General features: G+C 46.9%; 6 protein-coding genes, 4 long non-coding RNA genes and 1 pseudogene across 22 annotated transcripts; 6 read left to right on the top strand and 5 right to left on the bottom strand.

The window, feature by feature from the left end:
* Positions 1-18,210: 18,210 nt before the first annotated feature.
* On the bottom strand, positions 18,211-24,283 carry LOC147377576 (antizyme inhibitor 2-like). The gene is made up of 4 exons (XM_086365448.1): positions 24,211-24,283; positions 23,153-23,284; positions 19,604-19,769; positions 18,211-19,069 (listed from the first exon to the last, which is right to left on the bottom strand). The coding sequence occupies exons 3-4, from the start codon at positions 19,727-19,729 to the stop codon at positions 18,881-18,883; spliced, it is 315 nt and encodes a 104-aa protein (XP_086221574.1). The 5' UTR covers positions 19,730-19,769; positions 23,153-23,284; positions 24,211-24,283; the 3' UTR covers positions 18,211-18,880.
* A 37,339-nt stretch (positions 24,284-61,622) lies between these two features.
* SERINC2 (serine incorporator 2) lies at positions 61,623-77,755 on the bottom strand. Of its 3 annotated transcripts, none has more exons than XM_086333199.1 (11): positions 77,159-77,346; positions 75,915-75,996; positions 69,759-69,920; positions 68,480-68,670; positions 67,954-68,033; positions 67,484-67,621; positions 66,675-66,844; positions 64,859-64,949; positions 64,431-64,572; positions 63,374-63,586; positions 61,623-62,202 (listed from the first exon to the last, which is right to left on the bottom strand). In XM_086333199.1, the coding sequence occupies exons 3-11, from the start codon at positions 69,792-69,794 to the stop codon at positions 62,067-62,069; spliced, it is 1,197 nt and encodes a 398-aa protein (XP_086189325.1). In that variant the 5' UTR covers positions 69,795-69,920; positions 75,915-75,996; positions 77,159-77,346; the 3' UTR covers positions 61,623-62,066. The 3 variants fall into 3 exon arrangements, with proteins under 3 accessions (XP_086189325.1, XP_086189336.1, XP_086189318.1); XM_086333210.1 differs by having other exon boundaries at positions 77,242-77,345; XM_086333192.1 differs by lacking the exons at positions 75,915-75,996; positions 77,159-77,346 and adding an exon at positions 77,624-77,755.
* A 9,624-nt stretch (positions 77,756-87,379) lies between these two features.
* On the top strand, positions 87,380-88,090 carry LOC147377574 (methylosome protein WDR77 pseudogene; annotated as a pseudogene).
* Positions 88,091-100,056: 11,966 nt separating this feature from the next.
* LOC147377573 (uncharacterized) lies at positions 100,057-100,543 on the top strand. Its single transcript, XR_015139374.1, has 2 exons — positions 100,057-100,179; positions 100,340-100,543. It is a non-coding gene; the product is annotated as an uncharacterized LOC147377573 (long non-coding RNA).
* A 3,146-nt stretch (positions 100,544-103,689) lies between these two features.
* On the bottom strand, positions 103,690-108,355 carry LOC147377572 (uncharacterized). The gene is made up of 3 exons (XR_015139373.1): positions 106,723-108,355; positions 104,891-104,987; positions 103,690-104,539 (listed from the first exon to the last, which is right to left on the bottom strand). It is a non-coding gene; the product is annotated as an uncharacterized LOC147377572 (long non-coding RNA).
* A 3,625-nt stretch (positions 108,356-111,980) lies between these two features.
* Positions 111,981-115,061, bottom strand: LOC147377571 (uncharacterized). The gene is made up of 2 exons (XR_015139365.1): positions 114,922-115,061; positions 111,981-112,762 (listed from the first exon to the last, which is right to left on the bottom strand). It is a non-coding gene; the product is annotated as an uncharacterized LOC147377571 (long non-coding RNA).
* A 334-nt stretch (positions 115,062-115,395) lies between these two features.
* On the top strand, positions 115,396-122,944 carry FABP3 (fatty acid binding protein 3). 2 transcript variants are annotated; one of them, XM_086333353.1, is made up of 5 exons: positions 115,396-115,530; positions 117,470-117,548; positions 118,991-119,163; positions 121,056-121,157; positions 122,654-122,944. In XM_086333353.1, the coding sequence occupies exons 3-5, from the start codon at positions 119,023-119,025 to the stop codon at positions 122,705-122,707; spliced, it is 297 nt and encodes a 98-aa protein (XP_086189479.1). In that variant the 5' UTR covers positions 115,396-115,530; positions 117,470-117,548; positions 118,991-119,022; the 3' UTR covers positions 122,708-122,944. The 2 variants fall into 2 exon arrangements, with proteins under 2 accessions (XP_086189479.1, XP_086189469.1); XM_086333343.1 differs by lacking the exon at positions 117,470-117,548.
* Positions 122,945-123,655: 711 nt separating this feature from the next.
* Positions 123,656-175,262, bottom strand: ZCCHC17 (zinc finger CCHC-type containing 17). 5 transcript variants are annotated; one of them, XM_086333257.1, is made up of 9 exons: positions 175,203-175,262; positions 166,931-167,031; positions 166,610-166,730; positions 157,806-157,863; positions 148,597-148,697; positions 147,071-147,162; positions 139,260-139,360; positions 137,142-137,287; positions 123,656-124,540 (listed from the first exon to the last, which is right to left on the bottom strand). In XM_086333257.1, exons 3-9 carry the CDS (start codon positions 166,673-166,675, stop codon positions 124,379-124,381), a joined length of 726 nt encoding a protein of 241 aa, XP_086189383.1. In that variant the 5' UTR covers positions 166,676-166,730; positions 166,931-167,031; positions 175,203-175,262; the 3' UTR covers positions 123,656-124,378. The 5 variants fall into 5 exon arrangements, with proteins under 5 accessions (XP_086189383.1, XP_086189372.1, XP_086189394.1 ...); XM_086333246.1 differs by having other exon boundaries at positions 175,209-175,262; XM_086333268.1 differs by lacking the exon at positions 166,931-167,031.
* A 237-nt stretch (positions 175,263-175,499) lies between these two features.
* On the top strand, positions 175,500-201,295 carry SNRNP40 (small nuclear ribonucleoprotein U5 subunit 40). The gene is made up of 10 exons (XM_086333226.1): positions 175,500-175,673; positions 178,473-178,602; positions 180,252-180,345; positions 182,059-182,224; positions 183,272-183,394; positions 191,346-191,466; positions 193,673-193,755; positions 194,836-194,897; positions 200,152-200,255; positions 200,788-201,295. Exons 1-10 carry the CDS (start codon positions 175,530-175,532, stop codon positions 200,835-200,837), a joined length of 1,077 nt encoding a protein of 358 aa, XP_086189352.1. The 5' UTR covers positions 175,500-175,529; the 3' UTR covers positions 200,838-201,295.
* Positions 201,296-221,472: 20,177 nt separating this feature from the next.
* Positions 221,473-267,850, top strand: NKAIN1 (sodium/potassium transporting ATPase interacting 1). Of its 6 annotated transcripts, none has more exons than XM_086333315.1 (7): positions 221,473-221,948; positions 261,200-261,337; positions 263,197-263,277; positions 264,499-264,696; positions 265,040-265,100; positions 265,636-265,717; positions 265,867-267,850. In XM_086333315.1, exons 1-7 carry the CDS (start codon positions 221,895-221,897, stop codon positions 265,874-265,876), a joined length of 624 nt encoding a protein of 207 aa, XP_086189441.1. In that variant the 5' UTR covers positions 221,473-221,894; the 3' UTR covers positions 265,877-267,850. The 6 variants fall into 6 exon arrangements, 5 of the variants coding, with proteins under 5 accessions (XP_086189441.1, XP_086189426.1, XP_086189447.1 ...); XR_015139350.1 differs by having other exon boundaries at positions 221,751-221,948; positions 264,483-264,696; XM_086333290.1 differs by lacking the exon at positions 221,473-221,948 and adding an exon at positions 253,620-253,720.
* A 10,651-nt stretch (positions 267,851-278,501) lies between these two features.
* On the top strand, positions 278,502-279,797 carry LOC147377566 (uncharacterized). The gene is made up of 3 exons (XR_015139370.1): positions 278,502-278,636; positions 279,025-279,129; positions 279,673-279,797. It is a non-coding gene; the product is annotated as an uncharacterized LOC147377566 (long non-coding RNA).
* Positions 279,798-286,288: the final 6,491 nt, after the last annotated feature.

The raw sequence follows: 286,288 nt of genomic DNA, 5'->3' as shown, positions 1-286,288 counted from the left end.
AGTTGAGACATAGGATATATATGCAGAACACATTTCATGAAAGAAGATATACCAATGGCCAAAGAGCACATGAAAATGTGTTCAACATCACTGATTGTTAGGAAACTCCAAATTGAAACCACAATGAAACAACATTTTATACCACTTGAAGAGCTAAAATAAGATCAACATACTAAATCCTGCTGAGGATTCAGAGCAACTAGGACTTTCATACATTGCTGAGGAGAGTATAAGTAAGTTCACCACTTCAGAAGACTGCTTAATAGCTTCTTAGAAAATCCCAACTATTAATAGTTACCCAAGATATCGGGGCTGATTTCAGATCTAGGGTGGGAAATGTACAAGATGAGAGAAACATAGTCATGAGCCCCTGATGATGAACACACATCACCTGTAAAAGCAGGCTTGTCAGAAATAGAAATGCAAATCTGATTAGTTTCTGGATCCAATGACCAATTAACAGGAAATTCCAAGAAAAGAGGAATGTGCTACCTCCACCATGGAGATGTAATTAGCAATGATAGCGGGAAACTCTATAAGACAAATAATCTGGTTTCATTAGTAAATGAATCGCAAGAAGAAAAAAGATGGAAAGAGAACCAAGGATTAAAAAAATTAATGACACATTAAAATAAAAACCAGGCAAAGTGAAAGGCTGCTGGGGGTGGAGATGGGAAGTGATAAGGAGGAGATGTGTGGAGAGTTCTGGGGTGGGGGGGCAAAATTTTGCCTTCAGACAGGTGTGGTAGTCATACAGGAGTTTGCCTAATTATGGTTCATTAATCTGTACATTTGTTTTATGTGGTTTTTTTGTATTCGTGTTGTATTTTGCCATTAAAAAAAAGGTTTAAGAAAATCATTCAGAGATGTGGGTGCAGGTTTTTAGGCTTCAGCTCCCAGAGATTCTGAATCTCTGAATGAAGCTTCCTAAACCACCACCTATTAGAAAGCTTCAGATGTTTTTACGTAACCATCATTCCAAGATGCATTTTAAGGAACATTGGTGAAGGAACTGGGGAGCCAGGGACAGATTTCACAGCAGAACAGGCTGAGTTTTGGCTTTAGAAAGATCCCTCCGCCACATGGAGTATGGGCTGGAGGAGTCTGGAGTCTGACTCCCAAGGTCAGAAGTGATGGCAAAGTTCTGGCAATCAGAGCAATGGCCTTTGGAGATGGGACTGGATGTAGAGTTGAGAAATGTTACAGAGGCAGAACTTCAAAAAGCATTTCCAAATTCTTCAGTTCAGTCACTCAGTCGTGTCCCACTCTTTGAGACCCCATGAACTGCAGCACACCAGGCCTCCCTGTCCATCACCAACTCCCAGAGCTTGCTCAAATTCATGTCCACCCAGTTGGTGATGCCATCCAACCATCTCATCCTCTGTTCTCCCCTTCTCCTCCATCTTCAATCTTTCCCAGCATCAGGATCTTTTCCAATGAACCACCTCTTCACATCAGGTGGCCAAAGCATTGGAGTTTCAGCTTCAACATCTTCCAATGGATATTCAGGACTGATCTTCTTTAGGATTGACTGGTTGGATCTCCTTGCTGCCCAAGAGTCTCTCAAGAGTCTTCTCCAGCACCACAGTTCAAAAGCATCAATTCTTTGGCACTCAGCTTTCTTTATGGTCCAACTCTCACATACATGACTACTGGAAAAACCATAGCTTTGACTATATGGACCTTTGTTGGCAAAGTGATGTCTCTGCTTTTTAATCTCTGCTGTCTAGCTTTGTCATAGCTTTTCTTCCAAGGAGCAAACGTCTTCTAACTTCATGGCTGCAGTCACCATCTGCAGTGATTTGGGAGCCCAAGAAAATTAAATCTGCCACTGTTTCCATTTTTTCCCCATCTATTTGCCATGAAGTGATAGGATCAGATGCTATTATCTTAGTTTTTTGAATGTTGAGTTTTAAGCCAGCTTTTTCATTCTCCTCTATCACTTTCATCAAGAGGCTCATCAAGAGGTTCCTCTTTGCTTTCTGCTATGAGGATGGTATCATCTGCATATCTGAGGCTGTTGATAGTTCTCCTGGCAGTCTTGATTCCAGCTTGTAATTCATCCAGCCTGGCATTTCACATGATGTACTCTGCATATAAGTTAAATAAGCAGGGCGACAATATACAGCCTTGATGTATATGGTTCCCAATTTTGAACTATTTTGTTGTTCCATGTCTGGTTCTGTTTCTTCTTGACCTGCATACAGATCTCTCAGAAGGTGTGGTATCTAAGGTGATCTGGTATTCCCATCTCTTTAAGAATTTTCCACAGCTTGTTGTGATCCACAGTCAAAGGCTTTAGAGTAGTCAGTGAAGCAGAAGTAGACATTTTTTCTGGAATTCTCTTGCTATTTCTATGATTTAACAGATGTTGACAATTTGGTTCCTGGTTCCTTTGCCTTTTCTGAATCCAGCTTGAACATCTGGAAGTTCTCGGTTCATGTACTGCTGAAACCTGGCTTGGAGAATTTTGAGTATTACTTTGCTAGCATGGAATGATTGCAGTTGTGTGGTAGTTTGACTATTCTTTGACACTGTCCTTCTTTGGGATTGGAATGAAACTGACTTTTTCTAGAACCCCAGGTAATTCTCAGGAATTCCAGGAGTCATACATTGTTCTGTATTTTCCTCAACACTTCATGTGTTTTGGAAGAATAATGATTGACCATAATAAAAAATAGTGAAAATTTTCTTGAGAGATTGTTATACTAAACATTTCAGGAAAATCCCTGGCAGTGCAGTGGTTAGGACATTGTGCCTTCACTGCTGAGGGCTGAGGGTTTGGGTTCAACCCCTGGCCAAAGAACTAAGATTCCCACAAGCCCGGCATAGCAGCCAAAAGTAAAAATTCAGAGGTTTTCTGTTTAAAAAATCATGATTGCAGATGCATGGTTTATTATTATTATGAGCCAGTGTATGACAGGATGGTATATAGTAATCCCCCTCCTCCCTTATCTACAGTTTTGCTTTCCACAGTCTCAGTTACCCGTAGTCAACCATGGTCCAAAAATATTAAATGGGAAATATCAGAAACAGTTCATAAGTTTCTAAACTATTACATGCATTTATGTATTTCATTAATTTTTGGCTTCACCACATGGCATGTAAGACCTTAGTTCCCTGGCCAGGATCAAACCCATGTCCCCTGTATTGGCAGCATAGACTCTTAAGCACTGGGCCACCAGGGAAGTCCAATGTTTTATGTTTTAAATTGAGTGCCAGTCTGAGAAGTGTGATGAAATCTCTAGCCATCCAACTCCATCCCAACAGAGACATGAATCATCCCTCTGTCAGCATAATCTGCCTGTGAGTCATTCAGTAGCCATCAGTTACCAGACTGACGGTCTTGGTATCTGGGTGTTTGTGTTCAGATAACCTTTATTTTATTTAATAAGGGCCACAAAGCCCAAGAGTAGTGATGCTGGCAATTCAGATATACCAAACAGAAGCCATCAAGTGCTTCCTTTAAGTTCTAAACTTATAGAAAAAATGTGGAGGCTGCTAAGATCTATAGTAAGAACAAATTTTCTCTTCATGAAATGGTGAGGAAGGAAAAAGAAATTCATGCTAGTATTGCTGTCTTGCCTCCGAGTGCAAAAGTTACGGCCATGGTGCAAGGAAAGTTAAGATGGAAAAGGCATTAAATTTGAGCAATAAGATGTTTTGAGAAAGAGAGAGACCACATTCACATAACTTTCATTACAGTATGTAATTATAATTGTTTTATTTAGTTGGTGTTAATCTATTGCGCTTATTTTATAAAATAAACTTTAGCGTAGGTATGTATGTATACGGAAAACCACAGTACGCTCTGTAGTTTCAGGCATCCACTGGGGGTCTTCTAACCTATCACCGCCTTGGATAAGGGAGACTACTATATTCAAAAACATGTAACAATGACCTCTACCACATATAGACACTTGATCATTTAAAAAAACATTAAAAAGGGGGAAACATTAACCCAACATAAATGCCAAATAAAGGTCATTTTAAAAATTGAGTGATATCACAAATGTTTATGTTGATTTATGGCAAAAACCATCACAGTATTATAATTAGCCCCCAATAAAGTAAGTAAATTAATTTTAAAAAATTATAAATAGATAAACAATAAGGTCCTACTGCATAGCACAGGGAACTGTATTCAATATAATATAATGAAAAATAATATATATATGTACAACTGAATCATTTTGCTGTACACCAGAACATTGTAAATACTCTATACTTAAATAAATAAGTAAAAATAAATAAAAGACAAAAAAATAGAAGAGTCTTGAAAATTTAAAATGCAATATTAATTGCCCTTGATCTTTGTTTTTATGATAAATATTTCTGGTATGGAAGAACTGATTTCATTTGCACTGATGTTGGTTGAACTGAGTGTCTTGCCTCATGTTGGGTATTAGGTACATGTTGCTTCCTATAACTTTCCTCTTTTTAAGGATGCACTATTTTGCTTTACAAAGAACTATAGCCTAGAGCAAATATTCAAACACTGGAAAATACCAGCTGACATAATTGGGTTCAGTTCAGTTCAGTCAGTCACTCATGTCCGACTCTTTGTAACCCCATAACTGGGTAGTATTAGAGTAACATGTAATGGCACCCCACTCCAGTACTCTTGCCTGGAAAATCCCATGGATGGAGGAGCCTGGTGGGCTACAGTCCATGGGGTCGCTAAGAGTCGGACATGACTGAGCAACTTCACTTTCACTTTTCACTCTCATGCATTGGAGAAGGAAATGGCAACCCATTCCAGTGTTCTTGCCTTGAGAATCCCGGGGACGGGGGAGCCTGGTGGGCTTCCATCTATGGGGTCGCACAGAGTCGGACACGACTGAAGCGACTTAGCAGCAGAGTAACATGGCGAAATTATCAAATTAGGGACTTGTTCCCAGATAGCTCAGTAGGTAAAGAATCAGCTTGCAATTCAGGAGACCCCAGTTTGATTCCTGGGTTGGGAAGATCTGCTGGAGAAGAGATAGGCTACCCACTCCAGTACTCTGGCCTGGAGAATTCCATGGACTTTATAGTCCATGGGGTCGCAAAGAGTCGGACATGACTGAATGACTTTCACTTCACTTTGCTTCCAAAACTTATTATTTCTTGGAACACTAATCATAGGATTTGAATAAAGCTTACTCATATAATATATATAAAAACATAAATATTCATTTTATTTGCAAAAATGGCTCACAGATTAGCAGCAGACAGGTCCACAAACACATATTTATAACATGGCAAAAGCTACTCGCGAAACTGATGACATCTCCAATTCTCTCCCACGTGCTCCTGTTCCAGATCCCAGAAATGTTGATCTTGACCTTTGACTCTGAGTGTCAATATTCCCTGCTCTAACTTTTAACATGTCAGTGAACGTGAAGTCGTTCAGTCATGTCCGACTCTTTGCAACCCCATGGACTGTAGCCTACCAGGCTCCTCCATCCATGGGATTTTCCAGGCAAGAATATTGGAGTGGGTGGCCATTTCCTTCTCCAGGAGATCTTCCCAACTCAGAGATTGAACCCAGGTTTCCCGCATTGGAGGCAGATGCTTTACCCTTTGAGCCACCAGGGAAGTCAGGGAAGTCAGGGAAGTCTGACATGTCAGTGGGTTCCTTCAAACCAGAAACTTCTGTATGTTTGCTAAGCTTTGATTTCCACAGGAGAATATTCATAGCTTTTCCTACCACCAGCGATTAGTATCATACAACCCAAGAGAGGAGAGAGTTTCCAGGAGGGAGGGGACAGCTGTGTGAGTTGGATGGGTGTTGATCAAGGCTGTGAACTGGCTGAGAGAAGGTCAATGGCATGCACCTCCCTGCTAGAAAGTCCTGCTATGACCTCTAGACTTTCTACACAGATAGCTGTGGGCTGGGGCGTTGGTGGGCTCCGCCTGTTCTGGACCGCCCACACCTTTCACAGCCTCCGAGCCCTTGTAGAGCTGGTCCTTCTTCCTGCAGCATCTTTCCCAAACCACCCCAGTCATCAGGTCTCTCTTCAAACGTCACCTCCCACCACCCTCTCCAGTCACTGTCCTTTAATTCCTTCTCACCATCCTCCAGAGTCTAGCATTGGTTTATTTATTTGGTTGCTTCCTGTCCTCCCCCTTCCTCACCTCCACCCTCCATGGATGTCAGGTCTACAAGAGCAATGATGTCTGCTCAATTCCCAGAATCTAAAACAGTGCCTGGCACAGAGGAGGTGTTCAGTGAATACTTATTGACTCCATGGAGTAGGCAGGTTCAGACAGCTTTTTAAAGCCACCTCTTCGGACTTCTCTCTCCTCGTTTGTCAAAGAGGGAAGGGAACTCCTCTAAAAGGCATTGTTATTCCCATAAACCAAATCCTTAGCTGAGCAAACGCCTTGTAGGTTTCTGGTCAGATGCAACACTGACTGTGGCCAGTGGGTGGAAGCAAATCACTATGGCTGAACCACAACAAAGCCTGGGCCACTCGGCGCTCAGAACACCTGAAATTTAATCTCCCAACAGCCAAGCTTGTTATATATATAATACATATATATAATACGTATATATACGTATGTGTGTATCTTTGAGAAGCATATGTATATATGTATATATATATTTGAGAAGCAAGACTTTCTTAAACATAGTGTGCTCATCCCTGTGGCCCTAAAGGAAAAACACTGAACCGCTTTTGAGGTCAAATCCCAGTTCTGTCATTTACCAGCTAGGTGGCCCCAGGGTTCACTTCTCTAAAGAGGGGGTATTATTTGCTCACTGGGTCATTATGAGTCTCCAGCAGGTAAAGGCTGTGGAAGGCAGCATGTGGGCTCAGAAAAAGGCTTTGAAGACTGCAGGTGGAGCCTGGACCTGCAGAGACCCCCCTGCCCCCACCAGGAGCACCTCATTCTCTAAGCTGTCTCCACCTGCCTAGCTCTCTTCCTTCCCAATGACCCCCACTCATTCTGCACCCACAGAGCAGGTGCCCATGTGCTGAAGACAAAACACACTGCACGGCGGGCCTCTACATGGACCCCCACAAACCTCGAGTGGACACCTGCACTGGCACTGCCACCCATTTCACAGATCCATTCATCCTTCCACACTTTTGTTCCTTTTCCACTCCGCCCCTCTCCTGAGAACACCAGGACCCTCTCCTGCCTCCTTGCTCCCACCATGTTCTTGCTTCTTATTCCGCTAAGAAAGAAACCACCAGTAGAGTTCCATGTTCTCTCAGTGACCTGCCTGTCCCTGTGGAGGCACTGAAGGAGTTCCCATCTAGGCGCACCCCGCCTCAGTTCCCCCACCCTGCCCCAGAGCACAGGACACTAATCCCTCCCATCCACCCAAGGATGTTGCTTTGCCACTGTCGCCTTTCTGCGTCTTAATTATCTTGCCTTCTGTCAGTCATCCCTGTGAGCCTACAAAGAAGCTGTAATATCTCTCATCTTAAACCTTCCTTGACCTACAGGCACCTCTTCCAGCAACCCTCCCATTTCCTGCTCCTCTTACAGCACAACTAACTTCCTGGAAGAGGTGCCCACACCCCATCCTCTCTGGACCCCACTTCCACCAACCTTCCTAGGCGTTAAAATCCGCTGGTGAAGATCAGCGATGACCTCCGTCTCTCCGATGTTGTTCTCAGCCCTCACCTCACCCACTCTGGGGAGTCCTGGGCACAGAGCTGAGGGCTGCCATCTGGGAACGTTTCTCCTCTCAGTTCCCAGGACTTGTGTCATCTCTCTGCATATTTACTTCCTGGCTGAGCTGGCAAGCCCTAGGGGTGGAAAGTCCAACCAGTGTGGACCACACCCCATGGACAGTCATATCTGCCCTCCCGACCTCTGCCCTGAAACCTGATGCTTATATCTGGAAGTTGAATCGGCTTCTCATACGTTACTTTTCCAAAAGGGAACTCTCCATTTTAATCCCTCCTAACCCGCTTCTCAAAGAAAGGCAATGCCAAAGAATGCTCAAACTACCGCACAATTGCACTCATCTCACACGCTAGTAAAGTAATGCTCAAAATTCTCCAAGCCAGGCTTCAGCAATACGTGAACCGTGAACTTCCAAATGTTCAAGCTGGTTTTAGAAAAGGCAGAGGAACCAGAGATCAAATTGCCAACATCCGCTGGATCATCAAAAAAGCAAGAGAGTTCCAGAAAAACTTGTATTTCTGCCTTATTGACTATGCCAAAGCCTTTGACTGTGTGGATCACAATAAACTGTGGAAAATTCTGAAAGAGATGGGAATACCAGACCACCTGACCTGCCTCTTGAGAAATCTGTATGCAGGTCAGGAAGCAACAGTTAGAACTGGACATGGAACAACAGACTGGGTCCAAATAGAAAAAGGAGTTCGTCAAGGCTGTATAATGTCACCCTGCTTATTTAACTTATATGCAGAGTACATCATGAGAAATGCTGGACTGGAAGAAACACAAGCTGGAATCAAGATTGCTGGGAGAAATATCAATAACCTCAGATATGCAGATGACACCACCCTTATGGCAGAAAGTGAAGAGGAACCAAAAACCCTCTTGATGAAAGAGGAGAGTGAAAAAGTTGGCTTAAAGCTCAACATTCAGAAAACGAAGATCATGGCATCTGATCCCATCACTTCATGGGAAATAGATGAGGAAACAGTGGAAACAGTGTCAGAGTTTATTTTTTGGGGCTCCAAAATCACTACAGATGGTGACTGCAGCTGTGAAATTAAAAGACGCTTACTCCTTGGAAGGAAAGTTATGACCAACCTAGATAGCATATTCAAAAGCAGAGACATTACTTTGCCAACAAAGGTCCGTCTAGTCAAGGCTATGGTTTTTCCAGTGGTCATGTATGGATGTGAGAGTTGGACTGTGAAGAAGGCTGAGCACTGAAGAATTGATGCTTTTGAACTGTGGTGTTGGAGAAGACTCTTGAGAGTCCCTTTTACTGCAAGGAGCTCTAACCAGTCCATTCTGAAGGAGATCAGCCCTGGGATTACTTTGGAAGGAATGATGCTAAAGCTGAAACTCCGGTACTTTGGCCACCTCATGCGAAGGGTTGACTCATTGGAAAGGACTCTGATGCTGGGAGGGATTGGGGGCAGGAGGAGAAGGGGATGACAGAGAATGAGATGGCTGGATGGCATCACTGACTCAATGGACGTGAGTCTGAGTGAACTCCGGGAGTTGGTGATGGACAGGGAGGCCTGGCGTGCTGCGATTCATGGGGTCGCAAAGAATCGGACACGACTGAATGACTGAACCTGCTTCTCCTCCCTCCCTGCATCCCCATCTGTGTACCGCAGCCACAGCCCAAAGCCCTGGAGTTGTCCTGGATGCCTCTCTTTGCCTCTTACCCCACCTCTGACCCCTTCAGAAAGTTCTCCCCTCTTGACCTTTGCAGTCCACGCTGAACCTGGTGCAGCTTACCACCTGTACTGTGACCACTGTCACTTCCCAGGACTGGCAGGCGCCCCTCAACTTCTCTCTGCATCCTGTCACACTATTCACCTGCCCAAACCTGCCAGGGCCTCCCCAGCCCCTTCCCCACCTTCTCCGCCTCAGAGCAAAGTCAGATCCCTGACTCACCTGAAGCTTGAGATCATCCCCCAGTCCTCCTCCTGCCTCAACTGCCAACACCTCCCCTCACTCACTGTGCTCACCCACACGGGCTTCTTGCCTGTGAGGGAACACTGTCCGTCCCTGGCCTTGGACTTGCTGTTTCCAGTGCCTGGAACTCTCTGACTCAGGTAAGCACAAGCTCCCTTCAGATCTCTGCTCACCTGCTATGTCCTCAGAGAGGCCTCCCGAGACCCCACTATCTAAAACAGCACTGTCTTCAATCGCTCATTGGCCCCTTGCTTGCTTTATTTTTCTTCACAGCCCTTATTGCTTCCACTTCATTTTATTAGATTTAGGGCTTTGTTTATGCTCTTTTTCCAACTAGAAAGTTAGTTCCATGAGCTTAGACTCTTGTCCATCTTGTTCATCATGTGTCACTTGTACCTAGAACAGTGCCAGGAACAGTCTAGGCTCTTGCATTTTATCTTATGGATGGATGAATGAGTAGATAGATCAATGGGTGAATGGATGGATGGATAGATGGATTGGTGGAAGGGTGGATAGATAGATGGATGGATGGATGGATGGATGGGTAGATGGATGGATAGATAGGTAGATGGATAGATGGGTGGATAGGTGGATGGATAGATGGGTGGATGGATGGGTGGAAGGATGAATAGATAGGTGGATGGATGGGTGGATAGATGGGTGAATGGATGGATGGATAGATGAATGGATAGATGGGTGGATGGAAGGATGGGTGGATGGATGGAGAGATGGGTGGATGGATGGATGGATAGATGGGTAAATAGATAGATGAATGGATGGATGGGTGGATGGATGGATGGATAGATGAATGGATAGATAGGTAGATGGATAAATGAATGGATGGAAGGGTGGATGGATGAATAGATAGGTGGATGGATGGATGGATGGATAGATGGGTGGGTGGATGGATAGATGGATAGATGGGTAAATAGATAGATGAATGGATGGATGGGTGGATGGATGGATGGATAGATGAATGGATAGATAGGTAGATGGATAAATGAATGGATGGAAGGGTGGATGGATGAATAGATAGGTGGATGGATGGATGGATGGATAGATGGGTGGGTGGATGGATAGATGAATGAATGGATGGGTGGATGGATAGATGGATGGATGGGTGGATGGATGGATAGATGGGTAGATGGGTGGCTAGATGGGTGGATGGATGGATAGATGGATGGATGGATAGATGGATGGATATCCACAATCACACAGTAAAATGCCTGAAGGGCAAAACACAGAACACATCAAAATCTCTTGCATCTGAGTAAAACTTTATTTTTACCCTAAAGCCCACTCACATTTGTACTTCCAGACACCACTGGGGAGGTAAGGATAGATGTTTCCACTCAGAATTTCAGTCTCTGGGAGGAGACACACTATCCAAAGGCTGTCTGAACCTGCTACCTTCCTTGGGTGACATCCGCAGATTCATTCCCTCCACCTGAGATGTTTGCAGGAGAAATCTCTGTAGCCCAAGGGTTCTGGGGATTCCTCTGGTCTTGGATGAGCTGGGGAGGCTGCAGCAAGATTGATAAGGCTGATTCTGGCGGGTGGGGAGGACCCTCTGCAGAAGCTGGAGCTCAGAGACTGTCTTGTTTTATCAGGCGAAGCTTTAAAAGGGCACAGAACATGAGTGACTTTGGCTTCTGGGGTCTTCTCTCCCTTCCCTTCCTGCAGGAATGTGACCCATCATTCTGAAGTGACTCTCTCTATCATCTTCCTTCCCTGCAGGATGCATTCTTTTTTTGAGCTCAAAACTCCTCAAATGTTGTTTTTCAAGTGTTAGCCTGCCCAGGGAACATGCAGTGGCATTTGCTCTGTTTCTGAGTTGGCTGTATTCACACCTGGTCCATTCAAGCTCCAAACCTGGGTGTTTCTTAAGGCCAAAGCCAGGTCTGAGGCACCCACACGGTCCATTAACTATGTGGCTAGATGCTGTACATATTCGCTGAGGATACCCAGACCGGGGGGCAAGGGTGATCAGACTCAGGATCAGGCCCAGCCAGAAGCAGGTGGGCGTGAACTGACCTTGAACGAGAATTTGCATTATCTCACTTAATCCTCTCAACAATCCTGCAAGGGGAATACTAAGAGCACCCTCACTTCACAGATGAGAAAACTGAAGCTCTGACCACACTGCCAGGATGTGGTGGAGCCTGGATCCCCTCCAGGCGTGTCTGACTACAATGCCAGCGCTCTCTCCATCAGGCGCCTGTGGTTCACATATATGTTTCTGGAACAACGGGCAGGGATCACTAACAGATTGAAAGGAAGGACAAAAGCATCTCAAGGTTCTGGTCAATGCACGTTGCTGCATATTCCAGGGTATGACCTCCAGGGGGCGCTCTTGTAATGGTGCAGGTTCCTTATGCTGCCTCACTCCAGGGTCAAGAGGGGGCAGGGTAGGCTGCCAGGAAGAGCTAACTGAGGCTTCAAGCCCACGGTAGACAGAGGACAGTTTTGTTTGCTTTGTTTTTTTAATTACTCAGAAAGAATGTTTGTTTATAGATTTTAGAAAACCAGGAGCAGGGCGCTTTAGAGTTCTGGGCAGTCATGTTTTATCTTCATTTGTTCAGTCATTGGCAGAGTAGCAGAGAAAACGGTGTTAAACCTAGCTCGTGATTGCTGTTGTTTAGTCGCTAAGTCGTATCGGGCTCTTTTGAGACCCCATGAACGGAAGCCCACCAGGCTTCTCTGTCCATGTGATTTTACAGGCAACAGTACGGGAGTGGGTTGCCATTTTCTTCTCCACAGAGGACAGTTTTGAACCTTAGATGTTGCCTCATTTCGGAGGCACCCTACCCCGGCAGTCCCCCAACATTTTTGGCACTAAGGACTGGTTTCCTGGAAGACAATTCTTCCTCGGACCGGGAGTGGGGGGGAATGGTTTCAGATGATTCAAGCACATTACATTGATCGCATCACCACCTCGGTCAGCTCCATCTCGGAACAGCAGGCGTTAGACTCGTAAAAGGAGAGCGCATGCGCGGTTCATGGTCCGCGCACAGGGTTCGCCCTATGAGAATCTAATCCCACCGCTGATCTGACAGGAGGCGGGGCTGAGGCAGTAATGTAAGCGATGGGAATTGGCTGTAAATACAGTTAAAGTTTCTCTCACTCGCCCCCCTCTCACCTCCTGTTCTGCAGCCAGAATCCTAACAGGCCACGGACTGGTACTGGTCCATGGCCCGGGGTTGGGGGCCCCTGGGGTTGGGGGCCCCTGCCCTAACCTCTGTTTCCTCCACGCTACTCCTCCCCACCAATCCCTGCCCCCAGACATCCCTCACGAGCGCACCAAGGTGACACAGCCCCTCCATTCTGACCATGTCTGGCCCACGGTGTGGTCTCCAGCAGGCTCCTGTGGAAGAAATGCGCCGGTAAAGGGGTGTTCCGGAGCCCCCTCCACTACCTCAGGAGGCAAACCCCAGGTTGGACCCAGAGGAGATCCTGGGTCAGGAGCTGTGAGGGAACCTGAAGTTGATGGGGAAGGGATATCTGAGGAAGGAACTGGGAGGCAGCTGCAAATGGTCAGAGAAGAGTGGGGCCTGATAGCGGGGGGGACCTTGGCCATGGAGCTGAGGGTCAGCTGGGGCCACAGGGCTGCCTGATTCCGCCCACAATGGCACATGTCCAGGCTCTCAGAGCTGCCCAGGTGGGCTACCTTGGACTTCCCTGAGGAGAGGTTGTAACAGGGTCAACCCCATAGGCAGAGGCCAGTGTCAAAGGTCAGCCAGACATCTTGGGCTTTGCTGGGGCCAGTCAGGGGACTAGGGTATTTCCAGGGCCTGGGATCCCAGGGCTCAGCCACCAACTCCCCTTAACAAGTTCAGATCTTGGTGAGACCCGCTCATTGCCCACCCCCTTTCCTCCTCCCCCAGACACCTGAGCTCAGGCCCCAAGGCATAGCAGATGGAGGTGGGAGAGGAGCCATTGAAGGTGGAGCTCAGGACAGACGTGTAGGCGCCCATGAACGGGAAGACCAGCCAGTCGCCCACATCCAGCTCTGGCAGCTGCACCTCCTTCAAGAAGAGCTTGTCAAAGGCATCACACGTGGGGCCAAAGAGGGTGCAGGGGAAGAGGGACAGCTTGGGGCTGAGCTCCTGCAGGGACATGGGGATAGGGAATCAGAGAAGACCCCACACACACACCCCTACCCACTTCTCATCAAGCAGGGCATGCCCCAGGGCACCAGCAGAAAGGACTCTCTTATCCACCCACACTGACCAATTCCTGAATGATCCCTGTGTGCCAGGCATTGCTCTTAACCCAGCCTCATGGAGCTTATGTTCTAGAGACTGACTCCAGCCTTGCCAATTCACAAGTGCAGACACAGATGGGACCTCAGCTTTCCCATCTATAAAGTGGGAAGATTTTATTAAATAATCGCTCAAAATACTGGGCCTCAAACCTAGCTTCATTGAAAGTGCTTGAGGAGTTTTCACAAAGGATCATGCCAGGGTCCCAACCCATGAGAAATTCCGATATCAGTGGTCTGGGGCCTGGTCCGGGCAGAGAAGTATTAAAACTTCCCAGGTGATTCTAATGTGAAGCAAAGTTTGAGAATCTCTACTTCCTAAGTCTCCTGCATCTCCAAGATTCAAGGACTCTAGAACAACAGACAGAAAGACAGACAGCCAAAGGGAAGCATATACCCCTCCACAGACCCATGGACCTAGACACCCATCTTCCCGCATAGGTGTGAATCGCCAGGCCCACACAGAAGTGCACATGCCAATATGCGCAGATACACTTGCACATCCTGGCACATGCAGAAGGTGTGACAATCCACTAAGGCACCAATAATCTGAGATCCTTCGCCTCTCCCACTGGTAGCAGGGAATCCTGCCCGAGGGGGGCTGGCCCAGGTGGTCTTAAGGTCTAGGAGGTGCCAGAGCCATGAAACCTTCTCCTTACCTTCACCATAATGGGCATCCTGGGTTCAGACTCCCTGGGAAAGATGCGGAATGTGCCATAGTGGCCATCATTGAGATAGTACAGCAGCTTCCGGCGGCCTCCTGAGGGCGGGCAGAGGGCAGCACTGAGCTGTGCCCAACCAGGGCTGACCCTCAACACCCGAGCCCAGCACCTGTGGGGGAGCCCTGACCCTCTGCCCAGCACTGGATAACCCCTGTTCCCTGCTCCAGGAGTCTTCTCTGAGCCCATGGACAGTTGGGGCCTGCCCTCTGCACTCCCATTGCCCCTCCGCCTACACCCCCCACCTTTCAGTGTTCCTCCCTTCTCCTCTTCATCTTCCTCTTCCAAATAAGAATAATCTAACTAGACTTCCTTAGTGGTCCAATGGTTAAGAATCCACCTGCCGATTCAGGGAATACAGGTTCGATCCCTGGTCTGGGAAGAACCCACGTGCCATGGAGCAACTAGGCCTGTGCGCCATGACTACTGAGCCCGCGCTAGGGCCTGCGAGCTGCAGCAGCAGAAGCCCTTGCCTACAGCCCGTGCTCCGGAGCTAGAGAGGTCCCCGCAATGAGAAGCCAGTGCACCACAACTAGAGAACAGCCCCCACGTGCCAAAACTAGAGGAAGCCTGCACACAGCAACGAAGACCCAGCACAGCCAGTAAATAAAAGAATAATCTAACTAACACACCATATGACTCAGGCGTTGTTCTAAGTTCCCTACATGTATTCAACTATTTAATCCTCCTAACTACACTCTGAGTGGGTTCAGTGAGCCCTACTTTACGGTTGAGAAAACAGTCTTGTCAGCAGTCATGTAGGAGACTGTGGCAGGGCTGGGATTCGCCCCCAGCTCGCAGGTCTCATGTTCTCCGCCCTCCCCTTAGACCAGGTGCCCTGAGCACCTGCTGCATGAGTCAAACTGGGAGCAAACGGTCTTTTCGTGACTTGATTCCATCATGGTTGGTCCTTAGTGATGTGCTAATTTATCAGTTTCCTTCCTCAAAGGGGTGCCTGTCTAAACTACATTTTCTTATTTTCTATATTCTTTTTTTCCCCCTGTATTCTTGAGGCTCCGGCATCTGGGGCCTTGCTGACCCTAGCGAGACTGCTCCTCCCCAGGCTGGTTAATTTCTAGAGACAGCAAATGACTGCCTTGCAAGTATGCCTTGCCCGTGCCAGCCAACCAATCCAGTGTTCATACTGCAAACCACCTCTGGATGGAACTCACAGAACCTGAAGCACTACCTCTGGCCTAATCCTCCTAGGGCAGTCCTTACCCCCCACAACCCACTGAAATTACTCAAACTAGCCAATGCCAAACCTGCCAGTCCAACTCACCCTGCTTCACCCATTCTGTTCCTCGAAAACCACAACAGAGGCTCTGACCAGTCTTTTCCCGTGTCCTTCTGCTTCCTGACCCATCCTATCCTTCCCCTTGTGGCCCTGAGTGGCCTGCCTCACCTCTGGGTTCTCCAGAGGAAGCTTTATGGCAGTTATTTCCAGGTCTTACACAAACTGATTAAAACACATTCCAGGTATTATCACCCTGCTCATTTAACTTATATGCAGAGTACATCATGTGAAATGCTGGGCTAAATGAAGGTCAAGCTGGAATCAACATTACTAGGAGAAATATCAACAACCTCAGATATATAGATGATACCACTCTAATGGCAGAAAGTGAAGAGGAACTAAAGAGCCTCTTGATGAGGGTGAGAGAGGAAAGTGAAAAAGCTGTCTTGGAACTCAACATTCTAGGGAGGGAGGTGATAGGCAGGTTCAAGAGGGAGGGGACATATACTTCACTACTGGCTTCCTTGGTAGCTCAATCAGTAAAGAATCTGCCTATAGTGCAAGAGACCAGGGTTCAATCCCTGGGTTGAGAAGATCCCCTGGAGAAGGAAATGGCAACCCACTCTAGTATCCTTGCTTGAAAAATCCCATGGACAGAGAAGCCTGGTGGGCTACAGTCCATGGGGTTGTAAAGAGTCAGTCGGGCACAACTGAGCAACTAACACAATGTGGCTGATCCGTGTTGATGTTTGGCAGAAACAAATACAATTCTATAAAGCAGTTATCCTTCAATTTAAAAAATAAAGCTCAACATTCAAAAAATAAAGATGGTCCCATCTCTTCATGGCAAATAGATGGGGGGAAAGCGGAAACAGTGACAGATTTTCTTTTCTCCGGGCTACAAAATCACTGCGGATGGTGACTGCAGCCATGAAATTAAAAGACGCTTGCTCCTTGGAAGAAAAGCTATGACAAACCTAGGCAGTGTATTAAAAAGAAGAGACATCACTTTGCCAACCAAGATCCATATAGTCAAAGCTGTGGTTTTTCCAGTAGTCATGTGCAGATGTGAGAGTGGGACCATAAAGAAGGCTGACCACCAACGAATTGATGCTTTCCAAGTGTGGTGCTGGAGAAGACTCTTGAGAGTCTTTTGGACAGCAAGGAGATCAAACCAGTCAATCCTAAAGGCAATCAACCCTGAATATTCATTGGAAGGACTGAAGCTGAAGCTGCAATACTTTGGCCACCTGATGGGAAGAGCCAACTCCTTGGAAAAGACCCTGATGCTGGGAAAAACTGAGGGCAGGACAAGAAAAGGCAGCGACAGAGAATCAGATAGTTGAATAGCATCATCGACTCAGTGAACATAAGTTTGAGCAAGCTCTGGGACATAGTGAAGGACAGGAAAGCCTGGTGTGCTGCGATCCATGGGATCGCAAAGTCAGACACACCTTAGCAACTAAGCAACAACAAAGTACATTTAAAAACATTGCCCTACTCTGACAAGCATGGGGTACAGCATGTAAACACTCTGCCTCTGTTGATGTTGCCAGTGGAAGCGTGTGATGCTTTCTCTCCAGCACCGTCATACTTCTGATGCATATTGAACTAGTGCTCATCTATGACCCCCAGATCCTTCGGACAGGACCTACTACCAAGGCAGTGTCTTCACAACCACTCTTCATCTGTTCTTAGAATATTGCTTTCTGGAATCTAAACTCAAGATTTTGTGCTGATTTCTGTTAGCATTTGAAGCATTTCGTAATATTTGGGCATTTAGATGCCCAGATCCTTCTGAATACTGATTTTCTGCCCTCCCCGCTGACCCCGATATACTTCCTACCATCCTCCCCCCTCTTTCTTAGTTGCCATCACTGAAGCCATAGCCCCAGTTGTCCCTAAACTACTTAGTCGTGAGAGGTAGTCAAGACACCCCTAAGGTCAAGAGCTCAAGTCTGCTTGGCATGTGGTATTTGAGACAGGCAGACCAGGTCCAGTGTATCACTGACCAGCTGTGATGCCTCGGACAAGTCCCTTCCTCTCTCTAAGCCTCACTATCTCTGCCTGTAAAATGGGAATGACCCCAAAGTACTTCACAGGGTTGTTGAGCAGAAATGAGAGAAAATACATATTTCACACATGATAGATATTTAATAATTGGCAACTCTTGTTTTTATGGAAATAAAAATGAGTCCCTAGGGACTTCCCTGGTGGTCCAAAGATTAATACTGTGCTGCTTCCACTGAAGGGGGCATGGGTTCAACCCCTGGTCAGAGAACTGAAATACCACATGTCCCGTGGGGTGGCCAAAAAAAAAATACACATACAAAAATTACCCCTTACCATAATAAAGATACAAATTTTAAAAATAAGCCCTTAATACTTAGAGTTTTGTTAAATGATGACTTGAAATCATAGGCTTCCTATCACAATATCCTTTAATCAGACGTTTTGTGAATAAACGCAATCAGCTGACACAAGTGCCTTGGGATTACAAACCTGTGGGCCAATCATTTGTCCAAAGGAGAAGGGAGGAGATTAAAGCAGCTTATAAATATTTATATGTCAGTTATCATAAAGCAGCAAAGAATAAGAGCACTAAGCCAGTGGGGAAAATCTATTCATGTTCTCCATCTTATCATGCAATGGAGTTTCTGGTTAGCTCACTTTGTGTGAAAACCAAATGCTGCAAAAATAACACTGTAAAAGAGCTCCTGCGGTGGTTAGGTTTACCATTACCCTGCAGATGTCACCCTTTAACCTTCAGGCCATGACGACAAGGGTGCCTTCTTATATGTATTGTAAGAATTTGCATTTACTCACTGTATTTTTGGCACCGGAATCTGCCCCTGTTAGATAATGCTTGCTGAATGAATTTAAAGTGCACAGCAGCACGATTTTGTCCATGAACCTCATGGGCTATAAACGCCATATAAATCCACTGGCTACTTAGGAAAAATGAAGACTCTTCATCTTGCTTCTCACCTCCCAGTCTGAGAACAATAAAATAGTGATACTAACAGGTTCATTCTCATACCGAATTCAAAGCTTGTTTCCTGCTAATTAGGCATTTGGGGGTGGAGCCCAGACCCCCTATCCATCCTCTGCTCCTGGACAGTGGCCTGCCCACCCACTGGGCTCCAGCACAGCCTTCTTGGCAATGATGTTGACAGCGGTCATGCAGACAAATGTTGCACAGAAGCATCCCGGCTCTGCGATGACCTCGACGCCACTCCCCTCGGGGAAGTCCTGGGCCAGGGCAGCGTTGATCACTCCTGCCACCTGCAGGGACAGACCCAGACTTTAACATGGCCAGTCCATCTGAGGGGGCTTTACCTGCACACTCTCCCTTCATTCCCTTGACAGCTGTGTGGGGAGTCGTTATCTCCATTTTACTAGGGAGGAAACAGGTAGATGCTGTGGCCCATGGTGGGGAAGTAACTTGTCCAAGGGCACAGAGCACCCTGAGATATCTGAATTTGGGACCACTTAAATTAATACACAGTCAGCAAAGACAAAATATTCCCCAGGTCACAAGGATAACAAACTTCTACCTGACTGTAGCTTAAGGGGGGATAGCAACTAACACCTCTAAAGAAAGACACGGAGCCAGATACACACATGCTCATATATGCACACAGGCCATGCAAGTGTAGTCAGACAAAGACCTCTCAACAAAGACAAATCTCATGTGACTCACAGTTCATATGACCTCCTCGTACACAATCTCATATGACCTCCTCATACACAAACACACACACTTGGTCCCCTGAACCCAAGCTGGAGCACCCGGCTCCCTCTCATCCTCCCCATCACCTCCTCAAACTCAGGGTCGGAGCCTTCCTCTCCGGAGAAGCCCCCTCTGATGTCCAGGAGGCTCATGTCATGCCCAATCCTGCTGCCCATCTCAAACACGCGCCAGCAGTCGACGATGGCCTTCATGAAGTTACGGGGTGTCTGGCATCTTGAGCCCACATGGAAGCTGAACACACATCAAGTGACATGTAGAGAAACACCCGTGAAAAAGCAAAGGCCGGTAGGAGGACAGACATGGCCAGAAACACCGAAGTATGGTCATACTTGAGTTGGAGCACTCAAGACTGTGTGGTGGTCACCTCTCTTAGCAGCCCCTTCCAAGTGCCTCATTGCAGGGGCTTCCCTTTCTCTCCCCCTTGGAAGGTGTGTGTTCAGAACCCGAATCCCCATGCCTGTGAGGAGGGCCAGGTCGGGTGAGGCCAGTGCAAAAGTTCAAGGGGGTGCCACAGTACTAAATGATCAAGATAAAGAACATTTAATGCAATCGTTGTAAAGAGCAAAACTGATTTAGAAACATCTACAATGACGAAAATACTAAAATGTAAATAAAGACAAGATTAGTAACAGTAGGGACTTTCCTGGTGGTCCGGTGGTTAAGAATCCACCTTGCAATACAAGGGACACGGGTTCGATCCCTGATGGGGAACTAAGATTCCACATGCCATGGAGCAACTAAGCCCGTGTGCTGCAACCACTGAGTCCACACGCCACAGCTAGAGAGTCCACGCTCTGAAACCAAAGACCCCACGTGACACGACTAAGGCCCAACAAAGCCAAATTACATGAACACTTAAAAATAACACAGGCGCTTTATACACACAAAAGTGGTAACAGTAGCTGAACCCGGAAGCAAAAGGAAAGATGAGAAATGCCAATCCTGTCTTTAGTTAAAGTTTTAATATTTTTCTCATCGTGATTTTTTTGCATTATTTTTCATTTTTTCAAATATTGTATTCAGTTCAGTTCAGTCGCTAAAATATTATTTAGCTAGAGTACTAACTTTTTTCACATCCCCTTAAATTTTGCACCCAAGGCCTTTGCCTCCTTTGCCCCACCCTAATCCCAGATAACATCCAGCTTCTTCGCTGAGAACAGAGAAGCACCTTGAGGCCCAGAGGGGCTTCAGCTGACCAGAGCATACCCAGGAAGCCAAAGGCTGGAGGTAGACAGTGGAACTTTTGTCAAGAGAACATACTGGTCATAGCAAACACTCTCTTCCAACAACATGAGATGATGCTACACATGGATATCACCAGATAGTCAATACTGAAATCAGATTGATTACATTCTCTGCAGCTGAAAATGGAGAAGCTCTATATGTTCAGCAAAAGCAAGACCTGGACCTGGCTGTGGCTCAGATCATGAGCTTATAGAAAAATTCAGGCTTAAACTGAAGAAAGTAGGGAAAACCACTAGGCCATTCAGGTATGACCTAAATCAAATCCCTGATGATTATACAGTAGAAGTGACAAATAGATTCAAGGGATTAGATCTGATAGACAGAGTGCCTGAAGAACTATGGACGGAGGTTTGTGACATCCTACAGGAGGCAGTAAGAAGACTGCCTCTTCTTAGAAAACAAGAAAAAGATATACAAAAAGGCAAAGTGATTGTCTGAGGAGGCCTTGCAAATAGTTGAGGTCAAAAGAGAAGCGAAAAGCAAGGCAGAAAAGGAAAGATGTACCCAACTGAATGCAGAGTTCCAGAGCGTAGCAAGGAAAGAAAAGAAAGCCTTTCTAAGTGAACAATGCAAAGAAACAGAGGAAAACAATAGAATGGGAAAGACTAGAAATCTCTTCAAGAAAATTGGAGACATCAAGGGAACATTTCATACAAGGATGGGCATGATAAAGGACAGAAATAGTTAGGACCTAACAGAAGCAGAAGAGACTAAGAGGTGGCAAGAACACACAGAACTATACCAAAAATGTCTTAGTGCCCCAGATAGCCACGATGGTGTGGTCACTTATCCAGAGCCAGACATCCTGGAGGGTGAAGTTAAGTGGGCCTTAAGAAGCATTACTATGAACAAAGCTAGTGGAGTTGATGGAATTCCAGCTGAGCTATTTCAAATCATAAAAGATGATGCTATTAAAGTTCTGCACTCAATATGCCAGTAAATTTGGAAAATTCAGCAGTGGCCACAGGACTGCAAAAGGTCTGTTTTCATTTCAGTCCCAGAGAAGGGCAGTGCCAAAGAATGTTCGAACTACCGCACAATCACACTCATTTCACATGCTAGCAAGGCCGTGCTCAAAATCCTTCAAGGTAGGCTTCAGCAGTATGTGAGCTAAGAACTTCCAGATGTACAAGCTGGGTTTAGAAAAGGCAGAGGAACCAGAGATCAAATTGTCGACATCTGCTGGATCATAAAGAAAGCAAGGGAATTCAAGGAAAGCATCTACATCTGCTTCACTGACTATGTTAAAGCCTTTGACTGTGTGGATCACAATAAACTGTGGAAAATTCTGAAAGAGATGGGAATACCAGACCACCTTACCTGCCTCCTGAGAAACCTGTATGCAGGTTAAGAAGCAACAGTTAGAACAAGACATGGAAAAATTGACTGGTTCAAAATTGGGAAAGGAGTATGACAAGGTTGTATATTGTCACCCTGCTTATTTAACTTATATGCAGAATACATCATTTGAAATGTTGGACTGGATGTATCACAAGCTGAAATCAAGATTGCCAGAAGAAATATCAACAACCTCAGATATGTAGATTATACCATTTAATGGCAGTAAGTGAAGAGGAACTAAAGAGCCTCTTGATGAGGGTGAAAAGGGAGAGTGAAAAAGCTGGCTTAAAACTCAACATTCAAAAAGCTAAGATCATGGTATCCAGTCCCATCACTTCATGGCAAATAGAAGGGGAAAAAGTGGAAGCAGTGACAGACTTTATTTTCTTGGGCTCCAAAATCACTTTGAATGGTGACTGCAGCCTTGAAACTAAAAGGCGCTTGCTCCTTGGAAGAAAAGCTATGACAAACCTAGACAGTGTATTAAAAAGCAGAGATATCACTTTGCTGACAAAGGTCTGTATAGTCAAAGCTATGGTTTTCCCAGTAGTCATGTGTGGATGTGAGAGTTGGACCATAAAGAAAGCTAAAGAATTGATGCTTTCGAAGTGTGGTGCTCGAGAAGACTCTAAGAGTCCCTTGGACTGCAAGGATATCAAACCAGTCAATCCTAAAGAAAATAAACCCTGAATTTTCATTGGAAGGACTGATGCTGAAGCTGAAGCTCCAATACTATGGCCACCAGACGTGAAGAGCTGACTCCCTAGAAAAGACACTGATACTGGGAAAGATTGAAGGCAGGAAAAGGGGGCGACCTGATGAAATGGTTGGATGACAACTGGCTCAATGGACATGAATTTGAGCAAACTCCAGGAGATAGTGATGGGCAGGGAAGCCTGGTGTGCTGCAGTCCACGGGGTCACAAAAGAGTCAGACACGACTTGGCGACTGAATAACAGCAACGACGGACAGTGGAAACCAAGACTCCTGGCTCCTCCTTTCCAAGCAGGGAAAGCCAGTCCACTCACCTGGTTCCAACCACAGCCAACCCCAGGTCCCTGGCAGACTTGAGCAGATGTTCACACACCTCCAGCCTGGCCCCGAACTTAGAGCTCAGGGGAAAGATGCTGTCACTGTCCTGGGTCCACCAGAGGACCAGCCTGGGAGAGGGGTGCAAAGGGTATCAGAATTTCTTAGGCACATGAGCCCCGAGGCCCCCCATCCTACCTCCCTCCAGCTTCCCACCCACTTCTGCCTAGCTCCTTTGGACTGTTCAGCTATGGAGACCCAAAGAGTGAACACACTCACTACCTACAGGCTTCTGTCCAGGCAAGAAAAAGCAGGAAAAGGATAAATGCCGGGAGCCGGCATACTGCATATTGAGGGCATATTGCATATTGAGTGCATATTGCATATTGAGTGCAGCACTTTCCACAGCATCATCTTTCAGGATCTGGAATAGCTCAACTGGAATTCTATCACTGCCGGGAGCCTGCGTGAGGAGCTCCACCCATGACAAAGGTCATGAGGAAGGAGGCTCGGCATACGCAAAGGCGGGATCGAGCCTCAGGAGTCCCCCTGGAAATTCTCGAGCATCTACCCCCAAAACCAGAGTCTGCCTACTTTCTGCTTTGTGCTCTCACCTACACCTCTGACTTTACGGGGGGCTGTCCCCCACTACCTCTCTCTGAAAAAAGAGTTAGATTACAGTTCCAGTTAATAATTCCTGGGTGTGACAGTGTTTAACCTACAAACTCCTTTGGAAATCCTCTAGCCTGCCTGAATAGGTTTTTCCGGCCACGTGTGATTGTTCAGAGCCTCCCAACTGTGAGAGGCAGGAGATGTTCTAAACTGTCTAAACACAGATTCCTTTGAGTAGTTAAAAGATTGATTAGAAATTGTATTGGTGAAGGGTTTTTCACTTACTGGGCCAATGTTTGCTGCTAAGTCTCCATACCCCTTACCTACTGTGTCCTTGGCAGTGTATTGATTGATATAATGGGTGTATAGAAATGTAAGTAGTAGCCTCAATGTTTGTAACCTTGGACCCTTGAGTTAATTCTTTTCTTGATTGAGCCCACCTCACCTTTGCCCTATAGGAATGCAGCTTTGTCCAATGCTTTTTTGGAGGCTGGTGCCTGACTTTGGAATAATCACCTTTAGAGAAAGATAAGTTTCTTAAAGTGTTAACAGGCCTCCTGGCCAGAAGATGATGTAATTCACCTGAACTTTTGCATATGCTAAGTTTGAAAGCCTGGCTTCGATTAGGACCAGGAACTGCTGTCCTTGCATGACTCCACCCCTTCCCCCATTATCCTCTATGCACAACTTAAGGTATAAAAACTACTTTGGAAAATAAAGTGCGGGCCTTGTTCACCGAAACTTGGTCTCCCCATGTCGCCCTCTCTCCCAAATTCTGGGTGAGTCTCCATCTGGAGCGCGGAACCCGCCATGCTTGCTAATTATGCCTGGGCTTCTAAGATCCGACCGGGGAGGCCTCAGTGTCTCCTCTCCTTCAGGAGAACGGAAGGACGCCTGCGGCCTACGTAAGTGGTGCAAACTTCTTGTCTTGAAGTTTTATTGGTCTCCCGCGTAAACCAAGCTACTCAGCCTCTTTTCTCCACTGAATTTTCCTACTGAGCTATCCTCATCCTATTACTCTTTATATCTTTGATAAAATATTTAAATAAATAGGTCGCCGACGCCGTCCCCGCTTCGAATACCCTGGATCAGCCGGGGCTGGTCCCTGGCAGATAAAATTATAAATACACCTTCCATAGGCCTCCACATTACAGGATCAGAGATGTTAAATAACTTTCCTAAGATCAGGCAGCATGTGACAAATGAATCTGAAATGTGATCCCTGGCCTCCCTGACTCCAATACGAGTGTCTTTTCCATAAGGTCAGCTAACGCTAGACCACCTTCTAGGCTCTTCCCAGTGTCTATGTGGACACAGGCATTGTTCATTTGGCATCAATGGGCACCAACGAAGGCATCAGGCCACCGACCCAAATTCTTGTACTTTGCTGCTTTGGCCTGTGCCAGTGACCACATGAGTCTTCCTTCATCTGATTCCTGCAGCCAGTTCCAACAGCCGGGGTCCCAGGTTTAACGTCCCTTTTTCCACCTGTCTCTAGTTTGCACCCACTTCCTGCTGGTCTCACCTGGCTCCAGGATGATGCTGGGCCACCTTGATTAGCTCCTCCTCGCTGTTGAACACCAGGAGCTTCACCCCGTGGAGGGAAGCAAAGCGGATGTGGGAGACAGGCTTGCAGGGGTTGGCATAGACGATGCGTGAGGGAGCCACGCCCAGGTCCAGCACCTGCTCCAGCTCGCCCTGGCATGGGTGAGAGCCAGAGTGGGGAGCTGCCCTGATGCCCCTCTATTCTTTGGGGATGGGAACCCTGGGCATGAGCAAAAGGGACTGCCCTTGACTGAACCCCTATTGTGCAGTGTGCTGAACATGACTGTGCCCTTTTGGCTTCTAGAATCTTCCAAGTGATAAGGCTGTGTTAGGACAAGAACAGCAGCTGTGTCTTCAAGCTTGTGCTTCCCCTCATTCACTTAAGCTGTCTGCCTTAGTCACAGGGACCAGTGCGAGACTGATCCCCCGTAGGGCATTCATTTATTCTTTCCCAAACAATTGAGGACTAGGAGTGTCCGCCCCTGTTGAGGAGCTGCAGTCTCCACTCCAGGACCCCTGGCAACTGGCCTTTTTTCCCCAGGAAGTGTTGGGCTTGTGAATGAGTCAGCTGGCCCAGGCTCACCTGGCTGGAACAGTCGAAGCTGGTGCCCAGGGCGGCCAGGACACGCAGCATCCAGGGGCTGCTGTTGCACTTCACCACGTAGAAGGGTGAGACCCGCGGCAGGGCCTGGCGGAAGACCTGGTGGCGGCTGGCCAGCACGTCCAGGTCGGCCACCATGAAAGCATCTCGGCAGTCCTGCCAGGACAGTGAAAGAGAAAGAGAAGGCTGGGTAGTGGGTTATCTCACCTGACCCTCAAAACAACACTATGCAGTAAGTGCTATTGCTGTTGTCATTTCAGATATGGGGAAAAAAAGGTTCAGAAAGAAGTCACTGGCTCAAGGTCACAGAGAAAGTACTGGCTAGGATAGAGTTTGATACCAGATCTTCTAACTCTTTTTTCCAGTAGTCGTGTATGGGTGTAAGAGTTGGACCATAAAGAAGGCTGAGAGCCAAAGAACTGATACTTTTGTGGTGCTGGAGAATATTCTTGAGAGTCCCTTGTACTGCAAGGAGATTAAAGCAGTTAATCCTAAAGGAAATCAACCCTGAATATTCATTGGAAGGACTGATGCTGAAGCCCTAATACTTTGGCTACTTGACGCGAAGAGCCAACTCACTGGAAAGGACCCTGATGCTGGGAAAGATTGAAAGCCAAAGGAGAAGGGGGTGGCAGAGAACGTGATGGTTGGACAGCATCACCAGCTCAATGGACACGAATCTGAGCGAACTCTGGGAGCCAGTGAAGGACAAGGAAGCCCGGTGTGCTACTGTCCATGGGTCACAAAGAATTGGACATGACTTAGCAACTGAACAACCACAACTTCTAACTCTTAAAATAGAGGGACAAGAGGGAAACAATCTTTGTAGATCAAGAAAGGGGAAAGACAGCTCCAATCCTCAACCAGGCAGCTTGGCACTGGGTAAAACCCCCAAGCGGTGGCATGGGGAGGGAGCTAGAAGGGAACAGAACGACTCTATCACCCCCAGCAGAGCAGAGCTTTGAAATAAGACCTAGGAAACTGACATAAAACCAGAAAACAGAAAGTCTTATTTCTTGCCCCCCAAAGCAGGGACTGAGACACCCTCATCCTTCCTTACTGCCCCCCTCCTCTCTCCCTCCTTCTTTACCGAATCCGAGAGCTCCTTGATCTTCTTCAGGACCACATCCCCGGCAGTTTCTCCAGGCTCCAGGGCAATGATGTCCTTTGGCCATGTGCTTCCAGGGCTTTCTTTACTCTCCTTTGAGTTCCCGATGGGAATGCTGACCCCCGACACTCCAACCAAACCCTCGGCCAGGTGCAGTTTCAACATCCTAAAAAGGGCTGGCACTGAGATGGGACCTCTTCCCTCCTCCCAGCTCCCCACTGGCCCCAGAGCCAGAGTTCTCAGGCTGTAACTTCTCAGCCCTCCCATTCAGCTACCACAGCTCTATGGAGCCCTCGTGAATTTTCCCATCTGTAAAATGGGCCACTGGTCAGGCCCAGTCTGCTTCAGAGACCTAGTAAGGGACCAAGCAAGACCCACAGGCTGTACACAAGGAATAGAGGCTTGGCATCCTCCTCCAGGCTCCTCCACACAGATATTCCCATTCACAGATGGGAAAACTGAGGCTGAGGCTGGGAAGGATAAGTGCAGAGTTTCAGGATCTTCAGATTGTAGGGTTCAGAGCCAGGGCCCAGGAGATGATCCAGGTTCAGGGTCCCCATTCTACACACAGGAATGAGAGACCCAGAGAGAGGAAGGGACTTGATCGAGGTCACCAAATGGTCAGTGGCAGAGCTGGGACTGGCACCTGGGGTCTCTAGACCAGAAATGGACCTGCTGCCAGCCAGGAATCCCTGAGACCAAAGCGAGGGTGGCCTGCAGCCAGGGGCCTTCTGTTCTGGCAGCTGGGACTTGACCTTTCCCCCCCACGCCACACGCAGACTCACCTGCTGCCTATGGTGACCTGCTTTCTCAGGCTCAAACTAGGGAGCTGGGATCTGTGGTGTCTGGCTTGGGGTAAATGCCATGGGAAGAGCAGAACTCAGCCCAGATCTCAGGGACCAGGGCAAATACCACCCCAGGCTGTCCCTCCAGACCTCAGCCGGCCAGCCCTGCCTACTCAGCCCAGACCTCCCAGGCTCCGAGAACTAACCCTCTTTTGTCACCCACACAACAGGATCACGTGGACTGTTTGCAACCCCATGGATTATACAGTCCATGGGATTCTCTAGGCCAGAATACTCGCGTGGGTAGTATCTCCCTTCTCCAGCAGATCTTCCCAACCCAGGAATCGAACCGGGGTCTCCTGCATTGCAGGCGGATTCTTTACCAACTGAGCTATCAGGGAAGCCCACGGTGAAGTTAGACTCCAGTTATAAGGGAATGTCAGTGACAATCAGAGTCAAGGGACCCTGGGAACCCTGCATCCACCCTTCCCACTTCACAGATGGAAACACCGAGGGGCCCAGAGGTCTCCAGAGGACTCAGCAAACCTGGAGGAGGTCTGGGAGCAGAATCAGGACCTGACTCTAACCACAGGCAGGTTCCACTGCCTTGGAGCGAGAGCTGGTCTCTCCTGGTGCAGTGTCTCTGCCCTCCACGGCAGATTTAAATACCTTGCTAGAAGTTTCTCCAAACGGAAAAGTGAGGCTGTTCGTCACTCAGGTCCAGTCACCCTCTCCCTCCCTGGCCCCACCCCGCCTCCATGTGGGCTGCTGAGATCTCTGTGACCTGCGGGCCCTCCCACGCTAAAGCCGTCACCCTGGAGCTGCCTTGCTGTCACTTGCTGCTGCACTTAATTAATCTCACCTCTGTGTTCTGACCAGAGCCTCCTGTGCCTGTTCCAGGAAGGAAGTACAGCCAACAGCCTGCTTCTGACCTGATTCTTCTCTTCTGCCGGCCTTGCTTGACCTTCTGCTCACTTGAGGCCTCCAACCTTATTCCCTCCCACCAGGGGTCAGTGCCCCCCGAACCCCTACCATCTTCAGGCTCTGGGGGCTTAAACATTTAGGAAGGGGCAAAAGATAGAGCCTGGAATGGAGGGAGGGACTCTCTGTAGCAAATCTCGTTAATTCCATCTGTGATTCCAAACAAGATAATAAAGTCCAGGACTTCCCTCGTGGTCCAGTGGTTAAGAATGCACCGGCCAGTTTAGGGGACACAGGTTTCATCTCTGGTCCAGGAAGATTCCACACGCCTCAGAGCAACCAAACCCATGTGCCGCAACTAGCGAAGGTTGCAGACCTCGAGACTAGCGAGTAGCCCCTGCTCACTGCAGCTAGAGAAAGCCCAGGTGCAGCAACAAAGACCCAGCACAGACAAAAGTCAATCAATTAATTTTAAAAATTAAAAAGAAAAAGATAATACAGTTCAAGCTTTTATAGAGATCCCACCTACCCTCACCCCAGACTAATTCAGGTAGCATTGACTTCCAACTCTCCTTCATGGACCCTGTAAATATCTCACGTCTGGGGGCCTCAAGATGAGGATAACATCCACATGGGCCAAGAGGGTGCTCGTGAGGATTAAATGCGATGAAATGGAGTAACACCTACAAAGAGTTTAGCCAAGTGCCAGTGATCATGATTATAACTCCAAGAACAGCCAATGTTACTCAGCCCTAGGTAAGTGTCAGGCATTATGCTAAGTACTTTATGTGGTAAGTCATGGAGTTCATGAGGCAAGTTCCACCCAGAGCCAAATATACAGTCTATGTCGGATGGGCAGGCCCCAGCGGGTGTCAGCCTCAGCACCAGGACAGGCTCAGTACCTGGATTAATGGTGGATAAGAAGCTCCTGATGAGTGGCCTGCCCAATGCAGAGGGCGTTGCCAGTCTGGGGTGGGGACAGCTGCCCCCTTGCCCTGCGCTGAGACCTGTGGGACCACATGCTTGACCCCTGGCTCCAGGCAAATCCCTATGGGCCCAGCTCAGATCCCCATGAAGCAGGGAAGCTCAATTGAAAACCCTTGTCCTCGCCAAGCCAAGGTAACTCTCCAACCCTGGTCTGCCCACAATGACAGGTACATAGGTGAAGCTCAGACTCCTGCTAATGTGTGACCATCAGAGACGTGCCAGAACAAGGAGGCTCCGCAACCTCTTCTTCCATCCTATAGGTGGGAAAGCTAAGAGACCTGAAGGTCTTTTCAGGCCACCAGCCCATGCTGCTGGTCTTCAGGCCACCAGCCCACGCTGTAGATCCTGGGGGGGTCCTCCTACTCACCCCCTCCTCTGCCCCCTGCCACCTGGTTCCCTCCTCTCCTTGTCTCTCTACCTCGTGCAGGCAGCCAGGGCTCCCTCCATCACTCCATCCTCCCACCTGCCTCTACCAACTCGGGCAGCCCCTCCTCCTTCAGCCTGGACCCACCTCCTCCTTCAGCCTGGACCCACCTCCTCCTTCAGCCTGGACTCACCCTGTGTGGTCACTGGGCCTCTCTTGATGGCTGCTTAGTGCATGCCTGGGTAGGGGAGGCACTAAAGACCTCAGGGATACAGAATCTGGGCCTTCCTGGGGTCCTACCCCTGGGGCAGCTTGAGGAGGGAGGTGCTGTGTCCCTTGAATTGAAGGGGACACAATTTCGCTTGGGAGGGAGATCAGTTAGGGTCTCACCAGGAAAATCAAACCACTTCAGCTCTTCACAACAGAGACAGTTTAATGTAGAGGATTGTATCCACAAGTTATGGAGCAGCCGAGGGCCAAACAGGAAACAGTGAAGCACCCTGGATCCCGGCAGGAAGTCGTTCCCATGCCCCGACTGGAGGGGCAAAGGGAAAAGTGATGTTTCCCAAACTGCAGTCTGAGGTCCCTCGGTGGAAGCTGGAGCTGTGGAGCCACAGCCCCTGCCTAGGAAACTAGCTGGGACAGAGAGGTGGGGGACACACGGCCTGGTTTCTCTGGCGACCTCCTAGCCTCCTGCCAGCGGCCCCAGTGGCTGACCCCTGCCAGAAGCCAGCCCGCTCTGGAAGATGGGACAGAGTCAGGGAGGGACAGGTGGGGAGTGGGGTAGGCAGAGCCTGGATGAACACAGGTGGTCAGAGTCTTCTAGAGGTAGAGACATTTAAAGCAATCTAAAAGTCAATCAACCATAGAACTGATAAATAAATTCATATATATTCCATGAAACACTGCACAGTATGGAAAAGAACAAACATGTTAATTGTAAAAATATGAGTGACCCTCACAGACATAATGCAGAGAAAAGAAAAGGCAAGCCCAAAATAACAATATATACATACTTTATGGTTTTATTTATATGAAGTTCAAAAACATGCAAAATTAATCTATGCTGACAGCAGTCAGGTAAGTCATTACCCCTGGGTAGGGAGCTATGGGCAGGGAGAGGGTATGAGAGAGCCTCTGTCCCCCTAGAAATGTCTTATATCTTATAGCAGTGGTAATACAGAATATACATATAGATCTTCCTTAACTAACAATGGGGTTATGTCCCAATAAACCCATCACAAGTTGAAAATGCGTCTAATACACTAACCTACTGAACAACAGAGTTTAGCCCAGCCTACCTTAAAATCAGCTCCCCTGATAGCTCAGTTGGTAAAGAATTTGCCTGCAATGCAGGAGACCCTGGTTGGATTCCTGGGTCGGGAAGATTCCTGGAGAAGGGATAGGCTACCCACTCTAGTATTCTTGAGCTTCCCCTGTGGTTCAGCTGGTAAAGAATCTGCCTGCAGTGCAGGAAACCTGGGATCAATCCCTGGGTTGGGAAGATCCCCTGGAGAAGGGAAAGACTACACACTCCAGCAGGGACTGTATAGTCCTTGGGGTCACAAATAGTCGGACACGACTGAGCGACTTTCATTTTCACTTTTTCACCTTAAAATACGCTCAGAACACTAACATTAGCCCACAGTTGGGCAAAATCATATAGCGCAGCCTACTTTATAATGAAGTGTTGAATACCTCATGGAACGTATTGAGTATTGTACTGCAGGTGAAAAGCAGAATGGTTGTGTGGGTACAGAATGGCTGTAAATATATCAGTTGTTTATCCTTGTGACTGATGGCTGAGCAGCAGCTGCAGTGGCCTCCATGCTCAGCATCACAAGACAGTGTGGTACTGAATATACTAGTCCAGGCAAAGATCAAAACTCAAAATCCAAAGTATGGTTTCTATTGAATGTGTATCACTTCCATACACCATAAAGTCAGAAGCTTTTAAGTCAAACCATCTCAAGCTGCGGATCATCTGCACATATATTCATCTTTATATATATATGCATACATGTGTACATATATATTCATGTACATATTCGGTGTATTTCTGTATACGTATATATATTCATTCAGTTGTTGTTTAGTCGCTAAGTCACGTCTGACTCTTTTGTGACCCCATGGACTATAGCCCCACTGGGCTCCACTGTCCATGGCATTTCCCAGGCAAGAATACTGGAGTGGGTTGCCATTTCCTTCTTCAGGGAATCTTCTGGACCCAGGGATCGAACTCGCTTCTCCTGCATTGGCAGGCAGATTCTTTACCACTGAGCCACTCGGGAAGACTTCATTCAGTTGTACACTTAAGATTAAAATTTTCATAGCTGTATCAGGCCCCTGGTGTCTTATATAAAAGCTGAAGAATTGACTTGGAAAGCATGCACCCTAAGAATTGTAATCAGGATATATCAGAGAGTTAGATGTCTCAAAGTGCCCCAACCCCACAGAGTATATCAAGCCTCCCTTGTCAGTGCAGTTAACCCATTTCCCTGGCACTGATCAGGCTGTTTCTGACTCTCTAAAGATCCCTGTTATAACCTCGCAGGAGGCTTGTGAGTGACAGCAATCTCTTCATGCACCCTCGCCATTGCTTCAGATTCTTTAACAGCACATCCCAAGGGCACCCCAGTAATATCAAACCCTTAAGCGGTACAGTGCCAGGCCAAAATAATCTAAAGTTTTCACCCAATTTACAGTCACAAAAACCAGTAGAATCTGTGAGGGAATTAGACCAAGAAGGGAGAAACATAATTTTAGATCAGACCAGTTTATCTATGGGCTTCCCTGCTGGCTCAGATGGTAAAGAATCTGCCTGCAATGCAGGAGACCTGGGTTCAATCCCTGGGTTGGGAAGATCCCCTGGAGAAGGGAATGGCAACCCGCTCCAGTATCCTTGCATGGAGAATTCCATGGACAGAGGAGCCTGGCAGGCTACAGTCCATGGGGTCACAAGGAGTCAGACACGACTGAGCAACTAACACACATACACACACACACTTTATCTATATGGGTTTACTTTACCCACAATAACCATCAAGATGCTTGCTCTACCTCTGGGAGTGGTTCTAAATGTTTGCTCTGTTGATTAGATGAACCTGAACTCTGTGGTGGCCTGGGGTAAATGAGGCTGAATGCCACAAATTCATACAGAGGAAGGAATCCAGAGATTTAGGGAGAGCACACAAGCTGCTGAGCCAAAACTTAACTATGTTTCTTATAGAGGTTCAGAAGACCACACCTTCTCCAAGGACTGAGAAATGCATTGAGAATCACATCAGCAAAGGGAATACTAGCATCTTTGAAGGAGAAGGCAATGGCAACACGGTTACCGTCATGGACAGCAGGGCTCTAGTGGGGTCAGAATTGTTAGGTCTGCAGGAATCCTTGCTACAGCCAGCTGATCATGGGTTCTGCAGGACAAAAATAGGTGTTCAGACTACTGAGATCCCCTTTGATATGTTTAATTCAAAAAGAAACTCTAGGTATTCCCAATAATTTCAAAGATAATAGATGAAAGAGTCATGATAAAGGAAGGAATGATTGATTTAAGTAAAATCATGATAAAATATCTTGGGAATATATTCACTTCATGGCAAATAAATGGAGAAAGTGGAAACAGTGGCTGACTTTATTTTTTGGGGCTCCAAAATCACTGCAGATGGTGATTGCGACAATGAAATTAAAAGATGCTTACTCGTTGGCAGAAAAGTTATGACCAACCTAGACAGCATATTAAAAAGCAGAGACATTACTTTGCCAACAAAGGTCAGTCTAGTCGAGGCTATGGTTTTTCCAGTAACCATGTATGGATATAAATAAAGCTGAGTGCCGAAGAATTGATGCTTTTGAACTGTGGTGTTGGAGAAGACTCTTGAGAGTCCCTTGGACTGCAAGGAGATCAAACCAGTCCATCCTAAAGGAGATCAGTCCTGGATGTTCATTGGAAGGACTGATGTTGAAGCTGAAACTCCAATACTTTGGCCACCTGATGCACAGAGCTGACTCATTTGAAAAGACCCTGATGCTGGGAAAGATTGAAGGCGGGAGGAGAAGGGGTTGACAGAGGATGAGATGGTTGGATGGCATCACCGACTCAATGGACATGAGTTTGAGTAAACTCCGGGAGTTGGTGATGGACAGAGAGGCCTGGAGTGCTGTAGTCCATGGGGTCGCAAAGAGCTGGACACAACTGAGCGACTGGACTGAACTGAACTGATCTTGGGAAGAGTGATGAGAAGTGAGGAGATATAGAACCTCATTTAAAAGCTAAGTATGTGATGCTTAATGCATTAAATCATAATATAGCATCACAAGTTTGTTCTGGAAATGCTGAAGTCAATACCAGAAAAAATGCCCTACAGTGTTCAAAGCAAAGCCTCTGGGGGCAAAACCAGAAAGAGGGGAGGTGTGCTCAGGAGTCTCGGCCAGGTGTCAGATTTGAAATCTTCGAAAAGTTAAAGTGTTGAAAAAATATGTCTTGCAGTGCTACATAATCTTCATAAACCACCTTCCCCATGCAGACCTTCAGCCATCAGCAGACAGGGCTCCTGTCACCCCAGGTAGCTCTTCCCTGGCCAAATGCCCCCATTTCCCACTGGCCTGCCCTCCTCCGTCCCCTCTGGGAAGTTATGTAACCTGCCTAAGGCCACAAAGAGAGTAGGTGTCACAGTCCAGGGTGACACGTGGGGTTCCTTTGACAGACAGCTGAATAGAAGCCTCTCAGGGCAGGGCCCATGTGTTCCCCAGTGCTGTGACTCAGGTCCCTGGGTGACCCTGTAGGGAGGCTGGACAGAGTCATCCCTGAGATCATGCCACACTCACTCCTGCCTGAGAACACCCCTTGGGAGCTGATCCCGCCACCCAGTCCCATCCCAGGCAGCACTTCTGTTCTGGACTTCTGTTCAGCACTTCTCTGGGGCATGTTCCTACATATGTCAGTAAGCAGCAAATAGTACTTCCATGAACACATTCAGTGTGGCAGAGGGGAGATTACTGTTCCCATTTCGTAGATGAAGAAATTGAGGTTAAGGGGATAAATGACTTGTTCAAGGCACACTGCTGATACAGTGGAGATCTGCAGCCAAGCCTGACACTAGTACCTATGTGTCCTTGTCTTTCTGGGGTGTGTGATTGCATACTGCAATAGGAAGAAAGACAAGATAGTCCAACTCTGAGCCAGGTCCAGGGGTGCAGCATCAGGTGGAGAGGAAGGAAGAGGGCTGGGTCAAGGAGACTCAAGTCTGTGTGCTGCTATTTGCAATAGCCAGGACATGGAAGCAACCTAAATGTCCTTTATTGACTGATGAATGGATAAAGAAGATGTGCTACGTAGATCCAGTGGAATATTACTACTATTAAGTCACTTCAGTCGTGTCCGACTCTGTGTGACCCCATAGATGGCAGCCCACGTCTGCCAGGCTTCCCAGTCAATGGGATTCTCCAAGCAAGAACACGAGTGGGTTGCCATTTCCTTCTCCAATGCATGAAAGTGAAAGTGAAGTCACTCAGTTGTGTCCAGCTCTTAGCGACCCCATGGACTGCAGCCTACCAGGCTCCTCCATCCATGGGATTCTCCAGGCAAAAGTACTGGAGCAGGGTGCCATTGCCTTCTCCAATGGAATATTACTCAGCCATAAAAATTATTTAGCCATAAAAAGGAATGAGACTGGGTTGTTGGTAGGGATGTGGATGGACCTAGAATCTGTCATACAGAGGGAAGTAAGTCAGAAAGAGAAAGACAAATATCATATATGAAAACATATTATGGAATCTAGAAAGATAGTACAGATGAGCCTGTTTGCAGGCCAGGAATAGAGATTCAGATGAAGAGAATTGATAAGCTGGCATAGGGTGGGAAGAGGAGGGTGAGACAAATTGGGAGAGCAGGATTGACATATATACACTACTGTGTATAAAGCAGAGAGCTGGCCGGAAGCTGCTGCCTAACACAGGGAGCTCCGCTTGGTGCTGTGATGACCTCGTGGGGCGGGGATGGAGGTGGGGTGGTAGGGAGGCTCAAAAGAGAGGGGGTGAGTGTGTACACATAGCTGATGCACTTCATTGTACAGCAGAAACTAGCACAACATTATAAAGCAATTACAGACCCATAAGAGATGTCTATGGGCTCAGTCAAGGACACACATACTCACTGGGGGACGGAGGGCAGGATATTCAGCTCTACTTCATGGATGAGGAAACTGAAGGCCAACAGTTCAGATGAGCTGCCCAAGGTCCCATAGCTCAAGGCCAACAGTTCAGATGAGCTGCCCAAGGTCCCACAGCTACTACGGAGAGTGGCAGAAGTGAAGATCACGGACCCCACAGCTAGACTCCCAAGGTTTGTGCTGACTCTGCTGCTGTCCTGGGCAAGTACTTGACCTTTCTATGCCTCTGTTCCTTCTCTGTCAAATGTGGATACTAACAGATGCCACTTCTCTGAGTTGTCATGAAGACTGAATGAGCCAGTACACATAAAGGACCAAGGGGCAGTCCTTGCCGTGCTGCCTTCTCCCTGTCACTCACTTCTGGCTCAGGAAGATCAACAGATGCCTTTGAGATGGGTGTTCCCATAAATTGTTATGGAAAAACCTGAAGGAAATTCTTGGCCAACCCAATATTTCTCCCATCACTGGGACTTTAATTGTGTGCACTCTGTACCATGAACATCTTTTTAAAATCAGCCTTTTTGTTCCTCTCTCCCTTTCATCTCTCCTCATTTTTTCTTTCTTCTCCCACCATGCCGAGTAATTTACGTTAACCAAGTGGTGTGTATGTTTCCATAATTTTTTTCATGTTCATTTAATCATGCATCAGTTCAGTTCAGTTCAGTTCAGTTGCTCAGTCATGTCTGACTCCTTGCGACTCCATGGACCACAGCACACCAGGCCTCCCTGTCCATCACCAACTCCTGGAGTTTAACCAAACTCATGTCCATTGAGTCAGTGATGCCATCCAACAATCTCATCCTCTGTTGTCCCCTTCGCCTCCGGCCTTCAATCTTTCCCAGCATCAGGGTCTTTTCAACTGAGTCAGCTCTGTGCATCAGGTGGCCAAAGTATTGGAGTTTCAGCTTCAACATCAGTCCTTCCAATGAACACTCAGCACTGATCTTTAGGATGGACTGGCTGGATCTCCTTGCAGTCCAAGGGACTCTCAAGAGTCTTCTCCAACACCACAGTTCAAAAGCATCAATTCTTCGGTGCTCAGCTTTCTTTATAGTTCAGCTCTCGCACCCGTACATGACTTCTGGAAAAACCATAGCCTTGACTAGATGGACCTTTGTTGGCAAAGTAATGTCTCTGCTTTTGAATATTCTGTCTAGGTTGGTCATAACTTTCCTGCCAAGGAGTAAGCGTCTTTTAATTTCATGGCTGCAGTCACTATCTGCAGTGATTTTGGGGCCCCCAAAAATAAAGTCTGTCACTATTTCCACTGTTTCTCCATCTATTTGCCATGAAATGATGGAGCCGGATGCCATGATCTTTGTTTTCTGAATGTTGGGCTTTAAGCCAACTTTTTCACTCTCCTCTTTCACTTTCATCAAGAGGCTCTTTAGTTCTTCTTCACTTTCTGCCATAAGGGTGGTGTCATCTACATATCTGTGGTTATTGATATTTCTCCCGGCAATCCTGATTCCAGCTTTTGCTTCATCCAGCCCAGCGTTTCTCATGATGTACTCTGCATAGAAGTTAAATAAGCAGGGTGACAAAATACAGCCTTGACGTACTCCTTTTCCTATTTAGAACCAGTCTGTTGTTCCATGTCATGCATACATACATATATAGCTTGGCTCTTTTGTTTAATAAAAAAATTTATAAGTATACATTTCTCCATGTCTTACTATTCTCACAAAAGAGCATGAAAATCCCTCCTGTCAATAGATCAAGTTCTAACTCATTGTTTTTAATGGCTGCATAATATTCCATGGTAAAGAGATACTACAATTTATTTAACTATTAACTCTTCCTCCCTAGATGAGCATGCATTTTGTTTCCAGGTTTATTATCACAAAAAAATGCTGCCAACAAAAATATTTTGTGCATAAGCCCTTCTATGCTTACATTCTCATTTCTGTGATACAGATTCCAGGAGGGGGGTTGCTAGGCAGAAAGTCCGCAGTTTTAATTTTATAACTATTGCCAAATTGGTTTGGCACATAGAGGTTGCCAAATTGTATCCCTCCCCAAAGGTTCTTACTTGAAACGTTTTTTGCCAATGTGATGGATGAACAGCTGGCTCAAACCAGCCTACGTCAGCTCAAATGGCAACAATTGGTCTAAACCTGCCAAGGCTCACCTCTGCCTGATGAATCTGTATGGAATGGGGTCCAATCAAATTAAACCAGCTCAAAACGGCTCAAACCAATTCAAAGTGGAAAGAGTCAGTCCAAACTTGCAAATCCTTTCCAGCTTTCTTCAGCCTGTAAGCAAAATATTGCCGGCCATATCAGGAATCAAAGGATGTTGCCACCATCAAGCCATCGTGTTTCGGCCTCCTAGATGGTAAGCTCCCAGGGAATTCAGGATAGAAAAAGGATGCCTACCATCTAGCAGTCAGTTACTGCAGCCACCCGTAAAGAAAGCTGAGAGCCGAAGAATTGATGATTTTGAACTGTGGTGTTGGAGAAGACTCTTGAGAGTCCCTTGGACTGCAAGGAGATCAAACCAGCCAATCCTAAAGGAAATCAGTCCTGAATACTCATTGGAAGGATGGATGCTGAAGCTGAAACTCCAATACTTTGGCCCCATGATGCAAAGAGCTGACTCATTTGAAAAAACCCTGATGCTGGGAAAGATTGAAAGCGGGAGGAGAAGGGGTCGACAGAGGATGAGATTGTTAGATGGCATCACTGACTCAATGGACATGAGTTTAAGCAAACTCTTGGAGTTGGTGATGGACAGGGAAGCCTGGTGTGCTGCAGTCCATGGGGTCACAAAGAGTTGAACACACCTGAGCGACTGAACTGAATGGATACCCAACGGTGCACCCTGAGGAGACTCAGGGTGAGAAAGCACAGGATGCTGGCCCCAGATCGGTGAAGTGAAGTGAAGTCACTCAGTCGTGTCCGACTCTTTGCGACCCCATAGACTGTAGCCCACCAGGCTCCTCCATCCATGGAATTTTCTAGGCAAGAGTACTGGAGTGGGTTGCCATTTCCTTCTCCAGGAGATCTTCCCAACCCGGGGATTGAACCTGGATCTCCCCCATTGCGGGCAGACGCTTTACCATCTGAGCCACTAGGGATGGACTTCCCTGATAGCTCAGTTGGTAAAGAATCAGATAGCTGAGGTGCCTTTTAAAGGAAGGGTATCAGTGAGCCCAAACTCTTGCCTTTTCCCATACACAGAAAAATGGCTAAATTTTTTGACTTGAGACTTCTGTTTTTCTTTTCTTAGCAGTAGTCTTTTGACGTTCCAACTACCTGATCTTTTGTTGCAAAAACTCCTGTATTCCCTGGTACACCGCCCTGCCACATCCCCCACCCCCACCCCCAGCCCTTGCTTTTTCGAAACAGTTTCTCAGCGCTATCTGAGATGCTGTGTCCAGGGCTTGAAGTCCCTAGCATGTCCACCGAAGAAAACCTAACTCTCAACTTTTAGGTTGTGCAATTTTTTTTGTTGTTGACAAGCCTCCTCGTGGTTTCTGAAGAGCACTCACTGAGCAATCAGCACCTTCCCAGTGTCTGAGCGCTGGGCAGCCTAACGCATGCGCACTCTGTTCAGTGCAGTCTGTGGCCGCAAAAACCTGCTAAGAGATACAGCAGATCTCGTGTTCCTTCTTAGTTGTTTGGGTTACAGGAAAACCATCTTCGCACTCACTGACTCTATTTCTTTCTTTTTAAAAGATTGCTTAAAAAAAAAACTTTTAATTTTGTATTGGAGTATATGGCACCCCACTCCAGTACTCTTGCCTGGAAAATCCCATGGATGGAGGAGCCTGGTAGGCTGCAGTCCATGGGGTCGCTAAGAGTGGGACACGACTGAGTGACTTCACTTTCACTTTTCACTTTCAAGCATTGGAGAAGGAAATGGCAGCCCACTCCAGTGTTCTTGCCTGGAGAATCCAGGGATGGGGAGTCTGGTAGGCTGCTGTCTATGGGGTCACACAGAGTCGGACACGACTGAAGCGACTTAGCAGCTGCAGCATAGCTGATTAACAGTGAGGTGATACTTTCAGGTGGACAGCAAGGGGACTCAGCCATACATATACATGTACCCATTCTCTCCTCAAAGGGGATTTCTTGGCAGGAAAGGGAGACCCCAGGAAAGACAGAAGCAGGAAGTGGGAAACCGCCAGGAGCTGAGGTGGCCACTTCTCTCACTGGTGTCCTCACTCCGGCTTCACTTTGAGGTGGAAACCGAGACCCGGACAGGAAAGGGCCTTCTGAGGACCAAGAGCCCAGTGGGAGCAGAGCCACGCTGGGAATGAGAAGGGCCCTCAGCGTGGGGGCCTAGAGAGCAGAGGCTGATGCTGGCTGGTTGGCACTACCTGTGGCCAGTGTCTTCACCCACCAGGAAGCCCTCGGGCCTCCACTGGCTCAACTGCAGGCCCATAGGGACCTCCCTTCCCTCAGAATCCCCTGGAGCCCTGGGAGATTTGGTGGGATCTGAAGCTAGACAGATTGGGATCCCCTTTAAGATTTAAGGAAGAAAATGTAAAATTATTAGTACAGAATTGCCGTGAGTCCCATTCTCAGGCCTTGCAAGTGGCTTAACAGAGTGAAGGACCTTGAGGTTTAACTTTCATTCACTCTATGATAAATCTGCTTCTGGTCTGGAAGCTGCAGGAAGCAGAGTCCTTGAGGAAGGCCTTGGCTGGGCAGGCAGCCGCAATGCTGGGCATTCTCTGTACACTGCTGCCCCCTTGAGGCCTATCCAAGGATTGAGGCGGGAGCCTCCAGCTCCGGGAGACAGCAGTGGGGTGATTCCTGAAGGAGGGAGTCAGGAGGCAGATAGTCTTGATCTAAGAAGTGAACTCCAGCCTCACAGACCTCCTTCCTATTTCTAGGCATATCTAGACTCCAGAATGAGAGCTAGCAAGAACAGAGTAGGCCTAAGGGAAAGCAGACCCTTAACGATAACATTCCTTACGTTTCCATGCTCCCAACAAGCCCACTGGGGAAGTTAGCTCTACCTCACAAAAGAGAAACTAGGGTTCAAACAAATTAGTCAGCCTGTCCAAGTTCAGAGCTAGCAAGCAGTGGTGTCTGGAGGTGAAGCCAGGCCTGCCTCGCCCCAACACCTGGCTTCTTAACCATTATGGTATGTCGTACGTCTCATACACACTTTTTCTTGAACAAAGCAGGGCCTGAGTAAATGAAGAGGAGAGAAAAAGGAGGAGAGGATAGATGAATTTAGAAATATATATCAATGCCAAATGCTAATCATTTAGGGGAGAAATCAAACAGGCACGTAGATGCATCACTTAATATAAAAGACCCGTGGCCGTTTATTTGTTGTTAGAAGTAGCTACTATTGTGTCCCCTTCAACCACCCCTCCTGTGGGTGGGAAAGGCAAGGTGGGATGGAAGGGGCAGGGGGATGGACAGGACAGAACAGTGCAGAGAAAAGTTAGTGTAAGAATTGAGTTCCAATGTGAGCACAGATATTTGTGGAAGTTCCACATACAATTGGAGTTTTACTCAAACCTCCCCTTCCTCCAGGCTTCCCTCTTAGCTCAGTTGGTAAAGAATCTGCCTGCAATGCAGGAGGCCCCAGTTCGATACCTGGGTCAGGAAAATCCCCTGGAGAAGAGAAAGGCTACCCACTCCAGTATTCTTGGGCTTCCCTTGTGGCTCAGCTGGTAAAGAATCTGACTGCAACGTGAGAGACCTGGTTTCGATCCCTGGGTTGGGAAGATCCCTTGGAGAAGGGAAAGGCTACTCAATCCAGTATTCTGGCCTGGGTCACAAAGAGTCAGATAGGACTAAGCAACTTTCACTTTCCCCTTCCTCCCTGTCTTCCTGTCTCAAAACAGTCCCCCTGAGGACTACATATCACAGGCCCTCCAAGCCCTGTCAGGCTCTGGGTTTAGCACCACCGTCTCCTATAGAAGATGGTTCTCCAGAAGGCTCCTATTGGAAGGATGACCAGGGGGCCTGAATGCCCCTTCCTCCACAGCCTGATGCTGCATGCAGAGCAGGGAGCCTGGCCCTGGAGGCAGAGCACAGCAGGGTGGGGTGTCCTGGGGGGCCCAAAGCAGGAGCTGGAGCAGCCAGGTGGCTAGAGGGCCTGGGACCCTCTGCTCCCCTCCTTTGCTGCCATAGAGCTTCAGCCTTAAGTCTCCTCCCCGGGCCCGGGCCCAGAGGCAGGTCAGAGTCAAGGCCAGATGCACACTGACTTTGGCAAGTCACCAGGGCGAGGGGACTCCCTCAGTTCCTCACCCCAAGCTCCAACCAGTGTGGTCTAAGCTTCAGTCACCCGAGCTCAGGTCCCACGGCCTCAGATGGATGGCCTCCCACCTCGATGGAGGCTGGAGGCAAGCAGCTGAAGGTGGAGCTCATGGAGGCCAGGCAGGCGCCTGTGAAGGGGAAAACCAGCTGGCCGCCCACGTCCAGCAGGACCTCCTCCAAGAAGAGCTTGTCAAAGGCATCACAAGTGTGGCCTTTGAGGTTGCAGGGGAAGAAGGGTGACTTGGGGAAGGGGGGTGGCTTGGGACAGAGCTCCTGCAGGGACACAGGGGAGGGGAAGCAAGGGGTGGAAGACAGAAAGTCTCATTCCCCTTCACCCGCTCACCCAGAAAGAGCACTAGCAGGGGCATAGGTGTGTGCGTGGCTGGAACTCACTCCTCTTGCACGGCCTGGCGGAGTCGGGCTGGCCCGCACACGAGGCCTCAGGGCCTCATCTGTATAATATGAAGCTGTCGGCTCCAGCTATTGCTGTAAGGCAGAGGTTGAAAACTCAGTTACCTAAGGGGCCAAGCAGGTAACATAAATGAGAAAATGGGCCAGCTTAGTCTTACAACAAACTGGAAAAGTCAATGCCTCTGCAGGGAGGGCAGCTTCTCTTTTGGTCCCGTGGGTCTGTCGGATGCTGGACATGTGCTATAAATTTGATTTACTTGTTGCCATGATGGATCGCAGTTCTACATCGTCAGATCCCTCAAATTTTTGAGAGGGCCTGAGAAGTCCAGGCATTTGTGAAATATGTCTATTTAAAATATATATATTGGCAATTATATATTTATAACTATTGTGGGACCCAAACAAATCCAGAGATCTCCTGTTTGTAACCTCTGCTCGTAAGGCACCTCTATTTTCAGGATGTGAGCTCAATGGGAAGAGAGGCAAATACACACACAAAGACACATGTCCAGAGACACCCAGAAACACACACACACACACATATACACAAGCAAATTTGTGCACACACTAACGCATTCATTGGCCAGGAGTGAAAGTCAAAATATTTACAAACACTGTGGCCTGAGTGTCATCCCATCAGAAGGGACAACTACCTTCAGCTGAAGGAGGGTCTCAGAGGCCCCACTGGGTCAGATATTGGGGTTCTGGCTTCTGGATCATGGGACCCAGACCGAGAAAAGCTATTTAACAATGGAGAAGAATCTTAATATTCCAGAAAACAGGTCCACTGGTGCATCCTGGTGACCAGCCACCTTGCCTCACTAGGCCCATATCACCAGCTGCTGCAAATGCTCCAAGCCGTGTGCATGTGTGTGTGCCCACAGGTTCACTAATTAGCAAGGACGTCCCAGTCTCTGGGGTCCAGCACACTCACTTCTTCCCAGTTAGGGATGCATAGGGTGTCTAGGGGTGGGGGACCATCTCTTAGCCAAGAGGCCCAGCACCTACTCCAGCTCCCTCTGGCATGGACAAGAGCCTGAACTGTGAGCCACTCCCCTGCTCCCAGTTTCAGGCAAGAACCCTGGATGGGGCCATGAGGTGCCCGTGAGTCCCTGCAGCGTGCCAGGCATTGTTCCAGGTGCTGATAGCTCTAGCTCAGAGTCCCCTCTAATAAACTCCGTTGGGAGAAGAAATCAGGGTAGCTGCCTGGAAGCGGCTGGTGCCTTGAATCCTGCTTAGCCAATGGCTTCTCAGAAATGGGGGAAGGGAGGCTTGGTAAAATATTCCCATTTCCAGAGATATCATTCCCACCAATTGGGTTTCTGCACCAACCACTCTCAACATCCTGAATCCCCTTTTGCTAAGAAAACTCCAGTGTTCTACTCCCCGGTGTAAGGAAGGAGCACAGCCTTTGGGTCAGGCTCAGTCACACACCTAAGCTCATTTCCCCCTCCATGAAGTGGGGATGCCCCTGGCACCGTGTGGAGCTATTGGGAGGATCGAGGAGAGCGATCCATGAAGGCCCTGTACACAGCGTGCGGTACATAAAGTGCTCGATGGGGCAAGGGGAAGTTTGTGCTCAGTGGGATTTAGTCTCCGCCTGGCTGCTCAAATCTGACCTTCAGCAGGCCCAGGCTCACCTGGCTGGTACAGTTGAAACTGGTGCCCAGGATGGCCAGGTCACGTGGCACCCAGAGGCTGCTGCTGCACTTCACTGCGTTGAAGGGTGAGACCCGCGGCAGTACTTGGAAAAAAAGTACTGGGCGTGGCAGTACCAGCACACCCAGGTCGGCCACCATGAAGGCGTCTCAGCGGTCCCGCCAGGACAGGGAAAGAGGGAGAGAAGCTTGTTAGTAGGTTGTCTCACCTAATCCTCACGTACCTCTGTGAGGTACAACCTACCTTAAAGTTGGAGAAACAAAGGCCAGAAAGAGGCAGTCACTGCTCCAAGTCACATAGCAAGTACATGGCAAGGACAGAATTTGAGTCCAGGTTTCCAAGTCCAGGGACTTGCTTTTAACCACTTTTCTCTACTGCCTTTTGACTTATGCCCCTCTCCTTGGTAGGAAGGGGAGATCTGTCAAGCCAGGGAAAGGCTCTAGGCTACTTATTCTACAATCGTTCAACAAAGATTTCCCAGCACCTACTCTGTGCCAGGCTCTACCTTGGCTGCTGGGGAAAGAGCAGTGAAGAGTACAAAATAAAATCCCTGCCCTGTGAAGCTTCTACTAGCTGAACCCGAGACAGGCAGGTATGAACTCATGCAACGTGTGCTCAGGCACGGCGCCAGGGGGCAGAAGTACTGTAGAAATTATTCCCATTTTGCAGATGTGGCCACTGAGGCTCTGAGGGCTGGTGTACTTCCCCCAAGTTCCCACTGCCAGGGAGCAGCACAGTGGAGACTCAATCCCAAGAATAAACGTCTTCAGCTGAGACCTGTACATCAATCTATTTTGAGATGTTGTCTATTTTTTTCCCCCGCTTCTCTCCTCCTCATTGATGCCAGTGGCTATTTCTGTAATTTATGCCCTCAGAGAGGTATGTGGCCAAGGTAAAAAGAGGGTGCAAGCCTTTCTGGCTTCCCTGGGGCTTAGCCCTTGATGAAAAAAAGTTGCTGAGCTGCAAAAAGAGTGTCTTTAGTAACCCTGATAGATGGAAAGAATGAGCCTATCTTCGTCACTCAGTGTTCAGGTCACATCCCCCCTCCCTGGCGCCACCCCCCCTCTCCGTGTGGACTGCTGAGGTCTCTGTGACCTGCTGGCCTTCCCAGGCTAAAGCCACCACCTTGGGACTGCATTGCCCCTGGGATGTCAGCCCTCCTGCAGGCTTACACCCCACATCTGTGCTCTGACCAGAGCCTCTCCTGCGTGTTCCAGGAAGGCAATTCAGCCAGGAGCCTGCTCCTTTTCTGATGCTTCTGCTAGCCCTGCCTGGGCAGGGGGTGGCAAGGACCCAAGGATAGCAGAGATGGCAAGTCTCCTACATCTTGGTGGCAAAGAAATTGATCTCCACCCAGAAGTGAACTCGCTGTGTGACCTGGACAGTATTCTCCCTTTCCTCTTGCTGCCAAGTGGCCTGGTATAGCAGAGGAGTTAATCTCATGGGCTTGAAATCAGCCTGGTTTATTGCTCACTACCTGTGGCGCTGTGGGCAAATTACCTGACAGCTCTGAGTCTCAGTTTGCTCATCTGAAAAATGAGGGGCAGTGACCTCAAGGGGCAACGATGAGGATCAAGTGAGATAATGTACATAAGTGCTTCACGATTGCTGTTGGTGTTTGTGTTTGCCTTTCTGTCCCTATGAACTGTCTTCACCAGATTATGATGGCTTGAAGACAGGGACCACATATTCTGCATTTCTGGGTCTCTGGTAATGCCCTCTAGGGTAAGACTTGGCACAGAATTTGCTTCAGGGAGTATTTGTAGAATAAGTAAGTAAAGGATGCCATAGCTAAGATATGTGAGATCTAGGATACAGATCAAGGTCTGTCTGCTCTACAACCTGTTTGGGATCCAGAAGAGAAAAATCAATAGGACAGAACTGACAGCCCAGAAACAAAACTCAGAAAAAAACATTTCACATACCACCAAGCCCTGAAAATCAAGTTTTTGTAGAACAGCTGGTATCGAGACAACAGATAGCAATATGGAAAATAAAATGTATTTATAACCTCACTTCTAACCAATACAAATGTGACATGATTTAAAGAGTCAAATATATGCTTTTAAACAATCCATAAAATATATTAAAAATATAGAGTCAATTAAGTGTCATATATTTGGGGGAAGGTGATGCTTTAAGCTTGGATGTGACAAAAGAGATCATAGTGTGAACATTCAGATTTGATGGCATCTGATTTATAAATTATGCACACTCATACACTCAGAACTCGTTCTTTCTAGGAATCAGGAGACCTGTGAAGGGGTGCTGATGTGCAGATTAGCTAATGTGGGAATGTGACTTGAATAAGCCTGCCCTCTCAGGTTTAGAGTCAACTGTGAAACCCAAGAAGCAGTATAATGCAAAGATTAAGATGGATTGAACTCCATCTCTGGTCAAATTACTTTACCTCTCGGATCCTCTATTTTCTCATCTGTAAAATGGAAATAATATTAGGATAGGACCCTAGGGCTGTTTTGAGGATTAAATGAGACAATCCAAACCAGGCTCTTAACTTAAACCTGTTGGTTTAAATTACTGGGATTTGAGGACCATTTCTGGGGCATAACCTGGCCTCTAAAGGCACACCTTACCTTAGTATAAGCAGGTCCTCTGCAGATGGCTCTGACCGCCCTGCCTTCCTCTGCGGGCTGGGACCTGCAGGTGCAGAGGTCAGGTGAATACATGACCCTCCACACAGCCTGCCTGACCATCTGCATATTTTTTCTGGAACATCACTGTGGACAAGGGAACAAGTCTGGTACTCCGAACTCAGAATGGAATTGGAATATAAGGGGAATTACTGGGGTTAGGTCCTGTTAGATCCTGGAGTGGCCATGTGGAGATATGCCAAGGTACTTCAGATAGTCTTTGTTAAAGGTCATGAAGCTTCATGAAGCTTCTTGCCTTAAATATACCAAAGCCATCTGGTTTGTAGCAAGTCTAGAATCAAAGAAAGATAAGTCAGACCCAATGTTTCCATGATTCCCACAGAGGGGTTTATGAATATTTATGGAAACAAGAATGATTATCCTACCAATGCTAGTATGACTCAGACATCACTGAGAAAGAAAGCTAAATGACTTATTTTTTTTTAATTGAAGTACAGTTGATTTACAATGTTGTGCCAATCCGTGCTGTACAGCAAAGTGACTTAGTTATACACATTTACACATTCTTTTCCCATTATGGTTTACCCTGGGAGGTTGGAGGCAGTTCCCAGTGCTGTACAGTAGGACCTTGTTGTTGACCCATTCTAAACGTGATGGTTTGCATCTCCCAAGCCCAAACTCCCAGTGCAGCCCTCCCCACACCCTGCCTTGGCAACCACGAGTTTGATCTCTGTGTCTGTGAGTCTGCTTCTGTTTTGTCACTCGGTTCATTTGCGCCCTCTTTTAGATTTTAGATCCCACATATAAGTGATATTGTGTGGTACTTGTCTTTGTCTTTCTGACTTACTCTTTTTTTAGTATGATCATCTCTAGTTGCATCCTTGTTGCTGCAAATGGCATTATTTCATTCTTTTTATGGCTGAGTACTATTCCATATCGGAGAAGGCAATGGCACCCCACTCCAGTACTCTTGCCTGGAAAATCCCATGGACGGAGGAGCCTGGTAGGCTGCAGTCCGTGGGGTCTCTAGGAGTCGGACATGACTGAGCGACTTGACTTTCACTTTTCACTTTCATGCACTGGAGAAGGAAATGGCAACCCACTCCAGTGTTCTTGCCTGGAGAATCCCAGGGACGGGGGAGCCTGGTTGGCTGCTGTCTGTGGGGTCACACAGAGTCGGACACAACTGAAGCGACTTAGCAGCAGCAGCAGCAGTATTCCATATATATATACTGACTCTTCTGTATCCATTCGTCTGCTGACGGACATTTAGATTTCTTCCATGTCTTGGCTGTTGTGAAGAGTGCTGCTGTGAACATAGGGCTGCATGTATCTTTCTCAACATAGTTTCACTATTTCTTATAGTCCTTGTAACAACCCTATGAAGCTCTGATTACCATCTGTATTGTACAGATGAAGAATCAGAGGCTCTCAAATATATGTATATATATATGTGTGTGTGTATTTTTTTTTTCAGTTCCCAAGCTTCTCAGAAGTGGCATGGTTCAAACATGGGTCTGTCTGCTTCCAGAGCCCAGGCATTTCCCACTACTAGTTAACTCACTGAATATTCACAACATTGCAGAGTGAAAATTATGATGTTGGCTTTACAGATGGAAGCCTGAAGGTCAGAGAGGAGCAGGCCCTCACCCACCTGGCTTCCAGAACTCGCCGAAGTCATCTCAAGGACAACCTCAGATCTGGGTCTGATGAAGATCAGGGCAAACAGTCAATCTTGGGGGACTAAAATGGCATTCTGTCTTGCCAGTCTCTCCTTCCCAACACCCACCCGACCGCAGAAGACTCTCCGGTCCCACTTAGCCCGCTTATCACATCCTTCTCTGTTCCAAACCTTTGCAGAAGTTTCCTGCTGCCTGAAACCCTTCCCCTCCAGCCTCCTAAGCTAATGTTCATCTCCAGTGTCCAACTCACATGGCTCTGGGTGGTAGTCATTAGAGTGAGCCATCAGCCATTCCCAATTCTCCTCTTATAATTGGTGAAATTATACTTCCCCACAGAATCAATCCATTTAAGCTAAGTTGCGCCACAATAAAAAATCATCCCCAAATCATACAAGTTCATAAACATAAAGATTTGTTTCTTGTTCATCTTATGTTCCCATCATGGGTCAGCTCTGGGTCGGTCCCATCAATCCAGGATTCATGCTGAAGGAGCAGGCACGTTTCTACTCAAAGATCAGTAGCCAAAACAAATCTCATGGTTAAGCTGGATGTCAGTGGGGAGAAGATCCCGATCCTTCCACAGAGCAAGACAGCAAATATTTTGGCAATAATGCAGTCCATCACAGCCTCCATTGCTTTGAAATTAGGCCATGTGCTTTGCTTTGGCTATTGACCTATATGCAGGTCAGGAAGCAACAGTTAGAACTAGACATGGAACAACAGACTGGTTCCAAATAGGAAAAGGAGTACGTCAAGGCTGTATATTGTCACCCTGCTTATTTAACTTATATGCAGAGTACATCATGAGAAACGCTGGGCTGGAGAAAGCACAAGCTGGAATCAAGATTGCTGGGAGAAATATCAATAACCTCAGATATGCAGATGACACCACCCTTATGGCAGAAAGTGAAGAGGAACTAAAAAGCCTCTTGATGAAGGTGAAAGAGGAGAGTGAAAAAGTTGGCTTAAAACTCAACATTCAGAAAACGAAGATCATGGCATCTGGTCCCATCACTTCATGGGAAATAGATGGGGAAACAGTGGAAACAGTGTCAGACTTTATTTTGGGGGGCTCCAAAATCACTGCAGATAGTGACTGCAGCCATGAAGTTAAAAGACGCTTACTCCTTGGAAGGAAAGTTATGACCAACCTAGATAGCATATTCAAAAGCAGAGACATTACTTTGCCAACAAAGGTCCATCTAGTCAAGGCTATGGTTTTTCCAGTGGTCATGTATGGATGTGAGAGTTGGACTGTGAAGAAAGCTGAGCACCGAAGAATTGATGCTTTTGAACTGTGGTGTTGGAGAAGACTCTTGAGAGTCCCTTGGATTGCAAGGCGATTCAACCAGTCCATTCTGAAGGAGATCAGCCTAGGGATTTCTTTGGAAGGAATAATACTAAAGCTGAAACTCCAGTACTTTGGCCACCTGATCTGAAGAGTTGACTCATTGGAAAAGACTGATGCTGGGAGGGATTGAGAGCAGGAGGAGAAGGGGACGACAGAGAATGAGATGGCTGGATGGCATCACTGACTCGATGGACGTGAGTCTGAGTGAACTCCGGGAGTTGGTGATGGACAGGGAGGCCTGGCGTGCTGTGATTCATGGGGTCGCAAAGAGTCGGACACGACTGAGTGACTGAACTGAACTGAACTGAACTGAATGACATGTGAGCTAAAGCGATATGTTACTGGCTTTAAGAGCCAGTACAAATCACCATCTTTTCTTCTGTATGAGCAATCAGCAGACGGTGACTACTCTACAACCTAGGTGCCAAAGTGAGAACTGTGCAGAATGGAGACCCCAGCCAACTCTTCCTGGACATACAGTTTGAGGAGAAAGCAACCTTATCCTTTAAGTACTGAGGTTTGAGGATTGTTACTGCAGCCTAAGCTAGACTGTTCATCTCCATACACACCTCCTTTGATTTCACTGTGCTGACAGAGGATGGTGGGGGATGCTCAGAACTGGACCCAGGGATTGACCAGTCAGAAAGCTGCTGATTTTTAAAGGGGACTAAAACACCACAGAACATGTGACAGTTAAGCGCATGGTATTTGCAGAATTACTATGCAGGAGTGTACAACATGTAATTCATTCGTTCATTCATATATTAATCAATTGACCATATGAAGCTGCTCAGTCGTGTATGACTTTTTGCGAGCCCATGGACTGTAACCTACCAGGCTCCTCTGTCCATGGGATTTTACAGGCAAGAGTACTGGAATGGGTTGCCACTTCTTTCTCCAGGGGATCTTCCCAACCCAGGGATCAAACCCGGGTCTCCTGCATTGCAGGCAGATGCTTTACCGTCTGAGCCATCAGGGAAGCATATCTTAATCAGTTAATTCAACAAATATTTATCAAGCACTTACTATGGGCCTGAAACAGTGTAGGCACTGAGGATACAGCAGTGAACAAACCAAAGTCTCCTCCTTCACGGGACTCTCATTGGAACGGTTGGAAAAGATGCATTGTTAAGTTACTTAGGAGAGGGGCATACTTGATGGCTCAGACTGTAAAGAATCCACCTGCAGTGCAGGAGACCTGGGTTTGATCCCTGGGTTGGGAAGATCTCCTGGAGGAGGGAATGGCAACCCACCTGGAGAATTCCACGGACAGAGGAGCCTGGTGGGCTACCGTCTAAGGGGTAGCAAAGAGTCGGACACAGCTGAGCGACTAACACAAACACAAGCGTCCTCAACATGGGTAAAGACAAGGCTTTTCCTCTGCAGAAGCAAGTGTAGGGAGGACCTGAAGAGAGAGAAAGCTGTGGGGAACCCCAGAGAGGGTGGAGAACCAGGTGATCTGGTGTCACAGATTCTCTTTACACTACATACCCAGGGAGTAGCAACGAAGGGGCAATATGGACCAGATCTTCAGCATTTTTCAAAATCCTCTTGACAAACCAAAACTTTAAAGAAAAAAAAACAAAACCAATTGTCTAGTAAGCAAATGAAACAGTGCCCAACATCACTGGTCATCAAGAAACTGTAAAATAAGGTCACGTGATACCACTACATTCCTGCTTCATTTCATATTTCAAATATGAAATATCAGCTCAAGGAGCAAGCACTTCCTCAGAGAAGCTGTCCATCCCCTTCCGGGCAGCTTGGATCTTCTTGTCATGAAAAGTCATAGCTCTGGCTACTTTCCACCATAGGCCTTGACACATTTACAACTCCACATGTGTTTATGTGGCTGTTGGGTTTATGTCCTTCTCCTCCACTGGATTACCAGGCATGATAATTATCAGACATCACTGTAGGCATGATGTCTGCTGCTGACCAGTGTGTCCTAGGCGCCGGAACAAGGCCGGCAGGCACAGGATAGGCGCACAATACATAGTTGGTGAATGAATGGATGGATGAAAGGAGTGAGTGAGTGAATGAATGAGGAAGGCACTATCATTGCCATTTTACAGGTGAGAAACTGTGTCTCCAGTTCTTCAAGAAATGTGTCTAAAATCACCTTACTCACCTGTACGCATTACACACCTCAGGGTTCACGTCCTCCCAGAGAGTGGATCAGTTGTCCTGCCTCATTATTGAATGTCCTGAAGACTCTTAGCTGAGTGGAGGCATCTTACTCAGACTGTGATCGGTGATCTTAAGCATTCTTAGAAAAGTCTGAACAGTACAGTAAGATGAGGTCAGGGCTCAGGCAGGCCTGTCTCCAGGCATTAGTTAAGATCTTAGGATTCAACTCAGAGAGGAGACTTACCCCGCATACATTCTGGCTTACTGCCTGAGGAGAGGTGGTACATGAGGCCGTGGAGTCCTTCCCTCTTTCTCTGGACAGCCAGTGGCATGGTGTAGCCTCGTATCAGAGGGGGACATTCACACATTCACAAACACAATTTTAGTACCTGCTCCCACATGTGTATATACCCAAGAAATATGAAAACAAGTATTTAAACAATACTGTACATGAATGCTCATAGCAACATTACTCATAATAGTTTAAAAGTGGAAACAATCCAAATATTCATAAATAAAATGTGGTATATCCATACGCTGGAATATCTATCATTCAGCTGTAAAGAGAAGTGAGGTACTGATATATGCCACATCATGGATGAACCTCAACAACATTATGCTAAAGTGAAAGAAGCTACACACAAAAGGTTGCATATTTTATTTCTACAAAATGTCCAGAATAGATAAATTCATAGAGACAAAGAGCAGATTAGTGGTTACCAAGGGCTGAGGGGAGGAGGGAATAGGGAGTGACTGCTTAATGGAGACAAGATTTCCTTTGGGGAAAATGAAAGTATTTTGGAACTAAATAAAGGCGATGATTGCACAACCTTGTGGATGTATGAAATGTCACTGAAACAAATACCTTAAAATTGTTTATTTCCTGTTATATTAATTTTACCTCAATTTAAAAATTTTAAGTATCTAAAATCCGACCATGGCTGTTATTAAGGAACATGCAATGAATTAATATATTCAAAGCATTTAGAAAAGTCCTCGTTTTATATTATATACTCAATAAGTGATTATTATTATTAACTACTTAATTTTCTATCCATTTTAGAGATGGAGAGACTGAGGCAAAGAATGATGAGGTGACTTCCCCAAACTTGACACAGCTAAAAAATGGACAAGCCTGGATGAAAATCCAGTCTTGCCTGGCTCCAGAGTCCCAGCTCTTTCTGTAACACAAACCTGTGACTCCCTGAAGGTTGCTATAGCAACCAAAGTTCCATCCAGAAAACAAAAGCCACTCTAGGAATTTCAAGCAGAAAGGAATTTAACACAGAGAATTAGGTGTTTGCAAAGAGGGAATCAGGAGTAAAGACAGGAGATGCCACCAGCTTCTAGGGTCAAGAGTCACTGCATAGCTAGATATGAAGAGTTAGAATGTTAGTGCTGGTACCTGGAGTCAAGAACTACAGGCCATCCTGGCCCACGATGCAGTCAGCGCTGCCCCTGCTGACCCGAGGCGGGAGACTGACAGGGGCATGGAGTCATCCAGTGGCTGTAAAAACTCACCTGCAGAAACTCAGACGTCTATCCTGGCTACCAATGGAAGAAGGATGGATTCCACCCTTTTCCACCTTCCAAATATCATGTGAGCATATTTCTTCAAACACTCTGAATTGTACTCATAATCTTGCCGGTAGAAGAGTCTGGAACGTCTAGCTCCTGAGCTTAGAGACCAGGAACCCAGCAAGAGCACAGAATGGGGTGGTGTGGCTGCCAGGTGCCAACAGTCAAGTTCACGCACAGATTCCAAGGCCAGGCTCACTCTGTGACCACCCCTGAGATAGGCACATTAGTAAGTATCCTTTTACTCTTTCAACTACTGCTGGGATTCACTGAGGGCCTACTGTGTGCCAGGCCCTGTGCTGAGCCCTGGGAGTATAGCGGTGAAAGGGCCCAAGTGCCTGAAAAGGTTCCATGTTCCGTGGCCAAGGGAAGGAGGGACTCCCTCTGGGAGACTGACATGGTCAGGCATTGTCAGTCTAGCCAGCAGAGGAGTCTTCTGTCGAAGGAAATTCATCCACTCAACAGATATTCATGGAACATCTACTATATACAGACTGTGTGAGGTACTGGGGACACAGTGGTGAATACAACAGCATGCATGTCCATGTGCTTTTCTCTATTCACCCCCAGGAAGAATCATCCAGTCTAGCAACCGCACATGTATCTTTCATAAGTCATTGGCTTCAGCCCTGGCCTCTCTCCTAAGCTTAAGACTCACATCTATTAATAACTGCTGGCTTGGCCTCATCATCATAACAATAACACATATAATACATACTTGTCCCAAGCACTGCACATAAATTCACTCATTTCAATCCTCATTAATCCTATGAAATGAGTACCGTAATTACTCTCATTTTACAGATGATAAAAGTAAGGGATTGTTTTAAAGTAGACTAAAGTAACTTGGCCTTACAGTTATTAAATGGTCAGAGACCCAACCCAGCCAGGCTGGCTCCGGAGCCCTTGCTCCCAACACCTGAACTACTGTCTCTCAACAGCTCCCCTTGGATGTTCTAACATCCCACACGGAAACGTGATGTCCTCTCCTCTCTGAATCCAACTCCAGTCGTCCACACTGCGATAGATGACGTTCACCCGGCTGGTCAGGTCAAAAGGCGGGACTCATCTTTGATTCTTCTCTTTTATTCACACCCTCTTGTCTAACCTATCAGCAATTTCTATTGACTTTTCCTCCAAAACATTGCCCAGCTCAGCTCACATTACACCATCTCCTTTGCTGTCACCCTAGTTAGCCACCTCCTTCCCTGACTTGGAGAAGGAAATGGCAACCCGCTCCAGTATTCTTGCCTAGAGAATCCTGTGGACAGAGGAGCCTGGTGGGCTGCTGTCCATAGGGTCGCACAGAGTTGGACATGACTGAAGCGACTTAGCATGCATGCATGCGTGTATTCCCTGACTACTCTGGTCATCTCCCGGATGGCCACCCTGCTCCGACTCTGACCTTCTTCCACCCCTTAAATCCTGCTGTCTTTTAAAACATAAACCAGGAACTTCCCTGGTGGTCCAGTGCCTAAGACTCTGTACTCCCAGTGCAGGGGGCCTGGGTTCAATCCCTAGTCAAGGAACTAGATCCCACATGCCGCAACTAGGAGTTCGCATGCCACAACTAAAGATCCCATGTGCCTCAACTGAGACCTGGTACGGCCAAATAAATAAACAAAAATAAATATTTTAAAAAATAAAACAAACTAGTCACATAATACCCTGCTTAAGGGCTTCTGATTTTAGGTACAGAAATGTGATTAAATATATGAATTAAATCATTTAAATGTGATTTTATTTTCATACTTTAGCATGATCTCCAAGGCCCCACAGATGCAACCAAGCCTATGTCATCCCCTCCCCTCTCGCCCACTCCTCTCCAGCCCACCCTGTCCTGACAGCTGTTCCTCAAACACTCCAAGCTCCTTCCAGCCTCAGGGCCCATACACTTGCTTGGAATTCTCTCCCCCAGGCCCTCCCTCCTCTACCTGCCTTCTTCTCCTTCAGGTTTCAACTCAAATGTCACTCCCTCAAAGAGGTTTCCTCCAACTCCTTCCTAACCCTGGCTCAGGAAGACAGTTTTCCAACTCTCCATCCGTTCCTTTCCTCCGTTTATTTTCAGAACGCTTTTCATTATCTGAAGTTGCCTGTGTGTGTGCTAAGTTGCTTCAGTCATGTCCAACTCTTTGCGACCCTATGGACTCTATTCCACCAGGCTGCTCTGCCCATGAGATTTTCCAGGCGAGAATACTGGAGTGGATTGCCATACCCTCCTCAGGGGATCTTCCCCACCCAGGGATTGTACCCACATCTTTTAAGTCTCCTGCATTGACAGGCGGCTTTTTTACCACCAGCCCCACCTGGGAATCTGTTGACCTGCTCGTGTGTTTCCTTAATGTTTACTGAGCCCCTACTTTGTGTCATCACATTATTGAACTTAAAAGTCAAACAGTCAGCTATTTTATCAGCAATGGTGGGTTTATGTGGGAAGAACAGAGAACTGCAATTCCGGATAAGCAAGCCACAGCAAAAATCACAGGCAAATCCAACAAAGGAAAGGAGCTTTACCTTACAGAGATAAAAGAGGAAACTAGGAGGGGTTGTTTTGAACCAAAGTCCACTGGAAAAAAAGTGAGAGTAACTGTGATGATGGTTTCTCATTGGCTGAGTTGCTGGAGTAGTTGATTTCTTTTCTTTTTTTTTGGCCACAGAGCATGGGGGATCTTATTTCCCTAACTAGAGGTCGAACCTGTGCCCCCTGCACTGGAAGCATGGAGTCATGACTACTGAACTGCCAGGGGAAGTCCCCGTAGTTGATTTCTTCTAGGACAAGGGTCAGTTCCCAGGCCCCAGGCTACAGACGTTTCCCTCCAAGGCCTGTTAGAAACCCCACACACAGCAAGCGAGGGGACCTTCCACTGCTGCTCCCCATTATTCGCATTAATGCCCGAACCACCCCACCCCACCCTCACCTCGTCCATGGGAAAATTGTCCTCTGAAACCAGTGCCTGGTGCCAACAAGTTTGGGGACCACTATTCTAGGAGATGCAATGTACATCTTTTCCTGTTGGGGCCTGTAATTGAAGATTCTTCCCCATTGAAGAGAGTTCTGTAATTGACCTGGAGTGGTACTGCAAGAGCTCCCTCTTCTGGCCTCCCAGCTCCAAGCTGTGCTGTGCTGTGCTGAGTCACTTCAGTCCTGTCCAACTCTGTGCGACCCTATGGACTGCAGCCTTCCAGGCTCCTTTGTCCATGGGATTCTCCAGGCAAGAATACTGGAGTGGGTTGCCATGCCCTCCTCCAGGGGATCTTTCTGACCCAGGGACTGAACACGCAGCTCCTGTGCCTCCTGCATCGCAGGTGGATTCTTGACTGCTGAGCCACCAGGGAAGCCCTCCAAGCCGTGAGGTTACCTTTATTCATTTCCACAGTGTGAAGGGCTGTTATCTCCAGCAGCAAGAACAGAGCCATTAAATCTGTTGAGAGGAAGTGGATTTGTCCAGGCTCTGAGAGAACAGACATTGGTCAGATGTCAAGTGTCACTGGAGAATGAGAAGCACTTAACAGAGGACTCAGTCTAACTTGGGGGTCTGGACATTTGAGCCAAGACCTGAAAGATTTAGGTACAGAGATCAGAAAGTAAATATTCTAGCTAGTTTAAACTGAAAAGAATCTATTACAGAGTGTTCAGTTCAGTTCAGTTCAGTCGCTCAGTCGTGTCCGACTCTTTGCGACCCCATGAACCAACCGCAGCATGCCAGGCCTCCCTGTCCATCACCAACTGCCGGAGTCTACCCAAACCTGTGTCCACTGAGTCGGTGATGCCATCCAACCATTTCATCCTCTGTCGTCTCCTTCTCCTCCTGCCCTCAATGGGTTGCCAAGAGTCAGACATGACTGAGCAAGTTGCTCAGTCATGTCTGACTCTTGGCGACCCGTGAACTGTAGCCTGCCAGGCTCCTCTGTCCATGGAATTCTCCAAGCAAGAATGCTGGAGTAGGTTGCCATTCCCTTCTCCAGGGGATCTTCCCCATCCAGTGATTAAACCCAAGTCTCCTTCATTGCCAGCAGATTCTTCACCATCTGAGCCCCAAGAGAAGCCCTAAATAAAAGACCTGAAATAAACAAATTTCAGACTGAGCTTTCAGGACTGACTCCCAAAATCACACCATGGAACCAAGTTACCAAGATAGCTGCCCTCGCTGTGTACCCCTGCTGAAGCCACCAGGATCAGGGAGCCCCTGCATCACCACTGCAGAGTCACGCCATGCCTGTCACCATGGATTGGCACCACCAGTTGACCCACCGCCAACAGCACTGCCCAGCCCTGTCTCGAAACCTGGTGCCCACAAGCTGGAAACAGCCACAGAAAAAAACAAACATCTGTAGACAATGCTTGCCTGCAGAAACTCACTTCCACCTTCCAAAGGTCACGTAAGCGCTTCCAATTGGCTGAAGCTAAGTAACACCCAGAACTCTAGTTTTAAGTGGGAGGGAGTCTGGGAAACGTGTTCTCAGCTTTCTAGCTCCCGCACTAGAGCAGGTCCAGAGAGGAAGGGTGAATGGATACGAGTGACAGTCCATTGCATGCATCACTGTGTGCATGCACGTGTCGGTGCATGTATGTGTGCTGTGTATGTTTGCATACGTGTGCATTTGTGCCTGTCGGTTACATGTGTACGTGTGTGTACATGCTTGTGTGCATGTGTGCATGTGTGCACATGCGATGGGCCACACACAGCTGGAGAAGTAACAGGCCCTCAAGACCAGAAGGAGGAGGCATTAGCAAAGAAGCCATCACAAGCATTTCTTCTGTGAGGACCTGGACCAGAGCTTCTGAGGGCCATTCCTCCAAAGTAGGAGAACAGGCTTTAACCGTCCAGTGGTTTAGTCTTACTTCCTTATATTACTGATGGGAAAAACAAAGCCAGAGGAGTTGCGTCCTCCCCTAAGTTTTGTCCTCCACACTGCAAGTTGAGGCATTGGTCTAAACCAAGCTTGGGTCTAATTAGCCAGAATATTTTCAGGCACGCGTGTGCATGCTCAGTCGCTTCAGTCATGTCTTACTTTGAGACCTCATGGACTGTAGCCCACCAGGCTCTTCTGTCCATGGGATTCTTCAGGCAAGAATACTGGAGTGGGTTGCTATGTCTTCCTTGAGATCTTCCCGATCCAGGGATCAAACCCGTGTCTCCTACATGCCCTGCATTGGTAGGCAGGTTCTTTACCACCAGCACCACCTGGCAAGCCCACTATTTTCAGGTACCCACTCCTAACTCTCAGGGAAGCTGCAAAGTGACAGTTGACTTTCCTCATCTTTGTGAGGAGACAGGAAAGGAAGAGGGTTTTGGGAATGTCTGTTGGTTAACCACAGTGTTTGGCTCATGAAAGCACCATGTTTTGTGGTTTACAAACCAGCTACTACCGCCGTTTTACGGAAGCTGCAATGGAGGACCAAAGAGAACAACTGCGTTGCCTAAGTTCAGGCGGTGAGACAGTGATGAGATAGCTGTGGAGACAGAACTGGAGTCAGAGCCCTTCCAGCCTACCACCCTGCCTGTTTCCCCATGTGATCTGTGAGCTCTGCCCTCGCTCTGCCCAGATATTTGTTCCAAAACTGGGTCCAAGGTTGCTCCAGGGCAGGCTGGCTGAGGCTGCGCCTGGTATCTCTGCAGGGACCGCAGCCCAGGTGTTGGGCAACAAGTGTCCAGGGACAGAGCATAGGCCCTGGGGGTTGGGAGCAGCCACTTCCTCATGAGCAGTCCAGCAGCGAAGCCCAGCCCAGCCCCGCAGACTGAGAAAGTGACAAAGGAGAGTGAGAGGGGAGAGAGGGGAGAGAGGATATGAAGAAAAGTAGGAAGGACCTGAGGAACGAGGTGATGGAGAAGTAGGAAAGATGGGGGAGGATGGGAGAAAGTCACGGTGCTGCAGCAGGGGATGAAGGGGATACGGAAAACGGGCCAAAAGGCCGAGTGGACTTCCAAGCCCTGGGCAGGCACTGGCTCGGACCTGACACCACACTGACCACCAGCTGGTGAAGCGTGACCACTGTCTCCTCAGAGAGAACAGGGGCAGAGAGAACATGGAGGGAAAGCCCTCCCCCCCTGGGGGGATCAGAAGTGGCTTCTCAGAGCCAAACTGGGGCCTGGAGCTCCTTTACCAACATTCAGGCTCTTCACTCCTGCCTCCTTCCCTGCCAGGTCCAGCCCAGCCCAGACCCCGGGACAACTCATGCTCAGTATGTGTTTGTTGAATGAATAACTGAGCAACAGAGATAAAAAGAATAAAAGTGCCCACTTAGACAAACGCTTGAAAAAGGTTATCAGGAGCACAATGTGGGCTTTTTCTCCGAAGGCTGAAATAAGGAAAGAAATGAAATCTTTTGTGTTGTGGGGAGGAAGGCCAGGCTGCTCCATGGAGAGGGGTCTCCTTCAGCTGAAAGCTACCAGGGACAAAACCATCCGTAAGGTGTGTCTCAGGGGTGAGAGGAGGCTTCCTCGGGCCCCCGCCCCACTCCAGGCTCCCACCGCCTCCGCCCCGGGCCTAGGTACCTGCCGCCAGCGGCTGCACTCTCCGTTTCATCCCAGAAAATCTTCCCAGAATAACCATCTGACCATGTCACTGCTCTGCTCTGCACCTTGCAGCACCACCCCTTGAACAGCTCACACCTTCACCACCTCTCCCCTGCTCAGAAACCCTCCATGGCTCCCCTCTACCCTGAGAATTATCTGGTCTCCTGTGAGACTCAGGCCCAGCCCATCTCTCCAAAGCCCACACCCGTTCCTGGCCCTCACATACTCTCAGCACACCAGCCTCCCTACTTTCTCACTGGTCTTCAAACACCTTGCTCTCCTTCTCTGGCTCACACGCCATGTCCTCTCTCGTGGGCATTTTCACTCTTGATCCAGCCGACTCCCGCTGACAGGTGCCGTGGCTTCACCCGCTTGGGGCCCCCATGCGCTGATGCTGACGCCCCCGACTTCGAGCTCCTTAGAATTGGCCCGCGTCCCTGGCCCACCACTTCCCAGCCCCCAGTGAACTACCCCAGCACATCAATATCTATCTGTCATCCCCACAAATGGAAGGGGCCAGTGACCTGGCGATGGACATCACGAGGGCAAGAACCAGACTCAGGGGCCCCCAACCAGGAGCTTCTTCGTCCCCCTGCACTTGGCCGTGTGCCTTCAGAGATGAGCAGGCTGTTTCATCTGAGCCCGACAGCTGCCTTTTCCATCTGCTGAATGAGGAGCCAGGGCCTATAGGGGAATGACTTGCCCAGGCCCACAGGAGCCCCATGGCTTCTGCAGTTCAGCGGATCCGGGCCAGCTTGGCCAACGTTAGAGGACATACTCTTCCCCACTGCACCCTGGGGCCCAGAGCAGGTGCCAAGTCTGTAGCAATTAGTGGAGTGTGGTGACAAGTGCTTCAGCAGACCCTGGAAGACCTCAGGGTGGGCGCTGGTAAGACGAGAGGCAGCCTCTCAGCCACCCACACGACCCCCTCCCCCACAACTTGACTCTGGCCTCATCACTTAACACCGCTCCAGGGCCCCTTTTCTGACCCCCCAAGGCTCCCTTTCCCCAAAGCCCCACCTTCCTCTATAACCCCACCCTCAGGCTCTCCATGACCGAGTCGCAGAGCCAGGACCCTTCTGTCTGATCTTTGAGGTCCCCCATGGTCTGGCTCCTCAGCCCCCTCTGCCCTGACGTTGTTCCCAGCCACCAGAGTGGTCCCCAATCAGGAAGGGGCCCACCTAGAGGGGGAAAGGGCAAAGACATGGGAGGCACACGCACTGGCTTCTTTATTGGCAGAGTCTGCGAGACTCAGTAAGGCACGGAGTCCAGGAAGGGGATGGGCCGTCCCGGGGTGTGTGGTCAGGAAGACCGGGGCCTCAGTGCCGGGCACCCCATCACAGTGAGCACTTCCGCTCTGAGCAGCTCTCAGTGTTTCTCTCCTTCAAGACCCTCTCCTGGGGAGCTTTAGAACAAGGGGCCCTTTTTTCTCAAGAGGGTGAATGTGGGCAAGTAGGGGCAAGGGGAAGGAGGCGGCAGCTTGAGTGGAGAGCTGGGGCAGTGGCAGGGAGGGATCTGATGCTTGTCCTCCCTGAAGGCACTAAGAACAGAGGGGCCCAGCTCAGGGGCAAGCCCTGGAGGCGGGTGGGGGCTCAGCCTGCTATCACCAGCCCCAAGGCACCAGGTTGGACCAGCTGCATGGGGCTGCCTCAGCTGAAGTCGCGGTTGGGCAGGAGGAGGGGGGCTACCAGGGTCCACAGATAGAGGAGTAGCCCCGTCCAGCTGGCGCAGATCTTCACCCACACGGCAGTCCATGTGCTGATCATCTTCCGGGTCTCACCAGGTCTGGAACACACCATCATCCCAGTGAGCCTGGCCTCGACCTTAGGATCCAGTTGTGACCCCTGACTTCACCTCTGGCTCTCACCCTGTAGCTCTAGTCCTATCTCTGATATATTTGACACTTGGCCTTGTTGTGGTTGCCGTTCAGTTGCTAAGTCTGACTCTGCAAACCCAGGGACTGCAGCACACCAGGCCTCCTCTGTCCTCCACTATCTCCCAGAGTTTGCTCAAATTCACGTCCGTTGAGTTGGACCATCTCATCCTCTGCAGCCCCCTTTTCCTTTTGCCTTCAGTCTTTCCCAGCATCAGGGTCTTTTCCAGTGAGTAGGCTCTTCGCATCAGGTGGCCAAAGAATTGGAGCTTCAGCTTCAGGCCTTAAGACCCCAAATACAGTTCTTGACCTTGTACTGTAGACCTGACCCTGACTTCAGTTACAACCCTGACCCTAGTCCTGGTGTAATATTGTGACCTGACTCTGGTCACTAACCTTGTGATCCTGATTCTGTGACCTCATTCCTGGTCCCTGACTTTGGGACCCTGAAGCACCCGACTTTAGTCTTGACTCTGAACCTCAATCCCATAATCCCAAGCCTGAGTTTATGACTACAGTTCTGGTATCTCTGACCTCAATTCTGACCCTTGGCCCTGTTCCCGGAGTCCTGGCCTCTAATCTTGTTACTCTGATCTTCGCTCTCTGACTTGGCTGCTTCAGTCCTGGCTTTCTGGCCTTGAAACTCCAATTTTAACCAAATGACCAAATCTGTCATTTGAGACAGAGTTGAGAGTCCCAACTTTCAACTTCATGACCCTGTTCTTGACCCTGTGACTTTGATTCTGACCCCACACCCTGCTCCTAACCCTCCAACCATGAATCCCAAATGTGATCCCACAACCCCAAACACTACGCCTGATCTGCAAACTTGGTCTGCCCTGCCCAGGCCCAGCCTCACCTCCTGTGAGCCCCACTTCTCAGGCATTCAGCGAAGGTACCAGCTACTGACCAGACCAGGCACTGGCAGGGAAACTGAGGCAGAGATGGGGCAGGCTCCCTGGAGGGTCCTAGAGAGACACCTCCCTGCCCAAGTCTTGAGCAGGGGCCAGGAAAGCCCCAGCATGGGCCGGAGGGAAGGCATGTGGCACACGCGCTGTGGGCAGGAAGGCTCCGTCCACGTACCTGTACCAGTTGGTGAGCGTCATCATGATATGGACAGAAGCGAGCACCAGACACAGGTGGAAGAAGGAGTAGCTGTAGGTGACACCGTCCTGCTCGTTGTCGAAGGCCCGGCCCTCGGAGACCACCACCTGCTGCTGCGTGGCGCCCAGCACAGGCGGGCACTCCTCCGTCTGCATCAGGCTGTTCACCTGCCGGTGGTCTGAGGAGCGCAGACTATGGGAGGTGGGGGGAGAACGTGGGTACAGCTGTCGGACCATCACCACCAAGGTGAGCAACTGGGCAGCGCCAGGGGGCCTCACACACCATGGCACTGGTCACAGTGACCATGGGCACCAGGGTCCCTGAGCCTCGGGAGCCAGTGACCTGGTGGTTAGGCCCACAGCCCTGGAGTTAACAAATTGCCTTGACTCTCAACTCTACCCCTACTTCCTGTGTGACCTTAGGCAAGACACTTAACCTCTCTGAGCCTCTGATTCCTTGTCTATAAAATCAGAGGCAACAGTACCTCCCTTACAGGGCTGGTGAGGATTAAATGGAGTATCACTGTGAACTCCTGGCACTGTGCCTGGCACAGAGTAGACACCAAATAAACGACCTCTGTTATTCTGATTGTTTATCTGCCATTTCAGTAAGCACGCGTGGAGAATCTAGTATTGCAAAGGCTCATCCCACGTATTATATAATGTTCGCAGTAATGCTCACCTGCTGTTACATTTGGTTTCCTTTTATTCATTTTAAGTAAGTAGGGTTACCTATTGCCTGCTTTTCATAATAAAAATAACAGTGATGATTTTTTATCATTGCTTTTCTATAGTGAGGTCTTGACATTTTTAACTATATTGAATAGTTCGAGACACATATACATTTTGAAGACCCAACACATATCTTGAAAAAAAGTGAATGAAGACCTGGATTCCAGCCCATTCCATCACATTGAGAAAGCACCGCCTGCTGAGCTTGGTGTCCTGGCTCCCACACCCTCCCGTCACTTGTGGCTCAGGGCTCCCAATCATGATTCCTTCCCAGAGACCAGCCCCTACCCCCACCCTCTGCTTACCTGATGAAGACAGTGCACAGGATGAAGACGACGAGACCCACGATGCTTGGCGCGTCCCACCAGTGGGTCTCATAGCCCTCGGGGCCTGCCAGGACCGTCCCGTTGCCAAAGTGGGTCAGCAGGTGAGGGTTGCATTTCTGATCTGGGGATGGGAGCATGGTCACCCTCAGCCCACGCAGGCCAGGTCTGAGCAGCCAGGGAGCCCAGAAGATGGGCTCAGATGGACAGACAGGCACACAACCTACCGTCCAAGTCCTGGCGACAGCACTTAGACAAAACAACAGAGACAGCTCCAGGAATGATGGGGTCCTCCCCACTCCCAGAAGGACTGAGTCTTGGAATGGGCGGGGGCTGGGGTCCCTGACATCTTTGAAGGTCCCCAGCCTAGGAAGAAGACCAGGCCTCCCGGAACCCAGGCGTCTACTCACCGGGGACATTGGACAAGGCCAACCAGGTGACAAACATGGTGTAGAGTGTGATGACTGAGGCCTGCAGCAGACCTGAGTTGGGCTGGGCATCCTGGCGAAAGCGGCCCATCAGTGTGACTCTTGCCAAACCCGGTACACCCCACCCGACCCCCACCTAGCCCACTCACACCCAAGCGGGGGACCTCAGAAACCCCCACCACCCTGGCGCCATCCCACCCCACACCTTTTGGGAGAACATACCATCTGGGCCACCCACTGCCCAACCTTGCCCACCCAAAGGTGAAGCCCTAATTTTTTCTCTTAACCGATTACCCGACTTGTTCCCCCGCTGAGAAAACCCTTCAAGGGCGGCATCTCTTCACACTTCGAGTTAAAGCTCTCTTCCCTTTACCCCACCTCCATCCTCACCTGGCCACTACACCCCCCACGGCCCACCCTGTCCCCGCCACCCCCTCCCTGCTGACTGCTCCTCAGCCACAGCGGCCACCTCTCTGTCTCAGCCTCCGCCTAGTCCTCGCCAACCTCAGGGCCTTTGCACTCACCATGCCCTCCTCCCAACATGCTGCTCCCTCACATCTCTGCACTGGCAGCCCCTCTAGAATTCAGGCTTCCGCTTACACAAGACCCCCCAGAAGGCCCTGAAAACCCTGACTGCAGAAGCCCCTGGCCCTGCCAGCCCACCTCCCTTTCAGCCCACACTCCATTTATTTCTCTACATAGCACTTTCTACCCAAAGTTATCTCACCTGGCCTCATTTCCTCACCTGGCTTGTTCCTTCCCAGTCCCCACCATACACACACACACACTTGAAAATATGAATCTGAACTCTACGATTAATAGCATAGGCTCTGGAGCCAGTCTGCCTGGGTTCAAATCCCAGTTCCACCCCTTACTAGCCATGTGACCTTAGGCAAAGTCTCTTTCCTCCGTTAAGCCTCTATTTCCTCATCTGGAAAGTGGGGATGACGATGGTGCGAGGACTGAATGACATAATAGATGCTGTTAACTGTCAGCTATTATTATTCCTCCTCTTGCTCACAGCTGTATCCCCAACATCTAGAAGAGTGCCTGGTACATAGTGAGTGCCCAAGAGGTATTTGCTGAACGAGTACTGATTGCTGTGTGACCTGGAACAGAGGCATCACCCTCTCTGGGCTTCCAATTTCTCACTGGCAAAAGGAAGCTCTGGCCCAAAGGAAGGTTCCCAACCTTTCTGCTGAGGACCCTCAAAGACTATCTAAGCTACCTTTGAAACCACCGATGGGCTGATATCCCAAAATGAAATACCACTGGACTCAGAAGGCCTCCTTTCTGAAGAACAAAAGATGGCCTTGGCAGCCCCCACCCATTATCCTAGACAGTCTGAGACTGGAAACTGGAACTGCACCTTCTACCACCACTTCTTGAGGTCACTTAGTGACCTTTCCTAATATTCTCCTGATTTGCATAAAAACTGATAGCACTGAAATAATGATAACAACAGCCAATGTCTGATGGATATCAGTAAGCCAGGCACTGTTTTGTGTTCACAAACATGGTCTCCATCTTGAGAATAAATCCAAAAACTGTTATTGTCCCCATTTAACATCTGAGATGAGAGAGGCACAGGGAGGTTAAGGCACTTTCCCAAAGACAGCCAGCATGTAAATGCAAGAGTCGAGACTCTCACCCAGGGAGGCTGACCTGGGAGCCCACGCTCTTGGCCCCAGCCTCTGTGATGGAGAGACCCGGCTCCCAGCCCCCAAGGTTCCTACAAGAAATCCCACACACCGAGGGGCCTGGTTTCAGGTTGGGCAGAGACAGGCCGGGCTCTCACCTGGATCTTGGGCAGAACGGCAACGATGGAGACACAGACACAGAGAGTGAGGTTGAGGCCAATGAAAACCTTGCCCTCGTAGCAGGCACCGGGCTGGGTGTAGTAGACGAACAGCAGCGCCACGGCCGTGATCGACAGCGCGTAGAAGAGGAGGGTGAAGAAGAAGAGGCCTGGGAGGGAGGGGCAGCAGCAGGTGGGTCTGGAGGCACAAGGACCCCCGTCCCTCATCGGGCAGTCATCTGGTCTAGGGTCCCAGCTTCCTCCTCCAAGGAGTGCCTGCTAAACTTCTGTCCTCATCCAGTCTTTCTAAGCACCCACCCCACCCTGAACTAAAATGATTCACGTGCCACAAATAAGGTCACCATAAGTATAAAGACAATGAATAGAGAACAGTCTTTCAAAGAGTGAACTAGATGCGTGGTGATCAGGGAGGTGGGACAACCAAACCAACCCCAAGTGAGCCTTTCTTCTCGACCGATTTTATCAATCTGAAGAAGGACCCATTCTGCTGCTGGGGATTCAATAACCAGGGGTGATTTGAAGTCTGGTCTGGCTGGGTGTGGTCAATTCTGCAGGGCTTGTACCACCGGCCCCCTCCAGGGCCCTCCAGCGCAGCTCTCATCTGACCCACCTCAGCCGCCCGGATCAGCTGCCCTGCCCATACATACCCTTCTCTCCATCTGCCACGGACGGCTCCGTTCCTGTCCTAAGGCAGGAGGCAGCCTGAGATGCCCTCCAGGTCGCCGTCCTTCAGGGACCCCCTCCTCAGTTAGCTCAGCCCCTGCACGAGGCCACAGGGTAGCACTGACCTGCATACCAGGCTCGGGAGTCACGCTCCTCGGCCTTGCACAGCCACCGCTGGTTCCAGGAGTGCGCAAAGTCAATGAGCAGCAGTAGCTGGATGAGGAGGAAGATGAAGGAGCCCACGACACCGAAGTAGAACCAGACTGGGTGGGGAGAGGGGAGGGAAGCAAGGCGGTCCGGCCGTAGGGCAGCAGCCTAGGGCAGGCACCCTCCAGGGTCTCTTCTCACGCTCACTTTCACACATTCAACAGTCATTCATGCCACACCCTGTATTGATGTCCCCTCCCTCAGGGAGCCCCAGGCCACACACAGAGATGCTTTGTAGCAGGGTCAAGGCAGGTCCCCTTAACCCCCAGAACTGCCCAAAGGCCACGTGGCCAAGCACCAGAGTCCTGTCTCCTGGGTGCAAACAGCAGTACCCACCAGTGCTTGTTCCTCTTGGTAGCCCCCATCCCTCCCCACCAAGGCCACCTACTGTTGGAAAAGGAGCCATCAGGGATGTAGAAGGCACCCACAGTGATGCCCACGAAAATCAGGAACTTAAAGAACCAAAACCTATGGTGCAAAAATGGGTAGGTCAGACTAGAGAGCTGAATAGGGAGAGAGGAAAAGCTGGCCCCCCAGAATCCCACCCTCACAGGACAAGTACTGGGAGAGATGGCAGGGACTTTCTGATGATCTGATGGGCACAGAGAGTCTGTCCTGGCCTTAAAAAAAGTCCCGAGGGGCAGAGGGAAGGACCAATTAGGGGTGAGGATGGCTACCCGGGTTCTAGCCCCAACTATGCCACTGAATTGTTGTGAAACCGAAGGCATGTATCATCTTTCCTGGGCTTTATTTCCTCATCTGAGAAATGGGTATTGCTCAATGAACTGATCTCTGTGCTGCGTCCTCCTGGCTTCGGCAGCTCCTCAGTCTGAAGGTAGGGTCTAGAGACAGGCAGAGGATGGGGAAATCCACTGTGGGAGGGCCTCAGGGTGCAGGTGGGGCCCCCTCCTCACCCGTTCTGGATGGCAGCCCTGGGGTCTCGACTGCTGCGCACGCAGACCATAAGCAAAGAGAAAAGGAAGAAGAAGGCCGCCATAGCAAAGCACATGCGGTAGACGGCGCGGTGGCCGAGCAGGGAGCCACAGTCGATGTGGCCCTGCAGGACGACGTGGGATCCGGTCCCCTCGTTACACACCCAGGGCAGCTGTGGAGATAGACAGAGCAGCTGGAATACCCCACCCCACCCAGTACCCAAGGTGACTCTGCCCAGGCCTCCCCCCACCAAGGCAAGAGGTTCTCCAGGCCTGGGCTAGACGGCAGTCTGTCCCTCCCACCTCCATCCACCACCCATCTCCATTCCCACCCACCTTTGCCGCTCAAGTCCCGTGAGTGAACCCCCCAGGGACAGACGTCCAGTTAGATCTTGTTAATTTCCCTACTATCATCTCACAACCTCAGGACTACACCGCACTGTCCAAGGCAGGATTTTCCAAAGCGCTCTCCCATTACCAGTTACATCAGAATCCACTGAGGTCCCCTGTCCTATGGAACTAGAGTCTCTAGGGTGGAGTTTGAGATTCTGCATTTCTAGCACACTCCCCAGGGGATTCATGCCTCTGTGCACACTAGCATGTCAGAACCTCTGGCCTCATTGTGTCACTGGCTATGAAATATTGAGACGGAGGGAAGACAAGACCCTCAAAACTGGGCTTATGCATCAAAGTGGGGAGAGCCTGCCCTGGGCCACTGTCTGGCGTGGGGGCAGTAACGATTCATGAGACTCCCCAAGGGGACCATGGCTTATGAGAAACGAGGAGGATCAAACCCTCCTCCCAGTGTGAAGAAACACCCCCCTAATGTCAAGCTTGGATCAGTTGGTGCGCTGGGCACTCCTGCCCATCTCTTTTTTTTTTTTTTTTTAACTTTTTGGCTTTTTTATAAGCAGTTGCACCGCGGGCTCAAGGTTAACATGTTCCACCAAACATCAAACTGGTGTTTCTTGAAAACTGGGCGTCTGGCTAAAATGAATCTCCAGGTTCCCTGGTAATTGACAATCGTGTTCCTTTATGGATGGGGGGGGCTAACAGCCAAGGATGGTGCCAGGATGGGGGTGGGGTGTGCAAATGGAGCTAAGGGAGAGGTGGGCTTTGGGGAACACGGAGGGGGTTTCATCCTCAGCGGTCCACTGGTTTTCATTTGTGATTCACTCCAAACCCTCCCTGTCCTGCCCACCTCTTGATCAGCTGGGCCCCCTGGTAGCTGAGCCTTCGCCAGGTCCCGCGGGCTGCTCACCTTGTAGAGCTGGCTCTCCACGCCAGGACTCAGCATGATGACGCACACCAGCACCCCGAGGAAGAGGAAGACCGTGAAGAAGAGGCGGCTCAGCGTGGAGTTGTGGCTACAGGGGCAGCAGCTGCACAGGATGCAGGGGGCAGAGCCGCAGAGGCAGGACGCCTGCAGGGAGGGCGGGGATGGCACCTTACTCTCTGCCTCCTCTCCCTTTTCCCGCCCGAGCACGCGGCATCCTCCTGGGGCCCACTGCCTGCTGCCTGGTCAATATCTCCAAACCTACGCAGAGCCCTCCCATGCCACGTTATGGAAGGATTCCTATTCCCCAGATGTCATCCCATTTAACTTTCAAGCCCAAGGGAAGAGGCAAAGCAGACAAAGGCTGGAAGAGGCTGGGTCGCCCAAGGACACACAGCCAGCAAGCAACAGAACGCAGATTCAAACCGGGCTCTATCCTCAGGGGTTACTGTGGCTTCGGAGAGAGACAGCTGAGGTCACACTGTTTCTTATTTCAGATGAAGCAGAGTGGAAAAAAAAGTCCAGAAGGCCAAGCCTGTCGCTAGTTAGCCATGTAACCTTATACAGTTCATTTACTCTCTCTTAACCTCAGGTTCCTCTTTCATAAAATGGAAATCAGAGGGTACCTGGTTCTCACATGGTAGTTTTAAGAATAAAATCAGGATTTTAAATTCTAACTCCCTCAGGCTCCCTGTCCTCCTTCCCTGCTTTTCTCCAAAGGACTTAGACAACCACCTGATTGGCTTCACATTGACTCACGGTACCTGCCTCTCACTGTTAACCTGTGAGCTCCACCAGGGCAGGGGGGTTTGTCTGTTTTGTTCATAGTGGAGGTGCCAGAAATGGGAACCAGGCCTGACATATCATGGGGAGTTCAGGGACTATCTGTTGAATGAGAGTTAAGTGTCTGGCATGGTACCAGACATATGTTAAGACCTCAAGAAACAGCAGGTGCTGATCACTCAACATCTGCTGAATGAACGGAATGAAGGATATGAGAGGTTGGGATTCCCGCCCTGGGGCTGCACCAGTTTGGACAGCAGAGACGTCCAACCCCTTCTGTCTCAGGCACCTCTGCCCTCTGTCAGGCCCTCCCTTCCAGGGGTTGGCTGAAATCGCTTAGGGGCTGGTGATGCCACTCCATTCGTAGCTGTAGCCTCACCCCACAGAAGCCAGTTCCACAGCCCAGCCTTGGAGGAAACGGGGCCACATCCAAATATCTGTGGGTCACAGTTTCTCTTCCTCCAAACAGCTCTGACTCCTCATTCAGGTATGTGAGAGTTGGGAGGGCAAGAGACACCGGTCCCACCCTCCTGGAGTTTTCAAGGGTAGGAAAGCGACTCACCACTTCCTTACACCTGTCATGGTAAGTGCTGCCATGAGAGTGACCAGCGGGGGCCTAGTTTAGATGGGAGGTGGCGAGTCACTGCCCTGAAGGGATGCCATTTAAACTGAGAGCTGAACAGTGAGGACTCACTCTGCTGGCCAAGACGAAGAAAGAGTGTTCCAGACAAAAGGAAGAGAGCCTGCAGTGGCTCTGGGGGCGGGCAGGAGCTGAGTGTTGGAGGAAGGAAAAGAAGGCCTTGTGGCCAAAGCTTTAACAGCAAGTGCGTAGTGAGGTCAGCCAGGCTGGTGGGGCCTGGCAGCCACGTACAGGACCCTGGTGTTCTTCCTATGAGCAACGGGCCTCCATTGCCATTGGGCACCACGTCCCAAGGAGGAGAGGGACAGGAACAGCCTTCTACTAAGTGACCAGCTTTGCAGAGAGAGGCTGAAAGGGTCCCTTGCTCCTCTGAGGCCCTGTCCCCCGCTTTCTGGACTGGTCTCAGGGGCACCGCACACTCTGCTCGTGGTGCAGCTGCCTTCCCGTCTCCTCCCTCCTCTCCCCTCAGACTGGAAAGGCCCCTGGGAATGCCCCTTGTAACCTATCTCTCTCACCCACAAAGCCAAGCACAGCATGGATGCTAAATGAAATGCCTGCAGAAGGAAATTCTCCCTTGGGGTCCAAATCATAACAATCCACCCATCCATCAATTTCTGGTTGTATCTTGCAAACCCCGCCCATAGCCTTGACTCCTATCCATGGCTACCTGGGCGGTGGGGTGGTGAGAAGATAAGCAAATGACAGAAATAGTGTTTTATAAGCCATAAAGAGCATTCTGAGATCAGAGAGATTAATAGACTTGCCAGAAATCACACAGCAAGTGGATGGCAGTAATAATAGTGATGGCTTCCGTTTATGATGAGTTACTCTGTCCCAGACACTGGTGAGCACTTTGTCTAGACTAAGCCTCACTGACACTATGAAGTATGCTGTAACCTCCCATTTATAAACGGGGAAACTGAAACTCAGGGAGATAGCACGACCAAGGTCACGTTGCAAGTAAGCTGAGGAGCTGGGATTTGAGATCAAGTCTGTCTGCACCAGGGTCTGCTAAGTCATGGATGGCAGTCTCATTTAATTTCAAATGAAAACAATGAAAGTTTTTTTTTCACCCAGCAATGAAAACAATCCCTCCAGTGCCCAAGAAAACCAAGGGAGGCCAACAGGCACTGTTCATGGGGTTAAAAAGCAGAGACATTATTTTGCCAACAAAGGTCGTATAGTCAAAGCTATGGTTTTTCTAGTAATAATGTATGGATGTGAAAGTTGGACCATAAAGAAGGCAGAGTGCTGAAGAATTGATGTTTTTGAACTGTGGTGTTGGAAAAGACCCTTGAGAGTCCCTTAGACTGCAAGAAGATCAAACTAGTCAATCCTAAAGGAAATCGATCCTGAATATTCACTGAAAGGACTGATGCTGAAGCTAAAGTTCCAAAACTTTGGCCACCAGATGCAAAAAGCTGACTCATTAGGAAAGACCCTGATGCTGGGAAAGATTGAAGGCAGGAGGAGAAGGGCACGACAGAGGACGTTATGGCTGGATGGCATCACCAACTCGATGGACATGAATTTGAGCAAGCTCTGGGAGACGGTGAAGGACAGGGAAGCCGACTCAAGTCGGACTTGACTGAGCAACTGAACAACAACAGGCACTGACCTCAGGAACCAAGTACCCAAGTACCCAGGTCAAGCTGGGCTCTGGCTTGTTACCATTTCCATCTGAGACGTTTGAGACACAAGAAAAACTGCCACACTGCAGTCAGGGAGGCTGCCTTTCAACTTACTCTGGTTCTTAGAGATCAAAATCCAGGTATTGCTGATACCTGAAATCTCAGGTTTCCAAGGACCTGGCTGGTAGCCAGAGAGACCAGGTTTGGGAGACAGAAATACACACAGCCCCTTCCTCCCACCCTGGCTGCTTCTGGAGCATCCTTGCAGTTGTTCATACATTCTGATCTCCACTCCGCACCTCTGGGGATCACTCCGACACAACTTCTTCCTATACAAATACCAGCCCACGGAGTAAAAGCAGACACCCGCACACACATATACACACGGATGTTCACAGTGACACTGTTCACATGAGGAAAACAATAGGGGGAAGCTGAAAATAACTAAATGCCCATCACTGCACCATGGTACTCCCCTCTTAGAGGGATCTCTCTACTGGATGGAGCAGATGTGTTGGTAACACTTAAATAGGCACATGAAACTAAATATAGTTAAATGTAAACTATATCCAATAAAATTGATTTTATTATTAAAAAAAACAAAAATTTTAAATTAAGAAAAAAAAAATAAAATAGGCACGAAGCTTTACGTTGCATGAACTTATCAGAATATCAAGAAACTGCAAATGACCTCTTTGCCCCACACCAGCAGACAGTGGTGGATGACTGACCCCATGGAATGGTACAGAAGCAGGAAAGATGACAATCTCTAGATTGACAGCAACACAGGCTATGCTTGGGATGCAATGTGAAAGGCCAAGGCAGGCTATTACACCATTCCTACACTCAGATTACAACACAGCCCTCCCCAAATGCACTCAGGGGCAAGGCAGCGATGGAAAAGCACCAGAACTTAGACTGGTGGAATCATAGCACCAGCCAGACTCTCAGAAAGGAGAACTCAGAACTCAGGAAACCCTGGGCCGGAGCGTCTATAAGCTGCAAGGTTCTGAGGCACCCCTGAACTAGCTGAGCCACCCTGCTACTGCTGCTAAGTCGCTTCAGTTGTGTCCGACTCTGTGTGACCCCACAGACGGCAGCCCACCAGGCTCCCCCGTCCCTGGGATTCTCCAGGCAAGTACACTGGAGTGGGTTGCCATTTCCTTCTCCAATGCATGAAAGTGAAAAGTGAAAGTGAAGTCGCTCAGTCGTGTCCGACTCTTGGCGACCCCATAGACTGCAGCCTACCAGGCTCCTCCGTCCATGGGATTTTCCAGGCAAGAGTACTGGAGTGGGGTGCCATCGCCTTCTCCGTGAGCCACCCTAGCCCGACATAAAACACAGGAGAGAAGAGGGCAGCCCAAAACTACTTCAAGCACACTTCCTTCCCCGACGCAATGTGAAGAGGAGAGGGCCCTGTCATGCCCCTGCCACCAGCTGGCAGGATGACCTTAGACAAGTCTCTTTTCTCCCCTGTGGGACTCAGTTTCCTCAGCCATAAAATGGGCTTCCAGGCAGGGCAGTGAAGCAACTTGGAGCCCATCAGACAGCCATGGGTTTCAGCAGCTTCCCCACTTCCTCAAATGTGGTGTCTGGTGCTTTACCACTGGCAGGCACTTACAGAGTTGCCACTGCACACCAGCTTCAGGCTAAGTCCCACAGAACCCTCCCGACATGCTGAGAGCTGGTACCACTGTGCACCCCACTTTACAGACAAGGAGAGAGGTTCTCAGTCACGCAGCTGAGAACAGACCAAGCCAGGATCCAGACCAACCAGTCTGATGTGAAGGTCTTTCATACTCCCTCACCTGTGGAAGGCCATCCCTAAGGATCTGCTGACCGTCCAGCTCACCCTGTGCTGACCTGCTTGGTGACTCCCATCCCCAGTGGGTCTACCTTATCCCCTCCTGGCCAGGACTCACCTTCAGTCCAGCACAAACACTGACCAAGAGGGCCACTTGTGGACTTCCCTGGTTGTGCAGTGGATAAGAACCCACCCGCCAATGAAGGGGACACGGGTTCGATTCCTGGTCTGGGAAGATTCCACGTGCCCCGGAGCAACGAAGCCCATGTGCCAAAACTACTGAGCCGGCGTTCGAGAGCCTGTGAGCTGCAACCACTGAAGACTGCTTGCCTAGAACCCGTCCGCAACAAGAGAAGCCACCACAATGAGAAGCCCTTACTTGGTGACTAGAGAGTAGCCTTACTTTCTGCAACTAGAGAAATGAAGTTGCAGTTCAGCAATGAAGACCCAGCAGAGCCAAAAATAGATACCTAAATAAAACTCTTTTTTTTTCTTTTTTTATAAAAGAGAGAGCCACTTGCATTCCCTACTTGCTGTGACAGATTTGCATCTGACCAAGGGGACCCATGTATGCCAAAATGTTCCCCCTAAAGATGCCTGACAACCCCTCATTAGAACTTCAGTCCTCTCAGGCAAGTGTCCATTGAAACACTGTTATTGGTTATCCAGCAGTGCCCAACAGCACCACTTAGTACTACGTGGCTGTGGGAAAATCGTCTTCTCTCTCTGATCCAGCTTCCTCAGCTGTGAATAATGTTAACTTCCTCACTGGGGTCGCTGTGAGGACTAAATGAAAAGATATATACAAAATGTTCACTACACCGCTGGGCTCTGAATTCTGGGCCTACAGTAAGGACCTAGTCAATGGCGGCTATCATCAGTATCACAATCTGCAAAATAAGTTAACTCTGTCATGGTGGGGGGGGAGTGGGATGGGTGGGTAATATGGCACGGGTGAAGGGCTCAGCACAGCACTTGGCATGCAGTAAGCACCCGGTAAACATCAGAATGCCAACAGGAGGCTCCTAACAGGAGGGGCAGGTCCCTTGCAGACATTAGATACCTGCAACCTGCCGAACCTCCTGATTCTACTCTGGGCCAACCCTGCCCCTCAGCACCCAGAATATGAAGGGAGGGGAGACGTGGGCAGAAGCCTAGACTAGGGATCAGATATTAATCCTGACTATGCAGATCTTCCTCCTTTTGCTGTGCAACCTTAAGCAAGTCGGCTAAACTCTCTGGGCTGCAACCTCCTCATCTATAACCCATCGGTTGGCGCTCACCTGTCTGGTGCCTTCTGATTCAGCATTGCAGGAGCCTGACTCACAGACCAGCAACTGGTTCCAGAGGGAATTCTCCACCCACCTTTTTAAAATGATAATAACAATAGCTCCTGTTTGGAGAGCTTACTGTATGCCAAGAACAAGGTGGGGCACTTTTAAATCTCGAGGGAGGCAGATGGAGAGACAGAGGCACCCGGAAATGGCAGGTTTCCTTTCAACAACCTCCCCCGCCCCCAGGCTAGCCCAGATAGAAGGAATTCTAGTCAACTCCAAGGAAACTCTCCCTCCCCAACCAGGAAGCAAACCCTTTCGGGCCAGAGCTCCAACCCAAACCTTGGTGTCACTGGGCAGGAAAAGACCTCAGGAATCAGCTCCTGCACAAGCACACGTGCGTGCACACACACACATACACCCTTCACAGATGGGAACATGGAGGCCCAGAGGGGACAAGGGTCCAGGGACCCACTCTATAGCCTCTCTGTGCAGACACCCTTCTCGGAAAATAGCTGTAAAGTACATCTCTCTAGATCCCCAGCTGTGGGCCCCAACACCCCCATCCTATCATTCACACACATCGGGGACAAAGGAAAGTTAAGTCTGGGATTCAGCAGCCACCAGAACCCCCTCCCCCTTCCTCTCCGCTCCTCTTTGTGTAGGGCAGAGGGGGAGGGGGCTGCCTGAATGAACCTCAGATTTAATGAAGGGAAGAGGGAAAGGAAAGGGGGCTGGGAAAAGGAGAAGGGGCCTCCCTGCCGGGGTCTGGCTGACACTCCTCCCCTCTGCTGGCAGCAGCGCCAACTGAGCCTGGCTGCTCCCCAGGTCCCCGAGCAGACGACCAGGTAGTCCCTCCCCGCCCCCACACACCCCACCCTCCCTCAGGTCCTGGGTTTCCCCACCCAGAGTTGGGCCGGTGTTGGCGTAACCCGTAAGACGGACTCAAGCTCGCTCAAGATCGGCTTAGAAAGGCAGAGAGGGTCTTCCTCCCCACCCCCGACTTCGGCCCTGGGGCCTAGGAGGGAAAGGTCTGGGGTTCACTGGAAAAGTGCCCAGGAAAAGCAGGGACAAGGCACAGAGAAACTGACAGCCCGGACAGACACGGAACCATAAAGACAAACAATGACAGATGTTAAGAGGCTTCGGACGGACAAAGACAGTCGGACGAACGAACGGACAGATATGAGACACATACAAAGGGACAAACTGAGGCAGACGGGCAGGGACAGACAGTCTGACTTGACACACACAGAAACAGAGGACACCCGGCAGAGAGGGGCAGGGACCGGCAGGCACACAAAGAGAGCGTCCGGGAGGCAGACGAGAGGCTCACTGCCAGGACGACTCCAAGTTGGGCCAACTGGGGCTGCAGCGCCCATGCCCTCCCCGAGCTCTGGGCCTCAGTCTCCCCGGTTCCCTGGAGGGGCGCCCGCCCAGGACACTCCCTTCCCCCCGCCCCGGGGCGCCCCACCCGTTCCCCCGCGGTAACCCGATCGCCGGACACCAGCCGTCTCCGGCGCCCGCGGGCCCGGGATGGGGGTGGGGGGACTCGATGAGCCGGGGTACCCGAGGAGCGAGGAGGCGGGGTGCGGGCCCAGAAAGACAAGTTTGGAGGAAGAAAAAAGAAGAAACTATTTGGAGGAAGAAGAAAAGACAAAAGTGCGAGCCCGAAGAAGGGGCAGGCGGCGCGGGCGGGCGACGGGGTCAGGACTCACGCAGCTGAGCAGGGAGCAGGCGCCCAGACAGGCCCCCATGTTTGCGGCGGCGCGGGTCGCGGGGTGCGGGCCGAGGGGCGCCGGCTCCCGTCCGGCTCCAGGCGGCCGGGGCTGGCCCCGCCCACCGGCCCCGCCCTGGCCCGGCTCCGCCCCACCTGCCGAAACCGCTCGCCGCTTTCCGGCGGTGTTCGGGGCCTCCCGGGACTCACCTGGGGCAGGTGCGCTGGGCTGGACCATAAGGAAAGTCGGGGTACCGGGGATTCCAGCTGCCGCGCAAGCCGCGCAACTGGACTCACGTCCGGATACAAAGTGATGGTTTGGAAATAGGGAGACCTGGGTTCGATTCCCGGAGAAGGCAATGGCACCCTACTCCAGTACTCTTGCCTGGAAGTACTCATCCCATGGATGGAGGAGCCTGGTAGGCTACAGTTCATGGGGTCGCTAAGAGTCGGACACGACTGAGCGACTTCCCTTTCACTTTTCACTTTCATGCATTGGAGAAGGAAATGGCAACCCACTCCAGTGTTCTTGCCTGGAGAATCCCAGGGACCGGGGAGCCTGGTGGGCTGCCGTCTATGGGGTCACACGGAGTCGGACACAACTGAAGCGACTTAGCAGCAGCAGCAGCAAGGTTCAATTCCCGGCGAGGCCACAACACGACCTCAACAACACTTCTCCCTACCCCAAGAGATGGTCACACGGGACTCCTCGGCGTTTGGCATAGCCTCTGCCCAATATCGAAGTGTTGCATGATTGGACAAAGAAATGGGCAAGTCACTTCTCCTCCCTGAGCCTCAGTTTCCCCGTCTGTGAAATGAGGATACCGTCTTCAAAGAGCCAAGTGTGTGCTCCCTGCCCCCGCTTCTAGGACACAGCCTTGCACCTGTCCTCCCCTCCATCCACCTGTTCTTCAAGCTCGACTCACTCCTGGCTTGGACCACATGCTCCCCAGAGCCCCCTGCACCTGGTGATTCATCACTCCCCAGAAACACCCAAACCTGGCCCCCAGCTAAGGAGCTCAGAGGGATGGGTGGGTCACATTCCTGCCAGACCATCCCGCAGAGAGGTGGGAGAAACCCAGATGCAGGGCTCTGTAATTACACTCACTTCACCCTCCAGCCCTCTCTCCTCACCCAACCACAGGTAAGATAATGTTAGGGAAGAAATCTGTGTGCCTCGAAGCTGGCCCCAGGGTCAGAGATCTGGGCCTGCCTACATCTTTGATGACTCAGCAAGCGCTAGCCTGAGCCATTCATTGTGTTGCAAACAAACCCTACACTTTCCCTCCTCCACACTTTTGTTCACAGGTTACCCTCCTCCTGAAAATTCCTTTTTATCCTCCTCTCAGCCCTTCAAACTCTTGGTCCTATCCCGTGTCTTCTCAGTGAAGAGGGCAGCCACTGCCCTGAAACCATTACCTGGCCCCAGTAGGGATAACTAGCCTCCTGCATCTCTGTGTTTCTAAAACATGGGACTCCTTTGTGGCCTCACAGATAACTAAAGTTACCACACAGCTAAGCTCATACCAAACTCTTCCACCTGCGTGCTGCGTGCTCAGTCATGTCTAACTCTTTGTGACCCTATGGACTGTAGCCCACCAGCTGCTCTGTCCATGGGATTATCCCGGCAAGAATACTGGAGTGGGTTACCATTTCCTCCTCCAGGGGATGTTCCAGACCCAGGGATCAAACCTGTGTCTCCTGCGGCTCCTGCATCAGCAGGCGGAATCTTTACCACTGAGCCACCTGGAAGCCCCAAACTCTCCCACCTATGTGGTCCCATTCAAGCCCTACAGTAACCCTGAGAAGTAGATTAACTCCCACTTCATCCCATTTTACAGATGAGGAAACAGGTTCAAAGAAGTAAAGTGATGTGCTAGATGTAAACTGAGCACTTAATACAAATCAGCTATGACTATTGTGGTTGCTACTATTGCTGCTTAAAGCCACACAGCTCAGAAGGGCAGCACTAGAAGACCACCCAATCTGGCCCCAGTCTCAGAACCCAAGGCCTGTCTCCAACATCCTATTGCCTCTGGGTGAAAGCAGACAATACCCACTGTGCCTATTTTTCTGTCCAATCATGTCTTCAGCCCTAGTCTGAGACCCTTAAGCGACGTTGAGCCACCCAAGGACTATTTGATTCACCTCTGGTGGGTCCCTCCCCTGACCTGGGCACAGCACAGGGCTTGGCACAGTAAGGCAGTGAAAGTGCCCCAAATGAATGAACTCCTGAATGTTTCCCAAAAGCCCAGTGTCCTCATTCTGCCACTCAGCAGTCTGAAGTGAATCCTTCTCATGGCCACCCTCCCCAGGGTCATCTCCTTTTGACATTTCTGCCACAAGCATCAAATTTTCCATCCCTCAACCTCTCCCTTTCCAAGACCTGGTCTAGTAGAAAATGGCTAGTGGTCCAGTGGCTAAGATTCCACGCTCCCAATGCAGGGGGCACCGGTTTGATCCTTGGTTGGGGAACTAGATCCTGCAAGCTGCAGCTAAAAATCCTGCATGCCACAATGAAAAGATCCCACGTGCCGCAACTAAGACTGCTGCTGCTGCTGCTGCTAAGTCGCTTCAGTCGTATCTGACTCTGTTCGACCCCATAGATGGCAGCCCACCAAGCTCCCCGTCCCTGGGATTCTCTAGGCAAGAACACTGGAGTGGGTTGCCATTTCCTTCTCCAATGCATGAAAGTGAAAAGTGAAAGTGAAGTCCCTAAGTCGTATCCGACTCCTAGCGACCCCATGGACTGCAGCCTACCAGGCCCCTCCATCGATGGGATTTTCCAGGCAAGAGTACTGGAGTGGGTTGCCATTGCCTTCTCTGGCAACTAAGACTCAGCACAGCCAAATAAATAAATAAAAATATTCTCTAAAAAAAGAAAAAGAAGGGCTTCCCTGGTGGCTCAGTGCTAGAGTCCGCCTGCCAATGCAGGAGACACTGGTTCAATCCCTGATCCAAGAAGATCCCACAGACCTCAGAGCAACAAAGCCCGGGGGCCATAACTATTGAGTCTGTGCTCTAGAGCCTGGGAACTGCAACAAGAGAAGCCGCCTTGCAGAGAATCCTGCTCACTGCCACAAAGAGTAGCCCCGGCTGGCTGCAACTAGAGAAAAGCTAGTGCAGCACCAAAGACCCAGCACAGCCAAAAATAAATAAATATAAAAGAAATCGCCCAAGACCTCAACAAGCAACACCTGACACCCTGGTTCTGTCACCGCCTCTCATACCCTCTGCCGTCATGGAGGTCACTTCTCCTCTGAATTGGGCGTGATTATCCTGCTTAACCTCACAGAACAGTTGTGAGTGTCTGGAAAGCATTTTAAGAAATAGGCAGTCATCTGAAAAGAGGGAGGGATTAATATGCTTGCAAGTGTAGAGAGACAGCCCCTTCTGACTTTTTTAGATTGAAGCTTTCCAGAACAGGAAAAACAGAGGTCGTGCCCTCACCCTGCCCAAACTGGGCTCTCACATCCCTGCGTTGCCCCGGACAGAGGGGCAGACCCCTCCCCACCCCATGCAATAAACTCACTGTGTTGCCTGGTCCTGGTGCCTCCTCCTCTTTCAGCCTCATCCTTCTCATCTGTAAAATGGAGATAATTGTTTCTGCTACAGTTATCTCAGGGGACCAGTGAGGAGGTGGATAAAGAGGCTTCATTCCTCGGTATCCTGACCAACCACCCACCTTTCTCCCAGTCTTAAATCTCTTACAAGGGACCAGAATCACTCTGTCCTTCACACCTCCAAGGGCAAGATTGGAGTCAGCAGCTGTGTGATTCTGGCAAATCACTCATTCTCTTGGAGCCTCACTGGAGGGTTGGGATTCTGGATCACCACAGCTCTTCCAACCATATAATGCCATGTAAACTATGTCCATTGAGAGAAAACTGCAGTGATCATTTGGTCCATCCCCCTGTGCCCATCACCCAGCTGAGACAGATGCTAAACTCTCCAGATCCCAAGGAAGCAGGCTCTGGCTTCTTGGGCCACTCACCCCAAGAGTTCTCTTATCCCATCTCATTGGGGCTCAGTTTTCAAATGTGCAATATGGGAATAATCCCCTGATCAAGCCCCTGGTGCCCCCTAGTATCTCCCAACCATCCTTGCCCGTCTCTCTCACCATCCTCCCGTCCATGGGGACTCAGATGCACTCTGGCTTTGAGCCTCCTGTCCCCTTGCCTTCGCTCTCTGCACTGGCCTCCACTTCCTGCTTCTGACCCATTTACAGAGCAGGACTGAAGCTATCCCTTATGAATATTCACATAGGTAATGAGGGCTTGGGATTGGGAGAGCATCTGGGGAGAGGCATTAATGAGACACCATCCACCTACTGTCCCCACACACAGCCCCCTGTCAAAGCTGCCCTCCCTCCCAAAGGGTGCTCGGGAGTTTGAGGCAAAGGTTGAAGTAACCGCAATAATAATATCCACAGCAACCATTTTCAAGTGCTTACAACATACCAGGCACCCTACTAAGAGCATCTCCTGTAAGACGCTTTTCAGATGGGAACTATTTTCCCATTTAACAGATAAGGAAATCAATGCTCCAAGAAGTAACACTCACATAAGTCATATGTGAAACCTGCACAGTGATTACGTGCAGAGCAAGGATGGAACCCAGGTTTTGTCAGACTCTAGAACTGGTACTGTTAACTCGTGCCCCCCGTATGCACGGGGCCACACCTGGACCTCCCATCCCAGCAAATGTGCTCACGGTGGTCTTCAGTGACCAAGGCTTTAGGAAAGGGCTCAGGTGCTGGAAGTGACTCCATCTGGATAATGGGAAGACACGCAGACAGGCGTGAGACTGTGTGATTCACACACACACACACGGTGCACTGTGAGTCTAGAGTGCGTTGATACAGGTAGAGTGTATTGTATGTGCCTGGCAGTGAGTGTGTGTGACACAGATGCCCCTGAGGTTGCCCAGAGACGCACTGTTCTGCCACTGTTCCTTTTCCAGTTGACCAGGGGGCCTGCTGGGTGCCAGGTCAGGGCATGTGGTGTGAAAAGGTCAACACCATCCGTGCCCTCCTGGAGCGACAGTGTGGTGGCTTTGTACCCAAATGTGGCAATACCGCAGAAGGAGCCTTTGTGGGAGGTCTTCTTCGTTTGGGAGGTCTTTTTTGTGGGATGTGGCTGGAAGGTAAGGGACAAGACTGTGGGGAGAGCAGAAAAGTGGGACATGCAGGAGTTACTGGGAACCCCCTGACACTTGCCAGAGGCAAGGGACTCTCCGAGGGTTGCAGGTCTGGAAGGTCTCTGGATGCTTCCCTCACAGATGTCAAAAGTCCACCACAAATGCACATGGAGGCAGTGTGTGTGTGTGCGTGTGTGCGCGTGTGCACGTGCGTGCACAGGTGATTATGTGTGATATTTGTATATGCGAGTTCATGTCAATAAGGAGAGGACATGCTTGAATTAGAGAACATGGGAGAATCGTGTGTGGTGTGTGTATATGGGTTTTGCATGTAGGGGTGTGTGTGTGAGTATGTGTGAGTATGTGGACAGCAAGAGTGTGGTACTGTCAGGGAAAAGGAGGAGGGAAAAGAGCATCATTCGACCCAGGCCTCATATTCATGAGCCTCAAAAATACATCAAAAGACAGATGGATGGGTGGAGGGGTAGAGAGATGATGGATAGATGGATGGGTGGATTCAGATGGACTGACGGGTGAATGGAAAGAGAGATAGATATGTGATAAAGCAAAGACTGCAAAATGTTCATTGTAGATTTCAGAAGGTGAGGATGTTAGTGTTCACTGTACGATTGTTTCAATCTTTCTAGATGCTTGAAATTTTTCATAATAGAATGTTAGAAAACAATGTACACACCAAGAAGACTGGATGTCGAGCTCCAGGGTCTCCTGGATAAGATGGAAAGAAGAGGACTCTCATCGTACGATTTAAAACTGTATCCCATCACCAGACCACACAGCACTGTGAACTCATCTTTTATAATTCTGCAATTATCTTATGAATCTCTCAGTTGCATTGGATTTGTGAGTGTGTGTGCATGTTAAAGATATTAATTTATTGAGTAAAAATGTGTGTAGCACACCACAACTGTGGCCAACCTGTTTCAGCATATCTTCATTTTTAACTAACAAAGAGCCCCAAAAGTCAGGACTGGTTCGGGCCTCTCTTAGCCTGTGAGAGTCCCTGCTGTGCGGCGTGTGCATGTGGGCTTATGTGTGCATGTGCATACAAGCACATGTAAGGGTGTGAGTGCACGTGGGCAGGTGAGGCTAACGCCCACAGGAGCACCCACCCAGGAGCTCAGCCTCCTTGAAACCCCCATGAAGCCAACACTGTTCCAGGAGAAGGGAAGGGGAACCACCAGCCCCAGGGCAGCCTTGGGGACCGAGAACTCTGTCATCTAAGGCTTGGAAACGCTCAGGCCAAGCGGCGTCCCCTGGCCAGTAGTGGAAGTGTGGGCGGCAGAAGCTGAGGCATTTCCCCAGGAGAGAGGGGCAAGGCTGGGTGTCCTTCAGCCCCAGGGCACCTCCCTTCCTCCCCACACTCTTGTTGCCTCCTGTCTAACCGCTCTTCCTCCTTTGCCCAGTGCCTGTAGGCTCAAATGGTCAGCAACTCCCATTGTACAGAAGGGGAAACTGAGGCCTGGAGGGAGCAGAGTTGCCCAGGCCACATAGCAAGATAGCAGCAGAGTCAGAACTGAGCTCCAGCCTGTGTTCTGTTCTCTGCGCCACTGCCGGTCACCTTCGAGTGTCCCACCTTCCGTAGGGGGAGAGGGGGGGGCAGTCACTGTAGGTGAGGGTCCAGGCCCAGCAGACTGAGCATGGAAGGCCCTAGAATGCCCCTCTGCCTGTGTGGATCACATACAAGATCCAGGAGGCCACGTGGGTACCAGAGACAGCCTGGCTGGGAGGCTGGACCTGCGTTCTAATCCCAGGTCTGCCATAGACCCCTGTCGAAATGGCCTTGGACAGCTCCCTGCCCCTCCCAGGGCCTCAGTTTCTCCATCTGTAAATGGATCTAGGTGAACTACAGCAGTGGCTTTCACTTGTTTGGAAGCAGAACCTCAAGCAGCAATGAGAGTTGTTGCCCCAATCAATATGCAGGGATGGCAAATAGGTACCCAGCCAATGGACCCCTTCATTTCCCTTCCACCAAGGAGCTAAAGGAAGTCCCACCCAATCGCAGAATCAGGGGTTAAGAGATCAGGCTCCAGCATAGAACAAGGCTGGACCACTTACCAGCTGTGCTTGGCTCTCCAAGCTTCAGCTTGCTCCTCTGTAAAAGGGGGTTAACAGTATCAACCTCCTAGGGCTGTGTGAGGTTAAATGAAATAAGTCATGGCCAGTGCTTGACATGTGATGAACAGATTAAAACTTCAGGCAGGGACTTCAGATGCATGGGTGGAGGGGTAGAGAGATGATGGTCCAGTGGTTAAGAATCTGCCTCCCAAGGCAGGGGATGTGGGTTCAATCCCTGGTTGGGGAACCAAGATCCCACATGCCATGGGGCAACTAAGCCCACACGTTCTAAATCCTGCACGCCACAACTAAAGAAGCCCCTGCATGTCACAACGAAGAGCCTGTGCGCTGCAGTGAAGACCTACTGCAGCCAAAATCACACACACACACACAACTTCAGGCAATAGCAGCTCTTACTACTAGTCACACCAGATGAGAACCATTCATAAGCCAGCTGGCTTCACCGTGACTTGTATCTGTTGTTCTGGCCCCAAAGCCAGCGCATTCTGGCAGCTGCTACCCTAGATTCCTCAGCCTGCCTGTCTCTGCAGCTGCTCCGGAACAGCTGGGCATGCAGAAGCTGCTTTGAGGCCAGGCCTGGCCCTGGGGAGGGGAAGCAGAGGGTGCCCTGTAATCAGGACAGGCCATGGCGCAGGGTCTGGTTCATCCGGACGACCAAGCCTCTGGTAGGCCATCATTAGCTCCCCTGCCTTGCCCCAGGCCCTGACCCGGCTCCTGAAACCCCAGAGAGAAGGCAACAGGTATTTAGTCAAAGCCTTTCATTCTCAGGGCCACCCCCCAGCTGCCTAGTGACACAGGCAAGAGGGAAAGTCTGCCTGAAGCCAGGGGCCTCACCCACAGGCAGCCATCAGCTCCGGCAAGGACAGGCGCTTGGAACTGGGAATCCTGCGATGTTGGAGCTGAAGGAAACTCAGAATCACCTAACGTGTAGAAATACATACAGTGGAATATTATTCAGTCTCTGAAAGGAAGGAAATTCTGACACATGCTGCAACATGGATGAACCTCGAGGACATCGTGCTAAATGAAATAGACGCAGAGAACAAATGGTATACGGTTCCACTTACATGAGGTCCCTAGAGTAGTCGAAGTCAGAAAGACATAGAATGAGAGCTTCCAGGGGCTGGGGAGAGAGTGCAGCAAAGAGTTATTTAAAACAAACAAAAAAACACTTCTGGGGTCTGCCCTTATTTAACAAGTGGGGGAACCAAGGCTGAGATGTGGAAGGAGCTTACACACGTGCACTCAATGGGCGAGTGTTGAGAGACGCCCCCTGACTTTCTGCTCCTTCCCAGGCAAGCCCCACTCTCACCCCCACCCCACCCCCAGCTGCCCGTTCCACCTCCTAAACCTGACTCCAGCTTCCAGCTGGCTCTTTGGCACCCCTTCCAGTGCAATTTCTTCCATTTAAAAAAAAAAAAAAACTTTCCTCCTTCACTCCAGGCTTTTTCCTCCCAGTTATAAAATATCCCTGTCCCATAGCAAAGAGGGACCTCATCTGTTTGTTTCACCCCAGGATCCCATCTCCCAGATTTGTGTCAGGCAGGGCATGACCCAGGCTGAATACATGAATTTCAGAAAATTTGGAAAATACAGGAATACTTGAAAAAAAATAAATCACCTGTGGTCTCCCACCTTCAACATGCTTTAATGTATCTTATTCTTTCTTTAAATTTATCTTATTGAAGTATAGTTGATTTACAGTTAATTTCTGCTGCACAGCAAAGTGATCCAGTTATACATATATATATATATATATATATATACACATTCTTTTTCACGTTCTTTTCCATTATGGTTTATCACAGGATACTGAATATAGTTCCCAATACTATACAGGCTTCCCAGGTGGAGCTAGTGGTAGAGAACCTGCCTGTCAATTCATGAGACTTAAGAGATATGAGTTCGCTCCCTGGCTGGGGAAGATCTCCTGGAGGAGGGTATGGCAACCCACTCCAGTACTCTTGGCTGGAGAATCCCATGGACAGAGGAGCTGTTCTATACAGTAGGATCTTGTTTCTTACCCACTCTGTATATACTAGGCTGCATCTGCTAATCCCGAGCTCCCGATGCCTTCCTCTCCCATCCCCTTCCTCCTTGGCAACGAGTCCACTCTGCGCGTCTGCGAGTCTATTTCTGTTTCACAGGTAAGTTCGGTTCTGTCATATTTTAGAGTCCACAGATGAGTGATATCATATGATATTTGTCTTTCTCTTTCTGACTGACTTTGCTTAGTATGATACCCTCTAGCTGAATCCATGTTGCTGCAGATGGCATCATTTCATCCTTTTCATGGCTGAGTAGTATTCTATTGTATATGTGCACCACCTCTTCTTTATCCATTCATCTGTGGATGGGCATTGAGGTTGTTTCCCTGTCTTGGCTATTGTGAATAGTGCCGCATTGAACACAAGGGTGCAAGTGTCTGTTTGAAGGTAATATATCTTATTCTAAGCGCTAATAACACTTAAACACAATTTTAAAAAAAGGTCAGCACTCACGACATGAATAGTTTTGTGTCCTGACTTTTTCATGTACCATTTCACCATGAGCATTTTCCTGGTCATTAAGATGTTTTCTTGGGGAGGGACCACGTGGGGTCTGGCGGAGCTGAATTTCTGGCAGTCCTCCAGTTGGGGGCTAGGTTGGAAATATGGAGTTGCTGAAGGAAACTTTACCCAGCCTTGTGCCCCTGGCGGCCTGGGACTGGAATCTTCCCCTTAATGTGTCCACCTGTATGGAGCATCCATTGGAGGCTGTGAGGTACTGGTCAGATCAGGTGTTCCTGCTCCAGTTTGCAGCTTTAGTTTCCAGCTTGAGCAGCCAGCTGCTGGGCTGGCTCCCTCTGGCCATTTATGGACCTTTGTGCTGCCCCCAAGGAAGGTTTCTACTCCACTGGAATCCAGACAGAGGCCAGAGAGGCTGACCTCACTTGATACCATCAGAGCCAGAGGTATCCTAGTGGCTTCCAGCACAGGTGCTGTTGACCTGTGGGCACTGGCTGAAAATGAGACACTCGTTGGCAGCAAGTTCTACAAGTATGAGCCGATCACGTTGTGTCTACAGGGTCCCGGGCTGTGGCACAAAAGCTGTCAGAGGAAACAAAGACTTCTGCATCAAGATCCGGGACCTTGCTCAGCAGATGGTTCTGAATCCAGACCGAGCTCACTCTGGACGGGTCACCTGTATTGCTGCCTCTCCCCACAAGGACTCCATGTTTCTTTTCTTTTAACTATTTTTCATTTATTGGTAACTCACATCATTCTGAATAGCATTTGAAGCCTTGCTTCAAGCAGTGTTAGAAGCCAACACAGTAATAGTTGAGATTTATGATGTGCTCACTGTGGTTTAATTTTGGCCAAAGGTCAGTTTTGAGCTATTACAAAAAGAAAGCTCAAAGTAGTCATGATACTTGGTAACTTTTGTATTTCCCGTTAATCTAGCGAGGGAGTCCGTGTTCACGCAGTGAGGACAGCAGACTTTCACTGTGGGATCCCCCCGTCCCAAGCCAGCGTCACAGATCGGCTGCGGTGCCTCTGCCCACCTTCCTACCTCCCTGGCTTGGCATCCTCAGCAGACAGAAGTCTTTGTCTCTGGTGATGAGAAGCGATTGTTTCCCTTGTGGACACCAAGAGTGCAAGCCGTGTCCCCAACACAGCTGCACACTCCCAGGGCGTCACTGGGCTAGTGTTCTCCCCACACAGGGCCCCCTTCCTGGCCTCAGTCAGTGAAGCCTGCTCACCCAGGCCTTTCCAAGGTGTTTAGAAGCTGAGCCCACAGAGACTTTGTGAGCGATGCTGCTTGGTCCCTGCTCAGTCACTCCCTTCTTACTGCAGGGGGCTGGGACCACCAGGTCACCCACCATATCCTGCCCACAGAGCCTCTCCTAAGAGTGTTGCCAGGTAGACTGGATTTTAGACAGAAAGCAAATCCCCTATGAGTATCCACTCCCTTTGCCCCTATCCTCTCAGCTTGTGAGACAACACAAGAGCCTCATATAGTATGTGGGTTTCGTTTTTGTTTTATGATTTATTTGTTCATGGCTGTGCTGGGCCTTCATTGCTGTGTGCAGGCCTTCTCCAGGTGCTGTGAGCTGCACACCAGTTTCAGTGCACAGGCTTCTCATTGCAATGATTTCTTCTGCTTCAGAGCACAGGCTCTTGGCACACAGGCTCCAGCAGTTGTGGCACATGGGCTCGTTGTTGAGGCTCCCAGGCTCTAGAGCACAGGCTCAGTAGTTGTGGTTCATGGGTTTAGTTACCCTGCCACATGTGGGATCTTCCTGGACCAGGGATTGAACCTGTGTCCCCTGCACTGGCAGGCGGATTCTTTACCACTGAGCCACCAGGGAAGTCCTATACAGTACGTTCACATGCCAGATCTGTGCAGTTAATAGGCATCATCTCTCAGACTGGGGGAGGGCTGGATTCTGGGGTCCTGTAGTCCTGGAAGAAAAACATCCTTGAACATGGATATGTATGTGTACGGGTATACACATAGGTTTTTTTTTTTTTTCCAGGGGGAATAAAAAGTCCATTCCGCATCTCTCCCAGGCCCAATTCCCACCCCCCAAAGTCAGCAAAAGGTGTTTTGTTTTGTTTTTTTAAATAAAAAAGATTTATTTTTTAAGCCAGACTTTTTTTGCTTGTTTGTTCTGGCCACACTGCACAGCATGTGGGATCTCAGCCCCCTGCCCAGGAATTGAACCCATGCACCTCGTGTTGGAAGCACAGAATCTCAACCACCAGAGCACCAGGGAAGTCTCAACAGACGGTTTCTTTGCTTCACATGTAGCTATGCATGAGGAACTGGCCATGTCTGGATGGGGTATGAGATGTGGGCACCCCTGGGTTCTTGGAAGCAGCTCATAGACTACTCATAGAGATAGGAGCAACTTTATAAATATTTTTTTTTTTATAGAGTCAAATTCAGCTCTATCATGGGCAGCGCTCACATTCAGCCCAGCTCACCTTGTAGAAGAGCCAGGACGCTCACCACAGTTGTGCTCATCTCCCTGCTATGAAAGTGAGCCAGAAGCCTAGTTTCTGGCTGAATAAGAAGTTTGGCTGGCACCTGTGTAATGGCCACCCCTTACTCCCATGGAGCTGTGTATACCCTCAAAAGAGATGAGTGTATTTCTGCCACAGATGTCACTGAGAAAAGTTTCAGGATGGAGAGCTTAAGGGCATTTCAGTTAAAAATGACACAGACGTGCTCAGGAATGTTGGCCGCTGCCTGGGCCCTGACACGCTTTCCCCTGGGCCCCTGCCTCTGGATACAGGAAGCCTGGATGCTATTTGGGGGGACTCTCAAGATTTTAAATGCAGCATCAGAGAGAATCCGAAGTTCTGGTCAGTGAAATAAAAAGTTGATTCATTGTTGTTATTTTTTCAAAGAAAGGATGTTTTCTTAACAACACTGAGAGTGGCTCTGTCAGTGGGTGTCCTTCACTCAGAAGCCGCCTCCTCAGCAAGGCTCCTAGGACCACTCAGCTTAAAGTGGCCCTTTACTCAATCACCTTATTTTCTTCATGACGTGTCTTACTATCTGAAATTATCTTATTCCCTTATCTGCTCACTAGTGTCCTTTAAAATGCATTTAATGTATCTATCTATCTATTTGGTTGCACCTGGTCGTAGTTGCAGCATATGGGACCTAGTTCCCTGACCAGGGATCAAACCCAGGCCCCCTGCATTGGGAGCTTGGAGTCTTAGCCACTGGGCCACCAGGGAAGTCCCCTTCACTTGTGTCTTATTTGTCTGCTTATAAAACTAGCCATGAGGCAGTTGAAGCCCTAGGACAAGAGGAACGAATGGACCACTGGCACCTAGCATACAGCTCCCCTTACCAAACATTCATGGGCTGTGTGCCAGGCAGAGTCCTGGTTCCTCAGACCACAGCAGTGAATGAAAAGACAAAAACCTTTACACGTCACTGGGGAATGAATGAATGAAAGGATGAACGAACTGGATGAATGGATGGATTTACCTCCTGTAGTTAGACGTTTAGGTCAGTGCACCTTAAACTTTCCCCTGATTTACCTCTCAGGAAATGTCTTTAAATTCTCGCATTTGATCATTCAAATAAATGTAAAGTTTGTATTCTACGCAGAGTGACCAACTTGTCCTGTTTTGCTTGGGACTTTTCTGGTTTTCCCACTGAAAGTCTCTTGTCCCAGGAAAATATTTAGTTCTGAGCAAACTGGGACAGCTGGTCACCCTAATTCTTCACCCTATTATATTCATGATTAAAAAACAAAACAACCAGCTTTATTGAGATATATTCCACGTACCGTAAAATCCACTTGTTTTAAAGTGACAAATCAGCGGGTTTTAGTACAATCACCACCACTATCTAACCCCAGAACATTTTCAGCACCCCAAAAAGAAATCTTGTACCCAAGAGTCCTTCCATTTCTCTGCTGCTTTTGGCCATTTGTGGACAACACCTCCTCCTGGATAACGCCCAGGCTCACCTGCCCACTGCATGGAATCACTGATGGATTCAGGGATGGAATCTGTGAATTCCGTCACAGTCTGATGGAATCACTAGTTCTTGGGGTCACCTTCCTGGGCACACAACCTCTGAAGAAGAACCCCCTGGTTTGGAAGGGCCTCTCAATTGGTTTAATGCTCTGCTGTCACCACTTTGAAATTCTGAATGATTTTTTTAACAAAGGGTCTCACATGTTTATTTTGCACGGGGACCTGTCCATTATGTAGTCTGTCTTTCTTGTTTACCTTCCGCCTCTCACACAGGTTAATACACTCTTTGACCTCAGACTCTGTCCTACCCTCTCCGTGCCCTAGTGCCTGGTGGAAGCTGAATGAATGACTACTCAAAATGCATGAATAAAATGAATGAATCACAGGAAGAAAGGAAGGAAGGGGGAAAGAAAAGGAGGAGAGAGAAAGAATGAAAAGAAGGAACGAACGAATGAAGAAAGAAAGAAATTCACCTATTATACCTTGAGGAATAAGGTAGGAGGAATTTTCAGTGTAAACAGAAGTCGAAAGAACATTCCAAGCAAGGGGACAGCGTGGGCAAAGGCAGCCATGGGTGAAAATTTCCAGAGGGCAGGAAGGACCAGGAGGCCCTGGGAAACGTGGTTGCACTGGTCTCAGCTGAACCCCAGGATTCTGGGGGGAAGAGAGGGAGGCAATGGCTGCTCTCTGAAAGAAGCTCTTTCCCTGACTGGGGGCAGGGAGAAAGCCCTGGAATCCAGAAGAGGGGTGCTAAATAGTGCCTCCAGAGGGGCCTCTCCTGTCATGGGTGGTTGGAGAGGTCAGGCCAGGAAGTCGAGGGGAGCCGGTGGGGACAGCGTGGCTCAAATCTAGGCCATCAAGGCTCAGTGATCTTAGTGACTCCAATTGAAACGCCTTTGCCACCACTGGGACAGACGTCAGGGCTTTGACTCAGGGCTCTGCACCTCCTGCCTGGTGCCCTAGCAGCAACAAGGCTTCTCAGGGCCCCAGGCCCCCCACTCCAGCCCACCCTTGGCAGCTAGATAGTTCTCAGGGTCCCAGGACTAGTGAGAGGTCAGAAGAAGCCTTGGCAGGGGAGTCCCAGCTGCCTGCAGGGACAGGAGATAATGACCTCTTGGAGTTTATGGGCATAGGACTTGGTCCTGCCAAGTTCAAGAGAAGAGGCCCAGATAGCTGCAACCCGCCTCCGCCCCACAGAGTTTAATATTGCTAATCTGGGTCCGTCTACTCCTCCCCTCCCCTCCTGACCTCCCAGCCACAGTGACTTTCTTTCCGGCCCTTGATGAGTCAAGTTCATTCTCGCCTCAGAGCCTTTGGACTTGCTGTTCTCTCTGCCTGGAGCATTCATCCCCTAGATCCAGGCTTGCCTGCTTCTTATCATTAGTGGGGTCTTGTCTCAAACTCCACCTCCTCACTCTGGAACGTTGGAAGGGTCCACTCCAGCTGGACCCATGACCAGCCCTTCTCCACTCCATGACCTTGTTTAATTTTCAGACTGCCAGGCTCAGAATCCTCCCCACTATTATCTACTAGCTGGGGCAAGTTTCTGAACCTCTCTGCTTCTATTTCCTCACCTATAAAATGGGGATAATAGTAACACTTATGTCATTATGTTGTTGGGAGGAGTGAGATGGCACAGGCACACAGCAGGATTCCATAAATGGTAGCCCTTGTGACCATCACCGTTTGCCCGCCCCAACTCCCCCTGAGAGGAGAGCCTGTGTCTGGCTTGCTCATAGCTGCAACCCCAGGGCCCAGAACCGTGCTTTGTACAGAAAAGCCATTTCAGCAATAGGTTTTGATGTAACTGATCTCTTTGTTTCTCTCTTAATATTTTCCCTTTTCCTATTCTCCCCACTCCCCATGCAAGAGAGGCTGTTAAGCAGACTAAAGGCCTCCCAAGGCTAGAATGAGAGGAAGGATGGACAGAGTGATGAGAGCAGAGACATCGTGGGTGCTGAGAGATCCCTGCAGGTGGCAGCCGGAGCCCAAAGGAGGACCTACCAGGACTCCCAGACCACAGTGTGACCCCAACTCGGCAGAATGATTCTGTGCCCTCCACAGAAGAAGTGGAGAGGGGTGTTGGCCCCCAAAAGCACCAAGGCGACCCATGCAGACTCATGGCTGGAAGACCCACGGGCCTACCCAAGCCTTAGCTCTATGTACATTCCTCTCCCTGACACCAACTCAGACACACCCCTGGGCTAACGAGAGAGAAAGTTCTACTTCTCACACCCTTGAGTCCTGGCCTGGCAACCATACCTGGCCCTCAGCTAGGAAGTTGCATCATTGTGGCTCACTGACCTCTCTGGGTCTGTCATCTGTAAGGGGGAGGCAGTTCCTCCCAGATGCTATTCAGTTTTCAGGCTTGATAAAAAGCCTGGAAAAACTTTATGTGCTATCTCATCTAAGCCTCTCAAAACCCCTGAGAGATCAGAACTACTATATTCTCTGCCTGACAGATAAGGAAACTAAGACCCCAAAAGACTTGCAACAAAACAAACCTGGTCTGGGGTTGAGTGGCTGATCTGACCGGAATCCACTTCACCTAACCCCAGGCCCACCCTGGGTAAGCAGAGAGTGACAATGTTTTCTAAACCACACAGACCTGTGCTAGTGACAGGAGGCAGTGGGGCGGGGCGGAGGGGGGGGAGGGGCGCGGGCCGTACAGAACAGGAAAGAAGCAGAGTGTGACTCAGCCCTGGCCAGTGTGTTGCAGGGAGTATGTGCAATGTCATGCCACTTGGGGGGTGTGGCGCAGCACAGCCTGGTCTGAGTGGTCAGCAAAAGGGCAGAGAAGACTTGCCCCCTCCAGGCCCCAGTCAGCTGCCCAGGGAAGGCACCTGACTGGTCTCAGGAAGCCTGGATCAAGTGCCAGCTCTGCCTCTGGCGCTCAGAGTGACCTCTGCAAGTCTCTCTCCGCCCAGGGCCTCAGTTTTCCCACTGGGCCCAAGTACACAAGAACCTTGGCTGGAGGCTCAGAGAGCTGACAGCAATTCTAGTTGGGCTCTCTATTGCCCCCTAGTGGACAAACTGATGCATGCTTCCATCAGTTCCTAGGTGAGAACCTGCAGAATCGCCCCTCCCCAGTCTTGATCCCTGACCTTGAGTAGGTAGAGGCGGCACCCACAAGTCTCACTGTCAAGCCTCAGAGGAAGGGAAAGGTCCAAAGGAGATCTGGATGGGGCAGGAGAATTCCCACGCCCTGGTTCTGCTCCTCAATCGCTGTGTGAGCTTGTACTCACCTTCCTTTCTCTAAGCCTGCTTCTCTAAGGACAAGAGTTACAGGAAGAAGCCTGATCTGGGAAGCATAAGGCTTGGTTTCCATCCTTCTAAGGAGCTGTGTGTGTGTGTGTGTGCTAAGTCGCTTCAGTCGTGTCTGACTCTTTGCGATCCTATGGACCATAGCCCACCAGGCTCCTCTGTCCCTGGGATTCTCCAAGCTAGAATACTGCTGTGGGTTGCCATGCCCTCTTCCAGGGGGTTTTCCTCACCCAGGGATTGAACTCTACTGAACCCGTTTCTCTTATGTCTCCTGCATTGGCAGGCGGGTTCTTTAGCACCAGCACCACCTGGGAAACTCTTAATGAGCCATGTGAGCTCAGGCAATTGCCTGCACTTCCCTGGGTTTCAGTTTCCCCATCTGCACAACAAGCTGATGGGACCACATGGTCTCAGGACCTCTCTGGCTCTGACATTTAGGGATCTAAGTGGGAAATATGTGTTTAGGGAGATTAAGAGGAGGAGCAAGGGGCCACAAGGAGAGCTTCCTTGAAGGAAGGACTAGGTCAAAATTATCCCCCAGGGCTTATAGAGGGTCACATGGCATTGAATATATATTCAGGTTTTATATTTACTGAAAAAACCCACACCTAGGACCAGACCCTGTACTGGTCACTGGTCATATGATAGCATACAAAACAGACACAATCCTTGTGCTTGAGGAAAAATTCACAGCCAAGTCAGGGGCACTGATTAGTAAACAAACATTCGCACTCTTGTCTGAACAGGGACGATAAGATTATGGACAAGTCATAGCCATAGCAGTGTTGGAAAATGAAACATCAGAAGGGAGGTAACATGTGAGTAGGGTTTTGAAAGGTGAGGATGAGTAAAACAGGTGCTGAATTCTTCTAAAATTAAACAATTTTTCCTCTCACATTGGCTTGTGCAAAGATAGTGATCTTAGTGAAAATTCTGCTTTTACCTGGGAAAGAGGGACAAGCAAGTTGTTGATGGAGACAGAAAAATCTAACAAAAAGGGCTTCTTCTCTGGGTGCCTAAGTTGAAAATAGATATCAACAGACTGTGACAAATGAAGTGAGTCTCAGACACAGAGTGGGATGCAGAGAGGGGCTGAGGTCAAGGGTCAGAGATGTCTGGTGAGCCTTAATAATAAAAGAGAAACCTCATATTTTGATATGAAGGACTCAAAATGGCCAAGCCAAACTGGCTGTGTCTATGTGGCCTTGAATTTGACAGAGTCATTGCTTCAAGTTTCTTCCTCTGCTCCAAGGCACAAGCCAGCTCAGATTTTCCAGGGTAAACAGCTTCACCACAGTCTCTCTAGTCATGGGGCCTCTTTTATTGGCAATGTCCCATGGGATGTGTTTGGATGCGACAAGAAAAGCAGCACACCCAGCTGGCTCACACCAGCTCACAGGAGTCAGCTGCTAGAGTTTTGGGAATTCTGCAATTTCAGGTTGTTGAAGAGTCATTGTCTTAAAAAATTAAATGATATGAATTTACAATTAAGAGATATTAAAATACAGATAAACAACAAGGTCCTTTTGTATAGCAAAGGGAGCTATATTCAATATCCTGGGATATACCAGAATGAACAAGAATATATATAATTGAATCACTTTGCAGCATGGAAGAAATTAACACATGGTAAATCAACTACAATTCAGTTAAAAAGAAGAAATGTTAAAATAAAGGTAATACTCAAAACTCATGACTTCCTAATGATTTTACTACACTTTACTATGCTTTTAAGGTTATCTGCATCCACTGTAGCTAAATAGCGGAACTCTGGCATAAAGATGTACTTCCGCACACCTCTTTCCAAGTCAGCTTGGTGATTCATTACATTGGTAACTTGAAATTGGCCACAGTGGGAATTGGCAAATGTTATAAATTGGGACTTGATTTGCTGTTTTGTTGACTTTCTGGATTAAAGAAAGTGATGGGCAAAATATTAACAAAAGTGCTGAAGCTGAAAGAGGTCTCAGTTTAATGAATGTATTTAGAGGGGACTGAGAGAGAGTAGTGTAACAGTAGATCACATATCAGATTTAATGACAATAAATTTATTGGGAGGACAGTTAGCCCCGCAGACTAAAATGCAACTCCATTTCAAACTGTGGTTGAATTGCAACCACAGATTAACTAGACATACAAGAGTTCAGCTCTCTCTCTCTCTCTCTGTGTCTCACTCTCACTCTCTCTCTCCCTCCCCGCGCGCTCCTCCACTCTCTTCTCTTCAAGTCTTTGGGTTGGCATGCCCTCACACTTCGAGAATGGATTCTCCTGCTATCTTCTAAATAAAATAGAGCTGTAACACTGATTTGCCTAAGAGCTATAACACGGTTTGTCCAAGACCCGAGAGCTGTGACGTGCCGAGGACTTTAATGTCTGTCGCTCCAATTCTTTGTTGTGATGAGAGAAAGAACCGAGGAACATACACTCGCATGACATCTATGGTGCCGTGACTCGGATTTAACCTGGCTGAAACAACCTCTGCACGGAAGAGGCCAAGCACAGCAGGAGCCCAACTCAGCAAAGCTCCCGCGCTAGAAGCAGAAGGTGAAGAAACCCAGCACAGGGGAAGGCCCATCGTGCTGGAAACCAGGACGGCGAAAAACGAACTCAGCAGAAAGCTCACATGGCCCAGTCTCAGATTCCAGAAGACCTCCCGTTAAGATGGGAAATAACCAATCCACTTCCCAGCAGACGCCCTTGAGATGCATCCTTGATAACTGGAAGCTGTTCGACTCTCTAGCTCTAAGGAGAAGTCGTTTGAAATTCTTTTGTGCCACTGTGTGGCCACAGTATCCACTGGGGGACAAGGAACACTGGCCTGAGGATGGAACTTTAAATTACAATACCATCCTGCAATTAGAATTATTCTGCAAAAGACAAGGGAAATGGACAGAGATCCCCTATGTCCAAATTTTCTTCCGACTAAGAGATATGAAGGAACTCTGTCTTAAGTATGGGATTGTTGTATGCCCTAAAAGTGAGCCCACTAGGCAAATGGTGTTAGGCACAGGCAACCAAGAAAAGGAACCCCCTCGTGAAGGCTCACCTCCCACAGGTCCCGAGTTGCCTAGTGCTCCTTCCTCATACCCAAATGTGCCCCCATATCCAGGAGCACCCCCCTCCACAAAAGCCAGCTCGAGTATGTCCCTTAGTTGAAACTGGAGGAGAATTAGGACCAACCCAGATGGAAGCAATCTAGATGTCCATCAACAGATGAATGGGTAAGAAAGAATTGGTTTCTTTCCACAATTGTGGTACATATACACAATGGAGTATTACTCAGCCATTAAAAAGAATACATTTGAATCAGTTCTAATGAGGTGGATGAAACTGGAGCCTATTATACAGAGTGAAGTAAGCCAGAAAGAAAAACACCAATACAGTATACTAACGCATATATATAGAATTTAGAAAGATGGTAACAATAACCCTGTATACGAGACAGCAAAAGAGACACTGATGTATAGAACAGTCTTTCAGACTCTGTGGAGAGGGAGAGGGTGGGATGATTTGGGAGAATGGCATTGAAACTTGTATAATATCATATATGAAATGAGTTGCTAGTCCAGGTTCGATGCACGATACTGGATGCTTGGGGCTGGTGCACTGGGACAACCCAGAGGGATGGTATGGGGAGGGATGAAGGAGGAGGGTTCAGAATGGGGAACACGTGTATACCTGTGGTGGATTCATGTGGATATATGGCAAAACCAATACAATATTGTAAAGTTAAAAAAAAAAAGTTCAGCAAAAATGAAAACCTGGAGAATCAATTGACTACATGGAATTTACAATCAAGAGTTCCTACATTGTGCTATTTGTACATTATGTTCTGCACATCCATTTTATCAGTAAAATTTATAACAAACATATGTGTATATGTATATAATGTATACACTTGGATTTCTGAAGAATCAGTTGTCAAATATGTGCTGGCACACCCTTGGACAGCCCAAGTTTAATAAAATCCTTTGCAAAGCACATTTCTGAAACTGAGCAAAGGGCTGGTGTGCTAGCAATGCAGAAAGACAAACTCTGACAGAGGAAGTTTGCAGCAAAGTAAGGGTTTATTTCAGGGCATCAAGAAGGAGGGAGAGACAAGACTCAGATCCACCCCAACATGGTCTTTGAGTTAGGGATTCTTTTTAAAGCGGAAGAACAAAGAGGCTGGGATTAATCATTGCCCAGTGAAGGTTCTTTGTGCCTCAGCTGGTAAAGAATCCACCTCCAATGTGGGAGACCTGGATTGGATTTCTGGGTTGGGACGATCCTCTGTAAAGGGAAAGGCTACCCACTCTACTGTTCTAGCCTGGAGAATTCCATAGACTGTATAGTCCATGAGATCGCAGAGTCAGACATGACTGAGCGACTTTCACTTTCAGTGACGGTTCTGTAGCATTTCTTAATTGTAGTTTCGGAAGTCAAGATGTCTCTAGTTTATGATTATTCGACCAGGTGGTCCACAGCTGGGGTGGAGGTAGGGGTCAGTTGACTCATCTTACCCTGGAAAAACAACCTAAATTTGTACATTAATGAGCATATCTTGTAATGACAACTGTAGTACATTAACAAAATGTTATTGACTACAGCAGTTTTAGTCATCTGACTCTGGTTGATGAGTGTTCAATTAGCACAGGATTGACGTCAGAGGGAACAAGAAAGGGAATAAAGTTTTGGACAGAGATTAATCATAAACTCGATAAAGGAACTCGGCTTCATTTCCACTTGGGGAAGCCCTCTCCACAATGGGAAGCATTTTCAAGACAAAAGACAGATGACTTCATGCTTCCACTGGGGACACTCCCAGGACATAGGGTAGCTCTGTGGCTTTGGGATCTGTCCTCTTCAACAACGACTATAAGACCAACACGTTCAGGGGCTTTGTGGTACTTTGCCGTTTTCCAGTTTAAACTTAAATAAGGCTATGTGGCTGCACGTAACAGCCATTTCTCAAGCTAACTCACACGACAGCAAGAGTTATCCTAAGGATGAACGTAGGGGAGGAAGCGGTCATTAGCAGAAGGGGCAGCTCCCCTTTCCCTCCACTCATCCCTTGGAGGCTACTTCATCCCTCTCTGCCCCTGTACACAGCTTCCTGCATCTTTTCTTTTGTGCAAACAGCAGTGAAGGTGAAAGCAGCTGGTGTAGTCTACAAGTTTACCTGTTCTTAAGTCAGAGATCATCCTGAGTGGATTGACAGGCGGGTCCACAATTCTCAAAGGATCTGATTGGGTGGCTTGGAGCGTGTAGGCATTCCTGGACCAATCAGTCAAGGTCAGGGGTACGGATGGGCGGGGCCAAGGCTTCAGACCGGGCCTCAAGGGCCACACTGAGTGGGGAGCGTGAGCAGGGGCTGTGCAGACTCCTAAGTGATATTTAAGGAGGCCAGTTGGATGCCCAGGACTCACTGGCAGGGCGGGTTTCCCTTCATTCCAGTTCGTGAGAAAGTCTTCTAGATTAATTGGCCGCCACGTGGGGTCTACGATCCAAGCATGTAACTGACACCTCTGTCGGTGAAAATGCCTTCATTACATGTATGATGTTTTTCTTTGCAACAAGATTTTGAAAAGGAGTAAGTCTCTAGCTCAGGCATCTTCTATATAGTGAGCTTGGAATAAGGACAGTCATCTCTATGTGTCTGCAACCTGGTGACCATCACGGGGCTTCCGGGGTTGTCCATGGATCCCAGTCAAGGTGATGCTACATCATAATCTTTTTTCTTCATTTCACAGGAGGCCCCAAGAGCCCTGGGTCCACAGTGCCTGGTACATTCCTGGTCCAGCACCATGGCAACCACTGACAGAGAAGGCTCTCTGGAGCAGACAGCCTGGGCTAAAATCTCAGCACCCTTACTAGCTGAGTGATCTCAGATAGGTGACTCAACTTTTCTGTGCCTGAATTGCCTTATATGTAAAATGGTGATACATGACCGTACCTCTCATCAAATTGTGAGGACTAAATGAGTGAATATAAAGTGTTAGAAGTGCCTAGCACATGGTAAATGTTTAACAAGTGTTAGGTATTATTGTTACTGGCATTTCAACATCAGCTGTGCCCTTGCAGGCCGGCACACAGCATGGGTAGAGGAGCTGGCTTTGCCCTCCTATCATTCACCCCCAAGCCCGCAGGCAGAGTGGTAAGTGCAGGGGGGAGTTGTGTGGAGTAGGAAGGGTAGGAGAACTATGCAGCCCAGATGAAGGGCGGCTGGACCTACCCAGCTGGGAGGGGCGCTGGCTCAGTGTGAAGCTCAACAACCCAGGCACCGGTGCTCTTCTGTGTTTCTGGAGGGAGAGGTGTGTGTGCCTCGGCGGTGGTGGGTCTAGGCATGCAGCCAGCTTCCCAGGTGTGAGACCTATGCAGCGCAACAGGGCCCTGCACTCAGAAGGGCCTCCCTTGTGGTTTAATGCTTGGAATTCTTACTAATTTTATTTTTCTTTTTAAATTTTCTTAGTAACTTTTTAAACAAGGGGGCCACTTTGCATTGCTCCTGCTGCTGCTAAGTCGCTTCAGTCATGTCTGACTCTGTGCGACCCCATGGACGGCAGCCCACCAGGCTCCGCTGTCCCTGGGATTCTCCAGGCAAGAACATTGGAGTGGGTTGCCATTTCCTTCTCCAATGCATGAAAGTGAAAAGTGGAAGTGAAGTTGCTCAGTCGTGTCCGACTCTTCGCGACCCCATGGACTGCAGCCCACCAGGCTCCACTTTGCATTGGGCCCCACCAATTATGTCACCAGTCAAGGGTTGGGGATATGTGAGCAGGCGTCTGGGTAGGTATGTGAGGTCACATGCAGCTGAGTTACTGACGGGTTCCTGGACTGTGTCATCTATAGCAACTGATAAAGAGGCCAGATGAGAAATTCAGGCAAAGTTTTACTGGGACTTGTGCTGCAACAAGAGGGAGCAAAAACAAGAAACAGGTTCCCTTGCTCACTCCCTGAAGGAGGGCAAGCTGGTCCCTTAAATGGGGTGAGGGTAGGGGTAGGTTCATGGGTCAGGTCAGAGGGGTGGCTTGGGTGGTCTGCTCACCCACCTTGGTGGTGCTGTGTGCAGGGACTATGCACAATACCCTGATTTTTGCTCTTGACACCTCAGATGTAGCGGCTGGGTTTCTGGCATTTTTGTATCTTGTTTTTCATAATTTGCCCCAACTGTGCATGTACACAGTTATTTTTAGTCTCTTATAGTTTGTATTTTGTCGTTTGAGGAGACATTTGTCCAGGTATAAGCACTGCAACAAAGGGTCTCAGGTCCCTGGTCCCAGGAGTGTGTGTCTGAGGTGTCTCTTCCTCTGGACTTGGGGACTAGAATGGTGGTCTTTGTGAGAATTTCAGAAATACACAGAAGAACTATAAAAAAGATCTTCATGACCCAGACAATCACGATGGTGTGATCACTCACCTAGAGCCAGGCATCCTGAAATGTGAAGTCAAGTGGGCCTTAGGAAGCATCACTATGAACAAAGCTAGTGGAGGTGATGGAATTCCAGTTGAGCTATTCCAAATCCTAAAAGATGATGCTGTGAAAGTGCTGCACTCAATATGTCAGCAAATTTGGAAAACTCAGCAGTGGACACAGAACTGGAAAAGGTCAGTTTTCATTTCAATCGCTAAGAAAGGCAATGCCAAAGAATGCCCAAAGTACCTCACAATTGCACTCATCTCACACACTAGTAAAGTAATGCTCAAAATTCTCCAGCCAGGCCTCAACAATACGTGAACTGTGAGCTTCCAGATGCTCATGCATAGAAAAGGCAGAGGACCAGAGATCAAATTGCCAACACCTGCTGGATCATTGAAAAAGCAAGACAGTTCCAGAAAAACATCTGCTTTATTGACTATGCCAAAGCCTTTGACTGTGTGGATCACAACAAACTGTGGAAAATTCTTAAAGAGATGGGAATACCAGACCACCTGATCTGCCTCTTGAGAATTCTGTATGCAGGTCAGGAAGCAACAGTTAGAACTGGATGTGGAACAACAGACTGGTTCCAAATAGGGAAAGGAGTACGTCAAGGCTGTATATTGTCACTCTGCTTATTTAACTTATATGCAAAGTACATCATGAGAAACACTGGGCTGGATGAAGCACAAGCTGGAATCAAGATTGCTGGGAGAAATATCAATAACCTCAGATACGCAGATGACACCACCCTTATGGCAGAAAGTGAAGAAGAACTAAAGAGCCTCTTGATGAAAGTGAAAGAGGAGAGTGAAATAGTTGGCTCAAATCTCAACAGTCAGAAAACTAAGATCATGGCATCTGGTCCCATCGCTTCACGGGAAATAGATGGGGAAACAGTGGAAACAGTGACAGACTTTATTTTTTTGGGCTCCAAAATCACTGCAGATGGTGACTGCAGCCATGAAATTAAAAGACACTTACTCCTTGGAAGGAAAGTTATGACCAACCTAGACAGCTATTAAAAAGCAAAGACATTACTTTGCCAACAAGGGTCCTTCTAGTCAAAGCTATGGTTTTCCCAATAGTCATGTATGGATGTGAGAGTTGGACTATAAAGAAAGCTGAGAGCCGAAGAATTGATGCTTTTGAACTGTGGTGTTGGAGAAGACTCTTGAGAGTCCCTTGGACTGCAAGGAGATCCAACCAGTCCACCCTAAAGGAAATCGGTCCTGAATAATCATTGGAAGGACTGATGCTGAAGCTGAAACTCCAATACTTTGGCCACCTGATGTGAAGAACTGACTCATTGGAAAAGACCCTGATGCTGGGAAAGATTGAAGGCAGGAGGAGGAGCAGACGACAGAGGATGAGATGGTTGGATGGCATCACTGACTCAATGGACATGAGTTTGAGTAAACTCCAGGAGTTAGTGATGGACAGGTGTCAGGAAGCATTTAACAGGAGGCTTCCTGTGTGCTGTTTTGGATCTGTCAGGAATTCTCTGCTCCTTATTAATTCCTGAAGCCTCTCCCAGGACTGAGGAATCCAGGCATTTCCTTCATTAGCGTTTCTATATGGTGATAAGTACCCTCCTCCTTCTTGTGAACCATACAGTAAAAGTGATTGTTCACAAATCTCTAATATGGATTGCCTATGTTTTGTAAGTCTGGAATTTTAATCTTTATCTTTGATGGCATATATGCCCACACCATGTTGATTAAAAGACCTTTGCTCCATCAGAGCACTGGTCCCCATGTGTGTGTGTCTTTCTCTCTCTCTTTCAGGTTGATCCCTGAGTTCACTTTCCTGCCCGGGCTTCTAAGACCCTCTCGAGAAGGTGCTCTACGCCTTCACCCCATCGAGAGGGCGCCTGAGGCCTTCATGAACAGAGCAAGCCCCGTGCCAGGGGCTTTATTGGCTTTCTGGAATATCAGAAACCAAGGAATATCAGCCTCTTTCTCTCCTTTACTTTCCTATCGTCGACTCCAGACCACCAGGTTCCAGTCCATTAAAGGACCTCAACAGATAGGGAGCCTGGCATGTTGCAATCCATGGGGTCACAAAAAGTCAGACACAACTGAGCAACGAAACTGAACTGAACAAGGAGGTAACCACCCCAGCCCAGACACAGGGAATAGCCTGTCTCCAGTTCCTCCCTACACCCCGCAGCCCAGACTCACCCCCCACCTCTGTCTCTGCAAAACTTCAGTGTCCCACAGCACCCCTCCTCCCACCCCTGCGGGAAGATAGGAAGGGCAATGGAACTTAGATCACCAGTCCCAGGGAGAGAGAAGCAGAAGCCATGCTGGCTGGGCTAACATTATGTGCCATCATCTCCAGATGTGTCACCTCTGTCCTTCCCATCTCCCCCACCCCAGAGATCAGGGAAGAGCCTGTCTCCCCACTTCCCAGGTTGCTCTGTACCTCTTGATCAGGGCTTCTTATGGAGAGAAGCTGAAACAGGTGATCAGGAGTCCCTGTTTGGGGCCTGGCTTCGTCCCCAACTCATTCTGGGACCCTGGTTGCCCTTCTGGAAACCCAAAAAAGTTGATATTATAACCCCGAAATTCTCTTCAATAGTTGCATCTTACCTGACTCTTGGGTTCCCATGGCCTGTGACAGCCACTCTCGGCTCTGGACAGTGGGACCCTGACCCCAGGCCAGCTCCAAATCCCTGCCCAGTCTGACCTAGACGGTCACTGACTCCTGGATCTGACAGCACCCGGTCCCCTTAGACCGGGAAAGTGTGGTCCTGAGAGGGAATGTGGTGGCAGTGGCTTAGTTGCTAACTTGTGTCAGACTCTTGTGACCCTATGGACTGTAGCCCATTAGGCTTCTCTGTCCATGGGATTTCCCAGGCAAGAATACTGGAGTAGATTACCATTTCCTTCTCCAGGACATCTTTCTGACCCAGGGATCGAACCCACGTCTCTTGCATGGCAGGTAGATTCTTTACCACTGGGCCATGAGGGAAGCCCCTGAGAAGAAATAAAACACCAGTTTAGTTGCAGAGCCCAGGCTCAGGGTAAATCTTCCTGCCAGACCACCTCACCCCACCCCACCCTCTCCAAGCCTCTGATGCCACACCCACCATCCCTGCCTCTGAATTCCAAGCAGGATCCCATCTCTCTTGGGAAACCCAGCGCCAACAGCACCATCTCCAGCCCCACCCCCATCTTTCCTCCAGTCACGGAGGGTTTAAGGACATCACTGCATTCATCCATTGGACAGATGGGAAAAATGAGACCCAGAGAGGGGCAATGGTTGCTCCAGATCACCACTGGGGGTACCAGGAGGCTCCTGATACCAAATCTTGTGGCTCCCCTTCATTTCTCCTCTCATCCTCTTACGTGGGACTCTAAATCCAGTTAAGCATCCAGAGACCCTGGAATCCAAATCCCTCCCTCCAGCACAGGAACTCGGGGTCGGGGGAGGGGGGGCAGGGAACACTCTATCTTTGGGAGTGGGGCTGGGACAGAAAGGTAACCCGGGATGGGCTCTGCCTCTTCTTTGCCAAAACACCTTAGACACCCACCTCCCCACCACCATCCCCGCCCCCACCTCCAGGCTGCAGGAAGAACAGGCAGGGGTGGGGCAGCCAGCCCTGCCAGGCCCAGAGATCCAAGTGTCCACCCTGGCACTCTTTACATCAGCCTCGCTAGCCCCCTGGACAACACAAGTATGTACCAGGCCCCTTCCCGGCTTCCACCGGTTCAGGTCCCTTTTACTTGTTTCATCTCCTGGACTTCTACCTAAAAATGTGTTTGCCGTGTTCTCTGTTGTAAAATGGCTCTTAAACCACATTGCCTCCTCATGCTATTCAGATGGGGAGACCACTCCAAAAGGCAAGTGGTTTGTCCCAGGTCACAGAGCAGAGGGTGCCTTGTCTGGGACCCCATCTCCTGCCTTCCAGGGCATGCTTTCCTCCCAGGGCTGCCTTTCAGATTTTCCCCTAAGCAGAGTCTGGAAGCGTGTGTGTGTTTGGGGCAGCAGGGGTTGGGGGGCGCATAGAGGGCTTCATGACGGCCAAGGATGCTGCTGAGTCAACCAATGAACTCTGACAGCAGATCTGTTTTCTCTGGGGGACTATCGGTGCCCTGGAAGAGGACAGAGGGATCAGGGAGGCACAGCGCCTGCCCTCAGCAAGCTCTGCACCTGGGCCTGAATATGGGGAACAGGAGTCTCTCCAAAGCTAACTCTAGACACCTCCCCACTCATACTAAGCTTCTCATCCCTGCCCAAGAGCCCTCAATCTTACCACTCTGCCTTTTTCCTGAAGTTGCTGTATCTTCCTCCCTCTCACTCCAATCTTTCTAGGCTCTTCTCCTCTCCCTCCCACATCAGCGTTTATCCCACCCTGTTTCACAGACAGTAGCCTGGGAAAAGGAGCACAGGCCAAACAAGGGAAGAGGTAGGACAGGCAAGTGGCCCAGCAGGACCGGACTGCAACGCCCCCACTTCCCAGGAGGGGGCGCACTGTCATCCACAGCCACCCATCCCTCCAGGAGCTCAGCCCTGCAGGTGCAACCCAGATTCCAGAGCCAGGACCGACATCTTCACAGTCAAGCGGCAGGAAGGCAGGGATAAGCTTCCAAATGGAAAGACCCAGGTCCAGAGAAGGGTAAAGATGGCTGGAAACCTGGAGTGACAGAGCAAGTATGAGGCAGAGTCCATGAGCCCTGCTTCAAGTGCCCTGGACTCAAAACTACCTACCTTCTCCCGGTCCTGGCAGATCTACTCCTGCGAGTGGGACTCCATGCTGGGCTGCCTCTGGAGCTCCTGGGTCCAGGGGTACTTTTTCTTGAATTTCTTGAAGGGTACGTATTCTTGAATTCCTTCCAAGACTGACCTTTCTTTTCCTAGGACCCAGAGGGATCTCAGCTCTGCCAGGGGACTCAGGCAGCACCTATTCCCCAAACACTCGCTTCTCTCAGAAGCCAAAGACAGCCCTGGGACCTCACTATGTACCAGGCTCTGCTCCAAGACATGTGTTAGCTCACTGAACCCTCAGGTGAGGCGCAGAGAAGGCAAGTGACCTGCCCACATGGCCAGTGAGTGGCAAAGCAGGACTAAAAACTCAGGAAGTCTGATTTCAGACAAAGACTGTTAACCACTGTGTCAGAGACCTCTGGCCCCCGGATACCCATTATCTCCTGTTTCTAGACTAACAGGCAGTCCAGAATAACGACCACGTTTCTCAGTCTCGCTTGCACATGGATGCGTGGCTAACATCTAACCCAGAGAGAGGAGATGGTGTAGCTGTCAGGTCGCACCGTTAATTAGGAGAGGCGTGTCCACTCTGCTTCTCCCCTTCTGGCTGTCTGCTGGCGTGGGTGAGCAGACTGACAGCTGCCACAGCCTCACACGAGTGCCAGAAAACTCCTCCCTTAATATGAGTCAGATCGTCGTGCTGTCCTACCCCCAAACCTTCAGTGGCTTCCCATTCCTTCAGAAGAAAAGCCACTTCCTTCATGATGGGCAAGGCCTTCTCCTGCCTAGCCGTAAGCTATCCTCCCTTCCCAGATCAATCAGCAGGAAAATCTCACCCTTGTTTAACTCTCCCCACGTCTCCTGCTTTCCCAATTCCTTTCCCCACCCAGAAGACACTGATGTATTCATCAAGGCCCAGCCCAAAGGGTATCGTGGGATATCATCTATGTGAAGCCTCCCCTGGCCCTACTGGCAGAATGAGCGACTCCCTCCTGTGGTCTCTCATGGTCTGTGTACAGCCCGAAAGAATAGTGACAGTCTTTCTGTATTGTCATAATCTGTAGATGCATCCACTTCTCCCATCTCTCAAGAATGAGAGTTAAGTCTGGGATATCTGTTGGTTGTCAGTGACCTGTACAGGCCTAGCCATCATGCCAGTGGCAGTCAAGTTCAATGAGTGCGAGAGAGAAGGATACGGGGTGTAAGTGTGTGTGTGTGTGGTGTGTGTGGGTGCCCTGAGCTGGCTGAAGGCCCAGGCCAAGGAGACAAAGAGGACGCTTAGAAATAGCCCTATCCTAAGCCCCAGGCCAGGCCTGGTGCCCAGATAGGCTGACCCTGAGTAAGGAGGTGGGGGCCCAGGATGGGTGGGTAGAGAGGTGTGGCTCCAGTGGGCTGTGGCCCTGCTGTCCTCTAGAGTCTGCAAGCCGAGGCAGATGGGCTCTGCCTGCCTGTTGTCAGGTATCCTGGCACTTGGATTTCAGTGACCGCCCCCTTCAGTGACCAGCGAGTATTTCAGGCTGGGGCTAAACATCACCTGTTCCCTTGGCCCCACAACTTGTAGGGCAAAGGGGAATCCACCAGTCCATCCACTAAGGAGGGCCAGGGTTGGGGCAGAGATTCTGGAAAAGTTTGTCCCTTCATCCCTCTAGCCCCACCTCACCCTCTTCCCCACTTGGAAGTTCCCTTCCTGAACTACTGACTGCCAAAGGTTGAAGGATTAAAGAGATCACCTGGCCCAAGTCCTGCCATGGAGTTGGGGACACTGAAGGGAAAAGCCTGGCCCAAGGCTGCAGAGCGAGACAGGGCAAAGATGGCCACAGGGAAAGGTGATGTGGAATAGCAGTTAAGTCATACAAACTCTGATGCTGAAGCTCCAATACTTTGGCCACCTGATGCAAAGAGCTGACTCACTGGAAAAGACCCTGACGCTGAGAAAGACTGAAGGCAGGAGGAGAAGGAAGCAACAGAGGATGAGATGGTTGGGTTGAATGGTATCAGCAAATCAATGGACATGAGTTTGAGCAAACTCCGAGAGATGGTGAAGGACAGGGAAGCCTGGCGTGCTGCAGTTGATGGGGTCGCAGAGTCGGACACTACTGAGCGACCAAACAACAATATACAAACTCCAAAGAAAGTATGCCTGGGTCCAAATCCTCACTCTCACGTGTAAACGGGTGATGGAGACAATGCACCTACATCCCTGAATCGTCGTGAGAGTTGTAAGAGCTGAAAGATAGAAAGTTGTTAAGTCCAGTGCTCAGCACTTAGTAAGGCTGCACTGACTTTAGCGGTCATCTTCTGCACCACAGTTTACAGCACACAAAGCTTCTCAACACCCAGTCTTATTTGCTCCTTCCAGCAACCCTGAAAGGTAGGTATTATGAGCCCCATCACACAGAGAAGGAAACAGGCACAGACACTGACCGGCCAAGTTCACACAGCTGACATGTCTCAACTGCCCGGCAGTGGTCTTTCCATACCCAGCCCCCTGCCTCTGGCAGTTCATACACTGGTTCATCAAATAGAGACGGCGACATGGAGAGCTGGCCCTCGGCTCCTGACGCCTCCCTGGGCTCATCTTACCCCTGCACTGGATGACCCAGTGCAGGGAAGACTAACGTGCTCATCTGACATCCCTTCTGCCTCTGATCCCAACCTTCTAATTCTTAGTCTTGCCACCACCCGCCCCAGAATGGGAAACCTCTCACTGCGGGCTCTGGTCCTGGTAGTCCCCCAGCCAACCCAGACCTTCCGACAAAAGGCTCTCTCCTTTTCCTCTCTAGTGTCTCTGTTCACTACAGAGCCCAGGGGTGCTGCCCTTCACTGACCCCCAGCCAATCCCAGGATCCCAGGCCCCTAAAAAAAGGCCCAGCCAGGCTGACAGCCTTGGCTCTGTATCTGCTTCCTGTAACACGCTTGGCCCCAGTCTCCCGAGGCCAACGGCAACTCCCTGCCAGGCCCCCTGCCATGGCCTGCCAGATCTCCTCACCTAAGGACGCAATACAGTGGTCACACGTCTGCACCAACCAGGTTCCCTGGGCCTCCTGGAGCTGCTGAAACTTCCCAGAATCTTGGGCAAGCTATTCCTAAATGAAGTGCACTCGAGGGAGTGACCATTGAACCACCTGTTTGGTGCCAGGTCACATGGCACTCGGACATGACCCAGAACTTAGGGTGGTGTGAGGTGCTGTTTGTAAGCACTAGGCTTACCTAATTGTACTTTACTTAATCCAATCTTAATCATCTGTAATTTTTCAGAGGCACATTTTTCATCTGATAGAGGAGTAATCTGGGGAAGGAGCCAGGAGCAGCCCCAAGTCTGGGATCCGGTTTATTTCCTGGGAGCCTCCCTGTCCCCAAAGAGACTCAGGCTACACCTATGTGTCCAAAAGGGCACTTCTCCCTTGAGAAGACTTGGGGCCCTACTCTCCACCGGAAATGGCCCTCAGGAATGGAATGAGAAAAGAAAGAGGAGAGGAGATGGGATACTTTGGCAGGAAGAAAGCTGAGAGCAGTAGACGAGGTGGGGGTAGGAGGGGGGCTTTTCAAACAGAGAGAACACTGACGGGGACAAGTGGCTTTCTTTGCTGGAGAGAGATCGTCTGTCTACTCTATAAAGCCCTGCCCGTCCCTGCACCAGGCCCTGTGGGCACAGCGGGGAGCCTTCACAGGGTTTCTGGCTTAATAGGAAGACGGTGTGTGTTCGTGCTTCGTTGCTTCAGTCCTGTCCGACTCTTTGTGACTGTATGAACTGTATCCCGTCAGACCTCTCTGTCCATGGGATTCTCTAGGCAAGAATACTGGAGTGGGTTGCCGTGCCCTCCTCCAAGGGATCTTCCTGATCCAGGGATCGACCCCAAGTCTCTCATGTCTCTGGCATTGGCAGGTGGGTTCTTTACCACTAGCACCACCTGGAAAGCCCCAAGAGGAAGACAGATTCTGAAGCAAAAGGATCGCATGAAAGTAGGGTAAGTGCTACGACAGGGAGCTTTAGGGCTTCCTAGAGGCAAAGAAAATTAAGCTTAAAAGCGAACAGGAATTAACTAAAAGAGCAGAGCCTGGGACTCCCTTGGTGGCCCAGTGGCTGAGACTCCACACTCCCAATGCAGGGGCCTGGGTTCAATCCCTGGTCAGGGAACTAGATCCCACATGCCGCAACTAAAAAAAAAGATCCCACAGGCCACAATGAAGACTGAAGATTTTGTAATGCTGCAACTAAGACTGGGTGCAGCCAAATAAATAAAACTTAGGAAATAAAATAAAAAAGAGCAGGGCCTGGGATGGAAGAGTATTCTAGGCAGATAGCAAGCGAGAAACATGGCGCCCCTTCAAGGCACAAAAAGGGCAGACGGGCTGCTGTGTAGGGGCCACAGCATGGGCGCTGTGGGGCCTGCCTCTCCAAGCAGGCTGAGAAGAGAAATAATTAACCTTTGTAATTGCATTCCCAATCCTACCTTATCTTCCCAGAGTCCTTGGGAGGTCAGCTGGGTGGGGCCTGCTTTTTGCAGATGGGGAAAGAGACCCAGAGAGATGGTGATCTGAGGCCACGGTTAGTAGATAAATAACAAGGGCAGGAGAGGAATGCAAGCGAGTCTCACTCCTGAGACCCTAAAGCTGGGGAGGCAAACAGATTCACTCACTCACTCATGCGTTCATATGCTCACTCCCTCAGTGTTCAGTAGTCATTCATTCACGCCTACTATTTGCCAGGCATCCCCCCTAGAGCAACACTTAAGTAATAAATTAGACTTATGAGACAAATGAGATAAGGCTAAAAGAGTTTGGGCTGATTCTACCAGCAACAGGGAGGACGGCCAGTTTCTGAGAAGGAAGAGTGACTGCCCTCCACCAGGAGCTGCAGCCCATCCACCCCACCCCACCCAACCTCCCACAAGAAAACCCATTGTTCTCCTTCCAGGGAGCACTCTGCCACAGGCAGCAGTTTCTCAAAAGCAAAGCAGTGTTGAGTAAATCTCTGTCTTCTGCCATCATTTGTTCTCTCAGACCCACAGTATCTAGAACTCTAGGGGAACAAGGAAGCGATTTCCTAGTGACAGAACACTCCATTCCTCCCACTGTGGCAGCTGTCCCTCTCACACTGTAAGTTCAGGGAGTGCAGAGCTGTGGCTCTCCTGTTCCCCCTGGGTCCCCACTGAGCCCAGCACAGTGCTGGGCACAGGCAATGCTCAATTTATTTAGAGAAAGACAGAAAGGGAGAGATGAGGAAACTCCTCTGCAGCATCTGAAGGCACCCAGTGACATCAGAGAAGAGAAATAGATATATTTGGATCCTCTCCTATGGGTCTCAAAGAGCCTTGGTTTATTCTTGAGCACTGCTGGGTCAACTGCCCTGGGGAGGAGACCCAGAAAGGAGAAGGGGTGAGGGGTCACCATTCATGGTGTGTGAGGCTTACCATCTGTTATTTCTTTCTATCCTCATGACAATTCAGAAAAGTAGATGGCCTCCCTCCATTTGGGAGGAAAGGAGACTCAAAAGGGGGAAGGCACTAGTTCTGGGTCTCTAGCTAGTAAGTGGCAGGCTTGGGATTTAGAAGCCAGGCCTCTTCCCAAAGATACTGCTTCTGAACAGACCATGCACCAAGGGAGGGGTATGAGGGTGTGGAGGGAAAGGTTGTCTAAGACTTGATTTCATGGCAGGCAGAGGCAGAGAACCCCACCACCATAACTAGCCAAAGAGGAAAATTCCCAGTTATTGGGGGTGGGCTGAGGGTGGTCAGCATCCACAGACTTAGGCCCTGACGGGGTAAAGGGAGGGTCTCCATATCCTGGGTCACTGGAGCCTCCGAGCTCAGCTTCTTTGGCCTCTACCTCTCGCATCTCTCCTGTGCCAGCAGCACATCCCCTAGCGTAGCGGAGGCGTCCAGATGGCAGGGAGGGCCAGGGAACAGCTGAAGATGCTGAGTAGGCCTCCGTCGCCCGCCTTCCCATGGCCCCACGGATCATCCGGTGCTGCCAGCCCATCTCATTGGCTCTCTCCTGGTTACTCATCTCTCCTCTTCTCCATCTTTCCAGCCTGTGGTTGCTGTGGAAACACAGAACAGTGACATCACTATAGGGCGAGGGCTGGGGTGACGCTGCTCTTGGCAGGGACTGGTTCCTGCTGCCTGCTAGATGTTAAATCCACATCTGGATTTACCAAGGGCGACAAAACGGGGGGGGGGGGACAGGAAAAGGGACAGAGCTCACACACTCCCTCCCCTTGTGCCGCTTTCCCCCAGTGTAGTGAGCACAAGAGGGCGGGGAGGATGCAGGTGATCAGAGGGATGAGAAGCTGCACACACCTAGGAGGGAGAATAAAAGTTAAGGAGACAGGGTGTGGCTTGGGAGTCAATTCCAGTGAGCCAGGTCTGAGGGTGGGGCACGGGGCGGGTGAAGATGGGGGTAGAGCTTCGAGAATAAAGGGTCTGGGGTTTGTCTAGTTTCTCTAAGCACCGTGCTGTTCAGCTTAGACAGGGCCCACGAGAGGATGCAAAAGACTTCTGAAGATCTCTAGAGCCCCCTCCTCACAGCTACAGCAGTTTTTAATCTTGTCTCATAAATAAGAAAACTGAGGATCAGAGAAGCAAAACAATCTGCCTTGTGTGGCCCGGCAGGTCAGAGCAGAGCTGAGAGCAGGTCTCAGAAGTCCAGTCCAGCACTAACCATGGAGATAATCATTATCCTATAATGATAATAACAGTAGCAGCATTGAACACTGATTCAGTCTACCCTGCTTAGCATTTAAGAGCCTCCTACACCTCGGTGTGGTAAACACTGTCATTTCTCCCATTTTTGAGAGGAAGCTGAGACTCAGTGTGGCTTAAGTGAATTGCCCACACCCACACAGTTAGCACCCACTGAAATCAGAACTGGAACCCAGATCTATCTGCCAGGAGCTGCTCACCCACCCCAGCTCTCCAACACTGCTTCATAAGGACCATGTAGGGAGAGCGCTCTGGTCCCTGGCTCTCCAGCCACTCTGTTTCTGAGAGAGGAGGTGGCCCTGTGTCTAAAGGTTGTGACCTTTAGTTGGAAACCAGCTCAATCCCCTCCTCCTCCTACACCTGCTCCGGCAGTGAGGTCACTGGGGCTCTGTGCCCAGCCCTGAGGCAGGTCCCTGCAGCTTTGGCAGAAATAGGCCTGCTCAGTTCTGGCAAGTGGACCTGTCCAACAGAACCAAGAACTTGGGGGAGAAAGGGCTCTTCCTCCCTGGCCTGCTTCCCAGAACGTTAGGGGAAGGGAGGCAGATGTTCTCCACTTCCACATTCAGAAGCAGAGGTCCAGGGAGGTGGCCTGCCACACTGTATGTGTGTGGCAGAGCTGGAGGGATCCCAGGGCTCCTGGGCCCCACCCTGCGGATCTCTGCTGGCTCAAGTGCAGGTGGGCACCATTCCCTTCATGTTCCCAGTTGTCTCTCCAGAGCCTAGCCCAGGGCCTGGCACAAAGTAGGTGCTTTAATAACTGTTGGATTAAAAAAAGGAAGGGTTCCTCTAAACCTCAAGTCTGCTCCTCTGTAAAAGGGATGATAACAATAACACCTACTTCAGGAACTTGGTTTTAAAAGTTCAATCAGACAATGCACTTAAAGCCCCCAGCATGCAATAAACAACACAAGGTGGATCTTATCATTAAAAGTGCTTTGGAAACTGTAGTGTCGAACAAGGTAGATTAAGGCCAGTCTCTGAAAGTGCAGGCTGCCTGTGGAAGGCTGCCTGCCGGTGGAAGGTCAGAGAAAGGACGGCAGCTGGGAGCCAGTGGCAGTCAGGCAGAACAGAGCTGTCCTTGAGTCTTGAAGAGCCGGCTGAAAGGACGGAATTTCGGAAGGAGAGTGAGGAGGCAACGGCCGACAGGAGCAAAGGCTCGGAGCTGTGCGCAGAGGTCAGAAAAGCCTGGCGCACGGGCAGGGTAGAGGGGGAGCTGGACAGCTGGGAGGAAAGGCGCGCGGTAGACATTCCGCAGGGAGGGGCGAGCACGTGTGGGGCAGACGCGGCGCGTCGGACAGGGTCACGCTTTTGCCGGGGGCGAGCAGAGGGCACACGCTGACCCCGGTGCCTCTCCCCGCTATCGGGCAGAGTGGGGAGCGGTGGGAGAGCACGGGCTCTGGGACCAGCTAGACCAGGCTCGCCACCTGGACTCCCCACTCACCGTCTCCTTATTTCCTGCGAACTTGTCAGCCCTACGCTGAGTCTCGGCTCCCCTCACCTGTAAAATGAAGATCGAGATGATGCCTGCGCCGCCAAGAGTCGGCCAGCGCTTTCCCGGCGTGGGCATCATGCCCAAGGGGGAGTTTCCTTTCTCCTCTGGTTTCTCATCTCTGTTCTGACCCCAAGCTCCGGGAGGGACCAGGGTACGGATGTCGGTGGCCTGCGCCCCAGCTCTCGGGCACCGTGCCCCCCCAACTGCTTCCTTCTCAGATTCCGAAGAGCGCCTTGAGGCCAGGGAAGGGAGCAGGGCTTACCAGCCCGGGGCAGGGACACGGAGCCCGGGACCCGCGCTGACGTAGGCAAACTGGGTGCCACCGGGGCCCCTTCGCCCCTGGGAGCATTGGGGGATGGGCGACCAGCCCCGGACGAGAAAGGGCCTGCTTGGGGCTTCCTATTTCGGGCGCGGGGGTGTGGGCCACGCCCCGTCACGTGACACAGGGGCCTTTTAAAGCGGCAGCGCGGGCTGGGAGCTGCTGGTCCCAGAGTCCTTGTACGCGTTCTCTGTCGTCTTTCCCAACCTAGCCCAGCTTCACCATGGTGGACGCCTTCGTGGGTACCTGGAAGTTAGTGGACAGCAAGAATTTCGATGACTACATGAAGTCACTCGGTGAGGACGGCTCGGGATGCTGGGCTTGGGGTGGATGCTGTGCTGGGGAGGGCTGGCCGCGTGCCCGATCGGAGCAGTTCTCTAGCCCTGGCTAGATCCTGCATGCCTGCTGCATCCCTCCTGGTCAAGGTTGGGGAGCCAGGGGACGCGGAGAAGGTGGCAGCCTGGGCTAGGGCATGCGAGGCCTGTTGGGAGGGGGCTTTTTTTTTTTTTGCCTCCCCGCGGCGCATGTGGGATCTTGGTTCCCCAACCCAGGATGAACGTTGCCCCACTGCAGTGGAAGCGCGGAGTCCCAACCACTGGACCGCCAGGGAATGCTGGGAGGGGACTTTAACGATCTGAACTTGGTCAGAGAAATTCGCAGGCAAGGAGGCGCCAGGGGGCAGCTGTGTCGGTTGATGGAGGGTGGTGGGGGCAGGGAGGCACTTTCGAGGAAGTAGGGCTTATGATCTGGAGGTAGGGGTGTGGGTAAAAGAGGAGCACTGATTGAAGGTGAGGAGGGAGGAAAAGAAGCATGGGCAGTTTAGGAACTGGAAACTGAACCGTGAAAGGGAATAGAATGGATGGGAAGCGTCCTAAGGTCTAAAGTAGGTAAGTCCCCAGGAGAAAGATGGAAGGGGGAACAGCTGTGAACAGGCTTTGAGGAGGAGGTAAGATGGGCCTGCAGAGTTAGCAAGAACCCCTGCTCCTCTTTGTTGGGTTAGTTAGGGCAAAGGATTGTTGCTGGAGGTTGCCCTTTCTCACCAACCAGCCTAGTGGTAGGGTAGGGCAAGAGGCCCCATCATCAGCTGCAGCCCAAGGATAACTGCTCATTGGAGAAGTATCTGGTTAGGGGGTACAGCAAAGAGGCCTGAAGCAAAGCCAAGACCTAGTAACAGCAGGGAGGGTCGTTGGCCTAGGAGGGTGTGGTGCCAGGATGGAGGAGAATGAAGATTCAAAGAATCTTGCAGAGAAGGACTCCAGAGATCCCCATGCCTTGGTTCAACAGAAGGAGAAGCCAAGATCCAGAAAGAGTAGAAACTTGTCAAATCAGTTCCACAGCAGAGCTGATATGAATATCTAGATTTCTAAATCCCAACAACTCAGAGCAGTTCCCACTATAGGCCCTGGGGGTGGGAGTAGTAAGAACTGCTTAATTCATCATTGATCTCAGCCCTTCCCCTTCTGATATGGATTAGAGGGAGAAGGTCATATCCCTTCTCTGGAATCTCCAACTATGAGATTATCCCAGTTCCCCAAGCTGGGATGGGGAAAACTGGATGGTTGAGCTAGGTTCCATGCCTTCCTCCCAGGGGACCGCTGGATTACAGTAGTTAACCAAGGTGGAACCCAGGCACTTCCCACCTGTTCCTGACCCCTGAAATAAGGACAAGTGTTGACTTTTGAGGCCAAAGTGCTCAACTGCCCCTCTATGCTAAGCACTATACCCAATGACTCCAGGAAGGCAATAATTCTTAAGAGAAGTAGGAGGCCCAGGGCAGTTCTTAGGGAAGATGGGATGCCCAGAGCTAGCTCCACACCCCCAATCCCCAAAGTCTCTCCTAGCAGACATTAGAACTGAAAACCTAGGTCCCTGAAGTGAGTTGCACCATCCTTACCACCCTTGCTCCCTTATTTTGCCCCAACTTGGATTAAGTCTAAGAATCCACCCATCCTGTTTGTACAGATGGAAAAAATGAGAGGCCGAAGGGGAGAAAAGACCCTCCTCAGCTCTCAGTAAATAGCTTCAGCTTCATTTCTAAGTGGAATCCATCTCTTCCCGGGTCTCCTAATTCTGTAACTTGTTCTTAGCTCAGTCCCTCACTGACTCCACAGTGCCTTCCTTCCTCAAACACTCCACACCTCTGGGTAGGTCCTAAGTAAACAGAGCTCCTTGCACAGTGACAAGGTCCTGCTGTGTGCTGGGGAGTGGGACTAGCCTAACTTACTCTGATAACAGGTGCGTGATCAGTCGTGTCTGACTCTGCGACCCCATGGACTGTAGCCGACCAGACTCCTCTGTCCTTGGGATTTTCCAGGCAAGAATACTGGAGTGGGTTGCCATTTCCTTTTCCAGGGGATCTTCCTGACCCAGGGATTGAACCTCCATCTCTTGCATCTTCTGCATTAGCAGGCAAATTGTTTACCATGTGCCACCTGGGAAGCCCCTGATAACAGGGGGCAAGGCCAAACCCTCAGTGGCCAGGCAGCCAGCACAGCTGCAAAGGGTGCCTGAGCCTCTTTTATGTTAAACCAAAAGTTCTCAGAGGACGAAGAGGCCCAGCCTAGTTAGTGTCAGTGATCTCAGGCACACTTGGCGGCCTCAGACCTAGATGAAGTGCATGCTGGGAGACAGGATGGCCCAGGAGGAACAGTGAACAGTTTTGGAGCCTAAATTCAAATTTAGATAAACCACTCATCCTTTCACTTTGGACAGTACTTCACTCTCAAAGCCTCGTTTGTAAATTGGGGATAATAAAGCCAACTGTTCAGAGCTTTTATAAACATTAAGTAAAACCACCCATGTAGCCAGGCATATCCAGGGACTTTCCACCCACCACCTCACCAAAGCCTCTGCTCTTGGAGAACAGCTCAGCAGAGACTGTTCGAAGGGGAAATTGGAGGCGAAAGGCATATCAGGGAAACCATGACCTGCAGGGCTGTTTGTTCCACGCTCTCTTGCAACATTGGGGAAGACTTGCTGAGGCCCAGAGGGGAGTCCCCACAGGAGGGGGGGACTGGAGGTCTGACTGCCTACCACTTCAGGCCTCTCCTAAAACTGAACACTGAGACTAACACCCCCTCCTGCCTATCTCCTAGATTATGGATAAGAGGTTTTGAAAATGTCTTTGTTATCATTTATGGGGAATGAGCACCAGTGCATCTCAGAGCAAAAACTTTCAGAAGCAGAAAGTCCTTGTCCATAGGTTCCAGAAGGCAAAGTCCACATTTCTTTTCTTTCTCCCTCAGCCTGTGCTTGGAAAGCTGCTCAGGTGGCCTGGACGAGAGCCTTGGGCTCCAGCCTTTTTTAGCTGAGCAGTAAAGTGAGCTCTGCAGTCAAACATTCTGGATTTGAATCCCAGATTTGTGACCCTGGGCTTCACCTCACTCTCAGTTTTTGCATCTGTAGAGATACTAGCATCAATCCTGCAGGGAGACCGGAAGAACTGAGAGAGACTTAAACATGTGGTTTTTACCACACAGGAGGCACTTAATAGTAGCTTATTCCACTCAGCTCTGCCACTAACTTGCTGTGAGGCACGCTTGTCCATTAAGTTTCTCATGTCCCATGGAATCAGTAATGTCTCTTTACTGCACAGAGCTAACGGGAAAAACTGAATTACAAAAGCTATGTAACGTCTTTGAAGGTTCTCACCCGCCTCTTCTCCCTCCCCAACATTCTGGTCTGAGTTGGTCACTGAGCCCCTTGTACTTCGCCTCTCGCTCCAGCTCATGCTCATACCCTTCCCTCTGCCCTCAGGTGTCGGTTTTGCTACCAGGCAGGTGGGCAATATGACCAAGCCTACCACAATCATCGAAGTGAATGGGGACACAGTCATCATAAAAACACAAAGCACCTTCAAGAACACAGAGATCAGCTTCAAGCTGGGAGTCGAGTTCGATGAGACCACAGCAGATGACAGGAAAGTCAAGGTGAGTTGAGGAAGGGGCCGTGGGGGATGGAAGGCCCTGAAGGGGAATAGGGCGTCACCCTATTGTTGCACCTTGAGGGGTGGGCTGTTGTGGGGGATTGAAGCCGGCCTGTGGGGTGCTGGGATGTCCCAAGTGCTAAAGGCATGAGTCCTGTCCTCTTGTTCTCTTCCCTGTCTTCTTGGGAAGCATCTACCTGTTGCCTGTGGGACTGGACTGCACAGAGCCAGGATATTCTGACCTCAGCGTCTACACCAGCTCCAGCTGGGTGACCTTGCACATGGCATGCAACAGCTCTGGCGTTCCTTCCCCTTCCATAGATGGCGGGGAAGTTATGTGGACATGGCTGTGACCTCAAGTACTTTAGGAACAATGCCCAGAAGTCAGGGTCCTCAACTGAACAGGTGATCCTGGCTGCCAGGAGCCGAGGAGACAGCTGAAGGACAAGAGGTGGAGACCTACTCAGATGCTTCTTCAGCCTCCACCTCCCGGGTTTGGTCAGTGACCCTGAGAAGCCATTTCTAGTGCTGCCAGCCTACGGGGAAGAAAAGTTATCTTCTGGATGGAGCATTGTCTTTGGTGTGTTTGTAGTATCTTCTCGCCAAGCCTCCGCCCCTCTCCTTCCAGGGAGGAAGAGGACATCTGCGTCCAGTCTCAGGACTTCTTGGCAGCTTGTCTGCAGGTGGCTGTCTTGGCTGCTTGCCTCAGGCCTCCTAGGCCGAGCCAGGCATGGGAGAGAGAGAACAAAGGGGTTTTGCCTTCGACAAGGTGTTCCTCCAGCAGCACCTTTCCACTAGACCCTATCTCCTCTTCCTCACAGCTGCCCCTGAGGACAGGAGAGGGTCTAGTATCCTCCCTGTGGAGGAAGCTAGAGCCCAGCCCAGGATCACACAGGAAGCTGCCAGCATAGAGGGGGTGGTACCCCCAAATCACAGCCCACCTTGGAAAGAAGTGCTTACCCTACCATAAACCTTCACCTCCTTGAACTAGCCTATCTTCTTGAAGGGCAAGAACCCCAATTAAACACAATAGTAGCTCTCTGGGATGCCTCGGCTAAAAAACTTGCTGAATGGACCAAAAACTAGAGGAATGGGAATGAGGAGGAAGGGGGTGGTAAGGGTGCACACCTACCACCCCTCTAGCCCCAAACACATACACACAGCCTCTTTAGATCTGCTGGTCCATCAGGGTCCCCCAGCCTGGCTTAAAGCCCCCAAATTTCTAGAGAGACCTGGGAAGACTTGCCAGATGAGAGCCAGCTGACGTAGGCTGGCAGCACCCAGAAGACAAAGTGGACATTTGACCAGGGCTATGGAACACCCCAAGGACACCCAGTCCCAGTACCTGGCAGTTGATGCTCACTTATCAGCTGGAGGGGAGAGGCCATATGTGATATGGACCAGGGGGCACAGGAATACGGATGGGACAGTCTAATCTTCCAACACCTCGCATCCCCAAGGTTCTTTTAGACACTATGTGTGATCACCACCAGGAGTCTCAGGATTATTCCTCCTCACTGGTCTTTCCCAGGGATTAGGCTGTACCCCGCTCCTATATCTTAGAGGGACTGGGGCTGTGGGCATCACCCAGGGTATGGGATAAGTGCCCATCTTGAAGGCTGGTGGCACTTCTCAGAGCCAGGCTGTCTGACTTCACTGTACTGCCTGCTTCTCCCTTCTTGCCCAACAGCTGAAGGCCCCTCTTCCAGCCAAGCAGCAGTGGTGAAGTAGACGTCTCATGGGACTGGGCTGGAGGTGGGCTGGCTGAGCTCTGGCTCTCACACCATCAGTAGTTTGGGTTAGAAGCTAAGTCCTTTGTGGCCCCGGTGACCAGACCTCTTCTTGCCCCTCAATCCTAGCTCAGATCTCAGCTCAGCCTCTACCCTCTTTCCACAGTCCATCGTGACGCTGGATGGCGGCAAACTTGTCCACGTGCAGAAGTGGAATGGACAAGAGACATCACTTGTGCGGGAAATGGTTGACGGGAAACTCATTCTGGTAAGATGGATTAACTTTGACGCCTTACCCAATTGGTTGCTACTGTCCCTTCAGCTAAGCCTAATGTGCAAAGCCAAGGTCATGCCCTGTGACCAACGGAGGGTGGAGGCAGGCCTGGGTGGTATTAGGACTCGTAATACTGTGGCTCTGGGCTTTGTACATGCCTCGGCATAAATCTCAGCTTATAGGGTGCATGATTTTGGACAAGTCACCTTCTCCAACTGTAAAGTGGGTACTAATAACGACACCCTTGTAGGACTGCTGGGAAGTCTGAAGGAGAGAGTGCTTGCAGAGCACAAAGCCTCACTGGTGTGGGAGGACTACAGTAGGCACACTCTACAGCCTTCGTTTCGTCCTCCGCATGGGCCCACTGCCTTGCCCAGGGAGAGGTGGAAAGCACAGCCAAATGTGATTCGTGCCCTGTAGGAAAGGCTCCCATCTCCTAACCCTTTGGGCAGGGACAGGCTGGTGATGGGTTGGGCCCTGACAGCACAGTCCTTTCTACTTCATTCCAGGCTCACTCACCTCCTCTCATTGCTTTCCATGCCTGACCTATTGCAAGTACCTGATGAAGGCCGGGGTTGAAAGCAACAACCAGGCTGTCAGATCTGTCTAAGGACCACACTCAAAGAATGTAGCCTTGACTGAATACCCCCCAGGGGTAGAGATAGCAGTCACTTGTGGTCTCTGCCTCCTTATTCTGTAGGGTCTCAGGTTTTCACCTCAGCATCTTCATTGTAGACCTTCTTGGGTCAGTGTAACCTGCTCACTGCATTCTTGCACTCACACAGGGCAGGGGTCCCTGCAGTTTAGAATGAGGTACCTGGCTCTGGTGGGAACGTGATATACAGAACTAAATACTTGCTGGGCAGTCAAGCTATGGTGAAACCATGGGCCTGGCTGTATGATGCCTGGAAGGATGATGGGGGCTTTGGCCTCTGGCCCTGGCACCACCCTAAGTTAGGGAAAGAATGGAGAATTGGTGGCCTAAGATAGTCCTTTACCAAGAGTCTCTGGACATTTTTATTCACCTTTTTATCTACTATGTGCCAGGCACCTTCTTAGGCACTAAGGATGGAAAGGAATGGTACAAGGGAAAGAGAAACACTCTGGGATCTTGACCAAGTTGCTTCCTCCCTGAAAGTTCATTTTCCAAAATCTCTGCAAGAGGAATTACAATACCTAACTTAAAGACTTGGGTGGATTCCCTGGCAGTCCAGTGCTTAGGACTCAGCACTTTAACTGCCGTGGTCCAGGTTCAATCCCTGGTATGGAACTAAGATCCTGCATGTCATGTGGCACAGCCGAAAAAAAAAAAGAAGACTTGGTATAAGCATTAGGAAAAAAAAATCTGTCAAGAACCTGGCACATAGTAGGTAGGCAGTAAATGAAAATTATCATCATGAAGTAGTAGAGGGCTCTCCCCATCAGAATGGAGCATTCCCAATACCTTCCATGCCCATGCCCTTGCCCTAATCTGACTGTCTTTTTTCCAGACACTCACCCATGGCACTGCAGTTTGCACTCGTACTTACGAGAAACAGGCATGACCTGCCCTCTCCTTCCACTGACTGCTCTTCTGCCAGTGGGCTACTCCTGGACTCGGCACCAGATTGCCTCATTTTTCTCCTCTGGCATTTTGTATAAATCCACCTTGACTGGAGAAATTCTCCTGGGGTCAGGTGGCACCAGCCTGGATCCAGTTCCGTTCTCATTGTGTCTGTTTGTTTTTTTAACTGCATCCAAAGGGTGCTCTGAGGTCAATAAAGCAGAGCCAAGGCCACCCAGTTGCCTTTCTGCCTTTGGTGACATGATTCTGGGATTCTCAGTTTCTGTGTGTGTCAGAGAGTAGGCAGAAAAGACTGCTACTCAGGAAGCAGCACTGGATGAGACTGAAATGGACAGTCTCAGGGACAGTGACAGCTGATCACCTTACATGTACAAAAAATAAAACAGCTGTACCTACACCCTGCCTTCACAGTGCCCCCCCCCTAAGTCCAAATGAGCTAGTCCAACCTGGAATAATCACTCAGTGACAGGACTTCTGAACCATCACCCCTGGCCCACCCTGCACTGAATGCCAGGGGGTCTAGACAGCTGCTCTTCTCTGTGGAATGCTGTGGACTCTCTTCAGGCTTGTGCCAGTGGTGGTGGGAGAAAATGCCCACTGGCCAAGATGACTGCTGAGCTTCTGCACATGTGCCAGGCCATTACTCATGGGTACAAATTCTTACTGGTTCTCTAGTCAGCCCTGGGGGAGAGGTCATCCGATCATTACAGAAGTGAGGGCTTATAAGTGATCTCCTAAGAAGGCTGTGACCTGCTAGTGCCTCTGGCTCTGTACCTTAGCTGGGCCGCTCTCCAAGGTCTAAAGTGACATATTAAATGTTTTCCTGTCACCTAATGCAGCCTCAATGACTTTTAAGTCTGTAAGTTTACAGGAAGAGGGATTATACTAATAAGGACTCTCAGTAAGTTTAAAACCAGACACACTTCCATTTAGTACCAGGAATTTAAGCAGAAACCTGAAATGGAACCAATTGACTCACACTGTAGTAAATACAAAGTAAAGCAATGATTTCAGCTCGAGCTATCTGGTTCAGTGGTCTGCGGGAATGTCACAAGCAAGCTAAGTCACTGCAAACAATGTTTTTCTGGCTGTGACCACTGGCTGTCACTTCTAACATAGCAGAATCATGTCGGGGGGATGGAGAAAGTGAGCACCACTTCTTACCGTGTTCTCCCTCATACTGCCAGTCTCCTTCTGCCCGTGTGCTGGATGTCACAGAGACCATCCACCAGTCAGGCCAGGGTAGGTAGGCCAATAGGCAGGGGCCAATCACTCTGTTCAACTACAGCCAGACTCACCCCCACAGCAGTTCCTGTGGCTCTATCCTGGACTCCTGTACGGGAATCTGGCTCTGGCAGTGGCAGCTGGAGAGGGTAATACGACCTCCCGCTGAATGAAGTTGGGTGAATGAATGGGAGAGCTGCAGGGGTCACTTGCAAAGGGCCCAAGAGTGATAAGGGAACAACTCATTCAGGCAGATGCTTTTGATACCTAACTTCCAGACTTGCCTGTGACACAAGGGGACGCCATCTCCCATGGGAGAGAAGAGGGTGGGAGGCCATATTCTTACTACTGAGTCTTTCTAGGAGCCAGGGCTTCAAAGCACAGGCTCCGGATTCCTTCTCTCAACCACCCTCTCTACGCTCCGTTCTCACTCCTTGTGCTTCTTCTTGTGCTTCTTCTTCTTTTTCTTCTTCTTTGCTGCCTTGCTGTCCTTTGACGTGTGTCTTGCCCTCTTGCCTGTATCACTCTCAGAGTCTGAGCTGTCGGAGTCAGATGACTTCCTGTCTCTATGTTTCTTTTTCTTCTTTTCCTGAAAAAAAAAAAAAATTTAAGAACTCAACATTATATGTGTGTATTTGCTTTAAAAAAACATGGCATGTAATCATTAGGGGATAACAATAAATTAGAAAACATTCATAATAAAATCTTTAAGTACTAACAAGAAAAAGTGCTCAAAACAAATAGAAAAGGATCAAGTCATAATGCAGTGTGTATTCTAAGTTCCAAGGTATATAACATATATACATACCATGTGTAATATACATTTACATATATAAATTATAATATTTTGCACAGTAAATTATAATACACATATTTAACATACTTGAATATACTTAAAATCACAGAAAACAGTGAAAACGACACAAACAGGCAACAAGGGTTAGCTCAGGAATGAACTGAATACAGGGAAGCTGGGGCCCTTCACTGTCCTTTTTCATTTTTTTAAAATAAGCATTTACTACTTTCATTTTTAAAAAGCACAAGATATTAATGCTGAAAGTCAAGTCCTTAGAGATCACCTGGTCTCTCAACAGACAGTACCTCACACGTCCGAGAATAAGAGAATAATAGATTGAGAACTCCTGACTCCCAGGCTGGTTTCTATCAGACCCAGCTGCCTGGGGAAATAACAGCCATCAATTAATAAGGCCCTACCTGCTGCCCTTGAATATTTATCATCTCTAACTTTCACAACCAACCTTACAAGAGTAAACTGATACAGAACTTTCTCAACACTCCAGACCCACCCCACCGTGCTGCCAAACTAACAGCACAAATGCACACAAAGAATGAGACAGACCTGTGGGCTTCTGTAGGGTACTCAGAACAATTTTTAAGCACTGCATGAACCTTTTCCTTGGACTGCAAATGTGCATGTTGCCTTGGTAAGGTTTCTAAGAGATTATGGGAGGAAAAAAGAGAGTAGACGAGGACAAGGCTGCTGCTCCTCCCATAGGCTTCCAGTCAGCATTCTGAGAGCTGTTAAGTCTGCCTGACAGACCAGGTCTTGGGAGCGGGCTGTGAGAAAACAGTGGACCAAACACAGAACCAGCTGTTACACCCAGACTTGAATTCTGGCTTTGCCACTTATATTACTCTCATGTAACCTTGGGCAAGTCATTTTACCTCAGGGTGGCCTAGTCTCTTCAAACGTAAAACAGAGATAAGACCGGCACCTATGTCACACGCCATGATGAAGATTTAAAGAGACAGCGTCTGTGGCTGGAGAAGCTGATCACTTGCCCCTGATCACACAGGTAGGGTTGGGATATGCATTTAGATCATTTGACTGGAAATCTGAATTTTTCTCTGTAGCACATGGCCCCTGTTCCTGAACAGTGATGGGAGGCCTCATGGTAAATGGTGGTCAGAACAAGAATTTTGGAACAAGATGGAATTAGGCTCAGATTTCAACTCTGCCACTTACTATGTGACTTAGAACAAGACTTAACTTTTTTGAACTTAAGTTTTCTTTTCAGTAAACTACAAATAATAAATACCCACTTCAAAAGATGCTATGAGGATTAAACATAGTAAGAACTGTCATTAACTATAGTGCCTGATACACAGTAAGTACTCAGTGATAGCCAGAAGTATCATACTATTAGAGAATTCCCAGGATGTTCGGACAGTCTGGCCAAGTATCTACAGCAGATAAGTCAAAGTTCTAAGAGAAAATTAAACCAAAATTCTTTCTTGGAGTCTCCAGTGGAGCAGAAAGAGGGGAAGCTTGCCAGGCCCATGTTACCAAGCTGTAGGAACCATGGCTGGGAGAAGCTGAGAGTCGGCAGATCCATGATTTGGCTTATGGTGTTGCAATCTCCTGGATGGCAAGATCACGGACACCAATCACAGGCTATATGGGTTTGGCAGCCTTGTCCGTTTTTGCCCCTCAGGTAGGACAGAGTCCTGGAAAAGTAAATAAGCAAGTGCAGAATCTGGCACCAACTCCCCCAAGCCTGGCCCACCCTGGATAAATAAATGAGAAAGGAGAGTAACAATACTACTTTACAACCAAATAGCACTTTAGTTTATCTAGCTTTCCACATCTCATATCTAGTAATATTAATCTGGTAAGGTCAAAATTCAGGAATTATTATTGCCATTTTACAGAGGTGAAAACAACTGAAAGAAGTGAATTAAGCTACACCAAAGACAAGAACAGGGCTTCCCTGGTAACTCAGCTGGTAAAGAATCTGCCTGCAGTGCAGGAGACTCTGGTTCAATTCTGGGTCAGGAAGATTCCCTAGAGAAGGGATAGCCTACTCACTCCAGTATTCTTGGGCTTCCCTGGTGGCTCAGACAGTAAAGAATCTGCCTGCAATGCTGGAGACCTGGGTTTGATCTCTGGGTTGGAAAGATCCCCTGGAGGAGGGCATCACAACTCACTCCAGTATTCTTGCCTGGAGAATCCCCATGGATGGAGGAGTCTGGCAAGCTGCAGTCTATGGGGTCGCAAAGAGTCGGACATGACTGAGCGACTAAGCACAGCACACACAGCAAAGACAAGAACATTAAACTTTCTAATCCAGAGTTTGGCATTATTTGTACTTTGCTTTCTCTCAATGATGAATGCTCAAAAGGAGGACAGAGAAGAACAAATCACTAGAGAATCCTGACATGATAGAATGTGGCCTCTAGCTAGCAAGCAGGACTCAAGAAAATGGTCTTCTAGACCTCAGTCTTGACATAGAGGCTCTTTTGCACCCTGAACAAAGAAAATCTTGTCCTCCAGCAGGTTGGCACCATTTTCATTGTGTGTCTATAATCTTGAGCTGGAGAACAAAAATTACTTCATATGTTGTAGTTCGAGAGGAAAGTTGAGAGTTGGGGTAGAGGCGAAGATGGAAAGTCAGAGGTAAAACTAGCTTCTGGTTCCTCAACTGCATTCAATGGTAAAGAGAAGCATAAGGTAAAGGGTAGTGAACCAGGGGTGTGAGCTCATGGCAGACAGGCCAGAAGGACAGAGGAAAGAAGCCACTCCTCAAAACCACTCTCTCGGAAAAGCACATACCCTGTGCTAAACAGTTAGTCCAGCCACATTCTCTATAGTTCTGAAGAAGGATAGCAGTAAACTAGTGTGAGATAAAAACAAAAACTGAGAAAGGGGAAATAACAGCAGTTAACACTTCCTGAGTACCTAGTTTTCTAGATATTGAGCTGGGCACTTAGCACACATACCTCATGACCTTCACAACAAACCTATTAAGTGGGTATAATCATCTCTATATTTTCAGGAAAGAAAATTATAACTTCAGAAAGGTTTATTGAGATACAGTGCCTTGCCCAGTGGTAGAACCTGGATTCAACTCAGACTGGGCCCCAAATCAGATGTTCTTCACATGGGCTTCCCAGATGACTCAGTGGTAAAAAATCTGCCTACCAACGCAGGAGATGTTGGAGACATCTCGATCCCTGGATTGGGAGGATCCCCTGGAGGAGGAAATGGCAACCCACTCCAGTATTCTTAGCTGGAGAATCCCATGGACAGAAGAGCCTAGGATGCTACAGACCATGGGGTTGCAAAGAGTCAGACACAACTGAGCAAATCAGATGTTTTTTATATCTCCGTGTATATTAAAGGTGGAGAAGGCAATGGCACCCCACTCCAGTACTCTTGCCTGGAAAATCCCATGCATGGAGGACTCTGGTGGGCTGCAGTCCATGGGGTTGCTAAGAGTCGGATACGACTGAGTGACTTCACTTTCACTTTTCACTTTGATGCACTGGAGAAGGAAGTGGCAACCCACTCCAGTGTTCTTGCCTGGAGAATCCCAGGGACGGGGGCGCCTGGTGGGCTGCTGTCTATGGGGTCGCTAAGAGTCGGACAGGACTGAGCGACTTCACTTTCACTTTTCACTTTCTTGCACTGGAGAAGGAAATGGCAACCCACTCCAGTGTTCTTGCCTGGAGAATCCCAGGGACGGGGGAGCCTGGTGAGCTGCCGTCTATGGGGTCGCAGAGTCGGACACGACTGAAGTGACTTAGCAGTAGCAGTATATTAAAGGCAGCACCTAAATTAGCATTTTTTAACCCAAAGGCACTGATTGGCCAGAAATCAAGCAAGCAAGCATATATTCTTTTTTATTCTTTTCTCTTTTTGGTTGCACTGGGTCTTTGTTTCTGCACCCAGGCTTTCTCGAGTTGCAATAAACAGGATCTGCTCTTTGTTGCGGTGCGCAGGCTTCTCATTGTGGTGGCTTCTCCTGCTGCCAAGCACAGGCTTGAGTAGTTGCAGCACAGAGCCTCGTTAGTTGTGGTCTGTGGGCCCCAGAGTGTGTGGGCTCCAGCAGCTGCAGCTTGCAGGCTCTAGAGCGCAGGCTCGGTAGTTGTGGCACCTTGGCTTAGCTGCCCACAGCATGTGGAAACTTCTCGGACCAGGGATCAAACCTATGTCCCCTGCACTGGCAGGCAGATTCCTATTCACTGTGCCACCAGGGAAGTCTTTTTCTATTTATTCTTAAGAACCACTCTTGAGAAAGCACTGGTTATTTATTCTCTTATTCTTGAGAAATGATTGATTCTCAAGAGAAAATCTGATTCTCAAACTGATTCTCCAGGGTGAATTTCTGTACAGTAGGATGGAAGGTGATTCCTGGTTAGAATTTGCCTATAAGACCCAATTTATCAAAGCTTGTAAAGGGTAAGACTGGAAGGAAAAGGTTTATTAATCAACTCACAAATATTTACTGAACTTTACTACCTACAAAGCATTTTAGAAAGCCATAGTTACATGAAATGTTGTTTAGGAGATAAGAACACACAGATTTTTAATATAATTCAGACAAACAGAGTACCTGCTAAAGCCATAGTAGCAGATGCAAAGTAAACACATTTAGTAGCTCAGTAGTAGTGACTGGCGCCATTCCTCCAAACCTAAGCTAACCTCGTCAAACAAGGGAAAGAATAACTAACTCCCTATAACCATACAGTACACTCATTCAACAAATATTTGTTGAGTACCTTCTATAAGCCAGGAATATCTACTAATTTGTCTCTTGTAATACTTGAATGACATTAGAAATCAGGGATCAGAAGCCTTCAAGGTACACACTAATCAAGGAGAAACACTAATTAAGATACTAGGCAGTCCATGGAAGTGATGTAAGAAAAGTACAAGCAACATACCACAGACACATAAGGGAAAGAAATCAATTATATCTGAGGAATCTGGAATGGTCTCATGAAGGATAGGTAATGCGTTGTACTTCTAAAAGATGAATATGGCTTTGGCAGGTGGAGTATGGTGGTAATGCTGATGGAAGAAGGGAAGTGAGGGTCTTCCAGACAGAGGGAAGACAGATAAGGTAAATGCTTGAAAGCTCCCATGTGGCTTATTTACCATGTACTGGGTCCCACCACTTCTTTCTTACTCAAAGGCATCAGTCCAAGAATTGTCCCCTCTTTTCTGCATCAAATTTTCCTTCTTTAGTGGCTCATTCCCAGCAGTAAACAAATGTGCTCTTATAGTTCCCATTAAAGAACAAAACAAAACCCTCCTAAGCAATTTTAACCAGGTTAAAATTGTTAAGCTGGTTAACACCACTCTACTGAAACCGGTCTTGTCAAAGTTACCAATGATCTCCACACGGCCAAATTCATGGTTAATCCTTAGGCCTCATTTACTTGATCGATCAGCTGCATTTGACACAGTCTATCATGTATGGATGTGAGAGTTGGACTGTGAAGAAGGCTGAGCACCGAAGAATTGATGCTTTTGAACTGTGGTGTTGGAGAAGACTCTTGAGAGTCCCTTGGACTGCAAGGAGATCCAACCAGTCCATTCTGAAGGAGATCAGCCCTGGGATTTCTTTGGAAGGAATGATGCTGAAACTGAAACTCCAATACTTTGGCCACCTCATGCGAAGAGTTGACTCATTGGAAAAGACTCTGATGCTGGGAGGGATTGGGGGCAGGAGGAGAAGGGGACGACAGAGGATGAGATGGCTGGATGGCATCACTGACTCGATGGACGTGGGTCTGAGTGAACTCCGGGAAGTTGGTGATGGACTGGGAGGCCTGGTGTGCTGCGATTCATGGGGTTGCAAAGAGTCGGACACGACTGAGCAACTGATCTGATCTGATCTGATTTTCCATAAAATACACTCCTCACTTAACTTCCGCCACATTCTCTCACTCTCCACCAACTTCCCTAGCTGTTCTTTTTCAGACTCCCTTGCTCCATAACCTCTAAAAATTGAAACACTCTGGGGCTCAAGTCCTCAAACCTGTTCTCTTCCCTATATTTACTCTCCAGGCAATCTCATATATGAACTCAAATACCATCTATCTATAGATGGCTCCCAAATTTATATCTCACCTGAGCCTTTCCTTTGACCTCCAAAACTACACATCTAACTGCTCACTCTACACATCCATGTGTGTACCTGATAGGCTTCTATGCCTTACCCCCTCCCAAACCTACTCTCCTGCCCCTCCAGTTTTCTCTCCCATTTTCATTGATGACAACTCAAACTAAACCCAACTGCTCTCCATTCCCAAACCTACTTCTGCATTCCTTCTCTTAGCTCAGTTAACCCAAAACCTTGCAGTCATCTTCAATTGTTCTCTTCCTTATCTTACATCTGATCACTCAACAAATTCTGTCAGCTCTGCCTTCAAAATATATCCACACTTCAACTCCCTTCTCACCATCTCCACTACTTCTACTTCTAGTAGAAGCCTCCATCATCTCTCATGTTTCCATCATCATTTCCATACAGTAGCCAGAATAATTCACTTAAAAGAGAAGTCAGATCATGTCATGCTGCTGCTGCTAAGTCACTTCAGTCGTGTCCGACTCTTAGCGACCCCATAGACAGCAGCCCACCAGACTCCCCCGTCCCTGGGATTCTCCAGGCAAGAACACTGGAGTGGGTTGCCGTGTCCTTCTCTAATGCATGAAAGTGAAAGTGAAGTCACTCAGTCGTGTCCAACTCTTAGCGACCCCATGGACTGCAGTGCACCAGGCTCCTCCTTCCATGGGATTTTCCAGGCAAGAGTACTGGAGTGGGGTGCCATTGCCTTCTCCAAGATCATGTCATCCCTCTACTCAAAACCCCTAATGACAACCATCTCATTCTAAGTGAAAGTTGAGGTCCTCATATTCTCATATAAGGCCCTGGTTTCCTTTAATTCATTCACTTCCTATACTGGCCTCCTTGCTGTTCCTTAAAAAGGCCAAGTTCATTCCCAATACCTAGCTATCATACCTGTTGAAGGGCTCACTCACCACTTCTCTGAGTAGCTTGCTTTCTCACTTCCTTCAAAGATCAACTCAAATGATGCTTTCTGAGAAAAGCCTCATGCGAAGAATGGGAAGTCTAGAATGGGAAGTCTAGAATGGGAAGTCTAGAATGGGAAGTCCTGTCTAGAATGGGAAGTCACCTATTTCCTTACCCCATTCTACCATTCCCTATCTCTCATAACCAAATTAATTTTATCCATAGCACCTATCGGGCTTCCCTGGTGGCTCAGACAGCAAAGAACCTGCCTGCAGTGCAAGAGACTCAAGTTTGATCCCTGGGTTGGGAAGATCTCCTGGATAAAGGACTAGCTACCCACTCCAGTATTCTGCCTGGAGAATCCCATGGTCAGAGGAGCCTGGCGGGATACAGTCTATGAGGTCGCAAAGAGTCAAACACAACTGAGCAGATTAACACACAACACACAGGACTTATCAGTACTTGAAATGTTAGTATTTACTTACTAAGTTCATTGTCTGTAACCCTCATTAGAAAGAAAGTGCCATGAATTTTACCTGTTTGGTCACTACTGTACCTGCAATGACTAGAACAGAGCTTGGCATATAATAGAAATTCTTTTAATGAATGAGGTTGGAGTAGAGTATGTGACAGAAGGGACTGGTAAAGAGATGATATTGTGATGTTGGACAAATCATGAAAAGTCTTAAAGGAACTCAGACTTTTCCATAGAAAAAGGGGAATCATAGAAGGCTTTTGAGTGGACTACACTGGATGACCCTCTGTGCTCCAGCAGATCGGGCCCAGGACTGGCAACCTCTCTCGAAGGTAGGCACCAGAAATTCTCTGGATAATAGAACAGAGCCAGCACTGCAGCCAAGGGATGGCTTTCTATTTCTGTTTTCTATATATAGTACAGCAGAGAGTAATTATAGTAGCCGAATCAAAAGATGAAAATTATATTCTGGATCAAATATAGCTAAACTTCACTATAATAAGCGGGCAGCCAACCCCAAGGTAGATGCTTCCTCATAATAGAGCCTGATTTAGAAAGACCCATGATGGTATATGATAAGTGAAAGAGGCTAGCAAAGCGCAGACCACAGGTTCATGGAAAGAGTATCCAGGGCTTCACTATAAAAGCCTCTATACCTATTTTACTAGCCTCTTCATGGCCCATTTCCATTTGCAACACAGAGATTCCTCTTGTTCTAATTACGGCCAAAAAAATAACTTGCAATCTTCAGACACTGGGATGAAAACTGTCATGAATAGGTATAGCACTGAATTAAACCAATGCATACTAGATTTTTGTACAAGGCTTCCCCGGTGGTCTAGTGGTTAAGACTCAGCACTTTCACTACAGAGGGCACCGGTTTGATTCCCGGTCGGTTAACTAAGATCCCACATGGCATGCAGAGTGCCCCCAAAAAGGAAAAGGAAAAAAAATTAAGATATTTTATAAATTTTAAATACTAAACAAATGTATGGCATAAAAGATAATGAAGGGATTAACGACAAGGTGCGAAGACAATGGTGCTAGCTGCTTTCTTGGTAGAAACAATGGGCACCAAGGGGGGAGATTTTACCGTGTCAATTCCCTTAGAGCACTTTTTAATCAAAGAGGACTCATGAGTCAGAAGTTCATATACACAAAGGCACTTTAAAAAGTAGTAGGTATGATGACTGTTACTGCCACCGTTCATCAGACTATTTCTCTACTAAGTGAAGAGCAACGGAAGGTTGGATAATGGGTTGACTAAGCAGGTCATAAAGAGCCTCATACCTAGCAGATCCTTAATAATTATTTTGGAGAACTAAAATACACATCTCAAAGCAGCTTTAGAAACAAAGCAATAACTAATTGTACCAGCTGTATTAAGCAACACAAAAACACCCAAAGACCCACAGCAGTGAGAAAACCACAGAACCATTTTAGGAATCTGACAAACACCATTTAAACTCTAAAAGGTTAAAAGAGAATGAAAAAAATCCCTGCAACATATAAATAGAATTCAGTTTAAAATCAAGCTCTACTAAAGAAGTAAAATTATCTGTCTATAGATATAATCTTTATGTAAAAAATCTTTAAAGAGTCCACAAAAAACTATTAGAACTAATCGATGAATTCAGAAAAGTTGCAGGACACAAAATCAACATACAAGAATCAGTTTCATTTCTATACACTAACAACTAGCAATCTGAAAAGGAATTAAGAAAACAATTCCATTTATAATAGGATCAAAAAGAATAAAATACTTAGGAATAAACTTAGCCAGGGAGGCAAAAATAGTAATAATTCTACATTAGTAATAATTCTACAATAATGAAAACTACAAAGCAATGCAGAAAGAAATTATTCCCTGGCAAACAGAAGGCGAAAAAGTAGCAGTGATAGATTTGATTTTCTTGGGCTCCAAAATCACTATGGACAGTGACTGCAGCCATGAAATTAAAAGATACTTGCTCCTTGGAAAGAAAGCTATGACAAACCTAGACAGCAGAAATTAAAAAGCAGAGACATCACTTTGGCAACAAAGGTCTGTAGGTCTGCAGAGTCAAAGCTATGGTTTTTCCAGTTGTCATGTATGGATGTGAGAGTTGGACCATAAAGGCTGAGTACTGAAGAATTGATGTTTTCAAACTGTGGTGCTGGAGAAAACTCCTGAGAGTCCCTTGGTCAGCAATGAGATCAAACCATTCAATTCTAAAGGAAATCAACCCTGAATATTCGTTTTAAGGACTGACGCTGAAGCTGAAGCTCCAATACTTTGGCTACCTAATGCAAAGAGCCGACTCACTGGAAAAGATCAGGATGCTGGGGAAGACTGAAGGCAAAAGGAGAAGCGGATGACAGAGGATGAGATGACAGATAAGATATAACATCACCAACTCAATGGACATGAATTTGAGCAAAGTCCAAGAGATAATGAAAGACAAGAAAGTCTGGCGTGCTGCAGTCCATGGAGTTGCAAAGAGCTGGACAAGATTTAGCCACTGAACAACAACAGTTACAGAAGAGAAGGGAGAAATACAACAGCCACAGCCTCAGAGCAGTCCACATTCAGAGTTAAAGCAGAGGGCAAAAGAGAGTCAAGCAGTGAGATAAGGGTTTTTTGTTTTTTTTTTCCCCCAAAAAATCAGATGTCCAGACCCAGGCCCTGTGAACTTGGTACTCAAGAGGTAGAAGGGAAACATGTATTTTAAAAATCTCCATGGGCTGGGACTTCCCTGGTGGTACAGTGGACAAGAATCTGCCTGCCATGCAGGGGACTCGGGTTCGATTCCTGGTCTGGGAAGATTCCACATGCCACAGGCAACTAAGGCCCATGCGCCACAAATATTGAGCCTGTGTTCTAGGGCCCACGAGCCACAACTAATGAGCCCCTGTGCCACAACTACTGAAGCCCACACACCTAGAGCCTATGCTCAGCAACAGGAGAAGCCTGCACACTGCAAATCAAGAGTAGCCCCACTCACTGCAACTAGAGAAAACCTGCATGCAGCAAGGAAGACCCAGGGAAACCAAATATTTAAAAAAAAAATTTTTTTTAAAATCTCCTTGGGCTAGTTCACAGTCTGAATATAAGTGAGAGAGGTAAGGAGCAAAAAATACACAGTAGTAGTGGGAGGGGGAAGAAGGAAGAGAACTGAGATATTATAAGGCACCACAGACAGGACTTGGTGACTGACTATGTACAGGATAGAAAGGAGAAAAAAATTAATTGCACATTGTTTCTTTCTTGGAGACTGGAAGGTTATTGCTGTCATTAAAACTAGAAATACAAGCAACAAGGGTTTTAGTGGTTGTGTTTTTATGGGGCTTGGGGTAGGAGTGTGTGTATAGGGAGGAGGGCCAAAGAAGAGCTCATGATAGTCGTGACAGTTAACATTAATTAAAAACTTATCAGTGCTTTATATCTAATTTGAGAAGCTGGGCATCACTCTGCAAGGAGCACATTTATCAAAGATCCACAACAATCCTACTTTGTCAGTTACTGATGTTAGCAAATAGCACAGAAAGGTCTTATACTATGTCTGACTGGCTCCAAGCCAGAGTTTGAGGTACCACTGGGATATTACTTAGTGATGTCAAAGTTGTCAGGGCAGCTGAAGTCTTAGAAGGGATGTGATCACCCAGGGAAAGAATATACAGATTGATAAATTATCACCCATATATTGGGCTAATTCTTAATAATGGTACAATGGGCCTTTTTCCTTGTCCAAAAAATGAAGAAAATACTTAAATTTTTAAATAATGCCCACTGAGGGCAAGGACTTTATCAGAGTTTTTATGTTCCTAGGTTTGCAATGCCTGGAACAAAATGACCACTTAATAAAAGTTTGCTAAAGCTTTAAAACAAAACAAAACCAAAGAAAACTCCAAAACTTAATAACTGGCCACAACTAAAAAAACACTACACTATATGAGAACAACTATTTCTGACCTAATTATAGCATAGTTGTGTTTTTTTTTCTTCCCATTTCCTCTCTGTGCTGTATGCTACAAATGCACTGGGTTTTTTTCTGCACTACAGTAATGTCTGTTTTATGAATTGTATAGACGGAAGATACAACGCAGTGAGACAGGCACTCTTATGCACTGCTGGGTGCAAAATAAGTACTTTTTAGAAAGACAATTTGATAAGATGTATAGAGAGTCTTAAAGCCCTTATTCAGCAATCTTACTTAGGAATTTATCTAAAGAAAGGAATAACAGACTTGGCCAAAGACTAGGTTGAAGTATTCAAAAATATCCCACAAAAAATACAATTAAATGAACCATCATTTAGCCATAGGGTAGAGTATCGTATGGTGCTCTTTAATCAAGTTTTTAAGAATACTTAGGGCTTCCCTGGTGGCTCAGATGGTAAAGAACCTGCCTGCAATGCAGGAGACCTGGGTTCGATCCCTAGGTTGGGATGATCCCCTGAAGGGAATGACTACCACTCCAGTATTCTTGCCTGGAGAATCCCATGGACAGAGGAGCCAGGCAGGCTACAGTCCATGGGGTTACAAAAAGTCGGACACAGCTGAGCAACTAACACGCACAAGAACACTTTAGGTTACTAGAAAATGCTTTTGATAAATATGAAAAAAGTAGGATACAAACTATACCTAGCAAGATGATGATTGTGCGTTTATGTGTAAACACATATATATATATGTGAAAATCATATATATATACGTGATATGATATACAAATCATATCATATATATATACAATTACATAGAGCATTATATATTTATCTATGTATATATTTACCTAGAAAAATATAGGAATATTAAGAGTCTCACTGGGTGGAAAGATTATAAGAGATCCTAACATTCTTTACATTTCTCAGTATTTCTAAAATTTCCGCAAAAAGTATATTTTTGTTTTAAAACTCAAAAAAATATGATAAATAAAAGCAAGATAGCACTCACCTTCTTTCTTTTTCTAGAAGAATTTCTCGTGGTGTCAGGCTTTTCAAACTCTGCTAACTTTGCCTCTTCTTTCTCCTCTTCCTCATCAGGTATCAGAGAATACTTGGTCCCACCTGGTTGCATGAAACAATCCTTTGCAAAGTGGCCTGCAGAACAAAAGTAGAAAAAGTAGGGAGGGAAGAAGCGATCTCTCCCCTTAGCAGGTGGATCTTCCCCAGAAGCTCCTGAAGGGCTGGCTGGTTCAGGAGGTACTACTAAGTTCATTCACAGCAGCTATTGCATTCAGAGCAGCTTGACGGCATTGCTCACTCAACCAGAGCTAGACAGGCAGCTGGTCCTAGAGCTGTGGGAAACGCTGGCACTGCTTTGGAAATGGCAAAGAATGTGAGGGTATAGGCTTGTGCTGCCCTCATTTGCAACTGGGTTGAGTAATTTTTAAAGGTCTTATTGTTGTTGTTTAGCTGCTAAGTCATGTCTGATTCTTTTGCAACCATAGCTATGGACTGTAGCCCGCCAGGCTCCTCTGTGTGGGATTTCCTATATAAGAATACTAGAATCGGTTGCCTTTTCCTTCTCCAGGGGATCTTCCCAACCCAGGGATTGAACCCACATACTCTGCATTGGTTTTAAAAGTCTATCTGGAACTTATTTCTGACAATGAAAGGCTGCTCCAGAGAGCAGAATATTTACCAGAGGGAGCCAAGTGGCAGGCAAAGAAGCCCTAAAGGAAGATAGCTCTTAGGCAGCAGGCAAGAACACAGCACTCAAATTCAAGCTAACACATAGAGAGACAGCAAAGTCACCTAGGGGCAGTCAACATTCACAGTCTGTCAGGTCCGGCAAGGCCTGAGAGATCATCAAATCCAACACTGCATTTGCAGAAGATATGAAGGCCCAGAGTAAAGGAGTACCTCAAGGTCACACAGACAGCAGAACTAAAACTTACCCTGGGTCTCATGTCTCCCTGCCCTGTGCTCTTTCTGTTGCACCCAAACCAACCACCTTTGGCCTGCCTCGGCCAAACTCCATCTTTCATTATTCTTTTCTGCCTCATGTAACACCTGGTGGAAACAAGTTGAAGGTAAGAGAACCTCACTCTCCCTGCGCCTACATTACTATTAAGGGGCCCTTTAACAGATGCTACACAGCTGGTTTTATGTGAGCTTTTTGTAGGCCCTGCCTTAGGGGCACAAAGAATTTGATGAGATCATCAAAAAGCTATGTGTAAACTATAAGACTTTGCAACTCAAGAGTCCAGAAGCTGAATAGTGCCTGGAAGGAGAATACAGCATAAAGTTTTCCAAATATCTGGAACAATCCCACAATATCTGCAAGGAAATATTTGTTCTCTCAATTTCATTTTTCCCTTCCTCCCTCTACATTAATGATAAATCAGGACTTAAACCCCACAACCTCAACCAGGACACAAATCTGCTACCACTCATAGAAAAGTCAAGAGAGCAAGGTAGATGAAAGGCTAGGGAGACCTGGTGACAAATTGAGGTCACTCTGAAAATGAGAAGATGGCAATCCCTCTCATTATAGCTCCAACAAGGGAAGTCAGGCTGAAAGAGCTCTTTAATATTTGAGTAGGACTGGAGGAAACTTGAGGAAACAAAGCTAAAAGGAAGTGACTAGACTATTCTTTACTATGAAAAAAATATTGTATTCATAACTCAGAAGTTAGAGAGAGAAAGGTAAAATAAGCAAGAAAGGACTGACTTGGATCCTTAAGGAATATATTTCCAAGTCACTTAATTTTTGCAACCAAACAATAATGGTCCTTAGAGATGAAATTTAGATTGTTAATAATCCAACACTCTTACCCCTCCTGTCATAGTACATGGGGGCCCTGCCCAGGGAGGCATCGCCTGCGAGGGAGGGGAGTAGTGGTGGTAGTGTAGTACCCGGCAGGGCCAGCATTCAGAAAAGGAAACAGAAAAAGCAACAAGTCATGAACTCTGATGTGAGTCTAGTAGGAACAGCAGATAAGCAGGTGAGGCCAACACTTGGCTAAAACCCAGGGTGATCTAAAGGCACACTAGGTGGCCTCCCTAATCCTGTAAAGGGTTCATCCACAAGGAGAATAAAATTGAAAGGGCAGAGGCTTCACCTTACCTTTACAGCCACACTTCTTGCAGGTGGTGTTCAGGACAGCCTCGAGGGTGATCTTCTGCCCAGTGTAATCCTGGAAGGACCGCCTCCGCCTCTCTTCTTGCCTGTAATGAAATGATACTGACTGTTGGCCCTCTTAAGAGATGTGGCCACAGATATTACTAGCTAATACTCTATGTTGGTTTTTTGTTTTGTTTTTGGCGGGTAGAAGGGAGAAAGGAAAAGCACTGGGCCTAAGGAGATAGGCAGTGAAAGCAACAACATGAACTAGACAGTTTTTTCATTCAGGACAAGGCTCTGAATTAATTACTATGAATAAGACTAGATTTCATCTTACTCGTGCACAGGGGATAAAGATACAATTACTCACCTTGCTAGGTCCCCTACAACCCTTACAAGGTCACTCCCGGTGACCATCAAAGATTTCTTAAAAAATCAAGTCCAAATTTCTTATGCTGGTATTCAAGGCCTCTCATAGGCTGTCTCTAACCTACTTTTCTGGCCTCACCTTTACTTGCACAATATGCTCGAGCCAAACCACACTATTTTACCTTCCCCAGATGGTTCACTGCTTTTGCTTAGGCCCCTCCCTCTTCCTGAAATGCTTTGCTTCCCCTCTTTACTCCCACCTCACCGCCTAACTACACCCAAACATTTCAAGGCTCGGCTCAGTTATTGCTCCTCCTATCAAACTCTCCTCCCTAAGTCCCTCAGCCAGAATTAATCTCTTTGTTCATAGTCCCATAACACTTTTAAAAAATTCTAAATATATGATCAAATAATAAAATACACACAGAAAAGTACTCACAAGTATACAGCCTGACTGATTTTTCACAATTTGAAATACCCACATAATCATTCCTCAGAGAAACAGAACATCACCAACACCACAGAAGCCGCTCTAGCCACTGTGCCTCCTCCAAGAACGACCACTATTCTAGTTCCTAACAGAACAGACTAGTTTTACATATTTTTCTAAGTTATATCAAGAGAATCAGAGCAAGGACCCTTCTGTATCTGGCTCCTTTCACTGCTTTGTGAGATCCATCTAAGTGTTGTGTGTGGCTGTGGATCATTCATTCTCATTGCTGTAAAGCATTTTCCCGTTGACGAATATTTGAGTGATTTCTACTATAAGAGTGCTTCTGCGAACTTTCTAGCACATGTCTTTTGGTGAACTTGTATATGTACGTGCATTTCTTTTGGGACTGTAGGACTGTAACTACTGAGTTACAGGGCATCTGTCTCAGTAGACACTGCCATACAGTGTGTTTACCAATTGCACTGCTACCAGCAGAGCCGAAGTGCCCCAGCTGTCTCAGCTTTTACTACCTTTACTATAATACACAGGACCTACACAGAGTTTTCTTAGACAATGTTTAACTGAAGAGTATCATCCCTGATCACTCTTCCTTTCAGACTCAAACTGCATCCTATATACACTTCAATCCTAGCACATATCACACCACATAGTTATTTCTTTCTAGATCCAGGCCTGTTTAAAAATATCTTACTTGTCTTTGTTTCCCTGGCACCTCAGCCCAGGGCTTGGCAAGCAACACATCAATGGATGCTTGCTGAAATTTCTTTGTTCTTTATCCAAAATATTTTTCTTTACCTGAATGTCTTTAACTTTGAACTCTGACTTCACCTAGGCTTTTCCAACTGTTCACTAGCGGGTCTCTCCAGAGTCCAGCAAAAGTAGAGAAATATTGTGCAAAAAGAGCCACATTACCCAAAGCAATGCAGGTTAATCAAAGCAGAACAAAGCTACTCACTTCACAGATTCTAGTCAAGTTTTATGGGCTATGTGGGCTCAAGACAGGAAACAAAGAGGATCAAGATACTCCATATTCTATCCCATTCATTCTTCAAAGTTCAGCTCAAATATCGCATCTTCTATAAAATGCTCCCTGTTACCACAGGCAAAGTTAATACTCACTTTATTTTACTAATTTGTTTATATTTTGCCTCACCCTTTATTCCACAACCTGATGCAAAAAGCCAACTCATGGGAAAAGACCCTGATGCTGGGAAAGATGGAAGGCAAAAGAAGGGAGCTGCAGAGGATGAGATGGTTAGATAGCATCACCAACTCAATGGACATGAATTTGAGCAAACTCTGGGAGATAGCGAAGGACAGGGAAGCCTAGAGTGCTGTAGTCCATGGGGTCACAAAGAGTTGGACACAACTTAGCAACTAAACAACAACCTTATCACAACCAGGACTTGAAAAGTAAAGTCTATGTTAAATTCTTTTCCATATCTGAGCAGACAGCACACCATCTAGCATACTGTTGTCAAAAAAAAAAGCAAAGATGTAAAGTTATAAATATGTCTGTACTGCTGACTACGTCTGACTTTGTGTCTATGGCTAATGAGCACTTCAAATGTGGTTTGTGATTGAGGAATTAGATGGTAAACTTTATTTACTTTCAGATAATTCACATTTAAATCGCCTATGTGACTAGTGGCTTCCCAGCTGGGACAGACCACACAAGCATATGGTTTAAGTTCTAAAGTCTGTTCATATCCCTAGCTTGTGCCCTAGAAGAATCTTACTCAAATGATAGAAGGTCAGCTGTCTGGTATGGGTCACAGGAGAGGGTCCATTCAAAGAGTGAAGCTTGAGGAACAAACTCCAAGGTGAGGAGCGTGAAGAAGTAAATAGTGAGTTACTTACCTAGGATATAAAGTTTCAATTAAGGAAGATGAGTAAGTTCTAGCGATCTAATGCACAGCACTGTACCTATAGTCAACAATACTGTATTATACACTTAAATATTTGTTAAGAGGGTAGATCTCATGTTAAATGTTCTTGCTGCAATAAAATTAAATTTAAGAAAACAAAGCAGGTTCTTGGGGACATAACTTGAACAGTCACAAAAACTCCATTGCTTTCAGATGTCATTTGTAGAGCTCAGTTTCAAGTGGCTATGAGTTGCAGCCTAAGCAAACCCTCATTATAATCAATTCCAATCCTCTGTGGATTCAAACACACCATAAGCCAAATCATACCTCCCACCTAACACTCAATTCAACAAATATGACACTCACTCTCTTTCTGTCCTTATTGCCATCAAGCTAGTTTAGGCTTCAGTACATTTCACTTAAACAGTAATAATTCATTTACTGGTCTCCAGCACACATAGTTGGATTAATCTTTCATTTTTAAGTTTTAACTAATAAGAAGCAAACACTAGTACTAATGATGTGAGGAGTATAGTAAAGTGATAGGACATGGTAGATATATATATATATATATATATATATGTAAACGGATAATTACAGTGTGGTCATACATAAACGCTCTTTCTAAAGACTATACTATGCTGGTTAAACCCAACTGGAAACTGTATTTAGCCCTTTTCCGTTTGCAGATTCACTTATTAGATGACCTTGTTAATATTCAATACTTTGGGGCCTGAGGGAATGAAATATAAGACCACTAGATTTTGATGGAGAATGAAAGGTAGTTGTCAAGCTGTGGGCAGCTGGAGACAACATGAAGATATTGAGCCTAAAGGGTAAAGCCAGAGAATGGGGTACCCGGAGAGTCTCTCCCACTCAAAGGCTTTAAAAACATTCATATTCTTTGACTGATATGCAAAGCTGCCCACAATCTGACTCCAAACTATCTTTCAAGCCCTACATTCTTGTACCTAAGCATACCCTCTTCTTTCCTTAAACAAGACTCTTGAATGTGCCACATGCTTTCCTGCCTCATGCCTTTCCTCAAACTGTTCCTTCTGCCTGGAATACTATTCTTTCCCCTGCTGCCTGACAAAATCTTACCTAGTCTTCAAGACTTAGCTCAACTGTCCCCTCTTCTTTGACCATCAAGGCCTGATATCAACTCTTCCTCTTCAGGATATTTCCTAGAATCCTTCCTTTAAACCACTCTTTTAATATTTATTACATGTTGCCTTGTATCAGGAGAAGGCAATGGCACCCCACTCCAGTACTCTTGTCTGGAAAATCCCATGGACGGAGGAGCCTGGAAGGCTGCGGTCCATGGGGTCGCTGAGGGTCGGACACGACTGAGCGACTTCACTTTCACTTTTCACTTTCATGCATTGGAGAAGGAAATGGCAACCCACTCCAGTGTTCTTGCCTGGAGAATCCCAGGGACGGGGGAGCCTGGTGGGCTGCCGTCTATGGGGTCGCACAGAGTCGGACACGACTGAAGCGACTTAGCAGTAGCAGCAGCAGCCTTGTATCAAAGTTATTTGCATAATTACTTCATTACACTAGGCAGTAAGGTCCTTAGACAGAAACCTTGGTATTGCCATTGTACTTCAAATAGAATAGGAGCCCAATAAATATTTGTCAAATAATAAGTAAATGGATACACTAACTAAACAACTACTAAACATCAGGCATTATGTGAGACAAGAAAGATAAGATGTGGCCTCTGCCTCATGGCTTTTATATATTTTTCAAAAGAAAGAGTGTGGGGGACTTCCCAGGTAGTCCAGCGGTTAAGACCCCATGCTTTCACGGCAGGAGGCATGAGTTCGATTCCTGGTCAGGGAACTAAGATCCCTGCATGGCATGCAGAATGGCCAAAAAATAAAAAACAAAAGAAAAGGTATGATAATCTCAGATACTAGAGGAAAAATGAAGAAATATTTTAAAACAACAACTACATGTAGTTGTTATATGTTAAATTTCTACTATAGATTAGATAATAAGCTGAAAGTGAAAGTCTCTCACTCATATCTGACTCTTTGTGACCCTATGGACTATACAGTCCATGGAATTCTCCAGGCCAAAATACTAGAGTGGGCAGCCTTTCCGTTCCCTTCTAAGTTAAGGTTCTTTCTAAACAAGATTTAATTTAAACCATACCATCATTTCTATTACACCAAGATGTAGGTGCCAGTCACTTGGTACAGTGAAGATATACCTTCACTGAGGTTCAGAGAGGCTAGGTAACCTCTTCAGGGTCATGCAGAACTAGGGCTCTTCCTGATTCAAGTCTAACTCTAAAACCCGTCATCATTCCACTACACCATGCTTCTTTCCTAGATGCAGTCTATAAATAGTTTACAACAAAAGTTACTGTTCAGCCACTTGGTCATTACTAGAAATAGCCCATACATAGAAACATGTACAACATAAAACCAAGGGGTCCCTTCCTTCCAATTTTATTCCCTCGTTGTAAGAAACAGATGCAGCTCTTTTATCTTGTTTTGTATTTTTACCCTTATAAGAGTGGCTTTAGGAAATTTCACTGCTTTTTAATGTGTCTGTATAGACAGGATTCTTTGGAGCAGAAGTAATTTATTACAATGCAATCACACTTAACATTTCTGGGCTCAGAATTATAAAAAATTTCAAATGTAAAGTATTTGTCAATAATTAGCCCTACCAAAAAACAAAAAAATCAGCCCTACAAACCTGTCAACATTTACAGACTAAACTACAATAATATGAAAAACTCCGTAAGTCACATGCAACACCTGGAAGCATCATGTGGGGAAAACAATATTAGTTTTAACACCAGAGAGACCTGGATTCAACCCACCATAACTTGTTACACAATCCCGGCAAGTTATTACCAAGTATCAAGCTAGAAACTAAGAAAATAAAGTAAAATGGAAATAACATCCACTTTGCAGGTTGTTATAAGAATTAGACACATTAATGTGCATGAATCACCTTGCGTAAGTCTGACATATAATATGTATTCAATAAATATTACTTCCCGTCCTTCATATTCAAAATTATTTTTTTTCAGAAGGGCTTCCAAACACTGCATTGCCAAACCCCACTCAAACAACACTTTTTTTTTCTTATTTAAAAAAATTAAATAACATGATGGCCACTAAGAGCACCAAATTAGCATGAAATAAACAATGTGATATTTTATGTAAGAAGCAACAAAATAATGTCATGGTTAACCTGAGGATAAACATATGATTTTAGTTGGCTTTCTGAAACACTGAAAACAGTTCATAAACCCCTCAGCCTCCTTCAAGGGATATTAAGGATCTAGGAACCCCTAATTAGAAACCACTTGGGAAGTGAAAGTCCCTCAGTCGTGTCCAACTCTTTGTGACCCCATAGGCTATATAGTCCATGGAATTCTCCAGGCCAGAATACTGGAGTGGGTAGCCTTTCCCTTCTCCAAGGGATCTTCCCAATCCAGGGATCAAACCCAGGTCTCCCGCACTGCAGGCAGACTCTTTTATTAGCTGAGCCACAAGGGAAGCCCAAAAATAGTGGAGTGGGTAGCCTATCCCTTTTCCAGCGGATCTTCCCAACCCAGGAATCAAACTGGGGTCTCCTGCATTGCAGGCGGACTCTTTACCAATTGAGCTATCAGGGAAGCCCTAGAAATCACTGCTGCTGCTGCTGCTGCTAAATCGCTTCAGTCGTGTCCGACTCTGTGCGACCCCATAGACGGCAGCCCACCAGGCTTCCCTGTCCCTGGGATTCTCCAGGCAAGAACACTGGAGTGGGTTGCCATTTCCTTCTCCAATGCGTGAAGTAAAAAGTGAAAGTGAAGTCGCTCAGTCATGTCTGACTCTTAGCAACCCCATGGACTGCAGTGCACCAGGCTCCTCTGTCCATGGGATTTTCCAGGCAAGAGTACTGGAGTGGGCTGCCATTGCCTTCTCTGGCACACCCTAATTTTACTGAGCTTCACAGATCCTGTGTTTTCTACAATTTGAAGGCAACCCTGAATTGAGCAAGTCTACTGGCATTATTTTTCCAACTGTATTTGCTCACTTTATGTCTTAGTATCAAATAAGGTAATTTGGCAGTATTTCAAACTTTTTCATCACCATTATTATTTCATTTGTTATAGTGATCTCTGATGCTACTATTATCATCATTTCAGCACTTTTTAGTAATAAAATATTTAATTAAGGTATATATATTGCTTTTTAGACACTGATATTGCACACTTAATAGACTACAGTATACTTTTGTATGCACTGGGAAATCAAAAAATTCATGTGACTCACTTTACTAAGGCATTTGCTTTATGTGGCGGTCTGGAACTGAAACCACAGGATCTCAGAGCTATGCTTGTATTCAAGAAAGATTCTGAGACAGCAAATTCTGTGTATCACCAGACAGTATCCTACACAGAAAATCTTCTATTCATAAATGAAAAGTCAGAAGAGCTAGTGAAAGTAAGGTGTTGTGTTCAGGACACAGCACATCCCAAGATGCAGGAGTCTAAAACCCCACTGGAGTTGTCCCTTGTACGTGGTCTCTGCCTTTTTTCAGTCCCAGAGCTAGGGGAAAGGCAATTAACAAGTACCTCATGATGAATGCTTTTTGGCTAACTGGTTAAAGGGCAGAAGCAGAAAAAGAATAAGGGGAAGGAAACTTCTATGCTAGGAGCTGCAGAAAAAGAATAAGGGAAGGAAACTTCTATGCTAGGAGCTGCATGCTTGCATTTCATCTTAGTGTTTGCTACAACACTTTCTGGGCTTCCTTGGTGGCTCAGATGGTAAAGAAGTTGCCATCAATGCAGGAGACCTGGGTTCGATCCCTGGGTCAGGAAGATACGCTGGAGAAGGGAATGGCTACCTAACCCCAGTATTCTTGCCTGGAAAATCCCATGGACAGAGAAGCCTGGTGGGCTATAGTCCATGGGATCACAAAGAGTCAGACATGACTAAATAACTAAGCACACACACACACACATAACACTTTCTACCTCTAAAAACCAAAGAGCACATAATTTATTAATATCACAGTCTACAAACAGTGGAGTTTAAAGGTGGGCCTGATTCACTATATCATTCTGTGGTTTGAAAAGTTATTTTAACCTTTCTAAACCTTTTACCTACTCAATGATAACGTTGTTGGGATCAAGGTCCTTTCCAGTCCCTTGGTTGACAACCTTCATGGAGAGGGATACTTTTATCCTATCATTTTTCATCTGAAAAACACAAAAGGAAAATTGGCAAAAGCTCAAAGTACATCATTTGGACTGCTGGTCTAAAATTATCTAAGAATTGGACGTTTTTATCATGTATTTAACACTGAATTCCTCTAACGGTCAACATTTTGGGTACTAACAAGCATAACAGGCAAATTCTATGGCAAGGCATTTCAGGAAATGGTTTTCTTATCATTCTTGACCCTCCTTAGGGGAAAGACAAAAATAATTGCTCAGAAATCCGGGGCCTGTGGAAGTAACCAGGCAAAAAATTAAAGCTATTTTTTTTAATATAGTTCAGTGTAATAATCGGTTCAGAGATCCATGAGCATAGAATGGATTTCAGAACATTCCAGTGGACTAGATCTCCTTTTGGACTTTGTCTAAAAGCTTCTTAAACATGAAGTCAACTAACAGTGTCTTTAAATGTGAAGACAGTTGTTAGCCACATTGGTCTTCTTTTGCTTCCATCAGCACTTGAAGGCCTCTACAATTTGCGGTCTTTATCAGCTACTCTCTTTGCCTGCAATATGCTTTTCTCAACTTTTCACATGACTGGCTCCTTTTCCTTTGGGTCTCAGATCATATACAACCACCACCCCCTCAAAAGTCTGTTTTGTTTTATCTAAATCAACCTCCACATCGTTTGACCCTACTATATAGCACTTACTGTAACCTGTAGTTATTTTTAATTATTTTAGTTTGCTTACTTCTTATTTATCTCCTCTTGTATAGAATATATATTCTACACAAGTTCCATCACCACTGAAGTCAGTTATATCTGATTTACTAACTCTTGCATCCCTCAGACCTAGTATATATTAGGCACTCAAACATTGTTGAATGTCTCTTTCAGGACTGTCTCCTCTGCCATCCTCTGGGAGAAGAGCAGGTCTCAGTGTGCATGCACATCACTCCGGTGGTCTGAAGAGACCCCCAGACCCTCAAGTGAGCTGCTGTTAACAGGGTCCTCCAGCATTTTCTCACTCTTCCTCACATAGCCTGGTGTCAGGTATTATGAAAAATGTAAACTCTATGTATGTTTAAAAATGTATGTAAACTCTATGTTCTTTTTTGTTTTGGTCCAAATTGAAGTGTATTTTGAAGTTTTCTACTAAAGACAGGCTCATAGATTTAAGTTTTCTTCTCTCTTTTTGGTTCTTTTTTTTTTTTTTTCCTCCACATCCATCATTTGGATGAACTACAGGGAGGGAAGTCTTATAAACAAGTAATTATTAGACCACACTAATTACAGCTCACACTGTCCTTCTGAGTTTGCATGACAGACAGATGGCCAAAAGGTTTAAATTCAGGTCAGATTATCAGCCACAGTTAACAACATATACACACTTGGGAAATATCACCATGAAAAACTTAGAAAATCCCGGCTTTACTTAATAGTTTCTAACCAGCTAAAGTTGCACAGAACTTTACCTCTCGGCCAATAAGCTTCACCCACACTTTGTCTCCAACATCTACTATCTCAGAGGGCTTATCCACGCGACAGGATGACATGTGAGTTCGATGGACCAGACCTGGGCACAAGAAGAAAAGCGCACTGGGCATACTCATACACATACTCTAAATAACACAGTAAAGAGGCAGTGGGAGTTGGGGGTTCACTGAAAAAGTTTTCATTGGTTTAAAACTGCAAATTAAAACAATTTGAGATGACTTTTTATACGTAATCAACTAACAAATATTCTTTAAAATAATGCTTAATTATAGAGTAGAGACGTGATACAACAACTATATTTATATAATACTGGTAAAAATACAAGTTGGTACAATTCTTTGAAAATAAAAGGCATTAAGATGTTTATACCTTTGATGCAAAAAAACACCACTTGAATTTTTCCAAAAGAAAAATTCAACAGAGGCAAAAATTTATGGCATATAAAAATGCCTGCAGTATTATTATCTACAAAGGTTAAAAATAAAAATTATTACAAAATGTAAATGACCAATACTTGGAAAACAGCTTGATAAATTATGATAAATCTTTCATAAAAGAGTAAGCAGCCATTTAAATTAGTTATAAAAAATAATTATGATGTTAAGTGAAAAAAGTAAAAATAAACAAGGTTGCCATTTTTAATCTATTAAATTAGCAAAATATTTAGAAGAGAATAATATCCGGTGTTGATATAAATATAGTAAAATAAGAAATACTGCTGAAGCTAACGTAAAGTTTTAGAAATCACTTAGCAATGGCTATCAAGAGTGATAGAAATATTTAATAAAATTAATAGACATCCTTTTCCTTGTCTATCCAAGGTCATTTTCTGGGAGAACCACCTTCCTTACATTCTAAAAAAATCTGGTCAGTCCTTGTAGTTTGGTTGGAGCTGATCTAACCCCCAACTGTGGGGATATGACACAGGCATAGTCAATCAAGGTACTTCATTCCCCAGGCCACAGCAACTGACTGGTTCAGGGACAGACACAAGATACTAGCTAAACCAAATCTTTCTCAAGACTTTTGTCAGGATTATAAACTACAAGAAGTTACCAATGCCCATCTTTACCACCAGGTGGCAAGAATCAGCCAGACAGAAGCAAAGAAGAGCCTGCATAAACAAGAGACAAAGCCCTGAAGGCATAAACTAAGCACTGGATCCAGCCCTGGTGGAAGCTAGATTTATTAATATCTTACACTGCCCAGGGAAATTAGCCAGAAATTTACAAAATGTTTCTCCTGCATTTCTGTCCCTAGGAACCAAGAGTTCTAATAATTAACTTGACCCGTAATCACTTCTGAGACTAAGAAAAAAACTTATACTTAGAAAAATCTATATGTACCTAGAAAAGTGATTTACATCAAAAATATTCAATGTATTTTTAAGACAGTGAAAAAAATAGAAACAACCAAATATCCAGCAATAGGGTAATGGCTAAGTCAACTACGGTACAGCTACTTGACAGCCCATTAAAAACAATGTTCAAAAGATTATGTAAAAATATATCAATAATTCATTCTTTTGCAAATATTTGAGTGCCTACTATGTGCCACGCACTGTAGGAAACAGCATTTCTCATTTAAATAATGAAAATGCTTAAAACAGATTCCAAAAACTAGAAAGGAATAATCCAAAATGCTATAGCAATGGTTAGACTAGGGTATAGGATTGCAGGTTAATTTTTTTTATTTTCAAATGTTCTAATAATAGAGAAAACTCTATTCTGAGGGAAATTAATATAATAAACACTTATTCTGAATGAAAATAAACCTGGAATCTAAAGAAAAAGTAGTAAGTCAAAGATTTCTGTCCAAAAAACTTGCACTCCCTGAAGTTTCCTGAGAGAATCACTAACCTTTATTCTCAATCTCTCTTACACACAGGCATACACAAGGTTGTCAGCACATGCCTGTAACAAAGTATCTGCCATCTGTGTCTGGAGCTCCTGTGGGAAGCCACTCCTTTCACTGGTCGTGGTTACTGGGTCTCTCAGACCTACTTCAGCTGATTCTGGAGGCTGACAGTCTATCCTCCAATACCGCCAGAGCTAAAATGCTTTATATATATAATATAACCCATGTTTTAAATTTTAGACCATCGTATAATCTTTAAATTGGATAAAATTCATGGATCTGGGTTCTCTTCTTTTTCGTGATCAAGTAATGAGCAGAGTAACCTAATTAGAAAACCCAGAGGAAATTCAGATGCCCTAAAGGAAAGGGAAACATTTCATTTTGACATCTTTTTGGCTCCAACTGTCCTCTAATTCTAAACTTCACTTTTTTCCTGAACTGCAAATGGAAGTTGTGAAGGAAATTAATGTTGAACCTAATATACTTGAGAGAATATTTTTTTCCTGAAACAGGTCTATTTATTGGAGTACCACAAAGAAAGAATGAGTTAACCATCTGTTCTCCTATGTGATTCCAAAGTAGGATATTTTTTGGCCCAAGCATCTCTTAAATATGGCATTTTGCAGAGCATTAATAATGAAAAATTATAAACAATTTAAAATGATTATGTGATACATGTGAATGATAAACTAATGCCATTTAAATGTTTACAAAAAGTATTTTAAAAGACAAAAAAATGTTTAACATTCATTAAGTGTAAAAGCTACAAAATGTATACACAGGGTATAATCTTAATTTCAGTATGTTCATTTCTATGTACATATGTGACTATAAAGAAATGCACTGAAATGTTCACAGCACCTATCTCTGTGTGGTAATAATGATCATTTGCTTTGGTAGGTTCTCTCTTATTATTCCATAAGCATGAATATTTTTAACCATAAAAAATGTTAACTATAAAAACCAAATATATATATATTTATAAACAAAATCTAAACATGATACGTACACTATGATTGAAATTATGTAAAACTATGTCTCATGGACACAGATGAAAAGGGAATACAAAAATTGTTATATTGGTGTGTGGGATTTTTAGAGTTGAAACTTAATGGCTTATCTCCTTCACTTATTGGGTGAATTAAACAAGAGAAATGGTCGAGCCCATAGTCTTGAATGTAAATGTCAGGTAGGCAGTTGGATATCTAAGTCCATAGATCAGAGGAGGGGTATGAATTGAAAATAAAGTGTAGGAGTCTTCAGCGTACAGATGCTTATATACCAAAATACATTAATCAGACTGTCAATTTAGTGATTGGTTCAGAGATACACACAATTCACCAAGTTATTAACTTACAGTGGAAGATATACTTTTCTTATACCTGGAAGGTTCCAAGTCCTTATTTGGGAAAACTACTCACTGACCCCAGTATCATATACCTAAAAATCAGATTAATGATTGGAAATTGCTTCAACACAGAATAAGAACAAAAGGGAAACAAATGTTTTGAGAGGTGTTTCCTGTCCATGAAGGTTTGATGGACTTCCTCATAAGAGAATCCATCTCTCTAGTTCCTATCATCAGATTCATTTCTTCCTTAATAAGGTAAGATAAACACTGCCAACTTCAGGCTCTCAGGCTTTCTTTTACTATGTTCCAGAGATTGATATCTACTCATATAATCTCTTCCTAGTAGAAAGATACAATCAGATTCCAGTCTACTAAACTGCAATTTCATTCCAACTCTTTTTCCCTGGAATTAAACTCAGATTACCTTGTTGAAGTCTTAAATGTTCCCATCTCTTCAGTCACAGATTTACAGGCAATTACCTGGTATATTTCTATCTGTGGCTAATCCTATACTCTGTATAGGGGATTCATCATTAGTTTAATTCTCAGCCTGAATTCTTGGGAAGTATTTCACTGTTAACCACACACACCACCAATAGTTGGATTAAGTATATATGGCAGAAAACCAAAATAAAACATGAGGCTCCCTGAGTTCATACTGGATACCTCACTAGATCCATTTAATCCTTCCTTACATTAGCCCTTTGACATAGACTCACATGAGGAAATAGTCTAGAAGTAAATTGTCCAAAGTGACAGAGCTGATAAAGAAATGCACTTCAAATGTCTTTGACATCATATTGATACTTCTCCATTATTTTCTATATTATCAATCTGTTATCTTTTCAATTAAAAAGAGAAAGATGACCTGCAACAGTAGAAACACATCTAATTCTTTTCTAGCAAAGGCTCTAAAACAGAAATCAACACAAATGCTTTGCTCATTGTGTTACATGGAGGAAGCAGTCTGTATCTGGATCTCTGACATTAAGTCATAAATGCCCAAAGGGCATATCAAGTCCATCACAATATTCAATAAACCCAATATGATACTTAAACAGAATGACTCCCAACTGAGTGTCTGCTGGTAAAAGAAAAAAAATTCTGACAATTTAGAAAGAGCTAGAATCTTAACTGCCATATGAAAAAAACAGAATTAGCCTATTACAGTTCCCTTAAAAATATTCCCCCAACTGTTTTAGGTTCACCATTAATTTTACAAACTTCACTGACAATAAAGGAAAAACGTAAAAATTACAAACCATTAGAGGTCAGCTGCAGCCAAAAAACATCAAAATAAGGTCTCCTTTACCTCTGGGACATATGAATTTCCTCTCTAGACTTTTCAAGTTAAATTACTGATCTGGTCAAAAAGTTCGTTTGGGTTTTGTTACGGAAAAACCCAGAATGAACTTTTTTGGCTAACTGAGTATCTTCAATCAGCGATTTATAACAATAATGTAGGCACATAAATTAAAGTGCTTGCACATCCTTTATCTTGTGGTATTAGGGATTCATTCAGACATTTACTAAACATCCACTATACTATAAGCAAAAATGGATCCAAGGATGAGTAAGACATGATCTTGTAAGTCAAGAAACTCTAAAAATAACACACATGGCCCCATTTCACAGATAAGGAAACGAAGGCTCAAGGACTCAAGGTTCAAGGCTCAAGCAACCTGCTATAGTCAAGAAGCTAGTAAGTGGCAGAGCTAGGACTAGGATTTATTTTTTTCATTTAATAAAATTCACTGAACATCCATTATATCTCAGGCACTATAGCAGGCCCTGACTCATCCCAGTAGCCTAACTATTACACAGCTCAGTGGATTAACTGAAACTTCACTCATTTTATTATACTACATTGTAATTTGTTTACACCTCTAGACTGTGAACAATCTGAGAGCAGCAGGGACTATGTTTTCTTATCTCTGTTCCCACATGACACAGTGACCAAAACATAGAACTCAGTAATCATTTGTTAAACCTGAATTCACTGCTAAAAATATTTGCACTTCTACCACAAGCAAGGCACTTTAAAAGTGCAACAGTGAATAATCTCTACTCTCAAAATTTTGTAGTTCAGTGCTGGTGGGAAGAGGATAGTAGAGAAAGAAAGAACTTCATAAACATATAGGGCTGCAATGTCCAATACAATAGTCACTAGCTACAGATGTTTAAAGTTTGAATTTAATCAAAACAAACAAAATTTAAAAGTCAGTAGGCTACTGTATTAAACAACAGATGTGGTACAATATAAAAATACATTTGGTTTTTGTCCCTGCTCCCTACACAGAACACTTAAAACTCTTGGAATTTCCCTAGTGATAGTGGTGTCTTTGTAATTCATAAGCCTCTTTTGATCATACTAGAGTTTATGCTAAAGAGGGGACTTTGTTTTGGGGACCCTTGATAATTCCTGGATGGAGCTGTCACCAGAAAGACCAAGTGATGAAAGGATTGGAACTTTCAGCTCCAATGACCTCCAGGAAAGAGAGAGAGGGGCTGGAGACTGAGCCCTATAAACACCCTTAAAGCATGACAGCCAGAGAGTTTACGGGTTGTTGAACACATCAAATTGTTGGAGGGCAGTATGCCAGAGGACATGGAAGCTCTGTGTACTCCCCACTCCTGTATCTTGCCCTGTGCATCTCTTCCGTTTGGCTGTTCCTGCTTGCATCCTTTATAATACACTGGCAAACAAAAGGAAAGTGTTTTCCTGAGATCTGTGAGCCATTTTAGCAAATTATCAAACTCACAGAGGGGAGGTCGAGAGAACTCCTGATTCATAGCAAAGTATTGACTGGAGACATATTTAATATGTTTTTTGTTACCCAAACATTATTGACCAGAAACGTTTCAATTCTCCAACCAGTTGGTGCCTGGAGAACTGGTGAACTGGCTGGTGTTACACAGCACATCAGATAAAGAACATTTCCATCACTGTGGAAAGTTCTATCAGACAATACTATAAGAGGGGAAAGAAAATCTAGTTTAGATCTGAATACTAGGAACCAGTCTTTAACTCAGTAGTGATTTAAAAATTCTGAAAACAGAAATCTGAGAAAAATAACTCAAATTAGAGTCTACCTTCCTGACAGATGTTAAGATCTAGAGATCATTTATTTCATAACTCAGCCCTCTCAGGACTGGACTTAATAATCTTCTTCCATTTAAGGGCAGAGAAGCTAAAGTACACTGTGGAAAAGTCAACTGCTCAAGTTACCAAATAAACCTACAGAAGTGCCCAGGATTAGAACTCATGGAGTTTCCATCTAACGATTTGGCTCCCTGAGCTCTCCCTTCAAGCTTATCTCAGCACAGTTGTTAGACTGACAGATTCACTTGTAAACTGGCAGCTACGATCAGAGGCATCATCTGACAGGGTATGGATATAAGTGAGTTGAGGACTAACTGCTGGAAGCTGGCAGGCTTTTAATCCTCACACAGTCACCAAAGTGTCACATAAATGCTCAAGTAAGGATGGGACTTTCAGGTACTGGTGGCTATGGCAAGTACACTGACAAGAAAATCTGTCTTCAGATCTAAAGAGGTGCATACCATACAGGGATGAGGATTAGTTTCATGTCATTAAATCTTAGCCAACATGAAAGGAGAAATTTTATTACAGATTGCTGATTGCTAGCTTGGAAACTGGAGAAGGCAATGGCAACCCACTCCAGTACTCTGGCCTGGAAAATCCCATGGATGGAGGAGCCTGGTAGGCTGCAGTCCATGGGGTTGTGAAGAGTTGGACACGACTGAGCAACTTCACTTTTCCTTTTCATTTTCATGCATTGGAGAAGGAAATGGCGACCCACTCCAGTGTTCTTGCCTGGAGAATCCCAGGGAGGGGGGATCCTGGTGGGCTGCCATCTATGGGGTCACACAGAGTCAGACACGACTGAAGCGACTTAGCAGCAGCAGCTTGGAAACTACCAGTAAGCTATTTCTAATTAGCTAAGATGCAATTTGCAGCAGAGTAGTCTCCAAAGCTAAAGGCAAGGTCAGCTTTTGTAAAACAACAAAAAAAATTTTTTTAACTACAAATAGCAAAAGTTCCTTTAAAAAAAATAATTTTATAGTATAGTTGATTTAGAAAGTTGTGTTTAATTTCTGCTGTACACAAACTGTGAAAGCTCTCTTTCCATCTCTCCTTTAGCAAACCAAGCTCCCCAGTGGTGACCATGGCTAATTTGTTGACTATTCTTTCAGACTTTCTTCTAAGTATACACAATGACATTTAAAATACATAAGTATATGTTGTTGTTCGTAAGTCACTAAGTTGTGTCCGACTCTTTTGTGATCCCATGGACCTTAGCCCAGCAGGCTCCTCTGTGCATGGGATTCTCCAGGCAAGAATACTGGAGTGGGTTGACATTTCCTCCTCCAGGGGATCTTCCTGACCCAGGGACGGAACACAGCACTTGCATTAGCAGGTGGATTCTTTACCACTGAGTTACCTCAGAAGCCATAGGCATATGTGAACATGCCTTAAAAGGGGGAGAGGGAGATAAGCAATTTGGAGCGATTGATAATAGGTTATTGTCACATAAGCATGCTGATGCTCAGTCGTGTCCAACTCTTTGCAACCCCATGAACTGTAGCCCACCAGGCTCCTCTGTCTATGAGATTTCCCAGGCAAGACTACTGGAGTGGGTTGACATTTTCTCCTCCAAGGGATCTTCCCAACCCAGGGATTGAACCTGGCAGATTCTTTACCACTGTACCACCTGGGAAGCCCAATAATAGGTACAGAGTTTCTTTTGTATGACAAATATGATATTAAACTAGATTGTGGTGATGGCTGCAAAATTCTGTGCCTATACTAAAAACTACTGAACTGTGCACTCTGAATGAAATGTAGATCTGTGAATTATATCTTAATAAAACTGTTAAAAATGTTATATAAATGGAACCATAAAACAGGTCATCTTTCAGGATTAGTTTTTTTCACACAGTATAATTCTCTGGAAATGAATCTAGATCATTGCGTATTTTGATACTTGATTCTCATTCCTTTGTATTGCAGAGCAGTATCCCATTGTATGGATATATCACAGTTATATTTTTAATCACTATCGAGAATGAGCATCTTCTAAGATATTTATTGTTCAACTGCTGTTTTTTCTCCTATGAATTATCCTTTCATATCCTTGGCCCCATTCCTACTTTCCTCTTTTCTATTAGTCCTGTGTCATATGGACTGCAAATTCTTTTTTCTCATTTAACTTTGCTTATGATGATGTTTGCAATTATGTTTTTTACTTTTATGTAGTCAAATATACTTCTAGATTGACTTTTATGTAGTCAAATACTCTTCTATATTTTCTCTTAATAATATATCTATGTACATCTTTTACATTAAGATCTTTAATACATCTGCATCAGGAGGCCTGGGTTCTAGTCCTGACCATGCTATAACCTAGCTCAAACATTCTGAGCAGGTCACCAGTCTATGGAATCTACTTAACACGATTATTTGGAGAAACAAATAAGATATAGATACAAAAATGATTCTCTAAAAATGTTCAATAGATCTATCAATTATGAAGAAAATTTAAAGCATTTGATGTATATAAATTTGTACTGGTTACAATACTATTTCCTTTCCCTGTGCCACATACTAGAAAACTCACAATGCTGGTCTCAGAGAATAAGTAGCTTGCTCTCCCCCAAATCCTAAGTCCAAAGAGGTCAAGTGACTCAACCAGGATCACAGGAGAAATCTAGGGAAGAGTTACTTCTAGAAGTGAACACAAATGGTTATGCCCCCTGCCCTCCCCAGAAGTCAGAAAAACACCATTCTTCAGAGTTAAGGCTTCCTAAAAGTGAACTTTAATCAACTGTCTGTATTTGTATCTTTACACTAGAAACAAAAACAAACTACTATCTGAAAAAATTAGAGCTTATAATTAGAGGTGAAAGTAGACAGAGCCAAATGAGAGTGCTGAATTTCAAGTTATTGGTTCCCACCTTGCTTCCGACAGCCTGGGATTTTGATAAAGGCTCCATAGTCCGTGACCATAGCAACCTATAAAAACACAAAAAAAGAATCTTTATCACACAAATGAGCTCTCTCCTGTAGAATTTAACCTCATGTCTTTGAATTTCCACTTGGTACTGACTGCCTGTGTCTGTTGCAAAACTGCCTAAAAGTGATATTCTGTCAAACATTCTTTCTGTTCTTTTTGAGATTTAAACTGACAGGTATGTATGATTCTAATAAAAACACTGGTGAGACTGGAGTTATGTCAGATGATATGATGGTACTTGTTGTTCAGTCACTAAGTCATGTCCAGCTCTTTGCGAGGCTTCTCTGTCCTTCACTATCTCCCTGAGTTTGCTCAAATTCATGTCCACTGAGTTTGTAATACCATCCAACCATCCCATCGTCTATCGTCCCCTTTTCCTCCTGCCCTCAATCTTCCCCAGCATCAGGGTCTTTTCCAGTGGGTCGGTTCATTGCAAGTACTGAAGCTTCAACTTCAAAATCAGTCCTTCCAGTGAAGGTTCATGGTTGATTTCCTTTAGGATTGACCGGTTTGATCTCCTTGCTCTCCGAGGGACTCTCAGGAGTCTTCTCCAACACCACAATTTGAAAGCATCAATTCTTTGGCTCTCAGCCTTCTTTATGGTCCAAGTCTCACATCCGTATAAAGTTATAGTTTATATTTCCTGGAACAGAGGTCCCCGATCCAAATAGAGAAGTTTAATAATTTGGGATGAATCATGTGAGGCATCTCTTTTTCCTAAACTTTGAACCAGTAAGACCATATAGCTTGCTCTGCTGCTGCTGCTGCTGCTGCTAAGTCGCTTCAGTCATGTCCGACTCTGTGCTCTATTTCACTCCAACCCGGAGTCTTGGGTTTTATCAAGACAATTTTAAAAAAAGTCATTACACAGACAACAACTGACAGAACTTGAAAAGATATAATCAGACAAAGAGTTGTCTTTTGCAGAGTCGACCTAAAATGGAGAAGTAAGAGGCTTGATGTTAGTTACTCAGTCATGTTCCATTCTTTGTGACTCCATGGTCTATCACCAAAATTGATGCTTTCAAACTGTGGTGCTGAAGAAGACTCTTGAGAGTCCCTTAGACAGCAGGGAGATCAAACGAGTCAATCCTAAAGGAAATCAACCCTGATTATTCATTTGAAGGACTGATGCTGAAGTTAAACAGCCAACTCATTAGCAAAGACCCTGATGCTAGGAAACACTGGGGGCAAGAGGAGAAGGGGGCGACAGAGAATGAGATGATTGGATGGCATCACTGACCCAATGGACATGAGTTTGAGCAAACTCAGGGAGATAGTGAAGGACATGGAAGTCTGGTGCGTGGTGCAGTTCATGGGGTAGCAAAGAGTTAGACACAACTTAGCGACTGAATAACAACAACAAAAGAGGCTTGATGGATTTATGTAATATGCAGGCCATAGGTAACAGAAACATAAGGCCCAAAAGCCTTGTCAAAGAAATCATCATCTCAGACTCTACCTCCACTGCTTTCCTCCCCTCTATCCTCTAACCCCCTGCTTCCAATTGTGGATTGGGATTAAAGTTGCCACTATATACTGTATTTATCACTAAATTCATTATTATTTATAAAATATTCAATACAATGTTACACACATAAACTTTGTTCTTTCCAGTGACTTTAAACTTGGTTGTTTCATCTTGGGCAATCACTGTTTATGCTTAAACATAACTAAAACAAGGGGAAGGAAGAAGGGAAAGGGGAAGATAATTTTTGCTGCACCTCTATTCACTAACATATACTAAATACTCACTACATGCAAAACACTATTCAAAGTGCTTTACATAATCCTCATGACACCATATAATGTTGGATGGACTATTATTACTCTCATTTGATGGATGACAAAACTGATGCATGGAGAGACCAAGTGTTTGAATATACAATGTTCAAAGCTAATAAGTAGCAGAGCTGTAGTTTGAATCCAGGGAGTTCTTAATGACACTACAGCTGCTCATGGGTTCCCTTTAACTATAAAACTGTTAACAGCCAAAAGCAATGTGACATTTGTTATCTTATCTGCTCCTGGAACAATCTTAGGAGTATATATAGTGGGCCCCCATGTTCCAGATGAGGCAAAACAGTTTAGATATAGGAAGAGCCCAGGCTTTGAAATGAAAGATGTAGCTTCTAATCCCAGCTCTGCCACTTCTTACTTGTGGAATCTTGAACACAACTTGCTTTCCCATTTGTACTCACTTTGCTGCTGCAAATAACAAATCAGGTACTAGTACCCGGCATCCAAAGTACATTCAATAAATTGTAGCTTTCTATTAATTTAAAGTCCAAAACACTGAAGCACAAAAATGTGAGTGACTACTGGAACCGCAAAACAATTACCTTAGATACAGTAGGCACAGAACCTAGATCCTTTGACTCGTCGTAATCCAGTGCCTCATAGTTCACCAAATATTATCACTACTCACTTCAATGTTAGGATAGAAATAGATAAAAACTTCCACTCTCCTCATTCTTAAATGGGCACTTAAACTAACTGTCCAAGATATAGCATTAAGAATGGGTTAAGAACCAATATTTCTAAACTCCTGTTTTAAAATGACAAATATACTATGTTGGCGTAGAAACCAGGTATTCTCAAAGAAACAGGTCAATGAGGCAGATACTGTACTTAAAATCAAGGCAAGGTGGACTTTAGAGATTAGCTGATCCAATCCTGCCATTTTTCAAATGAAGAAAGTGAAGACCAGAGACATGAAGTACTTATCCAAGTTCACAAAGCACGTTGTTCTTTGTAAAAAGGGCTGCATGGATAAAGAAGATAAAACTTAATATTTTTAGCTACAATAAAAGAAAATCCCTTCTTCTTTCTGGACCAACTAAAGGCACCCCGGCTTTTGCCCCAGGGTTCTAGATAGAGGGCTGAAATGATTCATATTGTGTAACATCATTATTTAAGGGCATAATTATCTAAACAACTTAAAAGCAGTATCTGGAAACTGAAGCCCAAATCACCTTACTGCTGTAAAAACAGTATCACCTTTCAGTCCTGAAACTTCACTGTCAAATTATGATCTTTTGTGGAAATATCATAACAGATCTTAATTTGGCCTATCCCAAAAGAGAAGGTTAATGTGCTCCAGAATGGATGCACTCAACTGTTTAGTTAGGAAAACACATTCCTGCCCATTTCTAACACCAGGTGTTTCCATCACTGTGTCTCTTAGGGTGCACTCAGACTTGAAATTAACAGAATGGCACCTGCCTTAGATGATTACACAGTCTGCCTGGTGTCCCAAGAGCAATTAATCAAACAGCTCAGGGGAGAAAATTCAGTAATTATCTCAACTGAACTCAGGGCTTGGGTAAAATGAATTTACTATCTTCAGATTAGACATTGCATCAGCCTTAAAAGTAGTTATCCCCATAATGTGAACAAGGACTCTGAGGCTCAGAGACATAAGTTATCTGTCTAAAGTCACAAAGTTAGAAAGTATCAGGACCAAGTACAGAAGTTCTCTGACTTCTAGTCCAATGTTATTTTCAATTTACCAACACCAATCTTGCTTCAGCATTTCTTTGGCTATGGCTGGGTTAAGCCAAATTCCAAATCTCTTTGCTATGCTTGTATCCGCTACTATGCTTAATGGACTCTGACACCAAGATGCCTCTCAGAGGACAAGAGAAGGATGAATATTAGCTTGTCAGCAATCTTGTCAATGGGCCCCCCAACTATGCTGAGCCTGCTAAAAGAATCGCTAGAATATGGGGCACACCACCAGTTTCTTCAAAGGGAACTGATCCTAAAATGCTTAGATTCAAATTTAACGCAAACATTTATTTACCAAGCACTTGTATGCAAGATACAACATCACGCACTATGAAATAAAAACAACATAAAAAAAAGAGATGCTCAGCCTATTTTTTAAAAAATTTGAATTAGTTACCAAGATACATGAGATAAACATAGCCTCTGCTCTCCAGTAATACACATTCTTGTGGAGAAGACAGACATATACACAAGAAACCATAGTACAAGATAGACTATAAATGTCATGATAGAGGTACAAACAGAGGATGGAAGAACAACTAAGTTTGCCATCTACCTTCCTCCTATACCACCCAATTCAACAAGAGTTCTCTTATGGACCTTTAGGTTCCACCACACATTGATGAACAACTGAACAAACCCAGCTGCAGATTTGGAGAACTTGATTTAGAACTTGCCATTTATTAACCATCAGGGCAATTATTTAATTTCTAAGAAGTTTCATTATCCATAAAATGGGATTAACAATTTCTTCAAAGAAAGTCAATGACACATAATGTGTGAAAGTGCTGACATACATCGGGTTTACAAATTTTTTTTGAATTTTAATGTAAAGTCTGCTGCTGCTAAGTCGCTTCAGTCGTGTCCGACTCTGTGCAACCCCACAGACGGCAGCCCACCAGGTTCCACCATCCCTGGGATTCTCAAGGCAAGAACACTGGAGTGGGTTGCCATTTCCTTCTCCAGGGCATGAAAGTGAAAAGTGAAATCGCTCAGTTGTGTCTGACTCTTCGTGACCCCATGGACTGCAGCCCACCAGGCTCCTCCATCCATGAGATTTTCCAGGCAAGAGTACTGGAGTGGGGTGCCATCGCCTTCTCCGTTATTTACATTAATGGAAATACTTCTTTATAAATATTAGGCACTCAATAAATGTTTGCTGGATGAATATTCTGAAGTTTCTTCTTTTTAATTTATCATGAAATTGCTCTTTCTCTAATACCAGTCACTTCTAGGCATTTTTCAAAATGTGTTCCTGAAATATTAGAACTATAGTTCTAGTATTACAACTATAAAGTTCTTTCTGAACACTACTCTAGCCCATTCATCCTTGACCAATAAAATATAAAACCTACACTAATTCAAGCCTCATCTCATATAAAAAGATAAAGGTTAAAAGACACTTTATTACAAATCTGAGTCAGTTTGTAGAAAGAGCTCTTCTCCCTTTTGTGCAATACCTCACAAGTGAGGCCTTCATGATCAGAAAAATCAGTTTTATCTCCTGAGCTACAATTTCTTCTTTTTGAGCTCTAGTATCTCACTGACATCTGGGGATACCATATGCCCTAAAGAAAAAGGACAGAGGTTCTGAAGAGCAGTTGCTTGCTATTTATCAGAATGTTATCATCCTTTCTACCTTGACTTGTACATTACAAGTTGGAATCCACTTAATAGAAGTCTAGAACCACATTTATCTATAATCAACCAATAGTCACAAAGTCTGTCTTCAAAGGCCTCACATTATTAGGTGGTAAAACTTTTGTCAACTATCATAAAGAAAGTATGAATGCCATAAGAATGACATAGTTAAAATAGGTACTCATAAGACACTGAAAACAATCTCGTTTGCTTTATAAAAAGGGAGATAACATTAATGAATTGCTGTATCTCAGGCATTGTGTTTTCATACATGATAGTTTATTTAACTATCATCACAATCCTATGAAAGTTGTTTTTATCTCCATCTAACAAATGAGAAAACTGAGGCTCAAAGAAATTAAGTGACAACCTTAAAGATTACATAGTAAGTAAAAGAGGTAGGACTAGAATCCAGGTTTTGTATGGTTCCAAAGCCTCTGCTCTCTAAACAAATACAATGCCTTCTCCCTCAAAGGTTGATCATTCATTCAGTCATCAAGGTGTATTGAGCACCTTCCATTTTCTACTCACCTACCTGAGACTACACAACAGTGAACAGAACAAGCAGGGCCCTGACTTCATGGAGCTTAGCATCCTCTAAGGAATGTGAAGTCAAGTGGGCCTTAGAAAGCATCACTATGAACAAAGCCAGTGGAGGTGATGGAATTCCAGTTGAGCTATTTCAAATCCTTAAAGATGATGCTGTGAAAGTGCTGCACTCAATATGCCAGCAAATTTGGAAAACTCAGCAGTGGCCACAGGACTGGAAAAGGTCAGTTTTTATTCCAATCCCAAAGAAAGGCAATGCCAAAGAATGCTCAAACTACCACACAATTGCACTCATCTCACACGCTAGGAAAGTAATGCTAAAAATTCTCCAAGCCAGGTTTTAGCAATACGTGAACCGTGAACTTCCAGATGTTCAAGCTGGTTTTAGAAAAGGCAGAGGAACCAGAGACCAAATTGCCAACATCCGCTGGATCATGGAAAAAGCAAGAGAGTTCCAGAAAAACATCTATTTCTGCTTTATTGACTATGCCAAAGCCTTTGACTGTGTAGATCACAATAAACTGTGGAAAATTCTGAAAGACATGGAAATACCAGACCACCTGACTTGACCTGCCTCTTGAGAAATCTGTATGCAGGTCAGGAAGCAACAGTTAGAACTGGACATGGAACAACAGACTGGTTCCAAATAGGAAAAGGAGTACGTCACGGCTGTATATTGTCACCCTGCTTATTTAACTTCTATGCAGAGTACATCACGAGAAACGCTGGGCTGGAAGAAGCATAAGCTGGCATCAAGATTGCTGGGAGAAATATCAATAACCTCAGATATGCAGATGACACCACCCTTATGGCAGAAAATGAAGAGGAACTCAAAAGCCTCTTGATGAAAGTAAAAGAGGACAGTGAAAAAGTTGGCTTAAAGCTCAACATTCAGAAAACTAAGATCATGGCATCTGGTCCCATCACTTCATGGGAAATAGATGGGGAAACAGTGGAAACTGTGTCAGACTTTATTTTTGGGGGGAGCTCCAAAATCACTGCAGATGGTGACTGCAGCCATGAAATTAAAAGACGCTTACTCCTTGGAAGGAAAGTTATGACCAACCTAGACAGCATGTTAAAATGCAGAGACATTACTTTGCCAACAAAGGTCCGTCTAGTCAAGGCTATGGTTTTTCCAGTGGTCCTATATGGATGTGAGAGTTGGACTGTGAAGAAAGCTAAGCACTGAAGAATTGATGCTTTTGAACTGTGGTGTTGGCAAAGACTCTTGAGAGTCCCTTGGACTACAAGGAGGTCCAACCAGTCCATCCTAAAGGAGATCAGTCCTGGGTGTTCATTGGAAGGACTGATGCTAAAGCTGAAACTCCAATAATTTGGCCACCTCATGCAAAGAGTTGACTCATTGGAAAAGACCCTGATGCTGGGAGGGATTGGGGGCAGGAGGAGAAGGGGACGACAGAAGATGAGATGGCTGGATGGCATCATGGACTCAAGGGACACGAGTTTGAATAGACTCCGGGAGTTGTGATGGACAGGGAGACCTGGCGTGCTGCGATTCATGGGGTCGCAAAGAGTCGGACACGACTGAGCAACTGAACTGAACTGGATGAAGACAGACTTTACACAAGTACAAAATAAATATAAGGCAAGCCATTTATTTATGGTGGGAAAAAGATCTCTGAAGAGATGACATTTGGGCTGAGACCTAAAAAATGAGGAGTTGGTGAGAAAGCAGGATGGTTAGAGACAACTGCATGTACAAAAGTCCTGAGAAGGAAGCAGGCTTTAAGAATATTTGAAGCTATAAGGAGACCAGAGTGACTAGACAAACAGTTGTTGTTGTTTTAGTCACGAATTCATGTCTTGACTCTTTTGCAACCCATGGACTGTAGCCAGCCAGCCTCCTCTGTCCATGGGATTTCCCAGGCAAGAATACTGGAGTGGGCTGCCATTTCCTTCTCCAGGGTATTCCCAACCCAGGGATTGAATCCGAGTTTCAAATCCCATGGACAGAAGAGCCTAGGGGACTACAGTCCATGGGGTCACAAAAAAGTTGGATACAACTTAGTGATTAAACAACAACAACAACAAGACAATGAATAGAGTAGAACAAAACGACACCGCCAGAGTAAGCAGAAGCCAAGTCGGCTAAGGGTCATAAAAACAAATTTGGATATATTCAACTGTAATGAGAAACCGAGAAGAGCTTCAAGAAAGCAGCTTGGTCCAATCTGTTTTTAAAATGACATTCTGGGCAATTTCCTGGTGGTCCAGTGGTTAGGACTCTAGGCTTTCACTCCCAAGGGCTCAGGTTCAATCCCTTGTCAGGGAATTATGATCCTGTAAGCTGTGCATTGTGGCCAACTAAATAAATAAAACGTTATTCTGGTTACAATGTGGAAAAACAGATTGGAAGGGAAGTACAAAAGAAGTAGAGAACCCAGGAAGGGCTAGGAAGAGATGGAAAACTTAAACTAATGGGGTGCCATAAGATGTCCGTAGAGACACCAGAGACATATTTGGGAGGTAGAAAGATAGGACTTGCTAAAGACTGGGGAGAGAGGGAAAAAAAGATCAAATCAAGTAAAGAAATCAAGGATGTTGCCTGGATTTCTAGCGTGGGTACCTGAATGAATAACGGGTGCTTTTGCTGAGATGGGAAAAATGAAAGAACAGATTTCTTGAGAAAATAAAAAATTCAGTTTAAAACATAAATTAGAGGGAGTTCCCGGTAGTCTAGTGGTTAGCATTCCAGGCTTTCACTGCAGTGGCCCAGGCTCAATCCCTAGTTGAGGAACGGAGATTCCACAAGCCATGAAGCATGACCAAAAAAAAAAAAAAAAAATTCCCTTAAATCAGAGATGCTATGAGGTATCCAAATGAAGATGTGTCAAGTCTGCAGTTAGAAGTCTGGAGCTTAGAGGAGGTACATGTGGGAGTCAGATGTTCTACTAGTACTCCCCATTTAAACTGTAACATTCAAGGCATTCTCAAGTATTCAGGAGCTCCAAACCCTGCAGCTTTTCACCCTTAATTTATGCTTAATGTAAATGGTAGGATTTCAAAGACAAAAGAATATACCTCTCCTTGGAAAATAGTATAGAGAGCAGGCAAGTTCTCCATGGTCTCGGGTCTTCCTGAATTCATCCTTAATGCTCTATGGTTCCTCCATTTCTCTTCTGCTAAAGCTAATTGAAGTGTTCTGTCACAAAGAAATAAAACAAGCAACAATTAGAGACATATCCGTATAAACAAAAAAGTGTTGCTGATCTACACGTTCTCCCTACAGAATAATATCATTAGAGTTAACACCATGTACTTTTATTCAAACCTCTTTTGTCCACTGTAATTATGAGGAGTTTTGGAAACCTTGATCTTACTCCTTTTCAATTTGATACTTACCCAAGGCAATTAGCCTATTGTTTTTTGTTTTTTAATTGTTATTACTGCTATTCTTTTGCCAAGCGAAGGCTTTTGGTGGGGGAGGGAAGCAATGAATGGACCTGTAAAAAAAAAGGAATAATAATAGTAATAAGAGCTAATGTTTATCAAGCACTTACTATGTTCAGGCTCTGTGCACATCCAATATCTCATTTAATCCTCAAAATTTTCAAGATGTAGGTTCAATTAATTATCATATACATGAATGAGATAACCAAGGCTTCCAGAGGTCAACTTAATAGGTCTATGTCAAAAACCCAGAAAATGGTGGAGTTAAATTTTGCCTGACATCACAGTCCATGCTTTTAACAATGATGCTGTGCTGTGCTCAGTCATTCAGTTGTGTCTGACTCTTTGTGACCTCATGGGCTGTAGCCCACCAGGCTCCTTGCCCATGGAATTTTCCAGGCAAGAATACTGGAGCAGGTTGCCATTTCTTACTCCAAGGGATCTTCTCGACCCAGGGATCAAACCTGTGTCTCTTGCATTGACAGGCAGATTCCTTACCACGGTACCACCTGGAGAGCCCTTTTAAAAATGACACTAGGCACTGAAATGACTTCAAAAAGAGAGTATAGCTTACTTTTTTTCCCTAATGAAATTAAAAACATGCATGCTCATTTTAAAAGTTCATATAACACATTAATAATGAAGAAAAGAAAATCATCTTTAATTCAGCCTGATTTATATCCTTTCAGACTTTTTATATCTACAAGTGGGTTTTTTAATGGAATCATGAAACCATTAATTAATCTTAATTAGTAGCCATTTTCTTCTATATTTTAATAATTCATACACAAATACACACATCTTTTTAAAATGCCTATATAATAATCCCATTGCTGGATGCACTGAACTTATTTAATTATTTATGAATCATGTTAAAGCGCAGATTGCAATTCAGTAGGTCTAGGGTGGTGCCCAAGAAAAGGCATTTCTAACAAGCTCCCCGGGTGATACTGATGCTGCCAGAGTATCAAGTCTCAGAACTCTGAAGTTGGAAGAGACCTTAGAGGTACTCTTGCTCAGCTTTCTGGTTTCAAACAGAGAAGAAACCAGCAACCTAGTGGCTCTTAACCATGGCTCTTTCAGGATAATTCGCTGCTGTGCCGTGTGCTGTGCTAAGTTGCTTCAATGGTAAGTCGGACTCTCTGAGACCCCATGGACTATAGCCCACCAGGCTCCTCTGTCCATGGGATTCTCCAGGCAAGAATACTAGAATGGACTGCCATGTCCTCCTCCTGGGGATATTCCCAACCCAGGGATCGAACTCGCGTCTCTTAGGTCTCCTGCATTGGCGAGGAGGTTCTTCACCACTCGCACCATCTAAGAAGCCCACAATACAGTATGATCAGTGCTTTAAAAAAAAACAAAGTGATTAGGTTCAAAGTATTAAGAAAACAAAGAGGCCACAAAGACTTGGACACGACTGAGTAATTTCACTCACTTACTCATTAAGAAAACAAAGAGAAGACAGCCTGGGGGAAACAAGGACATTTGAAAGTTTAAAAGGTGACAAGTGAGTAGAACTTTAAGAATAAATGGAAGTCCTCTAGCAGAGAATACTGTTTGTTGGCCTCATAAGAGTGTCTGATTCTTTGTAACTCCCTATACATTAAGATTGCCGGGAGAAATATCAATAACCTCAGTTATGCAGATGACATCACCCTTATGGCAGAAAGCAAAGAAGAACTAAAGAGCCTCTTGATGAAAGTGAAAGAGGAAAGTGAAAAAGTTGGCTTAAAGCTCAACACTGAGAGAACTAAGATCGTGGCATCCGGTCCCATCACTTCATGGGAAATAGATGGGGAAACAGTGGAAACGGTGCCAGACTTTTTCTGGGCTCCAAAATCACTACAGATGGTGATTGCAGCCATGAAATTAAAAGACGCTTACTCCTTGCAAGGAAAGTTATGATCAACCTAGACAGCATATTAAAAAGCAGAGACATTACTTTGTCAACAAAGGTCCGTCTAGTCAAGGCTATGGTTTTTCCAGTGATCATGTATGGATGTGAGAGTTGGACTGTGAAGAAAGCTGAGCGCCAAAGAATTGATGCTTTAGAACTGCGGTGTTGGAGAAGACTCCTGAGAGTCCCTTGGACTGCAAGGAGATCCAACCAGTCCATACTAAAGGACATCAGTCCTGGGTGTTCATTGGTAGGACTGATGTTGAAGCTGAAACTCCAATACTTTGGCCACCTGATGCGAAGAGCTGACTCATCTGAAAAGACCCTGATGCTGGGAAAGATTGAGGGCAGGAGGAGAAGGGGACGACGGAGGATGGGATGGTTGAATGGCATCACTGACTCAATGGACATGGGTTTGGGTGGACTCCAGGAGTTGGTGATGGACAGGGAGGCCTGGCATGCTGCGGTGCACGGGGTTGCAAAGAGTTGGACACGACTGAGCGACTGAACCGGAGAAGGCAATGGCAAGCCACTCCAGTACTCTTGCCTAGAAAATCCCATAGATGGAGGAGCCTGGTAGGCTGCATTCCATGGGGTCGCTATGAGTCGGTCTCGACTGAGCAACTTCACTTTCACTTTCACGCAATGGAGAAGGAAATGGCAACCCACTCCAGTGTTCTTGCCTGGAGAATCCCAGGGACGGCAGAGCCTGGTGGGCTGCCGTCTACGCACAGAGTCCGACACGACTGAAGCGACTTAGCAGTAGCAGCAGCAGAGCAACTGAACTGATACATTAAGACCTGAAACTATTTTCCTTGAGTTTTCATAAGCAAGTTACTTCGTCTTCTCCTGAACCCTGAGCACACCCCCATACTTTCAGATGATTACTTCAGGTCCTTCTTTTGGAAACTCTTCCTGATTTACAATGACCATCCATTAACTGAACGGTCTCACTTAAAAATGAAAGAATATTCTGTCAGCCTTCCAAACCCTAGTTCTAAAACATTCCAATACCCAGGAACACGCCTGTCCTTGAATTCCATAAGACAACTCATGTCCTTTATAATAAACTTGCCCTTTTTTGTTTAGGTCAGCCAGAGGTGAGTTTTATTACTGATTTGTCAGTTCTTGAGAAATGGCTGATAAACAGCTTACATTTAAGCATCACAGCCTGATTGGATCCTGCCTCTTCCAATTTCCAAGCTATGCAGTCTCATCTCTAGTCCTTCCCTTCCCTCTGCCCAGCTTCCTCACCTCATATCCTAAAACAAAAGTTATTAACCTGAGGCCAATGACTCTATGAAGACACCTCAATTATCCCTTCAACTCTTGGGGCAGTACTGAGGTACAGACTCCATACAGGCATCAGCAGCTAGGACATCTAAATTAAATTCAAACAACCTATTCTATCAACTGTTCTTCTCTAAACAAAAGTCACAGAAAGAGCTATACAATCTTAAGTTATTTTTGACAGATTTTTGCCGTGATAAGAGTATGAACAGCTAAGTTTAAAGCTCTCCTATTTGCTCCTTTTTTAGAACAGTAGCTTGAGAAACCCTATGAAATTCTTCAAGCAGGAAACTGGGATGCATTTTTGAGAGAAATCTTATTATACAACAGTAACAGGCTTACAATTTCAAGACTGTAAAGGGTTGCCATTTTTTAAAATGGCATTTAGATTTTTTTCAAATTATATTCTGCAGAAACCTAGGGTTTTATAATGGTTATTCAAAAGGAATCCAAATTGGAAAAGAAGTAGACCTGTCGCTGTTTGCAGATGACATGATACTGTACATAGAAAATCCCGAAAACACTACCAGAAAACTTACTAGAGCTCATCAATGAATCTGGTAAAGTTGAAGGATACAAAATTAATATACAGAAATCTGTTGTATGTCTATACACTAACAATGAAGGATCAGAAAGAGAAATTAAGGAAACAATTCCCTTTACAATCGCATCAAAAATAATAAAATACCTAGGGAAAAATCTACCTAAGGAGGCATGGTAGTTACCGAGAAGCTTCTCAATAACTCAAGTTCATCTTTAAAAAGTCTGTTCTGAGATATCTAGGGGCCTCAAAAAAGTAGGGCCTAGGCCAACCAACCAAAAGAGAGTCTCCATACTAAAGATGAGGGAGCACAAGCAAAAAAAAAATCAGAGTTAGGAGAGGTCCCACCCCAGCAGTTGGGAAGCAAGGAGCCTAGCCCCAGTAACTAAGTAGATGTTGATCATCTTTTTTTAAAAAACAAAAAAATGTTTTATTTATTTAATTTATGACCGGGTCATCCCTGCTGGGTCCGGGCTTTCTTTAGCTGTGGCAGAGGCTTCTCGCTGTGGTGGCTTTTCTATTGTGGAAGACCAGCTCTAGGGTGCTAGGCTTAGCTGCCCCACAGCATTCAGGAATTTAAGTTCCCAGACCAGGGATAGAACCCATGTTCCCTGCATCAACAGGCAAATTCTTAATCAGTGGACTACCAGGGAAGTCCTAAACACTCGATTATTGCTGATTCCTATTGCCCTCCCAGCTTTGGGATGTGTTATGGGAGTGGGGGGCGGTTTATAGGATGGGGCCTACTTTTAACAGTATATTCTGCTTTGATCTGGTTTACCTATCAAGCTTTTATATAACATTTAATTTGGAAAAAAACATTTCTGTTGCTTTTAAAAAGTTTAAGAACATTGAGATAGATAATAAGACCAAATCTGTGGACTTAAAAGAGCTATTAAATTGACAAGGATTGAGGTACACCATTTGGAGTTGCCTTGCAATAGTTCTAAAGACAGAAAATCTCCCTTAATTGTTTCATTGACTGCTTTAAACAACTATAATAAATAAGGAAGCAATAGGGACCCAGTTATTCGCCACCTCCTTCCCAAAACAAAGGGCAGCAAGAAAAATACAGTGTGGGAATGGAAATGGGAATGGGAGGTGTAGCAGGGGAACGGTAGCCCAGAGTGAAGTTAGAGCCTATGCTGGGTGAAGAGGAAATTTGCGAAGAAGAGCAACCCAGTGCAGGGAGAAGCAGGATGATGAGTATGTCTGCACATTGGGGTAATCCAACGGGAAGTCAGTGCCCAAGGATGGAAGAGCAGGGCATGAGGGTTAGAGGTAGTTACGTAAAGCGAATTTTCTGATTTTAGAAGTTATATTATAGTTATACAATAGAATGTCCTTGTCTGTAGGAAAACTAATTCATGGGTGATGGGGCAACAGTCAGCAACTTGCAAGTGATTCATTAAAAAGTGTTTTTTGTACTGTACCTCCATAATTTTGTTAACTTTTCAGGCTTTTTTTCCATGTGCCTGCAATTGGGGAAAAAAATAACCACATCCTCTTCTCCTATCTCTCAAGCAATAAGAAGTTCATAGAATATTAAATTGGAAAGATACTATATGGCCACTTTGGAACTTCATTTCATGTGTCGCCTTACTGATCTGGCTCAAGATTACAAAACCATGAATGATGGAGATGGGATTCAAATCCTATTTACTAATTTTTTTTTCTTTTTTTTTCTAGATTGTGAAATTCTTCTAAGCATGCCCTTGTCTTGCACATCATCATATCCTTCAAATCGTCAGTGCTTACCACAGTATGGAGCACATAGAAAGGCTTAACTGTCAACTGAATTACTGACATACTTAATTTTACTTGATTTTAAATTGTTAGTTAATTTATCAATTCAGCACCTTCATTGATGTTTATATGTCAGGCTCTGTGTTAGGCACTTCATAAACCTCCTTTCAATCCTTATAACAATTCGACAAAGTAGGTTCTCTGTTTTAAAGGAATGAAGTAACTTGTCCAAAATTCATAGCTAGCATAAGTCACTCAGTCCTATCTGACTCTTTGTGACCCCTGTAAACTGTAGCCTGCCAGGGTTCTCTGTCAATGGCATTCTCCGTGCAAGAATACTGGAGAGGGTTGCCATTTCCTTCTTTAGGGAATCTTCCCGACCCAGGGATCTAACCTAGGTCTCCTGCATTGCAGGTGGATTCTTTACCACCTGAACCACCAGGGAAGCCCCCAAATTCATAGCTTGAAAGACACAAACCTTAGGCCGTGCCAAGAGACACACATACTTGCTACTAAACCATCCTTTTCATCACCATCTCTGTCCTCAGAAACTTCCTAGTCATGTAAGGATAATGGTGACAATTACAATGCAGTATGATCAGTGCTTCAAAAAAGTGATTAGGTTCAAATTATTAAGAAAACAAGAAAGAGAAGAAGGGCCTGGGGGAAACAAGGAAGTTTAAAAGTTGAAATGGTGACAACTGAGTAGACCTTTAGTGATAAATAGAAGTCCTCTAGCAGAGAATACTGTTTGTTGACCTCATAAGCATGCATGCCTGCATACTCAGTTGTGTTCAACTCTCTGCAACCCCAAGGACTACAGCCCACCAGGTTTCTCTTTCCATGGGATTATCCCAGTAAGAATACTGAAAGTTAAGGTCACTCAGTTGTGTCTGACTCTTTGCAACTCCATGGACTATACAGTCCAAAGTGGGTTTTCATTTCCTCCTTCAAGGGGATCTTCCCAATCCAGGGATGGAACCTGCATCTCCTACATTGGCAGGCAGAATCTTTATTGCTAAGCCACTATTTTCTTCCAATCTATCAGCCTTCTCCTTTTTCTTCAGTCCTCCTTATCCAGCTTAGATTCCATAGTCCATCATTCAAACAACAGCCTAACTTCCCTTTAATTCTGTCTTTATAACTCACCTAACCAGCAGCACCTCTACCCTGATGGAGTGCAGCAGATATCAGAACCCATTCTAACTAGGTTAAGCAGAAAGGGATTTACTGCCAGGTATTATGTGACCTACAAAATCACTGGAACGGGTATAAGAAGTATTGGTAGAACTTCCCAGGAACAACTCCTAACCCACAAAACAACAGTTTTTACGATGATAATAAAGTTATGGCTCTCACTACAGAAACTCACAAAACCAAAAAGCCTCTGCTTTATTTACCAGCAAAATGGGACACCTTTCACCCTCCTCCTCTCACTTCTAAATTCAATTTTCATCTTAGGTGCAAAGGAGTCCAGGAAATCTCTGGCTCTCAGTTCCACCAATACCCCAGTCTTCACTGCCAGCAACTCTCAACAAAGTGCTCTTTCTGCATCTATTCATACTACTAAACCTGAGGCATCAAGCTGCCTTCCCCAAGCCACCACCCCCTCCACCCAGCAAACACACACACACACACACACAACCCTGTGATTGCCCATTAATCTTAAAGTAAAAGCTACAAAGTCTGGCCTCTACCCGCCTCCAGCTTCATCTTGTACCACACTCCCCTTCACTCTCTGTGCTGGCCACAACGGCCTCTTTGTGCCTTTTACTCATTTTCCTCGCATTTGCCACAGGACTTCTGCACATGCTGTTCTAGATGGAACATTCTGCCTTCCTCCCTTCACCCAACTAATTATAATTCTTCCCCAAGGCTATCAGTTCAGGCATATTTTCCTCAGAGAAGCGTTCCTGTTTATTCAGGCACCCATAACACCACGTACCTCTCCTAGGTAGCACACACTTCCGTACTTCCCATTTCCTAGTGAGATCACTGGTGAGCATTTATTTCCCCCCAATCCCAGACTTAAAGCTCTGAAGTCAGGGACCATGTTTGGTTCACAATGTCTCCCCAGTGCTCTGTATTATAAATATTAGTTGGACGACTGAGAAGAAGGCCTAGTTCATAGGTCTGAGTCCGAATTTCTCAACAAAATTGTACTCTGGAGGCCAAGAGTCGGACATTTCCTTCATCTCTATCTTTATGAGGGGCACTGAGGAGGCGCTAGTAAAGGCTGCGGAATCATGGCAGTGACAAGTCCGCCTCTTCAGTCAGAGAGGGCCCTGATGGAGGCCAGGAGATGGGCCTTTTCTCCCTGGGATCCGCCTGGGCCAGAGCTCTGCACGGAAGGCACTGTTGAAGAAGTCAGCCATTGAGGGCCCCAGGCTGGTGCAGAGGCTCCCAAAACTCTGCTCCAGGCTAGAAAGGGAACCCAGGCTACGTGCTAAGTCGCTTCAGTCGTGTCTGACTCTGCGACGCCGTGGACTGTAGCCCGCCAGACTCCTCTGTCCGTGAGACTCTCCAGGCAAAAACACTGGAGTGGGTTGCCATGCACTTCCCCAGAGGATCTTCCCCACCCAGGGATCGAACCCGCGTCTCTTAGGCTTGGAACCCAGGATACTACACACCAGAGCTGGGAACACGGGGCCCCCCTTTGCCTGCAGCTGAGAAGAGCCAGCCTCAGACCACACAACGGAGGCGCCGCCTCCAGATCCCACAGCCACCCGCCCCCCGACCTTCCTTACACTTACTCGTTGTCAGCTTCTGGTCTTCCCCTCGCAGCATTGCGCGAAACACCAAAACCCAGTCAGTGAGCGTCCACCCACAAGACACAGCGCGCCTAGGCGGGACTCCAGCTCCATCCACCAATCCTGAATTCGTACTCCAGTGATGTCAGAAAGAACTGGCCAATAACAGGAAACTTCTCAGGGGGCGGTGCTGAGAGGTATATTGGAAGTCGATTGGGTTCTATCGGCCGGAAGTTCTACGGGAAAGACTAAGTCCGAGCCAATCGTGAGGTACCTGAGGGGGTCGGCGCGGTCAGTGGCGGCCTGAGGAGAGTGGCTGCCGCCATGATAGAACAGCAGAAGCGTAAGGGCCCAGAGTTGCCACTGGTCCCAGTCAAGCGGCAGCGACATGAACTACTGTTGGGAGCGGCAGGGTCGGGCCCTGGAGCCGGGCAGCAGCAGGCGGCGCCGGGAGCTTTGCTGCAAGCGGTGAGTATAAGGAGCAGGCGGCCTTCGGCCCTCAGCTCATCTTCCTCTCCTCAGCGCTTGCACCTGGTGATCCTGCGCGGCCCTTAACCTGCACTCCCGGGCGGAGCGGGACTCTCCTTCCTAGGAGTTAAAGCAGAGAAACACAGTAAAAGCGGCGTACACCCGGCGATTCTCCCTGCGTTTCTCCATTTGACGCTCGTTTTCAGCGTCTTGACCGCCCTGTGAGGAGATGTTAGAATTAAGAATTAAGGATCTTGAGCTAAAAACCGGGACCAGGGTTTTGACTTCTTAAATGTTCCAGGGATCCAGTGTAGAATAAACGATAAACGTTCAGAAAACTTGGAAGATTGGATGGATGAATGAATGAATGAACGAAGGAAGGGGGGAAATGAATGCCATTGGCTCGTTTTGGGGACTTGGGAAACTTGCTTTTCGCTGTGTTTCTCTGCACTGGTATTAATAATAACCAAAGAATAGTTACCATCCATTGAGCCCTTGTGCTGTGTAAATGAAAACTCTATTAATCTCGGTAACTTCCTAAGAGTTAGGAAATATTATCCTATTTTGTAGACGACTCATAGCTCAGTTGGTAAAGAGTCTCCCTGCAATGCAGGAGACCTGGGTTTGATTCCTGGGTCAGGAAGATCCCTGGAGGAGGAAATGGCAATCCACACCAGTATTTTTGCCTGGAGAATCCCAGGGACAGGGGAGGCTGGTAGGCTACAATCAATGGGGTCGCAAGAGTCAGACATGACTTAGTGACTAAACCGCCAGGAACAGCTTTTAAACTCAGAATCCATGCTCTTTAACTACATTTCCTGTAAAATTGAGGTGGTGATCATACCTCTGCCTGTATCCTGTTAGGCTCAGCTAAGGAAATATATGTCTTCCTGCCCCCCACAACTCCTCAACCAGCTGGTCAGCAAATGTTGGCACCATCCTCAAAATATATCCAGACTTGCTACCACTTCTTCCACCTCCTGGCTTCCATGGTGGCTCAGACAGTAAAGAGTCTGTCTGCAACGGGGGAGACCCAGGTTCAGTTCCTGGGTTGGGAAGGTACTCTGGAGAAGGAAATGGCAACCCACTCCTTTTTTCTTGCCTGAGAAATCTCATAGACAGTGGAGCCTGGCGGGCAGCAGTTCATGGGGTCACAAAGAGCTGGACATGACTGAGTGAGTGACTAACACTTTCTACCACTTCCATCACTAGCTCCTGATTTAAGACATTAGGGCTTCCCTGGTGGCTCAGAGGTTAAAGTGTCTGCCTCCAATGTGGGAGACTCGGGTTCTATCCCTGGGTCGGGAAGATCCCCTGGAGAAGGAAATGGTAACCCACTCCAGTATTCTTGCTTGGAGAATCCCATGGACAGAGAAGCCTGGTAGGATACAGTCTACAGGGTTGCAAAGAGTCGGATACGACTGAGCAACTTCACTTTCACTTTCACTTCACTTATCTCATCTGGCATTATTGCTGTAGGATGCTAATGGTATTCCTGTTTCTGTTGATGGATGCTCAGTCTATTCTCAATCCAGTAGCCAGAGAAATCCTTCTAAACATAAGATCATATTACCCCCTACTGAAAACTTTCCATGGTTTTTCACGTCAGTCAGAGTAAAACTGAAATCTTGACAATCTTTTGCCCTCTTTCACTTGACCTCTCTAATCTACCAATTTTCCATTGCTCGCCTTTCTCCAGTCACAGTGGCTTCCACGCTCCTCCTACAAAGTCTTTGCGTTTGCTCTGCTCTCTCCACATGGTTTACACTCAGCTCTTCCCAATCTCTGCTCAGATAACACTTTTCCACTTTCCTGACCAGCCCATTTTAAATTGCCATACCCTGTGCTCACCTACATTGCTGCTTTGTTTTTCTCCATAACACATGCCACCGTCTATATGTTTTACTTATTTCTGCTCACCCTCCCTCTTTTCTGTCCTTCCCACTAGAACACAAGCTTCATTTTTTATCTCGTTCAATACTGTTTCCTAAGTGCCTGGGACAGTACCTGACACAGTATTTCTTGAGTAAATGAGTAAGCTGGAAACTGCTAAGGAGATTTGCAGATTATTAATAGTGTACTTCTGTCTGACGAGAATATCAGCCCGGGTTTCTTTGAATTGCCCACTACTGAGACTGGTCTTAATATCCAAGACCATAATCAAAACTACTTTCTTCAGTAACCTGTACCCTGCAGGGTTGTTGGAAACATTAGTTCAATCATTCACTCATTAAACGAACTAGAGACTGGGAAAACAGTGTAATGTTACACTGGTAAGGTTCCTGCACTACAGAGCCCTTCTCATGGCAGAGCAGGGGAGACAAACTAAACAAATACATAAGAAACATTATTTCAGATAGTGATAAGTTATTTGAGGGAAAACAGTAGTGTTGATCAAATACAAAAGAGAGGTAGGGTGCTGCTTAGGCTTGAGTGTTCCAGGAAAGATAAGAGAAAGCACTGGAAAGAAACCACACACAGAAAGATCTCAGGGAAGAGGCCTCCTGTCAGGGGCAACAAAAGATCCTGAGGCAGAAATAAGTTTAACATGTTTGAGCCATTAAAATTTGGCTATGGGAGAGCACGTGAAGGAAGAGAGTTAGTGTAACAGACACTGGAAACTTCAGCAACAGAGTATCAAATTGGAGGCATAAGTTATATGAGAAGAGTTGCTGTTCTCTAAATCAGGAGAAATACACTCCATCATTGTTTCCATTGTCCTTTCCCTGTACTCCCGGTTCCCCAACTTTTCAGTCTCCTTTGTATGTAATAACTACACTGTACTTCTCATTTTTTCAGGGTCCTCCAAGATGTTCCTCCCTTCAAGCCCCAATCATGCTTCTCTCAGGACATGAAGGGGAAGTGTATTGCTGCAAGTTTCACCCCAATGGATCCACCTTAGCATCTGCAGGATTTGACCGACTGATATGTAAGGCATAATTTTTGAATCTGGAGTAATTGCTGTCTGCCAGTACTGCCAATTATACTGATTATTTTTTAAAACTTTCAGTGCTATAAAAGGTATCAATCTAAATTGGTCACATAACAAACTGTGTGGCTAATAAGCTAAAATAGAGTCATGAAAATACTGAATGATTTTGAATGTAGAACTTAGGGTCCATGTGGTAAATACAGTAGGAGTTATATCACCTGCTGGAAAGTGAGTTGCTCTAGTTTGGGAATTTCCTCTTCATGGAGGCAAATCTCAAGCCGATTTAGCAAGCCTAAACTTTAAGATCTACACTTTAAGGCTAATGAGAGTAATGAGGAGAGAGAACTTTTTCCCCAAAGATATGAGGCTCTCTTGATCCATAGCCTCAGAATCTTAGCATTCAGGAAGGAGGAAATCCTAACATGGCAACTCACTTGGATAATGTACTTGTCTCTTATTTGGATCTGCTACCAGATTCTCAGCTTCCAGTCAGAAACACCCATTTGGGGAAAATAAGTAGAAATCATATTGAAGAAGTCATGAGAAAAAGCAAAAGAGAAGGTTACAGAAGCATCTGATGCTTCCTCTGGCATCATTTGCCACATTGTGAAATGAAATGGGTCCTTTGACTCCGTTCTATTAACTGTGCCTCAGGGTGAATGACGTAGAAGGCAATGGCAACTCACTCCAGTGCTCTTGCCTGGGAAGTCCCATGGACAGAGGAGCCTGGTAGGCTACAGTCCAGGGGTCTCGAAGAGTCGGATACGACTGAGTGAATTCACTTTGATTTTTCACTTTCATGCATTGGAGAAGGAAATGGCAACCAACTCCAGTATTCTTGCCTGGAGAATCCCAGGGACGGGAGCCTGGTGGGCTGCCGTCTATGGGGTCACACAGAGTCGGACACGACTGATGTGACTTAGCAGCAGCAGCAGCAGGGTGAATGATGTCTGTTTTGATTTCAGTTTCTAGTTTGGTGTTCCTTAAACTTACTGGTGGCCAAGTCTCTAGAAGGCTTAGGGATCTTAGCTGAACATACTTTAACTGCTGATATACTTAATTTCATCAAACAAACTAGAAGCAGTTTTATCTGCAGGAAAGTAACTCTTAAGTAGCTTATTATGTATATAGTGTTCCTTAATAATACTTATCAAACTTCACTCTGTGTTGGACCAAGCCCCCTAAGAATTGGAACTGTCTCTATTCATTTACCTTATTTTACTCCAGCACTTGGAATAGGTATTTAGTACATGTACACTAAGTAAATATAGTATAAAGTCATTACCATGTGACTTTCAAGTCAGTTGCAGCTTCCAAAGTTTCCCGTAAGTACCATCATTTTGCAGTCTGCTTCTACTCATAGGAGACAACTAGCTGTGAGTGCCAACTTTTTAAAAGTATGGAAGAAAACTTAAGATTTAAAAAATTATATCCATTATCTAAAATGTTTTTATTTTATGAAATGTGAAAACGCTGCATTATTTTTGTTCTAATGTAAAGAAGATATTGTTGATAGAATTAATGGTGTTTCAAAGCAGTGTAATTTCAGAACTGTGGTTCTAGTGAATTCTTAAGTACCCTTTCCATGGCCAGTAATAGTTTTCTTTTGCCTAGTAATGTTCACAGAGCCCCTGTCTCCCTAACAGTGTTGTGGAATGTCTATGGAGACTGTGATAACTACGCTACATTGAAGGGACACAGTGGAGCAGTGATGGAGCTTCATTATAACACAGACGGCAGGTGAGTATTCTGCATTGTGGATGACGGCTGCTGCTTATATTAATTCTTCTTGGCATCCTTTCATATTTCATCCCTGAGTTTTCTCTTAAAAGATCGTGCTATCAAAAATTACTGCATTTTGAACAACCACCTTATCATCCTATCACTGTCACCCCAAGTAAGGTATTTATTGCTCCATAAGAAAGTCACTCAGTCACATCCACAACCACATGGTCTGTACAGTCCATGGAATTCTCCAAGCCAGAATACTGGAGTGGGTAGCTATTCTCTTCTCTAGGGGATTTTCCCACGCCAGGGATCAAACCCAGGTCTCCCGCATTGCAGATGGATTCTTTACTGTCTGAGCCACCAGGGAAGCCCATTGTTCCATGTATGTATTTATAATATCTAACATTTCAACAGCCAGAAAATTTTTTCATTTTTAAGACATAAAATGTAATTTCCTTCTGTAGAAATTAATTATTTTTTATTATAAAAGTAGTGAAACAATTTGTTGCAAGAAAACTAAAAAAAAAAAAAGGCAGGAAAATGACAAAATACACTACAGCCACCAGGGAAGCCCATTGTTCCATGTATGTATTTATAATATCTATCTAACATTTCAACAGCCAGAAAATTTTTTCTTTCTTAAGACATAATATGTAATTTCCTTCTGTAGAAATTAATTATTTTTTATTATAAAAGTAATGAAACAATCTGTTTCAAGAAAACTAAAAAAAAAAGCAGGAAAATGACAAAATACACTACATTTTTATCATTCTAAAGATAATCACTGTTAATATTATGGTATATTTTTCTCAAGAGTTTTTCCTATTCAAAACAGTTTGATTTTTATGTATGTATTAGAACTACTTGTGTAAATTCCCTGGCAGTCCAGTGTTTAGGACTCAGCGCTTTCACTGCCATAGCCCAGGTTCAGTCCTGGTTGGGGAACTAAGGTCCTGTAAGCCACACAGTCAAAAAAAAAAAAAAAAAAAAGCTCTTATACAACACAATCTTGTCTGCTGTTTTTACCCTTAACATTATTCAACTTTCATTATCTGTTCATTATGACATTTATTATAAATATTTTAACAATTGAATAACTTTATAATAACCATGGATTATATAAAAATGTAATTCTACAAAATTAATTAATCCCATTCAGTATTTCAGTAAACGTTTATTGTCTTACCGCTCTTACCTCTAAAATTTTAGAGTTCCTTGAATAACTAGGTACATAGCCTTGTGTGGTTTTCCTGTTTGAGTAAAGAAATCATTATAAAATCAATCATAACTTAGAAGTCATTCTCAGAGGCAAAATAAAAGCTTTGATTTTTAGAGAAAGAGTTAGATTTACTGAGCCAGGAATTGCTACTATCTGTCTTACTTCTGCAGCAGGGAGTGATTATACATTTTCAAGTGGAAGGATGTGTGAAATGTATATCACAGAGGAGGGAAAGATTGAGAAGACTGCCGTATTAGATGTACAACATGTCATGGGGACTGACAAAGGGAAAATTTTTTTTACATTTATTAGAGTAGACCTTATAACTGGGTCTAGACTACTATTAGGATTTTGGTACATTGGGTGAGACATTCCCGAAGCAGGTGCCAAACTGTCAGAGCACAGCATGTTAGTGATCTTGAAGACTCGGGTGCATTTTGACGAGTAAGGAAGACAGATTGCTGTTCCTTGTCTTCACTTTTTTTTTTCTTCCTCTTGCTTTCTAGTATGCTCTTCTCAGCATCCACAGATAAAACTGTGGCGGTGTGGGATAGTGAAACAGGCGAGAGGGTTAAAAGACTGAAGGGGCATACTTCCTTTGTGAACTCCTGTTACCCAGCCAGGAGGGGCCCCCAGCTTGTTTGCACTGGCAGTGACGATGGTACAGTCAAGGTGGGTGTTGTCTGTCTCTGTGTTGAGGGTTTCTGAGGCGACAAAATGTGAAACTTACCTTGTCTTCCCACCTATGCTATACCCTTCTCTCCACAACTTTGTTTTATCACACATTTCCCAAAACAGACTCTTTTTAAAATACATTTCAGATAATAAGCAGTTGAGGTTTTTTTCTTTTTTTATGAATCCTACAGACTGTTACAACCATGTAGAACAGTTGTCACTTGGAATAAAGTAGACCACCATCCAAGAATAATTAGATTCTTGACTTAGTGTTTACTTAATTATGTGACTTTAGGTCACTTTTCTGATCTTCAGTTTCCCAGTCTTTAGTGACAGTAATATACATGTCTTACAAGGATGTTTTGAAATTTCAGTCAGTGTATAAAAAGGCCAGTACATGTTGTTTTCAAAGCTGTTGCTGAGTGAGGATGGAGCCAGGGTAAGTTAAAGTGCTAGAAAGCCCTCTCACTAGGACCCAGCTGGTTTTCATCCTCAGTGAGTATTTACCTGGTTGCTGTAAACTGTAGTTTCTAGAGTTCTGATGCAGTTGATTCTGACAGAGTTTTGCCAGTTTTCTGCTTTTGTAGAGGGACAATCTTTGGGCACTCAGTACTCTGCCATTTTCACTGATGTAACCTCCTCTCCATATGTATCTCTATATATTTTTTTTAATGTAAGTTGTAGCCGAATAATGAATTAAGATCTACAATTTCAAAACACTGGTCTAATATCCTTTGTGTAGAACAAATGAACTAATAAACATGGTGAAGATGTCCACTCTAAAGGCATTTAATTAACCACATGTGTTCAGACTTTTAACAAAGAAGTCTGAAAATATAACCAAAGTGATTTATTCTACCAGCATTCAGATATATTGGCAAAATTATAGTCAGTTCTCACCATGTTGATGGGATAATCAGACAAATTTCTGAACAGGGTCCCTTTACTGATGTTTTCACTTCCACAGTCCTTAGATTTATGGGTGTACTGTGCAGTTGTTTCTTAGAGTGATGTTACTGTAGACTGTCTTGTCCTCTTTTTCAGCTTTGGGATATCCGCAAGAAAGCGGCCATCCAGACATTTCAGAACACCTACCAAGTTTTAGCTGTGACTTTCAATGATACAAGTGATCAGATTATTTCTGGTGGAATAGACAATGATATCAAGGTATTTTAGATGTTTATGTTATATTTACTTTTCACCTGTCTCCATTTACAGAGGTAAGTCTTTCCAACTTCTTAACTTTGCACTTTATACCACCTAAGTGAAAGATAAACTAGAACTTGTTTTCTTTCTGTCTTGTCTTTATTGACTTCTGTGTCAGGGTTGCATTACAACTTATATGGTCCCTGTCCATCAGGGACCAGGCAGTTTATATGAAGTGAGAAGTCCCTGTGTGGGAACTCTGAAAAATGAAGGGTGTATTCCCTGAGTAACAGCATTTGAAACTTTTTTTTTTTAACCTGCATTGCCTTCATTGAGATAGCAATAAATCAGTTTGTGATTCTTTACCCTAATCTTTCAGTGTGTTTTTGTTTTTGAAACTATAGAAAGGAAGTTTTGGGGGATCCGTAGCTAAGAATGTGAGAAGGTAGTGATGTTGACGAAAAGAGGCAATAGACTTCTTGATAGTATAATATAGCTCAAGCTTTCAAGTAATTGACTTGGGGTCTAATCTCAGTTCTACTGTTCTCTAATTTTTTGTGACTTCACGCTAGTTCTTTAACTTCTTTCAACTTCTGTTTTATGTGTGTAGTAGGGGTTAACAATATCTATCGCGTAGAGTTGTCTTGGGCATTAATGAGCCGAATGCAGTAGAGCAGTAGAGTAGAGTTTCTGGACATAGCAGGTGCCAGTAAGTATGAAATGTGTGGGGGGAGGGGGCAGCGACTCCGTTTGTCTCTGCTTTTACTTATTGGCTTCCTTAGGTATTTCAAAGACTTTGACTTACCTTATGCTTTATCATGAGAGTAGTAATTATTGGGTAAATACTCAACTTATTATGTTGTTTCTACCTAGAAATTGTACTGTACTCCCATCTCTCCTTGCCTCCTTTGCTGTTACTATGGATGGAATGTCATTTTATCTACAGGTAGTCCCTTAAATGGAAAGATTTCAACCTTTCTTTCCTGTCTCTGGGACCTTATGCTGTCAGTTTTCCCAAATCCTATCCTTTTAACCAACTGTATTGCTTCTTATTAGCATTTCATCATGCTCAGGTCTTCTCTTGTTGGGGAAAGAGTCTGCCTTCAGTTCCACATTGTCTTGTTATTGCCCTTTCAGTCTTCCCCTTTACAGCCAAACTTCTTTAAAGATGGTGATAGTGGTTACAATCATAATACTGTTATCATCATCCTCTAACACTTAAGTGTGTTAGGCACTGTTCTCAATGTATGCTGTGCGTGTTTGTCCATAAGTCGGGTCCAACTCTTTTGCGGACCCTGCCAGGCTCCTCGTCCTTGGAATTTTCCAGGCAAGAATGCTGGAGTGGGTTGCCATTTCCTACTCCAGGGGATCTTCCAGAGATCAAACCCGCATCTCATGCATCTCCTACATCAGCAGGTGAATTGCTTACCACTGTGCCACCTGTTGTTCTTAGAGCTTTACGTTATAATTCTTTTAAGCTTCACAACGGACCTATGAAATAAGTGCTGTTAATGGGCTTCCCAGGGTCGGAAAGAGTCGGATAGGACTGAGCAACTGAGCACACACACAATACCATTTTACCAATGATTCAAAACCCAGGGTTTGGGCCCAGAGTCTTGCTCTTATTACCTGTGAGAAATCCCCTGAATATTTTCTACACTCACTGTCTTTAATGCCTTATCTCCCTTTCATTTCTCGATTCCATGTCTCCTGACCACTGCTCATCAGTCTGGCTCTGCCTCCGTTGTTTTATTAACACTGTTCTCTTCAAGGTCACCAGTGATCTCCCTGGTACTAAATCTAGTAGATCCTTTTAGTCTTTGTTTTTTTTAAACTTGCTCTGACAGTATACTTCCCTACCCTTTTCATCAGGCGTAGCCATCAGATACATGTGCAAGCTATTCTGTCTATGCATTTTTTAAATGTTGTTATTCCCCAAGGTTCTTTCCTCAGTGCTCTTATTATATTCCTTTCCCTGGACAATTCCCATCTAATTCTGTGACTCTAATTGTCATTTCTATGCAGATAACTCGATGTTCTCAACCCACATCTTCAGATCCAGACCCATATATACAGCCAGCTACTCAGCATCCCCATTTGGAGTACCTAAAAATTCACCATTTCCAAAATTCAACTTCACGTCCCTTTTCCACCCTATGACTCTTTGGAGACTACGGTCAGAATGTGGGTGCTTAATTAGATCACCTCCACAGCAAATGCATTATTTCCCTGAGTGAAGTTTGGGAACCCACTATCATTAGAATCGCTAGACAGCTTCTAATACATTGGAGGTGGACTGGTGTCATCTAGCCATGGTAATTTTCATACTTTTAAGTTATTATTATAAAAATGTACCTACTGTGAAATTAGATGCTCCCCGGTAGTCTAGTGGTTAGGATTTGGTGCACTCCCTGTTGTAGCCAGAGTTCAGTTCCCAGTCAGGGCAGCCTTTCCCCTGGGTTTCCCAGGTGGCACAGTGGTAAAGAATCCTCCTGCGAGTGCAGCATACTCAAGAGACACAGGTTCAATCCCTGGGTTGGAAAGATCTCCTCGAGTAGGAAATGATAACCCGCTCCAGTATTCTTGCCTGGGAAATTCCATGGACAGAGGAGCCTGGCAGGCTACAGTCCATGGAATTGCAAAGGGTTGGACACAACTGAGTGACTGGGGACACATATGAAACTAACCTCTTTTTAGTATACAGTTCTGTGGATTTTAATGCTTATGCAGATTCATGTAACTACCACAGACAGGACAGAACAATTTCCATCACCCAGAAAAATTTTATAGTACTGTTCTGCATCAAACCCTCTACTCATTCCTAATCCCTACAAACCGTTGATCTCTTTCTTGTCCTATAGTTTCTATTCCAGAATATCATATGAATAGAATCATACCATGTATGACCATCTGAGACTGACTTTTTAAACTATGAGAATTTGATCTTTTCATAACTGTGGGGATAGACGAGCCTAAGAATAATAATCTCATGCTAGTAAGTCCTTTTTAAAACAAATAGTGTGGCTTATTCTGGGCTCTTTGTCTAAACTGTTTTGGGACCTTCTATAAACAAGTAGGCTTCCCTGGTGGCTCAAACAGTAAAGAATCTGCCTGCAATGGAGGAGATCTGGTTTCAGTCCCTGGGTCAAGAAGGTCCCCTGGAGAAGGGAATGGCTACCCACTCCAGTATTCTTGCCTGGACAAGAATTCCATGGACAGAGGAGCCTGGCGGGCTACAGTCCATTGGGTCACAAAGAATTGAACACAACTGAGTGACTAGCACTTTTAACTTTCATAAACAAATATATTCAGTTGTACTTTAGTTCTGAAGGCAATGAGTTTGTTTTTAGGTTTTGAAGGTTTTCCATGTCTTCTCAGATACATATATGTACCTTCTCTTGGATCAGTTTTTTCCTCACATAGCTAATCTCAGTCTTTGTTGATATATACCAATTTTGTTCTGAAATCCAAATTTATCTCAAATATGAGAAATATATAAATAGAGTCCTATGAGTACAGCACTTAATGACTCTTCATCATAGCCTTGTAGGCGCTTTTTTTTTTTTTTGGCTAAAGTATAATTGATTTACAATGTTGTACTAGTTTCTGGTATAAAATAGAGTGTTCAGTTATACATATGTATTCTTTCTCATATTCTTTCCCATTATGTTATATTACAAGATACTGAATATAGTTCTCTGTGGTATACAGTAAGACCTCATTGTTTATCTGTTTTCTATATAATGTGTGTGTTAGTCACTCTGTCATATCCAACTTATTGCAATCCCATGGACTGTAGCCCACCAGGCTCCTCTGTCCATGGAGTTCTCTAGGCAGGAATATTGAAGTGGGTTTCCATTTCCTTCTCCAGGGGATCTTTCTGACCCAGAATTGAACCCAAGTCTCCCACATTGCAGATTCTTTACCATCTGAACCACTAGGGAAGCCTGTGGGTTGCCATGCCCTCCTCCAGGGGATCTTCCCAACCCAGGGTTCAAACCCAGGTCTCCCGCATTGCAGGTGGATTCTTTACCAACTGAGCCACCAGGAAAGCCCAAAAGTACTGGAGTGGATAGCCTAGTGGGTTGCCATGCCCTTCTTCCCGGAATCTTCCTGATCCAGGAATCGAATCAGGGTCTCCTGCATTAAAGGTGGATTCTTTACCAGCTGAGCTACCAGGGAAGCATATAGTAGCTTATATCTGCTAATCCCAAACCCCTAATTTATACCTTCCCCATTCCCTTTCTTCTGTGGTAACCATGAGTTTGTTTTCTATCTCTGTGAGTCTGTTTTGTAAATAAGGTTACTTGTGGCATAGTTTAGATTTCACACATACGGGATATATATACACACACATATATGTGGCTAGTCCTTTGCCTAGAATCCCCAACATTGGATATTGCCATGACTGGCTTAGTGTTTTCTCTAAGTATGAGCTCAGACATATCTTTTTAATTTTTTTCCAGCTGCCCTGGGTCTTCGTTGCTATGCTCGGGTTTTCTCTAATTGTGGTGAACAGAGCTGCTCTTTGTTGTGCCCAGGTTTCTCGTTGCAGTGGCTTCTCTGGTTGTGGAGCACAGGCTCTAGAGCGCATGGGCTTCAGGTGTTGTGGCCCACGGGCATAGTTTCTCCATGGTATATGGAATCTTCCTGGACCAGGGATCCATCCTGTGTCCCCTGCATGGGCAGGCGATGTATTTAGTATTTTTGGCTGTCCTGGATCTTCGTTGCTGCACAGGCTTTTCATATGTATCACTATCACAAATTATGCTGCTGTATGCAATGTATCCAATATATCTGCGTGTGAAGCTTTCCATATTTAATTACTTCTTAGAATAGATTTCTAGATGAAAATCAGTGTGTTAGCAAATATAAGGATAGTTCATGTTTTGGATACAGTTGTCAGATTGTTTTTTGATGATAGCAGTTAATAAAGATGGTATTTGAAATTAGGTTGCTTTAGTTATTTTATTTTGCTCCTATATAACTAAGGGGTATGCTAGAGGAATGTGAAACCATCCATAGAATTTCAGTCTTCTCCCTATTTAACAGCATCCTGTTCTGACATGCTTAGGGATGAGTAACTGTTCTTGGACCCAGAAAGACTCTGAATAGTACGCAGGCCCTCATAAGTTTCTTTTTAAAATGCAAAAGGGAGGCTCCTTTTCCATCAGAAATAGACTCAGAAAATGTCAAACCTGAAAGGGACTTTAGACATCTCGTCATCTCTCTTATTGTACAGGTGACTAAAGCAAAGCTCTAAAAGGTTAAGTGATTTGGCCAAGATCAAATAGTCTGTGGTAGAGCCAGGACTCTCCAGAGGGCCAGTAGTCTTACAACTCTATCATATTGCTTCTACTCAATTAACAAGTATCCTTTAAGCAGACAGGGGCTTACCACTCTTGAGCTTGCTTGACAAATCCCTGCACTGCCTTACTACGTTAGGAAGTACTCCTGAAGAGCCTGGTTTTTGTTTGCTTCTCAGTCTCTCAGAGAGCACTGCCTATTCTGGGACAGGAGGAACAAATAGGGAATGGAAGGCCCTCTTAAAATCTGGAGTGAGCAAATTCTGATTATATTTGTGAACAAACACACAGTTCCTGTTAGGCTCTTGAGATTTTCTTCCTGGGTATAGGATTGTGGAGTCAGAGGAAAATGAATAAAAGAAGAAAATGTGCTTCTGTTTGGTGGCTTGAAGATCTGGTTGGCATTTCTTGTAATCTTGAGCTCTAGTCAGAATGGGAGGTCAGTTGGTGAATTTTTTTAATTTATTTTTTTAACATAGTCCCATCTGTGTTCTCATCCTTTCCAATTATTTGGACCAGAAGGCTCTTTCTAGAATCTGATCAACTCATTCCACTACTCTACCCTTCTGTGGCTCCCCAGTGAGGGAGGTAAAGTCCAAGCCAGTCATTCAAAACCTTTCATGAGCTGGCCTTTGCCTGCCTATCACTCAGGCATTGTCTGCTTCCTCTCTGCCCATTTCCCTACAACCCAGCAATTTTTTCCTGTCCCTCTGCTTTCATGCATCATCTTTGCCTGGGAATAACCTTCTACTTTGTCTAAATAAAGAAGTACTTCTTGGGAATTCCCTGGCAGCCCACTGGTTAGGATTCCCTGCTCTCACTGCCAAGGACCTGGGTTCAGTCCTTGATCAGGGAACTAAGATTCCACAAACTGCGTGTCATGGGAATAAATCAGTAAATTCTTTTTCCATGCCCTGCTCAAGTGCTTTATTCTTTGTGAAACCTTCCCTTTCTCACTCCCATCCGTGTACCATGGCAACATTAATCCCTCTGCCCTCTTGGCTGTTGCCCCTTGTGCAGGCCTCTCGTCACTTGTTTAGCTCCTTGAGAACAGAACAACATTTCTTTTATCTCCAACAGTGCCTGCCACAATCACTGAACAGCTGATTAGGACATCTGCAAAATATTTTGCTTAAATTACTGCCCTACTCACTCTTCCTCTGGCAAATCCCGGATACATTTTGGGTATACAAAACAACGTGTGCAGGCCCCAAAGTGGAAGGTCTGGAAATAGCTCCCAAGTGCTGTGAAGGATGATGAATTTCATTCTCCTAAAGAGCTAAAGGTTTCAACAATGCCTTCTCTGAAGAGAAGGAACAATGGCTTGAACAAAAAATGTCAGCCACTTCAAGCTTTCCTGATTATTGAGGCAGCAAACATCCTGACACAAAAATCATTGTGTATAAAGTGTGCTGGGTTCCACACATGAATGAGTTATTGATGGGGAAAGTGGAGTTGTCTGCCGTATGTATTGCTTTGACAAACTCATTTCTAGATGAGGAAAGTGCCTTAAAGGGACAGCGGAAAATTTAAGTTAGAAAAACTGTGGCAATATTAAATCAAATTTGGATGAAATTTTGTATAACAACAGTGACCTTAACAGAACTGCTGTTCTTTTTCCACATGACATTCCAGACCATTTCTGTTGCCTTTAATGTATTTCTTTTATGTAATTATAAATAACTTTTATATTTTTCTTATTTGCTTAATAATAGTTTGTTTATAAACATTTTTACATTTGATCTTCAGAATGTTTTTAGGATTTGCTTAATAATAGCAACCAATTAGAGGGCCTGCTGTGTACCAGGCATTCTATCTGTAATCCTCACAAAAGCCCTAAAAAGTCAATGTTATCCCCATCTTACAGGCCAGAAACAGGCTCAGAAGGGTTAGTGGCCCAATAATACAATACATAACTCATTAAGTTGCAGTGACTGATTCAGCCTGGCCCTAAACCCTCATGCATTCCACTTTGGTCTTCAAAGTCTAGCATAAGCGCCTGTAGTGTTACAGTGTGTTTATGAGCCATAACTTAATAAACCATTTATTTTTTTCTGTTTGACATTAGGTTATTTTCAGCTGAAGTGTTTCTCTTAGCTTTCCTAACCAGAAAACCGTGAACTTAAACTTTATTTTTCTTTTAATGTGGTTTTCCATCGTATGTGTATATATGTATTATGACATTAAATGAACATTTTTAAACCTCTGTTTTTGTATATTACTGTGTTATGTACATTTTACATGCAATCAAAATGCCTTTTTCAAATGAAGTCATTTAACTGTGTTTATATAGTTGTTTGCAATAGTTTGTTTCTAGTTACAAAGAATCATAGATTGTATTTTAAAAGCTACTTTATTTTTTTAATTCCTAATACATTTTGTTATGAATTGAAAATAACCTCTTTAAATCCTCTTATGTTTTGTTAATATTTTGACATTCATTAGTTTATATTTTTCTAGCCAAACTTAGTAACTTTAACTCTGTTTTTAGAAAGACAGGAGTTTTTCCTTCTTTGACAGAAATTCTATATTTTGTGGTAAAGTAGTGCTTGGCCCAGAGGCAGATTAAGAAGGGATGCCAGTTTTCCCAGGTCGACTCTTTAATAACTGTTTCTTTGCTGTTCACAGTTTGATTTCTGGGAGTGTCACCTTGTTTTGTTCTGTAGGTCTGGGACCTGCGCCAAAATAAGCTGACCTACACGATGAGAGGTCATGCAGATTCAGTGACTGGCCTGAGTTTAAGTTCTGAAGGCTCTTACCTCTTGTCCAATGCAATGGACAATACAGGTAACTTTGGAAAGGAAACCTCTCCATGTCAGTTGCTGTAGACCCTAAATAAAATGGGCGTTAGGTGCTCGAAATATGTGCTGGGGTAAAAGAGAGTCCAAGGAAAGAGCCCAGGATGGCTTGCAGGTGTCCACCAGGGCAATTAGGAAAACAGGTTGTAATAGAAAAAACTTTGGAAGAGATGGTCAAGAAGCCATGATGATAGTCCCAAATCTTCCATCTAATCCCTGAACATCTTTACACATAGCATTTGTTCTTTCTGGGCATCAGTTTCTATACTGATAATGTAGAGAGTTCCAAGCTCAGATGATCAACAGACCTATTGATATCTCACTTGTACTCTTTCTGCCAGTCTATCTTCCCTCCCTACTCCAAAAGCATCGATGTGACGAGAGGTCCTCATTAAAACACCTCGATTTCTGGATTTACACTAACACACTTGTCCTTTCTTCACTTGTTTTTAAGTTGTTGGGTGGGAGGATGTGTTTTCCATAGCAGAAAAGGAAGATGACATCTTGGATTATATGCTTAATACTGAAGGAGTTTGGAAATGCCCCTCTGGTATACTAAAATGTTTTCACTAACATTTTGTAATGAAAACTGTGCCTAACCCTCAAAGTGAAGTGAAAGTCTCTCAGTTGTGTCTTAACTCTGCAACCCCATGGACTGGACAGGCCATGGTCCATGGAATTCTCTGGGCCAGAATGCTTGAGTGGGTAGCCTTTCCCTTCTCCAAGGAATCTTCCCAACCCAGGGATTGAACCAAGGTGTCCCACACTGCAGGCAGATTCTTTACCAGCTGAGCCACAAGGAAAGCCCAATAATACTAGAGTGGGTAGCCTATCCCTTCTGCACGTGATCTTCCCAACCCAGGAATCAAACCAGGATCTCCTGCTTTGCAGGCAGATTCTTTCCCAACTGAGCTATCAGGGAAGCCTAGCACTCAAGGGGTGCTCAATAAATACTTGCTGAATGAATGAACATCCTTGCCTTCTGGCTGTATTCTCAGCTGAATAGCAAACTTTCATGTGTAGTTTCACCTTTTTATGCCTGTTTAACTTCAAGGATTGTTGGCTTTTTTCCCATACTCAAGTAAAATTACAGCACTCAAATTTCACTGTACATTTAGCTTTAGTTAACAATGGCTGTGGCCACTGCTTATTGTGGGTATTTATATCCTATTTCAGTAGATTTTTGATTGTCTAATTCTAGCATTGTTTGTTAAAAGGAAAGGTAAAAAAAGAAAAAAAGTGAAGTCGCTCAGTCGTGTCTGACTCTTTGTAACCCTATGGACTGTAGCCTACCAGGCTCCTCCGTCCTTGGGATTTTCCAGGCAAGAATACTGGAGTGGGTTCCCATTTCCTTCTCCAGGGGATCTTCCCAACCCAGGGATCGAACCTGGGTCTCCCTCATTGTAGGCAGACACTTTACCATCTGAGCCATCAGGGAAGTCATTATAAGGAAGGGTGAGATTTCCTAAATGGTTTTTAAAATAAAAATAAGAATTTCTCATTATAGGTATATAATAAAAATTACAAATTCATTTTATTGTTTATTGCTGCCAATCTTAAAGCCCTTTTATGTATCATCTTATTTGACCTTTAAAATATTTTTTAAAAAAAGATCAAATGGCATTCTCATTTTACAAAGGCACCCAAAGCACAGAGAATCTCACTATTTTCCTGATATTTTCCCCATATATATAGCAGAGCTAGAACTGGATTCAAAGTTCACTTTTTCTATATTGGCCTTGATTACAATTAAATTGTCAGATTTTCCTGTGAGCATAACTGGAAAAGCTTAGTCCCGAGTTTGATTTTTATAGATTGATTGTCACAGTAGTCAGTGGTGTTTAGATTGTCATGTTGAAACTTTGCTAGATGGGACTCAGGTTTACAGAGGAATCATTGGCAATATGTTTTGTTGAAATCAGTATCGCACTCAACTACTTTCTGTTGCAAATACCAGCAGTGTGTTTGACATTTTCCCTTCCTACCTTCTCAGTGTCTTTAGTCCCTGTTAAGGAACTTGAATGCATTTCATTCCCGTTAGTAAAAGAAAAAAGGCTTATTAAATAGCATTGTACCACGTTGGTCTTTCTCCACCCACTAAATAGCATCTGTCATTGACATGATACTGGTTTCAGCTGGGTTCTCAGGAAACCGCTGTCTGATAACTGTTTTGTTTTCTTTGTTTGAATTTGCAGTGCGGGTCTGGGATGTCCGGCCATTTGCTCCCAAAGAGCGGTGTGTGAAGATATTTCAAGGAAATGTGCACAACTTTGAAAAGGTGAGTTCTGCATGGCAGAGGAATTTTACTGTCCATTTGATTCAAAGACATTTAAGATGATGCTAAGGATATAGAGATTAATAGCTCTCCTTAGAAGGAGCAGCATTCCAGTAACACTTTTGTCCAGCAAAACTGCTCTTGCCAGAAATAAAACTGACAGCAGCATAGGCAAGGAGGCACTCATAGGCAGATGGTGATGGAGTCCTCAAATTTAGGACTTCCCACTTCAACAAGATGCTTCTGTTTTCTTAATTCTTTGGGAACTTTGACTCTCACAGGTCAGTGTTCCATATGGGACTCAGACTCCCGTGGCTGCTACCCAGATGACCTCCCTCACCCTCCCAGTGACCAGCTCTTAGAGTCCTCAGATACATCCCTTCCCTCAGTAAGAACCACAGGCCAAGCTCTGAGAGACTGAAATTTTGCCAAAACTCTCAGATGAGCTCTTCAAAGCAGCTTTTGCTCCAGACAGTTTGTTAATATAGACTAATGTTTTCCTTTTGAGAACCCATTAAGGTTCACTGAATCTTTTATTTGATTTCAAAATAAAAGAATTTTATTTAAAGATAAATCAAATTTTATCTTTTGTTAGAATTGATTTTATTTTTATTTTCTTCAAGATAAAAATTTTAATGAGGATCCAGATAAATGAGCAGAAGAAGCCCCCATTAGTAGGCAGAACAAAATTTTACAGCCAGGTCCACTGTTAATTTACTATAAATTAAGCAGTTTTGGTTTGAAATATATCAAAATAGGCTGTCTTGGGCCACAGAATATAAGACAATTGTTGATTATATGTTGCAGAGAATACTTAAAACTCTGCTCAAGAGGGCGATTTCTCTAGCAGTCCAGTGGTTAAGACTCCACACTTCCACTGAGGGGAGCACAGGTTCATGCCCTGGTCAAGGAACTAAGATCCTGCAGGCCATGCAGCACAGCCCAAAAAAACCCCAGAAAACAAAAAACTGTACTTAAGCATTTAAAATCTCTTAATTAGTGATGCTATAGTCTAATCAAGAGGGGTGCATACATTTGGTACAGTACTGTATTCATTGGATTCCTGCCTGTTCATCATTATAGAATCTTCTGAGATGTTCTTGGTCACCTGATGGAAGCAAGATAGCAGCTGGCTCAGCTGACAGGTAAGGATTACTGGACATGAGGTAAAGAATGATGTAGCTATGCAGGTATCTTCTCTTGTTTGATACATGAAGTGCCAGTACTGAGCCAGAGCAAACATTGAGTTATAGCTGTACTCAGAGATGAAGCTGTATGTAGTGCAGTCTGAAGGGTTTAAAGATCTTGTGGACAAATACATCGTTTCTACCCTCTTTGGATACATTTTAAACCTGGAAGGTAAACCGTTTTTTTGGTTGTTAGATTGCCTTTGCCAGTGAAATAAAATTCAGACTCCTAATCTGGCTCCAGTTCTCTTCATGAGATTCTTCTGCCATGCTTCAGTTCATTCACATACATGTTGTGTTATTACATACTCCTCCCCCACCGTCAATCACCACAGTGCTTCACTCACGTGGAACTTCTCCTGTTCTTACATTCCTTCCTAGCCTCCATTATCCAAACTCCTGTATCTCCCTAGTAATCTACCTATATTGTATCTATATACTTACCTGGCCCTCTCTCTCCCTTACCTGTTGGGCATTACTAATTGCTCTTTTTTCTGGGTTGTAATCACATTATATACACCTAACCTTTATTAGCAGTCATTGCATCTTCAGTTCAGTCTCTCAGTCGTGTCCGACTCTTTGCGACCCATGAATCGCAGCACACTGGGCCTCCCTGTCCATCACCAGCTCCTGGAGTTCACTGAGACTCACGTCCATCGAGTCAGTGATGCCATCCAGCCATCTCATCCTCTGTCATCCCCTTCTCCTCCTGCCCCCAATCCCTCCCAGCATCAGAGTCTTTTCCAATGAGTCAACTCTTCGCATGAGATGGCCAAAGTACTGGAGTTTCAGTTTTGGCATCATTCCTTCCAAAGAACACACAGGGCTGATCTCCTTTAGAATGGACTGGTTGGATCTCCTTGCAGTCCAAGGGATTCTCAAGAATCTTCTCCAACACCACAGTTCAAAAGCATCAATTCTTCGGTGCTCAGCTTTCTTCACAGTCCAACTCTTGCATCCATACATGACCACTGGAAAAACCATAGCCTTGACTAAACGGACCTTTGTTGGCAAAGTAATGTCTCTGCTTTTGAATATGCTGTCTAGGTTGGTCATAACTTTCCTTCCAAGGAGTAAGCGTCTTTTAATTTCATGGCTGCAGTCACCATCTGCAGTGATTTGGGAACCCAAAAAGATAAAGTCTGACACTATATCCACTGTTTCCCCATCTATTTCCCATGAAGTGATGGGACCGGATGCCATGATCTTCGTTTTCTGAATGTTGAGCTTTAAGCCAACTTTTTCACTCTCCACTTTCACTTTCATCAAGAGGCTTTTGAGTTCCTCTTCACTTTCTGCCATAAGGGTGGTGTCATCTGCATACCTGAGGTTATTGATATTTCTTCTGGCAGTCTTGATTCCAGCTTGTGCTTCTTCCATCCCAGCGTTTCTCATGATTGCATCTTATAGTAAGACAAATATAGTGGGGCAACCCCTACTAAATTATTTGCTCCTAGAGATCAGGGAATGAATCTTACTCATCTCTGAATCCAGGGCAGTGCTTGACCAATTCTAAGCAATATTGCATGAATGAATTCCTAGCTCAAGGATGGTCAGATTTTGTCCTGCATATCAGCTCAGCTATTAATAATACCCAACTGTGTTGGGAATGATTCAGAGCTGGATCTGAGTTCATTGAGAAAAGTGTCAAGATTGCTTGGTGAGGATGTGGCAGAATGCGGGCTAGATATTTTCCAACCCTGAGCTGAATCAGTTTAAACTGCCTGAGGAATTAAATGATGAATGAGAAACAGAGAAGGTAGAGAATTCTTTAGTGAGATGCTATTTTATTTGGTATGCCTACGGTGACGTTATTTGGGAGGGAGTCAGATGTTGAATAGGGATGTTCAAGTGCCCAGGCTTTTGGGCCACAGTATGGGATGGTAAATAATGACGAGGCCCTGGGGACTTACCTGGAGGCTCAGTGGCTAAGACTCTGCTCCCAATGCAGGAGGCCGGGATTCGATCCCTGGTCGGGGAACTGGACCCCACATGCCACAGCTAAAGATCCCTCATGTCACAACTGAGACCTGGCCCAGCCAAACAAATAAGAATAACTATTTTATTTAAAAAAAAAAAGAATGACGAGGCACTCGGATGGTAGACTCTGGGTTTAGCTCCCATTGGGAAATGTTGTTAGCCCTCTTCTGCTTAACCCCATCTTTCTCCCAACTTAGAGATTTTCCTGCTACTCAATGAAAACAGGCATCATCTTATAAGCAGTAAGCCTTTCCCAGGCTAGCTTGGGCTTTCAGCGTATTCTGGAGTTTTCTCCTACTTGGGGCTCTAGCACAACCATAAAGAAGCCTCACTTTGATCTGTCCCACACCTTTCTGACCTGTGAACAATTCTGAATAGAAGATTCCAGAATCCATTTTTTTTCCCTTGGCACGTTTAACGCCAGGGGAAAATGGGTGAATATTTGAGTATTTTATGGCAGGGGAAAGGACCCAGGTAAAACTGTGCCACATTGCTGGTTTGAGTCCTGGTGGTTTAGCAGGTTACCTTGGAGAGGGAATCTAAAGGATTTTCAATTGCCAGGTTTCTAAAGAAGACCGTGAAAAACAGGTCCACGGTTCAGATGTCTTACATTCTGACAGAGTAAGAACCTTTCTAGGTATTTGTACATGATTTTCAGTAGAGCTGTATCTTTCCTGTGTGATTAAGCTTTTAAATGATGTCTACCTAGCTATTCTGAGCAGTTTGTTTCTGACACTGGCTCTTTTCTAGCTTTCGGTGTCCTCTCTTCCCTCTTTCCCTCCCCACTGTTCCTTTAAACCTTGCATGTGGAAGCATGGCTCTGGTCTAGGGAAAAGCCTGTCTGTCTACCTGCTGAGGGTTGGCCACATTTCACAGGCCACCTCACCAATTAGCCTCAAGTCAACAGCGCTCTGTTACATAAGGAGCCTGATTCCTGCCGAATGTTGCCATCCCAGAATAAGGAGAGGATAAGGCCCCTCTAAATTTAGCATCTAATTGGCAGCCGTGGAAAGTGAGGCCTTAAAGTAAACCCTTGGAGATCTGGACTTCTGCTGGCTTTTATATGCCTGGATAATGTATTCTTCTCAGAAAACTGCTTTTCAGCTTGGCCTGAATTTGGCAAATTTCTCTTCCCTACTTGTAGTTCACCTAGCTACTCCTGTTCAGATTTGAAACCTTTCAAGAGTTCCTATCAAGGACTATGAAATGACTGGTCAGTCTCTGCTGTGAGTGATTTATTCAGTGTATTGATTTCATGTGATTCTATTTTGATAACAATTTATTTATTCATCATAACAATAGTGAAAGTGAAGTCGCTCATTCGTGTCTGACTCTTTGCGACCCCATGGACTGTAGCCTCCCAGGCTCATCTGTCCATGGGATTTTCCATGCAAGAGTACTAGAGTGGATTGCCATTTCCTTCTCTAGGGGATCGTCCCAACCCAGGGATCCAACCCGGGTCTCCCGCATTGTAGACAGGCGCTTTATCATCATAACAATAGCTATCATAAATTCTGTGTGCTGGGCACTTGGCATACATTATTTCATTATTTCATTTCTCTCAACCAAGCTGTGAGATCAGCATTGTCTCCATCATTACTCCATCATAAGGCCCTCAGAGAAGTTAGGTAAATGTCTAAAGGCTACTTAGCTATTAAATAGTTGAATTGAGACTTGAACCCAGAACTTAACACACTTTTTCACTATGCCACATAGCCTTAGCTGGATTAATGAGGACAGTTACTGTGTGTGACAAGACACTGGGGAAAACCTGAGCATTAGAGCCAAGGAGTCTAGAGACAGACGGGGTTCCCTCTCCTCCGCCTTGCATGGAGTTTTTATTTATTTCCTATGGGCTTCCCTGGTGGCTCAGAGGTAAGTGTCTGCCTCCAATTCGGGATACCTGGGTTCAATCCCTGGGTCGGGAAGATCCCCTGGAGAAGGAAATGGTAACCCACTCCAGTATTCTTGCCTGGAGAATCCCATGGACAGAGGAGCCTGGTAGGCTACAGTCCACGGGGTCGCAAAGAGTTGGACATGACTGAGCAACTTCACTTTCACTTTGACTTTATGGAGCCTAAACCTTGTGAGCTACACTGTAATTAAGAAGTTCTTTTTTTTTTTATCTTCATTTTAAACTAAAAATGTAATGTTCAGAACTAGGCATTTTATAATCATGTACTGATGAGTATACCCTTTAGGTGTTGATTGAACAAAACAAATATGTGAATAATTGGTATAACCTATTTGAAAATCATCAGCCTTTTAAATGTACCAGCATATTTTCTTTGCATGGTCATGTGAAGATAATATCTATTTATTTTACTTTCAGCTTAAAATGACCCAAACAAGGCTGAAGGTCAAAGAAACTTCTTTTGGCAGGGGTAGAGGGAGTGAGAGGTGGCAAGGGACGCAAGGCATTTGAAGGTAGTAAGAGAAAGGAGAATACTGGAATATATATTAAGAATTTTAATTTTAATTCTGCCACTGATGAACTGTGTAACCTTGGAGAAGTCACTATACCTTAGTTTTCTTTTCTGTAGAATAAGTTTAGCTAATATCTGTTGGCCCCTTCCCATGCTAGCATTAAGTATTTTTCTGCCCATGAATTCAGTGCAAGATCTGGATCGAGTGTGTATTTGGGTTTAAGACATTCCTAGGTATATAAGAAGTTAACTACACCCTAATTATATTGGGTGCTCTTTTTTATTAAAAATATTTATTTATGTCTGCATCAGGTCTTAGTTGCGGCCCTCGGGATCTTTCACTGTGGCATGTGGGCTCCTTTCTAGTGGTGGCACGCAGGCTCAGTAGCAGCAACATATGGGATCTTAGTTGCCTGACCAGGAATTGAACCCATGGTCCTGGCATTGGATGGTGGATTCTTAACCACTGGACCACCAGGGAAGTCTCTGGGTGTTCTTTAAAGATTTCTGTGTGGGAGCTATAGGAAGAACCATTTGTCTGTCTTCTCTGTGATCTTTCCTATTTAAGAAGCTTGTATTAGAAAATACCAATAATTTAGCTATTCCTGTTTCTCCACTCAGTTGCTCATGGGCAGGATCCATGCCTTATTTGTAATCTATATTCCTAGTTTCTAAACATCAGAGCACAGTTCAGTAAGTATGGAGTCACTAAATAAAAGGTTGCTTCCACTTCCCTTAAAAAGCCATACTTCTTCCTTACCCTTAGTTCCAGGATGCCTTAGCCTTACTCTTCATGATATTTGCAGGTTCGTCTACGTCTGGGATACCACAAGCAGGAGGATTTTGTATAAGCTACCGGGCCATGCTGGCTCCATCAATGAAGTGGCTTTCCACCCCGATGAACCCATCAGTAAGTCTGTCCTGACTGGGAGTTTACTTGCTTCAGGTCTGTGATTCAGTGATATAGTTGGATAAAAGAATGATGTTTCTTAATGTTCAGATATAAACCAGAACTTAACTTACCTTTTATTGGCTAGCTAAGCTAAATAATGGGACTTGAATTTCTGAGAAAATATAACTTTTTCCAGGGCTAAGAATAATAAGCAGAAGCACATTTACAAAATGACTAGCATAGACATTGATTCTTCTCTTCTAGAATGACTGAGATCTTTTTCTTAAGGCTTGACTGACAAGGAAAATCAAGATTTAGACCCTGATAATGTATTTCCCATAGCACGGTCCACCCTCATGGTTTTGAAAGAATTCGGATTGAAAAGCCAAGCTATAGTTTCCTGTGAATGGTTATTAGGAGAAGGGGAATGTAAGCTAAATCCAGTTGCTCTTTTATACCAAAATTGCCTCTTGACATAAGAGCCCTTAAACACCAAGTCTCCTTGAGCCTTCATTACTTCCAGTTATCTTCTCTGTTCTCTTCACCTCAGTTCTCTCAGCATCCAGTGACAAGAGACTATACATGGGGGAGATTCAGTGAAGATACGGAATGGAAGACTCCACAAGACTGCTTGACCCTGAGACCTCAGACAGCGTAAGTGGCATCTAATGATGTCCAAGCCAGCATCCTCCCTTCAGATGAAGATTGTTAGTAGCAAGAAATGAGGAGGAGGTAGCTGTGTTCCAAACCACCAGTGTCCCAGTTCACCACGATGACTAAGGCAAGCTTCCAGTGGCCTCTTAAAACCACATGCCAGATTTTAGGGATTGTTTTATTTTTTCCTCTTTTTTTTTTTTTTAAATAAGGTTTCTTCAAAAGGACAGACATTGGTTGGTTCATCATTTCCTGTTTCCTAATCTAGGCTGAAGACAGGGAATGTGACTGAAATGTATTTATCGGGTTTTTGTTTTTGTTTAGTTCAATAGCTTGTATGTTTTCTTTCTTTGTTTCTCTGACTCATTTTGTATTAAAAGCCAACTAGATGCCTTTTTACAGAAGCCATGTGGATTGAATTTATTGCTGTCTTTTCTCTGAAGCTTGATCACTATAAATCTGAGAGCATGGTGTGACCAGGGGATACATACAATCCACTTAAACTTCAGAGAATCTGAACATGGTCTGTGTCTACACTGCCAAAAGCACTTTTCTGAGCAGCAATCCCTACCCTCAGGTTTCCTAAAGTGGGCAGGTTTGCAGCATTCTCAGCCGGTAGCAATAGCATTGGCTGGAATGGCTCAATTCAGAAGGAATATGAGAGGACCTCCCTGGTGATTCAGTGGTTAAGAATTTGTCTTGCAATGCAGGGGATACTGATTCCATCCCTGGTCTGGGAGGATCCCACTTGCCATAGAGTAGCTAAGCCCGTACACCACAGCTACTGAAGCCCACATGCTTAGAGCCCGTTCTCCACAACAAGAGAAGCCACCACAGTGAGAAGCCAGTGCACAACCAGAGAGCAGCGTCCGCTCTCTGCAGCTAGAGAAAGCCTGCATGGAGCAACCAGACCCAGTGCAGCCAAAAAGAAGGAAATCTTTTTTAAAAATTGGTGCTACTGAGCCATGACATTGTCTAAGACTTAGTTACTTTCTACCCCCACGGCAGGTTACTGCTGTCTCTGGATTGCAGGGTGACTATGCCCAGCATACAAAAACCAGCACTAATGAAGCCCATCTGGCACTGGGGACTGGAGTCTTCTTTTCTGAATCTCCTGTCTCAATATAGAGGTCTTCACACCTCCAGCCTGTTCTGAACATGTTTGGTATTATACTTTTAGCTCACAAACGGAATCATCTATTATAAAGTAGAAAGAGGATGGGGGTTTTTTGGGATCTTAGTTCCCCAACCAGGGGTTGAACTCATGCCCCCCAACAGTGGAAGTACAGTGTCTTAACCACTGAACCACCAGGCAAGTCCAAGAAAGAGGATAGTTTTAATTGAGCATATGTTCAAGATTTAACTCGTTAATGAAGTGACCAGCAGGGTGATAAACCTGTCAAACCAATTACTTCTAATACAGAGAATAAAGTACACTGGAAACAGAAACCACTTTATTGTTTCTGACAATTAAGGGGATTTCACAGATTATATGATTATGCTTAGGTTGGGACTTAGAGACTGAGTAGTAGGACTTTGCCAGGTGGGCATAAAACATGTGCATTCTAAGAAACAGCAGGCGTAAGTTTGAAAGATTGGTGTATTTTATGAACCAAAAGAACTTCAGTATGGTTAGTGGTGGGGAGTTGCAAAATTAAGTATGAGCCACATCCTGGAGAGCTTGTACTTCATGTAATTGATCTTACAGGTTGAGGTTTCCTCAAGTGTATTCCACAGAACACTGTTTCCCAGGTATGTTGGAAACATTGGGGCATAAAGATGCCATGCTCAAATGACTTCACAAACACTTGGTTAAATAAACTGAAACAGGTTTCTTTACTTCAGGAATGCTTAGAACGTTTATTAAGTATAGAGGGATTGTCAAAAGGAACAGTGACTTAGATTTCAGATGTAAGCAATAATCATATGTGTGGTTATTACATATGATAATAATATCATATCTCTTCTGCATTTTGCCAGAAGAGACTTGGCCAAAGATGGTTTGCAAGCTACTTCTCACACCTCTATCACAATCACAGGTTACTCCCTAATCCCTTATAGATACATAGTCTACATACCTCAGAATTAGTTCCCTCAACCCACCTTCATCTTTCTTGGCTTGGGATGAAACTTGAACCTTGACAGTGCTCTTTTAAAAACCTACCAATCCCTTGAGAAGTTGGCAGTGATTGGGAAGAACCAAGGCCGTGGAGACTTCAAGGGCTTTCCTCTAACCTTAGCCTCTTCACTCCTCCCAAGAGCCTTCTTCAAAGGCTGGATAGAAGCCATTAGCAGGAAACAGCAGCACCAGTTATAATTTGTGGGGAATAGGCCCTAGCCTGGGGAATAAAGTTTTGAGTGTAAAACATCCCTAGAGGGTGCAAATTGTATTCTCACTTTGGGAGAGATAGATTGCTCCCAAATGAGTAATGGCATCTCTGGTTTTCAGTTAATTTCCCTTTATGACTTCCACAGTCTCTGGCACTTAATACCATTGGCACTTAAGGAGCCAACTGTATTTTTCACTGGGTGGTTAAATTTTGTGAGCTGAATTGTCGGGGAGGTGAATTTGGACAGGTTAGGACTCTTAACAGAGTTACTTCTTCACAACAAAACTAGAGAGTTATTTGTTTCTCCTGATAGGCCTAAAATCTGCTGCTTGTTAATAATCTCAAGGTGTGTGGATAGGAAAGTGAGATAAGAGAGAGCCCTGAGCACTTTAGGGCTGCAGGCAGTTGAATCCTAGGGACAGGCCATTTGAATTAGGACAGTATTTGGCCTTAGAAGAGATTTTAGCTGCATCCCAGGACAGAAGGCGCCAGACTTAAAAGATAGCCCCTATTCCTGTGGGACCAGATGAGCCTACCCTCTGCCCTCTGGTCAATTGTCTCTAAATTGCAGACCCATAATGATCCTTCTTCAATAAAATAGCCCTGGATGGGCATCCAGCCTCTCCACACCAACCCTGAGCTATCTCAAACTCCTCCTTTCTTCTAGGCTTCAACTTCTTTTCTTCACTTGCCTCCGTGACTCACCTACACTCTTAGATTCTTCTCTAATTTATATCCTCTAGAACAGTAGTTCTCAACTCTGCACAATTTTGCTACCCAAGGGACATTTTCAGTGTCTTGGGACATTTTCAACCATCACACCTTGCCGGGGTCCAGCCCCGGTGGATCTAGGGAATTTGAAGTGGGGACAGCGTCGGCAAGGATCAGGAAACAATTGTTTAATTAAATGTTAATTAAGGATATAAAGAGTAATAGAATAAGGATAGCTCAGTGAGGAAATTTAGTGGAGAAAAGAGGCTGAATAATTCCGCCAGAAAGTGAGAAAGAATGACATGGGGAGATCAAGTTTCGGTGAACAAGGCCCACACTTTATTTTCTAAAGTAGTTTTTATACCTTAAGTTATGCATAGAGGATAATGGGGGAAGGGGTAGAGTCATGCAGTAAGCCAGGCTTTCTTCCTGTAAACTTACCATACGCAAAAGTTTAGGTGATTTGCATCATCTTCTGGCCCGGAGGCCTGTTAACATTTTAAGACCCTTTCTTCAGAAAACTTATTTTTCTCTAAAGGTGATTAGTCAGGCGCCACCCTCCAAAAAGCATTGGATAAAGTTGCATTCCTGTAGGGCAAAGGTGTGGTGGGCTATAACAAGAAAAAGAATTAACTCAAGGGTCCAAGGTTACAAACATTAAAGCTACTACTTACATTCCTGAATGTAATCAATACACTGCCAGGGACACAGTAGGTAAGGGATATGGAGACTTAGCAGCAAACATTGGCCCAACAAGTGAAAAACCCTTCACCAATACAATTTCTAATCAATCTTTTAACTGCTCAAAGGAATCTGTATTTAGACAGTTTAGAACATCTCATGCCTCTCACAGTTGGGAGGCTCTGAACAATCACATGTGGCCGGAAAAACCTATTCAGACAGGCTAGAGGACTTCCAAAGGAGTTTGTAGGTTGAAACACTGTCACACCCAGGAATTACTAACTGGAGCTGTAAGCTAACTCTTTTTTCAGAGAGAGGTAGTGGGGGACAGCCCCCCGTAAAGTCAGAGGTGTAGGTGAGAGCACAAAGCAGAAAGTAGGCAGACTCTGGTTTGGGGGGTAGATGTTTGAGAATTTCCAGGGGGACTCCTGAGGCTCGATCCCACCTTTGTGTATGCCGAGCCGCCTTCCTCATGACCTTTGCCACAGGTGGAGCTCCTCACGCTGGCTCCTGGCAACACCTGGAGGGACACTGTGCACATCTAGTGAGTAGAGGCCAGAGATGCTCAAAGAAGTAGGTGCTTGGGCCTTCCCTGGTGGTCCACTGGTTAAGAGCCCGTCTGCCAAAGCAGGGAACACGGGTTTGATACTGGGTCAGGGAAGATTCTACAGGCCGCAGAGTAACACACCTGTGCACCACAACTACTGAGCCCTTGCGCCTAGAGCCCAAGTTCCACAAGAAGAGAAGCCACTGCAATGAGAAGCCTGGGCAAAGAAGAGTAGCCCTGGCTTGCTGACACTAGAGAAAGTCCAAGGAAGACCCAGCACAGCCATAAATAAATATGTAAGTGTATAAATAAATAAACGTTTTTTATTTTTGTAAAAAAAGAAGTGAAGGTGAAGTCACTTAGTCATGTCCGACTCTTTGTGACCCCGTGGACTGTAGCCCACCAGGCTTCTCCATCCATGGGATTCTCCAGGCAAAAATACTAGAGTGGGTTACCATTTCCTTCTCCAGGGGATCTTCCTGACCCAGGGATCGAAACCACGTCTCCCACATTGGAGGCAGACACTTTAACCTCTGAGCCACCAGAGAAGCCCAAAAAAAGAAGTAGGTGCTCCAAAATGTTATAAGTGATGCTGTTGAAACCCTGCTCCAGAGCCGTGATTCTCAAATTATGGTCTCAAACATTAACATCAGCATCTCCTGAGAATGTACTAGAAATGCAAACTCAAGAGCTCTGCCTCAGACCTACAGAATCAGAAACTTCAGGGTAAGAAGGTGTTCAGCAATCTGATTTAACAAGTCCTCCAGGTGACTTCCCTGGTGGCTCAGATGGTAAAGCGTCTGCCTACAATGTGGGAGACCCAGGTTCAATCCCTGGGTTGGGAAGATCCTCTGGAGAAGGAAATGGCAACCCATTCCAGTACTCTTGCCTAGAAAATCCCATGGATGGAGGAGCCTGGTAGGCTACAGTCCATGGGGTCACAAAGAGTCGGACACGACTGAGTGACTTCACTTTCACTTTCCAGGTGATTCTCTAGTGGTAAAGAACCTTCCTGCCAGTGTAGAAGACATAAAAGACAAGAGTTCTGTCCCTGGGTCAGGAAGATCCCCTGAAGGAGGGCATGGCAACCCACTCCAGTATTCTTGCCTGAAGAATCCCCATGGACAGAGGAGCTTGGTGGGCTACACTCCATAAGATTGCAAAGAGTAGGACACGACGGAAGTGACTTAGCGTGCACACACTCGTTGACTCTGATGCAAGTTTGAGAACCACTGCTGTAGTCTCAGAAAGTTTTCATCTTTCCTGGGAGAGCCATCCAGACTTCTGTTTACTTAGTGATAGTTGTCTTTGACTGTGTAACTGTTCTTTTTGGCTTACGTGATTTATCTCACTTGTTACATCTGGGACAAAACTTTGAAAGAGGAGGAGTAACAACTAAGACCAACCAGCTGATAAGTGGCAAAGCCAAGACATAAATCCAACTGGAAATCTTACCTTATCACCACAGTGTAGGGCTTGGTGACTTTTAACCTTGAATGCACATTAGAAGCAACTGTTGTTCAGTTGCTCAGTCATGTCTGACTCTTTGCAACCCCATGGGCTGCAGCACACCAGGCTTCCCTGTCCTTCACCATCTCCTGGAGTTTGCTCAAACTCATATCCGTTGAGTCGGTGATGCCATCCAACCATCTCATCCTCTGTCGTCCCCTTCTGCCTTCAATCTTTCCCAGCATCAGGGTCTTTTCCAGTGAGTCAGCTCTTCACATCAGGTAGCCAAAGTAGTGGAGAGTCAGCTTCAGCATCAATCCTTCCAATGAATATTCAGAGTTGATTTCCTTTAGGGTTGACTGGTTTGATCTTGCTGTCCAAGGGACTCTCAAGAGACTTCTCAGCACCACAGTTCAAAGGCATCAATTCTTCGACGCTCAGCCTTTCTTATTGGCCAGCTCTCACATCTATACACAACTACTGGAAAAAGCATAGCTGTAATTGCACAGACCTTTGTTGGCAAAGTAATGTCTCTGCTTTTTAATACACTGTCTAGGTTTGTCATTGCTTTTCTTCCAAGGAGCAAGCGTCTTTTAGTTTCATGGCTGCAGTCACCATCTGCAGTGATTTTGGAGCCCAGAAAAAGTAAGTCTGTCACTGTTTCCATTGTTTCCCCATCTACTTGCCATGAAGTGATGGGACTGGATGCCATGATCTTGGTTTTTTGAATGTTGAATTTTAAGCCAGCTTGTTCACTCTCCACCTTCATCAAGAGGCTCTTTAATTCCTCTTCACTTTCTGTCATAAGGGGTGGGGAATGAGTGAATTTAGTTCAGATGACCATTATATCTAACTGGACAAGAATCTCTTAGAAGAAAAAGAGTAGCCCTCTTAGTCAACAAAAGAGTCCAAAATGTACTTGGGTGCAATCTCAAAAACAACAGAATGATCTTCATTCATTTCCAAGGCAAAACATTCGATACCACAGTAATCCAAATCTATGCCCCAACCACTAAGGCCAGAGAAGCTGAAGCTGAACTGTTCTATGAGGACCTAAAAGACCTTCTAGAACTAACACCAAAAAGAGATGTCCCTTTCATCAGAGGGGCCTGGAATGTGAAAGTAAGAACTCAAGAGATACCTGGAGTAACAGGCAAATTTGGCCTTGGAGTACAAAATGAAGCAGTGGTGGTGTTGGTTTAGTCACTAAGTTGTCTAACTCTTGCGACCCCATGGACTGTAGCCTGCCAGGCTCCTCTGTCCATGGGATTCTCCAGGCACGAATACTGAGTGGGTTGCCATTTCCTTCTCCAGGGATCTTCCTGACCCAGGAATCAAACCCAGGTCTCCTGCATTGCAGGCAGACTATCAACTGAGCTATGAGGTAAGCCAAAAATGAAGCAGGGTGAAGGCTAACAGAGTTTTCCCAAGAGAATGCACTGGTCATAGCAAACACCCTCTTCCAAAAGTACAAGAGACAACCCTACACATGGACATCACCAGATCAGATCAGATCAGATCAGTCACTCAGTCGTGTCCGACTCTGCGACCCCATGAATTGCAGCACGCCAGGCCTCCCTGTCCATCACCAACTCCCGGAGTTCACCCAGACTCACATCCATCGAGTCAGTGATGCCATCCAGCCATCTCATCCTCTATCGTCCCCTTCTCCTCTTGCCCCCAATCCCTCCCAGCATCAGAGTCTTTTCCAATGAGTCAACTCTTCGCATGAGGTGGCCAAAGTACTGGAGTTTCAGCTTTAGCATCATTCCTTCCGAAGAAATCCCAGGGCTGATCTCCTTCAGAATGGACTGGTTGGATCTCCTTGTAGTCCAAGGGACTCTCAAGAGTCTTCTCCAACACCACAGTTCAAAAGCATCAATTCTTCGGTGCTCAGCCTTCTTCACAGTCCAACTCTCACATCCATACATGACCACAGGAAAAACCATAGCCTTGACTAGACGGACCTTTGTTGGCAAAGTAATGTCTCTGCTTTTGAATATGCTATCTAGGTTGGTCATAACTTTCCTTCCAAGGAGTAAGCGTCTTTTAATTTCATGGTTGCAGTCACCATCTGCAGTGATTTTGGAGCCCAGAAAAACAAAAGTCTGACACTGTTCCCACTGTTTCCCCATCTATTTCCCATGAAGTGGTGGGACTGGATGCCATGATCTTTGTTTTCTGAATGTTGAGCTTTAAGCCAACTTTTTCACTCTCCACTTTTACTTTCATCAAGAGGCTTTTGAGTTCCTTTTCACTTTCTGCCATAAGGGTAGTGTCATCTGCATATCTGAGGTTATTGATATTTCTCCTGGCAATCTTGATTCCAGCTTGTGTTTCTTCCAGTCCAGCGTTTCTCATGATGTACTCTGCATATGAGTTAAATAAACAGGGTGACAATATATAGCCTTGACGAACTCCTTTTCCTATTTGGAACCCAGATGGTCAATACCAAAATCAGATTGATTATATTCTTTGTAGCCAAAGATGGAGAAGCTCTCTACAGTCAGCAAAAATAAGACTGGGATAATGAACTCATTATTGCAAAATTCAGACTTAAATTGAAGACAGTAGGGAAAACCAGTAGGCCATTCAGGTATGACCTAAATCACATCCCTTATGATTATACAATGAAAGTGACAGATTCAAGGGATTAGATAGAGTGCCTGAAGAACTATGGATGGAGGCAATTTGTATGGCAATGATCAGTGATCAAATTGTAACACTGTACAGGATGTGGTGATCAAAATCATCCACAAAAAAGAAATGCAAAAAGGCAAAATGGTTGTCTGAGGAGGCCTTACAAATAGCTGAGAAAAGAAGAGAAGCTAAAGACAAAGGACAAAAGGAAATATATACCCATCTGAACGCAGAGTTCCATAGAATAGCAAGGAGAGATAAGAAAGTCTTCCTCAGTGATCAGTGCAAAGAAATAAAGGAAAACAATAGAATGGGAGACTAGAGATCTCTTCAAGGAAAATGGAGATACTAAGGGAACATTTCATGCAAAGATGGGCTCGATAAAGGACAGAAACAATACGGACCTAATAGAGGCAGACAATATTAAGAAGAGGTGGCAAGAATACAAAAAAAGGTCTTAATGTCCCGGATAATCACTGTGTGATCACTCACCTAGAGCCAAACATCCTGGAGTGTGAAGTCAAGTGGGCCTTAGGAAATATCACTAGGATAAAACCTAGTGGAGGTGATGGAATTTCAATACTGAGCTTTTTCAAATCCTAAAAGATGATGCTGTGAAAGGGTTGCACTCAATATGCCAGCAAATTTGGAAAACTCAGCAGTGGCCATAGGACTGGAAAAGGTCAGTTTTCATTCCAGTCCCAAAAAAGGGCAATGCCAAAGAAAGCTCAAACTACTGCACAATTGCACTCATTTCACGTGCTAGCAAAGTAATGCCCCAAATCTTCAAGCTAGACTTGAATAGTATATGAACCTAGAACTTCCAGATATTCAAGCTGGGTTTAGAAAAGGCAGAGGAACCAGAGACCAAGTAAGCTGAAACTTACAAGTTTGGCCAGGAAGCAGAAGTTGACCCACTGTGGTCATCTGTGTCTAATTGACTATTGGGCAGAAACAGTCCATTAGAAATTGGCTTTGTGCAGAAAAATTACCTGTGACTTTCCTTCAAAGTATAGCATCCAAAAGCACTAGAGCCAGAAAGGACCTTATGGGTACTTAGGTCATCTAATCCAACCTCATTTGCAGAAGGAGAAACTGAAAATATATCCTTTACACAAGGTCACATGCGAATTAAGTTAGAGGTTTTGCTCATTCAGGAAACATTAATTCAACAGGCCTCTGTGGTGGGCCCTGTGCTGTGCCCAGAGAATACAGAAATGACCGAGTCATAACCTCATCTTTGAAGACTCACAGGGCAGAACAGTGGGGAGAGAAACAAAAATCATGCTTCTCAAACTTATCCACATAAATGCCTTAATGGCAGAGGAGAATGAACTGGAGCAGGAATGAAGAACTCCTAAAATTAATAACTTCGAAATTTCACCTTGAAACTACAAAAATGTATGATTTTCCCCCTCAACTTTTAAAAATGTTCTGAACATAAAAATTGAAATATTAACATAGTATATATATATATATATGTTCCACCTAGATTCAATCATCTCTTCTGGTAGCTATGAAATATATATACTGCCATGTGTAAAATAGATGGCTAGTGGGAAGTTGCTGAATAACAGAGGGAGCTCAGCTTGGTGCTCTTTGACAACCTGGAGAGGTAGAATAGGGAAGGCGTGGCTCAAGAGGGGATATATGTATACTTATGACTGCTTCATACTGTTGTACCACAGAAACCAAAACATTGTAAAGCAATTATCCTCCAATTAAACAAATTTAAAAAAAAACTTTCAATGACTATTGAAAATAAGATGCAGTCATCATAATTCTTTACTCCCAAATATCCCTAAATACTCCAGTAGGTATCTCCTGAAAACATTCTCTTTCACAGCCACAATACAATTACCACATCTAAGAAAGTTAACAGCAATTCCATAATATCATCTAATGATCATATTAAAATTTCCTCATTAAAGTATCTTTTATAGCTAATTTTTCAATCTAGAATCAATCAAGTTTTATGCTTTGGGGTATTCTCTCTCTCCAGTGTCTCTTAATCTAGAACAGTCCCCCATATTTTTCCCCCCAGTGAAACTGACTACTTAAATGTATATGATTTTGTATGCTGCTTCGTAATATAGCTGTGCTGGTTTTACAATAATGAATGTTAAATGAGAAAGCAGGTAAAGCCGGCGCCCCAGGAAGATGTGCCACGTTTATATCTGCTTTGTCTTCTCATGTTCTGGTTTTAGAGACAAATATAAATAAGAAATTCAAATTCAGTCTGATACATACTGTCAGAGGTACGCCTGCAAACTAGGAGGCAGTGGCTATGGAGAATTTAGGCAAGGTTTTACTGAGGAAATGATGCTTTAAGTGAATCTTAAAGGAAGATGGGAGATTGAGGGGGAGAGATCTGAGAGGGGGATTAAGTACTGTCCGGGCAGCAGACAACAAACTGATGTGATCAAAAATGACACACAGCGCGTGGTGATGGTAACAGCTTATTTGGGGAGTGACAGATGAGGAGAAACCTTGGGAAGTGTTGGAGTCTAAAAACCAGGTGGTCAGCTTTGGGCTTCATTTTATGGGAAGGAAACCAGCAAAGGTCTCTTGGTACTCTCTGCATAGGAGGTCAGCCACTCCTGAGGTTGCCTCAAAATGCAGAGCCAAGACAAGTGGATTATAAGAATGCAGATTTACACTCAACAAAGAAAGCAGCTGATTCAGACCTGTCCACATACAGAACGGTGGAGAGGTCCTCCGCTCTGGAGTATACAAGTAGAAGCTGGGTGACCATTTGACAGGAATGTCTGTGTTGTACTGATTGAGATAGTTAGAGCTGCTCATCAGAATCCCTGGGGAATATATTCTGTAACCAGGTCCCACCTGCAGAGATTTGGTTGGAGTTGAGCTGGTGTGGGGCCCTGATCGAGGTGCAGGTGGTCTGCACACTAACATTTGGGAGCCGCTCGATCAGAGGACCACTGTGGTCCTTTCCAACTCCACTGTTCTATGATTTTACATGCTGTTTACCTAAGATGGTAATTTTAGAATTCAGTGAATTGTTTGCTGTGAAAGGTTGTCTAGTTGAAGGCTTATGGAAAATGATGAGGAATTGAGAATCCCATCAGAGCATTTGGGACCTGCAGGAGGGGCCAGGCCTGAGCTGACCCCGTCTGTTTTCCTATCCCCAGTTGGCCCTTGGGCAAACCCAGCACAGCGTAATAAAGGCCCAGGGAATTATGGGGCCGACTGGAGAGAGCCTCCTGCCATCTCTCAATGTCCCCAGCTCAGCTGGCCTGAGGGCAGATTTTAACTGAAAGCCCATGTGGCCTCTAAGGGCTAGTAAAAAGGGAGATTAGTCTTGGCTGTTGGCAGATTCTGTGCTAGAATTCTGGGCCCAGACAAGGAAAGTCAACTTTCTATGAGCTTTACTGCCGTCAGAGCTGTTTAGGGTTTCCTGACCTAGACCCTGCCTGTTCATATACACCCTGTTCTTCCTCTTCCTTTCTTTTCAACCATTCTTTCTTATCAGAGATTTTTCTTTTTTCCTCCAACCAATTTCCTGAAAGGAGTGGTGATAGGAAGGAGGCAACAGGCAGTAAAAAGTATGTGTAGAAATCAAAGAGAAGGGATCATATCTCCTAAACACAACTTGCTGTTGAACACTTCTGTGCTGGGACTTATTTTTTGTCTAGCAGCCCACATTTCAGGCATCAGCTTTTCTTGAAGTTTTCCATCACTGCCTGTACCCAAGCAGAGTTTGTCATTTTTTCCACTATTAATTTTCTGTACTTCATTGGCACTTTGCTATTCTGTGTATTGCTCGTAACAATCTTTATTTGTCTGCCTCACCCACAGGCCCAAGAGTCACAAACTCAGATGCCATCAGGGCCCAGAGAGGAAAGGCAAATGGGTGAACCTGCTGGGTTTAGGGAAATAAGTATTGTACGATGTCATGCTGTAGGCCAGTGTGCTAACCCTCCAGACTTTAGCCAAGGATTATCAGGGCTACCTGATTCATCTTTGATTCCACAGTTCCTAGCTCAGTGCCTGACACTATAATGGAAATGACCTGGAGTTCTTGAGATCCAACTCTACCCTAATGTGCTATGTGACATAAAAAAACTCACTCAACCTCTCTGCCCTTCTGTCTTTCAGGTTCTCTGTTTCTTTCTTTTTTTTTTTTTGCCAGCCATATGGCTATGCAGGATCTTAGTTTCCTGACCAGGGCTTAAACCTGGGCCTAGGCAGTGAAAGCACAGGGTCCTAACCTCTGGACTGTGAGGGAATTCCAGGGATCTCCGTTTCTTTATGTATTACCTCTTCAAAAAAGGCATTTTGCAGATCATCTCAGCCGGTGGATTTTTCACTTGGTTCCTGACAGACTTTGGCTCGAGGTGCTGATCTGGGGCCTTCACAAGATGAGAGAGCAAACTGAGACAGCAAGCTGCCAGTCCTCTTTCTCCATACAACCAGAGGGCTCCCACATTCTTTTTTTTCTTTTTTTTTAGTTTTAGAAATGTATGATTTCTTTTGAAGAGAAGAGTCTGCTGCTAAAAAATTTGAAAACCATAAGGAATGCAGTAGGTTCTGCCTGGATTCAAATCCTGATTCTTCCACTTTCTTGTTATATCATGCAAGTGATCTAACCTCTCTGAGCCTCAGTTCCCTCTCCTAGAAACTGCAGATGGTGATAACAGTACCCATTTCAAAGGGCTCCTGTGAGGTTTAATGAGTTAATTCATGGAAGTGGCTCTGAACAGTGCCTGCGCAGAATGCTTAAGAGGTGTTAGTTACTGTGTCATATTAAGGTCTTCATCCCTAGTCCTGGCACAAAACTTCTAAAACTCTTGCAGTGCCCTCAGTGATAGGGAGTGTCTCTTCTTATTCACAAGTCCCTTTTGATCACACCTGAGTTTATTCTAATGAGGTGGCTTAGGATGAGACCCATAGACAGACCAGAAAGACCAAGTGACCAAAGACTGAAATTTTAGCCCCTCCTACTGAGCTCCAGGGCTTCCCTGGTGGCTCGGATGGTAAAGTGTCTGCCCGAAGTGCAGGAGACCTGGGTTCGATCCCTAGGTCGGGAAGATCCCCTGGAGCAGGAAATGGCAATCCACTCCAGTACTCTTGCCTGGAAAATTCCATGGACGGAGGAGCCTGGTAGGCTACAGTCCATGGGGTTGCAAAGAGTCGGAGACAACTGAGCGACTTCATTTTCTTTTCTCACTGAGCTCCAGGAAGGAGAGGCAGTAGTCAGTGACCAAGCTCAATAACAACTCTTGAACACTGAGATCCTGAGAAGTTTCCAAGTTGGTGAATCATCTGAGAAGGTTGTGCACTCCAGCTCCACAAAGACAGAAGTGCCCAGGACCCTTCCGGACTTCACACTATACACCTCTTCATCTGGCCATTCATTAGTATCCTTTATAATAAACCAGTAAAAGTAAGCAAAGTGCCTTCCTGAGCTCTATGCACTGTTCATAGACAAATTATCCAACCTGAGAAGGAAGTCCTGGGGAGACCACCCTATAGCTGGTTGGTCAAAAGTAAGTGAGGCTAGAGATTTGCAACTAGCGTCTGAAGGAGAGGCAGTCTTGTGGGACCGAACCTTGATGCTGTGGGTCTGTGCCAACCTGGGTAGTTAGTGTCAGGATTACATTGTTGGACCATCAGCTGGTGTTGGAGAATTGGTTGGTGTCAGAAAACACCCCAGAAACTGTAATTGGTGAGCATGTTCAGTCCTCTAACTTGGAGGGAAAAATTAATAACATTTCCTCTATCACGTGAATGAACTTTCTCAGAAACCTTCAGTGTTTCAACCCACAGAGGGACTAATGGTGGAAGATTCAGACACAGCATCTAGGCTTGTTTTAGGTCAAGGGAAGAATGTAACACCTCAGAAATTTCCTCACTTTAGCTGCTCCTGATTCATCTCTCTCTGAGGCTGACCATGATCCTGCCTTCTCACTCTGGAAGCGTGGGTATATTCTGAATCATCTCTGTCCTTTATTTCTAAATCCTGCTTCATTTCCTCCACATTCTTTCTCTAGTCCAAGGGTTAGTCATCTTTTGTGTCAACTGCTCCAAACCCCTCCTGACATCATCCTCAGCTCCTAACACCTGCAACTTCTTGCCAAAGATGTTTCTGTCTCTACAATTAGATTGCCTTCCCCCTTAACATCCTGGACTTCCAGGTGGTAAAGAGCATGGATATGCTACAGCCTGAGGCAGAAATATTCTTTCACCACGTATTTGCTGACTCCTGACACAATCCAAGCTCTGTGGGATATAGAGATAATTTATGACATAGTGATGGTTCCAAATAATAGCAAAGAGAGATAAGAAAGCCTTCCTTGGTGATCAGTGCAAAGAAATAGAGGAAAATAATAGAATGGGAAAGACCTGAGATCTCTTCAAGGAAATTAGAGATACCAATGGAACATTTCATGCAAAGATGGGCTCAAGAAAGGACAGAAGTGGTATGGACCTAACAGAAGCAGTAGATATTAAGAAGAGGTGGCAAGAATACCCAGAAGAACTGTACAAAAAAGATCATGAGCCAGATAATCACAATGGTGTGATCATTCACCTAGAGCCAGACATCCTGGAATGTGAAGTCAAGTGGGCCTTAGGAAGCATCACTACGAACAAAGCTTGGAGGTGATGGAATTCCAGTTGAGCTATTTCAAATCCTTAAAGATGATACTGTGAAAATGCTGCACTCAATATGCCAGAAAATTTGGAAAACTCTCAGCAGTGGCCGCAGGACAGGAAAAGGTCAGTTTTCATTCCAATCCCAAAGAAAGGCAATGCCAAAGAATGCTCAAACTACTGCACAATTGCACTCATCGCACATGCTAGTAAAGTAATGCTCAAAATTCTCCAAGCCAGGCTTCAGTAATACGTGAACTGTGAACTTCCAGATGTTCCAGCAGGTTTTAGAAAAGGCAGAGGAACCAGAAATCAAATTGCCAACATCCGCTGGATCATGGAAAAAGCAAGAGAATTCCAGAAAAACATCTATTTCTGCTTTATTGACTATACCAAAGCCTTTGACTGTGTGGATCACAATAAACTGTGGAAAATTCTGAAAGAGATGGAAATACCAGACCACCTGACCTGCCTCTTGAGAAACCTGTATGCAGGTCAGGAAGCAACAGTTAGAACTGGACATGGAACAACGGATGGGTTCCAAATAGGAAAAGGAGTTCGTCAAGGCTATATATTGTCACCCTGCTTATTTAACTTCTATGCAGAGTACATCATGAGAAACGCTGGGCTGGAGGAAGCACAAGCTGGAATCAAGATTGCCGGGAGAAATATCAATAACCTCAGATATGCAGATGACACCACCCTTATGGGAGAAAGTGAAGAAGAACTAAAGAGCTTCTTGATGAAAGTGAAAGAGGAGAGTGAAAAAGTTGGCTTAAAGCTCAACATTCAGAAAACTAAGATCATGGCATCTGGTCCCATCACTTCATGGGAAATAGATGGGGAAACAGTGGAAACCGTGTCAGACTTTATTTTTGGGGGGAGCTCCAAAATCACTGCAGATGGTGACTGCAGCCATGAAATTAAAAGATGCTTACTCCTTGGAAGGAAAGTTATGACCAACCTAGATAGCATATTCAAAAGCAGAGACATTACTTTGTCAACAAAGGTCCATCTAATCAAGGTTATGGTTTTTCCAGTAGTCAAGTGAGAGTTGGACTATAAATAAAGCTGGGCGCCGAAGAATTGATGCTTTTGAACTGTGGTGTTGGAGAAGACTCTTGAGAGTCCCTTGGACTGCAAGGAGGTCCAACCAGTCCATCCTAAAGGAGATCAGTCCTGGGTGTTCATTGGAAAGACTGATGTTGAAGCTGAAATTCCACCTGATGCGAAGAGCTAACTCATTGGAAAAGACCCTGATGCTGGGAAAGATTAAAGGAGGAGGAGAAGGGTATGACAGAGGATGAGATTGTTGGATGGTATCACCGACTCAATGGACATGAGTTTGGGTAAACTCCGGGAGTTGATGATGGACAGGGAGGCCTGGCATGCTGCGGTACAGGGTTCGCAAAGAGTTGGACACGACTGAGCGACTGAACTGAACTGAACTGAACATGGTCCTCATAGAGCTCACAGTCTATGGGGGGAAACAAAATCAAACAAGGACAGTAAATCCCAGTAAAAACTGTCATGGAGATAACACTGGTCATCCCAAAGGAGGGTGCCTCCTTGAGGCCGTAGTGTTAAGGAAGGTCTGGGTTGGGTGGGGGGAGTAACAAGTGAGCTGAAATTTGAATAGGACGCCTCCAGCCTGAGCATTCAGATGGGAGATGCATTCTAGACAGAACAACACACGCAAAACATGGAAGTAAGTGATGGTGTGGTATGTGTGCGGTGTGGGCAAGACTTTGTCTAAATGGAATGACCCAGGGCAGAGGCTAGTTCTGCTGATGTCAGGCCATCAGTCCTGGTCCCATAGGACAGATTTAAAAGTCAGTCAGTCTGTCCTTGAGCAGGGTGTCACAGGCATAATGTGATACAGCCAAGAGCCTGGCAAGCACAGGTCACAGCCCCAGTGGAATCCGCTGTTATTAGGAGTAAATGAGATAGTGTATGTCAAGTACCTGGCTCAAAGCAAGCACTCAATAAATGGAAGCTATTATTGTTATTATTATTGAATTGCATTGTTGAGTGGCACGAGGGAACTGGCAGATGCTGTATGTGGAAGGGGCTCCAGAGAGGATCTGCTAGAGAACCGTTACATTTGGGCTAAGACTTTGCCAGGCTGGTTCTTTTTCTTTTGTAGGAAATGGACTCTGGAGAATCTGATGAAACCTGTGGACCTTCTCCCAAGAAAAAGACACATCTGTTCAGATGATGATTTGTGTATTATTTCAGGGACTTCCCAGACTCCTGGAGGCCTGTTTAGTCATGGAAACTGGTTGGACACAGCTGTTATTTGCCAAGCATGGCTGAGAAAAGAACCCACTCTTATCTTATTATTCTAAGTGAAAACCTCACCTCACATAATTTCTTTCTTTTTTTTTTAATTTTTTACAATTAATTTTTGTTGGAGTATAGTTACTTGACTAGAGAAGGGAATGGCAACCCACTCCAGGATTCTTGCCTGGAGCCCCCCAGGGACAGAGGAGTCTGGGGTCCATAGAGTTGCAAAGAGTCAGACACGACTGCCATGACTGAACACACACGTAGTTGCTTTACAGTGTTGTATTAATTTCTACTGTGCAGCAAAGTGAATCAATTATATGTATACATTTATTCCTCCTTCCCTGGTGGCTCAGATGGTAAAGGAACTGCCTGCAATGCAGGAGACCCCGGTTCCATCCTTGGGTCAGGAAGATTCCTGGACAAGGAAATGGCTACCCACTCCAGTATTCTTGTCTGGAGAATACTGTGGACAGAGGAACCTGGCAAGCCACAGTCCATGGGTTTGAAAAGAGTCAGACACGACTGAGCAACTCACATTTTAACTTTATACATATATTCACTCTTTTTAAGATTTCCTTCCCATTTAGGTTACCACAGAGCATTAAGTAAGTTCCCTGTGCTATTCAGCAGGTGCTCATTAGTTATTTTATACATGAAGTGAAAGTGAAGTCATTCAGTCATGTCCGACTCTTCGTGACCCTATGGGCTGTAGCCTTCTAGGCTCCTTCGCCCATGGGATTTTCCAGGCAAGGATACTGGAGTGGATTGCCATTTCCTTCTCCAGGGGATCTTCCCAACCCAGGGATTGAATCTGGATCTCCCACATTGCAGGCAGACTCTTTTACCGTCTGAGCCACCAGGAATGTGTGTATGTCAATCTAAATCTCCCAATTCATTCACCCATCTACATAATTTCAAATCTACCAATAATCTGTGTGGTTTTTAAAAAAATAATTAAATTTATTTATTTTTAAAATGAAGGATAATTGCTTTACAGTATTGTGTTGGTTTCTGCCAAACATCAACATGACTCAGCCATAGGATGTATACCTACATCCCCTCCCTCTTAAATGCTGTGTGCTTAGGACTTCCCAAGTGGGGCTTCCCTGGTGGCTCAGAGGTTAAAGTGTCTTCCTGCAATGCAGGAGACCAGGGTTTGATCCCTGGGTCAGGAAGATCCCCTGGAGAAGGAAATTGCAATCCACTCCAGTATTCTTGCCTGGAGAATCCCATGGATGGAGGAGCCTTGTACTCTACAGCCCACGGGGTCGCAAAGAGTCGGACACAATGGAGCGACTTCACACTCTAACTTTGGGACTTCCCTGGTGATCCAGTGCAAATGCAAGGAGTACATATTTGATCCCTGGTTGGGTAACTAGGGTCCCACATGCTGTATAGTGCAGTTTAAAAAACCACAACTATGTGGCAAAAAAATACAATAAATTAAAGTACCTAGTGGCATGCTGACAAGTGGGTAGAGGAGGGAGACCAGTGAGGGGACCGTTCTGATAATCCAGGAAGAAGACAGGGCTGGCTTCGGGGGCATGTGTCCTCTGCATCACGTGGGACACACCCTGTGCTTGTTTTCATGCTCTGCTGTGTTTTCATTCCTAATGAGCCATAGGAGCCTTGCATTTTCATTTTGCACTGGACTCCACAGATTATCTCACCAGTCATATGAGAACTTATGCCTTTGAGTGCTCACTCTGTGTTGTTGTTCAGTCGCTCAGTCGTGTCCAGCTCTTGGCAGCCCCGTGGACTGCAGCATGCCAGGCTTCCCTGTCCTTCACTCTGTAAGCTGCACAAAAGTGGCAGAGCTGCAACTGGAACCCAGGCTGCTTGGGTCCAGAAGCATAGGTCTTCTAAGGTCTATGTCATTGTGTCTTCTGTGTCCAGAGTGCTAGTGAGACTGGAGAAAGGGTGAAAGAATAAGAAACATTCATTCTTGGGGACTTTCCTGGTGGTCTCATAGTTAAGAATCTGCCTTGCAAGGAAGGGGATTGCTCCCACATGCCACTCAGGCAACTAAGCCTGCAGTGCCCCAACTAATACCTGATGCAGCCAAAAATACATAAATTAAAAAAAAAAAAAAAACATTGTTTCTTTTTCCAGAACACTATTCTTCACCTTGGCCTTTCCTTCTAAATCTGGGTATCAATGCCATGTCCTAAAGGAGGCTTTCCTGGTCTCCAAACGTGAATTACAGCCTCCTTATTCTTTTACTCTTCCTTATCTTTTAAGGCACTTACCAGAATTTTTCATTATGTATTTGTATGTTTTCTGGTTTTGATGACAATCTGTCTCTAGACTATTCTCTCAGTGAATGCAGAGGTCGGTTCATCCCCTTATCCCCCAGTGGAGATCCTGGTACCTAGTAGGTATTCCATAGATATGAGCTGGAAGGTAAGTTCATAGAATATAATGACAGGTCAGATGGGATAGAGAAGCCCCCGAGGATAATGCAGAGATACCCACTTGAGTGATGCTAGTCCTCAAGACGACTGTAAGAAGTTAGGAGTGGTGCTGGAATGAGTAAATGGATTGGGGATATGTTTGAGAGTTTGAGTGCTTTTCAAGGGGGGCTGTCTTGGAGAAGGCAGTTTCCACTGACAAGTCCTTCACTCCCTCCCCACTGCTGCCTGGGATACGTGGACTACAGCCCCCTGGGCAGACCTCTGCCATCAGGCAACTCTGTGCTCATGCCCCTGGGAGCCTGCCTGTTCCCTAGCCTGGGAAGCTCAGTGGGTCCCGAAACAGCGCTGCAGGGCTCATTTCTGGATCATAGGGGCCCCAGGGGTGTGTATGCAGTCAGGTCGGGCTCAGTAAATGTCAGTAGAGGAAATGAGAGAAGGAAGAACTCTGGAGGAAGGCTGGGATGGGTAGCAGATATGGGAAGTGGAGTAGAAGGAAATAGAGGCCGAGATTGGAGCCCCCAGGCCCTGGAGACAAGGTGGACAGAGGCATGCTCCACACTCTCGGGAGACCAGGCACAGAACTAAGCTCTTGATTCACATAACTGCATTTCATCTTTGTGGCAACACGACAGCAATCATTATTGCTCCTATTTTGTTAAGAAAACGGAGGCCCAGAGAGGTGACGTGATTTGCCCAAGGTCACACAGCGAGCGAGCTGCGAAGTCTGGGTTTGACCCAAGCTTGCCCTCTGCTCACTTCATTCCCTGCCTCTTCGGCTCTGCTCTCGGTTTCCCTACCCCTTCTCCCACCCCTCCGCTTCCTTGGCCGCCCCGCCCCACCTCTCTCCTCCCCTCCTCTCCCCTCCCCTCCTCTTCTCTCCCTTCTCTCTCTCTGTCCTGCCCTCCCTCTCGGCAGCCGCGGCAGCCGAGCCACGTGGTGGGGCCGGGAAACCGCGGCCGCCGAGCACCCGGGCGGCTGCCCCAGCTGGGCAGTGCTGCTCTGCGCTGCGCCGCGCTCGGTGCCTGCGCTCCCCTCTCCGCACTCCCCGCCAACCGCCCCGGGGCGGGAGGCGCGCCCGGCAGCGGGGCGTCCAGACAAAGGAGGCGCGGCAGAGCCGGCGCGCGGGCGGACGGACCATGGACTCCGAGCGCGAGCGGCCGGCCCCAGCCCTGAGGACCCGGCGCTCCCGGGCCCGGCCCTAAGGCGCCCGGCCCCGCCGCCCGGGGCGCCCAGCGCGGAGGACGCGGAGCCCGCGCCGCACGGAGGAGGCGGCGGCCGCCGAACTAGAGGGGCGCCGCGGCGGTCGGCGCGCGCGACCCCCGGAGCCATGGGCAAGTGCAGCGGGCGCTGCACGCTGGTCGCCTTCTGCTGCCTGCAGCTGGTGAGCGCCGCGCGCCCGGGCGGCCGGGCCGGGTAGGGTAGGGCGCGGCGGGGCGGGGTCCCGGGGCGAGCGGGTGGGGTGTGGGTCTGGGTGTGGGTCTGGGGCGAGCGCCGGGGTTGGGGGTGGTCTGGAGTCACGGAGAGGACGGGCGGAGCCTGCTCCTGCTGGCCCGGCTGTCTCTTTGTGTGCGCCTCTCGCCCGGCGCTCCCCGGTCCCCGAGTGCGTCCTGTGCGCGAGTCCCCGGCCCGCCCGGCGCCTGGGGCTCCACGCGACTGGCCCGCACTGGACGAGTGGCCTCCTGTTGGGGAGATGCGCTGTGGGAGTGTGGTTCTCCGGGGCTTGGGGGTGTGTCCGAGGCGGGTGTGTGGATCCCTTGAGGTTCCTGCCGTGTGTTTTCCTCTAGATCACTCGTTTGCGTGGGTCTCTGCCTCTGGTCTCCGCCCCACTGAGCGTTTCTCACAAACTCTCTGCTCCTGTGTGTGTCTCTCTCCGCGTTTCTCCTTGGTATGTGTCTAGATCTCTGACCATTTCTGGTCCATGTTCATCTGTGTGTGGGGGGCTCTTAGACTCCAAGAACCGTTCACTCTTTTGTGCTCTTCCTGCCTGCCTCCACCCTCCTGACTGGACAGGCCTAAGAGCCCCTCCCTGGAGAGGGTCACAAGGAGCTACTAGGTCCTGGGCCAGCTGATCAACCAGCTGCGGGACTGCCCTCCCTGCTTTGGCTGTGACCACCCTAGCGATAGGCATTGTCAGTCTTTCCACCAGAGGGGCGGGGTGTGGGGGGGTGGAGTGGGTGAGATAGGGCTGGCAAGGATGGGAGTGGAGATACTTGGGTGCCCAGGGAGGGTGGGAGTACCTGGGGACACTGTACATAATCTCAGCTCAGGGAAATCAGGTTCTTGTCTCAGGGAAGCGAGGGGAGTGAATTTGGGGGCTGAAGGGGACCAGCTCTGCCCCTCAATACAGACTCTGGCAAGTGAGTTTGGGAAAGTGATTAAGGAGAGGCCAGGATCTCCTGCCTATGCTAGAGCTGAGATCTAACCAGTAAAGAGGTCTGGTCTGGGTTCCACTTTTGCCTGCATCCATTGCCCTTCCTCCACCACTGGTGTGTACATACAGTAAAGCAGAAGGAAGCTTTGAGTGTGGATACACACACCCCATTCATCTTTCTTCTTTCCTCTTGGGGACCCCAGCCCCGAACACTCCATCCACAGACCTGCCCTCTTGGACAGTGGCCCAAACAGCTGGGCCCTGAAGATTGGAGCCCTGCTCCCAGCTGTGGGCTGCAGGGCAAGTGACATCTTGGTCAGCCTCTCTGTGAATTGCTCATCCTTGAGGTTGGCAGGGGGGATTAATTAAGATCAGGTAGAATGGAAACTCCAGAAGAGCAGAGATTATCTGTTTTGTTCGTGCTAAATCCCCAGCAGCTGGAACAGTGCCTGGCACTCCATTAATATTTGTAAAGTAAATGAGTGAATCAGTTACTTGGCAACTCCTGGCTCCCGGTAGAAACACCCTTCTTTATCTCCTTTCAAGAACATAAAATTCCAAAAAGTGCTGAAACTTTCCAAGGAATTTTCTTTCTGAGTTTATTTTAAAATTTTAAACTAGGACTTTTTCTTATTAGAGAAGTAATATACAGGGACATCTTGGTGGTCCGCTGGCTAAGACTTCTCGCTCCCAATGTCGGGGGCCCAGGTTCAAGCCCCGATTAGGGATCTAGATCCCACATGCAGCATCTAAGAGTCTGCTTACTGCAACTTAAGATCCACTTGCTGCAAATAAAAAAGAAAAAGAAAGAAAAGTAACATACACATTTTATAAAATGATTAAATCAATAAATAACCAAATAGAGCAGAAGATAAAGACGTTTCCTTCTATGCCCAGTCCCATACTCCAGAGATAAGCAGTATTAACAGTTTGACCGACCGTATTCTCTGTTGATGATAATAACAGTCCTTAGCTTTAGGGAACAGTTACTAGGTGCTAGGTGCCCTTGTAAGCACTCTTCCATGTATTAACTCATTTAATTATCATAACGATCCTATGAATTTACTGGTCCTGAGTTCTCTAGTTAGGGGCTATGAAACCAGGCAGCTGACCAGCATCCTCCCTTGCCTTCTTTACTGGAAAATAAGTAGTTCTGGCTGTGATGAGGGGTGCTTACTTCTCTGTAGATAAATGAAGGTGGCGAGGCAGTCTCCCTGCTTCTCTCTTACCTGCCTCCGTAGCTCTCCCTAGCTCAGCTAAACCCACCTTTCCACTTGGAGGGCTCCCCAGCATAAGCGGCTCTGGAATCCGACAAGACCTGGGTGGGATTCTGATTCTTCTGAGTCTTGGCTGGATGCCTTTGGGTAGCTTGTGAGCATTCCATGAGATAATCTGGGGAGGTGCTCCAAGGAGGGACTTGGAAATTGGTCTCTTGGGTCTGTTGCTTTGTCTGGGCCGATTGCAGAGTGGGTCCCTTCAGCTGTCGCTAATCCCCAGGAGCCTCTGCTGCCTCGCAGTCTCGTTAATGTGCTCCTGGATGGTAGAATTCACCAACCTGACCATCCCAGGGAGAAGGGAGCCTGTTTTCTCATCCAGTGGAAAGGGGCAGAGAAGGAAGAGGCCGCTAAATGTTTCTCAGCTAAAAACTTTTGCAGAAGAACTGTATCATTTTTCTTTCTCATGTGGGGTTTGATGATTACAATAAAACAGCCCAGTTCTAAACACTTCTGGAGTTGGGTTAGACTTGCTTTGGGTGAGGGAGTAGGATGTGAGGGTGCACTAGAGGTGGAAGAAGCGGGTGAGGGCTGAACTGTTCAGGTAGACAAGTACAGGGGACAAGCCTCTGGAGTTTGACAGGACAGACATGGGATTGAGTCCTGGCTCTGTCACTTCCTAGCTGTGTGATCATAAGCAAGTTGTTTGGCCTCTCTGAGTCACGTTTTGTCATCTGTTAAATGGAGATGATAGAAACAGTTCCCGGGGGACTTCCCTGGGTGTCCAGTGATTAAAAATCTGCCTTGCAGTGCAGAACACCTGTTTGATCCTTGGTCCGGGAAGGTCCCCCGTGCTGCAAGGCAAGTAAGCCTGTGCTCTGGAGCCTGTGCCTACTGAGCCTACGTGCTGCAACTCCTGAGGCTCCTGCACCCTGGGACCTGCGGAAACTGAGAAGCCACCGCAATGAGAAGCCTGTGCACCTCAACTAGAGAGTAGCCGCCACCCTCTGCAACTAGAGAAAGCTTGAGCAGCAACAAAGACCCTGTGCAGCCCAAAATAAAAAAATATTTTTTAAAAAAGAAAAGAGTGCCCAATCCTTAGAGGTGTTGTGAGGGTTAAATGCATATAGCTTGCACTGTGCCAGGCACAGAGTAAGCATTCAGTAAACTGTAACTTTTTTTTTTTTAAACTGTAACTTTTTGTTGTTGTTATCTTTTTAGAAAAATTTTTTTAATTTATTTTTTTCACTGCACTGGGCCTGTTGCTGCACTCGGACTTTCTCTAGTTGCGGAGAACGGGGCGTGCTCTCTAGTTGCGGTGCATGGGTTTCTTACTGCAGCGGCGTCTCTTGCTGCAGAGCACAGGCTCTAAAGCACGCAGGCTTCAGTAGTTGTGGCCCATAGGCTTAGCTGCTCCACAGCATGTGGGGTCTTCCTGGACCAGGGATCGGACCCGTGTCCCCTGCGTCAGCAGGCAGATTCTTAACCACTGGACACCAGGGAAGTCTGTATTGTTATTATCTTAATGATGTGTATCCTGAGATGCTTCCCCGGAATTGTGACCCAGACATATCCAAGGGCTATCCTGCACTCTTCCTTTGTGGGAAGCAGCACGAAATTGGACACGAAGCTAAGAGTCTGGAGGCCTGGATTCAAGCCTTCCTCACTGACATCCGGTGAACCTGGGCAAGTCTTTTCCCTACTGCAAGCCTTGGCTTTTCCTCATCTTAAAATGGGAAGAACCACTGGTCTGTGTCTCTAGGGTCCTGCTAGTTCTGCCCATCTGGCACACTGGGAGGATGTCTGGACTGGCCTGGAGGTTTCCGTGTGTCTCAGTCTGGTTCCACTATGTGGAATATCTTGGGTCCCTTGCTTTCTCCTTTCCTGGTGTATCATCTTGACATTATTAATGTTATTCCTAATTTTTGTGTGTTTCCCATTTACCTCCCCTGCCCTTCTTTCCTGGTTCACCTCCTTCCTGAAACCTTGCAGGCTATGCTATTCTTCCAGTAAGAGGATGAACCAAGGAGATTTACACAAGGGAATCATCATCAATTTCTTCACCATCGTCATTTTCTGGACTCCTGTGCTAAGCACTTCATATGCATTACCTCATTTAACCCAATGAGCTTACATATGTCACGTACTTGGCAGAGTGCCTAGTGTGTGTTCAACGATCGATAAACGTAAGCTATTTTACAGCTTTTATCCTTCTTATTGTTACCCTACAAAATGTGATAGAGGTTTTTATTAGCCCCTTTTTCTGATGAGGAAACCGAGGCTCAGAGAGGTCTAAGCTAGTCAGTGACGGAACCAAGATTCATGCGCTCTTTGGCCTGAGCAGAGAGCCACCCTCTCTGCCCTGTGTCACTCTGCTGCTCATGCTTCAACAGCCTGTGGCCTCGGATCTCTTCACTGCGTCAAGCCTCAGTTCCCTTATCTGAAAACTGAAATGGTACTATTTCAGTAGGATCATGCACCTGCCGGGCTCCGTGAGCCGTGAGTGGTCAGTAATACATCATTGCCATGGTTGTTCTTGTCCCTGCTCCGGGTGACCTTGGGCACATGCATTCGTTCCTCTGGGCTGCGGTGTCTTTCTCTGTCCAAGAGAAAGAGTTATCCTTACCCTTCAGAGTTGGAAAAAGGGCTTGGGCAGCTGCCGTGTACATACTAGGTACTCAAAAAAAAAAAAAAAAACCCACCGATTTTATTCTTTTCCCTTCTGGAAAGCTCTTTGCTTTCTGGAAGGTAGTGGATGAGGGGGGGGAAATATGTTGCTTCCTGCTGAGCTGCGAGTAATGGTGTGAAACGTGGTCAACCTGATTGATGTCGTTATTAGCAGCAGTGATGGTGAAGACCAGAGGGAGCTGGGTTCTGCAGGGGCCTGTGCTCAGAAGCAGCTGCATCTGCATGCTCAGGGCTTCCTGGGGAGGGGCCGGCTTCAGAGTCAGAGCACTGGCCCTCTTTGTTCCCTATACCCCTTTGGACAACATAGGGGCTCAGGTAGTCAAGTCCCTTTTGCAGATGGACAGACTAAGGCCAAACAACCCTCAAGACCCTGGATTGGGGCAGGGGGCAAAATACGACCCTGGTTCTGCTCCTTTGCAGGGGTGGGTGCCTGGGCGAATTTGACATAAGTACCCCATAAATGGCAGCCACTCTGAGATCTGGCCTCCAGTACTCTTGCCTGGAAAATCCCATGGATGGAGGACCATGGTAGGCTGCAGTCCATGGGGTCACTAAGAGTCAGACACGACTGAGCGACTTCACTTTCACTTTTCACTTTCATGCACTGGAGGAGGAAATGGCAACCCACTCCAGCGTTCTTGCCTGGAGAATCCCAGGGACGGCAGGGCCTGGTGGGCTGCCGTCTATGGGGTCGCACAGAGTTGGACACGACTGAAGCGACTTAGCAGCAGCAGCAGCAGCAGCTGAGATCTGGCATAGAGGGGTGAAAGACCAGTACCTCCGGGATCAGGCAGACATTGCTGCCTTGCTTTGTGACTTCCAGAAAGTCTCTTACCTTCTCTGAGCCTCTGCTATAAAGTAATCAGAATAACCATGGTACCCCATGGCAGTTTGAGGGTGTTCCCTGAGCTGATGATCCGACAGCACTGGCCCAGGCAAGTGCTCCCTGTGGCCTTGAGGTTCAGATAAGTCACTTCAGCTCCCATCTCTGCCTGGATTAGAGATTTTAGTGATCAGATTCATACCCATTAACTTTCCAAGTCTTAGTTTCTTTATATGGAAAATGTGTGGTTCTGCCAGAAAAAATAATAAGAACAATTTCCTTTTTATTTGGTGTGTGCTGTGAGCCAGGCACTACACTAAGCATTTTACATACCTTGTCCCTTGTTACTATCTGGCTTATCCACGGCCACCTGTATACTGGGGACAGAAGAGGATTCACACATCAGATCTAGAACTCCACACCTTCTACCTTGCATGCCCTGTTGTGCCCTCTGTAGGATTTGGGAGATGCAGGATGTAGAAGCTGATGGAATAATCTAAATCTTCCTTCATCCGTAAAGAATTGTTACTAGATGACTAGATGCCAGACCTTCTGAGCTGCTTATTCAACTGCAACCCCATCCAGCATCCCCACTTCTACTCACTGCAAGGCCTGTGTTAGGTTTAAGAGAATTTGTGACACAGGTTAAGAACAAATTACCCAAGAAATTAACCTGTATTGAAGACTTATCAGCCCTCATACCAACTCAATGAGATAGGGACGGTCTTTATACCCATTTACTGATGGGCATACTGAAGTCAGAAGAATGAAATGACTGGTTGCCAAGGAAACAGAAGATACAGTCTCGGCATCACATAAATGATCAAGGGGAAAGGATCTGAGAATAGTTGCAAAATCTGGACCAAGTAGAGATGGTCAGCTCTGATGGTTGAAGTCTCTTTTCTCCTCTAGTTTCAGGGAGTAGTGAGTGATGGGAAGCAGGCTGAGACCAGAGATGTGGGGTTTTTTAAATTATTTTTGGTTGCACTAGGTCTTCGTGGCTTTGCACAGGCTTTCTCTAGTTGGGGGGAGCAGGGGGCTGCTCTTTGTTGCAGCACATGGGCTTCTAATTGAGGTGGATTCTCTTGTGGAACACAGGCAGTAGGCACGCGGACTTGGTCGTGGTGGCGCATGGGCTTAGCTGCTCCACAACATGTGGAATCTTCCCAGACCAGGGATCAAACCCGTATCCCCGGATTGGCAGGTGGACTCTTATTCACTGTACCGCCGGGGAAGTGCAGAGGTGTGTTTTTAAAGGCCGGCTCCTGGCCACAGCGGGTGGAGATGGCTTTGGTCTGGGGGACCCCAGTCCTATGCTCTTGGTCTCCCTGCTGGTCCTGGAGAGGGAGAAGGATGGTGATTCAGAGACCGAGGGAGAGCCTCAGGCAGCAAAGCACGCCTCCCTGGGACTTGTGCCAGCCAAGTACTGGGGTTTTGGAAGAGCAGTTGCTGAGGCTGTGCGTTCTGATGGCTTACCCTGGTCTCCTGGCCCCTGCCTTTCAAAGCAGCTAGTACATCCAGAGGCAGGAAGTTCAACTGGGAAGAGCTTGAGCTATGTCGTCTGACTGGGGGTTGAGTTCCATCTCTTGTCTCTTTATAGCTGGGTGACCTTGGGTAAGACACCTAACCTCTGTGAGGTTCCACCTGCACTTCTCTAAATCAGGGTACTAGTAATGTGCCTCAAAGAATTGTCCTTCCTGGAGATAAAATAGGCTGCCTAGGAGCCCACAGAGTGTTCACACTCTTTTTTAAAAGTACGTTTATTTAAGTAAATTTATTTATAATTTTCTTATTTTTTTATTTATAAATTTTTATATATTTATTTGTTTTTAGCTGTGTCAGGTCTTGGTTGCAGCATGCGAGGTCTTCGTTGTGGTGCATGGGCTTCTCTCTAGTTGTGGTACTCGAGTTCCAGAGCGCGTGGGCTCTGCAGTTTGCAGTCATTTGGGCTCAGTGGCCCCATGGCATGCGGGATCTTCATTTCCCTACCAGGGATCGAACTTGCGTCCCCTGAATTGGAAGGTGGATTCTTAACCACGGGACTACCAGGGAAGTCCCAGGGTTCACTCTGGAATGCCTTGGAAATGAAACAGCAGATTCTATGAACCTGAATATCGTGGGATAGGAAATGGACATGTCCTTTTATTAAACTAGTTGAAGCAGAGGTTCTGCTAAATCTGTGTGGCCTTCCGCCTTACTGTCCCTCGATCTTCTCTTGCCTAAAATGGGAATGATAATAGCACATTCTCTTGGGACTACAGTGAGGGTGACCTGAGATAAGGCAGAGAGAGCTCTGGGCACAGAGGCCAGCACTCACTCAGAGGAGATCAGAGAGGAAGCGTGGCTCTCTGCGTCCCCCGCTGTAAAGGGAGAAGGTTGGACTCCTCATCTCAAAGGACCTCTGCAGCTCTGACTCATCCGTGAGTTCCGTCCTTTCCTGGGTGGAGATCAGAGCTGCTGCCACATCAGCCCACTTTGCTGCAGGCTGTGGTGACTGATGGGAGGATCAGGCTCTGGGCGGAGGAGGGGACTCCTGCCGCCGAAGACCTGCCTGAGCTTGACACCTGGGTTGTCCAGGACTCAGGGAACCTCTTCCTTCTGCTGTCTGTTTGAATGAGATTCCCTCTCCCAAATGCCCACATGGCATATTTGGTTGTAAAATCAAGTCTCAGGCTACAGAGGCTCAGAGCAGGAGGTTCTAACCCATCACTAACTCCTGGCCCACCTCAGGGGAACTTCCTCACCCCAGGAAGATAAAATACTGTCGGGTAAGAGGGCAAACATTGCCTCAACTAACCCTACCCTGAGTGGCATTCAGCAAATATTTATGAAGCATCTACAAAGTTCTGGGCATGATTCTTGCTGCTGCCCAGAACCATGATTCTTGGTCACTTTAGGGTACAAAGTATGCCCTCAGCTGCAAGTCAGAATCCCAGGATTCTGGTACTCACTTGCTGTGCAACTTTGAGCTGGCCCTGTCCCTCTCTGGGCCTCTTTCTCTCCAGTCTATGAAACCAGGGGATGGAGGAGAGGGTGTTGAACTCTATCAGTGGTTTTCAAACTACAGAGGCTCTGCCTTGGTGGGCTGACCATTGAGTGGTGAGTTCCCTGTCTCTCATAGTGATTAAGGATTAACATGTAGGTTGGATGACTTGGATGTGTACCGATCTAATGATGATCTGAGTCCTTTGGAGGCACGAGATGCTGATTCTAGGTCCTGAGAGGACAGTGGCTATCGTACAAAATGGTATATATTATGAATAATGAAAATTGTGAGCACTTTTGTGCTTTCGCCATGTCCCTTTACCTTGAGCCTGCTCCCCCACCACCCCAAATCACAGAGCCTGGCTGAGCTCCTGGCACTGAAGTGGGGAAGAGTAGAAGTCTGCAGGTACTTTACTCCATGCTCACTCCGGCTACCCGTAGCCCTCGATGGAGAGGCAGCCCTGGGATTATTAGGGTGGGGTGGCTTCTACGCCTCTTTCTTTGGGGGTGGGGGTGTTAGGTTCTGCAGCCCCAGCCTGAACCAGAGACGTGGGTTTTCAATTACACAATTAAATGCACAATTAGGCATAATTACCAGTGCTCAGAGCCCGAGACTGCTCATAATAGGCGTGTAATCTACTGCAGCCTCTGTTTATACTACTCAGCGAGCTCCCCAGTGCTGCCAGGATGCCTTCACACTGCACTGTTGCCATGGAGACAAGCCCGCTACCACCATGCAGGGCTGACAAATGGTGTTCTGGTCCTGGACCCCTGGATTGTTTCCGAGGTCTCGGCGGCCAGCCCGGGAGTGGAGGGGCCAGCCAGGTGCTCCCTGCCCTCTGACATACCCCGCTGGTTTGAGCTAGCCTCAGAGCCACCTGGGAGGGCAGGAGGCAGGAGCGTCAGCTTCCCCTCCCCCCACCCCAGAGTCCTCGAGGCTGGAGCAGGATGGCCCAGGTGCTGTGAAAGGTCTGAGGTTATCGAGCCCCAGTCTGGACACAGGCTGGACAAGGAGCTGTGCACACAGCCGGCTCCCGCACGGGCCTGGCTTTGCTGTGCACTGGCTCCATGACTTCAGAGAGGTCTTCGCCCCGCTCCAGGGCTCAGTTTCGCCATGTGTAAAATGTCCAATAGAGAAGATTTACGGAGCGTTTCAAAGCACTGCCTAATGTCACGACTGCTTTACCTGGAGTAGCCTATTCACACTTGCTGCACCCCGTGTGGTAGACAGTTGCGAGCCCCGTTTTCCAGGAGCAGACTCCAGGGCCACAGGCAGTTATGTCAGGCCGGGATACAAACCTGGCAGGCTGACTCCAGATCCCGCTCTTGGCCTCTAGCATGTGGCCTCACCTGTGTCATCCCACATCCCCAGAGCTGGACCGCTCTTCTCCTCACCTCCTAGAGGAGGCCTCTGAGATTCAGAGAGGAGCAGTTACTTGCCCTGTGTCACACGGCAAGGCAGTGACACAGCCGGGTCTGGCTGATGCCAGAGTCAGGATGGCTAACTTTGGCCTCTTAGTGGAAGTCATAAAGGGTGAAAAGATTTCCTTCTAAAAGTACACACCGAGAACCCCTTGATCACCACCCGGCCTGGCCCCAGCCACGGGTGAGTCCTGGGGTCTCTCAGATCCAGCCCTTCTATTTGACCTTGAAGGAAATCTTGGTCTAGTTCTTTAATAATCTGCCCCAACCTTGGTCACTGTAAACAGAGCATATTGTTATACTCTCTCTCTTTTTTTTTTACCTCCTTTCTCTGTCATTCAGCATATTATGGATACTGTATGCCATAATATCCATATGTCCCTAAGAGCTGGTACTGACTATGTGCCAACTGTTGGGGCCCAGAATGATCAAACACAGCAGAGAAGCGACACTGGACCCCAGAGCTTCAGGGTCAGGTGGGCTTGGGTTCAAATCCTGTCATATAATGCGTGGTCTGGGGCAAGGTGTTTAACCTCTCTGTGCCTTAGTTTCTTCATGTGTTATGAAGGCATCGATCTGTACCTTGTATGGTGTTGACAGTATTCTCAATAATAACTGCCACTTACCAGATGCTTTCTGTATGCTAAGCATTTGGCTAAGACCACTCACTATATGTTCTGGGTGAACCTTCATCACACAGAATCTCTCATTCCCGTTTAGCAGACAAAGCAACTGAGACTCAAGAAGTTCAAGTGCCTTGCCCAGGGCCCCAAAAGCTCAAGTCCAGAGCCCCTACTTATCTTTACTAGGCATCCTGCCAGCATGGACATGCGTGAGTTCCTCCTGCCACCTCCCTGGAGGCCCTGGCTGCTTGGCCAGTTCTTCTTAGGGAAGGAGGCATCCAGATGAGAGGGCAGTCTGAGGGCGACAGTGCCCTCACCCACGGTTCTGTCTAGCTGGATGGTACTCACTGAAGCCCTAAAGGCTGGGTCTTCTGAGAGGAGGGTATCAAGACACATCACTTCCCCTCCATACTCTCCAGCTGGGAAAACTAGGATTTGCATAAGTTAGTGGTAAAGAACCCGCCTGCCAATGCAGGAGATGTAAGACACCCAGGTTCAGTCCCTGGGTCAGGAAGATTCCCTGGAGGAGAGCATGGCAACTCACTCCAGTATTCTTGCCTGGAGAATCCCATGGACAGAGAGGAGCTTGGCGGGCTACAGTCCACAGGGCTGCACAGAGTCAGACACGACTAAAGCGACTTAACACAAGGACAGTGCAAGTCAATGGCAGAATTGGGACTAGAACCCAAAGTCAGTTTCGCACACTTCTTGTTACCTTCCTTTTACCACTCCCCACCCCCCACCAGTCCTTTGGAGAGAGGTATCTGGGGCCTGTGGTCTGTATATTTCTGTGTTTGTATGTATGTATACAGGGGCTTCACAGGTGATGCTAGGGTAAAGAACCCACCTGCCAATGCAGGAGATATAAGGAGATAGGGTTCAATCCCTGGGTCAGGAAGATCCCTTGGAGGAGGGCATGGCAACCCACTCCAGTATTCTTGCCTGGAGAATCTCATGGACAGAGAAACCTGGCAGGCTACAGTCCATAGGGTTGCAAAGAGTCGGACACAACCGAAGTGAGTTAGCACGCACGTATGCATGTATACATGCAGCTGTACACAGCTGCATGCCCAAGCGTTTGTGGGGCAGACACTGGCACACGGAGATTTGTGGATCGATAAACATCCCTTCTGCTTCCTCCCTCTTCATTTATTCATGAACTCTGAACTCTTTGGCTCCAGAGAAAACTGCCTGGAAGAAAGCAATTAGAGCATAATTAGAACCACTCCTATTATCAGCTCTCAGTGGGAGAGGAAGGGGGGCTGCTAGGGCGTAGGGGTGGCCCCGGGAGTTCCCATCACCCCAACTCCTGCAGTTGCCCATTCAGCTCCTGCTCACCCCACGGAACTCAGCCACCATGGAGTCCCAGGCCCTAGTCCATCTTCAGCAGGGAATAAGGACCTCATCCCTGGAGGCGTCCAAGCGCTTGATAAAGCCAGGGAAGAGAGCGTTCTGCCTTGCACGCTGAGTTAGAGTAGGTGATTTCCAAGACCTTTCCATGCTGAGCTGCTTAGGTGCCCCTGCCAGGACCGGAGCCAGGCACTGCAGGAAAACTAAGAAGCACAATATGGCTCCTGCTTTCTAGAAAACATCCCTGTATCAGATTGCATTGAATGAAGATTACAGTGACAATAGGAAATGTAAATTACCTGGAGGAAGCAATTTACCATTCATTGACGGCTGATTAATAGTAATACTAACAGCACGAGCAGTCGATGTTTATGGAGTGCTTCTGAGCCCAGAGCCACGGCTCTTGACCAGCGGGGGACCCACCAGCAAAGAGGGAGCCAGCGTTCCTCCTCCTGAACCTGAGGACAGGAAGATAAGACGCAGTGGGGTGCCAGGCACTATGCTTCTCAGTCAGACGCATTTTCTTACTGAATCTTGCAGGGACTCTAGAGGGTAGATACTAATATCTCCAGTGTACAGGTGAGGAAACTGAGGCTCAAAAAGTGACACAGGCTGCCCAAGATAACTGCACCAAGACTCAAACCCAGGCCTTTCGGACTCTAGAACCCTCCTGTGCTTTGTACTTCACTGGGTTTGAGGGTGCAGTTTGCTTTCTCCTGATCTTCAAGTTGGCCCTTGGAAGCTATTTAATGCACCCTCTGTGTCCATCTCCTAGCAGAAGGTAATGTGTTGAATCATCTTATACCTCTTTTTCTCACCATGTGCCAACTGAAGAAAGAATGGAAGGGCCCTACTCCTGATCTGGGTCACTGCTCCCAGAACCAGCCTTGGCAAAGGACATCGCTGGCCTAGCAGATGAGGATCTGGGGCCTCTTGAGAGAGGGTCACCATGGATACAAGGGCCTGGGCTGTAACCAAGGAGACAGCCCCCCAGCCCTTAGACTGTGGCAGGACAGTGTGGCCTCATGATGGGGAGGGGAGGAGATTGCCACTTGGGGCCCAGGTGGACAGAGAAGGAGATGCTGGGCTACATGCGGTCTGAGGAGGAACCCAGGACTGTGATGCTCCCACCTGGGGATGGGGTGGATACCTAGGGACCACAGACTTCCTCTTCCTTTGTCCTGTCCCACCTGAGGGGAGGTTGCCATGATAACCAATTCCCCTTCATTGACCCTCTGCAGGGTGCTGCCCTCTTTCTCCAAGTGACAGGTGGTCACCCTGGCAGCAGGCTCTGTGTCCCCCAGGGGTCTCTGACTTTCCAGGAGCCCCTCCCTTACATGTGAAGATAGATGGTTCTGCTACACGCTGCAGCTCTGTCCTGCTAGAGCTGAGGGTTCACGTTGGACCAGCTTTTGTTTGTTTTTGACAGCCTTGTGTGGCATGTGGGATCTTAGTTCCCCAACCAGGGCGTGGACCCATGCTCCCTGCTTTGGGAGTGTGGAATCTTAACCACTGGACTGCCAGGAAATTCCTTTTTTTTCTCCTCCAGCGTGGGGCCAGCTTTCAGATGTGGGCCTTTTACCAGCGCAGTGATCGTCATGAAGTACAGTCAGATCCTGCCTCCTTCTGTTCCTCCCCTCTCCATGGCTCATTGTTGCCTACAGGGGGACGTCTGATGGGTCTCAGACTTTAGCGTGCATCAGACTCATCTAGAGGGCTTGTTCAAATACAGATTTCTGCACCTTGCCTCAAGTTTCTGACTTAGTAGGTCCAAGGTGGAGACCGAGAATTTGCGTTTCTAACTAGTTCCAAGGTGCTTCTGTTGCTGCTGATCTCACATTGAGGACCAGTGGGCTAGCCAGTGGGACAGTGGGCCGCCCCACGACACCACTTCCATGCCCCTGAGCTCAGGCCACGTGGAGGGAAGCTCACAGCTGCACCTCACACCTCTGTGCCTTGCATTTGCTGTTTCTGTCTCTGGAGGGCCCATCCCCTCTTCATCTCCTAAGGCCCGCTCACTCATCATCTCCTCTTTGGAGCCTGTCTTCCTGCACCTGTCTTCCTATGGACTCTGGCAACACCTTGCCCCTATTACGGCAGGTATCAGTCTGTTGTCATCTGTTCCTATTTCCACATGAAATCGTTCTCTGTAGACTCTGAGCTCCGTGGAGTCTGGAGAGGAGCCTGAGCCATCTGGTCCTCGGAGCCTGGCGCTGAGTCTGGCCCTCAGAAGGCCCTCAGTGGTGGCGATGCTTGAGTGAGCCCTGTAAGCAGATGGAAAACCCGGGTGAATAATCACAAAGCTTACTTTGCCTACTCTAGTTCTGGCCCTGTGCGAGATCCTGGGAATTCAGTGGTGTGGGAGGCAAAGTCTTGGCCCATGTGGGTTCAGGTGCTGTCAGTGATCATATTGCCGTGTGGGCAGAGCTTTGCAAAAAAGAAGACAGTGACGGAGCCAGGTGTTAAGGGGAGGGCTTCTCAGAGATAGCCTTCAGGGGAGTTGAACAGTCTGCAAGCAAGGCACAAAGCTTTTCACAGACTTACTGCATTTACTCCTGACTACAGCCCCACCAGGCAGGAACTGTCGTCGTCCTTGTTTTACAGATGAGCAAAGGGGGACCCAGAAGGGGAATTCACCAGCCACAAATCACAGCACGCAAGCAGCAGAGCTGAGGTCTGCCTGGATTTCGTGATGCTAAATCCTAAGCTCTCCATCTCCTGGGGCTACCCAGAGTCCAGGCACCTATGTGGCCTGAGACTTTGTCGGGAATGTGGCTCCAGTGAGGGCTTACCGGCTTGCTCGCAGCAGACCCCAGGGTCCCCTGTTAGGTCAGCCCCAAGGCCACTTTCAGGACCTGCCAAGGCACGTCCAGAGGGAGCCTGTACAGCTGGTGTGTGCGCTCCAGAACCCCTGGGACAAAGGACCGCTGTTGGGGGGCGGGGAAGGTGTGGGTGTTGGCCTGCACGTGTGTCCCAGGCCCCCAGACCTGTGTATAAAGCTCCTGCACAGAAGGGACCAGGAAGACCCTACTGTCTAACAGCGCAGAGCCCTGAGGAATCTGAGAAATCTCAGCACACAGCCTGGCCTTCCAGACTGCTGGGTCTGGAGGGGAAGACAGACTATATTTTATTCAAAAGTTTGTCAGCTTGATTCGGAACTTAAATATTTGGACGCGCGGTGCTCTGTTGGTACTTTCGCCTCAGTGTCCGGAGGCCCCCAGATGTTAGCAAAGCTTCTGGACTCGGGGTGGGTGCAGGCAGATGCTCCCGGGTGCCTTGTCTGCCTCCGGCGATGCCAGCTGCTCCAGCCTGTCACTGCCTGTCTGCTGGTCAGCAGCCCCGGAAGCCACCTGAGTGGGCTGCTGTCCCTAAGCTGCCACTCGCTGTCATCCCTGAGATAGGCCACCAGGGACACAGGGATCCTCCCGTGAAGGGAGAGGCTGGCTGGGGTCCAACCTGGGAATCACACCGTGCTTGTCAGCTGTTGACAGGTGGGGCTGGTTGGCTCCTGGGCCTGATGGGGGCGGGATGGAGGGTGTGGGGATGCGGCCAAAGGCCTGTGGCCAAATCCTTGACATATGCTAATGGACTCTTGCCCTCCCAGCTTCTGGAGGAAACAGTGAGACAACCGGCTTCTGCCTCTCCTGGGGAACTTGAGCGGAGGCAAGGTGCTCAGCCTCTCCGGGGCCAAGTTTCTTCATCTGTAAAGTGGAGATCATCGGATCCTGCCTCTTAGGGCTGCCCAGCAAATTCAGCAAGAGAATCCGTGAAAGGCGCTCAGCGCAGCACCTGGCCCTTAATGCTTACAATGTGGTTCACTTCAGTTCAGTTCAGTCGCTCAGTTGTGTCTGACTCTTTGTGACCCCATGGACTGCAGCACGCCAGACCTCCCTGTCCAGCACCAATTCCCGGAGTTTACTCAAACTCATGTCTATTGAGTCGGTGATGCCATCCAACCATCTCTGAGGTCCCCTTCTCCTCCCACCTTTGATCTTTCCCAGCATCAGGGTCTTTTCAAATGAGTCAGTTCTTTGCATCAGGTGGCCAAAGTATTGGAGTTTCAGCTTCAACATCAGTCCTTCCAATGAACATTCAGGACCGATTTCCTTTAGGATGGTCTGGTTGGATCTCCTTGCAGTCCAAGGGACTCTCAAGAGTCCTCTCCAACACCACAGTTCAAAAGCATCAATTGTTCGGCCCTCAGCCTTAGCTGCCGTAATTACAGCCAAGGCGAATCACGCTGAGGCTCCAGAAGGTAGTATGGCTGTAAAACTCCCAGTTAGGACTGTTTGCTGAAAGGGAAGCTCATGACAGAGAATCTGGGACTGCGGGAGCCGGAAAGTTCCCAAAGAACATCCCTCCAACCCGTTGTACAGATGAGTCCACAGAGGCCCAGGAGACAGTGGGCCCGAGGGGATGTTAATCCCTGTCTCCTTCCCAATGAAATTCAGGGAGCCTGTCACTGAGGCTCACCGTGGACTGTTCCAGAAAGCGAGCTGGGAAGGATCGTGATTACGAGTGTGATTCCAGACCAAAAAAATCCCTGAATAGAAATAAGCTCTCCAGGTGGGTGGAAGCGGATTGCTCTCTGCTCAGTTCTGGGCAGCCATGGGCACAAGGCTGTAGGTAGACCTGTTCTCGTGGGCTCGATGTTTCTGGGCAGGAGTTGGTGGGGAACAGGGGCAAAGTCAAAATGCTATAGACATTCCCAGGAGATGAGCGCAAACCCCATTCTGACACCTGGTGACCTCAAGAAAGGGCCTCCCTCTCCCTCTCTGGACCATGGGGACACAGTTTCCCTAGCAGGATACAAAGTCTGTTACTCAGGTCACCTAGGGCCAGAGGACCTGAATTAAAGCTTCACGAGCTGTGGGCCCTCGGGCAAGTTACTTTTCTCCTTCATGCTCCAGTCTTCCCATGTGCAGAGCGTTGAACTGGCGCGTTTCTGTGGAGGATTAAGTGAATCAAAGCATGCTGACCATTTGAGATACTTGGCAATCATAAGTGTTAGCTATTGGCCTCTGTGTCATTCTGGGGATAGAATGAAATACCACCTGTGAAGGACGCTGCTCACATGTGCGCATAGTAGGCACCTAAGAACCATGACTTCTTGGGACTTCCTTGGTGAGCCAGTACTTGAGAATCCACCTCCCAATGCAGGGGGTGTGGATTTGATCCCTGGTCGGGGAACTAAGATCCCACATACCAAGGGGTAACTAGTGAAAGTCGCTCAGTCGTGTCCGACATTTTGAGACCCCATGGACTATACAGTTCATGGAAGTCTCCAGGCCAGAATACTGGAGTGGGTAGCCGTTCCCTTCTCCAGGGGATCTTCCCAACCCAGGGATCAAACCAGGGTCTCCTGTATTGCATGCAGATTCTTTACCATATGAACCACCAGGGAAGCCCAAGAGGTTAACTAAGCCGTCTCAGCTAGAGAGCCCACACTGCAACAAAGACCCAGCGAAGCCAAACAAAAAAGAACCATGCCTTCCCTTTCTTTCCTCCTGTGAACCAGGCCTGGGGATGAGGCAGGGCCCATCCTTGGGAGGGCCCCTCCCTCTCCCTCCACTCTTGGCTGCCTTGCAGACCACGCACCCCTTCCTCCAACAGGTCCGCCAGCAGCCTTCTGGCCTGCAGCCAGGAAGTGATTGCAGGCGGCAGCTCCACTCCTCAGCTCCCCTGCCCTCCCTTTTCATCTTCCCAGCCAGTCCCTCAGGAAGGGGGATAGGGACAAGGATGAGAAGGTCTCCTGGGGGTGGCAGGTATATGGTTAAGAGCCAGGCTCTGGCTCCAGAACCACCTGGTTTGCCACTGCTCGTGCCCTCTCCAGCTCTGAGATCTCAGGCCACGCTCCCCTCCATAGAACAAGGATGATAGCCCGTCCCTCATTTAAATGAGAGAGTGCGCACAAAGCACTTGCCGCAAAACCTGGAGCAGAGCTGCTGTTTAGTCTCAGTCGTGTCTGACTCTGCAACCCCATGGACTATAGCCCGCCAGGCTTCTCTGTCCATGGGATTTCCCAAGCAAGAATGCTGGAGTGGGGTGCTATTTCCTTCTCCAGGGAATCTTCCCACCCAGGGATCGAACTCATGTCTCCTGCTTGGCAGGTGGACTCTTGACCACTGAGCCTCCAGGGAAGCCCCTGGCACAGGGTTAAGTGCACACAAAGTACCAGTCATCGATGTTAGTATAGTATTGAAGTTCAAAGCCAGGCATTTCAAAGGGAAATACTTCAGCTGTGTCACCCAGAGGGGCAGGAGGGGTACTGCCCTCCTGTGCAGGGTCTCTCACAATCCTTTTTTACCACCCTGGCTCTCACAGACCTCACATGATCCCTTCCTCTAGCCTTCTGTTGGGCCAGAATAGAACACTGGGGGCAGGTCCCCTGGAACCGATAGATCACCAAGAAAGGAAGAGGGTGACAGGAAGGGGGAGTGACACTCCATTCTTTCCTAGGTGCCACAGATGAATCAGAGCAGGAGACTTGCACAGATGAGCAGACCTTTACCATATGGGAGAGTGAAGGCAGCACAGAAGGAAGGATGCCAGAGCCCCCCTTTACCTCTCCGAGCCTCAGTGTCTTCATCTGTCCAGGGGGGCTAACAATCCCATTCCAGGGTGGTGGCATCCATTGCACCATCTTCTGAGCTGTGAAGAGCTGCCCAGATGTTGGCAGCTGGCTGTGATTCCCCACTGGAAGGAGAAGCCGGGACCTGAGCCAAGGTCTGGACAGTGCTGGAAGGGGGATTCTGAAGCCCCGGAGAGGGACTTCTAACACCCACCACAGTTGCTAGGCAGACTTCCCACCTGGCCTCTCATCAGGATGGCAAGTCAGAAGTGTTTACTGTTACCATAGCAGTGAGACTGGTTTTCATCAGTGTTTCCTCCTTGGGAGCATCAGTACAGGAGGGGCCACTAAATAAGGCAGGGAATTGGGGTTTTTTCCATCAGGTCACATGAAGAGTGACTCAGCCAGGAGAAATGACCTCCCAACTCATTCCAGATGTTGACTGGGAGCACTTGACCCCTGCAGTAGGTGCTTATCGCTCTCCACCCCCACACCGTGAACCTTTACCCAAAGAGCACTCAGAGGGCTCGGTGCCCCTGCCCCAGCCACAGTGGGCCTCCCAGCCCTTCTGTCTACCTTCTCCCTCTCATTCCCCCTGCTCTAGACATGGGGGTCTTCTCTGGACCCTTCTACTTGCCAAGCTCCTCTCATGCAGGATCCTCGGCCTTAGCGGTCTTTCCTCCTCTCCTGTCCTTGCTAACCCCTCTTCCTTCAGATCACTTCCTCCCTAAAGTCTTCCTCAACCACTTCTGTCATACCTCTCATTCTTGACACCTCTCCCATTATTAGCACAATAATAATTTCCGTTTGTGCACATGTGTCTTTGTGTGTGTGGTTCCCTCCCCCTACCCACCCTTGAATGTAATTTCCATCAGGATGAGAAGGGCAAAAATGTCTGGACTTTTTTTTCTCCTTTTTTTATTGAGATATAATTCATATACCATAAAATTCACCATTTAACAATTCAGTGGTTTTTAATATGTTCACAGAGTTGTGTAACCATGGCCATTATCTAATTCCAGAACATTTTTCACTGCCCTAAAAAGAAACCTCAAACTCATTCCCCCTGCCCTCTGGCCCCTGGCTACCAGTAATCTACTTTCTGTCTCTCTGGGTTTGCCTGTTCTGGACATTTGTTATAATAGAATCATACGATGTGTGGTCCTTTGGGACTGGCTTCTTTCACTTAGCATGATGTTAGGGTTCATTCATATTGTGGCATAGGTCATTCCTTCATTCCTTTCTGTAGCTTAATAATATTCCATTGAATGGATGTATCACATTTTGTTTATCCACGAATCAACTGATGAATGTTTGGTTTGTTTTCCCTTTTTGGCTGCTATGAATAAGGCTGCTGTGAAGATTCCTGTACAAGTTTTGTTTGAGCTCTGTTAAATTCTGAGGTATATACCTCGGCATGGAATTGCTGGGCCATGTGATGTGTGTGTGCTCAGTTGCTCAGTTGTGTCCGACTCTGCAAGCCCGTGGACGATAGCCTGCAGGCTCCTCCGTCCATGGGGATTCTCCAGGCAAGAATACTGAAGAACAGTGCCATGCCCTCCTCCAGGGGATCTTCCCAATCCAGGGATTGAACCCAAGTCTCCTGCATCCAGGCAGATTCTTTACATCTGAGCCACCAGGGAAGCCCCGTGATAACTATGTGTAATTTTTTGAGGAGCTCTCAAACTGTTTCCCGTAGTGGCTGTACCATTTTACATTCCCATCAGCAATGCATAAGGGTTCCAGTTTCTCCACATCCTCGCTATACCAGCTTATTTAGAGTAACTGTTCCTGTGGGTATAAGGTAGTACTTCATTGTGGGTTTGATTTCCCTGGTGACTAATGATGTTGAGCATCTTTTCATGTACTTACTGGCCAATTATGTATCTTCTTTGGAAAAATTTCTATTCAAATCCTTTGCCCATTTTTAGTTGGGTTGTTTATTGTTCTATTGTTGATTGGAAGAGTTCTTTGTCTTCCCTTGTGGCAGTTCCTGCCAGTGAAGGAGACGTGGGTTTGATCCCTAGGTCAGGTAGATTCCCTGGAAAAGGAAATGGCAACACACTCCAGTATTCTTGCCTGAGAAATGCCATGGACAGAGGAGCCTGGCGGACTACAGTCCATGGGGTTGCAAAGAGTCAGACCTGACTTAGTGACTAAATAGCAACAAGAGTTCTTTATATATTCTGGATTCTAGACCCTTATCACATCTATGATTTGCAAATATTTTCTCCTATTCCATGAGCTGACTTTTCACTTTCTTGATAGTATGCTTTTATGTTCAAAAGGTTTGGATTCTGATGATGTCCAATTTATCTAGTTTTCCTTTGGCTGCTTGTGCTTTTGGTGTCATATTTAGGAACTGTTGCCTCTTTTAAGTTCACTCAGATTGACTCCTGTGGTTCCTTGTAAGAGCTGTATATTTTTAGCCCTTATGTTTAGGTCTGTGATTCATTTTGAATGAAGTTTTATATGTGGTGTGAGGTAGGAGTCCAACTTCATTCTTCTGCATATGGATGTCTAATTGTGCCAGCATCCTCTATTGAATAAATACTTTCTCCATTGAATCATCTTGGCACCCTGTTGAAAGTTTTTTGTAAATATATGAGTTTATTTTCAGATTCTAGATTCTATTCCATTGATCTATATTTCTGACCTTATCTCATTACCACTGTGTCTTGATTACTGTAGTGTGTTAAGTTTTGACGTCAAGAAGTCTTCCAACTTTGTTCTTTTTCAAGATTGTTTTGGCTGTTTTGGGCCCCTTGGGTTTCCATACAAATTTTGGGATTTTGATAGAGATTCATTGAATCTGTAGATCAATTTGGAAGTATTGTGATCTTAACAATATTAAGTCTTCCAGGTTATGAACACTGGATGTCTTCCCATTTATTTAGGTCTTTAATTTCTTTCAGTAATATTTTGTAGTTTTCACTGTATGAGTCTTGCACCTCCTTGGTTAAATTTATCCCAAGTACTTTATTATTTTCTATATTATTGTAAATAAAATTGTTTCCTTATTTCAAGTTTGAATTGTTCATTGCTAGTATATAGAAATAAAGCTGGTTTTTGCATACTGATTTTGGACCTTGCAACTTTAGGGCTCTGATTTAGTAGCTCTAACTTTTGTGTGTGTGTCTGTGTGACTTCTTTAGGGCTTTCTATGCACAACGTCATGTCATTTGCCTCACAAATATCACGAACAAACTAGTGGCTACAGTGGGAGAGGGAAGGGAGAGCGGTGGGGGGAAATATATAGGGTGGAGGAAATATAGGGATGGGGGAAATATATAGGGGTGGGGGAAATATATAGGGGGAGGGGGAAAATATATAGGGGTGGGGGGAATATATAGGGGTGGGGGAAACATATAGGGGTAGGGGGGAAAGGGCTATGGGATTATATGCAAATAGGTTGTGAAACCTTTTTTAAAATTGAAGTATATTTGATTTACAATGTTGTGTTAAGTTCTGGTGTAAGCAAAGTGATTCAGTTATACATGTATGTATGTATTCTTTTTCATATCCTTTTCCATTACAGTAAAACTATTATAAATTGTAAAGCACTATAGAATTTTAAGGCTTTTTCATTCAATTAAAAAAAATCATATTATCTGGAAACAGAGATAGTTTTACTTCTTTTTTTTCCAATCCAGGTGTCTTTGCTTTCTCTTTCTTGCCTAACTGCCCTGGCTACAATCTCAAATACAATGATGTGAGGGGTTCGGGTGTTTCTCTTTAGACATTTCTGTATTTGTTTGTTTTGAGCTGTACTGGGTCTTCATTGTGGTGCACGGGCTTCTCTCGTTGTGGAGCACGGGCTCTAGAGAGTGTGGGCTCAGGAGTTGCTGCGTGTGGACAGGGCTTCTCTACTTGAGGGGTGCAGGCTTAGGTGCCCCACGGCATCTGAGATCTTAGCTCCCTGACCAAGAATCAAACCTGCGTCCCCTGCATTGGAAGGTGGATTCTTAACCCCTGGAGACCACCAGGGAAGTCCTTCCAATACAATGTTGAATAGAAGTGAAGGAGAGTGGACACGTTGTCTTGTCCCTGATCTCAGGTGCTCACCATTAAATATGATACGAGCTGTGGGGTTTTTCATAGATGGCTTTTACCCGGTTGAGGAAGTTACCTTCTGTTCCTGTTCAGTTGAGTGTTTGGTTCAGTCCAGGGCTGTGTCTGTTTCTGCTTTTGCTCACCACTAGATCTCCAGTATCTAGTATTGGTACTGATACTCGGTGAAGGTGTACTGGTTGAACAAAGAGAAAATGAAAAAGTCTCGTAATGACCTAAAGAGCTCAATCTTCTCAAGACCCTTCCTACAGTGATTCCAGCTTCTATATCTCTGACCTCAGGTGTAGACACTTTCTCTTCACTCATTCCCTTTGCTTATCCTGGCCTGACCCATAGATGTGGGCTCTGATATCAATTATCTCCATTTCAGATGAGATGGGCTCTAATATCAGTTATCCCCATTTCAGCCATGGTAAGAGGCTTACTAGCTGTGTGGCCTGTGGGCAAATGGTGGAGGCAGGATTTGTACCTGGTCTGGCTGACTTCTCAGATTTCAGTTCCTGTACCTGCCTGGTTGGTGAGGGGTCAGGGTGAGAGGAGCTGAACCATAGGATAAAGACCTGTATCTCTACAGAAGATCCATTCTATCCTGATCTGAGGGGAAATGGTAGAAGGAGAACCATAGTCTACTCTACTATGTCAGAATAGAGAGTGTGTGTGTGTGTGTATGTTTGTATTTTCTCAGTCATGTCTGACTCTTTGCAACCCCCTGGACTGTAGCCCACCAGGCTCCTCTGTCTGTGGAATTTCCCAGGCAAGAATACTGGAGTGGGTTGCCATTTCTTACTCCAGGGGGTCTTCCTGACCCAGGGATTGAACCCACATCTCTTGCGTCTCCTGCATTGGCAGGTGGGTTCTTTACCACTGCACCACCTGGGAAGCTTCAGAGCAGAATATTAGGTGCATATTCTTTTGAGATAAAACAGACTTCCAGGAGATTCTTCTCTTGCACCAGGCTCCTTGGAGGTCAGTTCTGCTGTTGGGGATGCTCAGGTGGGAAGGAGGAGGAGCCGGGGCTTTATTGTTCTGCTTCTCTTACCCAGTTGGAACAGAAAGTGTGAGCCCAGGAGTTCTGCCCAGTGAGGAGGGGAGCTTGATGGTTCCCAGGGGTCAGTTATCCCATTGAGCCCACTCCTTAACCTGGTAGGCAAGTAGGGTAGGGGCTTCAGGCCCCATTCTACAGATGAAAAAACTGAGGCCCCGAACAGTCAAATGATTTGCCCAAGGTCTCAGCATTCATAATTTTCTGAGTTAGACAGGATGTCATAGGTTCATAGCAGAGTCCAGGAAGGAAAAGTCAGGGTCAGGAGGAGGCCCTGAAACGTGTTGGTCTGAGTGCCTCTGCTTACAGACAAGGGCCACCCACTCTCAAGGCTGACTCAGCCAGGCTGGCTCAGAGGGAGCACTGGGTCAGCTTCAAGGGAGCGTTTTGAGGGACCCCTGGGATAGCGCATTTGACATGGAGATTTGCAGAGATGCTGTGAAGGCAGGCAGGCCACCCACTTGAGGTGATAGCACAAGGGCTGCAGGAAAGCATCCAGAAAGAATGAAAGAAACCTTCACTGAAGGGGTGAGAAAACTTCAGCAGATCAGAACACCATCTACAAAAGTGAGGGTGAGGTGGACAGAAGGACTGGACTCAGAGGAGACCAGAGAATGGCATCTTCTGGGTGCACCTTCTGCGCCAGGCATCTGCTTTATATCCTCTCATGTCAGCTCTGAAAGGTGGGTTTAATTCTTTTCCTATTTGTAGACAAGGGAACCGAGGCGTAGGAGGTTTAGACTCGCTGGACATCACACGGCTATTAAATGAGGAGTCTGAACAGAACATATCTCAGCATCCTCTGTGGTCCTGGTGGATCCTCTGGGAGGGCACCGGTTTCAGCAGTTCGGGGAGGCATCAGCAAGAGTCGTGCTGACGCTGTGTGGGAAAAAGAGGAGCTGATAGGGAGAGTGGGGTGGTGTGCAGGCTCTGGAGCCCACAGCGTGTGTTTGAATCCTGCCCTGTGACCCGGGGTCTGTGACTTTGCTCCCTGAACCACAGTGTCCACAAGCGTAAAATGACACTTCTCAGGAGTGAGAGAGTCGATGACACGGACGTCAGGCCACATGTACAGGGCAAATCCCTGGAGCGGAGGCCTTGCTTTCTGCTCTGGTCTCTCATTACACAGACACTTGGAGTCAATCTTCTGAGCAGCCAGTGCAGGCCTGGTACAGAGTCAGTGTCCACGAATGCTTGGTGAGTGAGTGAGGAGATCAAGGGTGGAGCAAGGGGCCAGACCCAGCCAGGCAGTTGCTGGACTGAAGTGTGGTGGTGGTGGTGGTGGCGGCGAGGTGGGTGGGAGGGTCAGGGGAATCAGGGACAGTGCCTTAAAGGAACCTGCACAACTGGACCACTGTGGTCTCCTGTCCTTCAGAACAGGAGTCCTCTGAACTGTGGGGTTCTGGAATCTACACCATGAGTAATAATCACAGTGCCATTAACATGGCTTTACCTATAGCTGAGGGCCAGCAAGTGTTCTGAGTGTTTTACACATATTCCCTCATTTAGGCCTCAGGACAATCCCATGAAATAGGTACTGTTATTATTATCTTCATTTTACAGATGAAGACATTAAAGCACAGAGAGGTTAAGTGACTTGCTGATGATCACACAGCTAGGAAGTGTTGAAGGTCAGATTCAAACCCAGACAGTCTAGCTTCTAGACCACACTTTTAACCACTACACTGTTACAGCTTCTCTGGGGTCAAGCTGCAAGAGTCTGGCCTCGGGATGAAACCAAAGACTTCATAGTGAAAGTCACTCAGTCGTGTCCGACTCTTTGCGACCCCATGAACTCCAGCACGCCAGGCCTCCCTATCCATCACCAACTCCCGGAGTCCACCCAAACCCATGTCCATCGGGTTGATGATGCCATCCAACCATGTCGTCCTCTGTTGTCCCCTTCTCCTCCTGCCCTCAATCTTTCCCAGCATCAGAGTCTTTTCAAATGAGTCAGCTCTTTGCATCAGGTGGCCAAAGTATTGGAGTTTCAGCTTCATCATCAGTCCTTCCAATGAACACCCAGGACTGATCTCCTTTAGGATGGACTGGTTGGATCTCCTTGCAGTCTAAGGGACTCTCAAGAGTCTTCTCCAACACCGCAGTTCAAAAGCATCAATTCTTCGGCACTCAGCCTTCTTCACAGTCCAACTCTCACATCCATACATGACCACTGGAAAAACCATAGCCTTGACTAGACAGACCTTTGTTGACAAAGTAATGGCTCTGCTTTTTAATATGCTGTTTAGGTTGGTCATAACTTTCCTTCCAAGGAGTAAGAGTCTTTTAATTTCATGGCTGCAATCACCATCTGCAGTGATTTTGGAGCCCAGAAAAACAAAGTCTGACACTGTTTCCACTGTCTCCCCATCTATTTGCCATGAAGTGATGGGACCAGATGCCATGATCTTCGTTTTCTGAATGTTGAGCTTTAAGCCAACTTTTTCACTCTCCTCTTTCACTTTCATCAAGAGGCTTTTGAGTTCCTCTTCACTTTCTGCCATAAGGGTGGTGTCATCTGCATATCTGAGGTTATTGATATTTCTCCCAGCAATCTTGATTCCAGCTTGTGCTTAGTAATAGTAGTATTCCCATTTTACAGATGAGGAAACTGAGGCTCAAGGAAATGACTTTCCCAGATCCCACAGCTTGTTAAGTGACAGCTAGGACTCCATCCAGAGCCTGCGCTGATAACTCCTAGACTCTGTTCTCAGTCCCCTCCTGGGCAGATGTTGACTCCTGATTGTTTCATCAACTTTCCGATCTTTGCTACCCCACTTCCATTGTCATAGCCACTCCTGAGATCCTCTACACCTCCTTAACTAATTAATTCTCACTGCCTAAGTGCCAGCTTCATTAATGTTCTTTCTACCATGAGTTTTTGACTTAATAATATGGTATCGTTCATTGTACTTAATGGGGGGAATCTGATTAATCACCTTTATATATATCCAAATGTCCATTTGTCTATAGCAGCCATGTCCTGGGAGAGCCTGGTTTATGGTGGGTTTTCTCTGTCTGGGTTGTCTTCCCCCACTCCCCAGGTTCTCTCTGGAGGGCACCCTCCTCCCAGGCCTTCACTCCCCACTCCAGAGCCTGCTGAGGAATGGCACTGGGGATATGCTGACAGTTTGGACATGGGAATGGGGCAGAGGTAGAGGGGGCATCTCCAAGAAGGTGGGAGCCCTAGGAGGGAGTCTCCGAGCATGGAGAGGGATTCTGGCTCCTGCCTTCAGCCATCCGAAGAAGGCCTTGATGTCTCCATTAGATTGCCCATCTCCAGCCCCCTTCCCCAGTCAGGGAGCCCTGTGCTTGAGGCATCCATCCATGGATTCTACCTCTGTCCATGGAATCCTCCAGGCAAGGATACTGGAGTGGGTTGCCATTCCCTTTTCCAGGGGATCTTCCCGATCCAGGGATCAAACCCAAGTCTCCAGCATTGCAGGCAGATTCTTTACCATCTGAGCCACCAGGGAAGCCCTGGCTAACCCTACTCAAACCTTCCCTGGCTCCTGGGGCCAGTGGGATAAAGCTTAGGTCTGAGGCCCAGCTGTAGCCATCCATACCCTGCCACCCTCACTTCATCCGTGCAGAGCTGCTCCAGGGCCCCAAGTGGACCACACCCTTCCACATCTGGGGTGACTAACTCATCCCAGTTTGCCTGGGACTTTGGGGTTTATCCCCTCAAGTGCTGGACCTGGAGAAACTCCACAGCCCCCGGCCAATCGGGGTGGTTGATCACCCCACCCACACCTCGGGGGGTTTGCCCATGCTCATTCATCCCCTGGTAATTTCTTCTCTATTTTGTTTTTTTATAAAAGCATTGCTCATCAATGTAGCAACCTTACAGAAATCTCTCTAGTGGACTCTCAAAGACCCCCCTCCAGTTCCAGTCTCCAAAGTTAACAGTTTGATGATTCTTTTTCTTTCTTCTGCACGAAATTTGGATCCTGCTGGGAATTCCCTGGTGGTTCAGTGGTTAGGCCTCTGCGCTTCCACTGCAGGGGCACAGGTTTGATCCTTGGTCAGGAACTAAGATCTCTCATGCCTCTCGGCACAGCCAAAAGGAAGAGAAAAAGGGTCATGCTTCTCAGGTGGTCCTGCAGCCTTTCATACCACACAGCTTGACCCTCTTTCCACACCCTATTGTAATGTCTGTGTTGGTTTCATCTTAGGGAGATGTCATAATTTACTGCGTGTCCTTTTGAGGGACATCTGGAGGATTTGCAGTTGTTTTTTTTTTTAAGTCCAAGGCCATTTTTTTTTTTTTTTTAGTTTATTATGTATTTTATTTTTGGCTGTGCTGGGTCTTTGTTGCTGTGTGAAGGCTTTCTCTGGTTGTGGCGAGCTGCTACTGCTGGTAAGTCGCTTCAGTCGTGTCCAACTCTGTGCAACCCCATAGACGGAAGCCCACCAGGCTCCCCCGTCCCTGGCATTCTCCAAGCAAGAACACTGGAGTGGGTTGCCATTTCCTTCTCCAATGCATGAAAGTGAAAGTGAAAGTCAAGTCGCTCAGTCGTGTCCAACTCTTAGTGACCCCATGGACTGCAGCCCAGCAGGCTCCTCCATCCATGGGATTTTCCAGGCAAGAGTACTGGAGTGGGGTGCGAGCTAGGGCTACTCTAAGTTGTGGTGCATGGACTTGTGGGTTCTTCCTGGGCCAGGAATCAAACCAGCAACCACTGGACCACCAGGGAAGTGCAAGGTCTCCTCTGTAAACCCTTCTTTAACCCTCCAGGTGGTCTCAAGTTTCTTTCCTATTACTGTCATTATTTTAATAATAATAGTTAACATTTATGGAGTGCTGATTATCCAGCACTTGACATACATTATCTCATTTCATTTTCACAAGTCCAAGAAGTGCAGAGACTTGGTATCCCCATTTTACCGATGGGGAGACTCAGGCTCACATGGCAGATAAACCCAAGCAGTGTGACTCCAGAGCATTCCCTGAACTGCCTTGCATGGTTTTCCCAAGGGTACACTGGAGTGGTGGTGCCGGGGGCCCGGGCCAGGCCAGAGGCCCTCTGCTGCCCTCCTTCCCAGCTGTGCACCAACCAGGTCAAAGCCCAGAGGTGTTGTTCCTGAAAGGCCAAAGCTGGTAGCCTACAGTGTCTAATTCACTCTTGCCAAGATCCAGAAATTAGGGGTGGGGAGAGCAGACTCTTGGGCTTTTCTGGGCCTGTAAGAAGGGTACGCCCACAAGCAGAAAGCAGAGTGCCAGGACTGGAGACTGGAGGTTGGAGGAGTGGGGCCAGGCCTGGACTTGGGAATGAATTTACAAATGTGTGCATGTTGAGTTGCTTCAGTCATGTCCGACTCTTTTCGACCCTTTGGACTATAGTCTGCCAGTCTCTACTGTCCTGGGATTCTGCAGGCAAGAATACTGGAGTCGGTTGCCATGCTCTCCTCCAGGGGATCTTCCCCATGCAGGGGTTGAACCCACATCTCTTACATATTTTGCATTGGCAGGTGGGTTCTTTACCACTGGGGATCTAGAATACCCCTTGATTTTCTCAATACTGCTGTCAAGTAGGCACCTTGTGCCCATTCTACAGAGGAGAAGACTGAGTCACTGGTCTGAAGGTCCTTCTCTGCGCTGTCCACACCACCTCCCATTCTGGTGCCTGCGAATTTGGACCAGATGGTCAATGAGGAGTTCGGTGTCCCATGAGATAGAGGGACCCTTTGATTTTAGACTGACCTTGGTATCGTCCTGGGCTGCTAGGCCCAAGGGTTATGCAAATTAATGTAGATGTATGCTAATCAGGCCTCTTCAAGGCCTGTTCTTCTTATGGAGCTGCCGGCTCAGAAGTATAGGGGGATAGGTCTGCCCAGAAAGGGCCTGAGGAGCCCCTCAACTGGGGATAGGTCAGCAGTCACTGGGATGAAGGGATGGGGTTGCCATGGAGACAGAGGCCAAGCCCCAGCCACTGCCTCAGGATAGTCCAGGACTGGCCAGATCAGCCCACTGAGACAGTCCAGGGCCTCTCTAACAGCTCTAAGTGTGGTCTCCGAGGGCTAATTATGTGGAAGGTAGTGACCAGCTGCTCCCTGGCTCCTCCAGGCCCGGATGAGGGAGGGGGCTGGGCCACAGCGGGTGGGTATGAGAACAGACAGATGGCAGTCTGGGGGCTTGGAGGCTGGGGAGCTGTCCTGAGGAAGAGGGCACAGCACTGGGAGGAGGGGAGGAGGTTACCCCTCGAGAGCAGAAGGCACGGGGTTGTAGGGGTGAGTATCCCAGTCTCCAAGAACCACGTGGTGGGATTCTGTAAGGGCTCCGCCCCAGCAGACATTTGTGGAATCAGCTCTTCTGTGTGACCCTGGGTAAGCCCCTTGGCTTCCTTGAGCCTCAGTTTCCTCATCTATCAGTAGAGGTCAGATTAAGAGATGTGACCTGGGACTTCCCAATTGGTCCAGTGGTTAGGACTCTGCACTGGCCTGCAAGCCATTTGGCACAGCCAAAAAAAAATAGAGAGCAGTGTGACTCGAGTATAAGGGGCAGTATATAGTAGGTACTCAATAAGTGGCTGTACAGTTCTAAGACCCATTGGGAGAGGTTAGTTTAGTTTGGGTGGGGGCTTTCTTTGTATTTGTTTCGTTTTTTCGTCCTCGCTGCACAGCTTGTGGGATCTTAGTTCCCCAGTCAGGGATTGAACCTGGGCCCTCGGCTGTGAAAGCACAGAGTCCTAACCCCTGGCCCACCAGTGAAGTCCCTAGTTTTCTTGTTGGAAAGAGCTTCTTCTCTTCTTGCCTCCTCCGGCTTCCCTTGCTCCCTGGCCTGGGCCAGGTGTTCTGGTATCTGTCCTGAGGAGGGGAAGGTTTCTCATCCAGGGAGGAAAGGAACTGGGCCCTGTGGACTCAACACTGAGCTGTCAGCACTAAGCCCACAAAAGACACTCAAGAACTGTTGGCAGAATGAATGAATGAGCAGATGTGAAGTGCTCAGAACAGTGCCTGGCTCTAGTTGGAGGTTAATAAACATCAGCTATTACTTCTCTGCCCATGGGAGGCTGGGCTGGGGGGCTCACCAGAGCAGAGCAGATTCTGTCCCCACTTCTGCTCTGTCCCTTCATATCACCTTGGCTGTCTAGAGAGATGTCTGGCAGGTAGGAAGAGCAGTGGAGATAGAGATAAGAACTCAGATCTTAGCTCTGCCACATCCTGTCTGAGACACTTGCAGAGACTCAAGAAGACCGCTCTGAGCCTGCTGTGTAAGAGGGGAACATTCATATCAAGGTGGCCACACTAGGGCTCTGGGGAGAGGGCTGCTGGCACCTGGAGAAGGGGTGGTGATGGGTCTGAGTATAGTCAGGCAAGGGGAGGCAGGGCTGTGATGACCCAGGCAGAACCTAAAGAGACAGGTTGTACCAGGGACTGCAAAACCAGAGGTCCCAGGATCCCAAGGCCAGTCCCCCTGCAGGCAGGTGGGCTGCAGCAACTGCAGGCCTGGATAGTAATCTGGAGCTGGAGTGGCCCCCATAGTGCAGAAGAGAACACTGAGGCCCAAGGAGTTTTGCCCTTGGTCACAAAGCATGTTCCCGTCACAGGAGATCTCAGATCCTGAGCCACCCAGGTGCTCTCCACATAGTCTTGTGATGAATCAACAACACCTTACAACATTTTCTCTTAACTTTAAAAAAAAATGGAGCTTTGTTGTAAAACATCTCAGAAATCCAAAAGTGTTGTGTATTTAAAAGTAAAAGTCTCCCGTTTCCCGCTCCCTAGGGAGAACTTCTCATAACCATTTGTTGTATGTTTCCCTGGCTCTCGATTCGGCATTTACAGTCACACACATCTTGTATCTGTCTTCTTTTTTTTTTTTAAACATAAATGGAATCATATTGTTCTGCAGCTCTTTTTTTTTTTTTTCTTTTCACTTAACAGTGATAGCCTTGGACATTTTCCAGGAGGATCCAGGCTGGGCCAGAGAGAGACAGAAGGGCTGCAAGACCCCTGGCAAAGAAAGGGAGAGAGAGAGTGTGTGTGGCGGGTAGGAGGAATTCCCCACAAGTCACTACACACAGTGGGTGGGAAACCAGGCAGAGAAGCCTCCATCCTCGGGTCCCAGAGGACTGTGGCATCTGGTCTCTAGGCTTGAATTCCCTGTGGTCAAAGCCACGCTAGCTTGCTTATCACCATATACCCCGCATTGTGCCTGGCACATAGTAGGTGCTCAAGAAATGCTTGTTGGATGAATTGAGTTCCTTTTAGTCCCATCTTCCCTGACCCTGCCAGAGACTGCCTAGTCTCCGTTGACCGTAGTCTTTTTAATCTCTTGCTGGGTGTTTATTTTGACTCATGCTCAAATGGCTATGGATGCCAGAGGGACCCTAGAGAGGGGGTCCATCCCTGAGCTCTGAGACAGAGCTCAGAGAAAGAGAGAAGACCCTCCCCTTAGACAAGTCACTGCCCTTCTCTGCTGTCAGTTTGCTCCCCTCTCTAATGAGGGCTTGGACCAGCGGGTCTCCAGGGGTCCTTCCAGCTCTGCCATCTGTGGCTTCAGCCCCACTACCTCATTTCACGGATGAGGAGCTGAGTCGACTTTAATTTTGTCAGCTGCCTCAGAAATCCATTGGGAAAAGGGGGGCTTGAGTTTGGGGATGCATCTGAGGCTGCTGCCATGTCCTAAGCACCAACTGTGTGCCAGGTACCCGCTCTAGAGCTTCACATGCACTGTCCAGAATCCTCAGGGCATTTTCCCAGTAGGCAAACAGGCTGGCTCAGAAAGGGGGAGTAACTTGCCCAAGGCCACACAGTGAGTCAGGGACTGATCTGGGAGTGGAGCTCTGATCTGCCTAGAGCCCCCAGTGGTGAGCTCCTCCCGCCTCAGCATCTCTGTGAACTAAAGCCAGTAAAGGAAAAAAATTAATAATGTGAAGTCAGTAAAGGAGACCAGGTTGAACCAAACTATTCTCCAGAAACTTCAGGGTCCCCTTCCTCATTGTTTCCCCAGACAATCTGACTTCTGTATCTAAGTCCCCTGGTGACATGGCTAGAATTTGGGGCAAAAAGTGATTGACTTACAGAACTGGCTGGCAAGGGCTTGGGCACATGAGGCTTCTGATGGGGTTCTGTGGCCCCAGGCTTAGCCCTCTCCCCCAGCTAGTTTCCTGGGGCTGGGGTGGGCCCATCTGCATTATTCATTCTTCACCCCTCAACCCCCAGCCCCCCACCTGGTGTTGGGCTCCTGGGGTTGGCGTCTAGACAGACAAGAGCATCCTACTGAGAACAGAGGCAGCCCTGACTCGGGGCTGAAGGTTCCCATGGCAACTGCATCCCCCTCAGCTGGCAGCTACCCAATAAATAAATAATCAGGGATGGGGGTGGGGAGCTCAAGGCCGGGGGAGGGGCAGCAGGGGAGCCTGGTGGAGGCTTCACTCTGGAAAGAGGTGTGGGTTAGGCTTGAAGTGGCCTGGGGGCTGGTATTGCAATCAGCCAGGTGAGAGGGTAGAGGGAGGAATATGGCCAGATGTGAGAGATTCAGAAGATCAGAGAGCCAGGACTTGATGACAGGCTAGGCATGCAGGTGAGCAAGAGACTAGGACCTAAAGCTTAACTTCCTAGCTCATGCAGCTGGACACCTCATGGGGCCCACATCTCAGGCAATGGACCAGGTTTGGGCGTATTAAGTTCATGATGAACCATCCAGTGGGTACTTGGTTATAAAGGGGCTGGAGGCTTAAAAGACTGAAGCTGGCAGGAGGTCGGGGCACGCACTTGCTGGGACACATGGAGTATGAAGAGAGGATGGGCTGCACCGCAGTCAGGCCTGAGAAGTGGAGGATGTGTGTGCCAGGCATGGCTCTCGCCGCTGGAAATGCAGCAGTGAACATCCCCACTCTCCTGGAATTTGCTGTCTAATGCAGGAGACGGTTAATAATGAGTAAGTAGTATGTTAGTCAGTGAAAAGTACCACGGAAAAATAATTAAGTGGTGAAGGGTGGGAGGAGCCAGGAGTTCTGCAACAGAATATAATTTTACATGGTGCTGACTCTCCTCAAGATGAGATGAGGGAGGTACTGTGAAACATACCCATTTTGTTGGTGAGGAAACTGAGGTACAGGGAGATTCAGTGACTTGCCCAGAGTTGTAGAAAAACCAGTGGCACCAGGGTTCTAACCCAGCTCTGCTCCTAATTTCCTGGACCAAGTTGTTATAGCAGGTGGGTGGGGGAGTGAGTGGCAGGAAGGATGTGAAGACCTTTAATCAACTTTGGATGTGAGAACCTTGGGATACATAAGGCATTAACTGGAGAGGAAAAGGGGTTGTTGTTTTTTTTAATAGAAGAGTCTTGAGCATGTTTAGGAGCCAGAGGGAAGGATCCCAGGCAGGGGAAGAAGTTGAGTTTACAAGAGAAGAGACTGTGGATGACATGGGCTCCTGAGAAGGTAGAGAACACAGTTCGGAGTGCAGGAGGAGGCATTGGCCTTGGGTGGGAGGAGGGATGGAGCCTCAAGTGTAGGAGATGGGGGTGAAGGAGACCAGGTCTTCACCCAGAGCAGGGTGAAGGACACCCAGCAGGTGGAGGACGGCGAGAAGACCTGAATATCATCAGGGAGAGTGATTTCCTGGGGAGCCTCTTGGATTTGATCATTCCAGATCTCCAGGGGCCCCAGTCTGCCCCGGGGAGTGACTCTGCAGCAATGCTTGGCTGCTTTTCAAGAACTAAGAAAACTATTAATTGGGTTTATCCAGGAGTGGGCTTTCCCTGACATTCGTGATGAAAAGGCAGAGGAGTATGAGAGTCTGGGTTGCAGGCGAAGCTGATGGTGAAGTGAGGGGTCCCGTGATCCCAGCAGGCTGACTTGGGATGTGAAGTGGGGAATGGAAGCGAGGAGAGGGCTGGGGAGCTGGCACCCTGGGCTGGGCTCGTCATCATGAAGGCTATTGGAAAGAAGCTGGGGTGGTCCGAGAGGGGCTCAGGAATCGCTGACTTTGGAAAGCGTGGCAGTTACAGGTGGTGACCCAGCCCAAGAGGTGGCCGTGGACAAGGAAGAATGGAAGCCTGGGTCGTGGGAGAGGACTTAAGAGGCTGAGAGATTGGGGTACTGCAGGGGGTGCCCCCACCCGATGTTAGAGTCAACCAGGGTGACGCAGGGATCGAGGAATCATCTTCAAGGAACGGACCTGACCTGGAGTGGATGATGAAGCCAGCCATGGATGAGGGTGGGACAGCCACAGGCCTCCCACCTTTGGGCCCGAGGAAGGAGATGAGAGAAGAGAAATAGAGTCACTGAAAAGACTCCAGAGAGGCAGGGTCCTTGGGTGAAGGTGTAGCAGGTGGGGGACCCCTTAGAAAAGGCACTGAGGCCAGAGAGACACTCGCTGGTGTGGAAGGGCTCGTGAAAGGGGGCTGGGGGGGTCTGGGTCAGGAAGCGGCACAGAGGGGCATTCAGATCAAGGGCAGAGAGGACTGACCGACCGGCAGGAAAGTGGGACTTACTCTGTGGGCGCTGACAGATCCAGAGAGGGCTGTGGGGCTGAGGGGTCTGGATTTCTTCTGTCCTGCTGGGACTAGTTACCACTCATCCTGCTTGTCTGGGGTCCTGAGTGACCTGAGAGTTGGCTGGCCCAGAGGCCATAGAGATTACCCCAGGCTCTCTGGGCTGCATGGACGACAGAGTGACTCAAGCAGATTTTGTGCTTTAGAAAAAGCACTCCACAGAGGTGGTCGGCAGCCTCCCTCTGCCAGGAAATCTGGCAGGAGGCTGCAGCACTTGCCCACAGAAGCCTCGTGCCAGCTCACGGAGGAGAGAGACCCAAGAAGCCAGCTTGCTCTGGCCTGTAGGCTGACCAGGTCAAAATTTCCCCAGAGTCATTTTTTCCCTCTCACTGCATGTGTACTTGAACTTTTTGCAAAGGGATAGGTTGCTGTTGTCTCCACACAAGTCCTTTCATCAAAGGAAAAAGGACACTCCAAGGCCAGTTATGATTTACACCCACTGCAGTCTTCAGACTAGTGTTTCTAAGCTGGTGGAACCAGATAGGGGAGATACTCCTCCTGTTTTTTGTTCTTATCTTTACTTGTTAATTAGCCGCATATCAGTGCTGGGGAAGCAGGAGTTCTGGAGTAACAACAGCTTTAGAATTGGGATTATATGGAATCTCAGTTAAAATATTTATTTATTTAAGTTGATCTCTGCACTCACCTTTGGCAGAAGAGGCAGCATCGTTCAGGCCTGGGTTATCACGCTTATCACAATGGTTTGTAACTGTCCAGTTTTCCATCCATCTCCCCACCTAGGCTCTGAGTTCCCAAAGGGCAGGGACTGCAACATATTCACTTCAGCATCCCAGCGTCAGCACGAGGCCTGACACAGACTAAACATTCTGTGAATAAATAAATGATGGACCCTGGATGGATGAGGGCATGTCAGATGTCGGAGGGATGAATAAAGGGATGTGGATGGGGTTTTGATGAATGAGTGGGTGAGTGTTGGATGGGAGGCTGCAAGGATGGCTCAGAGTGACAAGAACAGCTAGTGTTCCATATTCAGTGGAAAGAGAGGTCCCTCTGGGCCAGGCAGGAAGTCTTGCTAGGGAAGGAGAAAATTGTACTATATTTTGAAAAATGAGGAGGACTTGGGTATAGGAAAAGGGAAATGATAGTGAAACCTCAACTGTTATTTCAGCTGCTTAGGGACAGAAACTGACCCAGAATAAAGAATTGAGCCAAATCCTAGCAGCCTTCAAAGCCCAACTAAGAAGCTTTGGCTGTTAGGTCTTCTATTAATTAACTACCTTCTATTAAGTCTAATAGTTTATGTGATGTCTCCATATCCTCACAGCTTCCTGGGGGAATTCCTGTCTTCCCCATTTATAATTAAAGAAATAGTCTCAGAGAGGGGAATTAACTTGTCCTGAGTCACACAGCAATCTGCAGTCTGAACCTGAGTTGACTGCCGCTCACTCCATCAGTGAGGGCCCTGAGAACACAAGGGCTTTGAGCAAGGGCCAGGGTGGGGGTGCGGGTGATGCCAGGTTTAGGCAGTTGTGTCCAGGCAGGGTGTCTCCCCAGCTACACTGTGAGCCTGGGCAACTCTGTCACAACCTCATTTCCAGGATCCCATGCCAGCTGAGTCTAGAGCACCCACCCGGACCTCAAACCACCAGGGCTCCCCAGGGCCTCACAGAGTCAAGGTAGAAAGGAGAACAGACTTGGGGCAGGAGCTTTGGGTTCAGGCCATTGGATTAAAGACCAGAAGAGCCCTTAGATTATTTAGTCTGGCAGCCTCTGTGTATGAAAGAGGAGCCCAAGACCCACAGAGAAGGTGGCTTGCCCATGTAAGCCAGGAGTCAGTGTTAGAACCTCAACCAGAAACCACATGTCTAAACTCCCAAGCCAGTGCCAACCGGGAAAGGTGGCATGTTGGTGCCAAAATGGGACAGAAGGCAGAGAAAGGCAGGGTGTCTGCCTGGCTCTGCCACCAACCTGCTGTGTGACCTTGGGCAAGTCACTTCCTCTCTCTGGGCCTCATCGTTGCTTTCCTCTGAGCTAATGATCTCAGCGGTGCCTTTCTGCCAAGAAGTATCCAATGAGAGATGAACTTGGAAAGCTCTTTGCAACCTGCAGAGCCCTGGGAGGGGAGTCACCAGCAAGAGGCAGGCCGGTGCCAGGTCATTGGATGCCAGGGTTGGGCCTCTGCCCAAGCTTTACCATCTGTGTGGTACCATCACCTCCACCCCCTCCTGCCTCCTAGCCAGGAAAAAGCCTTCTGGGACCTTATTTTATTAGGATCATCTCTCCCTACCTAGACAGACTCTCTTCTCTCTCCTTCTATGTAGGCAGGACTCTTGGGTATAAGTGACAGAAATCAGTACAAGGAGGGAGAATTCGTTTAGTCATGGCTGGATCCTCAGACCCAAAACAAGGTCTCCCAGACGCTCCCCTTGCGTGTTCACTCTTCTTTCCTCACTCTCTGTCCCTTAGCTCTGGCTTCCTCCGCAAGCAGGCTGTCCCCTGCATGGTGGCAAAGACAGTCCCCAGGAGCTCTCAGCTGACACTATACCCATCCAGGTATCTTGGCGGACAGGCAGCATCTCTGTCCTGATCCCCCAGCAAATATCCAGGCAACTCTCAGGGGCAGAGCACAGAGAGAGTGCCCATCCATGAGCAGATCACTGTGTGCTGCTTATTTACTTAGACTTGGGTCCTGAGCCCACCGCAGAAATCAGTACGCATGGACTGAGGGTCTGGGAGGCAGTTTCCAAAATAAAGAGATAGGTTCTGTCAACAGAAGAAGGGATATGGGATGGTCAGTAAGCATTGGTATCCTTGGGACCTGTTTCTAAGTGTATCAGCTGAAAGGTTGAATCAGGGGCTATTGGAAAGGGACTGTTGATCGAGTCCTATATCAGTTACCTCCTGCTGCATAACAAATCCCTCCAAAATGTAGTGGTGCAAAAACAATCATTTTCGGGAGTTCCCTGGCGGTCCAGTGGTTAGGACTCAGGGCTTTGACTGCCATGGGCCCAGGTTCAACCCCTGATTCGGGGAACTAAGATCACACAAGCTGCACGATGTGGCTGAAAATTTAAAAACAGTAATAAAAACAAAAAATAGAACAACCGCTTGATTTAGCTCACGATTTTGTGGGTCAGCTGGAGGTTCTTTGGTCCAGGGACGTGTCTTTGGTCTGTTGGTGGGTTGGCTAGCGTCTGAGTGATCTAGGATGGCCTCACTCGTGTGTGTTGATGTGGCTGTTGGCTGGGGTGCCTTGGTTCTTTTCCCCGTGCCATTTTATCCTCCTGAAAGTGAGCTTGAGCTCTTTCAAAAGTTGTTTTCTGTGTTATCAGTGTAAAAAGTGGGCAAGCTCCAATGCACCAGCGTTTTTCAAGCTTTTTCACCTGCTTCCTCTTGGCTCACATCTCACTGAATGAAGCAAGTCATGTGACCGAACACAAGCATTAGTATGGGAAGGCACTGCCAAGGAGCACAAAGTTAGTGTGGAAGCAGGAGGAGAAAAAGGAAAGCAAATCCCTTTCTCTGCAGCCCATGGATCCCCTGGGCCAGGACAACCTCCAGAGAGGGGTCCTTAAAAGAGGAAACTCAGTCCTACCAGCTTCCCTGGGTCCTCCAGGGCCATGGCTCATCCCTAGACCAGTGCTAGGGGAGCCAGTCTGAATCCTGACTCCACTGAGACCCACCCCCCTGGGAAGCTGCAGGTGCCAGGCGGGGAGGCTTCTTGGCAGGGAGGAAGGTGTTCTGAACCCTGGCTCCTGTCTCCCATTAGCCCACCCCAAAGTGATCACCAGGGCTCCATCCCTCTCTCATCCTCACCAATTTGTCCTCACCTCCCAGTATCCCCTTGGGTACTCCAGGCTGGGGTGACCTTGAGACGTGTGTACAGTCAGGTCATGGTGCCTCATCACCCTGGTAACTGGTGTCCCCTGCTCCACAAGGTTGAGGAGGAGTCCCCGTCTTCCTCCTTTAGGGAGTGACGTGGCCTCAGCCTGCTCTTTCCCACAGGTGGCTGCGCTGGAGCGGCAGATCTTTGACTTCCTGGGCTACCAGTGGGCTCCGATCCTAGCCAACTTCCTGCACATCATGGCAGTTATCCTGGGCATCTTTGGCACCGTGCAGTACCGCTCCCGGTACCTCATTCTGGTATGGCTCACTCGGCCCCTCCCCAAACCAACTCCCTCTTTCTCATCCCCATCCATTCCCACCTCATTCTCCAGCCAGAGCTGCCCCCCAACCCTGGGCACCTAGACCCCTGCCTGAGTCTTGGCTCCAGCCTGGCTGGTGATATCCAAATCCCAGTGCTTCTTTGCTCAGTGGAGACAAGATTAGTACTTTCCTAAAGAATTTTCTATGGAAAAGTCCAACTATTAACCAGATGCATCATTGAGTGAGTGCTTCCCATGTGCCAGAGCTCCCTAGTAGCTCAGTTGGTAAAGAATCTGCCTGCAATGCAGGAGACCCCGGTTTGATTTCTGGGTTGGGAAGATCCCCTGGAGAAGGGATAGGCTACCCACTCCAGTATTCTGTCCTAGAGAATTCCGTGGACAGTCCATGGGGTCGCAAAGAATCAGCCACAACTGAGTGACTTTCACTTTCATACTTCACTTTCCCATGTGCCAGGCACATGCCAAGAGTTTCACTAGCTTTACTTAACTTTACGACAGCCCTGCGAGGTGTATCTTTCTGTCTCCATTTTCCGGATGAGGAAATGAGGCTCAGAAAGGTGACGAGGACTCCTTGAGTCACACAGCTAATAAGTGGCGGGGTTAGAGCATCGCTGCCAGAGCGAAGGCTCCTGCCGCATCCCCACGCTGCCCCAGTAGGTCCGTGTGAGGGATGCACTTGGTCTGGCTTCTCAAGTTGCTTCAGGAAGGCTTGGCTCTTGTCCCTTGATGTTCATCAAGCATGTGGTCTAGAGAGACTCGTGGGATTCTGAGGCCAGTGCCTCCTGCGCCCAATCCTAGGAGTACATTGTGTCCCTGGCTCCCTCCACCTACGTCCTCTTTCTAAGCTCTGGTCCCTGAAGATCAAACTCCTGTTTTCAGCTGGTCTCATCCTCGTCTGCTGCTCTTCCGCAGTGACCCATTCACACACCTCTCTTGAGGGAAAAGGCTCTTTGGTAGGTTTGCTTCATAAATGCCTGACACCTCCAATACTGATGACATGTAATTTCATGCCCCTCCCACCCCCAAGCCCACTCACCCTCATTCTAGGCTGAGTTTCCCCACCTCCAACAGGCTCAGTTCCAGCAGTCAGGTGAACAGGGCCCTTCCGAAGCTCTCCCTCACCTAAGAGGACTCTCCTCTCCAGTCCTTAGGAATGCCCCAGGCGCCTCTGTAAACAGCACTGTCTTCCAGGAAGCTGCCATTAGAATCACAGGCATAGGATTTGGGTGGAAATCATCCAGCTCCTTGGGCTTCCCAGGTGGCTCAGTGGTCAAAAAACCCAACTGCTAATGCAGAATCTGTAAGAGATATGGGTTCGATCCCTGGGTTGGGAAAATCCCCTGGAGGAGGAAATGGCAGCCTACTCCAGTACTCTTGAAAAATCCCATGGACAGAGACGCCTGGCAGGCTACAGTCCATGGGGTCACAAAAGAGTCGGACACGACTTAGCAACTAAACAACAGCAACTGCGAGCTCCTCTCTAGTTCTTGGCCATGCGCAGGATGCCGTCTGGTGTCTCTGTTCTCTACAGATTGGATAGGACTACCTACCAGAGGACTTGGGTTTGCATGACAGCCCTACCTCTTCCTAGCTGTGTGATCTTGGAAAACGTAAACCTCTTCTCTGAGCCTTAGCTTAGCTTTAAAGAGAAAGACGGTGCTTTCCCTGCAGGGCTCTCGTAAGGGAGCCTGATTGTAAGATGATTTATACACTGAGAAGTGCTCTCTGAGTGAGGCACTGTCATAGTTTCCCCTGCAGAGGTCTTTTTAGTCCATTGACCCACCCCCCTCCCCACTCCCCCAGGCCCCGCCCTGACCCCCCCTCTGCTTTCCCCAGTATGCAGCCTGGCTGGTGCTCTGGGTTGGCTGGAATGCTTTTATCATCTGCTTCTATTTGGAGGTTGGACAGCTGTCCCAGGTAAGCCTCGGGCCTGGCATTGTCAGAGGGCAAAGCCTGGCATCCCCTGCCCCGAGGGCTCCTGTGGTGTGGGTCTGGGGTGTCATCTCCTAAAGAGAACACTCTCTACACATTGGAGTAATCTGTGCTCCCCCTCCACCCCTACATTTTCATTTCTGGCCTCTGTACTTCTCAAAAACAAATGATGAAGCTGAAGGGCAGTCTGAGTGAAGATGGATTGGGGTTCCAGTTGATCACAGTCTCAGAAGAAACCATCAATATGTCATGACCCAGAAGACTTCTCTTAGGCTTCACACATGTTCAGTGCAAAAGAAGTGAAAATGCAACATGCTTTGTATGGCTTAGACCGTGAAGATTTGAGTCCAGTTCTGATAGATATTTTTCAGATGAGAAAGAGACTAGGTAGTAGAGTCTGTTCTGGGAAAACTGAACAGACCATGTCACATGGAGAACTGTTGAAGAAAGTGGGAGTATTTAACTTGGAGAAGAACAAATCCAGAGGGCACAACTCCTAGTTTTAGATAGAAAGGAGGCGAAATACATGAATGAGAGCACTTGGCTTCGTACTGTTGCTAGATTTAAATCCCAGCTCAAACATTTCCTAGCTGTGTGACCTTGGGCAGGTGGCTTACCCTCTCTGAGCATCAGTTTCCTCATCTAGTAAGTGCAGTTAATAGAAACTCCAATTTCATGTGGTTGCGGAGGGAGATCGCACATCTCAGTGCTTGGCACCCAGTCGGTATGCAGTGAATATTTGTTAATGGACCATATGAGTGAATGGATTGGGAAACACATGCATACGTGGGTGAGAACTGATTAGCCAGCCCCTTCTCCATTTCAAGAGGAAACCAAGGACTAAAGAGAGGAGAGGTTTGCCCAGGGTCACACACACGGAGCAGTGGAGAGGTTGAATGAGCTGTGAAGGTCTGTATTGGAGATTTCACTAACAGCTGGAAAGGGGAACCGGCCACCATTAATATCCTTTCCCGCCCTGAAATTCTGAGGCTCCTGTGGGGCTGTAGCAGCCCGGCATGATCATCTGGCGCCACCTACTGGCCAAACGTAGACTTGCAGATACAGACCATACCTTTCACAAATCAAGCCAGGAAGGGAAGCTGTTATTACCCGGTGTGAAGTAGACATTTATATAAGGTCTCCTGGAACCTGGGAAGGATCTTCACCCTCCCCCCAGCTCAGTATCCTAGGCCCCTCTGCCCCTAGGACCGGGACTTCATCATGACCTTCAACACATCCCTGCACCGCTCCTGGTGGATGGAGAACGGGCCAGGCTGCCTGGTGACACCTGTCCTGAACTCCCGCCTGGCCCTGGAGGACCACCATGTCATCTCAGTCACCGGCTGCCTGCTCGACTACCCCTACATTGAAGCACTTAGCAGTGCCCTGCAGATCTTCTTGGCTGTGAGTTTCTGTCCCCCTGCCCATCCCAGCCCTGCCCTTGGCAGTAACACACACACAGTTACATAACCCTCTTTCCTCTTCACAAGCCAGTAAGATATCGCCCAGGTCCAACTGGAGAAACAGAGGTAAAATAATCACTTGTTCAAAGTCACACCCAGAACGGAGAACAGAACCAAGTGTATTAAGTTTAAGGCACAGTCATTAAACTTGGGAAGTTGTTCTGGGTTTGCCTTCCTCTCAGCATATTTGGCCCCTCCAGCCAGGGTGGGCAGGGCCAGGCAGGGGGTGAAGAAAGAGCTTCCCACTCCTCCCTCTCTTTCTGATGCGCTGTGTCCTCCCTCAGCTGTTTGGCTTCGTGTTCGCCTGCTACGTGAGCAAAGTATTCCTGGAAGAGGAGGACAGCTGTGAGTCCGGAACCCCTAGGGAAGTGGGGACCCCATGTCGTCAGCACCCTGGACAGGGGCCCAAGCGGGAGGGAGCCCTGGGTCAGTTAAGGGGTCCCTGAGACTAGGCTGGGTGGGGATCTGCATAGCCGGCCCATTCTGGATGAGGATCAGATGTCCAGGTGCCCAAGCCAAGGCACTGCCCCTCTACCCGCCCGGTAGGCCCCGTCCTGTCCCCTCAGAGGGGTCCACAGCCTCACTCCAGTCAAGCACCACCCATTCCCAGTTCGTCCCACTCCAGCCCCTCGGAAGGGCTTGCCTCCCTGCTCGTTCCCCCACTCCCACCCTACAGCCTTCTCCCTTAAACGACAGCCCTCCGCATCTACCCTCCAGCTCTCTATCTCAGGCCTTGGCCCATCCCTCGGGATGTTACAGCAAAGCTCAACCCCTCAGGCCCTGTACCCGATCTGGTCCTCCCTTTCAAGACCCAGCCTCCCATCACCTCGCCTATCCACAGGACCATCTCTCTAACCACGTGCCATCTCCCCTTCCGCAGTCGATTTCATCGGCGGTTTTGACTCCTACGGATACCAGGCGCCCCAGAAGACGTCGCATTTACAACTGCAGCCTCTGTACACGTGGGTCATGGCGCGGAGCCGTGTCGGGTGGAGGGACCCCGGCATTAGTGTAGGAGAAAGAAGGGGAGGGGGGAGCGGAGAGGGCAGGCGGATCTCTCCGCCTCCCTATTCAGTGGTCCGCTTCCCTAATTGGTTTTTGTTTCTTGCAGGTCTGGGTAGCGTTTGCCCCACGCCCACCCCCGCGGCTAGACTGACCGGCGCTGCCGCGAGCTCTGGCCAAAATGGCAGGCGCGCCCCCTGGCGGCTCCCTGACTGACTGCAGCCTGAGCCGGCTGGATCTGGGTCTGAAGTGGACTTGGACTTGGCCCTTAGCAGCCTGGACTTGAGGGGCGGGGCGGGGAGCGGGGTGTGGCGGGGAGAATCGCGGGGTTTGTATTTTTGTTTTTTTAATCTCAGCCTTGACGTGTGCGGGAGACTCCCCCGCCCTTCTCCAGCCTCCCCTTTCTCCCTTCTTCCCCCAGCATCCTGTCCCCTGTCCAGAGGGAAAGGGCAGGAGAGACACACACACCCCATCTCGCCACATTTATTCACCAGCCCTGAGGAAAGTTCCCCCGAACCATGAAGAGGAGGAGTCCTGGGTTCTAATCTCAGCTCCATCACCAACTCTGTGTGACATCTGGCAAAGCCCTTGTCTTCTCTGGGCCTTAGCTTCTCACCTCAAATAATTAAAATAATCCCTTAGTAAATGGAGCTCTTCCTAGCCTTTTCATTTGACTCTCAATTCTCTGGACTATACTGGGGCTTTGCTATAATCCCCATTTTGCAGATATGGAAACTGAGTCCCAGAGATATAAAGCGATTTGCTTGAGGTCACACAGCTGGGCTTTTGGTGGAGGCAGGCCTTGAATACAGTATATCATCTGTAGTTTCGGACTCCAAAACCCAGTGTCCAGTTTCTGAATTCCGTTTCCAAGCCCCCTTCCAACTTGGACACTCTAGAACCCATATGGCATACACCACTCTCACATACCACCACCGCCACTTGCCAACGCCTCTCTTAAAGCAATATACCCGTTCTCTTGCTGGACACGGGATGGACAGATCCCAGAGCCCTGAATTCAGCCTGACCGACAGGGAAGCCTTCTTAGACTCGGCCTCTGCCCACCCTTGGCAAAGCTTTCGCGCTTTCTCTAGCAAAGGGGGGACACAACCCCATTGCCCCAGTCCCTCCCAGGTCCCTGAGGCTGCTGCACCCATGACCCCTCACCCCCTCAGCAACTTTGCCAACCTCTAAGGACACCATCCACTTCATCTGATGAAAGACCAGTGGTTCCAGCATGGAAAAGGGCTCATCTGTGCTGCCCAGCCACCAGTGTTGAAAGATCACCAGCATTCATGATCGTTTCGGTGTCCAGAAGCAACTTCTAACAACCCCAGAAGTTGTTCCAGAGAGGCAGAATGGGGGAGGGATGCCCTAGGGGAGATGGGTCTGGAGGGCCAGCACCCTTCCTTAAGAGCAAGTCGACGTAAGGGCTCAGTCTCCTCACCTCCCTCCTCAGACACCTCTGAGGACCCTGCATCCCGTGTGCTGGCTGGTGAATCCAAGGGCAGGAAGATTGGGCCTCAGCTTCCAGTTTGTGAAACAGGAGTGGCTCCGGCTTAGGAAGGCGGGTGGGAGGCCCAGGGGAACCAGGTGGAAGTACAGACGGTCGTACACCTGAGCCCCTCCATGACGACCATTCCTCACTCTCCACGCGCTGATCTGCCATCCCCTCCTGTCTAAGGCCAAAATATCCTGAACTCGGATCCCACCCCAACATCTAGTATGCAGGTCTGTGCTGAAGAGCCAACCCTGGGCATTTCTCTGGTCACTACGGGACCTGAGATCAGCCCTGGCCAGCTACAGGTGCAGCTCAAGAGTGTGATGGTTCCCTCCGGCCTGGCTGCTGCCCCTGGGCCAACTCCTGCCTCCAGCCCTCTCCTCCCACCCCCAGCCAGCTGTCATCTCACCCCGAACCCCTTTTCTACTCAGCAGGTTTAGCCACTGGTGCTTTGAAGCCTTTTGTTTTTATAAGATGGTTTTTTTTTTTCCAAGGAGACGAGATTTTCGTCTCACTGGCAACTTGCAAGGCAGGGAGTGTTGCCCTGGTTTCTGTGCAGGTGGGTTCATTAAAGACTGTGTTTTCTTCTCTCTTCCTGTCCTCCTGCCCATGAGTTAGCAGGGTCTTCTAAGGGAAAAGTCTTTGTATGAAGGGTGGGCAGAGGTTGGGAACCTATGTCATTGTCATGATCAAACATTCCTGGGACACTGGCCTGTGCCTCTGGCTGGCTGTGTGGCTTTGGGCAAATGATCCTCCCTGTCTTGCTTCACAATCCCTTGGAGAGCTTTCTATTTTTCTGATTAAGTGCATTTTAAGATTATGCTTTCAAATATCATTGGCATCTTGGCTCTGCCCTCTTCTGATGATTCAGTTCCTGACTTGGAATAAACTGGCAGACAGTGCTTTAGACACAGATTCCTGCCTCCCAACTAGGACATCCTGGCTCTTTTTCTGACCATACCATGAGAATCAGTCTTTTGAATCTTAAACATTTATTTTTGTGTGTAAATAAGTAATACGTATATATGACGCAGAATTCAGAAAGTTTCAGGGGGCTATGTACTCTTCACCTATTTTTCATATCTTTCCAAAGATAGTCAATTTTTTAAAATTATATAAAATCTTCCCCCCTTTTCACACAAATGGTAAAATATATTACTTACTCTTCAACTATACTTTTTTCAACCTAACTCTTGGAAATCTCCCAATAACACATGTGGAGCTGTCTCCCATTCTTCCACAGTGATTTGGTAGAACAGATTTTCAAGATCTCCAGGTGACCTTGCAGTTAGGGCCAAGAACCAGAGGTTCCACATAAGCATGCCAGGTCCACTATGCCAACCTCTGTGGACCACTCCTGGTTGTGGAGTCAGAGGGAAGTAAATCAAGGAGTTTATGGTCTAGTGGGGAGCCCGTGGAGTGGTCAGGTGGAAGGGTGGATGCTGAGAGCAGGTGGTCAATGCTAAGGACAGTTTAGCATGAAAGGCAGTTGTTAATAGGAGCTAACAACATGAGCAAAAGTAGGGAAGGAGGAAAGCCCGTGGTGTCTAGGGTAAGAATGGCCAGAGACGAGCTAGCTGGAGGAAGGTTCAGTGGGGAATGTATTAGATTTCTCTTGCCGTCATAAATTATCACAACTTTAGTCTCTTAAAGAAATACACATTTGTTATCTTAAAGTTCAGTAGAAGTCCATCATGGGTCTCACTGGGGTAAAATTAAGATGTCTAGAGGATTACACTTCTGGAGGCTCTAGGGGAGAAAACATCTCCTTGGTCTTTTCTAACTTCTAGAGGCTCCCTGCATTTCTTAGCTCTTGGCCTCCCTCTTCAAAGCCAGTGACATCACAGCTCTCTGATCCTTTTTCCCATCATCGCATCTCTCTAACCACAGCCAGGAAAGGTTCTCCACTTAGAAGGATCTGTGTCCAGGATAGTTTCCTCCTCTCAAAGTCTTTAATCCCATCTACAAAGTCCCTTTTGCCATCTATCACATTCACAGTTTCCAGAAATTAGAATGGGAACATCTTTCCCAGAGCGGGAGGTCATTATTCTACCTTCCACAGGGAAGGAGTCCTATCCTGTAGCCCTGAATGTCAAACCAGAGTGCATCAGAATGTCAAACCCGGGGGTGGGGGGTCGGGGGTAGGTGTCGGGGGGTAGCTATTGAAGGACTTTCAGCAGAAGCTACTCAGAATTGTCCTCTAGCTAGAACTGGCAGGGCTGGAACAGTGGGTTAGAGGAGGGAAGCAGGAAGCAGTGTTTTGTCTGGAAGAAGTTTAGGGTTTCCTTCTTCTCTGTGTAAACATGTGTTCTTGGAGGTGTGTGTGTGACCAGGAGCTCTATGTGTATAAACTTGGGATGGCCCCTGCAGTAGAGTCACGATCAGCATGAACTGCAGGACTCAGGCATCCCTTGGTCCCCGTTCATCACTCTAGAAACTAGTTAATTTGGCCTTCCCACAAAGCCCAGCACAGGGACTTCCCTGGTGGTCCAGTGGTTAAGAATCCGCCTGCCAATGCAGGAGACACAGGTTCGATCCCTGGTCAGGGAAGATGCCACGTGCTGCAGGGCAACTAAGCCTGTATGCCACGATTACTGAAGCCCATGCACCCTAGAGCCCGTGCTCTGCAACAAGAGCCAGGGTAAAGAGACGCCCACGGGCAGCAACGAAGACCAAGTGCAGCTTCTGCTGCCCTGGGGCCATTTCCCAGCAACCTCTGCACATTCGAATAATCCAGCTAGGATAGATCTTCCCATGACTATTGAGTCATAAAGGTGCCCAAGCCATTCTTTGGAGCACTAAAATACGAATTCCCCAAAGTGCATTTGACAAGCACAAGAGTCTCCTGGGATTTGTAGATAGACTAGTGTTTGCTTGAATAAGTTAGGATGGGGTCTTCCTGTTTCTAAACAGAGGGAGTGCCTGACACCAGACCTCGTTGCCTTGTAAGGTTCATTACTCCACAGGCTACTGGCGCTTGACAGGCCAAGCTTCTCACGTTTACAGAGCATAAGAATGCCTTAAAAATCCAAATTCCTAAGCCTGATCTGAGCCACACTGAACCCAACATCTGGGCAGTAGCAGGAACCTATGTTTTTCCCAAGTGCCCAGAGTGATCCAGGTTTGGGAAATTCTAGAACCAGGTAAAGAGGCCTCCAAACATTTTTGAAACTTTCCCTCCTCCAGGGTCATGGAAGTGAAGTGAAGTCGCTCAGTTGTGTCCGACTCTTTGCGACCCCATGGACTGTAGCCTACCAGGCTGCTCAGTCCATGGGATTTTCCAGGCAAGAGTCCTGGAGTGGGTTGCTTTCCTTCAGGGGATCTTCCCGGCCCAGGGATCGAACCTGGGTCTCCTGCATTGTAGGCAGACACTTTACCGTCTGAGCTACCAGGGTCATGGAAGGCCTACCCAAATTATGCCTGCCATCCCCCGCAGAACTCTACTCTAAGACCTCTAAAGTTTAAATTTCATTTGTTAATACTTGTTACAGTCTTAAATTTTTTTAAAAATGGGTTAATCATGTCAAAAGGTAGGATCAACTCTTGAACTTTAACACTGACAACTTCACCACTAGGTTAGTTTGAGCAAAGACAGGTCTGAGTTTGCCCACCACCACCTGAGCTGGGGACCACACCGTGCCCCAAGTCTCAGACTCAGCGATTCCCCTGATACCAGTCTGATGAGGTCCAGGCCGACGAGGTGCAGAGAGAGCCCTGTGTTGGCCTTCCAATACTGAAGTTTGAGATTCCCCTCTGCCCTCTCCTCACCCTGGGACCTGGGGCCCCTCCTCCCCACCTCTGGCCTTGGCGACTTCGTCATGACATGAGAGAACTGGACTTGGCAGAATACTCCTGGGTTTCTTTACTGCTGACGTTCTGGGATGGGACTTCTCCACCCTACCTGTACTTGGGGTGTGTTTTTAAAATACAGATTTCTGGGCTCCACTCATGTACCAGATTCCAATTCACTGAGACCCGAGCATCTGAATTCATTCTTCAAATATTGATTAAGAATTTACTGTGTACCAGGCACTGGGGATATGAAGTGAACAAAGCAGGACATAATCACTGCTCTCCTGAGGGGAATCTATGGGAGGATACACACAAAGGCAGAGCAGTAAATTATATGGTTTGTCAGATAATTGTCGTGGAGCAAAAGAGGGCAGGGCAGGGAAGGCAGGATAGGGATCAATTCTGGTTTTAAATTGGACATCAAGTCCATCAGAAAGGTTTCTTCCCCCTGGCCATGCACTGTATGGCATGTGGGATCTTGGTTCCCCAAGTGACCAGGGATCAAACCCACACTCCTTGCATTGGGAGTGCAGAGTCTTAACCACTGGACCGTCAGGGAAGTGCCTGAGAAATTGTTTTGATAAAATACCTGAAGAAGTTAGAAGACAAAGGGAATAGCAAGTACAAAGGCCCTGAAGTAGAAGCCCGAATACTAGAAGGAAGCAAGGAGGCTCAGATCAGATATGTCGCTCAGTTGCATCTGACTCTTTGTGACCCCATGAATCGCAGCACGCCAGGCCTCCCTGTCCATCACCAACTCCCGGAGTTCACTGAGACTCACGTCCATCAAGTCAGTGATGCTATCCAGCCATCTCATCCTCTGCCGTCCCCTTCTCCTCTTGCCCCCAAACCCTCCCAGCATCAGAGTCTTTTCCAATGAGTCAACTCTTCGCATGAGGTGGCCAAAGTACTGGAGTTTCAGCTTTAGCATCATTCCTTCCAAAGAAATCCCAGGGCTGATCTTCAGAATGGACTGGTTGGATCTCCTTGCAGTCCAAGGGACTCTCAAGAGTCTTCTCCAACACCACAGTTCAAAAGCATCAATTCTTAGGTGCTCAGCCTTCTTCACAGTCCAACTCTCACATCCATACATGACCACAGGAAAACCCATAGCCTTGACTAGATGAATCTTTGTTGGCAAAGTAATGTCTCTGCTTTTGAATATGTTATCTAGGTTGGTCATAACTTTCCTTCCAAGGAGTAAGCATCTTTTAATTTCATGGCTGCAGTCACCATCTGCAGTGATTTTGGAGCCCAGAAAAATAAAGTCTGACACTGTTTCCCCATCTATTTCCCATGAAGTGATGGGCCTGGATGCCATGATCTTTGTTTTCTGAATGTTGAGCTTTAAGCCAACTTTTTCACTCTCCACTTTCACTTTCATCAAAGGCTTTTGAGTTCCCCTTCACTTTCTGCCATAAGGGTGGTGTCATCTGCATATCTGAGGTTACTGATATTTCTCCCAGCAATCTTGATTCCAGCTTGGGTTTCTTCCAGTCCTGCATTTCTCATGATGTACTTTGCATATAAGTTAAATAAACAGGGTGACAATATACAGCCTTGACGAACTCCTTTTCCTATTTGGAACCAGTCTGTTGTTCCATGTCCAGTTCTAACTGTTGCTTCCTGACCTGCATACAGATTTCTCAAGAGGCAGGTCAGGTGGTCTGGTATTCCCATCTCTTTCAGAATTTTCCACAGTTTATTGTGATCCACACAGTCAAAGGCTTTGGCACAGTCAATAAAGCAGAAATAGATGTTTTTCTGAAACTCTCTTGCTTTTTCCATGATCCAGCAGATGTTGGCAATTTGATCTCTGGTTCCTCTGCCTTTTCTAAAACCAGCTTGAACATCAGGAAGTTCGTGGTTCACATATTGCTGAAGCCTGGCTTGGAGAATTTTGAGCATTACTTTACTAGCGTGTGAGATGAGTGCAATTGTGCGGTAGTTTGAGCATTCTTTGGCATTGCCTTTCTTTGGGATTGAAATGAAAACTGACCTTTTCCAGTCCTGTGGCCACTGCTGAGTTTTCCAAATTTGCTGGCATATTGAGTGCAGCACTTTCACAGCATCATCTTTCAGGATTTGGAATAGCTCAACTGGAATTCCATCACCTCCACTAGCTTTGTTCGTAGTGATGCTTTCTAAGGCCCACTTGACTTCACATTCCAAGATGTCTGGCTCTAGGTCAGTGATCACACCATCGTGATTATCTGGGTCATGAAGATCTTTTTTGTACAGTTCTTCTGTGTATTCTTGCCACCTCTTCTTAATATCTACTGCTTCTGTTAGGTCCATACCATTTCTGTCCTTTATCGAGCCCATCTTTGCATGAAATGTTCCTTTGGTATCTTCTGTTGTTTTCCTCTATTTCTTTGCATTGATCGCTGAAGAAGGCTTTCTTTATCTCTCCTTGCTATTCTTTGGAACTCTGCATTCAGATGTTTATATCTTTCCTTTTCTCCTCTGCTTTTCACTTCTCTTCTTTTCACAGCTATTTGTAAGGCCTCCCCAGACAGCCATTTTGCTTTTTTGCATTTCTCTTCCATGGGGATGGTCTTGATCCCTGTCTCCTGTACAATGTCACGAACCTCATTCCATAGTTCATCAGGCACTCTATCCATCAGATCTAGGCCCTTAAATCTATTTTTCACTTCCTCTGTATAATCATAAGGGATTTGATTTAGGTCATACCTGAATGGTCTAGTGGTTTTCCCTACTTTCTTCAATTTCAGTCTGAAATTGGCAATAAGGAGTTCATGGTCTGAGCCACAGTCAGCTCCTGGTCTTGTTTTTGTTGACTGTATAGAGCTTCTCCATCTTTGGCTGCAAAGAATATAATCAATCTGATTTCAGTGTTGACCATCTGGTGATGTCCATGTATAGAGTCTTCTCTTGTGTTGTTGGAAGAGGGTGTTTGCTATGACCAGTGCATTTTCTTGGCAAAACTCTATTAATCTTTGCCCTGCTTCATTCCGTATTCCAAGGCCAAATTTGCCTGTTACTCCAGGTGTTTCTTGACTTCCTACTTTTGCATTCCAGTCACCTATAATGAAAAGGACATCTTTTTTGGGTGTTAGTTCTAAACGGTCTTGTAGGTCTTCATAGAACCATTCAACTTCAGCTTCTTCAGCGTTACTGGTTGGGGCATAGACTTGGATTACTGTGATATTGAATGGTTTGCCTTGGAAATGAACAGAGATCATTCTGTCACTTTTGAGATTGCATCCAAGTACTGCATTTCATACTCTTCTGTTGACCATGACGGCTACTCCATTTCTTCTGAGGGATTCCTGCCCACAATAGTAGATATAATGGTCATCTGAGTTAAATTCACCCATTCCAGTCCATTTCAGTTCACTGATTCCTAGAATGTCAACATTCACTCTTGCCATCTCTTGTTTGACCACTTCCAATTTGCCTTGATTCATGGACCTGACATTCCAGGTTCCTATGCAATATTGCTCTTTACAGCATCAGACCTTGCTTCTATCACCAGTCACATCCACAGCTGGGTATTGTTTTTGCTTTGGCAGCATCCCTTCATTCTTTCTGGAGTTATTTCTCCACTGATCTCCAGTAGCATATTGGGCACCTACTGACCCGGGGAGTTTCTCTTTCAGTATCCTATCATTTTGCCTTTTCATACTGTTCATGGGGTTCTCAAGGCAAGAATACTGAAGTGGTTTGCCATTCCCTTCTCCAGTGGACCACATTCTGTCAGATCTCTCCCCCATGACCCGCCCATCTTGGGTGGCCACATGGGCATGGCTTAGTTTCATTGAGTTAGACAAGGCTGTGGTCCTAGTGTGATTAGATTGACTAGTTTTCTGTGAGTATGGTTTCAGTGTATTTGCCCTCTGATGCCCTCTTGCAACACCTACCGTCTTACTTGGGTTTCTCTTACCTTGGGCATAGGGTATCTCTTCATGGCTGCTCCAGCAAAGCACAGCCATTGCTCCTTACCTTGGACGAGGAGTATCTCCTCACCGCTGCCCTTCCTGACCTTCAACGTGGGATAGCTCCTCTAGGCCCTCCTGCGCCCGCGCAGCCACGGCTCCTTGGACGTGGGGTTGGTCCTCCCGGCCACCGCCCCTGGCCTCGGGCGTGGGGGTTGCTCCTCCGGGCCGAAGGAGGCTAGTGTGGCTCAAAGCAAGGAAAGGGGAGAGTGGGAGGAGACAAAGTCAGAGAGATAAGGGTGTGAATGTCTGACACTGTATTGGCTTGAACAACACCATAAGGGCTTTAGTTTCTGATCTGAGATGGGAAACTATAGAACTAGGAAGAATCCCTTGGGATACTGTATGAAGAATACACTGTAAGAGGTCAAGGACTGGAGCATGGAGACCAGGTCAGATGCTATCAAGACAATCCAGGTGAGGGATGGTAGTGCTCAGTTAGGATGGCCAGAACAAAGAGGCCTCGGGGTATTTCTTTCCAGTCCTAAAATGCTAGGAATTGCCAGTCTAATTAAAGCAAGGAGTTAATAGACAGGCAGTGCCTTGTCTTGTGTGTTAAGCCAACAAGCATTTATTGATTATCAATCCAGCACCATTTACTGAAAGCTCTGATTCGAGGCAGCATGATCAGCACCTATTAGGACAGACAGTGGCTGCAGGGGTGGTGAGGAGGGGCAACCTCTCCCAGCGGGGACTCAAGGAGGGCCTCCTGGAGTGACCCAGAGGGAAGCGCCTGGATTTCTCTAGATCAGAGTTTCTCCAGCTCCACATCATTTCAACCTAATAGTAGTAGTGTTAGTTGCTCTGTCGTGTCCGACTCTCTGCAACCCCATGGACTGTAGCCCGCCAGGCTCCTCTGTCCATGGGATTCTCCAGGCAAGAATACTGAAGTGGGTTGCCAAATGCCCTCCTCCAGAGGCTCTTCTCAACCGAGGGATCGAACCTGGGTCTCCTGCACTGCAGGCAGATTCTTTACCGTCTGAACTTGGGGCCAGGTGCTTCCTTGCCTTGGGAAGCTATCCCGTACACTGTAGGATGTTCAGCAGTGGCCTTGGGCTCCACTCGCGGGATGTAGCCCCACCCTCAGTAGTGACAATTGCCAGATATCCCTGCGGGGCGACATTGCCCTCAGCGGGGAACTGCCTCTCTAGACAGAAGAAATAAAGTGAGTTAAGTCATCAAGGAGGGATGAGTGAGACTTGGGTAAATCACTTAACTTGAGCCTCATTTTTTCTCATGTGTAAAATGGCGCAGTATCTGAAAGGTTTATTGTGATAATGAGAATACCTGTAACGCACTTGACATATAGAAGGTCCCAGATAAATGTTAGTTCCTTTCCATCATAACACGAAAATGACACCTCCTGACCCTTGTCTCATCAAATGATGGGCTGCTTCCGAGACTGGGATCTTCAGGCTCCAAACTAGGGCGTTAGTGTTTCTGCCCAGACAATGGCCCTGGGGAGAAGGGAGGAATGAAGCTACATCAGTGGCTCCAGACTTTTGAAATTACCATACTCATCCTCACCTGATTTTTTTTTAAAAGAGAGCATTGATTCATAATTTGTTTCCCAACTACTCAAGGCAGCTGTCCCAGCTCTGTGGGGCAGGACTCACCACATGACCTCCTGGAGCACTGGATCCTTTATCAGCTTGATGACCTCTTCCCATTTCAGTACGAGATGGTTCTCTGGCTTTCAGAAATACTGCGAGGTCACAAGGACCCCAATCTGCTACAGAGGCTCCCAAATATCAGATTAAGAATCACAAATGGTTGGTGATTATAAGAGACCGGGGATTCCCAAGCCTCTAGCACCAGCACCAAGTCCTGCAGCTACCGTGCCAGGCACTGGACTCGAGGTTTCACTTGTGTCAATGGCTCATTCGCTGCTAATGTCACCGTTTCATAGATAAGGACATGGATAAGGATTGCATTAAACCTGTATATTGCTTTGAGTACTATGGTCATTTTTATTTTTTTAGGAAGCAAACAATTTGATGTTTTAATGATCTTATCTTAATTACTTTTGTCTGTGCTAGGTCTTCATTGCTGTGTATGGCCTTTGTCTAGTTGCCAGAGAAAGCAGAGGCTACTCTTCATTGTGTTGCACAGGCTTCTGATTGCAGAGGCTTCTCTTGCTGCAGAGCACAGGGTCTAAGGCACGTGGGCTTCAGTGGTTGTGGCTCATGGACTCTAACGCTCCAGCTCAGTAGCTGTGGTGCACGGGCTTAGTTGCCCCCCGGCATGCGGAATCTTCCCAGATCAAGGATGGAATCTCTGTCTCCACCATTGGCAGACTGATCTTAACCACTGAACCACCAGGGAAGTTCACTATGGCCATTTTAGCAATATTAATTCTTCCAATCCAAGAGCATGGGATCTCTCTCCATTTCTATGAAAGCATTAGTTGCTCAGTCATGTCCGATTCTTTGTGACCCCATGGACTGTAGCCCATCAGGCTCCTTCGTCCATGGGATTTCCCAGGCAAGGATACTGGAGTGGGTTGCCATTTCCTTCTCTGGGATCTTCCCAACCCAGGGATCGAACCCAGGTTGCCCACATTTCAGGCAGTTTCTTTACTGTATGAGCTACCCGGGAGTCATCTTTAATTTCTTTTAACACTATCTTATAGTTCTCAGTATATAAACCTTTCACTTCCTTGGTCAGGTTTATTCCTGTTTGCTTTTTTTTTTTTAATGTGATTTTTAAAGGGATTTTGTTTTTATTATCCCTTTCTGATATTTCATTATTAGTGTAAAGAAATGCAATAGATTTCTGTATGTTAATCTTTTTTTTTTTGGTTGTGCTGGGTCTTTGTTGCTGTGTGTGGGTTTTCTCTGGTTGTGGCAAGTGGGGGCTACTCTTCGTTGCAATGTTCAGGTCTCACTGCACTGACCTCTTGTTGTGGAGAACAGGTTCTGGGTGCAAGGGCTCAGTGGTTGCAGTTCAAGGGCCCTAGAATTCAGGCTCAGTGGTTGTGGCTTACGGGCTTAGTTGCTCCACCCATGTGGAATCTTCTTGGACCAAGGATTGAACTTGTGTTGCCTGCACTGGCAGGCAGATTCCTATCCAGTATGCCACCAGGGAAGTCCATCTGTATGTTAATCTTGTATCCTTCTACCTTGCTGAATTCATGTTTCCGTTCTAGTAGTTTTGGTGTGGCATCTTTAGGGTTTTCTAGACATAGTATGTCACCTGCCAAGGATAAGGACTTCCAAAGTCCCTCACCCTCCGGGTGAGTACACCTTATATGCATTTCTGTCCACATTCTTGGCTTCCTGCTCTTGTGTGTATGGAGGGTCCTCAGTGTGACTGGTGGGGTTTGTGAGGGTCGTGGGAAATAAAGCTGTGAGGCCCAACAGGAGAGGATGCTACTGACAGGAGGAATATAGCCAACACTAAACCTCACTGAGCCCTTACGTGTGCCGGGGTTACATCAACTCCCTTAATCCTCACAGAGAGCCTGTGAGGCAGCTGCTGTAATTCCCATTTGGTGGATGGGGAAACTGAGCCACAGAGAAATTAAGATTGCACAGGTGGTAAAGGGGGACGACGCCTGCTTGTTGAACGCCTGGCTGGACTCCTCATGAGTGATGTTGTTCATCCTCCCCACCATCTCCAGTAGAGGTATAGCCCCTGTTTTACCCTTGCTGTCTCTTGCTTGTTTTCACAAAAATCCTAATCTTGCTTTTGCGTGCTTTCACTCTGCCTCCTTCCGGGTGGAACTCTGGGGAGCACGGCTGTCACAGCGACACCTACTGGCTGGTGCCATATCTACACTGCCTCCAGACCCCTGGACTCCCACTTCCCCCGCGAATGCCTGACCATCCTGCTGCCCAGACACCACCCTCCCTCTCTTGGCACCAGACTCAGAAAGGGCTCTGCAGAATAACCAGGGTTATGCAGAACCAGACCAGGGTTAGTGTCCTGGCTCTGGCACCTGCTAACTGGGAAATCTTAGTCATGTCTTATCATTTCTTGATAAAAATCCCTCACTTGTAAAATTCCTCACCAGGCAGGGTTCTCTGAGGATCACAGGTGCTCCTGAAAATGAGAGATGCAGCGTGAGTTCCGCCCCCTGGCCTCCAGGCACAGAAGGTGTCCTCTCTGCCTGCCTGGGGTGAGTGTGAGGAGGTAGGATTGCACTCCAGCCTGCACGCCTGCTCTTCCCTCGCATCTCCCCACTTCCTGAAAGATGGCAGCTCCTGAATCACCATGGATGGGGATGGCGGGGGTGCTCAGGGCCCCAAGGAGAAGGTAGATGGGGAGCTGGGGTCAATGGGACTGCACGGGGAGAAGGTCAATAGGGAGAGGAGAGGAGTCAGGGTGAGACAGAGCACTAGGGGACCAGGAAGGTGAGTTCTTGTCTCAGTTTAATGGATCACTTTAGACAAGCCAGCCGCTGGTCTGAGCCTCAATATTCCCATCTGGAAAATGACCCTCTTAATGTATATTTTCAGGCCATAAAGGGTAAGAGCTTTGGAAATTGTAAAAACTACACAGGGAAAGAACTCACTCTATTTTGGGGTGGCCTGAGGCCTCCTTGACAGACCACACTCTGGAGCAGTCTGGTAGGACCTGAATCTCAGTTCCGAACCCCAGAGGGGCTCCCAGAGGCCCCCTCAACCAGCCAGACCCAGTCTTCCTCCATCTGCCTCTGCAGCCCAGCCCGCCCTCCTGAGATGGCCACGGGCAGAGGACCCATTTCACTGTCGCAGGACTTGGCCTTGAGAATCAGCCACCATCCATTTCTGCCTCCTCTCCATCCCAAGTTCTGCTCACCTCCCTGTGGCCTGCACCCAGAGGCCCCAGGAAGTATCTCTGAGCCTCCACTGTGATAAGCACTGCCGTTGCCCGGAAGTGAAAAGAGAGCTCCCAGATGGAAAAGGAGCTGTTCCGGGTCTGAGGACCATCATCTGTCCCCATTCCATGACTGCAAGCACTGGCCAGGGGTCTGGATGTCACTGGCACACTGCTGCATCCAGCCTGGTCCTGTCGGTGCTCAGTAGGTGCTTGTTGAGTAAGTGAGAGAATGAACGAATGAATAAATGAATGAGTGAAAGAATAGCAGGGCGGATACTGTGGTTATTCCCTTCTACAAACGAGGAAATTGAGGTTCGGTGAGGCAGAGGGCCCTTTCCTTCGCCGGGCCACCCAGCCCGTGACTGGACTCCTGTTTTCCCACTCTAATGCCCTGTTCTCCTGCGGGCAGAGATCCTGCCTCTTTGCCTGGGTCCTGCAGCATGGTAAGAATTACTGGCCTAATTCCCTGGGTTTTAGGGAACCTGGGCTCCCCAACATCCCCCACCTTCTTTTCCATGGAAAAAACTTAAAAACCCTCATCCTGGCAGGGGGCAACACAGCCTCGTCTCCTGGGTGAATGCACATGTCACACCCCTGGGAGCTGTGGTCACCACTACCACAATGAGGTCCTCAAATCCCTCTGACCCCTCTAATGTGGCCAGGTCACAGTGCCATAGCTGGAGCTTTGGAATAGACAGCGTAGAATCCAACCCCAGCTCTGTCCCTGGGCAGCTCACTTACCCTCTCCAAGCCTTAGTTTTACTTATATAGACGCATCTCTCTCTCTGGGTTGTACTGGGTTTATAAGGACCCATGCATCACTGTGCCTGGCACTGAGTAGGACCTCTATATATGTAGCTTTTCTGACCCATGTCATCAGTACAAGGTACGTTGACACCTCCACTCTGAGGTCAATGCCAAGGACCATCAAGGACTCTCTAAGCTTGGGCCAGCCAGGGAGAGGTGAGGTGGCCACTGACTACCTGTTCCTCCAGCCACAGCCCCATTAGAGTGCAAATGAAGCTCTCTTTGCTTTCCTTTTCCCACCAGAGTGTCACCTGCCCACCCTTCTGAGTCCTGCTGGTGGCCCAGCCAGCATCCTTGGCCTGGCTCCCCAAGGGGCTTGCTCCCTCTGTTCCAGTGACCTATTGCTGCCTAACAAATCAACTCAAAATGTTGTAGCTTAAAACATTTTAATATATCTCACAACTTGGGGCGGGGATCAAGGATTTGGGTGGGTTATTCTGCTCCATGGCACCAACCATAGTTACTGGGCAACAGTAGTTAACGGGTGATGAGTTTGGTCTGAGAGTCCTAGGCACCCACAAGGCTGCCCTCACATGCTTGCTGTCTGGATGGCATCAGCAACAAGACTGAGCTCAACTGGGCCCATCTCCCTGTTGTCTCAGGGCCTCTCCACATGGTCTCTCCAGCAGAATCACTGGAGTTTCACAGGGTGATTCAGAGCTTCAAAAACCCAAGGTGGCACTGCCAGTCTTCATAAAAGCTAGGTTTGGAACTGGTACAGCATGTCTTCCACTATAATCCATTGGTCAAAATAGCCACTGGCTGGTCGACATTCAAGAAGGGGAACCACTAACCCTATCTCTTAACAAGAGGACTGGCAAAGAAATTGTGGCCGTCTTTAGTCTGTCACACCATCTAAAGTCTCTCCATTCCCTTGAATTTAACACACATGTGTATAGCCTCAGCTTCTACTGTGCCAGGCCCTGTACAGGGTACTAGGGATGAAATGGTCATGCTAGAGGAAACTTAAAATCATGGCTGTGTCTTAAGAAGTGGAGATATCCTTATATAAAAGATGTCTTGTTTCTGAATGCCTTAGGGGGTTAGATTTGCGATGGGTTTAGGAGTAGGGGCTAGAAAGAATAGAACATTTTCCACATACAGGGTGAGAAGAATGTTGGGGGACAAACTGATACAAAAAAAAAAAAATGAGAAACAGGAAAAGGCCTGGAAAAACTGGAGGGGGTGAGCTGGATGAAAATCTCCCCATGGTGGAAGAGCTTTTCAGACAGATGTCCAAATTCACATTCATTCATTCATTCAACTGAGGTCAGTCTACTGCCTACCAGGCCTGAGCACTATAAACAGGATGATGAGCAAGATCAGTCCTTATTACAACATCATAGGGGAAGAAAACGAACACACAAAAAGTAAAAAGACAGATAAACAAAATAATGACAAATTGCTACAAATCTTACTAAGGAAATTCACAAGTTGCTGAAAAAGAATAAAATAAGAACCAACTTTAGATATTAAAACCCTCCTCCCACGCTCATCAAATCTTTAGTAAAATCTGCTACCCACACAAAGGCCTGTGTGAGGGGGGATTTGTGGAAGTCAGAGAACAAGGCTGAGTTCTAGATCTGGTCTAACAAAATGAGTACCAGAGACAGGAGAACAAGATGGAGATGCTTCCATGAGCTCAACTAATTAAGCAGGAACAGGGGCTCAAATTCCAAGTCCCATCCCTACACTGCATCTCCCAGGATTTTGCAAACAGCCTGCAAGTGTGTGGACCTCTACAGATATATGAATGGATGAGTCAAATCACAATCTGGGTTCATAATCTCAGCCCTTAAGGGGTCACAATCCAACAGGGTAGGCACCCTCTCCAAAACCGGAGCACATCAGAATCAGATGTGGCCTGTGATGGAGGCGTGGAGAAAGGGACTTAGAAACACAACCTTGTTCATTGATGTATGGCAGAAATCAAACCAATGTTATAAAGTGATTATCCTTCAATTAAAAAGAAATAAACAAAACAACAGCAAAAAAGAGAGAGAGAGAAACACAACCTTGAAACACGGAGCAGGGAGAACTGATCACTCTTCTGGATGAGTTCAGAGAAGACTTCCTGGAGGAGGGGACATTTGAGCTGAGTTTCAAAGGATGAGAAGGAGGTTGCTGGGTATCAGGAAGAATGAATCAGTTGGTGCCAAGCCAGACAGCTCTTACATAGAGACCCAACAACACAGTGGCTTAAGGAACACAATGTCTTTCTCACATTACAGTCCCCATGTGAATCATCCAGGTAGGTGGCAGCTCTGCTCCCTGCAGTTACTCAAGGACCCAGGCCATTCTCTACAAAATTGTTATCATGAACGTCTCTGCAACTGTCTCAGCTCTCACATCTCCACTTCCTGCTCCTCTCCTACTGGGAACTCTTGTCTCCACCACGTGTGCGTGTGTCCATGCTGTGGGTCAAAAAAGACGCAGCATGGAGCTCACTTGTCTCCTCATTGAAGTCAGGGTGAACCCACATCCAGGCCCTTCCCAGACTGATTTCTCCCTCTTCATCTCTCAGTGACAAGGACTCTAGATTGGCTCAGCCTTCAGAAAGGCCCTCATACTGGGGAGACGTTCCAGCCCCATCCGCACTAGATCACTGTAACTCCCAAAACCCATTCCGATTGGACAAATGTATGTCATGTGCCCATACATGAGCCAATCACCACAACGAAGAGAATGGATACAAAGATTGGTCAAGCCATTCCTGTACTCACTTCATCCCTGATGCTGTGAATGTAGCCCCATCCTCACCGCACTGAGTCAGTGGGAAGGGCACTTCCCTCGAAATGATAGATCTCCAAATGAAAATCAGAGGGGATGGATGCTGGGGAGCCAATTCACAAATGATCATTATGGTGCAACCCCCCTTCAGTTTTCCACCAGCCTTTCCAAAAATCAGTAATGTCTATTCCTGCTTCCTGGTCAAGGCCTATACCTTCCTCTTTTAGCTTGGTTCACAAACATTTGCTGAGTCCTCTTTCTCCATAGAGGGGCTGTAAACTGAGAAGAAATGGATACAACCCCTGACTTCTACAAATTCACAGTTCAGGGGAACAGTATTAGAAGCTACCATTCGTTGAGTGTCTGCTGTATGTCAGGCACTGTTATGCCTTTCACACATCACCACATTTGATTCAAACACACAAAAAATGGTAGCCTCTGTGCACAGCCCCTGTTTCTTCAAACTGTAAGCTCTGAGAAAATCCACCAGCCTCTAATGACCTCTTCCTCCTCATCTCATGCCAATCCTCCTTCTTGTTTGAGTGCCCCACAACGACCTTCTTTCAAGTCCTTGATATCACCATGCTGCCTTCTACCCCAGGACCTTTGCACATGCAGGTTTCTCGGTCTAAAATGCACTATCTCTTATTTTTCCTACTTAACCTATGAATCCTTCAAATGTCACATCAAACATTCCTCTGGGAGAGGAAGGTCTCCTCTGACCTTCCAGACGAGGCAAAGATCTCTGCTTAGAGGCTTTTGGACCACTCTGATCTTCTTCCTAGCACTACTCACAAGTATAATTATATGCTCATTTGTATTTAGTGTTTGTTATTAGTTGCCCCACCGGACAGTAAATTCCCATGGGGGCAAGAATAGGGTCACCAGATAGTTTTACCTAACACATAACAAAAGCTCAGCAAATATTTGTTGAGTGAATAAGTTGTACATCCATGTGCCTGTCCCCCAACATATGAGGGGGCAGGAGCTGAATCAATACTTGTTAATGTGCTCTTAATCCAGAATGTGACAAAGCAATGCTTACTTTGGTTTGTGGTAAGTTTTGTCACTTGTAACTGCTAGAATCCTGGTTAACACAACGTTCAAACAAGTTTGATAAAGACTTTTTTTTTTGGCTGCACCACTGCAGCCTGTGGGACCTTAGTTCCCCCACCAGGGATCGAACTTGTGCCCCCTGCACTGGAAGCACCTAGTCTTAACCACTGGATCACCAGGGAAGCCCCCTGAGCTAGATTTTAAGGGGGCAGGAGACCCAAGTCAAATCATAAATCGTTTAGCATGAACCTGGCTTCCCAGGTGGCTCAGTGGTAAAGAATCTTCCTGCTAATTGAGGAGACAGAAGACTGCTGCTTGATCCCTGGGCCAGGAATATCCCCTTGGAGAAGGAAATGGCAACCCACACCAGTATTCTTGCCTGGAAAATCCCACGGACAGAGAAGCCTGGCAGGCTACAGTCCACGGGGTCGGGAAGAGTTGGATACGACTTAGCGACTAAGCATCCATGACACATCACAGGCCCTCATCTCCCAGAAGACATCTCTCTTATAGTTCCCCATACTTTTCCACCAAAGTACATACCACAATTTTAACTGGGTAATTCGTTTTGCCATCAGTTGTTCACTGTTTTCCGATTAGACTGTAAGCCTTATTTGTGTACAAACTGTAAACTCGTCACTGCATACCTTATACTCAATATACGACCAATACAGAGCAGGTGATCAATAACTATTTTTTGAAAGAAATCAAAGTGAATAAATTAGTGAATAAAATAATTAGGCAGTAATTAAACGGTGGTTCAAAGCACCAGCTTCAGGGTAAGAAAGACTCTCAAAATACTAAGTCAGACCCCAGGTTGAAGTGCTTCTACCACCTACTAGTTGTGTTAATCCGGGCAAGTCGTATCAACGCTTCTGAGCCTCAGTCTTCTCAGCTGTAAAATAGGATGATAATACTGAAGAAGGAATTCATAGGGCCTGGACTCCATCTTAGGCCTGATCATGCTCGGCCACCTTTCCAATGGACTCTGAACTCTGTGTTTAGTGCCTATGAAAACAATAACAGAAGGATAGGACCCCCTCCAGACAGGGAAACCTTGAAGATCGTATCTAGGTTACTCATCGCCTAAGAGAAAACACACACTAATCACCCCTTCCTCCAAACAGGCCATAAATTTTTCTGTGTCTATCAGAGTTTAACCTCGGGTTTATCGATTATTGGCTAATTGTTTGACTGTTTGAGCACATGAGCACATAGCACGTGAATGATGGGGTTATTGGGATTGTATTTTCCTTGGTTTATGTAAGTCTCAAGGAATTTGGAGTGGTGGGTTCAGACATGTACACATGGGGTATAAAAGATTTTCACAAATGCTGGTCGGGGTCCTTGGCCAAGAGGAGATTCTGCCTTGGGCCCACCGGTGTAATAAAGTGCACTCCACTATCTGCATTGTCCTTCTGAGTGAGTTTGTTTCCCAGAACGCATGGCTACCAACACCACCACCTATTCTATGGATTGGTGTGTGGAAAAGTGGAAATTGCGTGTGAAGTTATTAGTACAGCTATTAATACAATTCTTCCTAGCAAGTATTCAAAATGTGTGTTGGTGAAGAGGCTGACAACAAGCCTTCCTTTTCACTTCCATCCTCCCAATCCACTCTCCAAAGACCCTGAGAAACAAGATAGGCCATAGTCATGCTACAGAAGAAAATGCAGACAAAGGATTTCCTCCAGGCCTCGGTGGATCAGACCTGCAGATCCACAGGACCGGCAGAGTCTGGCGGAGACCAGCAGGTGGGGCTGCAGAGCGAGCGGCTTCCTGGAAACTTCTGGGGCCGCGGGCGCTCAAACACGGCGTCGGTCCTCGTCCGCCCATTGCGCCCCCTCCAGCCTGACACCTCCCACCCCTTGGTCCCTCCTGGA

This window comes from Bos grunniens, chromosome 2, assembly GCF_055505025.1.
Source record: "Bos grunniens cultivar Pamir isolate PY7600 chromosome 2, Bosgru_T2T1.0, whole genome shotgun sequence".
NCBI lineage: Eukaryota > Metazoa > Chordata > Mammalia > Artiodactyla > Bovidae > Bos > Bos grunniens.
The sequence above is the reverse complement of the archived record's forward strand: the minus strand, read 5'-3'. Positions and strand labels throughout refer to the sequence as shown.

What these genes read in the sequence shown, in the direction of transcription:
- LOC147377576 (XM_086365448.1), bottom strand. Translation starts at nt 19,729, where the DNA reads ATGAAGGCCATCGTCGACTGCTGGCGCGTGTTTGAGATGGGCAGCAGG. An exon ending in CCGACCCTGAGTTTGAGGAG is followed by an intron (nt 19,070 to 19,603) that starts GTGATGGGGAGG and finishes CTGTCCCTGCAG; the next exon opens with GTGGCAGGAGTGATCAACGC.
- SERINC2 (XM_086333192.1), bottom strand. Translation starts at nt 77,662, where the DNA reads ATGGGGGCCTGTCTGGGCGCCTGCTCCCTGCTCAGCTGC. An exon ending in TGATGGCTCCTTTTCCAACA is followed by an intron (nt 67,622 to 67,953) that starts GTAGGTGGCCTT and finishes CTCCCCACCCAG; the next exon opens with TCTGGTTCTACTTCGGTGTC. An exon ending in CCGTTCTGCCCAAGATCCAG is followed by an intron (nt 64,950 to 66,674) that starts GTGAGAGCCCGG and finishes CGCTTTCGCCAG; the next exon opens with GATGCCCAGCCCAACTCAGG.
- FABP3 (XM_086333343.1), top strand. Translation starts at nt 115,458, where the DNA reads ATGGTGGACGCCTTCGTGGGTACCTGGAAGTTAGTGGACAGCAAGAAT. An exon ending in CAGATGACAGGAAAGTCAAG is followed by an intron (nt 119,164 to 121,055) that starts GTGAGTTGAGGA and finishes CTCTTTCCACAG; the next exon opens with TCCATCGTGACGCTGGATGG. An exon ending in TTGACGGGAAACTCATTCTG is followed by an intron (nt 121,158 to 122,653) that starts GTAAGATGGATT and finishes TCTTTTTTCCAG; the next exon opens with ACACTCACCCATGGCACTGC.
- ZCCHC17 (XM_086333257.1), bottom strand. Translation starts at nt 166,675, where the DNA reads ATGAATTCAGGAAGACCCGAGACCATGGAGAACTTGCCTGCTCTCTAT. An exon ending in CCCAGGCTGTCGGAAGCAAG is followed by an intron (nt 148,698 to 157,805) that starts GTGGGAACCAAT and finishes TCTTGTGCCCAG; the next exon opens with GTCTGGTCCATCGAACTCAC. An exon ending in CCCAACAACGTTATCATTGA is followed by an intron (nt 139,361 to 147,070) that starts GTAGGTAAAAGG and finishes ATTTCATTACAG; the next exon opens with GCAAGAAGAGAGGCGGAGGC.
- SNRNP40 (XM_086333226.1), top strand. Translation starts at nt 175,530, where the DNA reads ATGATAGAACAGCAGAAGCGTAAGGGCCCAGAGTTGCCACTGGTCCCA. An exon ending in CAATGCAATGGACAATACAG is followed by an intron (nt 191,467 to 193,672) that starts GTAACTTTGGAA and finishes TTGAATTTGCAG; the next exon opens with TGCGGGTCTGGGATGTCCGG. An exon ending in CCACCCCGATGAACCCATCA is followed by an intron (nt 200,256 to 200,787) that starts GTAAGTCTGTCC and finishes TCTTCACCTCAG; the next exon opens with TTCTCTCAGCATCCAGTGAC.
- NKAIN1 (XM_086333315.1), top strand. Translation starts at nt 221,895, where the DNA reads ATGGGCAAGTGCAGCGGGCGCTGCACGCTGGTCGCCTTCTGCTGCCTG. An exon ending in CCTTCTGCTGCCTGCAGCTG is followed by an intron (nt 221,949 to 261,199) that starts GTGAGCGCCGCG and finishes TCTTTCCCACAG; the next exon opens with GTGGCTGCGCTGGAGCGGCA. An exon ending in CCTGGAAGAGGAGGACAGCT is followed by an intron (nt 265,101 to 265,635) that starts GTGAGTCCGGAA and finishes CCCCTTCCGCAG; the next exon opens with TCGATTTCATCGGCGGTTTT.